This window comes from Struthio camelus, chromosome 18 (genome assembly GCF_040807025.1).
Source record: "Struthio camelus isolate bStrCam1 chromosome 18, bStrCam1.hap1, whole genome shotgun sequence".
NCBI classification, from domain to species: Eukaryota; Metazoa; Chordata; class Aves; order Struthioniformes; family Struthionidae; genus Struthio; species Struthio camelus.
In genome coordinates, this window is record NC_090959.1 from 16,102,104 (window position 1) to 16,349,751 (window position 247,648).

Here is a 247,648-nt window from a genome sequence, read left to right on the forward strand (position 1 = left end):
CCTTTGAAAATAGTCTCATTTAGAAGCTCTATCCCTGATAAACCCAATAAATGCTTATCAGTTATGGGAAGAATATGATGTTTTCTGGGAAAGATCTGAAGATTCAGCCACCTTATTTCGCATATGTCTTCCAGGCATCTCCTCAGAACAGTGAAACTTGATTTAGCACTGGATCCCTCTCTGAGTCACCTGTAATTTAGCCATCATTGATTTAGAAAGAGATCAAGCCTAAATGTGCATGGAGTTAAAGTCAAGGTACAAATGATAGTTTTCCATCAGAAGTTATAATCTATAACGCTAAAAACAGGACACAGCTGGTCTTGAAGTGATATCATTCTTGGAGAAGTAGTAAAAAAATTTTTACCTATATCTTCTGCAGACCTATTTTCAACATGTATATATTCAGAAGACCCTGGAGGAACTGAGAAAACAGAACAGTTTTTTAGGATATCACCTAACAAGTGAGTCTTGTGGTCAAGAGATAAAACTGCAAGTTAGAAAAGATGTTTCAGTTCCTGGCTCTGCAAGAACCACTCTCTCTGACCTTTAACATCTCATTTATTCTCCTGCTGCCTCCAATGAATAAATAAAATAAGAGATATATTAATGTTATTGCCTGACCTCAGAAGGGTACTACCACCGTAAATGCATTCATGCCTCTAAGGCCCTGAGGTAATGCCACGGCTACAGCCTTTTGAGAAGAGAACCAAGACAGATGCTTCGTGCTGTGGCCCGTCACTCACCTACGGGGCACCAAGTCGATTCGTGCCCTATAAATGGAAGTGACAATCATATGATAAACTGCTGGGCTAGGGGAGAAATGAATCTGTCATGTGCTTTTGACCCTTCACCTGCCCTCTGCCCACAAACACATTTATTCTATCCCTCCCCATCTCTGCACAGCTCCAGCCTGCCGGCATCTGAAAACTGAATCTCAGCTCTGATGAGGAATATGTAAGGAGCTGCTTTGTGGTAGCTGAAAGATGTGGTCTCACTCAACGATGGTCAGGTGTTAGCGTGCTGTGGTGGGAAGCATCCCCTGTCTTCTCTTCAAGTCTATCTAAATGAGTGGTTCACATGCAAAGAATATTCAAATGAAAACCCTGCAGCCACCAACAACCAATTTCATTTCCCATGTAATGGAATAAGTTACCATACATTATCAATAAGTAGTGGAGGAATGTAATAGTTCTAGAGAGAAATGTTGTTCGAATGGAATTCAAGTGGACTCAGACGGAATAATACAGCACAAAAAGATCACTGCATCCACCCCCATCACCAGCTATTTGTAGCAAGCAGAGCATCAGCCATGTTACCCCACGGCAGTGCTGTCAGGATCAATGACATCTTTAATTAATCCAGCCAAGATAAAAACAAAGGAAAGAAATCTCTGCGTTCAGTGTTTTCTTTGTGCCTTGTGTATGCCACTGAAATGAACTTTGGAGTGAAGAGCACAGGGAGGCGTTTTGGTACCCAGATATCTGTCCACACTCCCTGTACTTCCCTTCCAATTGCCCTGTAAGCCCTGTGAGTTTCAAGCCCCTGAGAAGAGAAATAGGTGTCTGCTCCCACGAGGACATACTTGTGTCCCTTCACAGTTCTCAGGCTTTTGGGTTCCAGCCACTTAAGGGTGCGAACAGTCACAAAGATTGTGTTAGCCCTTTGATGAGACTCCCATCAAACTGTGGGCGTCACACCCTTCTCATGAGAACGTTTGCTTGCATGCTCTGAGTAACTGGTCTCTGCTTCAGTCTCTGAAGCAATCTAATGAAATCTATTCATTCCCCCATCCCTTCTCCCTGGCTTTTATTTTTAATTATCTCCTTCGTGTTGCACACGGAAGGCCAGAGAAGTGAGGGTGCCAGAGGCCAGCATTTAATTTGCCTGGATTGAGCACCTAAACAGACCTGATAAGTCAGTGTATTGGCAACGCTACTAGCCTGGAGATGATGCTGCAGATGGCTGCATGACCTTACGTAGAGCAGACTGTTATTAAACATGATCTTGGAGCAGCTAATTCTTTAGAAACTAAAAGTTTATCAGGCTTTATATTGACATTCCAGTCTCCAGCAGTTGACAGAACAAGCACAAATTCCTCTTCTGGCTGACTGGGCAACCCTCTGTTCCTCTCATGTTGACAGATCTCAGCTGAAGCACATTTTCAGTTTTCTTGGCACATAAGTCAAGGATTTTTGCCATCTGAGCTATCTCAGTCCAAATTAATTCACTGCCACATACATACATGCCCAGCTCAGGACACTGGGCACGTTTTCCCAGTGCCAAGAAGCATACGCTAGCCAATGGGTAAAAGAGGACATCTCAAAACCCAGCTGACTCTATTACGGACCTGCAAGGTGAAAATGTGTTTCCAGTCCTGCCTAGTTATGGGCACTGAAAAATGAAAGAATTTTATTCAATTTTGTTTATGTGCATTTGTATGTACACATGAACACACACTCACACAAGTATGCAGGAGTTTGTGTGTGTTTGTATATATCCACCTAAAAAAATAAGGAGAAGACAGTACTACATTGAAATGATTGGATTATAAGGAAACACTGTACAGTTGGCCTGTTTGGAAGAAAAAAAGCAACCACAGAAGTTGTTGCTCAACTGATCCAGCCTCCCCAAAAGACCCTTCCCTTCAGTCACTGCAAAATCATGATGTCTATGTGAAATTCATGAGTTTAGGATGGGATTTTTTTCATACTCTGTTTGGCGTTGTTGATGATCGAAGGTTTTCTGCACGACCGTGAAAGCTATGGATGAACTCTGCGTGCCTATACCACAAAGCTTCACGAGCGGTGCAATCAAGACCTTTCAGGTAGCTCAGATGGCTACAGGCAACAAACAAATTAACCAGGGTGCATGGCAAGTCGGATGGTCTAATGGGGTTGAGGAGTTTCTCTGCTAATGAACGCAATGACGTTTTGCCTGAAACAGTGCCACGTGCTTGTTATAAAGCATAGTGTAGGAAACTATCTTGAAGGACCTCTTGCTACTGCCACTTTACACCTTGTTTTTAATGTAAAGAGACACTGTATGAAGTAGAGCTCTGCCAGACTCCTTGGCTTTCTGTGATTTCTCAGCAATATACAGAAAGGCAGCGCTCTCTGGAGACAACTTGGGCAGGAAAGACAGAAAAAGGGTTTCTGACCAAGGGAACTGCCTGCTGTCTTTCTACTGTTTGCTGGAAATTTGTGCATTTTTTTGATAAATGAGTTACTGTCAAAGAACATACTAGTCATGCATCAACCACATCTCGTCCTAAGGGAAACAACCTCCTCTCGTCCTAAGCTGTGAATATTGGCTAGTTACAGAAGTGAAAAGGGCAGCCACTCAGTTAGCTGCCCCATTAATTATCATTCCATTGGTTTCTTCACTTTTCTGAGGAAATGCAGCAAAACACTGAGATAAAATCAAAATGCATGATAAAGGCAGTCCTGAAACATGTATTTATTGAGGCTCATTTTTTAATTTTATTTAGAGCTGCTGCCTTCAAAAGTTAAAGCCCTTGTTTGAGTCTCACCTTCAGTAAAGTCCACACAGTACGCAGAGGGACACCCACCCTGCAGAACAGCCGCTTAAAACAGATCCACTTGTAAACACCTGCCAGTGGAGACAGCAGCTTCCTGGCTGGTTGCTTGACTGGGTCTCCATAATTTGTCATGAGATGAGGACGATCCTGTCCTGCCATCGCTATCTGTCTGAGGCTCCAAGACTCGGCTGTCCACTCTGCTGCTCCTGACAGCACAGCTGTGTGCGACTTGGTCGATTTGCATCCTCCCAGGCTTGTTCTTTTCTATGCTTTTTCTCCCCGAGGATCTGACCTCTAAGACAGCATTTGTCACTCGGCAGCATGCTCTTCGCATTACGCTCAACTCTACTTCTTGCCTGAGGGGTTAATACTGTGATCTTTGCTGCTTCATGCAAACCAGGCACATTGGAAGCTAGCGCTTCTGTGAGAAGGGAACCGTGGGCAGTTTTGGATGCCAGCCAGGGAACAGCAAAAAGCTGAGTGACCTCTCTTCTCGCCCACAGTGCTGCTGTGTATTTACATCGCTGAAAACTTCTGAGATGGACTTCTGTTCATGTTCACTGTTATACAGAAGAGTTCAACTGAAAGGTTTTGCAATAACCCCCTAATTTTATGAGGGTCACCTTGAAGCCTTAACGTGCTGCCTCATGTTGCACGACAGGGTAGAGTGAAGGATGTAGTTTAAAGCCATCCATTGTGATTGTCCATTAGCACTTCCAGCAGATGCTGAGGATTTTCTTCCTTTGCTTGTTTAAGAGCATTTTTACGCCCTTAAAAATGTACAATAAGCTCTTAAATCAAACACCCTTGTATTTCTTTTTGTAGCACACAGACATTAAAATACAAGACAGTCATGGGCTACTCTGCTCTCATTTACCCCAATGTAAATGCAAAGCCTATTAACTACTGCAGAACTGGTCCCACCTCCCACAGAGAACAGACTCTGGGCCAAAGGGAATCTTTTTAGTGCACTGCAAAAGCACACAGAGAAACCTGCCCCCAAGCTGAAGAACCCCCCTCAGGGACTGGATCCAGCGTAGCTTTACTGGGCCAGAAGTTCAAACCAAGCTAGTTTGTATTTGGCCCCGAGCTCTTTCTGTCTGGCACCAACTTGTTCCACAAAGAAACCTCCAAGCAGCAAAGAAAGCAAAGTCCCTTTGCTAGAATATGTTTATAATTTATAAATTATCAAAAAAAATCACAGGCTAAAGGCAGGCGGTAGGTAAGAAGAGGGAATAGTAACTATCTTCATTTTTTAAGTGGAGAACTGAGACAGGGAAACAGTCAGGGTCTACTACCCCATACTGCAAGTCTGTAGCATGCATAAGTATTAAACTCGATCCTAGCTCATTTCTGGAATCCTTGCCCAGGGTTTTACCCAAAACCCATCATCTGAGCAGTGGTTGAGGGAGGATAATTGAAAAATTATTGTTTTGTTGACTTCGCCACTTTGGATCTCATTCTGTCACCTTTCCCCATGTGGGACAACACTTAACTCTGAAACTCATCTCATTTAAACCCAGGAAGCTACGCAAAGAGCAAGTCACTAATCAACTTGAGAGCAAAGACGGAGTCTGGCCTTTAGAAGAGGATGGAAAGAAAAAGGGAAACCAGGAGCTCCCCAGGGAGTTTAAAGTGTCTGTCAAACACACACCAAAGCTCCAGTTAAGTGGGCTGTGGAAAGTTTAATCGGATGGCATTATCCCAAACTGAATTCATTTGCTAATGTATAATATTAATGAACCTCGGCTGCTCTTGCTGAAAATAGAGTATGAATGTGCATTATTTTGAGTGAATGCATTAGCCGCCGCTAGTTCCTTAATTAGTTTTTCAAAGCCTACGTCTGAATGGAAAGGTTATGGAATAATAAGTGATAATGGACTCTCGTTTTGTTTAGTGCTCTTTCCTAATTTATGGGACATTAAAAAAATGGTAAAGAGAAATAATTTATTTTCATCAGAAGTATCTATGTTGTGGGGAAAATGAGGTGTGTATGTTTTCCAAATGATCTGAAACTCTCAGACGCTGACAAGTTCGGCTTTGATGGAAATCTCATTTCAAAGGACAATTTGTGCCCCAAAAAGGAGCCTACTTTTCATAAAGCTTTTGGAACCTGCCAGCCTCTCTGCAATCCACTTGACTGATGCTCCAGCTCCCTTTAAAGAGCAGCTCTGCATCTCAGCTGCTTCGGATGCAGAACAAAGGGAAGAGCGAAATTCCAAGAACTGAAAGCCGTCGGGGCATTGGCAAACGCGTTGGTGTCCACGAAGAGAAACGGGTCTGGAGCTCCTGGGCACGCTTTCGTGGAGAAGGAGGGGTTGGCTGATGGAAATGCGAAACAGGCCACGATTTTAAACAAAGACAGTGTCAGAGTTCCTGTAGAAAATGGGGGCAGTTTTTGAAGGCCATTGTTTTACCAGCAGAGCACTTTACGGTTTTTTACGCCAGAGTGTGTAGCAGCGCTCTCAACAGCAAGGACAGTGATCTACTTAACAGTCGCAGATTCAAACTCTAACCGCAAAGCAATCCTCTGACAAAAGGATAGAAAGACGTACCTCTTCTTTCCTGCCTCCTAACAGGGAACCCTCTTACGTTCTTTTATCCAGAAGGGAAGGAGAAGAAAGGGCGAGATTCCTCCCCACCCTGAGGTGGGCGAGAAGTTACTTCCCTTCTCCTCCTTCTCCCTCCCTTTGCTGAGGGCTCTCTGCTGGTTTAGGGCTTGCTGGGCAGGGAGCAAGGAGCGCTGAGCAAGTGCTGTTTTCTTCCCCAAGAGCCATCCGCACTCTGCAGCCACCCTTTGAGGCTGGGGTCAGGACAGAAAGCTGAGCAGAGGCTGTCGCAGCGTGGCCTGGAGCCGCCACGGGCACGTATGGGGACCGCATGGCTGGCCTCGTGCAACGGGGCCGGTTATGCATAGAAGCAGCGCTGGACTGAGCTGAGTCACTTTAGAAACCGATTTCATTGGATGAGTTCAAAATGTGGATACCTACATACTGGCTTTGATCTAGTTTGTAGTGGTTTTTGCTCTCCCCAGAAAATTACAGGTGCAAACTACACCCACATGAAGGCCTGTACAGATGGCCACGCACGCAGCGCCGCCCTATTTTGCTGCCCCACTTTTAAATTACATGGCTGGTCACATCGGCATCCGGCAGGCATCAGTCAGCTTGCAGGGCTCTGCTGAGACCTGGCAGGAGACCTGCGGTTGGGCCCGTGCACGGGCTATGGAGGGGTCTGCTTGAAACTCTGCCGAGAAATCGTTCGCTCCCCGCACGCCCTCTCTCAGGGTTTTCCAGAGGCAGGATGCGATTGTCTCCGCTGGCTGTTCAGTGCTCTGATGGAAAAGTCTGGATGACGTTTTGGAAAAGTAAATTTGGGCATTTGCAGAAAAAGCAGTTCCTAGGCTGTGTCTGAGACGTAGGAAAAGCTTCATGGTACCCTATCAAATACCACGCACGTGACTGCCAGCTTCTGCTGACATGGCTTATGGCTTGATGGTAGGTGACTTAATAAAATGGTGGTAGCCGTTTCTGTCTGTAAACTGCCCTTTTCTGAATGAGATATCCTGGAAGACATTCGCTTGGTAGAAATACGTGAAATTCAGGCTGGTTCCTTTGAAGTTATAGCTGCTCTGTTCACATCCATGCTCTTTACCCTCAAATATAGCTTCTTTTACCTTCCCTTGCTTTGCTACCACTGCCTTTTTTGTGAACTCTTGATGAAGCAAACCGTGCTTTAACTGAACGCATACCAAAAAAATGTAGAATTCTAGGTTTATTCTACATAATTGCACTTCAGCGAGGCCCAATTTTGCTCGTAAGGGAGCCGTTTGCACACAAAGGCTCTCTGTGCCTTAGCTATTTTCCTTTGCTTTACTGCTCAGAATAAAAAGTAAACACCACAGTCTCTGAGTGGTTCTGCATTTCAGAGTATCTCATTACTGCCCTTCAGATTTGCTAGCAAAAGAAAAAAAGGAGACTAACCTGTCAGCCAGGTCACTGAAAAACTGGCAGACTTTACTGTCTACAGAATTTCTCCCAATCAAATAATGAGTTAAACTGCAGCATATTTAATTATTGGTAAACTTACCAGACACTGCAACACAGAGCAGTTAAAACCCCTTCAAGGATCTCGTTCCCTTGGAAAGCTGTTTTCTTGTGTCAGGATAATACTTGCCGTGTTCAAACTTCACACCCTGGTTTATTAGAGTCTTTAATGCAAACAAGGATTAGTGTATTTGAAAACTTATTCACCCAATGCTGATGCCATGATGAAGGAAAGTAGTATTTTCCTGAAAGTCTGGGATATAAATCAAGCCCTGAGGGAGTCTGGTATCGTCCCAGGCTGCTCTGAGGACCACGAAGGCACAGTGAGACTCACTCAGATGCTCTTTCATTTTAACCAAATATTCAATTTTTCACAACACTAGAACCAAACTCTGACAAAAACACTATTCAAGCTGTTCTTTTCTGCTCCTGTGAAGGATTGCTTTCCCAAACCTGCATTTCCCGCCAAAAAAAAATTGTTCCTAATCATCCTCTGCCCATAACCACGTCCCAAAGGTGTAAAGAAGGCAGGCGGAGCACAGTATTGGCCGTGAGAAAAAAAATATCGCAGGTCTTTGGATGATTAGCCCCTTGCCGCTGCAGCTGCATGTGTCGGCCAGTTGCAGAGCGTCCTAAAGTGCCCTGGCTGCTGCAGAGTTCAAAGACGGATCACGGCCACTTTGAGCTGACAAAGAGGGGTGAGTGAAACTACCGGATTTCAGTACAAAGAGCTCGGTCATGGACTTGCACGTTTGCTCTCATGTTTAGAAAACAAGCCTTTTTCAGGGCTGTGAGCAGCTGACAGAAGGAACGCTTATTGCTCCAGACAGAAGCTCACAGGCCTTTCACCCCTAGTGCAGGACTTTATTGGAATGAGGGATAAGAAAGGCTGGAAATGAGGTAAATGAAAATCCCTTTTGCAATTCAAGTGATTCATGGCTAACATCTTATTAGGGTTCTCCTCCTTCTCCCTGTCAAATAAAACACCAGCGAGGAGTATAGGACAGCAGACAGAAGCTTTCTCCTAGAGAACGTTAAAAACAGAGAAGCTCCCCAAAATGCGTCACAACCGCTTAGCAGGAGGGGACCTCATCTCCACCAGACATGGCTGTTTGTAGGGTCAAATCCATCCAGAGTCTGAGGACTGAGTGCTGGGATGCACAGGTTTAACATCTATCCATACCCAGGTACAGACCCCCATACGACACTTATTTTGTCTTCTTTTGTCACACGACAGGGAATTTCTGGCAGGGGAAGAGTGGAATTACCCAAACCTGCTTTGAGGGTAACCATGGTGGACTGTCCTCTGCCATCCCTGATACATAGTTGGTTCTGGGTGCCTGTCCCAGAGGCACAACAAGATCCAGCACCTAAATTTGAAGCCAGACACTCCAAGCAGAATAAATGAGAATATCTTTCAGGTCTTGTTATTCACAGATCAAGACTAGATGATGTAATTTCCCTTCTGGCTTTAAGCTCTATGAGGTCTTATTGCAGTAGCACAAGTACTAAGGTAGCCCTGGGTCAGAGCTTTTCATGTAACACCATGGTAGAGCCCAAAGGAATGGGGGGAATTGGTCTTGACAGGGGAATTCAGTCCCTTAAGGTTCTATGTTTTAGCTGCTGCTCGGAAAATGTTCTTTTTTAGAAGTTAATTGTTTTACCTTTCTGGTGTGCATCTCGGAGAAGGAAAGAAACGTGCTGGAACTTCATTTAACCAACTTACGTAGTAAATCTGTTTTTGGAAGGCTCATGTTGTCATTGGAGCATCTCTGACACTTACAATTTCAAGGCTCTTTTTGTCTTCTCAGTGGAAACACAGCAGTACCCATGCCCTGATGGCTTAGACACAATTTCCTAATGATAAACGACAGCTCTCCTGTGCAGCGTGGTCAGCCTTCTGCTAAATAGCGCAAAGCAAGTGAGACAACGACAGCAAAATAGTTAAACTGTAATGCAAGGCAATAGCTCTGAGTCCTCTATAATTTTGCCGTGCACCTTCAAATTCCTCATGCGGGAAGCCTGTTTGTAGGTGCATTTTTAAATGGGTCACTAAAGACCGTGAGGAAAATGAGCATAAAATTTTGTTCCCAGTAATATCCCCTGAAGTACTGTACCTTATGTTCCTTGAGTGCAATATATTGTAACGGCTCTGTAGAGACTTCATCACTACAACGTACTGCACATCGGAAAAAATGCAAATGTGGTAGGCACAACTCCCCATCTCAAACACCCACCGCGGCCGGCTCATCTCTGTGGGGCCTTCTGATCGATGGGAGGAGACACACCTCTTCAGGAGGGTGAGTCAGAGGTGTCTAACCTAAGTTACCCAAATTGCCCTCTAGAAAAACCTCTCTCTTCCTCTCAATTGAAGTTAGGGAAGTTAAGACTAGTCTTCTAACTGAAGCAGGGTTTATAGATGCCTAAAGTGAATATATCCCAAAGCCTCTGCAGAAAGATCCAGTCATTCTGCCTGTGTTGCACTTAGGCTTCATCTCCACAGTTCCTGATCTCCTTTAGCAGTCAGCATATCCGGGACTGAAATGCAGCTGAAAAGATGTAGTTTAGCCATTAGAGAGGCACCACCTTATTAAATTATTAATGCATGACTGTTTTCCTGCTACTAATGCTACTAAGTTATTGTTTGGGGAAGTCAGGATAAAGTATTAGGAAAAAAATTCAGAAATATCAGATGTTGCCTCTCATAGACTTGGTTATATGTTTTCATGTGTGCATTTAAGTCTTTGAAAATATTATTCCATCCTTTATCATAAAGAACCCAGCCATATGGAATAACCAAGCTGAATGTGAACCTGCTACTTATGGCAAAAGAAGGGCAAATTATAGATGGATGCCTCAGAAAGGGCTGAAATATTTAATACCAGCTTTGCTATACCTTCAATAAAATAAATAAATAAATAAGTGGTGACTAGACATGTGATGAAATCAATTTTAAAAAGGAGACATCAGTGCAGGCCATATACATGGCAAGATATATTTAAGGAAGACAAATGAATTCAGCTTGGCAGGGCCTGAAGAGATCTATCTTAGAGTGTTTAAGGAACTGGCCAGGTTTAGATGCCTGCTCATAATTTATCTTACATTTACCCACAGTCTTGCTTGAGTACTCTCTATATAATGGAAGCAGAAGGAAAATTATAAATATTGGAGTCATCATGTCCGTTTACCCACTGCACTGGGTAAATACGTTTTTAAAAAGTTAGATCTGGAGTATTTGTATTCTGCTGGAGCTCACAACTTCACTCTTTTTTTGTACAAAAGATCAGTACTGGGCTCTGTTTCAGCAAAAATCAGAAATCTTCTAAACTTGGGAGCAAATTCTGTGCTGAATGAAAATTTGTTACCCAAGATATGCATGAGGTTGGAAATCGGTGCAGATTTGAGATCTGCCTCAAATTAAAGTGCACTTAAACTTCTTATGTTGTGATCAAGTCCAGTCCCAGTTTAGGATTAAGGTTATGAAATGCTAAAATTATGTAATCAGAAATGACGGCAGCAGATTATGTATCAAGCTGTTAAGGAAAGAGGGACATTCCAGCTAAATCACATGTGCCTTTATTTTAAGTATTCTCCAAGCAGAACCAAAGGATCTCTGGAAGGGAGAGGAGAGGAGAGCAACAACCAAAAATTGAAGCTGCTGATCAAAACTGATGGGTTGAATCCACAAGTAGAGCTTAGCAAATTGTGCTGCTCTAAACAGACTAAAACATCAGAAAATGTGACTTGTCTTCTATGTGTGAGAATATTCCCCCAGAGCCAGGGCAGACTTCATCACACTCAGGGATACCCTGTACCAGAACATCCCTAGGGGCACGGGCAAAGCAGTCCATGGAAACATACTCCAGGAGCATCAAGGCTCTCCAGCCTTCGACCACGTGCTAACGGCAGCTCGGCCAGACCTGCAGATTTCCCAAGGAATTTTAAATATATTTTATTGTCCATTGGGACTGCCATTCTAGCTAGACTCTCTCTTGCCTCACCATCTTTCTGCTCATGAGTAAACTTTAAATAGGACAGGCCAGATGACGTGCAGCTCCTAGGCCTAGGCTGTGCTACGTGGCTAGCATGGGGGCTGCTGAGTAACCCCAACCCCTGGGCTACGGAAGGACGGTCACCAGCCACACACTCTGCACACCCCAGCTTGCCATTTAGGAGAGCAGGGGTTCTCCAGAGCTGTTGTCCCCCTGTGAACCAGGCTCGGTGCTCCCAGTTCTAGGAGTTACGACTCATGGGTCTTGTGACACTCGGCTCCCTGCAACTTTGAGTGTGTGACTACCAGAGCAGGAAGGCTGGTCAGCCTTTACTAGTAGCCCAGGGGGCTGAGTATTTCCAGTGAAGAGAGCTGTCTTTTTTTGCCTCTCAAAGGATGTCTCAAATTCTCATGTGTCACTGGTGCCTGCAGTGCCACTTTGTTAATAAGTAAATGTGATCACTGGTCAGGCACCGATAAGAATTTCATGCCATTATTCTGGCAAGAATTGGTGCCACCAGCCTTCTGACAAGCTTTGGGATGTTGTGAGTTTGGTAGGAGTTTGCTTAAACTGCCAGTGAAAAGGCTGTGCAGTGCCACCAAAGAGCTCCCTGCAGCTGTAGCCCCAAGTAACACTTAGACACTGGTGGGCGTTAATCAGAATTACAGAATTTCAGGATCAAAATCAGAATTTCTTTATCCTCCCAAAACACTCTGATTGACGGTATTCAAGCACAAGGGATAGAGAAGAGGCAGATCCATTGACAGACAACAGAGGGACAGAGGTGAGCCCTTATACCACTGAGGGTATGCCCCTGGTAGGACGGTGGCTGTAGAGAGGCTCGAGCTAGCTTTAAACTGCTCAAGTAACACATGCACTGTGGAATTCAGTGCAGGCTGGCAGAGCCCCCATGGAAATTAGGTAAGCATCTGTGCTGTCAGAGAAATGATATAGCGGGGCAATTCCTCAGAGTACAGTGGAGTTACTCCTAATGTAGCTAGTTAAAAAGTCGTTTAGATAGCACTATACGATCCAACAATTTTCATACCCTAAATCTAAGTAGTCATAATTAGAAAAAGATACCAACTAGTAGAAACACAGGTACCAGTTAAGCCCATTCTGAACAGGAAGAGGGCAGTGGGTAGTGCATGCTGATCAGTCCTTTAATCTGTCCATCGCGCTTGCCTTTAGCTCTGTTAGGCATTCATCTCTGCAGTGTGCTGAAATTTCATATACTTCATCCAGCATTTACCTTTCAAGTCTTGCCAGTTCTGCTACAGAACTACATTGCAGGTTCTTGAGGCTGTCCTCACTATATTCCTGTTCTGCAGAGGAATACTGTTTGGTAGGTGCCATCTCAGGGTAGAAAAGGAAATGAAGCACTGAACTGAAAGAGCATTGCCCCAGGTTCTGTGATTTGCTGTAGCTTTCCCTGTAACTGCAGTGCACGGTCTTCTGAGAACTGCCTGCTCGGCTCCGCAAGTGCCTTACCTTGACTGATAACTCCTGCTTTTCTGCTCCTTTGGGCAAGAGATGCAGGGACAAGTGCCAAGCACCAGCCAGAGGAATTAAAGGGGTTAAGTCACATTATTTAATACCTTTGCTGACTCAGGAGTGGCGTGGAGAGGTTTGGAATATAGCTCGGTCTAACTGTCCTAAGCCTGAAAGACATCAGTTCTGGGAGAAAGTCTGAAATTGGGGCCTTGGAGTACAGCTGGGAGGAGATTCGCGGGTTACAGAGCCCTGCAGCAGATCCTGAAGGAGCTGGGGAAAGGGAAGGTTTCTACTGCTGATAATCAGGCAGCATAATCACAGCCAGCGGGATGCAGCAGATGAAGATGTCCATTGTTCCCATGTCCAGCAGGTAGCTGCTTCATAATTAAAGACTTTCACAGCAAGAAACGTTGCACGGTAGATTTTACAGCAGTCTATAAAGAAGCAGAAGGGCACCACATTGCCTTCCGAGCTCAGCTGGGAAGACAGAAAAGTTCTTCACCTGTGCCTGCCTTCCTCGTCCATCTAATTCCACCAGTGTCTCTGCCCATTACCTGCTTGACCCCTCCAGCAGGACTGGGGGGAACTCACTGACAAAAGTCTATCAAGTCACTTACCGGACAAGGCATGTGGTAACAGCAGGGGAGAAGAAAACCGGATGCTCCCAGGATATTCATAAGCACATTGGCCTGTGAGCAGTGAAGCCTGTTAGCCTACGGGCTTGCTTCACAGCTGGATTCTCTAAACATTTATTAAGGCATGCTCTTTTGTCTGAGGTTTTCCTTAACGATTGCAATATGCATGATGACCCTGTTTAGTGTGGCTTCTCTGGTGTCTACTCAGGGCTGTGCTCACGCCGCAACTGTTCCCTCAGTAAGGACACTAATAAAGTCCATCTGCTTTGCCAGGCCACCTTCTGCTAAGAGGTTTACCGGATAGGAATTTCTTTGGGAACTCTTTCTGTTTTATCAAATGTAACCAAAACTTCTCTCTCTTACTCTTTGGGAATTGGGATTTCAAGTTTAGTGAGGCAGCTTTGGCTTACTCTATAATACCTGGCTTGATCTACCCGTTTTGTTTCAGTAGCTATAGACTTGTAAGCACTTGGGAACAAGATCTGCTTTCGTAAAACACATATACAAATGCCTGATGCAAAGATATTCTCACTGGATTTTCTGTCTAGTCATATGAAAAGGAAGAAAAGATCTAGGCATTGAAAGAATGTCTTTTCAGTCACTGGATAAGGCAAAATATCATTTTGAATATAATTAGGGCAGGGAGTAAAATCAATACTTACAACCCTTTATTCTTTAAATTAATAAATACTTTCATTGCTACTCATTCCTCCTTGAAAAATAAAATTGTTTAAAGATTTTGGAAAGTTTCTCTTTTTCTAGTTGCTGGAGAATTGCCTGGTATTGCCCGAGGTTAAAAATGACCAGAATGGAGCATTCTGCGTATGAGCTGAGGAAACCTTCCCCAGGACATCTCCTAACTTATCTTCTGAGGACTTGTGATTTCAGCTTCCCAGTCTATAGCTCTGTACTAGCAAGATTTATAAGGCTTTTACTTGTCTTGGAGAGGTGAACTGATTTTGATTATTCATCACTGCTTTTCACTGAGTAACATGAGCAGCAGCAGTGTGTATCCTTGTGCTGTAAGAAATGATGTACTTCCTAGCCCTTCGTGGTGTTAATTCACCAGATAAACCCAATGAATACCCACAAGGGCCCAAGGATAGTCCACAGCAGCCTAGCGAAAGGGATACTGCATCGAAAAAGAAATTTCTTGTGTTGAATCCACGACTGCACTGTGTAGATAACATAAGAATTGTTTACTTGGCTGTTAGCAGTAATGAAGATTTTCCTTTCTGTTGGCCAATGTTGTTAGTACATCACTGCGGCACCTCTGTATCTTTTTCAGAAAAATACTAGCAGAATGGGTATGCGGAACAAATACTGGAAGGAGCCAATCTGGAATGGAGGTTAGGATAAGTGAAGGGAAGAAAAATGGATAATCCATCCTAACAACACTCCTACTCTTGTCTTCCAAGGAGGTGCAATGACATGCATCGGGGGCGTAACAATTCTGGGCTCAGACACCCATGAAATGAACTTGCTAACTACCTGTGCTCATGTTCAGTCTGCAGAGATTGTGAAATAATATGAGTTAGCTTAGCCCCAGAAAAAGCAAGATAAACGCGTTCAAATTTACCGAAAAACTACTACCTAATGAGCTCAGTATATCATTAATTCAGGAAGAAATTCATTAAGAAATGGTTTGATTTCAGCAGAGTTACTCCTGACATGCACCGCTGAAAGCAGAGTACGGTGTGAAAACTGCAGAAGGTATCTTTTTAAAGCTTCTGGAGGAATCCCTTGTGTATTATAACATAAAACTACACCTTAAGTGAACTTCTGAAATCCCTAAGAGAACCCAAAGACCTTATCCTCCGTTCATTTTTACCAGCAGAATTACTCCCAGGTAATACTGATTAAAGAGATGAGAACAAATCATACCAGGTTGCGCACTAGCACTAACCAAGACTCACTAAGCTAATTCTAGCTTGTTCACGGGAGCCTGATTCCAGTCCCGCTTCCCTGCATCTACACCAGCATAACTCAGCCGAGTTCAGCGGAGCTGCTTTTGTTTTATAACACCAGGGTCAACATCAAAATAAGTCCCAAGGAAAGCACAGCGTAACTGAAATGCAGCACAAGAGTAATCTTAATACTACCATTCTTCAGTTTGCTCCCCAGAGTTATGCCAGAATTGTAATGTATGCAGGCAAACCGCTCAGCGGGACTGCATTTCCTCAGAAAATGTTTGTCTCAGGAAGCCAAATTACATTTCCTCATTCAACCCAGACTAGCTAAATTTCCATTTGCAAAGTGAGTACTATTTTCTTCAGGATTTTTTTACCTCTCAAAGATATCTTATAGTATGCTGGATTTCCATCACACGCACAAATTCCCAGCCAGAATTGCCCTTGTTTAGTTACCAGCGCCTTGTGCATGCAGACCAGTCAATCATTTAACAGGGAAACAGCACACACATTATTAATCTCAAACATGCAAACCTGGCATGCAAATGCGAATGTTAGTCTGAAATTCAGGCTCTGTCTGTACTGGTAATTTTAGTGCAAAAAAACCAAAGGTGACCTACTTTAACACATCAGCTCTTCAGGGGTATAGATGGTTGTTGCCAGATTTTCCGTTTGCACAAGGCTAAGGTTTAATCTTAGCTACGCAGGTGTGAATAGGGATCTACTTTACTGATTTCAGTAAGCGTTGCACTGATGCCGGTAAAAACATCTGGACCGTACCGACTAGCCCAATGTGTCATAGTGGATTTGTGAAAGAGATGAAAAGAAAATCCATGCATGAGTCCTGATGCACTCCCTGTTGTTCTCCTCCTTACACAACACTTTGTTACATAAAACTTATCCTGGACAAAAAAAAAAAAGTGGGGGGGGGGTGGGAGAGATGGAAAAAAATAACATCTTTTTGGTTATGAGCCAGTTTTCTGTACGAACATGGCAGCAGCGTGTGAAGAGAAGCAAGATTTCCTCATAGCACCATGTGACAAGGCTAATCAAAATAAACATCCAAAAAAATAAAGAAATTAAGGATGAGGTAGCAGTCTGTGGAGAGAGCAGATGGTTATTTAAAATAACAGCAACATTTTGCGTGCAGGCTGCAACTATAGCTCGTTGCAAAAAAATAGTTGTTAATGGCAAAAGAGGAGGCAGAAGTGTCATTAGGGTATTTTGTGGAGTTGATGAAAGCAGAAAGACGCAAAAAATAGGGGGGCAGAGGGTGTCTTCAGCTCTCCACATGCTCTACCCCAAACACCAACGGCACTGCTGCAGAAGCAGAAGACACAGAAATGCAGTAGCTGGGAGCAACATCCTGCTGATCCAAGATGAGCGTCACACAACGTAAAAGGTGTCTCACAAGCACAGCGATCGGCTGCTGAGCTGCAGGAGAAACTTTGTCTCCCCAGGAACAGAAAGACCCCAAATGTGTAGTTTTCTGCGCTTTGGCACGGACACCTGACTGAAGATGCGATTCAAAACTGGCCCCTGGCACCATTCGCGTGGCCACGCGCAAAGGCGTAACTCGAGGTTTATCCCCTCGCGAGGTCCCAGCGGGGTGCAGCAGGGATCTGAACTGCCCCGCGAGTCCTGCCCCGGCTCCGGTGGCTCCCGCTGCGGTGGCAAGCACCGGCCGCCCAGCTCAGGGGTTACTCTGAGTCACCTGCCGCAGGGAAGGTCGCCCCTCAGTTTTGCTAGGGCGCATAGCAAAGCGGGGGGCAGCTCACTGCTAGGTTGCAAATCTCATTAAATAACAACGACAGGAAAAATCCAACCCAGAGGAGACAGGCTGCTTCCAGACAGGCAGGAGCACGAGCCAGTTCCCGCGCACGTTTTGCAGCTCCCAAATTTGTAGCCGCTATGTAGGTGTCTCAGTCTCTGATTAGGAGCAAAACACTTGTTCAGAGAGGCTGCTACCGCCTCGGAAGGGCCGCCAGTCACCTGGACATCCTCAGTTCGTCTTGCAGAAGCCATTCCCGGTGGTGACTCCCTGAAAAACACCCTTGTAATACGCCTGGTTTTAAAAAAAGCAAACAATCTCCTCCTGACATGACTGTTGTGACAAATTGAACTGCATGAACAAAAACCTATCTCTGTACTAACTAACCACTTGACAACTGTGTGGGAAGCCGGGAGGGAGCAGGACGGGAAGGAGGGCTCGAAACCCCTGACAAAATCGGCTTCTTCCTGGACTGCAGCCTGCAGCAGCTCACGTGGGAAGTGCTCTGGAGCAGCAGCATCCACATGCAGGTCCCGAAAGATGCCACAGGTGCCGTCCTGTCCACTCGTGGAGACCGGAGCTGCAAACGTTCTGCAATCGGTAGGAGCTCCAGGTCTGAGTAACGAGGCAATAAATTTTATTAATGAGATTGTCTCTGACCAGGCCCCAGTTTACCTCAGACAGGGGAGGACAAGGCACTTTGCTAGAAGGCCATATCCAGATTATCCCGTGCTCCCCTGTCCTGCGCTCCCTGCTACATAGCTAAGGCTTCCAAGCAGCTCTCTGAGTCTTCCCTAGTCAACTGTAAGGGAATGCATCTGTCTTTCTAGACACACAGGAGCGACTCCAGGAAGCAGGACTGGCAGCCCTGCGTGATTTTGCATCTCTGTTGCAAAATGGCCAACGATCAATTCAAAAAAAAAAATCTAAGATCTCAGATCTAAATTCATACTCGTTCCATGCAGATGGGCCAGTGCCAAGGGCGTGCTGCCATGCCAGTAGCACCATGCATAATGGCCACTTTCAAGGGTAGCGTATTCACCGGCCTTTTCTTTTTTACACATTCCAAGTTAACTGTGTTGCAGGAATCTCAGCTAGAAACAGGGAGATGCAGCTTCCCAAACGCGGAGGATGCTGCCAACCAGCTGCTAAGCAGCATCTTGGACATCTCAGATTCAATCAAGGGATGCGGGGAGCCTCTCTCTGCAGCTCGTCTCTGCCCTGCCGTGTGCTATTTGCAATGTGCCCAGTGTTATCTCTGCTAGCCGTGAATTCATTGTGGACTTTTCTGCAAGGAGTCCCAGCAGGTTACTATTGCACTGCCCCTTTGCACCCCGGGACCAGCTATCCAGGTGGGGTCAGCTAAGCAATGATATCAGCTCAACAAAGGATATACATGCTTTTCTAAGTCCACAGAAAATACCTGTTTCCTCCTGAGCCTCTAACTCTAAACCTCTTTTTGCTGTTAATCCCCCTTTAAGGCTGAATAACAAAAATAATAATCAAAAATTGCAGAGAATTGCTTCCTTTCTACAGTTAGAAGTTTGAGAAGTGAGCTGTCAGCACATTGAAAGAATGGAAAGCAGCCGGCGCTGCTCTGCGCTATTAAGTGTTTTTAGCACACCAGACACTTTAGGATATTGGCACAGAGCAATAAATATAAAGAAACATCTTTTCTGTCTCTTGCAGAGGAAGGGAAAATAGGGGGACATATTCTAAAGCCTCAAAAGCTGGAGATGACAGCGACACAGAGGATGCAGCTGTACTTTTTTTCCAAGGATGATGAGTTTCTATGGAGTTCACATCACACATCTGCTGTTTTTTCGGTCATGCTTAGTACCCACTCTTGTCTGGATGCAGAGATCCCCTGCCAAGGGCGCATACATTTTAAACATGTAGATACAGCAGCATAGCCCTCTCCTTGACACCTGAGCACCGACTTTGTAATTGTACCTCTTAGAAATGTGGAAACTGCCAGGTTGGATCACTCCCAAGGTCCATTTACTCCACACTCCTTCTCTGACAGTGGCAGCGCTAGATATTTTGAAAGAAAGTGGAAAAAAAAAAAGTGAGTACTGCAAGCGAGGCAGTATCATCCAGATCTGGGAAGGGGCTGTCTGCTTTATTCCCTGTGTGCTCCTATCCTCCCAGCTATTTTTCTCTTTGGGTTTTTTTTTTTTTGTCAGCCCTGTCTAATAGAAACGTCTATGTTTTCTGCAACTGTGAGATAGCTTTTCTAGGAGTTATTTCTCTCCCTCGGCAAAAAAAGTAGGGTTCCTGTGTCTTGCTTTGAATTGCAACTTCAGACCTGACATATCAGGCCTCTCCTCACTCAAGCATATCTCAGTTCTTATCTCAGTGCAATTTCCCACTTAAAAAAACACTAGCAGCTATCCCAGCAACAGTTCATCTGCAGAAAGGACAAAGACAAAGGTTTATTGCCTGCCTACAAACACAGAAAATTTTCATCTGTCTACCCTGATAAAGTACTGCAGTGGAACAGCAAATGAACTTAAAGCATTTTTCTAATTTTCTTCTTCCCAAATTATCATCCCTGCAGAAATTAACTGCATAGATGCTCACAGTGTTTAAGATCATGGCCTGCTCAAAGGTGTTTTCTGAAGAGAAAGAAAAGTTTTGCTGAGATTCTTGATTCCTGACGATTAGACTCCATACAAGACCTTCCTTCTACATTGTTATCCAGATAAGTTATAACCCTAAATTTCCTTAAAAGTCATACATCTTTGCACTAGCTTTGTACAGCCTTCTCTTTTCTAAACTCTCTGATCTCATGCAATCATTTTATATTGCCACTCGTCAGCGCAGTACCTGAGAACTTCCCACGTAAAAACAGACAGCGAATGCATCCTTTAAGTAATTGTTTGTATTGTTTGTACACTGAGGTAAAGCCTTAGCTCTGACAGAGGTTTCGTTTTTTGGATATTATTTTGGATGTTACTGTTTCTTATTCATTTAATATTTCTTGATTACAAGGGATTTATTGAGCAGAAATGGTATTTCCTAAAGCTGGCTGGCCTTGCTGGGACGCAGGGCAGGATAAATTTCATGACTAATATATAGAACAAGGGTATTTCTGAGTCCAGAGTAGCAGCGTTATGATATCCGGGAGGAACGGGGGGGCTGATCTTACAGCGCAGCACCCCAGAACCCCGGATTGTAAGGGAAGCAAGCACGGTTAGAAGTACCCAGGGCAAAGAGCAAGAGGGAAAGCTTTAGGAGAGCTGATACTGTTAAATACTCTCAGGAAGCCTTGTCTCCCATGCATATCACAGGCAGATGTGGTGAGTCATTATACTGCTGCTGGGGAAGCACTACTATAGATATATATGTATGTATCATAATACCCAATTTTCCAGTTCCTGCCAGAGCATTTGACTAGTGCTTTTTAGTCTGTTTAATTCAATTCTGCAAAAATATATCCTACCTCAGTGGTCTAATCAAACAAAAGATTATAGTTTTCTTCATTGCTGAAAGCCTCGAAATTCAGCATGAGAACTTAATTATGGATTCAATTTATCAGATTTCATTAGAGTCCTTCAGATCTAGAAAATGGACACCTGGTGAGCTGGAATATTAGATTTCCAAAACTTCTTGCACTTAGCAGCATTTTGAATAAAATTCTTTGCAAACTAATTGGTAGTATGATTAAATTCTTTTTTGTGCATTATATACCATGATTCATGCACTCATGCGAATATGAATTGAAACATAAGATTAGACACACTACAGAAGCAGAACAGGAACAAGGACTGGCAATGTTCGTTTTGGATTTTTTTCTCTTGAGATTAAAGCTCTTGCCAAGTTTTACTACCCAGAATTTACATATCTGTGCTTCTAATACCCTAATAAACATTTGCTTTGCAAAACATCCAGACTTGAAGGTTAAATTAATAAGCACAGCCCTAGAAGATATAATGGAGATTACTGCCATGTCTGCAGGCTTTGGTTTTCTTTTGGATTTGAAAAATAGAAACTCTTTTCATCTGAGGTTTTCTGTCTGCATCCCCGTGGTTTGCCCCATCAAGTGCCAGCCAGGAAACAAGTAACCCTCTGTTTATCTTAATACCATCTGGCCTCGGGGAGAGGTATGCGCTGAAAATATCTTGCCCCCTTAGACATGTTCTTTTTTCCACCTAGGAAGCCTGACAAAAGATGGACCAAGTAACAAATTCCCCTACGCAGTCTCTAAATTAGTTTGGGTTCCTCCTGCTGAGTGCCTCATCTCTGCCCCATCACTGAAACCATTAGGACCAGAATAAGCAGGATTTTCTGAAGGGAAGCACCCAAGTCATTCATGCGACAGAGGAGACCATGCCCCAGGGAGAGCTTTGGAAGGAGGAGTCCATCTTTTTTGCCCAGGAGGGAAGCTCAAAAGCTCAAATTACCCCTCTCCTTTTACTTTGCCACTTAACAGGTCATTCCCCGTTATCTGTGTTGATGGCTTAGCAGGAGTCATTCTGTGTCTGCTGGCTGAAAGTTATGCAAGAATGTCTAATGCCACCTGGCCTCATCTGCAAACACCTTCCTTGTAAACAGCCTAATCAACAGTCCACAAATGTCTATGGAAAGTCTTCACTAATTTGCCTAAGGCTTTGATCCCAACTTTGGATTTGGCTGCTGCATCTGGAATTTGGCATGATATCCTGCCCCCACGATAACTCTATGCTACAAAGCATCACCAGCACTTCAGTATCACAAAGCATTTCTTTCTAGCTCCCCAGGAGGGTAGGCACCCCCAGACAGGCAAAAAATTGCCACCTTCCCCAGGCCTTCTGGACCACCCCTGATGGCAGTGCAAATGCAGATAAAAATCAGCAATCTCAGACTAGATAATAAAAACAAGTGAAGCTAACTGCCCACTAAGCTTGATGAGCGGTACTTATCTTCCCGATTAAGGCAATAATAAACTAGATTTGCGTTTGATGACTTTTACAGGTTGCCTGCCAAAACCAGTCATTTTACGTGAACTCAGCAACTGTTGCTGCTGTCAGAGCCCAGGTGCCAGGTCTGAGAGAAGCCGCCTCCTTGCGTTTATCTCCCGTCACTTGAACTGGAAACATTTTTCCCTCTTCCCCTTCCGACTGCCCACCAGGATCCCCCCACGCGCCGCACATGTCGCCGAGCTGTGATTCCACCCATCCAGCCATGCTAAAGCAAACGCAGGACTGCTGTGGCTGTGCCAGGGCTTTCAGTTTGCCTACTAAGTTGAATCTAGTACACAGTTGTTATCATTAAAGCCTGTTATTTGCACAGCACATCTTCAACACACAGCACTTTGTCATTTCCCTCTGTTGTTACTTCAGTACTATGTGTCTGCCTGTTTTATACGAATGCTGGTCTATAGTTTGTTCTCCACCGGAGCAGAGAGTGCAAAATCAGTGTCTATCAGGGCTTTGCAATTGAAGCCGAAGCACCACGTACTTGGCAGAGGCATGGAGGAAAGAGAAGAATGAAAATGGGGGTTGTGGGACTCCCACCCCTGCTTGGATACTTACTTCGTGTGCTACTAAAGAAGGCAGTTATCCCTTTTTTCTGTTTGTTTGTTTGTGCAAGACTGAGATGTTATCTGCGGAGCATTTGAAGCTCCTTTACTAGTCTACTGTTATGAATTTTTAATTATTACAATTTCTTTTTAAATCCCATGAGGAGCTTCTATTTTCTACAAGTTGTTTGTGGGATAAACTAGAGAAGCTGCTCTAAGACAGGTATTTTACCAGTAACAGTCCAGCAGGACCAGCAACAAACCCCTTGTGATGGGGTAGTTTGTAAGAAATAATAACATCCCAGAAGCCAGGCCCCGCTCTTCCCAGCAGACGTATTCCTAAAACAAATCCCCTCCAAACAAGCTTGCCACCTCTTATGGGAGGCCCAGACCATTCATTTGGGGAACCTCTGCAGCTCTCATATAAACCAGTTTCATGAAGCTTTTGCAGCCACTGTCCCTCACACGGGTCTGTTTGGCATGCAGAAGGGAGGGTGCAACAGTCACCTCTGAAATCCCAAGAGTCCCGGCTGTATCCATCAGCAAGGACAAGGTGTCAGTCCAGAGGCAGGTGTCACTGAGAACAGGAAAGCCTGCTGCTACAAAAGCAATTGCACCTCTAGGGGCTCTTTCCAAATGACTGCTAACGCAACAAAGGGCACTAAAAATAAGCATTTTACATGAAAAACAGCAATCACAGGCAGTTCCACTTAAATGCTGTGAAACCAAATATTTTCCACTTATAATTACAGCCCATAATGGCATTTCCTAAAGGATCTTACCGTGCCGCTGACACAGACTGGAAGTGAATTGGACAGTCCCAGCAAAGCTTGATATCCTAGGAGTTGCTGGAAAAATCATTTAGGCAAAAAGGTTCCCTGAAGAGCCTGGGCTCCTCCGACGGAAACTAGGCAGTAACCCACCTCCGGTGTGATTTGGCTACTTTTCTTCTTCTTGCTCTGCCCCTCTGCATTAAGCCTAGAGAAATACAAGAGTATTCAGACACAAATTCTGACAAACTTACTCACAGGCTTATAATTAAGAATGTGTGGGATTAATTATATGTGAGAAGTTATACATCAGGATTTGGAGGCCTGCGGTACTACGGTAAGAAGAAAATCACAGAAAATCAGATAAATTGTATTCATTAGAGCAGGGAAGGATAGCATGTAATCATTATTTTTACTGCACTTCAATGCCAGAAAGGTTGCCATTAGCACCTCTCTTGCAGCTTCTGTTTCAAGATGTAATCCTCTACATGTCATAGGGCTGCTGGACAAACTCACCTCTGCCACCTTAAACTAACCCAGCACCATTAATGTTACTATTTCTAAACCTTAACAAAACTGCCTCTTTTCTGTCACAGACGCTCTTTTGCTTTATTAGAAGTTTAAGGAAAATTTTTACATAGACCAAAATCCTAGTTCAAGGTCACTTTCGAAGGTTTTTTTTCCCCCTCGTTCTACAGATCAGGCATTTTTAACATGTCTTTTGATGCCTAGACAGTTTACCCTAAAAACTTACAGCTATAGAACTGTTATCTCCCTGCCAGTCTGTCTTGCTAGTGGAAGATTCAAGCACGGGGTCTGAACATCAGTTCCTTCCTGACTTTAGAAGAAGCTGGAGTCCAAACTCGAACTGCATGGCTGAAATCTATGCCAGCAAGAATATAATCCAGAATATAAATCCAAACCATAATCGAGTGAACTAGGCATTTGGATTTGCATCCCAGATTACCTTTTGTGCCTCAGTCTCACCACTTAAAATCTGTGAACAGTCATATTCACTGAATATAAGCTAGTCGCAGTGGATGGAGATTGAAGACATGTAACAGGATATACTAAAAAATATCTTCAGTCTGGATTAATTTAACAGGTCACAGTCCTTGCAGTGGGGGGTTGGTAACCTGTGAGAAGAATAGGCAACAAAACCATTCACACTAGAAAGCATCACTCCTCTGCTCTACCATATACAAAGTTCAAAGGTTCTTAGACAAGAAAAGAATGGCGTTGCAGAAGCGAAGAGATGAAACTCTGGGAGAATTTTTAAATGCACTGGATTTCGGGAGTTATAATGCAGGCATCCAACCATCCATTATCATCAGCAGGACTGCATTTAACTGCTTGACAATTCTTAAAAGGAAACCAGTCTTGCTTACGTTTAAGCCTATGTTTAATTATTTGCAATATTATACGGAATCTTGACAGAAGGAAAAAAATGGTCAGCATATAAAGAAGCAAAGTAACTAGTTTGCATTAACCTTTGGTTAAACCCATTCCCAAAGATGACCTGAATTTGTAAGTCCTGTAAGCTCTGAAATCCCAGTAATCACTGGGTCAAGCCACGAGGATTAAAAAGAGAGTTTTTGTTCTGAGGCTGAAGGTAAATGCTCCAAAACCTAATTATGATTCTGAAAAACATTCAGATTTCCAGGTGTTGACACCAACAGAACTTATAAAGCAGCAAAAAGACAGCTGCTTCCATCCAAACAACATCAGTCTCAGATCTAACACTTGATCCCACTTATCTTAATTATAGCCTTTCATTAACTATCTAAAGAAAAAAACAATCATTTGGCAGAAGACTCAGTTCAACAGTAAACTGAAGAAAAAAATCAAGACTCACAATGCAATAATAGTCATAATGAAAAGCTTTTTCCCTTAGCTGCTCTCTAATTATAATGGGTCACAAAGTTATAAAACTATATTATCTTACATAATGATCAGTGATCTTTTGCGATATAAATAGCAATTGTTATTCCGTACTGAAAATTAAAATGAATAGCTAATTCGGGGTTTGGTGACAGGAGAAGTTTCTTGTATTACCACATGTCATGGATATTAATATCTCTTCTTTACAGGGTTTTAATTTTTTTTATTGTGTTGCCTTCTTAGATATTTGAAGAACATAGCCAAAAGATCTCTCAAACCTGTCTCGTGGTCTGGGCAATTTAAATGTCTCGGACAGTCCTTACCCTATTGCAAACCCACTGAAACTGCCGACAGGATAACAGCATGGTCCACAGGGAGGTTTTCATCTCTCCTATGTTGCAGGTTGTTTTGTAACCCTGTATCTGGAGCTAGACTAGGATATGAAACTGCCCAAAAGGGCAAATATCCGAGTCTGAGGGTTTGTATTAGATCTGCTTGTAACGCATGAAAATAGGATGAACAAAGAAAGCATTGTTTAAAACAAGTAGTTACTTGGTATAGATTGTACTCTCATACAGGTACAGCATCTCTTTCTGTTTGCATTAGTGTGAATCAGGGGTAACTCCAGTGACTGTATTTAGTATATTTAGTCCGGTGTAGTAAAACACGAGATCATCATCATGCTTAATTGTCATTTAAAGTACTGTACATTCCTAACTAAAGAGTAAAGGGAGTAGCATAAGCTATATATTCATTATTCCAATAAGTTTGTGATTTTCATTTGCTGGAAAAAGTGTTTATCAAAAGCTTCCTATTACGAAGCAAATGGCTCTTGAAAAAACCTGAAATACCTAAAAGCTAAAAGAAACTTCAGATTTGCTAGGAACCTAATACTACAGTTAGGAGCTTCAAATACCTGTTTTCAAAGTTAGTTTTACAAATTGGTCTGGAAGACAAGTACAAAGGCACCTAATCAGTAATCATATCTAATAAAACTGGTTAGAAGAGCACAGCTTTGAATGAGCCCGTCTTGATCACAGTGAGAGTAAATAGAAGGTGTTCTGAATTTGAACAAATCAGACAAAATCCCATTAGACTGCAGAATATAAGGTAATATACGAAGCAAATGGAGGCAATAAGGGAAAAATGGAAGATGAAAGAGGATTATTTTTCTTAACAACTGAGCTAAGTTGTCCCAAGAAGAGTAACAAAAAAATCAAAGTAGTTAATGCTGCTTATTGTGTTCTTGAGTTTCTCTTCCACAACAGATTTCAGATGTTGAAGAAAATGCTTCAGCTCTCTCTAAAATTCCTGCCTGTATTGAAGATAAAGCACTTTTCTGCATGTGGATACATCAGCAGCAGCACACCTTTTACCCAAAGCTATTTTGTAATGGTGGAAAGATCCTCCTTTCATCCCACCATTGATCAAGGAGAATATTCAGGTGGAACCAATTAGACTCCATCCGAATGGAGAGAAATTAAATGAACGCAGTAGTAAGATTCTTAAAAACACCTTTTAAAACTTCCATACACAAAATGGGGAGAAACTGCCACTTTTCTTGCTGTGTCCACGTATGAAAGCCACCACAGAGCATCATAGCTGGACACTGTAAGGAAGGCAGTAGCAGATGAAGTGTTATCTTGCGCAGGACTAGAGCTTCTGGAATAAGAATAACATTATAATCACTTCTGAGGATGAAAGTTACACAGCAGTAAAAGGACGGCAGTCTTCTTAGTCCCAGGGCTATGTCTGCATTCATGTTCTGTCATGTTCAGTGATGAAAATCCTTCCCATAAAAAAGAATGATGAAACCTGTTTAAAGGAGATCATTTAACAAAGGCAGCAAATAACCCAGCATTTAAAATTTGCTGCATACTTTATTTTTCCACTACATATTTTAGGTCTTTCTTCTCTTTGACTAGTGTGCATTTGGCTTTCAGGATGAGCAATAAAAGGGAGGAGAGCAGAGCAAGATATAGGGGAAAAAACTGACAGCAAGAGAAAGAAAGACAGGCATAAAAGGGGGGGTTCTGAAAAATTCAGCTGAAAAATAGATTTGGTGGAAGGTTCTTGCACTCAACAGAGCTGGATGATTTTGTCTTCTGATCAAGGTTGGGTAGTTCTTCTAAGGTCATATAACTTCTTAAAAGCATCAAACAAAACAGCGGCAGATGCAAGTACTTTTCTAAACTTAAATTGTAAATATTTTCTAGTGAAGACTCAGGCATTCCGTTTGGTGATTATGTTTAACATCACCAAAAATAGAGAGCACTTCAGGCAATGGCTTCCAGGGAGGGGAAATAAAACATTGGGAATAAAGCCACCATTTTCATCTTGTAAATGTTTATTATCATTGCGTGAACAAGTCAGAATTCAGGTGTGCAGCATTAATAGGAGTGATTATGGTTCACCCGAGCCCCAAATTTCCTACTGTTAAAGCCAAAAGCATTTATCGTTGTTGTTGTTGTTGTTGTTGTTGCTGTTGTTGTTGTTGTTGTTGTTTTCTTAAACACATTATACGCTATTATATGGCAAGATGTTTAGGGCTTCCAAATGAACTTTCATCTGCTTTCAAGGACGAATGAAAAAGAAAAACTTTTAAAAACCAGAGGTACAATGTGACTGAGTAATTCATACATCAGGACAGCTAGTAAACCTAGAACTAATTTAATACTTTTAAAGTTACAGCAAAAAAAATTCTAGGTTTTTCTATCTCTTAGCCACAGCAGCAAAGAGCTGGGAAAAAAGCTATGTTCTGAAAATCATGCAGTCAGTTCTGATGAACAGTAAGTTTGGCAAATATACATTAAGGACATCAGATTTTCCTTTAAAGGTTTACAGTCTCTAAAAACAAAGTGCATAGGTACGTCATTTGAGGCATGTGATTTAACAAAAAGATCCTTCAACCAAGGTGACATTGATTTTGTGTAAATGAAGGATCAGCTTTGCCTCTACCCCATCCAGCCAGATAAAGAGAGACCTTGGAAAATATGAAAACTAGGCAGTGAGGGAAGATTAGAAAAAAGGAGGACTGTGATCCTCCTTATTTCTTTGTCTATGCAGTAGCATCTCCTATGTGCTATAGGACCTCCAGGGCCTAAGACTTACAGATAGGTGTAAAGTGGTCTGGAACATCCAGAGTTCTGATGGTCTCTAGGAAATTCTTAAATTACTCTTCATCTCCAAATCTGAAAGGACGATCTGTTACAAACACTACTTCTCTACCCCCTGCTCCTAGTGGCTTCCTAAGGTCTGATCTAAAGTCTTGTGAAGCCAGGAGAAAGTCTCCCACAGGCATCAGGACATTCTGTATCAGGATTCCCTTTGGGCAGTGAAGGTCCTTTTCTATACAGTAATGCAAGAGAAGTGTGAGTGATTCAGATGATCAGCAAAGAGGGTTTTAAGAATACGGTAAGAGTGAGAGATATCTCATTATTCTCACTTGGACTGGATGAAATGATGAAGCTACCCGTTATGAAAGAAATTTGGGCCTTCCTACCATTTAGAAAATTGCTTAAATCCAATACTTTACGTCTGATATTGTGTCAAGGAGCATAAAGCCAGCATGAATGGCCAAGGCAATTGAGAAATCCTGCATAGGAGAAGAAGGTCTGTCTCCTTCCAAAAAGCATACAGTTGCAGCTTGCTGGTAAAAGCTGTGGAATGTGCTAACTAGCTCTGTCTCTAACATGATTATGCAAGGTATACTGTAGTAATAGTGCTGCCCTGTCATCTCTTACAATGGCATCTGCTCTCTTTCAATTTTATGTAATTTTCATTTAATTTTGGTCTATCAGGTTGCCCTGCCATAGGATTCACGCGAAAATGAGGTCCTTATTTGAAGCAAGTGATACAGTTGAAGGAAAGGAAGTGCTAAGGCTGCTATCCATTATGCAAAAGAGAAGAAGATTATTGCAAAAATGCGAAGAGATAAAATGGATTTAAATGTGCAAGTTTCAGTTACAGCCATTCCAGAAGAAAAATGAGGCTACTCTAAAGAAGAGGTCTGTAAATCACAGCTGGCCTTGGAACACTCTAACATCTGTGTTCACATGGGAATTATGATATATATGTAAAACTGCTTACAGATGTGACCCAGGGAAAAATGTGCTCTGCTATGAGTCTAGGTTGGAGCAACGTTCACTTCTGCTAGTTTTAAATAGTAAGTTTGAGGTAGAGGTTGCTGAGCAAAATAAATAACTGATAAAGAAGTTCCAGTAACTTTCAAGGTGGACGGTGATCTTAGCAAAGTGGTAGAGCGCACTGAGCAAGGCAGCCTGTATCAATCCACTACAGATTCTCCCATCACTAACAGTAGAGCATAATTATATAGTGCTTCTAGAAGGAAATAGTGCAGAAGGTAGTAATTAAAATGGTGGAGTGCGGTAAAGAACTACCGATCCAATGAGAAGGTTTATGCGATTAAATCTCTAGTGAAGATAATGTACATAATTTCACAGACTTCTTAAGCAATAGCTTAGTGGTGTCATTAACTCCTACATCAACCTATATCAGCTCTGCACTGCTTAGAAAATCACTGAGTTATGGCATATAAGCAGTAATGCCCTGCAATGAAGTCCCACCTGCTGGATCAGAAAACAGAAAGTGGCTAAGCGTATCACTTCATAACAAGAAGTATTGCATGTGTTTCCTTGACAATGTTGTTACCTGTATTTGTTCATTTTTGCAGTGTTGCCAGCACGTGTGGTTGTTTTTAGTAAAACATGTTCTCACGGCGAATGCAAAGGTATTAAAAGAAAGAACTTCCCCAAAAGACTGTGTGGGCTAATGTAAATCAGCGCACATTAGAAATCCTGAATTCTCATCAAGCAGAGATCACAAACAAATTGAGTGAGAATGTCAACTCTACCTTCTTATGGGTACTGAAAACATCCTGGAAGTGCTGTGAGCTAATCAATAGTCCCTGCTTAGAAAGAGGTTGCAGAAGAAAGAAACGTATCAGTTAAAACGGCAAGCAAGATCCTCAGTCTGGCTGCAGCCATATTACTGAGATAAACAAGCCAAAGTATTATAAGGGGAAGGAAGAGGAAAAAAAGCAGTGTTCTCTTAGTGAAGGCATTGTAGAAGACATGAAGTCTTCCAGAAACTCCCTCTACGAATATTAGTGCATGCTGGCAAAGGGCACTAGAGATAGGGTACTGCATTATACCGTCTAGTAAAAAATGCTAAGTACTGCTGTAACCAGCAGGAAAACCGAAGGAGGCTGCCTTAATCAAGATAAATTCTCCCATCATAGGTGGCTTAGGTCTGCCTTCCAGCCTTAGGAGGTGCTGTGGCACCACAGGCATTTGCAGCCTGTGAAAGCTTAGGGCTTCCTCTACGAATGACAATGTTAGGCAGAAAATTGCTGAACAAATCGGATGACAGACTATCTTTGCTAAGAAAGATGGGTTTTAAGAATGTATCCCTTATATTTAAGTAATATATTTACATAGAGACGTCAGCCACAATAGGGTTGTCTGCAGCTTTAAAAAAAAAACTATTTATTTGAGCTTTTTTCCTCCTGAGACAGCCCAGGCACGCAAGTGGTGAAAACCGACATTTCACTGGCCATGAAGAGGAAACATGTCCATGCTTCAAATCTAATCAAAACACTTTAGATTTCTGCTATGACTTCATGGGCATTTCTGTGCAGTTTTAGAAGTAATAATTGACTCTGGGATTTGTACCATGAAGTGCACAGCTTTAAACAACATATAGCATTAATTTCACTATCAGGTATCTGTATAACGGCCATAACTAGACAAATGGCTTGACCTAGAATGACAGTTATGCTACAGCTAAGTTTTTTATCTTGTCTTTTAGAAAAAGGCCAAACTTCCAGGTCTGTTAATGAAAGGGATTTTTTCCTTCTGGAGATAGATGATTCAATTTATAGCGAGTGCTTTGGGAAGAAAAATCACAACAGATTGGTCCCTGATGAGATGCTTTGCAAAAATTCTCTGAAAGGAAGTCTTGCCGTTCAACAGGTGAGGAACAACTGGAAACAGTGTTGTGATATTTCTCTACCTCAGACAAGTTCAGACTTTATTGACAGGTTACTCATCTTAGTCCTGAACGGTATTGCTGATGTATCTTCACTGCAAGCCAAATTTCAAACTAAGCTGTAGTTACCATAGCTTTCTGTAACCACAGCACTACCGTTTGCCAATGCATCGGGTCCATCCTAGGAAGCAATCTTACCAAGATGTTGTACCCTAATGAAGCTGCAGGGTATTTGTGAATACATCCAGACATTCAAAGTAGAAATGGAAAAGAGGGCCCTAACATACTCTCCCAAATCACCAACTTGCATATTTCATCAAGGTTTGCATGTGCCTGAAGGTGCTTTGTGAAAATCTGCTGCCACCCTCCACCACAGTGGAAGGCGGAGTGGAAAGGGCTGTTGTCATTTAATTATCAGCTAGTCAGGTTTAGTGCTTGTCTGTTGTCCTTCTGGAGTCTCTTTATGTTTATGTAGTTTCTTTTTTATTTTTAGGAGTAGTATTTTTGTTTTGAAAGATGAATAAAAAATAAAGTCTCAGAGAAAAAATGATCTGGAGAATCCTGATCACAACACTGAAATTAGCAAAGAAGAGAATCTCGGTAGATTTGTGTTGACCAGCTGGGATAGTGCGGCTTGAATTTGGTATGCAGTTTGGGTGCAATCAATAAAAATCACCTTCAATGAACCATGCCATTAAGTCTTCTGGTGCTGATTCAGGATAACCAGACAGTAATGAACAAATTCTTGTGCTCTCCTGGTTCATCCGAAATTTACTGACTCTTCTGGATGCTTCTTTGCAAGCCTGGGACAAGATGGATTTATTAAACCGAAAAATCAGTAATATGTTTTCTCCTTTCCCACTCCCCACTCTGCACTGGGGTATTTTGAAAGCTTAACAGTAGCAGTAATAAACGCCTCTGTGCGTCCTTAGAGATGATTATTTGCACTGTTTTCAGCCTATTTTTCTAAGGCTTGCCATCTGATGCCCATCTAATATCTAGCCTCTCTCTGCTGGGAGAATGAGCACAACAGATCACAAGGGAAAAGTTCAGTTCAAGAACATATGTTTCAGCAAATAGAAGGTATCCTCTGTCTGACAGCTGCTTCCCTATTCTTTGCTCTGTGTGTGTGTCTGTTTTCTTACTTTGAATTAAATGCCATATTTTTGCCCCCAAAAGAAGTCATGGAGGCCTACTCTGAAGGAGAACTCCCTGTTCAGTGTTCCTATTTGACACAATGAAATACACTCGTTTGCTAAGAACTTGGGTGACTGCAGGAAAGCTGGAGAATATCTCCCAGCTGCCAGAAGAGGCAGTGCTGTGCTAAAGGGCAGGATCATAGGACACAGATGAGATTAGAAGTCCTCTTTTCAGAAGGAATTGAGAAAGGAGCTCATTTTTGGAAATGCTGAAATACGTCACGGCACTGAGATCACTTCCCTTGTACGAGTGTTTACTGAACGGAGAGTAATTTGGTGCAGGATTGGGCCCAGAATTCATGAAAAAGGTGCATGTACTTGTGCGTGTAAAAACTAGGTATAGGCATAGTATAGTAACTAATTACCCAGCCTGTTACTAAGAAAAAGCAGCTGCGGCTAGTGACACACATCCAGCATTAGGTGGCAGTGACTTCCAAGCACATGCCTCTGCTCTGGTACTGAGCCCTGTCCAAGGTCTCGAGCAAACTGTTTGATAGTTCTGTTTCTCAGCTTCGGTAAAATAAAGCTGGTAATGCTGTCTAGGGGTCCCGTGAGGTTCCATTTACCTACATCCGAAAAAATCTTTGGGATTCTGTACTGAAGATGTTCTAAAAACGTCTAGTAAAAGCTACGTAGCTGGGTTTAATGCAAAAGGATGTAGATGACCTCCTTTTTATAAATGCTCATGTGGCGTACCGAAAATTATCCAGTGTTCAGAAAGAAGTTTTTATTTCATTAAGGGCACTAACACATGGTGTTCTAAAATAATGACAGAAATAGTTGTAGCCATATTGCTTATCCCAGAAATCCAATGTTTCTAGAGAGAATGCCAAATGCTAGGCATATTTCTCAGTTGTTCTGACTGCGATGTCTTATGAAATATGAGATCATATCTCCCGAGGGCCATAGCATAATCTAGCAAAGGGCTGAGCACCTTTTGTTGCTGTAATAGTCAGCCAGATTTCTATGGTTAAGAAGGATCTAAAATGTAAGAAAAAAAGGATAAGAACTGAACTGTGCATGTCCTACATTGTTGGTATCTGCTTAAAATCAAAAGTAAAGTTTAAGATTGAACAAAGGAAGGAGGGAAAAATTGTTACGATCTGAAAAATCTGTTCAACAAGGGGGAAAAAAAAAACTTTTATGAAAATCAAAAATAGAAAAATTTAAATTCTGGTCCCAAGCCATGTCGTGGCTGCACATGACTTTATGATAGACTTGCATATATGTTTTCTAGAGGCACTGAAAGAAACAAGAAAATTTAGACACAAGGAAATGTAATTATTTGCCATTGAAATAGAATAGCAATCAGTTTATGCATATACTCTTCCTGCTGAATTAACATTATTCTACTGAATTAAATTATTTTCACATGCTATTGTACTTTCAGAGGTAGCCATATGTTTTTCACATTTCGTTTCACATGCTACTTTTTTAATCATCAGAATTTAATGACATAAAAATTGCTATCTGAGTTGACACAATTACTCCCTCTTGATGATAGTCTTTAAGTAGAAACACAATTTGACAGATGAGAGCGCTGAAGCTCAGTGTTTCACTCAGACTTAAAATAATCTCTTCCTGCAAAACTTTGAAAATTAGTCTATGAAGGAACAATTTGTCTGCTCTGTAATTTATTTGCTTTTCTTCTTTCTTCTTCTTTTTTTATGCCTAGAAACATTTGTATGAAAACAGGAATTTAGTTGTTCAGGAACTCATTTACTCCTGCTGTGCAGTCATCACAGGAAATCATAACCTTCTCTTTTGATAGCAAATTAGGACTAGGTAGCAACATAGATCAAATAAACATTAGAAGATTAAACAGATCTAAGAGCCATATTAGATTTAGTACTTTATTAGATTTAGAGGGCTGCATTTAACTGGTAAAGTATGCACAGTTGATTTCAAACTCAGCAAAATCTTGTTAATCAAGTATTTTTGGCTTCAAAGGAGGAAAGTATTGTGAAGTCTGAGCTGTTTAACGGCAGGTTCATCACAGCCAGAACATACATACAGAGATGAGAGCAGATAGAAAAAGTATTTCTGGAGTTTCCTACAGTCTTGAGTGGGAAAAAGCCATTCTTGCAAGAGCTCTGTCAGTCCGGACAGAGCTCTCACAAAAACAGTTATTCCTGCAAAATTTCAACAGCATGTAAACCAGACTGGGGTGAGAGATTCCTTTCCATTTTGAGACACCAGCTGGAACCCGGATGGAAATAAGAATTTGTCTTCAGGAATTCGTATCCAAGACTCTTATCGTCAAAGGTGCCAAGACTTCAGATGTGAAGTTTTGGATTAAACCCATTTCACATATTCGCTTAATGTTAGATTAATCTGTTTTAGGTTTAAGCATTACATCAGGCCCCAAAGAATGATATGAGTTAGTTAATTCTTTAGGTATCAAAGGTACAGAAAATTTTCCATTTCAGAAAATTTCTGTTTTCCCTTCCAACTTTTTATTATTAGGATACTTTGCACGAAAACAACGTCTCTTTGCTTGTGAGCTTCTTCCCCCACTGTTTTATTATTCACTCGGAATAGTCATTCTTTACATATGATGTCATTGCTATGTGCTATTGAAGTTACTTTAATGTCACAAAAAGGATTAAGATTTCAAGTGATGAGTGAGCAATAGGAAAACCTGATCACCTAAGCAACAGAAGTCCTGTTTCATGCTTGTGTGTCTAATAATACCTAACAAGGCAAAAAAAGAAGAAAAAAAAACATATCACAGAGGGAAAGATATATACTCTTTTTTCCTAAATGAAGTATTTTTTCAATGCCTTAAAAGACTAGCAAAGCTAGTGGGTTCCACATTTTAAAGCATTTAAGGCGTAATTATTTGTTAAGCATCAACGACGGGTTCCAATAAAATGATCCTGTTGTCACAATGATTAGCAGTTTGGGGGCTTGGTGCATCATTTGGGATCTTTCCTTAGTGTAATCCCGCGTTTCGGGCGGACAATGGGAACGGGGGTGAGCGCTGGGGTGGCCGAGGCTATGGCGACAGGGGGGTTCGGTGTCAGGTCTGCCGCCAGCTCTGTCTCTAATCTTCTTGTTCCACCTTCCCCCTCTTCGTTTATCTCAAACAGCAGCTCTTCGGGTCACTTAACGCTGAAAAGCCTCTACTGTATCTCTGGTTCCTCTGCGTTTTACGCCAGCGTCAGTATTACTGCTCTAGGGTTCTGCCAAAACGTCGGCAGAACAGGGCCGGAAAGGCCGTTTGGGGCGTCCACCCTGCCCTGCCCCACGGCCGACACAGGAAACCCTAAAGCTTCTTTCTCGCTTGGTGAAAATCTTTTTGGGGACGTGAGGCGGCCTAGCCCGTCCCTCGGGGCAGAGCCTCCGCTGGCCGCCAAGCGGTGCCGCTGGGGGCACGGGCGGCAAACTCCCCTCGAAACCCGCCCCTGCTCCACGAAAGCGCCTAAAAGGGGTATTTTCCCCTCAGCCCAGAACCACCCCAGGCCGCCTCATGCCGCATCGCCTCAGGAGCGGGGCGCCGCGCGCCAACCGCCAACCGCCCTTCGCGCGCGCCAACCGCCCGCCCCTCGCGCGCCGCGGCCCGGCCGGCAGGAGCCGCTGCGGCGGCGGCGGCGGCGGCGGGGCGCGGGGCGGCCGCCAGGGGGCGGCGCGGCGCTGCGCGCGCGGCGGCGCGGCCATGGGCGAGGCGGAGGGCGGCTCGGCGGGCGCTGTGGAGAAGCCGCCGCTGCCGGCGGCGGGGCCCGGGGCCGCGGCGGCGGTCGCGGCCGCCGCCGCCGCCGTTGCGGCTGCCGCCGCGGCCGCTGCCGCCGCTCCGGAGCCTGGCGTGCCGGCGGAGGAGGCGGTGGTGGTGTGGAGCCCCGAAGTGGAGGTTTGCCTCTTCCACGCCATGCTGGGCCACAAGCCCGTAGGTGAGAGCAGGCCGCGGCCGAGCCGCGGGCTCGAGTAGCGGCGCTGGCCGGGGAGGAGAGCCGGGCGCCGGGCGCGGAGCGGCGAGGGCCGGGCGGGGGGCGTGTGAAGCCCCCCCCCCCCCCCGGGGCTGGCGGCCGCCGCCGCGCTGCGGTGCTGCCCCTAGCGGCCTCGCGGGCCCGGGCCGCTCCCGAGCGAGCGGCGGCGCTGCGGGGACGGAGGCGCCGGCCCCTCCCGGGCTCGGAGCCAGCCGTCCTCGCTGCCCAGCTCCCTCGCCTCCCGTCTTGCTTATTTTCACTTATTTCCCTTTTATTTTCACACTGGCAGCTCTGGCTGCGGCCCCGTGTGAAAGTACCAAGCGGGGCACCCGCTGCCCACCTCCAGAGCAGCGCCTGTAAGGCAGAATGAAATACTAGGCTGCCCGGCTTGTCGTGCGTCTCCCTGCCGTGCTGTATGATTCCCCTCATTGTTGTAATAATGATTTTTTTTTTTTTAATTTTCTGGCACAAGTAATAACTGTCAGTGTTAACTTCTCTGAGTTCTTGCCCCAGGTGTGAATCGCCACTTCCACATGATCTGTATCCGAGATAAATTCAGTCAGAATATTGGACGGCAGATTTCCTCTAAAGTGATTTGGGACCATCTGAGCACCATGTATGATATGCAAGCTCTTGTGAGTATAAAGTGATGCAGGAGTGCTCTTATTTCCTGTAGTTCAGGAGTTTTGATAGGACAAAATCACTCGGCCTCTCGTGGTACCAAGAACTAGGTATCATGTGGTAAGTTGATGAGGATTTCCCTGTATGAAGGTACATTAGGTGGGAGATAAGGGAACCTGCAGTGTTTTTGTTTTTTCCACACTCGGTGCTGACTTTGTGTGATTTTTGGTTGCCTGAATGCTGATTCGGCAAACATTTACGTAGATACTTAACTCTAAGTGCCAAATAGGGAGGATATAGCGTGCATAAGTAAGAATTTGCCAAGATCAGGTCCCAGGAGTACCTCGTCATGATTGCATATGTCTTGATGTTATTATCTGGTTTGACGTACGGAGCCTCCTGATTCTCCAGGGTCTGAAGTATTTTGTTAAGAATTATTTAGCTACTAATTGCATATAAAGTAGAATTTGGAATTGCATTTCTAAATCCAAACTAAATGTTTTATCAAGATCACTCATAGAAAGCTTTGTTTTCTTCCTAAGCACGAATCTGAGATTCTCCCGTTCCCCAACATAGAGAAGAATTTTGTTCTTCCTGATGAAATGATTCAAGAAGTGAGAGAAGGTAAGAAGTCATAGCAACCTTTTATTCCTGGCTGACCTTAATCTCAGTTCAGAACAAGTAGCTTAACAGAACTCCAAAAAAAGAAAATAATAACATGGCAATCCAAGGCTGTTCTTGGCCGTTCACCAATGGTGGTGTGTTGGAGGCATCAAGGAAAAGAAGTGTTAAATAGATACGACTTTATCTCATGAATTTTTAATTTGCTGACAGGGAAAGGATCACACTGCTTGTGCTGTTCATATTGTCAGTATCAGCCTCTGTGACTGCACAGTCAGAGACCTGCTAGTGGGCTATGCAAGCCTTTGGTCTTATTCCACACAGTATTTCTCATATTATTAAGTTTAGTATGGATTGGACGTTACTAATGGACAAACAGGTTCCATTTTTACCATTTAGATGCAAATTCTCGTTTTAGGTATACGTGAAAGATCCGCATGCTTCACTGATGCCTGTATGCAGAATGAGAGGCAAAGTGCGGTTGTAGTGTAAAATGAATAGTAGGTTATTGTGGGTGTTTTTTCACTTTGTTGCGACTACTCTAGTATCATGTCTGACCGTAATTTTTGCTGAAATAGGTGATCTGCAGACTTTTATATGGTTCACATTGTAAGATCTTTCAGGAGCAGGATCTATGGAACTGATGAAAATAAGATTTCTGAATATAATTTGTATAAATTTCCTGTATACAATTAGTATATAATAACATTTCTGTGATAACAATTTTCTGTACATGTAATGAAATAAGGCAGTTAAGTAGCAATTCAGCTAATGTTTAAAAGTATGCTCCAGGAATATTCTCTTACTGAACATCTGCATGTACAATAGCTAGAAAAACTTGCTGCTTGGCCATGGACTTTACCAAGTACTTCTTGTGCTTGTGTAATCATTGCATTGTTAGTGTTAGGGTATTGGCTTTTTTTTTAAATATGGTTCATATAGCTTCCTTTTAAGAGCATTACTATTTTTTTATGTCTGAAAACAGAGATTTTGATTGAAAACAAAAACAATATTAAATGTTCAGAGATATTTGTAAAGATTTAGTGTGGTTTCATTGCACTGTAAAATCACTTCTTCATGTTTTTATATTCTTAGGATTCAGCTACCTGATACTTCCAAAGCTCACTCCCTCCAGATGGGTGTGTCTGTGTTGTCTAATCCAGTAGAACTCTCCACCAGCTTGACAGAAATCTTAGATTAAATAGTGCAAGTCAGATTGTCAAAGCTTAGCTGTATGTCTGTTATTTAGTACTTGTTATCCAAGGTAGGAGCTAGGAAGCTCAAGCATCTGCACCTTTAATCAGGCAGTTATAGGGGCATGTCGAACCACAGTCGAATGCTTCTCAGTCATTAGGTGCAATAAACTTTACACTAATAGTTCAATACAAAATCATAATAAATCTGAGGTACAGCAATATGTTTTGCCTACTTAGCATTTCCTAACTGTTCCTGTTAATAATTCCATTGGAATTTTTTGCTGTGTGGTGTCTGCCATGGTATCTTGTTCAGTTCACTTTCCTTATGTGATGCTCTGAGTATAGCTGGATTGTTATCTACATTTTTCTATCATAATACTGAGGAACCTTTTTAAATTTAATATTGAAAGGCGCACTGAATGTTTGTGAACATTGTGCACATAGATTGAGGTGACTAACCTGGAAAATATATATATGGTTCTTTAAAACCACCCAACAGTTGCTTAACAATGCTTTCTGTAGGAAAAGTAATGATTGAAGAAGAAGTGAAAGAAGACATAAAAGAAGAGATGGAGACTCACGCAGGCCCAGAAGAAGGTAAATCTGTAACTCTCCTGTGTAAAGTGAGATTGAAAAAGCAACTGTAATTCTGAGAGATGATGTTGAATTGTAAATCCTGCTTTCGGTGTATTTTGATGTTGTGATTTTGTACAGACTGAGCATATGCTCATTGCCAATAACAAATAATTTTAAAATGCATAGAGTAAGCAATTGCCAATATCTGATGCTTCAAAAGATTTCTCCTTTTCTCCTAATTCATCTGTGCAAAGCTGTATAGCTTTGTGGGTTTTTTCCCCTCTAAGTATGTCGTTGACAGAAATCCTAGGAGCTTGAAATAATCTAAGGATCTTTTTTTAAAAAAAAAAAAAAAATATATATATATATATATATATAGTTTTAGTGAATATGCTGTACAGGATCTGCGTAGTCACTGGAAAAATTGAGGACCTACAAAGGAGAAAAAAAAGGTTACAAGAATATATGCTTAAATGGGAAGGAAGGAGTATCTTTTTTGATTTACTCTCATTATCTTGCTTCTTTGAAATACGAGTTTTATTTTTGTAACACTTTTCTGTAGAACAAAATCAAATGTAAGCAGTAGAGATCCTGCTATTTAACTTAATGGATCAAGCCAACAAAATTAACTAGATAATTGCATAATCCTTATATCATAGAATAAGTGGCGTTTGTTTTTAAGGCTGAGTGTAATAAATGACCTAAAAATGTATTTTAAAAAGATACTGAAACTCATATTTTGGGTACTCGGTTTTAAAGTCTAATGGAGTGACCTTTGCCGTCTGTGAATTTCATAGGTTGCTCATACATTCTGTGAATGTTCCTATTGAGTATTTTGATTTTAAGTGCTGTTTAATTCCACTTAATGCCTATCAAAATTCATACCTGGCTTTAAAACAAACAATAAAAGCAAGGAATGCCCTTTTACAGAACATGTTTCCCATAAAAATTAAAATAACACTGCAAAGATCTTAAAGATAGTACGAGAATTGATTGGTTAGAAAAGTTTCACGTAATATAAAGAAACGTGATATAATTTCTTTTTTGCCTATATGTATACGTCTGATCTGGAATCGCTATTCTGGTCCTATTTCAGTATTTGCACCTTCTGGAAATTTAGGAAAAACAAGCGAAAAGCCAAGCAGCAAAGAGAAAGAGAAGACTTCATCAGACTCTGGGTCCAAAGAAGGACCTGATAAGAGGAAGCGCAACAGAGTCACTGAAAAGGTCTTAAACGCAAACAGTAATCCTTCCAGTCCAAGTGCTGCAAAACGACGCAGAACGTAAAGAAAGCTGTGAAAGAGAGAAGTATTTAACTATGGAACGTGAAGAGGCAACGTTCAAAAACAAATAGAAGGAAAGTCATTACATGGACTTTGTAAGAAAAGAAAAGGTATCTGAGCCAGGTGTATTTGAAGAATCTGCACATTGGCTTTACACATGCAACGGTTTGCCTGTCTTTCCTGATTTGTTTATTAGTCAGCACTGAGTAGCTGAGTGATAGCTACTTTCTCAGGGCATTGAGGGAGGACGCTGGCAGCTTTAAAAGTTTATGCGTACTTAACAATTCCAGTGGTTGTGTTTCAAACCACTAACACACTGTCAGCATAACTTACGAAACGAGTGCTCAATGAAACAAGGAGCCTTAATTCATTAAAAGCTTAAGTTATTTCTATAAATTTTGGATCTTTTTCTTGCCTTTGCTTTGCTGCTTTCTTTGAATATTACAGACCCTCTACGGGTAATGTTTGGCTGTTTTACTTATTGCAGACATAGCATTTGTATCAAATGTCTGGCTTTGTTGGTTCAGTAAAACTAAAAGTATTGTAAATCCAGATCACTAGTGAGTTGAAGTATTCTTTCATACTATTATATTTACTGGAGGAAAAAGGAAACCTCTGCTACCTGGATCCTTCGTGGTGTAACTTTTTTTCTCTAGTCTTTATAAATACGTATACTTTAAGTGAAGTGAAAATGACAGTGTCCCTAGGCAGAGTAATTAATCAGTGTCCTCAATAAAATATCCAGTGGTGTCGCATGGTATTGATAGGGATCAGCTGTGTTGTGCATAAACCTGGAGATATTGGTTCATCCGTATGTACTACAGTAGTGTACATAACAATGAGTTTTATACTTTGTTATTTAACTTTTGAAAAGCAATTTTATTAGATGTTAAGTACTGCAAAATGTTGATCCTGTTCTACATCTTAAATATTCTGAAGTAGTTTTAGTAAAAAATTTACTAGCGTATTGTAATGCTTATCTTTTATATGCTACAGTATTGAAGTGTGGTAGAAGTTATTATTTTTGAGTTGCCAAAAGCTGGTTGGCTCTTAACAAACACAGGTTAAATGGTGAATGAAGCTGGATGAGATGTTACTCAGTGTGTTTCCCCATGTGAACTATAATTTAATAAATTAGAAGAATTCTTAACCTAGCAGTATTGCCTTCAAGGTTAGAAGCTAGAGACCTACTAGCTTTTGTTTTTACTCTAAGCACATAGCCAAGTTCTTGTCTCTTTTATTCACTTTGCTTATTTTATGCTAAGAATAAATCTGACGTTCGTTTTATTAAATGGTAGTTGTTGCATAACTTAATATTTGGCCCATAGGTTATTTTTTAATAGTATTTAGGTATCTTAGGCACTTTTGAACAGTTTCACTAAAGGCACATCTGCTCTGTAGGAACCTAAATATTTTTGGTAATCTGTTTTTCAGTGAGTATATCTGGATCTTATGAACTAGTATCCTATAATTATGTATTTGATAAGAAATCCTGGCCTGCTCAAGTCTGTAGAGGGGGTTGCTGTTGGTTTCCAAAATACAGGATTTTCTCTGTTCTAATTAGCATAACACAGTTGTGAAGTATTGAGTTCAGAGGATTAATTTTTTTGATATTTTGATCATCTGTTTACCATCTCATTTACACTAGTCAGCTCTAGAAAGTTAGAACGTTGTCAGGATGGCCACTGCAGCTGCTTCCACCTGTGCTTTTACAGCCTGTCGCAAGCTCACTGTGCCTAGGGTCTGAGGTGGTTGGACGTGAACACATTTCAAACTAGAAGCCATAAAATCCCATTAATTTAGTGCTGTGCTTCAGATAATAAGTATGTCACTGGCCCTTTTGCAGGGCTTATCAGCTGGAGAGCTCCACAGAGCTCCAGTTTTTGGGAGAGATGCTACAGGTGACTCAGAAATTTTCCAGGTGGATAGAAATCAAACTATTTTATAACCTTGTATGAAGAAGTTTCTGCTTTTAATTTTGAAGTTAAAAAAAAAAAACTTCAAATTAGTATATTAGTTGGTACTATGGCTACTTGACGTTATGATATACTTCACTTAACAGAGCTGTTCCTAAGTGAGTTCTGACAGGTGAGTGCCTTTGTTAACTGTTGCTGTTTTCTTAACAATTAAAATGCTGATTACTTTGTAATGATTTGTATAGGTCTTAACCATAAATTGCAGATTTCTTTAACTGTAAGGTCTCCCGGCCATGTGGGTAAATCCTTTTCATCTAAGGGATTCTATTCTAAATTACTTGCTATACCAATGCAATTTTAATAGGTTTTTATAGGTTATCGAGTGTATGATTGACATGTGGTGTAGTTCAATCAGTACAATCCCTGAAACGGGGAGTCCACTTGGGACTTTTTACTCTGCCCAGCAAAACAGATTTTTAGCAATTCATCGGTTGTGGAGTCAGATATTTGAAAAATGTAAATCCTGTACGTGACCAGAGTGCTGCAGGTCTCTTTTCCTGCCTTCCCTTTCACCAAGTCCTGGCTTCTTTGGAAGATTGTTCTTCAGTTTTTCTCTAAGCAGAATATCATGCACTGGAAGGAATTAGTACAGGGGCCCCCTGTTGATGCAGCCCCCGGCTCCGTAGGAGGGTTATGATTTTGCCAGCGAAGCTACACACAAAGCCTTTGCTGAATTCTTGGCTCCGGAGGCAAGAGGAAGCTCCCACGGCTCCAGCATCCCGCCTTGTTTCCAACAGCAACCCGTGGGGCGCGTAACCTCGGGACCTACCGTTCCCGCCCAGCGCCAGGAACTGACAGGCAAGAGCGAAACGGTGCCTTGTCTTTTATTTGCATTGGCTTTTTTATTCCCTATATTTTTTATTTTTATTCCCTGCCCATTTTTGATTTTTATCGTTCAGCATTATTTCCCCCACCCGACCCCACCCGTCCGCCTGGGGCGTGCTGGCTGAGCACGCGGCTCCCCCAGCAGCGCTGGTGCCGCCGCCGCCGCGGGCCGCGCGCGGAACCGGGGGGGCGGGGGGTGGGGTTCCGCGCCGCGCAGCCCCCACCCGGCTGCGCGGGGGCGGGGCGCGGCGGCGCTGCGCCAATGGGGAGCGGCGCGGAGGAGCGGGGGGGGCGGAGCCTCGCCTTCCCCCCCCCCCTCCTCCCCCGCCCCAATCGGCGCGCGGGGCTTTGTGCGGCGGCGGCTCCCCCGCGCCGCGCTGCCATGGCGGCGTGGCTCGGCCCCGCTGTGGAGGCGCGCGACGAGGCGTCCCTGTGGCGCTACGACTCCACCTGGGAGGACGACGACGACGAGGAAGAAGAGGAAGGCGGCGGCGGCGAGCCGGCGGCGGCGGCGAGCCGGGCCGAGCCGCAGGACGCGGAGCCGGTGCCGAGCGGGTGGCGGAGCTGCCGGCAGGCCGGCGGCGCCCAGGTGGGTGCGGGGGGCGGGGACCCTCCCCGCGCGGAGCCGGCCCTCCAGCTGCGCGGCCGAGCCGCCGGCCCGAGCCGCCCGCCGAGTTTCGCCCTGCTTGCGCAAGGCAGCTGTTGAGGCGCTTGGCAGCTTCGCTGCTGCCCCGAGAGTCACCGCGGCCCTCAGGACCGTCTCGGATGCGTTTCGGTCCCTGGCACGGGGAAGGTGTGTGTCGTTCTGGGTCGGCTGCGCTCCGTGGCGCCTGCGTTTCTGGGCCCCTTCCTAATTGACCGTCAGGAACTGGAGCAGCTTGAACTACTTAGAGGAAGGCGGGTTTTGCCCTTCGGGCTGCCATCGCCGGCGTGTAACGTTGTCTTGATCTTGCTGAAGGAAACCTGCAGGTCGCGGAGCGAGCGGGCGGTCTAAGGTCCGCTAGAGATGAACCCTGCGGGAGGAGGTTGCCGAGGCAGAGGTTATTGTGACTTCACGCTCCACTTGAGTTTCGTTAGTATTTTTCCCACCATTCCCTGTTATCAGGTACTTTATCGCATGAACGCAAGTTCTGTCTTCTGTATGGCAGCCGCCCGTTTCCTGCATTTCTGACGGATGCTCTTTTTGACTTTATGAACCATTTATTGATATTCTTCAGCTCCCTGTTTGTTTTTTTTTGGGGGGGGGGAGGTTTAGGTTTTTGAGTTTTTTTTTTTTTTTTCAATATGCGCATCTTTGGTGTGCTTTCATATGGTCTTTCATGCTACCAATTAAAAGCCACCACATAAAATTTGTTCACTTTCAAAAAAGGAGCTGTAACTTTGTATTTCTTCTAGACAGATTTTTCTAGAGGGCATGTTATACAACAACTCTGAAAACAGAAAAGATCCGTTAATGTTTCAAAAACACGTGCAGTTATAATGGTTGCGTTAGTTCTGCAAAATGTGAACACTTATCTCTGGTGCCTTAAAATGATGTCAGCTTAAGTCCTCCCCTTTGGGGGAAAAAGAAACTAATCTCACTTGAGTTTCACTTCAGTGACTTGTTCATGTTCTCAGAATATAAATAGGCAGATAAAGCTTTCTAATTAATACACTTAAAGGAGCTTAGTATTAAACATCAAAAACACTTATAAAATCTCACTATAAAATGGGATTTTTAAGTAGTTCCCATTTTTGAAAATGTTCCTGTGCAATGTAGTATTCCCAGCACTCATGGCTTTCCACGAAAACATATGCACTGTGTTCCGCGAACAACAAGGTTTAACATGGGGTTTACGTCAGGCCTTACTTGTGCACATACATCTATGAAAGGTCCACCAGTATTTTAGAGTGAATACCTGTAATACTTGAGGGACAGACAGGGATTTACTCGGGAGTGGTTTCCATTACTTGTTTGAAGGCACGCTGCCAATTTTCTTTGTTCGTTGCTGGAATTTTGATTTTGTTTACGAGTTTTAAACTTTGCAAAATGCTTCTAGAACCTTCAGATTATTCTCTTTTTTCTCTTTTTTTCTCCTTTTTTTTTTTTTTTTGTTAAGTAACTTCTCCTGGATTGAGATTGAGACAACAGTAAAGGCAGTGACCGTTTTTTCACTCCAGTGAGTGCAGATCTCAGACTTTGCCTTACGGTGGAGGATGTTGTCCCTGAGACGGGTGGCCCCTGGAATACTGTTCTGCGTCTTTAAAGAGCAACTCTTCCTTCAGTGCCGAATGTGTAGTCACCTCTGTCTGGCAGTGCCTGAAAAATATTTGAAGGGGATGAGAATGAATAAGAAAAGAAACTGCAAATCTGCTCTCTATTTATGCCTCTACAACTGGCCAACGACTTGCATCAGATTTCCAAGACTAGTTCCTACTTCTGTTTTTATTACACTAATTCCAATTCTTCTCCCTGCAGTCTAGATGGTATTCTTTATTCCTGAAGCTGTTTATGTTTTTTTGCAATGCTACTCAGGTTAGAGTTTTTTCTTATTATTTTCACTGCGCGCTTTCAAAAATTACCTGAAATTCCTTTATGTTTGCGTGTCATTTGTCTCTTTACAAATACTGCCTATTTGCAATCTGAGATTCTTGCAGGTGTGTCTTTTCAGCTTTTTTGCATTTTAGTGCCTTTAGCTTCTTCTAAGAAAGAGTATTGGGAATCTTGGCGTTTGTGCTCATTTTAAAAGGTTACCTTTTAGCCTACTGTGAAGCATGGGGTTCATATCCTGTTGCTCAGAGCCACAGGACAACAAGTCCTGTTATCTTCCCATAAGTTCCCATAATTTTCTATGAACCAGAGATTTCAGTTACTCAGCTGCTATTGTAGGATGCTGTTTTCTTTCTCTTTTCTGTGTCTTGTTGATAATCTGCACGTTGTTTCATCCTTTTTACTTGCAGCTGGCTTTCAGTTCTCGGGCAAATGTAGTTCATGTTACCCTCTCCTGGCTTTGTTCTCTGCTTTTCTCACACGCTTCCCATAGCAATGCACATTGTGATTGATGTGTTGAGAGAGAACCCATCGAAAACTGCTTATCAGTGTTGTGAGACATATGGAGGTCTAACTTATGCACTCAAATTTCATTATCTTGCACTTCTGTTTGTCTTTCTGTGTGACTTGAGCAGAAGTTTAGACCCAGGAATACCTGCATGGGCAGGGGGCTGAGTTTGCTCCTTGCTTCTCCATTCTGTTCCCTCTAATGCTTTGCTCCAGAACGCCTCTGTACTGGATCCAGCTTTTTTTCCAAGCGAGCTTTATTGCCCCTCCTCTATTTTCAGAGTTCCTTGCAGCCTTACCCTGCATCTGTCACTGCATCTGTTGCTGCATCAACACCTGCTCTCCTGCATACCAGTCCTTCTTCAAAACTGGAGTTGGCCTGCTGTTAGCCTGCGCTACCTGTGTTAAATGGTGTTATTTTAGAACCTTAAATATAAAGAAAGTCTGGAAGTTGGTTTGTCTGTAACTGGTAGCAAAACTCGTTAATTCCAGAGATATCAGAATTTCATCCCTGAAGTTCGAAACTTTTATCCTCAAAAAGCATAGACGAATTTGCTAAATTGCTAATTTCCTGCTTACATCTTGAAGAAAGAATAGTATTTACCTTTTCTAGCTGAATGTATTTCTCAGTCTTTTTTGCAGCTTGTTATTTTTTTCAAGTGCTAATTTGGTAGCCAAGTCTATGTTTATATTTGTGTGAAATTTCTAACCATTGCATTGGCAGCCTGGGTAGATTATGTGAATGGACATCAGTGCTTGGATTTCTAATCGTGTCTGTGTCATGGGCTCTGTGACTGTGGAAGAGTTCTTTCACCTTTTTCAATTTGTGTTATCACATAAAATGGAAATGTGCTGCAATGTAGATAGGCATTATTTTAGGTATTCACAAGTTATTAAATTAAAAGAAGTCCTGCAACATCTATTTAGTTTCTGTCACAGAAATATGAGCGGTCATAGTGTGTTAAATCTATATTTAAAATATTATTTTTTTTAATTAATATTATTTTTTTTAATTCCGTATCGATGACCTCCCTCTACGGGCAAAGCTTTGATCTCCCAAAAGCTGTGCATGTTTCATAAATTGGAAGTATTAAAAATCAGGAGGGCTGGTGGATGGTTGACTTCATTACTAGGAGATGTTACAAAATCTAATCTAGTTCCTGCCTCAATAATTATTTGAACCAGTGATCAATATTCACTAGAATGTGGCTTTGCTTTTTATTTTTTTCTGGGCGAAGGAGATCAGAAAGTATCAAATATAGTTCATAACTAACTCAGGAGAACACTTGCTGCTTCTTTCTTCTAGATTTCTTAAAATGTTTATTTTGCAAGAATCTGCCCATCTTATCCCTGTTCCACAGAGAGCCCGCACTTGTTGCTAGCTAGCGCTGAAGGCTGTAACTCCAGCGTGCTTTGCGCTGGGCAGGTCCTTTTAGTCATGAACAATCTTGTTCGTTTTGATGGTTCTGCTTTGACGTTCCAGAACACTTTTAAAGGTTTTCATGGCTTGGAGCAAGAGGGTTCAGCAACCCAGCAAGATTAAGCCCATCTTTGCTGCTTGTGCATTTTAACAAAAGCTTTCTCATCACTGAAGTAATCCACTTCACATACAGACAGACAGACACACACACACACACACACACACACACACACACACTGAATTCAGTTAAAATACGTCTTAAATGATGTCACACTCACAGCTTGAGACGGTAATGAAACTGTACTTTGTGATTTCTGTCTAACTGCTACATTTGTAAACATGTTTTACACCTCCGGGGTCTCTTGGGTTTGCAGGTGCTTTATCCCCACATAACTTCATTGATGTGATATCTGGAATAAATCTAGCACATCTGGTAGCAAGAAGAACCTGAAACCTAATTGTCAGGTGAACTTGGCACCGCAGCATTTTTTAACACTAATTTGAATTATGAATAAAATCATGTACATTCGGTTGTAACTAGGTAAGCCTGTCACTTGGCAACTAATAGGAATCATGTGAATCACTGCTGTGGGTATCTTCATTTTGTATACATCTTTGTTTTATTTGACAAGTTCAGTTGCCTTTCAGTTTCCTATTAAATGCCTTCTCTTTGCAGGTGCAAAGATGATGAAATTTGTCACTGTTGTCTCAGAGCGGTTTTCAGTTAGGCTTGAAGTAGTTTGCTTGCTTGGAGAGATGAGCAGTAACCAATATGATGATTGTTATAGGAATACAAAAAAAAAAAAGATATCTAATGTGACCCTGCCAGTCTGTTATCTTTCATTGTCTAAACTGGCATGATGCAGCAAGACTGCTCTAGAGCATAAAGCAAAGATAATTTCCCTTCTGTAATGTCTACAAGGAATAAGAGTCCTGGTTTTAAAACATTAGAGTTAGCAAAGAAAACGTCATTTTACCAATCGGGGCTTTCCAGGTAGTTCTGACCACTTCTGTTCTTACAATTTGTAGGAAAACAACCATCTGTGATAAAAGATAAATATTGAACATGAAGACCCTGATTAGTAAGACCAGAACGTAAAAGAAATCTTTTGGTTAAAGGAAGTGGTGTGAAGTCCTCTTAGCCCAAAGTTGCCTTTAAGAATGCAGGGAAACAACTGCAGTAACAGACTGGCTGCTTGTATGGGTGCTGGAAGTGCAGGGTGGAGGGTGTAGGAGAGTGATAGGCAGGGGAGCATTTGTGAGAGATGCTGAGTTCAGCCAGTGGCATTTTTGCAGGAGAGGATTTAACTCTGGATCATTGATTTGTCTCTTTTCTCTAGTTCTCAGGCAAGCGCAACTGGAATGCAGCAAAAGACTTGCAGAGATACAGACATCGTTACCCGGTATGCACATGTTCTCATGGCTCTTCCTCATCAACTGCTAAATTTAAGATGACTTCCTGGATTTGAGGACTCTCTTCTGTCTTTATTTTGATGGGCTCAGAACTTCTAATAATTTAATTTGTGAGGAGGAAGGGATGATGTGCTCATGGGTGCATCAGAAATAAGTTGTTGTCCCAAACGTGTCTTGAGTATTCAGCTGATGCTGGAAACATGAGGGAATTCAAGAAGTGTTCAGGTAGATACTGCATTTTAAAAAAATTGCTGCTTTTTGATTGCTTGTTCTTATCTCCAGGGTTTGGTAGAACCAGAAAATGATGAGGAAGAAGAGATGTGGAACTTAAGCTTTTACAGAAATGAAATTTGTTTTTTGCCCCAGGGTGAGTACCTTGCTTGACTCCTCCTCTATACAATTATAATGTGACGATTTGAATTGGTGGAAGAGTAGATTTGATCCTTGTGGGACAACTATAAAAAGCACAGAGGAGTTTCCATTTTAAAATGTAGAATTTGCCAGTTCCTCCTTGTTCCTGCCACATGTTCCTTCATTTTCTGTTTGCTAGTAGAAATGTAGCTGCTTTTTTTTTTTTTCCTGGCTGCCTAAAATGCTTGTCTAATTTTTCAGAGCCAGGTTAGTTTATCTAATGAGCCACTTCAGATAGCTGGCTAACTTTAAATTTAATTTTCATTTGTTGTCTTTTCTTTCTGCCTCGCTCTTTCCTTTTGTCTCTAGGTTTGCATATTGAAGCTCTTCTTGAGTCTTGGTGGGACAACTATGAAGTTCTGGAAGAAAACCATTCTTACATACAATGGTAAACTCCTGAATGTAATGCCTCTCCTCAGGTGTGCCTCTTAAAAGAGTTGATTTGTATCTGTATTCCTGAATTCAGCTTCCCAAAAGGCCCAGAGTCACTCCTGAGTCAAACTTGTGCCCACTTCATTTTTGTGAGTCGCATTATTGTGGAAGCAAAGAGCTGGATATCCTGAAGACACAGGTTTCCAGTGCATCTGTGATGACAGATCTCAGTCACACTTGGTCTTCCAGCGTACTGCAGAACAAAGTACTATGGCAATGAGAGAGATCCAAATAAGCCAAGTCTGCTGTTAGCACCTTTGTGTAGAATGATTTTTTTTTTTTTTAATGGGACAGACTTATTTGTCATATAGTAAACTTCTGTATCCACAAGGGTGTGAACTCTTCTAGAGATGCCTGTGATACCACAGTTACTGGAATCTTTGTTAATTTTAACAGAATGAGTACCCTGGGTTGGATGTCATTTTTGCTTCTTCTGGACAGAAAATTTCTTTCCCTTCAGGTTATTCCCTTTACGTGAACATGGGATGAACTGGCATGCCAAGCAACTCACACGTCAAGAAATTGAGGTAATTTTTTTTTTTTTTTTTTAACCTGAAGGCTATTAGGATTTTCCCTGCGTGCCTTTACATTTCTTTCTTTGGTTCCTAGTAAGAACAGAGCTCACTCAAGTGCTGTTAAGTGCAGCTTTTGACTGTCTTGAGTCTCTGCTAGTAGCTACAGCAGCAAATCACGTGTTTCCTGATATAACCAACCCTTGTTTATTTATTAGTCAAGGGCCACTTAAAAAAAATGATACAGATAATTAGGTAGTTGCTGTTTTATCCATTGATCTTTCTTGCCTTTTAGGCCTTTAAGAAGTCCGAAGAAGTTATGCAAAGGTTTGAACGTGCTTATCAACTCATGTTGAGATTTTATGGAATCACTCTGACTAACCAGAAAACTGGAGAACTTGAAAGAGCAGAGAATTGGACTGAAAGGTTTCAAAACCTGAACCGGTGAGTCTCTGTACTCTTGGGCATTTACAATGGCCAGGCGTTTTTTGAGAAGGAAAAAGTCATACAGAGTTGAGAAAATTGTCGGCCCTTGAAGAATGGATGCTTTTGTAGATGCAAAAGTCAGCTAGCCAAGGTATTCTTACCTTGGCTCTGCCTCTTACTGTAAATCGTCACAATCTTTGCCATAATGTTCATGAAATGTGCAGAGGTTCCAGATGAGACTGATGTTCTTTTATATCCAGTGCATCCATTAATGGCAGGCTTTTTTCATCTTGGTCTTCTGAAGTATGCAGTGTAGACTTGCGAGACACTGATATTGGCTATTGCAGGACTTGTGTTTGAAACCAGGTTTTAAGCTGTAATCTTGAACTTCTTAAACCTCTGAAGGAATTTGCACAGGTAGCCGAATTGCCTTTGTGGTGCTCTTTTAAGCTATAAAATACGAGCATTTCCATGTGCTTCCCTGATTGTTTATAAAGCTGCCTTAAGGCCTGTGAAATGCTTTGAATCCTTGGTTGAAGAGTGCTCTGTGATTTGATGGTGAAGTTGTTATGTTATTGTAGGTCTTATCATAGTGATAGCAATGTCCTTTAATATGCTAGTGCCTACTAATGATATTAAAAGAGGCTCTAAAAGCATACCCACAGAGAAAAATCAATTTCGGGACTGTCAAATATAAACACTCTGTGTCTAGCTTAAGTCCCTAAGTTGTGAAACTCTGGAAGCATCAAGGGAAGTGTCCTTACATGCCTGTGTTTTTATACTCTTCTACAGGCTTACCCTGCAGGCCACTATCAGGGACAGGATATTGGGCTGCGTGGACTTATGTGTCTGACCCAATATGGTGGCTGTTACCTTCTGACGGACGATGCAGAAAGCCAGAACTTTTCCAAGCAGTTGAAATGTTTAATCCAAGCAGTCCAAGAAGGGCTAGGAAGGTACTTCTGAAGGTAGACAGCTGCAGTAGGTGCTTTAAAAGTAAGCCAGCCTATGCTCCCGTCCCCATTGCCAAACATTCTTTAGTAGATCATTATTAACAATACACAAAATACTTTGCAGGTACCCCTGAGGTTCATTGCGACTCCAAGCATGTAAGATTTTTCCCTTAACAACTTTGCATATCTGTTTCTCTTAGATTTAGCCACAACAATTTGCGGATTACTCGCATCCTGAAGTGCCTGGGGGAGATGGGATACGAACACTATCAAGTGCACTTGGTGAAGTTTTTCCTAACAGAAACTCTTGTTAAGGAGACGCTGCCAAATGTCAAGAGAAGTGCCTTGGATTACTTTCTGTTCACTATCAGAAGCAAACGGAAGAGAAGAGAACTAGTCCACTATGCCTGGCAACACTTCAAGCCTCAGAGCAGCTTTATATGGGCACCACAGGACAAACTGTTGAAGTACAGACCCTGCTCAGCCAAGACACAGCTGTACCAAAAAGATGAAAATAAACAGGAACCTCCTGGTAAAAAAAGTGATGATTCTGTGGAAAACGATCAGAAAGATGAGTTGTTAGAGGAGGAACAGAAAGTTAGAGATAATGCAGACTTACATCCTGAAGAAGTGAATGAAGAAGACCTAAGAGAGAAGTTAAGTGAACATGTTTCACAGGGTGGGGATGGTGAAGAAGAGAGAGACCCTTCATTTGCCCAACAGGAGGAGAAGGATTTGAATAGCGAGGCTGAAGAAGTACAGAGTACGACAGAGAATGACTGTGCAAAGGAGAGCAAGAAGAGAAAACTGGATGCAAGTAGGGCAGACACTAAACACAGTGAGCCATTGAAAAGCCCAAATGATATTGAAAAAATTTCTCGTAATCTAGGAGAATGTGCAATTGATGCAGAAATCCCCTCCTCGGTTCCAGTCTTGCAGACGGAAGAGGACCAGGAAATACCTAAGGACGACGCTGTAAAAACTGAAGAGGTAATGGTGCCAGAGGCAGCTGACGCAGCTGTAAAACGGAGGAAAGTTGATAAAAGAACAATGAAAGGCAGAACATGCACCTTGGCCATTAACCTGAACATGGGACCCCCTGCTGTCAATGCCCCGTTAAATCCACCTGTTGCAAACACTGAGACTGAGGAGGGAAGAGTTAGTGAGAAGACGACAGCTGTGGAAGAGGCCAGTGAGAACACTGGTGGTGATACAAAAGGTGGAGTTGTGGACGTCCCAGCTGAGTGCAAGGTCCCCAAGAGAGACGGGACTTCTCCAGTAAGCGATGACTTGGACTCAGGTGGAGATCAAGTCACAGCAGAGAGTGACCGTTACCACTGCAGTAGCGTTCTCCTGGGATGCAAAAGTGAGGCAGACAAGGTAGAGCGGCATGAAAAGGCAGAAGAAAATGCAAACGAAAAGATGGAAGCAAAAGCTATAGGCAAGAACCAAAATCAAGAGAGTCTTGAGCAAAGCATGGCATCCGTTTGTCCTGAACAAGACAGTGCTGAGGTTGCAATACAAAAAGGTGATAGCTCTCAGCCTGTGGCAGAATCTAATGAAGAGCAAGTAGCAACAGAGCGAGACGAGCATGGCAACAGTACTTGAGCAAGCAGAGAAGAGACTGCTTTAACTGCTGGGAGCCAGCTTTGGTGATACGGAGAGCAGAGGTACATGGAAAAATAAATTTCCTTCGGACTGATACTGCTTAAACCCAGTCTGACCTTCATCTTCCACCCTTTTTTATTTTTCAGTCGTTTGTAGTGACTTTGGGAACCAGCCCTTGCTTACCCTACAGAGGAAAACTCTAATTTAGTCATCTTCATGGATGGACTGTGTCCTATTACTGTTTTTTATCCAATATTCAGGACTATTTGGGAGCAACAGGGATTTTTGCACTATGCTTTGTTTCTGGTATGTCCTTTTTTTAAAGAGAAGAGGAAAAATAATCTGTGTCCTTGTTTGAACTAGTCATGTATGAAATACAAGATTTTTAATGCAGGACAGACAGCATGAGCTACTTTGCTTTCTTTCTTTTACTATATAACTTCTCTCTGTTATTTGAAAGTCTACACCTTCACTGAAGGCTTATTTACTCCTGGCAAAGGTGCTGTGTGTCCGCTTCCTAGGGCGGAAATTGTAATTTTTGTGGCATTTGCCTGAAAGAAATGAGCACATGCATTTCTCATGCATCTAAGAGTGTAGTTGCCCCACTCCTCCTGTAAGAAAATAGATTTGAGCTTAACCTGGGATAAAGAGACCTTTAGACTATATCTGTTATGACCAGGATTAACCTTTGTGTATAGATACTGTTCCTCGTAATGCAAAGTGTTGAGTAATCTGTTCACTTCGTCCCCAGCAGAAATTTCCTGGTAGCGCTTGTTAAGAGTTGCTGAGAGTATGAGTTGTCTAACAGTGTCTAAAAGCAACACCTTCAAACTTTGTTTGAAGCTGTTTGGAGCTCTTTTTTCCCAGGTTTTTTTAATCACTTCCAGGCCTTTGATAGTCTTCCGCACACATTTCTGTCTGCTGCTGGTTCAAAGGCCTTTCTTTTTGCCAAAATATTGTTTATTTTTGCGTCTTTTCAGACTTTGTGGTTAATTTCAAGTGGCCTTTGGTTGTCTTTTCTGCAGGCCCATTGAATGAAGTCGGATGTGTCAAATTTAAACAACTTCTTAGTTATGGCAGATCTTTTAGTATTAACAATCAGGATGTCAGACAGCAAGGGCATGTTCTACTGCAGCATGTCTGGAAATCACTGGGGCTTTGTTGTGGAGCTATTAGTTGAGACTATTTAATTGGAGGGAGGAGTAGACTTGTCTGGTTCACTTATTTACAGTCCTAGAGAATTTAATCTCGGACCTTGCCAGCTATTTGCCTGCCTTAATGTTACTGCCCTCCCCCGTCAGCCATTCTGCCTGACTTACACAGTATTCAGCCAAGTCTGAAAGAGCATTAAGCAATTTTGCACTTTTGCTCCTGGAGATTTACAACAGGGGATCTGTTTCATGAAGTAAAGGAAACCATTCCTAACAGCCAGAAGGGCTGGACTTGGTGTTTGCTCAGATTGTGTGTCTTAGTCGTGGGGTTTTTAGGTGCTGTTTGCTTTGTGTAGGTTGGTGGCTTGCCAGAAAGCTGATGCAGTAGTCCTTGCAATGTTAATGTTTCTCCTCTCTCTGCTACAGCTCTTAAGAAGCTTCATCTCTCAAGGAATTTGATCTGTGATTTGCCTTCCTAGTATGTGGGCCCTGATCGAGCATGCCACATACATATGTGGAGGTATAAAAGTCCTCAAGGTTAAGGAGATCATTTAATGGTCATGGTTACACACAGGCTGGAAAACAGCTTAAATGTTTTTAAAAACATGTCTTTTTCTTTTATGGAAAAATGGTGTTAAATAGCCACTAACAATACAATTAACTACAGATACAAATACTTGAACATGTTGAATGAAAAATCTTTCATAAAAGATTCGTAAGAAATTATTAATGATAGTTTTTGTACAGATTTACAGGTTGTGGGTGTTTGATTTAATGAACTTTCCATTGTGAATATGTGCTCAGTTGGGGGCTAGATCATAAATCTTGTGTGGTGACGTGCAGCTTGTTTGTTCCTTTTAATGAGATTGCAGTGAGAGCCTTAGTCTGGAGTGCGCAGGCTGTTCCCTATCATGATCGGGTTTAGAATTTCGGCTGTGATGTTTGCAGTGGGTTCACAGGATGTGTTTTCCATCACTTGGAGCTGTATGATGGAGTCTATTATGTTAATGTCACCCATTAAAGCATGATTTCAATGCGCACCAGTTTCCACTTACGTTTTTTCATCTTTGAAGACAGGACATGACCATGTATCAATCCCACCACTGCACCCTGTAGCCATCTGTTATTGCTTGGGCACCTCTGAACTGCCGGGGCTTGGAGGTGTCCAGCATTCCCATGCGCAGCTGGTAAAGCAGAGGTCAGGCTGGGCTCATCTTGAGGGAAACCTGCGGCTTGTGCCATCTGGAGATAACAAACAAGGTCCTGCGCCTGCTGTAGCACGCAGTCGGTAAATGTACGTGGGGAAAAGATGCCCCCCCCCCCCATTTTATTTAATGATGTGCTCCTAAACATTTTAATATGACCCTAAGTTGGCTGTGTGTTGCCGCTCTTCCAAATGTGCGTTGTGGAAAGCTTTGCGATGCCTGGGCAAATGAGAACTTCCCTTTTGAGCCTAGCCAAAAAAGACTTTCAAGTGCCAGCAGGCAGGAGGGCTCTGGCTGGTGTGTTTATGGAGGAAGATTTAGCTACGGTGGGCCCTCTCCTTCAGGACACCAGCGCAAGGGCTGCCTTTACGGTTCTGACTTCTGTAAGTTACTGAGTCCCTTCGGCTGTGCTCCGTGTGCCTGGAAACCTGGAGGGAGAGGAGGACTGTGCATCTTCTCCTGCTTCTGTAGGGCAGTGAGGTGGCTCGGAGATGAGACCGTCCCCTGTGACTTTTCCCTCTCTGGCCATGTTACAGGCTCAGCTCATGTAAGCCAGAGCTTGGAGGGCTTCTTATGAATGATGTGCAGTGATTAAAGCTGCTGGAGCACATATCTGTGTGTGTTCATCACTTTGCGATATCATCACTTCAGTAAACTCTTCTCAAGCTGAAAAAATCATCCTTCCCTCGTCTTGCTCAATAAATGCATGTTGCCACTGTGTTGGCAGGCTGCAGTTCCTGGCTGGCTCCTCCAATGAGTGGATGCTTTGCAAGTATTAAAGCGATTTGTTATTTTTCTGAGGTGGGAGAATAAGCACAGATTCCCTGTTCTACTCCTCCCATCATTAGTGCCATGTGCTGCCGCTCTCAGCTGCAGCGAGAGCATTGTACGCTCTCTGCAAGGTGCAGAAGTTCATCCTCAAGGGCAGCTTCAGTGGTACGTTAGGAAACCAGATGTTCCTTCAGCACCAGAGCCCAGGAAGTTGACTTTGCTTTGCCTTTTCTCTTGCTATCAGTTGATCTTGGTGTCGAAGGCAGAGGTACAAGCTCTGTGAAGCAATTCCTGTGACTTCACCGCTCTCTCCCCTCTGTGGGGTTTGTGGTGTCTAATTAAGCATTCAATTTGCTTTGAAGCCATTTGAACACACAGACGCACACACTCCCTTTCTGTCCCTGGCTGCCTCTTTCACAAAATCTCGTAGAAACTTAGTATCTTTGAGACCTCTATCCCTCTGTCAAAGCTGATGGAATACTGGCTGCTGGGGAATTGGACAGGCCACGCTGTTTGCTCATGTAAATCTCCTTGCTTAAGGATGCCAAGCCAAAACTTAATATTTCACTTTCAAAGCTTTACTTTTCCATTTCTGCCCTTCTCTCGGTAACCAAATCCTCAGTCTGTGCTTTCTCCCACCTCTGCCAGTGAGCAAGCCAGTTATCAAAGCGAGATTCCCTCCTGTGTCGGAAATAACTTCCTGCTGCTTGAAAGCTTTTATTTAAAAAATGGTATATTTTTTGTCAGACTGAGCTGCGTTATCTCAGTCCTGATGAATCTTTCCCCTCTGCTTCTCCACTTCCAGCCCTGTTTTTCATGAAACTAAATAATTGGTAAATGCTATTAAGCTATTTAATGAAGGATCAGATGATCCTATCGCCATTCAGCATCACCTGGCTGAGAACTGTGCCATCGTGTTCTGTTCTTGTAAATATTTCAAAGGTAGATCTTCCTTAGCTTTTTGTGGCTCTAGGGAGTGTGTCTTCTGCTTCCTCCTCCTTTTATTTGTCTCTGCATGTCGTCTTCTCTGATCAAGATTCATCACTTTCTGAAGAAGTCAGTCTAGCATTCTGTGAATATTCCTGAAAACAAGCAGAAAAGATACAGATGTGAGGGCACCTCCAGAGCCAATAAACCATCTCACAAAGCAAAGCAGCGAGCGCGTTCCTCTGTAGTACATCTGCCATTCTTTACAGGTGTATTATTTCTCTAGTGAAATCAAGTGAAATCAGATCCTCCGGCGCCGAATAACTCTCCGTTTGTGTTGTCTTTTATGTATCCAGCACCAAGGCGATGATGGGCTTTGAGAAATGGCCCAAGTGAGACCTAAGGAACATCTTTCTCTCCAGCTGGAGCAGCTAAATTTTGCTCCTGCGATGTGTCCGCCAGCCTCCGATAGCTTAGTGAAGGCAAGTCCGGCCCTTCCTTAGGCTCCCTCCCTGTTTGCCCAAGGCTGGGGCTGTCCAGCGGGGCATGAATGAGAGCCTCTCTTCATGACTGCCTGCCGTTTTGTGGCAGGCCCCCTCCTTCTCCCACCTCCTCCTTGTGAAACCTGCTCTCTCCCTCTCTTCTCTGAGCTCGGCCCCTCTTGCCTGCCTGTGCTCCTGAGCTCTGCCCCTCCAGCTGGAGACGCAGGTTTATCTGGAGGCCAGGAGTCTCATTTGTAAGCCGAGATCCAGAAGGAGAAGGAGGGATCTGCTGGACCCTGGAGGAGAGAAAGGGTTTAGCTGCCCAGGAGAACTGAGGAGAGGCAGAGGCTGGGCACCATGGCTGGATTCTCCGCTCTTGGGCTTCTCTGCCTTTGTCAGCTATTAGCCACATCGTCTGCTCAGGTAAGGATTTTCATTTACGTCTTATGCTGAAAAAACAGCGCTGTAAGGGAAAACTATATTATAATCTGTGTGTAAACTATATTATAATCTGTGTGTATCATGCCTGCAGAATGCATATGGCAGTAAGTGTATTATTAAAGTCTATTTAAAATATGCACGTTGTTTGTGCTGTTATACACAGAGGAATGCCTAGCAAACAGGTTTGTTTCGTACCCACGTAGGTAGGCTTTTAGATCGTATCCTGCTGTGTCGAAACAGCCACTTTAAACTTTCCCTAGAAGTATTGTCTTCCCGTTCAGGACTGCAGCTATGAGAGAAAAGCTTTGGGAAAGGGAGATCTGTTGACCTAAGAGAAACAGTTTTCTTTTTCAATGATGTAACAAGTTGCCAATGAGAGTAGGATCTCCTGTGATCTGATTCTTCACCTGAATCAGATAATTTCTTATTCCTTTCCTCAACCAGTTTTTAAATTTTACGCTTACGAAATAGCATGTTTAATATTTGTTCATTTAAGGCATGTGAAGCTATATTAAACTTCCCTGCATGGCATTAATGGGTTGCCTGGGGAAGAAACTCCTCAGTGAGATTTTTCATTGTGTTAGTGAGGAATTTTTGCAGTCTGGCTTGGGAGTTCAGAGCTGCCCTCATCTGCTGTGAGCAGAGCTGCTTCCACAATGAAACCTTTGTTCACTGAAGCTACGGCAGGCTACTCTCTGGAGCCCTCTCCATAGAGAAGTCATTTATTGGACTTTTCTTTCCTTCCCCCCACCTCAGACCTTCTCCAAAATCCCAGATTTTCTTTTAGCCTCTTGCTCAGAGAGAAGAGGCTTTCCCTTTCTCCCTCACTGAGCTTTTCTTCACCTTAGGTCCTGTCTTCAGCGATGTCAATCTGGCTCTTCCATCACCCCGTCAGACAGGCATGGTGAATGCCACTTTTAATACCAAGCACTGCATTTATTTTCCCTGGGCTTTGCATCTCCTCCTCTGCCCAAAATGAAGTGTGTCTATAGGTGCTGAGAACAAAATCATACATAGCCAAACGCATTCGCTTCCCAGCATTTGGGTCTGATTCCCAGTATAAGCCTTCCGTTGAACGGACTGGGAGCCCTGAGGTTGTGCTCAAATTCAGAAGGATTTTCCAAAGAGCTTTGCTCGAGGCCTGAGCATCTCTGAGTCTATCCAGGATGGAAGGTGTCCTGAGGGATGGAGGTTTAGTGCAGCTCTAGGCTCAGTGCTGTGGGACTCCCTCAGTTGTTGCTTTAGCCTATGTATTTCTTCTGATGCAAAAATAAACCCTTTCATCTCTCTCTCTCTCTCTCTCTTCCTAATTCTTTCAGAGAGTAGGACCACAAGGCCCTCCCGGACCCCGAGGACCGCCTGGACCATCTGGCAAGGACGGGATAGACGTGAGTGCCATACGGCAGAGGGCAGGCTCAGTGAAGGAGGGCGAGGGGTGGAGCAGAGGCAGAGCGAACTGCCTCTGCCTTAGAAGAAGCCCTTCTTGTTCTTCAGACCTCCAGCCTTTGGGCCATCCTTCAGGGACGGGGGTTCTCCAGAGACCTGGAGAACCGACCCACCTGCAGGAGCTAAGGGAAATGAAGAAACCTTGTTCTGCAAGAGGTGCTGAGGAGCCTCGGTTTTTAGCACTTTGCGGGATCTTCCCCCTGTTTCAAGAGAGAGTGCAGGACAAAGCTAGTTTATGCTCAGGGATTTATGACCCTGCCTGCAAAGTTGCATATTTCTCTTTTGGTGCCTAGGGAGGAGGGGGAATGAAATATGGAGGGTCAAGTCCACGGGTACAATGTGGACCAGCGTTACTTGTGTGTTCTGTAGCTCTGAGAGGCTTATTTGACACTTGGGAGCATCCAGGTTTCTGGCGAGGCCTTGAGAAACTGAGTTTAATATGCAGCCCTATATTCTGCTTTTACTTATATTGATTTTATTTCAACAACCTCGGTGTGGCTATCCCCAATTTTCATCAGCACGAGAGAGATCACATGGTCCATGTGTTTCCAGGCGTGACAGTGTCTTTAGTGGTTTCAAGAGATAAATGAAATATTCGAGCAACCTTTATTTCAGTGGACAGAAGATTATACCTAGGGCAGATTATTTACCACACGAGTTAGTGGAGGAGACAAACTTGTCCTATTACTTTGAACTGATGTTTCTGTAGGAATGAAAAGTTTTCCTTCAGTGCATCTGTTGGATAAAGACTGTATTGTGTTCTGTAGTCAGCAGTGGCTAAAAAGAGCACCAGATGAACTTCAGCAAGATGATATTGAATGTGAAAGGCCAGGTTTCAGTTTCGTTATTCAGTTTGAGTAGCGCTTGTCTCTATAAGCTGCTTACAGATTTTTTTTTTTTTTTTTTTTTAAAAACACGTCTAACATAAGCTTTTTGGAATTGGGCCTTTAAGCAGCCCTGAAAAATTCTATTCATTCCATGCAGGCAATTTTCTTTTGGATGAGAAGGTTAAAAAAAGATATATTAGTTCCCTGGTAAATGGTGAACAAGGAGCTTTTGTGTCCACAGTAGTGAACTTTCATAGTGGCTCTGTAAGCAAGGCTGATCTGAAGAGAAAACCTCATTGATTTGCAGCTATTCCTTCTAAAGTGTTCCTTAGACTAAAGGACAGTTTACTGAAAATCACACTTTGGTTTTGTAACATGAAAAGCTCAGAGCTGGTACCTCGGCAGTTTCTCTCTGCTGTTTTTTACAATGAAAGGCCTAAGGGGGGACATGCTGGAAGAGGGCAAAGGATACTGTTTCATGTTAGTCAGAGTGAGTGTGGGGAACTCACTGCAGCGGGACATCTGTGTGGTCAGCAGGCTTCAGGAAAGAGTGGCTATTTTTGTGGACAGAAAGAAAAAGAAGGATTTGGGAGAGATAAAGCCCTTCAGACTTCACGTCATACAGCTTTCAGGGAATCTGAAAGGAACAAATCCATGCAATTGTATTTTTTTAATTCCTGCTTTCTACGGGATGTTTTACACCTTCTTCTGGAACTGTGTCCCCTTCTGATTGGTCTTGGAAACAGGAACTCAAAGCAATGTTGGTCACGTGAGCCTAGGCTGTTTTACCCACTGCTAAAAGATTCAGAGCGTTCCCTGTGGGACAAGACCAAGCAACAACATCTAACTAATACGAAGAAGCTAGTCCTAATTAATCAAACTGCTGAGTAAAGTAGTTCAGGTGCCAAATCTCGCAGGCCTAGCTTGAGGCTTGGTGTGTTGACTAAGAAGGAATAGTCTCTCGTGTTGAACAGACTGAATCTACATCTCTTATGGATGTTGATTGAGCTAGGAGTCCTGTTAATGTGAGATGGTCTCAGCTGTTCGGGGACAGACTCTGAGACTGTTTCTGCTATTCAGTAGGATCTTTAGATCTTTAAGGAACTGCATAGGAGAAGAGAGCCAGAGCTGAGCTTTCTGTGGCTAGCGCTGAGCACATTCAAACAACCTTCTTGTTTAAGAGCTACCATTTTTCTAGGAATACCCTCCGAAACATTCACGACACAAAATCCAGCGCTGCTCTGCATTTTCATAGCACTGAATAGGGAGAACCTATGGAGCCTGAGTGGTTGTTTCAATTCTACCGCTGCAAAACATGAATGAACGAAAACATTACTTTATCTTATTCTTGAGTAATGAGACTTTTTAAAGCATAATCAGAATTTTTCTGGACCGTGTCTCTCAAGTCTCCTGAGTTCTGAAAGCTACTCCAGATGTGTCTTCACAGATGGCCTTGGATGAATGCTGTGTAGACAGAATCACTGAATGGTTTTTGAATTAAATGAGGTCTGCCAAGGTGTTCAGCAGTCCCCTACTCTAGGCCTTGAGCAGCGAGCAGTGCATAACATACACCTGAATTATTCAGGACATCTCTAAACAAACTTTGGATGATCCCCATAAGCACAATTTCTAGAAGCTGCTGCTTTGGTTCCTGCCTTTCGCTGGGAACTGCATCAGTCAGTCCCTCTGAAGTCTTTTATAATTACAGCCTTTAATACGCCTCACATTTCATACTCGGTAACAAGCAAAATATCTCCTTCCCAAGAATAGAAGCAGCATGTTGTGATCGCAAGAATTAGCGACAAGTTCCTGTGAATTATTTCTGGGGATGTAATTCCCCAAATTGCTAATAAGCCATTGTCACTTCTCAAAAATCACGCTTTTCCACCCCCCTGGCCGCCGTCTCCTGGTTTTACTTTAATGCAGACTTGCTAAGAAAGACTAAACTTCCTTCCCTCTCCTTTAACACTCAGGAGAGCACTTCCTTTTGCTGACAGCAGTTGCCTCTAATTCCCAGTGATCTGGCATTAGGGGTATAAACACTGATTAGACTTTTGATTCAACTGACCGCAATTCCAGTGCTTCTGCTGAGTTCCCCAGGGGTCCATAGCAGCGGGATCGAGGTTTAAGGTGGTCTTGAGCAGCCTTTGCTAATGCTGTGGCCTTGCTGTCTGTATGTATTGCCATCACACAGGCCAGAAAAAATGCAGGGGGCTGGTAACATAGAGTGATGAAGGGGAGAGGGTAAGCCACCTATTTTGCCTTTTCTAGCTGCTTTGCCAAACCATCCCTTCCAAAAGAACTGCTCCTTTCATTTTCCTGCCGAGGGACCTTCCCCACCTATAGCACTGATAACTATTTATGGAACATCTGTGGGCAAAGGATAGCAAAGGAATTGCTTCATCAAGCCAGAGCACAAAGATTCCTCTATGTAACGACCCTCCAGTCTGTGCCTTCCCTCAGTCACCATGCGGTATGAAAATCCTTGCCTGTGCAAATCAAGGCAACCAGTCTTGAGAGATTTGCCCACGAACCTCACAGTTGCCGACACAGTAAATATAGAATCATGCTATAAATTCCACCAACTTGCTGCCTTGTAACTCCTAATCTTCAGGCCCACAGTGGGGATAGTGTTGTTTCTGCCTTGCTCGGTTAACAACTGTCCTGTTTCCATTTTGGGTTTTCCTCTTCCAAGGTATCAGCGAGCCCTTTGCTCAATGGCAGTACGTGAGCCTCTCTCAGTATTTAGTGCCCGTTTCCTAAAGCCAGGAGGGAGTCCCCCATCCAGAGATCTGGGACATGGGGGAGCAAAGTGATTTGCCTCTGGATAAGATGGGGGAACCGAGCCAAGGTCTTTGGCTTTGCAGCCAAGCTCTTTTCCTTTTTTACACAGATGATTGCTTCTTTCAGGGGCTAACAATGAAACACTAATATATTGTTGTCCAGCGTCCAGGTGAACTACTGAACAACAGGTGCTGAGCTGGAAGGAGTGATTCAAAGGCTTCTTAAATTTTGTTTCACAAATACCTTTAATGTTGTTTTTACAAGTGACTTTCCATTAGGTTGGGGGAAGAATGGCCACTGATTCTGTGGTGTAAAATGGCAGGTGGGCTTTGGAAGCATTTATAAAAATTGGGTTTAATCCAGATTGTGTGATTGGATTAGGTAGAAATCAGCTGGGAGGTTGTTCACTTGCTTTTCCCTTCAAAGTTTAACCATATGAAGAAAGTCTCTGGAGACAGTTTGTTCACTCTTCATTTGCTGATAGTCCCCAGTTCCTGGGAGCATCACAAATTCATAATGTGTCCTAGAGTGCTGGATCTCATCATTGCATTACTCTGTTTCATCAGGAAGATGTGTGAAACCCTGAATAGTAAACCAGCTTTCTCTCTGCCCCACCTGCAGGCAAGCCCAAGTGAAAATAAATTCCTAAGTAATTCTGAGATAAATTACATATGCTGGGCACCATTTAGAACTGACTGATTCTCTTTGAGAGGCTGAGGAATTATATGTGGGTTTCACTGGGTCTGCTGTTGTAAATGTAGAAAAGGCTATCCAAGTTCTTCCTGCTTTAGGGTTAGCAGGATCCAGAGTACAGCAGCTTGAAGGGAGACTTGAGCTCTATCACAGCGGGGTATGCAACTGTTGCAAAAAGATAAGAGCAAGGAGAGGTTTGACGCTAACACTGGTGTCTTTTCCCTTTCATTTAGGGGGAGCCGGGCCCTCCTGGTTTGCCTGGTCCACCAGTAAGTATTTCTGATCATCACCAACTTGTTCACTCTTGAGAAGGCAACGATACATGAGCACTAAGATTTATATCTGGCTGGCTTGCCTCTTGATCTGCAGCAGAATTCTTGCAAGGGGCTAGCATACCCTTCAGTACTGACCATGTCCTCCTGCTTCGTTGCTAGAGGAAGCCATGCCTGAAATAAAGCCCATCACCAATATAACAAAAAATGGCACCAAGCCACCTCTACGTGGTTATTTTTGTCATGAGATCTGCTTCACCTGCCTGGTCTGCCAAGGGGTGCTGAAAATTGTCCTTGTGGCATGGGTCTTTCCCTTGGGCCACACTGTGATGTATATACCCCTGTCCCTTTCTGCCTCTGTACTAGAAACAGCTTATGGAGAATTCAAGGAACTGAGCCACAGCACTGAAGTGTATTAGGATTTGGATATACGCTTATGAAAAGTTTCATCCCTCTAGAATAATTGTTCCGTGTTGGATGCTTTAAGATTAACATATCAATAAACGAACTTCCGTCTTCTGGTCTGCATCAACAGATGCCACGTTTCTGTGGTTATAACATTAAAAATAATTGTCTGTTTATCTGGTTTAGGGGCCAAAAGGTGCACCAGGGAAGCCTGGAGCAGCTGGTGCAGCTGGATTACCTGGTCTTCCTGGAGTGGATGTGAGTATTTTGCCATCTTCTCTTAGACTTTAAATATTTTATAGGCACGGGTGTTTCCCCAAAGCATCTCGTCAACTTTCATTGCGTCTGCTAGAAAACCAAAGTGGGTATTGGATCTACGTGTCTCGTGCGTTGGAGAAATTTTAAGAGGTGAAATTGCAGTTAGCACATTAGAAAGATCTCTGGGTTTTGCAGTGCCTGGATTTATTCATGCTGAAATCAAAACCTTGTTCATCACAGGTCAGTTATAGGATTTGCTCCAGGTGGTCTGTTTGGATCACATAATAAAACATTCTGCATTTTTATGGCAACAATGAGGAGAACGTATGTTAGCTGTCTTCATAGTTTTAGCGGGAGAACTTTGTATGCTTAGTATGCTTAACCATAAAGGAGACCTACCCCCTAAGCAACTTGTGTCTAACTTAAGAAGCAATGATATGAGAAGTAGCTAAGTAAACTGAACTAATTCTGTTTTCCTTCAAGTTCTGCTATAAATACATCCAGACTCCTAATCTGGGTTCACGATAAATGCCTTAAATCATGGGGTACAGGTAAGTATAGGGCAGCATCATTCAGGGAGCTGCAGTCCCTAGAACTAGACTGCTTAAGGCTTCCTCTCAAATAATGTCTAGTTAACTGATATCCTTCTTCACACCTCTTGACCAGATCTTCACATTACAGTGCTGTCTATGAGAACATGGAAGCGAGAGTTGCCAGAAGTAGACTGTTTGCTGTTGTTCTCTTTGCCAAATGGAATTTGGAAGGTAGAAATTAGAATTACTGAGTAAATTTTCCTAGTGGAGAAGGTTTTACAGGGTTTGACTCTTGAAGCCTATATTCCCAAAGTTAAACCAAGTCTTCAGAAGCTGAAACATCGTACGTTTCAGAAACATAGAGCTACCTTTTTTTTTTTTCCTTAACATTTGTTAATAAGCTCCAAGTCACAGTTAAAGCAAGCAGTATGAGAACAGTTTTCAGATGCATAACTGGTAGGGCAGCGCTCTTAGATTGAAACACTGCAAATCCTTAGAAGTGCCCTGGGCAGTTCTGCAGAAATAAGGGCATCTGTTGGCGTTTCTGGAGAAAGCCTACTGAGCGTCCTTTTGGAAATCCAGTCTCCCATATTAGCTGAGGCTTGCAAGTCACTGGCTTGGGTTTTTCCCTGCAGATCAGGACAGATAACTGCGTACTATCAGGTTTTCAGAGCTTGCCAACCTACTGCCATGGTAGCTGAGTGCATGTAAGTTTTTAGCTAGCACGTTTTCTTTAACAACAGGCTAGGAGGAAGCATTCCGTCAGCTTCCACAGCTAAGCTGAGGGACAGCAACTCAATAAACTGCAGTAACATGACTACTTTGTGGTTGTCCATCCACACCTAAAATGCGTGGGGAACAACAGAGATCGATTTCCTTCTGGTCTTTCCTTTGTGACTGCATAGAGAGAAGGAACTTGGCTGGGTTCTCCTGAGACCTGGGCATCCAGGTGATTTGTGATGGTGACAGTGACTGGGATTTTCTACAACTCTTATTACTGTGTTTCTTCTCTGTCTTCACGCTTTCCTTTCATTTTCACAGGGTTTAACAGGAACTGATGGCCCACCTGGCCCAAATGGGCCTCCAGGAGATCGCGTGAGTACCGCATTAGACTTGTTTAAATGAACATTGTCACTGCTTGTAGTGACTTCTGGTTGCTTTGTGAGTTGGTGATACTGGGGAGTTGATGACAATGGCTTATTTACCTGTAAACCGTTGCAGAATATTAGGACCCTTGAAATGAAGCCCCAGGTGGCTTTTCTCTAAGCAGGGTGTGAGATCCATCTATCTTTTGCAGGGTTTTGAATGAGCTTGGGTGGCCTCAGTGGTGAGAATCCCAGTGCAGAACAGCTCTTGTGATATTTTGAGTGTCTAAAAAGTTCCTTGAAGCACTCAAGAAAACAGCGTGAAACATAGACTAATTAAGAAGTTTATCAAAGTGAAGCTAGTTTGGCCTTTATTTGAAGTCTGAGTACAGAGCCCTGTTATAATTACTGCTGCTGTGCATTAGCTGTTTAAACTTTTGCCTTTCATCGATTCTGGGGCTCTCCGTGTGGTTGGCGTTGTTAGTTGCTTTAGCGTAGACTTTCCCACCCAGCATTGCAACAAACGAGGATTTTTTTGCTTCCTGCATATTGCAGCTCTGCCAAGGAGCACCACAGGGATAGAGAAGTGGCTGCCTGAGATTTTTACAAAAGCCCTTCAGATGCTCTGTGATGGGGCCAGAAAGACACTTAAACCTCTGTTATGACATTAAGAACAAAACATAAGTGAGCCATTTAGCATACATTTTATCCAACATGGCTGTATCCTTGTTTCTGGGTGTGGCAAGATAAGAGTTGCATCCGCAGCTTATTCCTTTTAATGATTCACTGGTCTCTTGAATTCAAGGGCTGCAGTAGGTGGGCTGAACTGAGATCACAGTGTGGAGAGGTAAAATGAGGTAGTGCTTATAGTGGACTTTTCTAACATGTTCCCTCTTTCCTATTAACTCTTCTTTATCCCAGGCAGTTACCCAAGGCATTGTCTCCTTTAGCCAAAGAAATGAGTGATAGAGCCACAGGTCTTTGATACCATCTCCTTCCTTTCCTGGGTGCAAGGAACAGTTTCCTTGGCCACTGGGAAAGTCAAATGGCAGGCCCCAAGCGTCTTACTCACAGCTCCAAGCCTCCATCCACCAGCACTGCACTGAAAACTCTCTCCTTTGCTTTTTCCTCAGGCCCATCTTTCTCCCCAGAGATCCGTGACTGTGAAATCTTGACCACTCTCGGACTGTCTGTGGCAAGAGTCCAGCACCTTCTCAGAGTTGTACCCTCCTTTTTTTAAAATAGAGAAGTTCAGGACCACACACAGAAGACTGTAGACAGTTTTGTGCCTCATTTTACTCATGCTTGGGTAGTGTTTGCCCACTTTAGCACACAAGTTCCTAGTTGGCAGGGTCATTGAGCAGATAATTGCTGGGGACAAAAACTTCCTCTTCAAGTATTTAGTAGAAGCATACAAGCACACTATTTTAGCACACAGAATTACCTTAACTACATGCTCAGATTTGACATGCTTTCCCATGTCTTATAACTCAATCTGTCAGCATGGGGCAAACTTTGTACCTGTTGCCATTTATGGGAGCTTTTCAAGGTCAGTGGTCCATCTTGAAAATTGTTTTAATTGGTCTAATAAAAGCCTAGGAAAAAAGCTCTAATGCTCTGAAAGGATAGTGTCTTTATCCTGACTTTATTTCTTCTGTTCTGGTTTAAGAATGAATTTCAGTCTCACAGGAATCACTGAAATAGAAGCAGGCATTTACGGGCTCATGCTTAACACTGTGACTTCTTCTGAATAAGCACCTTTTTCTGGAGTGAGTGCCTAAGCATTTGGCATATGGCAGTGTGCTCATAGAAGACGGTCAGTTTTTAGTAATATAGAGCAAAAGAAATATTTATTATTATTATGTGCACCAGTTCAGGAGTCCAGCAGAGACTCATGTCTGACCAGGGACAGAGTACTGTGAAGATAGCATACCGGTCCTGTCACTCACAGGACTCAAGTTTCCTCCTCATGGTTCTGTTTACAGACTGATCAGATCAGGCCTACTTAGTCCTTCAGTAAAAAATAGCTCATTTTTACCCAGGAGGAAATGGGTTCGTACCTCACTGCTGGATGCTGATGTCTTTCACTGAAAAGTTTCTTAAGGCTATTCTGAAGTTCAATGCTTGACGTTATGAGCAATGCTGAAAGCGTTTCTAAACAATTGACAAAGTTCTGGTGCTTTAAGAGTACAGAATTACTCATATTTATTTATGGATTCAGAATGCTATGTTAGTCAAGTATTTCCCATGCTCCGTAGTTGTGTATTCAGAAATTATATTGCTTTAGAGAGAGAATTTGCATTGAGATTGTTTTCTAATCAAAAGAGAAAGAACATTGTTATCAGGAGAATGAGTTGCGAGTCAGACAATAAGATATTAAAACAGAGGAGTAAGTTAGGGTCCCTCCTTTGAACTTAACGGAGTCGCATCAGCTTGCTCAGGGATCTTTTACAGTACCAGGGATGTTCACTACTGTGTGTTCCATCTTAGACTCTCAAATATCAAAATTAATTGAGTGTAAAGTGCCAACGCTTGGCACTTTGGGTATGTCACAAACCTTCTGGCATCTGGGCCAAGTTGAAGGGGGCTATGCAGCTGCTTTCAGCGGGGGCAGGATTAGGGTGTAAGTCAGTAGCCACCAGGAATTCAGTGTTCTCATTTTACAGGAAGAGATCCCAGCTTGTCCCATAGGCATCAGTGGTTGTAAGCACTTTGGACTAAAGATAAAAGCGGCCAGAAGAAAAGCAGAGTAACATGCAGCAAGAAAAATGAATGAGCTGACATTTGCAACAGAGTTGATTTTTATTGGATTACAGTCCTTTCCTCACAAGACTGCTCTTAATGAGGCACTTGGGTCCTCGGGATCTTTCTCTTTAAGTTTAACAAGGGAAAACATTTCTAATCTCATTTGGTATGCAGAGCATTAGGAAAGGGCTGGAGTCATCCCTGGGATTACCAGCACGTGGTAGTGGTCTGCGATACTTTCCAGGTCTGCCCATCTATCTACCTTGTACTTGTGGGCCTAGGGAGGGATGCAGTTTTATTTCCACCTCAGGAACTAGTTCCCTAGGTGTCTTCTGTGCAGCGTTTTGAGAACCTCTGGGAAACCGATTTGGAGAACCCGGCTGGCCAGAGGCTGTGGCAGCCTTACGCTGTAGTCGCTCTTTGTTCCCTGTGTAGGGAGATGATGATTTTTCTGGCCTGAGTTTAAGTGTGTAAATAGTGACATAGCTTCTATGTTTGTGCCTGTCACCTTCTCACTTACTAAGCTCTGCCTTTAGCAGAGAACAACGTCAGCCGAGAACAATACGAATGCAAGTTAAGAGCCGTGTTCAGCAGGGCCTCGAGAACAATGCGGCTCTTCTACAGCTCCTGAGCATCAGCACAGCTTGGAAAATTTCTCCGTGAGGGCTGTGTTAGTGCTGTTGAGCAAACTATTATTTCATTTATTGTTCACGCCAAATTAGACTGGCGCTCACGCACCTTCACCACTCCTTTTTTTTGTGCTTTTTAAAATGAATAACAAACTGATTCTCCCTTCGTCAGCTGCCCACCTCTGATTTTTCCGTTCCCCATTGCAGTTAAAGCTGTTTCCTGAGCAGGCTCTGAGACCTGAGGGTGCCAGTCGGCAATGCACATACAGCATCTCTGGGAAATACCGTCACAGGTCCCCGTGCACAGTCCTGCAGTAACACTGCCGGTCAGTCAAAACGCTCCTCCAGGGAGAAGACCTTTCCATGTCTGGCTTTTGGGTTGCTTTCTTCAGGCAACCCGCTAGCTGGTATCCGTAATGAGTGTTGCAGAAACGTTTCTGAGTTTTTATCCTCTAATGGATCAGCTTTTTAGTGGCTTTGTATTATTTTCCCTTGACAATGGTTACTGGTCTACAATGGGTTTGCGTTGGCTCGTACTTCCTGTGCAGCTGTTCCTTCTGCTTCAGAAGTACTGAGTGACTGCAGACTCGTTAATGATGTTAATTTTTCCACCTGGGTGTAGCAAGCTGTAAATAGTTCACTCCAGGGCCTTTGACAGCTGCCAGCTGCGGTTTAAGGCCCTGATGCAATATTAGTTTGGGTCCTGTCATTGTATTCTGGCTCTTCACAAGATGCCCAGAAGCTCAGCTTTTGCCAACTGAATTCAGACTTTGAGCTCTGATCCTGCCAAGATTTGCATACCTGTATAGCATTAAGGACTAATACAGGTTTTATTATGCCATGCAGCCATAAAATTTGTTTCTTTGAAAGCACCTTATATTGCAGTGAACTGTTTTTGCCAGGCTTGTTGACCAAAAGATTTTTTTTTTTAAATCACACTTTCTATCTTCCTCATACAGAATTTGGTTAAAGCTTAGCAGATTTCTTTATATCACACAACCTTGACTTTTGTCATGGCATATGGTGTTTTTTTTTTTTTTTATAGATGGTTCTTTGAGTGGGATCAGTTTAATGCAGAAATTCTCCCAGCCTGGCCCAGCTTTTTGAACCACTCTGAAGATGTTCCCACATTTATCTCTCTAAGCAGCAGTCACAAGACAGCAACAAGATCTGTAGCAAGCGTCCTTTTAGACCCTCATTCTTGTGTGCTGTCACACTTGTGTACTTGTCTATATATAAATAAGTATATATGTATTTTTAAGGAGGAGGAAATGCCAAGCTTAGTCACTGCAGTCCCAGGGAGAGGCATTACAGTTGCTGATCATCTCTGCGTTGAGACTTATCCTCTTGCTGACTAGTGTTTTATTTATAGTGAATACTGCCTTGTACTTGCACAAAAACTAAGCCTATAATTATTGAAGCGAAGGGGTCTGGAGATCATATCGTTCATCAGCCACCACCTCTGAGCCTGTAGAGTCATTTATTTGATTAGAGAGGAAACATGCTTTTCTACAACACCAGTGCACAGCCGTCCAAATCCTCTGTATGATTTCACCTGCCAAAACAGAACTGTTGAAAGCCAGTCTTTCCATAACCTGTTGTCTTGCTTCACCTTTCTGTAGGCTCCGTGCAGTCAAATACATCGTATAATGAAGCCTCTTTTATTTGTGCATTTTATACTTCCACTTTCTATTTCAGAATTACCAGCTGTAATTAATTTTACAGTCTACTGTCCAGAGTTGGCCTATTTGCAACATAACAAAGGGATTAAGAAGGCCCATCTGTCATATTATCTTTAGTTAAGCAGGAACTTAATAACTTTAAGAATTACTTAATTTTAGACTGAGACATAAGATCACTAAACACTAGTCAAGCTTTAGAATGAGAATGCAAATTGGAAAAAGGAGATTGGGGATTTGCCAGGGAAGCTAATGAAAAAGCGGAAGCTGCCAAATCACAATGTCTTTGCTTGAAGGGAAAATGTATGAATAAATAAAATTCACTAGAACAAGTCCAAAGCTTGTAAATAGTTTCAGATAATTTAGTCATCAGATGTATTTCATGAAATAATTTTGAATTTTTAAGTGAATGAGATTGACTTTATGAACCTTTACATATTCGTGGAGACTAATCTGAGGCCTGCTATGATTTGCAGAAATGCATGTGTAGTGTTTTAGGAGCAGCTCATGATCTAATCTTGACTCTCCGATGTGCCTGGCAAATGGTGAAGAAAGTTGCCGGGGGCCGGTTCTGAACGTCTCTTCTGTCTTAAAATGTTCTTCAATCAAGTATTAAATCAGGAACATCAGTGTAACATCAGTGTCATTATCCATAAGTTTCTGTCTTTGTATCTGTGAATTCAGCTGAGCATTTGTAATTGTATGTTGTTTCTATAGAACCCTGCTGGATTTTTTTTTAGTAGAAGTTGGTGTCAAGCAGAGCAGACATTGGCGTTCTGCCATGTGGGAGTTTGTTTCATCTGTAATAGACCTGCTAATTTATATTCTGCTGTTTTATTCCTGTAGGGTGCAATAGGACCTGCTGGACCACCTGGACCAGCTGTAAGTAACTCTTAGAGCAGCATATATAAAGATGGTGTGCAATGTTATGTGAAAACCCATCACCAAGAGCAGATAGAAGCTCAGTATCCTAAATAAAGGGATCAAGTTCAAACGAGCAAAAGAATTGATTGAGATTGTTAAATATGCCTGTTTGACCTGTTCTGGTAACCCAGTGCCTCTTCTGAGACTGAGATGATGTAAAGCAATGCAGCTTGGGATAAAGACTGGTATGTCAAATGCTCCTTCTATTAGATAGTGTTTTTGGTATTGTGAAAGAAAAAGATTAGCCTAGTTCATATATTGAGCTATTCAGCTGCCTAAACGTTCCTGGTCATTCTGTATTTGTTTTGAAATCCATATAGCTTTGTTAAACACCACAGTATTTGTTGGCAACGCATTTAATCTTAGCTGTCTGGATCAATGGAATAATAGAAGAATCATGCTATGTTGATGATCAGAACTGGTGCCTTTGTTTAAGGAAAAAAAAACAAAAAACAAAACCTAAAATCCTTTCCTTCAAATTAGATGATGAATGTATATCCACATTCACTACCAAGCCTAGTGACTTCTAAATGTAACTTCTCAGATCAATCTATTTTTTAATGCTGCATCTAAAAAGATAGTATCTTTAAGGCTAGGCAAACTAACAGCCTTTTCCAGTGATTATTAATATCTCCGTTTCTTGATGAAGTGATCAAGCAAGCTGAGCCTAGTTGTGGAGCTTATTGCACCAAGTCAAATACTTGTGTTCCTCAGGTATCATGAGCTGGAGGCAGAGTACAGAAGTGGTCACTACACCGTGTTTCTTACCTGTGTAAATGTGCTCTCTGGGCACAGGAAGAGAGCAGTCGAGAAGGACTAGCTAGACACTTGCAGGTGTGGCACTGCAGAGAGTCTAGGTGTCTGTTGCTGGATGGCCACAGTTAACTTGATATCCTACTCTGTTGCCACTGCTCATAAATCTTGCATCACAGGACTTTTAGCAGTTGTCAGAAAAGCTAAAAAGCAGGAAAGGTAGATAAACAAATTTAGAATGTTGTCTTCGTAAATGTATGTGTCCCACTGTCATCATATGTGGCTTTCTTTAGAGAAAAGAGATCTCTTAGGTGACAGGGATGTCGGAATATGAATTATAAAAGGTAACAAAAGGATTCGGTGAAAGACTCCAGCTCTGCTCTGATTGCAAATTACAATAACTGGAGACAGGGGAGTGCTAAGGAAATTTGAAGAAAAAAAATGAAAGAAGCACTCTCTGAGGTGCTGCTGCTCTTCTTCATGTGTTCACTTTCTAAGTGATCTTTTCCTGTTTTTAATGTTGATTCCAGGGCAAAGGACTACCAGGACCTCCAGTAAGTAATGATACCCTTTTTCAGGAAAAAGAAGGTTTAAAATATTGTGTTAACTTTATTGGGTACTCTGCGTTTTTTGGCCAAGTGCTACACGTCCACCCCAAGCCTTGGGTCCTTTTCCTGTGCTGGACAGAGGGATATGGAGTTCTGCATGTGGGTAATGCATGTGGTTTTTTTTATGTTTACCCTGACCCCAGAGCAGTTGGCCACTGGTATAAATTCAAAGCACGGCAGCTTTGCAATTGCTGGAGGTGGCCATTTCTGGAGCAGCTTTTGTTCAGCAGATCCTGGGCTACCTCAGAGCTGTCCTGTGCCAGAGAGGAGGGAAAGCGTTGGTAACACATTGTGACAATGGGAGCTTGCTCCACAGGGAGATGGAGCAAAAGAAAAGAGTGTGCATCGGTAAACTAATTGTCTGGGAGTGGGATTGGGCTCTTCTGCAGGATTAAACAATTGAGTACAACCAAACTGTTCATCCCTGGACTTTGGGAGCTACGTGAGGTCACCACAGGTGTAAAGTTCCCCCCTCTCTCTTCAACAGGGACCTCCAGGACCCAGTGGACTCCCAGGTGGAAACGGATTTCGGGGTCCTCCTGTGAGTTTCTCTCACCATTTGATCCCCACTTACTGAACATGCTGCAGCCACAGAAGAACAAGGTTCATTTCTGGCCCCTTATTCTGGTCTGGAAGCATAATGAGCAAGACACTGTGCAAGCTCTACAAAAGCCCATGCTGTGCTAGTCACCGTATCAACTTGTGTAGAGTAACTCCAGTCAACCAGTGCAATGCCAACAGCGTGCAACTTCTTGCAGCTATATCTTCCTTTACCGACTATGAGCAATAACAAAAGAGCGTCCAGTGTCCCAACAACAATGGTCAGTTAGCAGCTGTCCTGAACTTTCTTTCTTGAGAGGTTTATTCCACCTCTGTAAGTATCCTTGATAGGAAGCAACAGAGCAAAATTGGTCTGATCCTTTAATCTGACCGGGCCCCTTCTGCAGAAGCAAACTATTATTTTGAGTGCCCACAACTCCACCGGAAGTACAGAGCCACTGAAAGCAGGAACATAGGTGCGGGATGTATTCTCTCATTCTCCTTCTTACGCTTGCTCATGCGTCTGCTGTTCTCTTTGCAGTCACATAATCCTTTGCAGAGAGAGAGGTGCAGTTATGCCCCCTTAGAGATATCTTGCCCTTCATTCACAAATATGCAAAGGTGTTTGGAAATCACCCTTCTTTTCCCTTCACATTTTCATTCAAGTATTTCATATGGGAAATTATTATTTTTTCTCACTCTTTTCAGGGACCTTTTGGTCTACCAGGTTTCCCAGGGCCTCCTGGACCTCCAGGACCTCCCGTAAGTTGAGACTTGCAAATAAGTGTGAGAAAATTCCCCATGGGGAGTTTAGGATTGTCTCCTTACTGCCAGAATGTGCATGTTTTATTTGCAGTTACTGCTGTGAGCACTCCCTTTCCAGGCTAAATTTCAGCAGGCTGTAAACACTGTACCCAAGTAGTGCAGTGACTGTTCAGTGTAGTGCAGTGACTGTTCAGTGTAGTGCAGTGGGCTGCACTTCTGTGTGCTGATTGTGTCCTATTTGTTATTCATGCTATAAGGGGTCAAGGAATCTAGCAGCTTCCAGGCTTGATGGCGTCGACATATCACAGGGTAGACTTTTTGTCCTCTCAAGAAAGAGCTGATTGGATCATTACAGCGTTTATCTTTCTCTCACGCTGCACTCTTGAGAGAGGCCCCTTGCAAGGGGGGTTGAGCCTGGCACTGCAGTCAAGTGTCCAGCTGCGCTAGCGAAGCCTGGGGAGGTGTGATGGGCATCACACATGACCCAGCCCCAACATGGGGCAAGAGAGTCCTGCCACGAGGCAGCATGAGAGCGGGTCGCTCAAGCTCACAGCAAGCAGGGCTTGAGACTAGCAGGCCTTCTTTGGGCTCACTGCGGTTTCTCTGGAGAATCAAATAGCGGGATCAGGAGGTCTTTCCCTAGGAATTTCCCTGGGCCTGGAGGAGAACCAGACGTGGTGCGGCTTCTCAACCACTGCCTTCATGACCTAAGGCTTAAGGCTCTTCTCTTAGCTCAGCTGTGGGTCTCCAGGGGGATAGAGATGACTGGCAGGTCTGCTTTGAGGACTGCAGCTCATAATGCTTGTGACAGCTCTGAGTTCAGGGACTGCAATTTGCTCTGTGTGACTAGGTATCCAGTGTATGTTGATCCAGCTGTGTCTGTAAAGTGTGTGTTCTAGAGACCATGCTCCCTGCTGTTGTCATGATGTGTTGCTGTCTTGTGGTATTGTCTTGATGTATTTAAAAGAGCACATTTCATGAACTGCAGGGTCTTCCAGGCATCCTTCCTGATGGCGGTGGGGATCTTCAGGTAGGTTTTTCTTTATGTGGCATGAAAATATTTTTTGTCTCAGTCCCTGATGTAGCTTTTTGTTGGCATATTTGGGTGAAATCAGACCATTTAACACGGACCAGTCAGACCTGTGGACCCGAGTCTAACTGCTATATCATAAAAGCCCCCTGCACGCATAACTGTTTACAAAACGGAGGTGTTCTTTCAAGGAGGTGGATATAGTAGGACTGATTTTGTGCTTGATCTTGCTTTCCAGTTTGCTTTCCAAAATGCAGGTTTTGCATACGTTCCTCAGTTGCCCGTTTAACAAAAACGGCTTCAGCGTTTGACAAACGACAACAACTTTTTTTGTGCGTCTCTTTCCAAGCCTGCTTTATAAAAGAAGAGGTTGTGCATGTTGCACTGTTTATTTCCATGGATGATGGTACTGTGTTCCTATGGGCTTATGCTTTGTTTAGACATTCTTCTTTATGAGAAAGTCTCGATCCCTTTATTTCAAGGGAATAAAAGGAGTGTTAAGCCAATGAACGATGGAAGTGACATTTCCAGATTTCACAGCTGTTGTTGTGACAGCATCTTAGGTTTTCTAATTGGCGTGCCCCAAAAAAGCTCAGAGTCTGTTTAGACTGCCTTATGGCAAGTCACATAGAACTTAATAGAAAATGATACTATTTCTGCAATTTTTATTTAAGTTACCCTTTGGAATATACTAGAAAATTGAATTCCTGCTGAAGAGGTATAGCCTGAGGTTTAATTCAAAGAAACAAACAAACTGCTGAAAAGAAATCTTATTCCCTATTTACATTTACACAGGTTTTTGGAGCACAGGCTCTAGACCCCCTATTAAATTTCCATATGTGTTCTGTTTTGTTTCCAGTCGAATTGGATTTCTACTAGGGGCTCACACAGCCCTAGATATCTACAGATACCAGCTTAGTGGTATTTGGATTAATTTTTTACTAGGTCCCCTTCCCATAATCTCTAATGCATGTGCTTTTTTTTTTTTTTTTGATTCAGTGAGTTGCATAAAATTAAATATATGTTCCTAATGGTTTGCAAGACGCAGGTGCACTTCACTGGAGGACTGTGGTTCTCCCAACGTTTTGGGCTGTGGACCACTGTCAGCCCTCAGAATTTCTCACAGTCCATTCTGAACCTTTCCAGCAAGCTCTGGATTGCAAGCACTCTCAAAGTGAACCAGACCGGTTGTAAGCCATGATTCTTGTGGGTTACCTGTAGCCTGAGGACTAGTTAGGGACGCCCTGCCGTAGGAAAATGCCAGTGGATATATCATTCCATGAACGAATTAGATATAGTGGATGTAGAGCCAAAGTCCACTAATGTGTGTTTCCAGACATGGCCTTTTTTCCTCTCACTAGTAACCAAAGTAGCTTCCCTAGATGCACTGCATGTACTTAATAAACCAGAGAGTGCTTCTGTTTCTTGCAGTGCCCAGCTTTGTGCCCACCAGGTCCTCCGGGTCCCCCAGGAATGCCAGGGTTCAAGGTAAGAGAAATCCCTTCTGCAAATAAAAGGTACTGCCTCCTGAAATAAATGCTGCTATAAACCCTCGGGCAAAAAGTATCACTTGAGCTTACACTGTTTTATATACAGTAGACCTCTCTACTTTGCACCTATCTAAACCAGCCAGGCATTTGCCTGGGTATACGCTGTTGAGACATAAACTCCCTAAAGCAGTGAAGTGCAAGACACTTTGCAATAGCAGCTCTGCCGCTGAACTCAATTCTGCAAAGTCCTTAGGCCCAACAAAGTTCACGAGCACTCTCCCTTCAACTGCGACAAGGTGTTTTACATCCTTAAAGTAAGTGTATGCAGTACAGGCTGTGCAGGTTTGTGGCTCCATCCCCTCGCAGATGGCAACCTTTATTAGGTACAAGTTTTGGCTACTGATTCTGACAACTGCCATTCATCCCAAAAAGTGAAAATTAACCACTTGCACAGGGTGGGCGTGAAGATTAAACAGCATGCAAGCCTTGTGCAATGGCCTTGTTTTTGGACTCAATTGATGACCGAGAAAAAACAGACAGGAGCACTATAGGGCTGTCTCAAGAACAGTGTGCTACCTTTTGAGGGTTCAGAGAGTTGTAAAAAATCTTTTCAGTTCTTAAATTGTGTTTACAGGCCCTGTGAATACAGAGATGCATATTTTACCATAACAAGACATAACTCACATGACTAATTGCAATTTCCTTGTTATTTTATACCCTGTGTAGCACCAGACAGCTTTCTGTTTATGTTGTTTGATGCTTGTGCATAAATTCTCGGTAACCTCAGGAAACTTAGGAACTCAGGAGATTTTAGCAAGTCTTCTCCATCCCCCTGTGATTCCTGTGAATTCCGTAGAGTAGGTACATTTCAGTAAGCAGCTGAAGTAACAGGGACTGGGGTCTCTATAGCAGGATTTAGCAGAAGTTGGCAAGAGGTGGAATATCTCCTAGGAAATGCTCTCACTTTCTTGTGAGCTGAGCTTTTGCAGGTCTGTTTGGTCTCTGGGCTGAGTCACAGATATTGTTAGAAACACACAACGTTTAGGGCATAAACTATTCAAAATTCATAGCTTATGAAATGGAAAGACCTGTGAAGGTCTTCAACTAGGATGCAAATGGTGCATAGGACCTTCTGCATGGTGAGGAATAACATCTGCCATGGCTAAAATTAGTCTGGGTCTCTCCCACAATAACAGGAAAGAAGCCAAGACGCAAACTGAATCTGAGTTTATGTAAGAGATTTCAGAGGGACATGGATTTCATCACAAGCCTGATGATGCAGATGTTAAAGATTATTTAAGCAAAAGGGAGGTTAAAGATGCAGAATGTGGTCTTCAGAGCATCTCCGCCCTGTTGTCAAAAGTGACTGGAACTGCGTTCTGGTCACTGACCTGTTTTCTGAGAGTTGTATTCAGAGACATGTCACCTAGACATGCAGACACTCACTGCAAGTCGCTCCTGAAAACTGAATCTGGACATTTCTTGAAATCACATCAATTCTAACACAGTGATACCTAGCCCAACAGACAGGAACGGCTGATGGCTAGCTAGCTGCAAAAGAGGTCCTTTCACACCTTTACAGCACAGAAATGGATTATTTTCCCAGTAAGTTCTTTATATGTTGCTTGGGTTTAGATCTTGTAATTAGCTAACCAAAATTAAATTTTGAAACAAGACAGTACTGGAACGTTGATCATTTGGGTTCTTATTTCTAGGGGCACACAGGTCACAAAGGAGAACCTGGCGAAATAGGAAAAGAAGGAGAGAAGGTAAGCTCCATTTTAAGCGGGGGGATAGGACAGGATTTTTCTCTTTAAAAGCACCATAGCAAAGTATTTCTTCAAGAAGAGAGGAAGAAATGAGGCAATTGGCTGAATAACAAAGTGGAGTTGAGTTTTTGATTGGGCTTGTCGTATGACTGAAGTGTAATCGCTTCCGTGGCTCTGTATGTATGCCTGTGCGTTAATACTTCAATAAGATTCACCTTTCCAGTAATCATAGTGTTTGAGATCAGCTTCATAAGTTAACTCCTATTGTTTCCTATGCAGGGATGTCAGCTCAGGAAAAAGCCCTGCATTAATCACTCAGGTCAATTCCTGACTGGTCAAGTGTTCTTGCACATAGAAGAAGCTGTGCGTAATGTAGGAGCAGACTCTGAAGCAGAAACTGGGGTGGGAGGGAGCTCAAGGAGACATAAGATAGGAAGATGTCTGGATTTGGGTCAGCAGCCTCAAGCAGTCTCTCTTCCTGTCTAATTCATTTTTCTCTCTCAGGGTAGTCCTGGCCCTCCAGGTCCTCCAGGCATTCCCGGCAGTGTTGGCCTACAGGTAACACCTGCTCTTCCTGTTCCCATGACCTTTTTACTGTAAATTAGCATTAGTCATTCTGCATTGCAAAAACAGCTCACGCCTCTGCATGGTAAGAGATAGGAAAGACAGTTGATGCTGATGGGAAGAATCCTGCAGGCTTCACTGAGCTTTGACTCAGGTCCTGGTATTGGCAGCTCACCTTGGATGAAATATCCAAGCAATAGCTGTTTTTTTGCTGCTACTCTTTGCCTGAATCTGAGCCTGAGCTCTGGGCTGGCTTGAGAGCCTGGCAAGTGGCTTGAAGAGAGAAGGCACTCTGAATGCCTGTCCTGTATGGAGGATTCCCTGCAGCATCACTTGCTCAGAGATTGTCACCAACGGAGGAAAAGTCTTGTCTGTGCATCAGAAGATCGTTTTCCACTGCTCCTCACTATTTCTATAATCGTTCTGTGTTGTTGAGTTGCTATATCATTCTGTTCCACCATTTTATATTTTAACAGTGATTGGATTTTAATTGATTTCTTTTCTTAATTAGGGTCCAAGAGGACTAAGAGGACTTCCTGGTCCAATGGGTCCAGCCGGTGACAGAGTAAGAAAAACCTTCCCCTGATTTTCTCACTCCACCTCCGATTTCCCCCTTGCAAAGTCTGGATGGTGGGTGTACGTTTGTCTTTACTGAAGACCCCTGGGGAACTTGTAACGATGCAAAGTGTAGGCCCTTTCCTGCACATCTTCCAGGCAGACCGTTCCTCCAAAGGCAGGAAGAGTCTCTCTGCCTGAGGGATTCACAAAATCAGGCCTGGTGTTAATTTAAACATTTAGACAAGGACAAAGCGCTGCCCCTTCAGGACTGACAGTGCTGCAGAATCTTGCAGAAAACGGAAGTGTTCATGAACGTTTCACTTTCTGTTGCTATCTCCTTACAAGAAAAAACCCGAAGAACTACTGACTGGACAAAGATTTTTCAGGACATGCAAAGTCTGCAGAAACACCAGGATTTCAGGTCTAGTGCTGCACCAAAGACTTCAGTGAGAACTGGATTAACCTCTGGCTAATCATGGCCTTGGTCTTTTGCCAGGGTCCCTTGACTGTTGGCCTAGAAGCTGAACAGTTTGAGTTTGATAAAGCCATGCCTTTATGTAAGAACAAGTGTGTTACCAAGATACCAAGGCCATGAATGATATCAGTATATCACAGAGGTAATGGTAGGGAGATCCACAGGTTTTTTTTTAAAAAAAAGAAAAAAAAAGAAAAAAAAAAGCTTATTCAGAAGGGAATCTTTTGCAAGACTAATATATACAAACTAGCAAGAAGCATGAGGTGTCTTTTCAGGGTGTTCAGTGTTTTCTTACACTGCAATGTAAGGTAGGGATACTGTTACTTTACCCTCTGCCAATAACAGCATTACAATGACATATTATTCTTTGCAGGGTGACATTGGTTTCAGAGGGCCACCTGGAATCCCAGGACCTCCAGGAAAAGCTGTATGTATCCATTTCTTGGTAGCCTCGTGGCCTTGTTTTCCATAGTCAAAGCCTAAAGTTTGCCTTCCCTGCACTAAATTCATTGCTGCCAGTGAACAGTAGGGATGTGTTGACCATCTCTATCAGATTATCCCCTTTGCCTTTTTCCCTCCAGTTAAATCAATATCATTTCACCTGACCCAGATTGCATGATATCTTTCCCTCAGTTGTGTCCATGACCATTCTGCCAGAATAAGTTTACCACCTTTCCGTTGCTCTTTGTTCTTCACCGCTTTTCCCTGAACATTAGTAGCTGTGGGCAAATGCGTGTAGACCTGTGTTTCTCTCCTTTGTTATACCTTGGTAAAGTTCTTGGGAAGAAGAGATTTGGGAAGACTCAGTAAGTGCTGTCCTGAAGCTACCTCCTTTGGGCCTGATCTCTGGGTAGATCACAGCTTACAAGAACTTTTGCTAGAAGATAGAAACAGCCAGCTGTGCATTAAAGATGCAATCCACATCTATTTGCAAAGCTCTGAGGTGAAGAGAAGTGTAGGAGGACTCACAACCTGCACGCTTACCTGTGGGCAGATCCCCTTACCCTCTTTACTGTGCCCAAATATGAGACTAGAGATGCATCTGCAGAACTATGGACTCTCTAACAGCATTTTCCACTGCCCGCTGGCCAGTCACCCAGCCTCTTCTTAGTGTAGTTCATATAACATCCATTTTATAGCAGACACCTTCATTTATTTGTGGCAGCCAACACGCCACAATCTGTGGTGACCCCAAGGCAGTATCACTCCCTGGCGATCCTTCCCTAGTCTTTACAATTACAGAATAAATTAATCTGAACTACAATAAAATGAGGGACTTACTGTCCATCAAACTATTATGCCAAGAAGGACGTAGGCAGTAAATATTAAAGTTTTTCCTCTAACCCTGTTTCTGTATCGATTAAAGAAAGTGCTTCAGAAAACGAAGGCAAAGATGGTCCCTGCCCTAAGGGATTGCTAACAAAGTCCTCACTGCAATGCGTCTGTGCATCAGGAGTTGACTGTAATTTCTCAGTTACACTCTAAGCTCTGGGGGGTGTGTATACTTGTGCCTGGCAGTGGTAATGCCAGCAAACAGCACAAAGACTTCATCATTTACACACTTTAAATACTAGTCTTTGTCACTGCAGTGAAGATGCTTAACGGCTTTTCCCCTCTTGCTACAGGGAGACCAAGGAAACAAAGGACCTCAAGGATTCAGAGGGCCCAAAGGCGATACTGTAAGTGCAGTAAAGCACCAGTCTGCTCAAATATTGAACATGAGATTCAAAGGAGTCTATTTGACAGCTTTGTTTTGCCTTATCCTCTTAGTTTATTTTTTAGTGCTTTACAGCATCCCTTCTTAAAGCAGAGTGGAATTTGAAAACTTCCTTGTTACCAGCTGAGAGGCAGGTACAGGGAGATGACACTGGCAGGGACTATCTGGAAGTCCTTGCTGGAAGATAGCTCTTCCCTGTTGCGCTGTCAGCACTCTGTGTGCTTTCAGTTGTTTTATTTAAGTCTGCTTGTAAAAAGGGACTAATTGTTCTTATATATCCTTCTAAAGCAATTTGGGAACTGTGAACGAGAAACACTAATTAGTGGAAATATTTTTCTAGACGTTTTACAATTTTAAAATTCATTGTTGTTTTTCTTATTTAAAAAAAAAAAATATCAGTGTACCTACTTAACAAATAGTTTTATGGGAAACTGTATTTTCTTTCATGGGAAATCCTACATTTCAGGGTGTATTATTATTGACCAGAGGTTTTGACAAGTTATTGGGTGCACCATGGCTAATCTGTTATGTCTTTTTGCCTGCGGTTCAGGTCAGAAGCAGACTAGAGGTTATCAGGAATATGCTTCCCTGTCCTTTAACCTATTCTATTGGTCAGATATTTAATCTTAAATATTTCCTCTCAAACACAGCCCACGTGAAAGAGACGAAACCATTTCTCTCAAAAATGAGATACTTATGTCTTGCTGGTGATGAAGAGGCCTAAATGCTTCCTACAATCTGCAGCATGGAGCTTAGATCTTATATCTTCATCCTTGAAACAACAGAGAATTTTCTCAGATGCTGCAGCTAACGTTATGTCAGTTTGCTGGTATGCCCTAAGAGAACCACCACCCCTATATGATCAAGATCAAGAGCTAGCACAGACTGGATGAAATATTCCTACAGAGTTTGACTGTTATGTTTTGTTTAATGGTGGTTTTTAAGGGCCGTGTCCTAGATAACACGGGATTTGTTACTGATTTCTAGGGTAGACCTGGACCAAAAGGAAACCCAGGGGCTCGTGGACTCATAGGAGAACCTGTAAGTCAATTAAATAGGATGCAAGTCTCTCTGTCTTGCTTACAGATAACAAGATAAGACATGGTAGGAGAAGTCTTGCATCTTACAGTCTGTGTTATCAAGCTTCTACCCTGCATGTCTATTTGTGCAACCTTCAATGTGGTCCTGGTTGGACCAAACCCTAGGAACCCTAGCTGGCCTGCTGTTAATGACAAATCTCCCTTTCTTCCAGTAAGCCTAGAGCTGGGCCCATTGCCAAAAGGTTCTTTGATGTGAATGTATTTTGCAAGCCACAATGTCTGTGTCCTGACCTTAACCTGCACTGTGCGTGGTTGTAGGGCATACCTGGCAAAGACGGACGAGATGGAGCTCCTGGACTCGATGGTGAGAAGGTTTGTAAAGTCCTACTTAAACACTGTGCAGAAAGATTTCTGTTAGGGTCTCGTGCATGTTACAAAGCTACTGATGCTTGTAAGGAAAGAGCATAGCTGGAGAGCTTTTGCTTCTAGAGAGTTTTCAAGTAAACTGCTGAAGAGGAGTAAAGTCGCTCTCATTAATTAATCCCAAGGAAATTCCCTGAAGAAAGATGTGCATATGGGCCATGCACATATGATCTAAACTCAGCTAAGTCTCTCTACGTAGCTGATCCTCTTGGCTGACTCTAGGCCTTCAGAGATGCTTTTTCAGAGCTGTTGACAGAGGCATCTGTTTATTCTAATTGCATGGAGACAAAGTGCTGTCAGGTGCTAGTTGCCTGGTTTTTGAGTGGTGATCCCACAGGAACATGCTCCCTGCGTTGCCAAGGAAGGAAGAGTCTTGGATTGTTAAGACTGGGAGCTGTGAGAGGATGAGGGAAACACCTGCAAGCACTGAGCACCCAACTGCCCCTTGTTTCCAGTGGGTGCTGAGCTCCTATAGGCATCATTGCAAGCTTACTCCAAGTGCTGCTCAGTGCAACGCCCGTTGTGCACTCTGCAGGCACAACAGGCTCTCAGATCTACACGTGCCAGCAGTGGGGGGAGATTCAAAATGCCTGTGAATGTCTCCCTACGTGTGTCAGACCATTTCCAAGTGACAGGGGTCCCTCCTGAACTCTCAATATCCACAGGGTGATGCAGCTCGCATGGGTGCTCCTGGAGAGAAGGGCCCAAACGGACTTCCTGTGAGTATGGCAGCACAGTCAAGTGCCCTCAAAGCATTACAGCAGCTTGGCTTTTCACAAATATACGTTGTGGGGAGACGAGAGATTTGTTTTGTGCACTGTCTCGAAAGGGGCCCCATTTAAGCCAAGACGAAATACACTTTTCCCGCCATACAGAGAGGAAGTAGTATATAAGACACAGCGGAATACGTGTGGAGTAACACTAGATAGTCATATAGTAGTACCCTGGCCTTTGGCCAGTCTCGCTTAGTTTAATATCTCGATTTGAGGGGGACTTTTCTTTCTACATCCCAGTGATGTGCATCCCTTATGCAGGGAGCTAAGATCTGGGCTCCAACTGACCAGGATTCAACAGTATTCCGAGCCGTGTCCTTGGCTTACTCGGTGTTCATGGGCAAAATATCTCTCTCCAGTCTCCCAACTGTTTAAATGGAGGTAAAGTATTCCTTACTTCCTGTCTTGCAGAATATCCTTGGAGGGAGGTTTCTGCAGTGCAAAATGCTGCTGCTGCTGTTTTATTTGTATATTCCTCTTCTTTGCTCTTATTACAAAGCAGTAGCGTATTTACAGCTGCTAGGACAGTGAACAAGAGGGAAGTTGAAGCCATCATTTTCGTGGCAAAAACTGCAGAAATGCAGCTCCTCCATTGCTTTAAGCAAACGTTATTCCTTGTATGTCAAATCAAACCAGAACAGCAAATGTATTAACTCTACTGCTTCTGACACTTGCTTTGTTTTTTTTAACAGGGATTGCCTGGAAGAGCAGGTATTAAAGGCTCAAAGGGTGAACCAGTAAGTGAATCTCTGTAATGATGAGTTTTGATGGGATAGCTATTAACTGTGTTGTGTCAAGGCTTTTCATCTTTGAGGGATTAGTGCCCCCAAAGAGAGGACTTACCCCAAAGTGAGGGTGCCAGCATTCCTGCCTGGGTTGAGTTCACCTGGCAGCGATGAGCAGATGTTAGGTACAACAACAACTGACAGGGCTCTGCTCTTTTTGAGACAGCTCTTGCACCTATTTCATTGAAGACATATCAGAGACATAGAGGGGTCACGAGTGTTTTGGTAAATCTCAGGAAGGGAAGCATGCCCCTTTTTGTCAATGTTCTGAGAGTAATATTAGTCTTTTGAGATTTAAAGGGCTCTAACAGAGCGTCTGCAAGCAGGAGCAGGATTTTCTCTTCTTCTTTTCTGGAGACTTCACACACACACCCCCCAACCTCCCACCCACACACACCAGGAGAAAAGCCACCACAGAGCTCTAGATTGGCACCTCCATGTGAGATGAAAGAAAATCTCAGACAGACCAAAGCAATCTGTCACAAAGCAATTCTGGAAAGTGTTGTCTTTCTGTCCCTCCTGTTCCTTTCTGTATTGCCCCCCTCTGCACCTGCATTATTATTCTTGCTAATCCTCATGCATGTGAGATAGCTGCAGGAAGACATTTCTCCTTGCACAACAGTGGCACAAGCATGAATGAAGCGGGGTTTCCTGAGCATCCCTGTCTTGTCAGACCACTGAGACGGGATGTGGTGGCACCATCCTGGGGCTGACAACCCTCCCTAGTCACCAGTCCTGAGGCAGGAGGTACAGCTCACCCACTCTCTAAATGTCCATTGTATAGCGCTTTCCCTTCCTAGTCTTAAAACTGTAAAGAATTAAGTCAGTTTTTATTTCCTCAGCCAAGTTTTAACTCCCTCCTTCGTTTCCCATCCTGTTGCCCTGTGTAGGACAGAAGTGACTGTCTGAATATATGCCCCAACTTAGTGTTTACTTTCTCCTCTACAGGGCAGTCCTGGAGAGATGGGAGAGGCAGGTCCCTCCGGAGAGCCTGGCATCCCTGTACGTAACCCTGTGACTTGCATCTGTCATGAGCTCTGCTGAGTGTGTTTTAAACCAAAACATGAAGCTGGAGCTCAGATGCTGCAGAAAAAAAGCATTTAGTAACAAGATCGATGCTGCGCCTCCTATAACACGTGCCCGCCCGCGGTGATGGGCATTCTCAGACATCCCACACTTGTGGGGAAGCTGCCTAGCCAGCATGGTGCGGTCCAGCCAGATGGCCGCTTCCAGGCACAGATATGCGTACCCTGCAGCAGAGGTGCAAGCCCCCCAAGGTGGGCTGTGTGGCCTAGTGAATGCAGCAGTGGGCAGGGAGCTGGGGAATGAAATGACCTGGCGCTGCGGTGGGTTGTGGAGGGTGGATTTGCTGCTCCCAAATGGCATGGCTGACCACGGTGTTTGTTGCTAGGGCGATGTCGGCATTCCTGGTGAGAGAGGCCTGCCGGGACCCAGAGGAGCGACTGTAAGTACATAACCGCTTCCTAAAGTGTAAATCAAATAGATACCAAAATAGAGCTTGGACCGTGGGATTAATGCCTGGATAAAATAAAAGGCCGTATTCTCTGTGGGTGTTGTCTCTAGGGAGTTTCAGCAGCTGAGGAGTTACTCCCTCATGAGTGGGTCAGATCCTGCTCTCACTGACAGTTCTGTGCAGATGCAAAGTGATTCCTCCTGTTTCATATAGCAGAGAAAGCCAAAGTTGGTCAAGGAGTTTGTAGGGCTGCTAGAGTCAGTGCAGGAGAGACTGGACGGTCAGCAACTCCCTGATCAGGTAATGAAGTTCAGCTTGTGCTGAGTGTGAGTTGTTAATGAAATAATACGCCTGTTAAGCTATTCCAGCTGCATAGCCACCAGCATGTGAAACGTGAAATCCTTCCTGTTCCTGTATGGCTTTCCTTGGAGCGGTAGAGGTTTATTGCAAAACCTGAAGCCAAATAAGCAACAAAACTGGAAAGCCTGCATGTTGCCCTATTGCATGGCAGGAGTCTGAAACGTGTTCCAGAGTTTGTAGAACTGCTGACAACCTCTTACCTTTCTTGCACCAAGTTGCATGCTTTGCACAACTGCTTGGAAACATCCCAGAATTTGCAACCATATGGTATGAGGCCAAAACAATTTTCAGATGGGGAATCTGTTCACACATCCCCCATCTCATCTGCCCTCCCCTTCCTGCCATAGCATCATCCTGGCAGGAGCTTGCAGAGGAAGTGAATGTGGTGTGAGTCACTAGGAAACAAAACCCCGTGTGCAGCCGGGACAGTTTTCACTTTTACGCCATGAACTAACGGCGTTCTGAAACTTGAGGGTTGGAATCCGTTGAGGTCCTCGATGGAGCGTTTTATTCCTGCATTCATTCCGTTCCCTGCGTCTTCTCAGAGCCTGAGAAATAAAGAGCTATAGGAACTGCAATGCAAACCTTCTGAAAATAACTACATGGCTGCCAGCTGTGTCCCTACTAAACAGCAGATGATAAAAACTTTTTATTGTTGTTGTTCACAGTATTAAAAATGCTAGGATACTGTTTATTTTCTCACTCCTCGACTACTGTTGCTATTGTGGTTGGACCTGACCTTCTAGGGTTTTTGTTGTACCTCTTTTTTAATACCTCATTTTGAAATCCAGAAGCCTACAGCAAGTCTAACATGATTTCTGGTATGTGCCACTTGGAAGAAATTGAACAGTATAATGATTTGTTGTTTGTGAGCAGCTGCTCTTCAAACCTCCAAGGAAAGGGAAATCGGCCTTAGAAATAAACTAAAGTAATAATGTTTGCTTTCATGTCTCCAAATTTTTCATCAAAATTGGATGCCTGACAAAAAGAGCAAATATAATTGATCTGACTGTATTGGTGCAGACTTCTGCAGTGGATGCAATAGCAGTTGCACCAATGTTTATTTCTACTGATCTGTGTTGTTAGATTCCGAAGTTATAGGAAACGTATTTAAGCCTGGGCTATTATAATAGAGATGCAGGATTTGTCCAGTGTTAAGACTATTTGACTTAAACTAATTTGGCTTTCCTTAGCATAACAAATCAAGGGTTACTTTATATTCAGAGGCCCTCAGGATCTGCCAAGTGCCAACAATTTTAAAAGCACTAGAACAGCAGAGTAATTTTGACACAATTTAATGCCACTTTGATAGAGCTCTGTCTTTATAACTCTAAATTTCCTTGTTGAATTAGAAACAGAAAACAAAAATGGAAAAAATAACCCCCAAAATACCTTAGTAGTTGACTGGTTCTTTGAAGGTGGTGGTGGTGTATTTAAGCAGATAGGCTCCTAGCTCTGGGCAGACCCTGGTTTCTGTACAAAGTTGCAACCACACTGATTTTGTCAGCCGGGCAAGGATAAGGTGACTGGTTTAGATCGTAAATTTAGTCACCCTTCACAAAGGTGCAGACTTCCTCTTCCTCTTGGTGATGACCTGAAGAAATGAAATAAGACAGTGGGTGTCTGGGTACCAAGGTGAATTTGTAGGGCTAAAAATTAGGGGAAGAATACACATAAATACTTTTAAATATTACAGTAAATAAATCTGGAAGAGTTGCGCAGGCAAAGAAGATAGCGATGCTGTTTTGACACAGGGCACACCTGCCTTGCAGTCCCATGGATACTTGGCTTTTTGAGTATATTGGATAAGCCATGCTGACTGAGGTGGCCAGTTTAAAATTTATTGGAATCCCTCTACGTTGCAGCTGGCAGAGATGACTGCAAAAGGAGACAAAGCTGAAGTCCCGCTTTGTCGCAGAAGTTTGCCTAAGGCACCTATTTCAAAATGACACTTTAGAAAATTGGATTTAGTTGTCTAAATAACTTAGGTTTTTATTTTACCCAAGATTTTTATCGTGTGTCTGATTTTCTCAGTAGAAAGCAGTAGACTCCTAATGGTAATGTTCATGTTCTCTCCAGAGTGCTGGGCTTTTAAAAGCACCTGCGCTAAGAGAAAGCCTAAGAGGCTGTGTTTCCTATATTGCAGGTACAAAATATGCCCAAGCAAGTGGATGCAATTGCCATTTTGTGTGTCTGAGTGCATGCAGCACACATTTTACAGCAGTTTCTTGCAGAACTGGACCAATTAAATGCTTAATACTGCGATGGCAGATCCCTTTAATGTATATTTTCCATGCTATGTCATGGTTCCGCCTTTTGCTGTCACTGATCTTTCCTGCTCGTGAGTATGTTTTTAAGCATTAATAATATAGAAACAAGCATTTTTGTTAATGGTAGCAATATTAATAAAGCTCAGTATACACTAAGGACCACTGTAACGGCTGTTCATCAGCACTGCCACTGGGAAAAATGTCCTGCAGCGCAAAACTGCATGTTTCCTCTGTGTTAGAACTGAGTCAATTTAATTACACGTGGGACTTAACTGGCCCTGAATTATCTTCTAACCAATGCTCATTCTTCTTTCAGGGCCCACTTGGTCTTCAAGGTCCAATGGGAGCCCCAGGTGTAAGGGGCTTTCAGGTCAGTATGCTGGTAACAGGAGTCTTGTAATAGGCATCGCATCCTGGTAGGCCTCTGTTTTATGCAAACCTCTGGCAAGATAATGCATGATGGTAACAAGTGATAAGAGGAAATGTCTTTCCATTTGCCAGAACCCAGTTAACACCTTTATTGGCATGGTGCAGTGGAAAGGAAACAGGGCCAGATGAGCTGCCTCCTAGAGGAAATGATATTTGGTGTTTGTTTACAAAAAAGGGGTTCGAGTTTGATCTACATAAAGGCATGTTACTTTCTCTTCCACCTAGACATCCCCTGCCTATCTGGTTGAAATATAGTGCACAGTGCTTGCTTCTGTGAGCATCGCTATATTGGTCAGGAGCTGTAGATGTGATCTTTCTTAGAGAAAGAGCTAGGCCAGCAGAAAGCTGGAGCACTTTGGCGATATGGTTGACTGTGGTTGGGAAAGGTGGTGGGGCAGGAGTCGGAATAAACCGTACCAACCAAAGCAGGATTTTGCCGGTACAGGCTGTGCCCTCTCTAGGAATACTCTGCAAAGCCTTCTGCTGTTAAACCAGGTATTAGAGGCTTTGAGGAGCCTGAAGGCTGCTTGCCCAGAAAGTTCATCTGCAATAAAACAAAGTATTTCCTTGTCCACAGCACAGGAGATGAAGTCAGAATAAGCAGGAAATTCCTGGGGCCTGGAGACAGGGAACCGTCAGCAAGCAGTTATGGAAACTGGTGAACTTCAGGATGTCAAGGGTTTCTTGTCACTTTATGCTGTAAAGCCTTTTTATGCTTTTTTTTGGTTTGTTTGTTTTCCTGACAGGGTCCCAAAGGTGCCAGTGGGGAACCTGGCCTTCCTGGTCCAACTGGAATCCGTGGAGAGTTTGGTGACAGGGTAAGGAAATGAAGATGCCTGTTTCTAATTCCTTTTTCAGAGATGTGAAACCGTAGTATAACAGGGCCCCCAAACATTGTGTAGCTGGTAGCATCCCAGAGAACACAAGCAGGCTTGGGGAGCACCTGTAGCTTGGGCGTCCCAATCCCTCATTTGTAGCACCGGAGTGTCCAAGACAGACCTTACAGAAGAATAATCCTAACCTTTGGGGCCTTCAGCATCCAGCCTACCTCCAAAATTTATTTTTGGGTCGGTGTCTAGCTTTGCTCACATCATTTGGAGGGGGCCAAAGCGATGTATAACTTAGAATGTTACAATTCCTGTATTGAATTCTACAGGGAAGAAAAACCAAAAAAACTAAAAAGTATCTGAGGGACTGACGAGAATGGAGCCCCACCATGGCCAACTCTATGCCAAGGCAGGTGGAAGTGCAGGAAAATTAAACCTCAGGACTTACTGCTGAGGAAAAAGCGGGACTTCTTCCTTACCAAAGGCCTTAGCAGAAGGATAGTAGTTAGAGTTCAAATCACTGATCTCCTCTGTGAGCTTGGATAAGGGAGTTAGTTTATCTGAGGCTCGGTTAACTACCTGCAAAAGTGGGTTGAACAGTAATTTCCAGCTTCCCATGAATATTGTAAAGATAATACGTTAATGATTATGAGGTGCTCAAATAAGGCAATATAGAGGCCAGGCGCATCCTGAAGATAAAAGAACCCCCAAAGTTTCCCATCCATGCCTGTACTAGAGCCCCCTGCGCTGGCTCCGATGGTGGATTAGGCGGGCCTGCTCCCGTATGCTTCTGTATGTCAGTAGGAAGGTCAGGACACGTCAGCCGTTCTTGATTTGCTATTTCTTTTTTTATTATTATTTAAAAGAAGTGTCCTGTCTTTTTTACGACTTGATTCATGTTCTTGTCCATGTTTCCATTGCAGTTCTTAGAAGTCCCACTATTTTTAGGCAGCATGGATTATTTTAAAGAGACTTTGGGATCATATCCTAGCCAGGGTAGACAACTGTTTGTTTCTTTCCTGTTCTGTATATTGATTTCACCACAGGCTCGCTCCCCGTGAGCACAAGAGAGCTGATTCACCCACTCTGTTACTCAGAGGTTTGATTAGGGTTTCTGAACTTTTTAAAGTTATATTTTGCTCAGTGATTTCTTTCTGAACAGCAACACACCTGGGCCCCACGCCTCAGGATAAATCTAGCTTTTTATTTAAATGAATTCATTCTCATTTAAAAGAAGCCAGCAGGGCAAAGCAAACGGCGCTTGTTTGGGGCTTGCCGGAGAATAGTGGCCGTGTGTTCGCCGGCTCCCTTGACTCCAGCTTTAAGGTGAAGTTTCTGTGTCAATAATCACTGCGGCACCTTGGGGATTTCACAATGGCCCTTCTGTGCTGGGCTCCAGGCGGGTTTAAAAAAGGCCTCTTAGTTGGCAGGGCTGCGAGTCTGGAAGTGTAAAACAGGCAGGTTATTGTGGAGCCGCAGGGTGCTGCCTGCGTTCGGAGCATCGCTGCGGTGAGAGGTGCGTGCTCAGAGGGGACGCGGCCCCCGCGCAGGCCAGCCCGTTACCCAGCGAGCTGCTCCGAGCAAAGGGAAGGAAAAATCTGATGCTTAACACAAAGGGGCTCGCAGTAAGATCCCTCCGTTCATGGCCTCCGTGAACGCAGCCGGCGCTTAGAGTGACTTCCCTTTTGCCTGTGCCGTCCGGCTGGTGGCAGGGGCGACCACCTGCAGCCTCAGCCCTCTGCCCAGGCGGCAGCGAGGGCTGAGCCAGGAATCAGCCTTGCAATTTTCCGCTCTTCCTACTTGGCACAAGATTTGGACTGGGGAGACTCCCAAACCTCAGGACACGTCTTTATATCTTAAAGAAACAGCCCTGCTTGCTGGGGGCGATGACGTCTGCTGTGGGGTGAGCGGAGAGCACGGCCGACGCCGCGCTGGGTTTGCGCCGCTGGCGGCCAGGCTGGCACGCCGTCCCGACATAAAGAAAGACGGTAACAGCAAACACGGGATCAATACGGTCCTGTCACCCCAGCTGCGTCCGACCCTGCACACTCCACTGAAATCGATTGTGGCTGGGTTTTTTTCTTTGCAAAAAATGATTCCTACCGGCCTGAGTTAACAGGTACTGACATGTTTTTTCACAGTCCTCGGACTGGCTGTGTCCAGGATGTAAACCAGCATATCAATAAGTTTATTGTTCTTGCGTGAAGGATACAAGAGTTTAGTGCAGTGGACCATAAGATAAACAGCAGCATTGAGATTATATATAAACAACATCTTGCTGTTGATGTGGGATAGGGGGGAGAAAGCAGATTTGACAGTTATTGCTGATGGAGGTGGAAACAGGCAAACATTTTTCCTGAGGATTTTTATGAAGAACAAAGTCCTGGGAATTCTGAACGCCGCAACGGTCTGGGGTGACGTCTCTCTCGGCGGTTCTTCGCCCCACGCTGACATACAACATGCCCGGAGAAAAGCGCTAATTGCAGTTAGCTGATGGAGTGACAAAAACATGAGGACAGCCAGTCAATGTGGAACTGGTTGTTCTCAGGGCCATTAAATTCTTGTCACTGTTTCCTGCTGCTAGGAAGTGCTGCTGTGGAAAATTACTCGGTTTTGAATCAAAATATTTAGGGCTGAGCTTTTCTCTGAGGGAGCCTTCCCCGTGGGGCACGGTCTTTGGTGACTGAGCTTTATTTCATTGCCGTAAACTGTCATGGAGCGTTGGGACTTCATGAATTTGGAAGTATAAATCTGGATGACAAAAAAATGGTCAGAAAATAATATATTGCATTTGCCATTGGCACACATAAAATGGGAGTTACAAATGGTCTATTCATTGTTGTATTTCTACCTCCTGTTATCTTCTTTTGCAGAGAACTATTTTTTCTTTAAGAGAAATCCCCCCCCACCTTTTTTTTTTTTCCCCATTTATTCAGTGCTTGACTAAAGCAGAATGACGTGCCCGTATTACGGGAGTTTCTCCTCCATTAACGCTCTGTTCTGCTGAGCCACCTCCAGACCTAGGTACTGAAAATGTCGGTTTGCAGATGCCGGATTGATGAATGTGCTGCAGAAGTCCTGTTCAAAGGGGAAAGTGGTTGAATTTGTCCTACAGGTTCTGCACCAGAGAAGGAAGTCTGGGGTTTCCTGTACTCCTTTCTGGCTCTGCTAAATGGACCCAAAGTTGCAGAGCGGGGGCCGGAAATGTTTCGTTCCCTCTCTGTGAGCGCCAGGAGGACACAGTTAAACTTGGAAGGATTTTTCAAACTCCTAAAATTATTCCTGGGATGATAATTGCCTCTCCTTGGTTCATCAACTAGATGTATTTCAGTCCTGTGGACGTGTTCTTTGGTTGTTCTGGGGATCTCAAAGTCAGCAGTAGCGAACTCTAAATACCCACAAAAACTGACAGTCTAAGGAGGCCTTGAAAAAACGTCTTGACTTTTTGCCCTTGTGGAACAAAAACTTTTGCAACCGTTTTATATCATGGGTAAAATTCAATCCATTTTTCCCATCATCAGGTGTGAAAAGGAGAGATCAATCACCCACCAGTCTCATCCTGGACCTTGTCCTGTAATTTGTGGATTTGTAAAATTGCTGTTTCAGTCATGATAGCAAGATGAAAATAATGAAAAATAGATGGGCAGAAGGGAAAAAGGGTTCCTGCCCCTGGGATGTCTGGAAAAAGATGACTTTTGTGAAACAGATTTAAAAAAAAAAAAAAAAAAGAAAAAGAAAAAACGGGATTAAACGCACAGAAGTCATTTTAGTTTTATTTAGGAAGCGAAGGAGGCTGGTGGAGGGGCTGGGGCAGGAGGTGGCCGGTTCCAGCGGGAAGTGCCGCTCCTGCAGCGACCCTGCGTGGTGGCTGGTGTGACGTGGGGCCGGAGAAACTCCCCTGCACCGCGCTTCTTATTTCTAAGAAACGTGAATGAGACTCGGTCCCTCCTCCTCGGTGATAAGGAGACTAATTCCTACCCTCCGCTGTTTGAGCGAGTATCTGACTGCACCAGGAATTTACAGGAAAATAACAGTTGGAGCTCACTCACCTTCTTTTGCTCGTTCTCAGGGTCCTACCGGCGTTACTGGTCCCAAAGGTAACCAGGTAAGCGCAGCTCGTCTTCCTTCTACGATAACTTCACGTTGTAATCAACAGTTAAACTGTACTTTAGCCGCGGCCTGCTTTTCCTTCCCTTAAAGCAAAAGTGGAGCAGATACCAACAAAACACTTTTTGTTCCGATAAAAAGCCGGACTGGTGCTGTTTATTTTGTAGTATGTAATGCAATACGTAAGCTCCTAAAATCAGCACTCGTTCCCCAAGTAAGTTTAGGAGTGCAGCGTTTCACTGGGGTTATTCGTGTGACTAGTAAAGAGGATTCATCCTAGCCCCAAAGCTTAGCGGACTAGTAGACTAATTTAATCTTTTAATTTTTGCTGCTTAACTTCCATATTTGGATTAATCTCAGTGATGAGTGTTTGAGCCAATTTGCATCAAATATCTGACTTACCCTAATGAATGACTATGTTTTTGTAGAAAATTGAGCCCTTTTCCAACAAGCATTGCTGGTTTTATTTGCAGATTTCAGTTGCCGTGTGATCTCTTGTTATGTTGCTAAGGGAAAGATCAATCCGACCTCCGTTTGTCTTGAAATAACTTCCTGTCTAAAGCTGTATGGTCACCATAACAATGTTCATTATGTGCTCTAATTGCTGTGTCATGTGCAAGCTCTGCTGCTTCAGCACAGCATCAGGAAACGGTGCGTGCAGCTGCCCGTGGTGGCAGCACGCAATGAATCGTGTCGTCCCAGCGATGCTCGAATTGCAGGCGTCTCTGCTGGCTTGAGGGAAGGTGACCAACAAATTGAGGGTCCTCGTCACAGCTAGTAAAATTCACGTCACTAGAGCTTTAGCCACCCTCGCGTTAGGGGCTGAGACGGAGCTGCTGCCAAGCCTCTCCCCAGACCGAGCACAGAGAGAGGGTCCTCACCGGAAGGTGATGGATCATGTCTGTTGAAGGATGGAATGAAGCAGCTCTGGAGAGGACTCTTTCTGCTGAGTGCTGACCAAAGTTAGAGGACGAAGCTGCACTGGACACTGAATATTTAGCTGCCACTGCAAACCCACCTTTTCTGTCAGTCCCAGAGCTGGGGAACCTGAATTTAGGTTCTCTGGAAGAAACTTGTAAAAAGTCCCATTCCAGATGCTTCCTGTCGGAGGCCGAGGGGGCCAGGTAAAATGCTCCCACTGCAGAGTGCTTGTGAAGGAGTCACCGCCTGCCTGCGGGTGTCTCTGGTGATTGCCCAGTCAGGGTTCTCATCTATATGAATTCAGCCTTTCATCTTGCATCTAAGTACTAGCTTGTGGCAAAGGGCAGCTGGGTCTTCTGAGAGCTGCCTTCCACTGTGGGTACCAGTGTCAGCAGGGGAGCAGCTACTGTGGAGTTTGGCTTTGGGGAAGAGAGAGCTTCCTCTTGCAGGAGGAGCTGTACAAGCTGCTAGGTGTGCCCATCTCCCTTAGAAGCTGAGGCCTCTACCCCATCTCCAGGAGTGGGCCTTCTGGGAAATAACCTTTGTGCACCAGTACGTGAGGTGTTAATGCTGGTGTCTCACTTTCAGGGCATTGCTGGAGCAGATGGCCTCCCAGGTGACAAGGGAGAACTGGTAGGTGTCCTTAAATTCAGTAGAATTGACTCCTCACATAGATGGGCCTGGAGAACCAAGAATCAAGAACTAATGTGGCCAGTCAGCATTAACCATGCAAGAGCTCCAAGAGCCATCGTTACGCTGCTGGTTGTGAAAAGGAAAAGGCAACCCAAGCCTTCCGACAACTGTGTCCGTTAGCGCTTGTCTTTAGGAAGCCCTGAAATGCCACGGTCTGCAAAGTTCACCCTGGCTAATCACCACTGCTCTGTCATTTTGCTCCTCAGAGCAGCAGGGCAAAGTGAACGTTGTTGTTCCTAGGGAGGTCTAGACCATCTCAAAGCGTAGCCGGGTTGCCCATGCCTGCGTTCAGCGTCGCTTCATAGTGCAAGTCTGTTACCAAAAAGTGCTCTGGCCTGTTGTATTGTCTCTAACATCCAGTTATTGTTCCTGGCACCTTCACTAGAAGAGCCTATTAGGTGCTATGTACGTGTCTTCTCTGTTTCCCAAAGCTTAGCGAGTAGGAAATTTAATTCAGATGTACACTTTTTTGAATCGCTCATTTTTTTCGTATTTTTCTTTTATTTCCCATAGGGTCCCTTTGGTCCCCCTGGCCAAAAAGGAGAGGTATGTGTCAGACACTGCAGACTCATGCCCGGAAAGGTTTGGGAGTAAACATGCTTACTGCATATCTCGATGAGGTATCTCCATAAACTACATTGTGGCATCATTTCCTAGAAGCGCGTTTTCCTCGCAGCCATGCTGTAAAATCTGTGACAGTGAGGATTCTCTGTGGCATTCACGTGGTTCAAACAGGTTTTGATAATTTGCAGCGTGGACATGGGACTCTAATCATCATGACCTATATGTCAAACCACCCATGTAATGTAAGAAACGCACGTGGTCAGCCATACCAGTTAGGGAACCAGGAAGAAAAGCTTATTTAATCCCTCTAAGAAAATAATGGACCACATCTTCCTTTGTAATCTTTTTCTCCTTTTCTTTTTCTTCATTACAGCCAGGAAAAAGAGGCGAGCTTGGTCCTAAAGGTGCCCAAGGACCTAATGGGACTGCTGGTGTACCAGGGATTCCAGGTCATCCAGGGCCAATGGGCTTCCAGGGAGAGCAAGGTGTTCCCGGCATTACAGGAAAACCTGGCCCTCCTGTAAGTACGATCTGCTTTTTGGGCACAGTCAAGGAGTGAGTAAAGTGAACAGATGGACTGTGGATTTCGGATGCCGATTAAACGCATGAAGTTTTGTTCTGCATTTTAGCAGACAAAAATAGGTAAACTCACACGCAGCTAACAGTCCTTCAGCAGTAGGTTACCGGTGCAACAAGATTAATGCAGTTTGCAAGCTTCGGAGTTGAAAGCAAAACTTCCAAATGCATAGCCTGGAGAATTAATCTTCTCTCACAGTGTATTCTGTAGTCATTAGAACGGGCCGTGTTAAGTTACTGTTGTTATTAGAAAAGTGAGTTACAAGTTAGTAATTTAAAAATATAACTCCTATTCGCTACTCTAAATGTTAGGTACCTGTCTTTGTCCAGAGCTAATGTTTCATCGTTCAGGAAAGGCCAAATAACCTTTAAAACTAAAGATTAAGTATCTGGCCTCAAACATTAAAATTAACCCCTGCTATTAAGGTCATGACAAGTTCTAAGTTGAAGCTATCATGGGGGGGGGGGTGCAGGGGGAAGACGACCTCATCCTCATGGGGGACCCTATGCTTCTTATTACTGAGCTGCTGGAAATGAGTTTTGAGACCTGAACTTTGTCAGAGATGATTATCAATAACGTGGATTTGTACAAGGCAGGATTCTTTTCTCAATTGCAGGGCAAAGAGGCCAGTGAACAACATATAAGAGAACTCTGTGGGGAAATGATAAATGGTGAGTATTACTGGGAGAAAACTGACTTTAATTACCATACTTAGCTGAAGATATGGAGAACGTGAATTTAAGATGGCCCCTGAGATTTATTATTTCTCTATTTTAATAGGGTAAAATAGGTTGACCTTTAATGGAAAGCAGTTATTCAGGAGGTCATCTTGTTGTCTGGGAAATTCTTAATTTTTCTACATTTATTATTTTGAAATTGTTCATCACGGTAGCATGCCAAACATATTAAAAGAAGCTTTGACACAACTATCATACAAGCATATTGGCAAGCACTAGATTGTGGGAGCATCTCCCCTCACCTTTGTCATTCTGAACTTCCTATCCTCCCAGCTCTTCCCTCCCCTCTGCCGCACACCCCAACTCTCTACAGCAGCACTCCAAGCTCACCAGAAATGTTCTGATTTCTTTGACGCTGCTGTTGTGCATTTAGAGGTTATGTTGACCATTTAGGACGCCGTTAAACTCTGAAAGCTTTTTTCAGAAAACTTGTTTCAATAATTTAAGTATTGTTCTCTAGAATATTTAAAATCTTTTAAATTGATTTAGGAAGCAGGAAATATCAGTGGCTTAAAAAACCTACAGATTGCTGACCAAAATCTCCATCTGTGTCTAGAGATTTATTATTTAAAAAAAAAAAAAAAAAAAGAGTTAGCATAACATAATCTGTAATGTTTAGTTTCCTTCTGCTAGAAATGGTACGTGTGTAGGAGTGGCAGAGAGCAAGAATTCTGCCAAAGTAGAAACTCGGTTTTCAACTGCTCCCTCAGTTAACCACGCTTGGTGGCAAATGACAAACAGCCCAGCAAAGGATGAAAATGCTGGCTGTGCAGTTTTACATTTCTTTTAATGTTTTTTTTTTTTTTTCAGATCAAATTGCACAGTTAGCTGCTAATCTGAGAAAGCCGTTATCTCCTGGAATGACGGGTCGTCCTGGCCCCGCTGGTCCCCCAGGTCCTCCGGGAACAATGGGAAGCATTGGGCATCCTGGTGCTCGTGGTCCCCCTGGATATCGGGGACCAACAGGAGAACTTGGCGATCCGGGTCCCAGAGGTGAGACTAAACAACTGTTTCCTAGCACTGTGCTGAGCATTTTGCATTCCTTTTGACCTCTTCCCTTCCTGTGCTCCGATTTGGCTGCAGTCTGCAACTTGTTGAAGTTCTCTATCTATATTAAAGGTGATGCTGGTGAAAAGGGAGATAAAGGACCAGTTGGTCAAGGTATTGATGGGCCTGATGGAGATCAAGGACTTCAAGGTAAGGCTGAGCAACATTTAATAATCCACGACTAAATTAAAGGCTACAGAGCGACAGCTCGGCGTATTGTTGGAAGGATATTATAATTAATTTCTCCCTACAAGTATTATACTAGGGTGGCATATTCCAACACATGGGGGACAGCAGGTGCATACAGCTTGAACAGTGGAACTTCATTAGCCCGTGCCCTCTTCGTACCTTTCCAATTACATTTTAAATGTTTTGGAGAGTGTTTTAGAGAAAAGGCTGCTGGGGACAGCAGGACTCTTCATTTGTCTTGCTTCCTTCCAACTAATGGCTGTGAAAGATCAGGAACTCTTCTAGATCTGGAATTCAGAACCCTTTTTAATTGCTCCCAAACAGCTGACAGTATTGGAAGGTTATTGTTTTTAGAGGTACTTAATATACAGTAATTAGATAATGAACAAGTAGTACATTAGTTCATTTAAAGGTGTGTAACACCTGTGGGGCTCTGACTCCACATTAAGACAAAGGAATCATGCCTGTTGCCCGAGTGTTTCCTGCACGCTGTGTCCTGATGGACGCTTGTCTTTTTGATGCAAGCTACAACTACCAGCTATATTCCTTCAAAGTTACCTGAATATTTCTGGATCAAACAAGACAAGGTCTGCAGAGGAATCGGGGACCAGATCTTGCTTGTCAGAAACTAAAACAACAACTTGTGTAATGATTCTGAAAGTACAGCAGTGTTATTGCTCTGTACCTAGCTATAAACCCAGTTCCTGAGGTCATGAATCCTTGATCAGAGGATTCAGAGGTTCATTTATTGAAATTAATGAATATCTATTAGAAACTCTGAAAGAATATTCTTTATTTTGCTTACCCATTAAAACAGTTTTCTAATTGTGATTACATCTGCACAATGAATAAGTTACAGGCACCAAAAGCAGGCTCTCCACCCACAGAATTTCACAAAAACAGAATACTTATACCCAGTTGTCTCCATAAAATAAGTGCATTAATCCATAAACATGTACAGGCTTTGGAAAAGAAAACAAAGACGCTGTTTTGCACATATTAAGATACTGAAAGCATCTGTCCTACTCATGAAACATAAGATCAACAGTAGCTGCATTTCTTCACTTATGAATAAACAGGATCAGGCACTTTTTATCATAATTAAGATAGGAATGCAGGCTTATAGACTACCTGATACGCCTGTCCCTAAGATGGACAGAACCCTATTGTACAGCATTTCAGGAAGCTTCAGTAGCTTGCATCAGACATATTCTTGTTATAGAAATGAGTGTTTTCTGAATTATGTTTGGCATTTGAAGGAAAAAAGCAATCCAAAAATAGCTTGGGTCTTTCCTAAGCAGAAATTATTTTTGCCAATAAACAAAACATACATTTCAACATGAACAAATTTTTGAAATTAAACACAGGTGTAAAGGAAGCTCCGTATCTGTAATGACAAGGAGATGTTCTTTATCATCATTCTCTCTGTTCTTCTACCCTTATTGAGAGTCTTAATTACTACTAGACTTTGGGTGGCAGAATGAATTGAAAGGGCTAAACCTCTCTGCCTCTGTCTTAGACCATTACGGCGCAAGTTGGGCCAGGAAGGAGAGACAGAGATGCGCGCTCTTATAAGCGCTCTAAGTGAGCCGTAAGCTTACACATCTAATGCATCCCTTGAGCACACTATTCAGGGACCATGCAGAACAATTCGGGTTACAAATTAACTACTGTTATTCACGGAGTGATATACTAACTGAGGTAGTACAAAGATGGAGAACCGCCTTCTAGAATGGTCAGCAGGAGTCAGATACAGACAGTAACAAATGTGCAGTACCAAGCGTCTGCCTTCAACTACACCAAGATAATTCCAGTAAATCCAAAGGTACTCTAATAAATCCAATGCACATACTCCAGATCTAGGCTAAATTTAATCAACACCTTGTACCAATAGGCCATAACAAATCTGATGTATTAGACGCTCAAAGTATTTTAATAACTTTGAAAATAGAAACAAATTTTCTTTTGAAAATAAAAAAGGAAGGGAGGAAGATAATATTTCAAGAAATGTTTTTCCCCTTCTTGTTTAGGACCACCTGGTGTACCTGGAATAAGTAAAAATGGTCGGGATGGAGCTCAAGGTGAACCCGGTCTTCCAGGGGATCCTGGTACTCCTGGTGCTATTGGGGCTCAGGGAACTCCAGGAATATGTGACACATCAGCTTGCATGGGAGCTGTTGGAGCATCAACTTCCAAAAAATCATAAAACAACATTACAAGAAGTGGAGAAGTGACTGAATATTTAAACAAACAGTGCATTGTAAGAAAACAGAGAGAATCCTCCTAGTGATAAATGGACAGATGTTCCTTCTATTAAAATGAATTAAGTGGAGACTTTGACATAGTAATTCAGTTCTATGAGGGAAAAAAAAAGCATCAGACAAAAACTTTTATGCTTTGAATATTTTCTCCTCCCCCAGTTACCTTCCAGAATCTTTACTGCTAAACTATCTCACCTTCCCTTTCTCCCTTTGTTGAAGAGACCTGCAAGAGGAAGCGTTGTTCCTTTTTACCATCATCTCCCTAACTGTACTAAAGACCATGGCTATTCTGTACAAGCATTTGAGCCAACTGAATTCCTTGGTACTGCTCCTACTGACTTCAGTTACACTAGTTCATGCACTGAAGTCCAAACTGTTCAGTTATTTAGGCTCCTAAATGCTTTTTACATAAATGGAAATTAGGCATTTAAATATCCAATATCTTTTTGGACTACAGCCTAAGTGAAGATCATAGCCCATGTATGTTTCCTGTCTATTCTCAGGCTTCTGATTGCGCCTCAAATATTTGCCAAGACTAGTAAACTTCTTGCAATCAGATTCTGCAAAAGGTGTAATGTATATATTTTAATTTACAGGGGAGAATTTTTGTATATTTCCAAATAATAATAAAGGAAATTAAGTAACAGCATTCTCATGACCTCTACTTAAGCTATTTGCACAGGAATTGTGAATGAAACCCCAAATAGGAAGGGATGCTCTTCTAAAGACCAGCCAAAAAAAACCTGTATGAACTGTTGTAAAAATAAAAGGAGATTTTTTTTAACCTTTTCTTTGTGATGCTGTAAGTGTCATTATAAACATCAATGCTTTGATGAGCTCCATTTTGCTGAACTGTTTTAACTAGGATTGTTTGGAAATAAATTGCTGCAAAATTGTGAATATCCGTGATTTAAAACACTATTTATTTTGGAGACATTTTTGTACTTTAAAACCTGTTAGCGTCATCTATTTAAAAAAGAAAATTAATAAAGCCACTCTCAGTTCACAAACTATTCTATTTCTGTCCTAAATGTTGCAGTTTATGAACAACAGAGCCATATTAATCTTTAAACATGAAAATAGCTTGTGCCTTTAAATAATCTACTGTTTACAATATGCCACTTTTGGACTAAAGTAACAATACAATAAACTGTTGGACAGTTGTGTGATAAACATTAAAATTAGTACTGTACGTTAAAAACAATGCTAACAGCATTGTATTACTCTTGGGAGGAATGTGTTAAAATATGCATAGCAAATGTGAACTTCATAATATCAGTACAATTTAGAAACTATGCACTTATTCAATTAACTAATATAACTTTTAGTGGAAAAAATGAGCATTATAATAGTACCTTTAATTTCTTTTTACACTTAAAGAATGTATTTGCATCTAGTCATTAACGGGCAGATAGACTGATATTCTACAACACTCCCTAGCTGTACCTTGCCATGTTTAAAAAAAAAAAAAAAAAGCGCAATGCAGAATGACAAACAGAAAAAGAGTGGATGTTTGTTAACTAAAGAGGGGAAATACTCAGTAGGTGGTGTAACGTTTTCTTGGGGCCTCTGGTACCGAAGCCCCTTTAGCAGAGAACTGAGTGGTACTGTTGGTAGTTACTTTTTCATTTCCGTTTTGAATAAAGCATGTTTTAATTAATGCTCTATTTATGTAATGCTACACTGTATTTTGCAAGACAATCCTGGAGCCTGTCAAATTAATCCCACGAGACCAAGCCCAGCACATAAACACAAAAAACAACAACAAAAAAAAGCAGTTTGGATCCTTGTTAGTTAGCCATACTTTTCACGCAATTCAAGGTGGTCAGTTCAGACTACTTGATCTCCATAGCCATGCGTGTTTTCCTGCACTGGACATGCTACAAATGAATCTGATCTTGCTATTTTTAGTCTCCTGCCTGTTTTACCACAGAATACAGTCTCAAATTCCTAAAAATCAAAATACAAAAATGATTACATTTAATATGGGTATTTATGCAAGATAGTGTTTTTCAAGACACTAGTGAAATGAAAACATACAATACACCTTTAACAGGAAATGGTAAGGGGCTCTACACGTATCTCGATAAGCAGGTTTTCTATGCATACACCATCAGCTCTCTTAAGATACTCTTGGGCTGCAACTACAGATGGGGTAGCCTAGGAGCTGCTTATAGGGCACGTAGCCCTCTACTATGTTCACAGGCTTTGAGATTGTGAGGGTATGTAGGTGTGAATCAAAAAAACGTTTAAAGGCATGTTTACTGTTATATTGGTCCCTTATAAAGTAAATAGCACCCAGCAAAAGCCTGGCATACGCTTTTAGCTATGGTCTGATGGATTTAAAATATTTCACGTTTTTATCAAGAACAAAAACGACGTTAGATTTTAAAAACCTTTTTCAGTGAGTCTCCATGCCTTTCATGAATATACTTCAGAAATGCAGTTGTCCATTGTAAAGTTGTTGCCTTATCAGTGTCAGCAGTACAGAAGGGAACCAGAAGATTCAGTTCATCACAACAAATCCGGATTCTGCGCCTATAGACAAATACGTTACGTTACGATAACGTAAACGTTATCATCCAGATGCGAAAGAAGGAAGGAAGAAGAAGAAGAAGGAAAAAAAGACTACTCACATGTGCCACCAGTCATGGCCTTTGGGGCCTTTTCTTAAGGTTTTAGCTTTTGTTAGCTACAGGCGTCATGTTTGTGTATTAGCCATGTTATACGCAAGCTATCTTTATATAACTAACTTGTTAAATGTTTTGAAATATCTCCTCTTTTTCCTCACAGAGTTAAAAAAAAAAGGCAAAAAAAGCCCACCATGCATTTTTTTTGTCCTCTAACAAACACCAAATACTTCATCCTCTGCATTGTTTTTTCTTATACGTAAAACAAAATATGTCAAATTTACCTTTTACTCTAGATAATGATGGTAGTTTTACAGTATCCGTATTTTAGGCTTCAAAAACTTTGTACAGCAGCTCCTCATTCATAGACATTACCTTCTGTCTCTTTCCATGCGGTTATGCCTTTCCCTTCGCTGAGAGATTCCTTCCTGCGTCCCACCTTGCACCTGTACACTTGAATTTGACTGGGCTGACTGCCAAGGACCCTGCGCAGATGCAGTACTTTGGCTATCACGCATATTTTGAATTTCACTAAGAGGTTTTCGATCTACATTTGTATCCAGTGGGCTTATTCGGCTGCGACTTCTCTTAGTTATTGCTTGCTTGCATAAGGCGTCTTCTTTGCAAAACAAAAGAGGAAAAGAAGAACCTTATTTATAACCCTTCTATTACTATTGCAATTCTGATCAAATAATTGATCACTGAAAACTTTTTTTTTTGTCATTTTATTTAAGTAAGTAAGTAAGTGGAGTAATCTTGGAAGCTTTATTTCCACCCTAGATTGACTCTTATAGCAACATATGTCCTTAGGAAGCCCTAATGCACTGCTTTCTGCTTCAAAATCCATCTAGTTTCTATTTTGTCAAGGAACTTATTGAGATAACGCCTGTCCTTAATTAACCTTTGAGGAAGGCCTTTAAACGTTCTCGACTTTGATATCAACCGGATCTGCTACCAACTTTTGGGTCAGAAAGAGTAGACAGAATCCAGTTACTTAGAACAGGTCCAGGTTTTCAAAGGTACTTTGCAGCATCAGGTTTTCTCATTTCAAGCTAGCAGTGCTTAACAATCTTGAGAGTATAGCTAAGATCTTGTGTTGAACATTTTTTTTGAGAAATCTAGTCCCATAGTGCCTACAGCATGTGTCAGACATAGTGACCACATCTCGTAAGAGTCAGTAAAATCGTATTTGTTGTAGAAAATACAGAAATTTGGGGAAAAAAATGCACAATTGAAAATGAAGGGCACAGAAAACTAAGTGAAAAGAAGCTAAATGGTTTACCTCCAACTTTAATCCAAACTTGCTCAGGCAAAGCTTTATTCCTAGCACCTACTGTCTGTTTCGTGGATTCAATTTCCTGATGATAGCAGAAAGAGAATGTTCTAGGTAACCCAAGGTCTTGATGTTTGGTAGCTTCCAAAATAGTGCATGATGTCCCAGAGGTCTGTGAAAAACAAAAAAGAAAAATACTTAGAGGCTTTTATATATATACACACATAAAGAAGAGACTATTTTGGTATCTTCAGGTGAACTTCTTAAGTTTTAGGTCCATGATTCAATGCGTTGTATCAGAACAAATGCCAATTACTTCTGTATCACAAGCATGGGATTTTAATTGACTGCTGAATTGTGTTGTTATACCTCTGGCATTTCCTGAGTGCCATGCTATTATTCTTGCTGCATAGGTTATTGTGAGTGGGGAAAAAAAAAATCTTCTTCATCAAAATGAGTTAGTTAGTTAGTTAGAAAAAAAGGAACTGGAAAATTGTAATTGCTAACCGTTTCCTTCTCGTCTTGTGTAGATGAAGCGTATACACACCCACAAACTCAAGAAAAAAAAGATTTTCCTAGTAAGACAGCTAATGGCCTACTGATCATGTTACCTGGCTGCACGTTATTACAGACGAGGTAACTAACTGCCGCACAATTGGTTAGGATAAGTACTTTTGATGATCTTAAAGACTAACATAAGAACAAACAAATTACATTGTAAATCATTCTATTCAAACCAACCAAAAACGATCAAACATTTTAACACAAACCTCTAGAATTATCTTACACCTAAAAGGTGTTAGTTAAAACTGTCAGCATTTGAAATTAGCACAGTATAGCTAGGAGAGCAAATATTACCCACCTGTATTTGTGAAGCATTAGCACTTCCAGTAGCAGAACACGCATTCATAGTAAATAATGGATATGTGAACTGTAAAGCAGTAGTTGCAGCTGCAGCCTTATTTTTCACTAACGTAGCACACTTATTCTGATGCTGGTGAAGAGGAACACCCATCAGTTCCGATGGCTGCCGGATCAATGTTACTAAACTTCAAAACAAAACAAAACAAAACAAAAAACACACACGCCAAGACTGACTACTTGAAAATGAGGAGGGAAGAAAAATTTGCAGGTACACACACTTCTAGTAACTATCATCAAGAAACCACTTTCATTTATTATAAATACAAATCATTATTATCGGCTAGCACCTATTTTGGTGACAAAAACAAAGATCAGCTGAGAACGCATTCTGTGCAGTAACATTTCTGCTTTTCCCTTCAATAAAATGTTTTGCCAGCACACTAATACAGTTACAGGGACAGATTCTAACATAGGATTGTTGTAAGAAGGTTTTCCCATAGTCAGGCCTCCAAACTACATCATTAATCAGTTTCCAATACTTTGTTGTGATCTAAAATCTACCCTGCTTTTAGTAACACATTAAAACTATGCAATGTTCTTCTCCATTGCATGTTGTTATCAAAAAAGAGTTGTAAAGTAATTCATTTTTTATCTATCTTTGTTGTAACTACTTTTATTTATGCAATATACAGAAGGGCCTATTCACAGGTCAACAGTGCAGTTTAAAAAGCCCAGCTCCTCATTTTACATATGAAAAACAGTACTGCTCATAGGTTTAACTAAGCAAATCAATTCTGGGCTATATGAAAATACATAGCTTAACAATATGAACTGAAATTAATTCCAACACACTTGTTAAGAGTTACTCCAGAGTCTTGGGGTTCTTGACACCTGGGGTTTTCTGTCTGGATGCTGTTGAATCGGTCTTCCAATCGAACTCTGACTGCAGACTTAGATCTAGACTCTGGTGCCAGCGCTGAATTGTCAACAAGTACGTTTTCTTTATTCGTCCCAACAACATTGTCGCTGTGTTTAACTCTTACTAAACCGTGTCCTGGGACTTCTACAGAGCTACTGTTAGGCGTTTTATCTGCTTGGTTCAAAGGGAGATTGGACTCGCTAAGTAACATCATTCGGAGTTCCTGAAAGTCAATATGGCCCACACAGGGGTTTGAACTTAACAAACTGCCGTCAGAAGGCAATCCTGACTGACAGATCACTGGGAAAACTGACTGGTTCCCAGCGTTGTTTGATGAATACCCATCTTGGCTGGCGTTCAGCGAGGCCTGGTGCAGAGGGGGGTCTGCAGAATTACCAGCTGAGAAGAAAGCAGAATTGAGCCTAGCTTCCACTTCACCTTCACTAGCTTGTGCCTCCATATGGGAATAAAGCATGTGCTGGAGCTGGGTGTACTCTATTTCCGTCATCTCCACCAGGCTGAGGTCTGTGGTGGTGAAGCTAAGATTGTGCTCACCAAAGGAGACGTCACTTGAGCCTCCAGGTCCAACAGCAACCGGAGCAGGATCGGGAACGCTAGCTGTGCTTTGAGGGATGGAGGTCTGAGCTTCCTCCGGGGCTGATCCTGACATGACTAAAGCAAACCTAATCCGTTACCAACGTATCTTCCAACGGGAAAGAGTAAAACCTGTAAAAATTATCTCTAATATCCATTAAAAACAAAAAAAAAAAGTTGCACCTAATACTGATTCCGTAACTGCAAGGCCACAAGGAAACAAGGCGAGGACGGAGCTCCTCACAGAGCGGAACCGCACAGCTTCGCCGCCAGCATGTCTCCCCCCTCCACACCCGCGCGGTCCCTCCGCTGTCAGACCCGGCCGCTCGCCAGACCCCGCAGCCCCCACCACCGGCCAAGGCCCGGCCCCCGCGCCGGGCCCAGCCTCCCGCGGGCCTGACAGGAGCCGCGGGGCGCAGCGCCGCCCCGCCCGGCCAGCGGGCTCCGCCGCCCGCAGGGGTACCGCCGTCGCCCTCAGCCCGCCCCGGCGCTGCGCGGGGAGAGGCGGCGGCGGCGGCGGCTCCCTCCGCTCGCCCCTGGCCTCGCCCCGCCGCCAAACGCCGGCGGCACCCGGCCAGGAGGCAGCGGGAGCGGGAGCGGGAGCGGGGCGCGCGCGCCGCCGCCGCCCCCAACCGCCGCGAGGCCGCCGGGCGCAACGGCCGCCCGCCGCGCCCACGTGACCGCCGCGCGCCTGCGCCGCCCGCCCCGCCCCGCGCCTCACTTCACCTCGCCTCATCGCGCCTCAGGGGCCGGCGGCCGCCGCCGCCGCTCGCAGCCCGGCGCCTTGCTGCATTTACCGTTTTCCTCTGCTTTGGGCTGTGGCAAACCGGCGAACCGAAGAGCCCTGTCCGGGGGGGGGGGGGGCGAAACGTCGAGGGGGGCGCGGCGAAAAGCACGCTGCCAGGGGAGAAGCGGCTCCCTCAGACGCGGCCTCGCTGCGCCGTTACGTAGGGACGCAGCAGCGCGTAGGAATTTGTCAGCCCAGGGGCTTTGTTCCTGCGGGACAAAGTTTTATGTGCTTAAAGTTATTTCAGGAGTGGGGCGGTAGAGCTCAGCAGGGCCCAGCTGTTCAGGCTTCTTGGTTTGCAAGGCCGGGGGGGGGGTGGTCTAAGTCACCCTCGGTGTTGTAAACCCCCCTAAAACCCAGTTCGGTGAGGGCTCAGAGATCTTGGAGGGTGACTGATCCTTTGTCCAGCATTCCTCTATTCCTCGTGCTTAAGTTGCCACTCAGGGCTTCACTTTCCACTTGGCTCTGGTGGCTGATAGCACATAAGGCAGGTTAGACGGGAAGATGAGAAAGGAAAAAAAAAAGACATGATGCTTTAAACTTAACACCTCTGCTTTGTTTCATTGTTCCAGGATATACTGGTCTCCCTGCTTTTTTTCCAGCAAGAATCCTGCTCTGAAGCAGGAGACTTTTTGCAGTGTCCGGTACACAGGTACAATGGGGGCAGCGTACGAAGCCAGTGCCCTGGCTTTCTGTAATTTAATCAGTAACAGTTCAGGAGTTTACCAGCAAGTAAACACTGTTCAGTGATAGGAAGTGAATCCCAAACCACTTAGAAAAGCTCCAGTTTTCTCAGTCGCAGGTTTCACTTGCAAAAACATCCTGAATGCATCTGGACCGAGTCCTTGTCCATGTGACAAGCATCTAACACCTGCGAGCAGTTTGTTTCTACATTCAGTCTCTAATATGTATCTGCTAGTGGCTGTGCTTTTCAGCATTCAAAACAGATGCCTATTATGAGAGTCAGACTATAGAAACAAGGCACAAAAATAATACTCCAGCTCCTAAAAGGAACAAATCAAAAAAAAAAAATCTTTATGAAATCTTTATTCCCTTCAGGAAGTTCAAAGATCAAATGGTTTAATGATGTGAGCATTCAGTAAAGGTAAACTATCCAGGTATTCTCCATGCTGAACTGCCCCATACATATATCACCTGAGGTACAGCCAAAGTCTGAAAGTCACATTTGTGACTTTCCTCAATAAACAAAAGCAAAAATTTTAAAAGCAGTTTTGTGCATGTTGGACTTGATTTACACTTTTCCCCTGCTTTTACTGTTCAGCACAGTCTCCTTTAGTAGGTATAAATTTTGTATATTATAATCTTTTTTATAGGTACTATTCCTTGTATTGTTCTAGACCTTTCAGAGGCGTTTACACTTTGGAAAGCTAATTTAGCTAAGTACACACAAAGGTCAAGACAGCAAGTTGTTTTATGCTAATCAAAAGTTTGAATAAAGCTACAGAATTCTTTATTTTCCCTTTCTTGCAATGAATAATAATAATTCAGTACCATTTTTAGTCTCTGAGAATAGAGTTAAATTGTTACGCTCATTTCCATCTAGATTTTGATGTCCGCTGCAGTGCGGAACATGGGAACCTTGCTGCAAAATCCAAGCCCAGCTCCTAAATTTCATAAAGTTGTAGTTAAGAAATGCAACAGCAGTATTTATGTATACAATCTAGTGTCTGTCTGCATGCAGTTGAATTTTCAGGCATTAGATCTGTGGGAGAATGCGTTTACTGTTCCTAGATCTGTGAACAGATTCCCAAAACTGATAAGTGGTAATGGAATGTTTCCTGGAACATGCAAAATAGAAACGGAGTCATACAGCTACTTTCACAACAATGAAAAATCACGCAATTTATAAATGATGTGAATTTGCTCTTTCTAAACCTCAAAAACAAACTGAACTACTTAATAATTATGCTTTCCTTCACATCTCTTTGTGTTAAACCTGCAAATAACAAACTTTGTAATTCAAATAAAATATTCTGGAATAATTTAGGCTCTATTTTAGGACTCACATAAAAATCACAAGGACACATTTTCCTATGCTTTTCAAACGCCTACAAGAAAATAACAGTTGGTAACAATGTCCTGCAAAACATCATCTTTCTTTGAACAATTAGGAAACCTGTGTACCATCAGTTTCTTGTGATAACTCCTCCCTGACTTGTTGAGAAGTAACAACGATGTTTAGAAAATAATATGCACATACGAATTTAAGAAAAAGACAATAGTTCTCTGTAGATGTTTATTCTACTTACAGTAACAAAAACCTGTGAAGTCCCGTATTTTAATGTACAGTGATATATTTTGCAATATAAAATACAATTTACAGAAATTTCTATCAAGTAAACCTAAACAAACACACTTGATTTTTGCATCTTTTATGTATGTCTTTAAATTAGAAACATCTCATTAAAAAAAAAAAAAAAACTTACACCATAGTAGATGTTTGTATTTAATACCACCTCTTTGCATTTTAAAGTTTTGTCTACAGGTTCAGAACACAGACCATCATTTCAACCAGCAAATCCTTGATGTGTAAGGACTTCAAAGATGCACCGATATAAACTGTAAAATCTGTAGTGATATACATGGCATAAATGCTACTTGTAATGTAGACTTCAAGATGCAAATGCTTATAGGAATTTAATTTTACATTTGCAAAACTATTTTATAAAAATATCAAAATATTTACCCAACTGTTAATTTACATGGTCAAATAAATTAGCAGGGTTTTCTTTATTTCAGACTTCAGGGTTACGTACTTGAAGAATACATGAAAAGTAGCAGTGTACTGTATTTCACAGTGAAATTTCCCCTCTTGAATCACAACAGTTAGTATTACCACTCTTTCGCGCTTTCTGCATTTACACCTTTTTCAGTGGACAGTTTTATATAAACCATCAGCATAAGCAGGGTCTGACAAAAACAGTGACACTTTTTTTTCCCCCAGGAGCAAAATGCTTTTAGATTGGACACTACAAGAAAATGGAGAAATTTCTTAAGTCTCTGGCAACTTTCTGCAAGAACAAAACAAACAAAAAATGATCCAACTAAATCCATATAACCTAAGTTAGAGATTTAATGGCCTACTTAACCATCTTGTTTTTCTTTCCTTCGATACGCTAATTCATTTACGGTCTCTAACTATTTGCCAATAAATGTCTGATGTTTTTAAAAGTTGCTGGTTATAAAGGTGCTACTTTTATATGCTCTTTAATTATAAGTTTGTAAAAATGCAACATTTAAAACCCCTCAGCGTCATGAAAAAACTAAGTAGGACTTGTTTCTTGGTTGTACACTTAACAGATGGATTCCAAAACACAAAATACCTGTATATAAAAAGGAAGATAGTGCACTTTAAGCTTATAACATTCCATTTTCAAATCCTCCATCAGTTACAAATAATAACACTGTTCTTCTGCAGCCTTTTGCTAAATACACACGGCCCATCCATTGTAAAATAAACAAGACAGCAACATTGGACTCCTTTTTATAAAGTGTGTGCTGTAGGAACAACTTTGACACCAAAATACCACGTAAGTGAGATGTAAAGGTATGGCTCCTAAGGTCTTGATTAGATTCTCTTATAAAATTACAATTCAAGTTACTGGAAAACATAACTTTATAATCTTAAAAAGCAATATGCTCTTCTTAGACTTTTTCCATTTCTGTACTGTAAATGGAAATTTTAAGATAAAGATGCAAGTAGAAAAAACAAAATTTCAGAACGGGCAACGCTGTGAATTTTTATAAGAAAAACATTATGCACAAAATGCAGCAAGTGAAAGTCCGGTACGTTCTTGCCTTTTATCTGTTTGAACATTTTCATTCACAGTTGTTCAAAAACTGCTCATTTGTCAGTACATTTTGTAAGGCTAGTTTTACAACAGCATTTTTGTAAAGGCGAGAATATACAGTATATACAAAAGACCTTGAGTCAATTCTTGTTATGTAATATTGTAAATTATTTATGGAAAATAGCTCTGAAGTATTTCTATGACTGATTAGTGGAAGATGAAGCTTCTGTTTCTGTTGTTTTTTGACTTTCCTTCTGCGTTTCTGGCTTCATCTCTTTACCAGTTTCCCTACTTTTACTCCGATCCTTGCGATCTTTACCTCTTTCTCTTTCACGGTCTCGATCTCTCTCTCGATCTCTTTCTTTTTCCCTGCTTCGATCCCGGTCCCTGTCTTTCTCTCTGTCACGATCTCTGTCTCTGCTTCTTGATCTGTCTCTGTCACGTCTTCTGTAGGACTCTCTCTCTCTGGTTCTTGCTCTCTCTCGGTCTCTGTTTCTTTCCCATTCTTTAGCCCGCTCTGAATCTTTTTCCCTATCTTTGTTTTGGTTTCTGTCTCGGTTTTTATCCCATTCTTTGTCTCTGTGTCTCTCCCAATCCCTTTCCCTGTCTCTATTCCAGTTTCTCCCACGGTCCCTTTCCCAAGGTCTGCCGTGTTCTCGATCCCTTCGTCTTTCCTCAAAGGATCTACCTTGTCGATTATCTGCTTGCTGAGGCTCAGACTGATCTAAAACCTTGTCTTTATTTCCTCCCTCGTATCTCTCTCTCTGTCTCCCTTCGAACGTCTGGCCTCTAAACTCAAGATTTTTGCCTTCTCGGAAATCAGACGCTGACCACTGTGCTTCTGACTCAGGTCCTTGTCCAGATATATTGGAAAGAGATGTAGATGGTCCAGCTTCCTCCCACATCTCTTTTCTGTGTGGTGGTGGATGACTTGGAAGGTCCAGGAGTGGTCTTGGGGTTGGTTTCATACCTTGTGATGACTGACCTTGGAAGTGAAATCTAGAAGGGGGAGGCTCATTTTGTTCTGGAAACAGTGCAGGTGTGGCTCCTCTTGGTCCTCCAAACTGCAGTGGCGCTGGACCTCTCTGGTTAGCAAATCTGGGAGGGGGGCTCCCTCTCCGTTCCTCAAACGGCTGCGGCAACAGTCCCCTCGGGCCTGGTATATGATTTGCAGCTGGACCTCTTTGCCCTTCAAACTGATTTGGGTGGGGCCCTCTTGGTCCCCCAAAATGACTAGGGGGCGGGCCTCTTGGCCCTCCAAATTGAGGGCCTCCTCTCTGTCCTTTAAACTGAGCTGGTGGCGGTCGTCTTTGGCCTCCAAAAGGAAAAGGTGAAGGTCCTCTATTTCCCATAAACTGAGGGGGCTCCGGTCCCTCAAACTGTCCTGGAGGCCTGACCATTTCGTTATATTGGGAATCTGGGAATTCCCTTTGTTCCATGTGAGGTTCCCTATGATCTTCAAACTGAGATGGTGACATTCCTCTTGGAACGCCATGATAAGAAGGAGAGGGGCCCCTGTTCTCACCAAAAAGAGATGGTGGTCCATGTTGTGTAGAAAATAAGGAAGGGATGGGTCCCTTTTGACCTCCGAATCTGCCAGGTGGAGGTCCTCTTTGCCCATCGTTATTTGGAGACCCGTGTTCTTCTGAGAACTGTGGTGCTGGTCCTCTAAAATTAGGTCCATGAGGTCCTACAGGTGCATTGAGCATCAGTGGTGGTGGAGGCCCTCCTTTCTGCCCAGACAAAGAAAATGGAGGCCCAACTCTGTTTTCTTCAAAGTGCTGTGGGAGAGATCCTCTTTCTCCCTCACTTTGAACAGCTGCAGATTCAGTTTGTTCTACAAACTGATGAGACTGAGGGTTTCTTTGTTCTTCATATTGCACTGATGAAAGACCCCTCTCTGGTTCAAAGTGACTGCTTGCCTTTTCCTGAGAAGTAAATACTGTATTTGAAAAAGAATCCCTTCCTATTACTTCCTTTGATTCATTTGACCATGACACTTTATGCATATCTTGCAAAGACTGACTGTCATTTGACATGGAGAAATTAGGCTGAAAAGATGTACTTGGAGGTGTCGGAAGCAGTACTTTACGTAAAGGTTTGGATGTAGAAGGTTCTCCAGAAGCTGTTTGACTCACATTTTCCAAATTAACTTGAGCACTGTTTTCAAATTTACTGTTAGATGGCTCTTTCTGAGACACTGTAGAAGCTTTTTCACTTGAAATCCAATTATCACCACTATAACCAGACTGAGGAGTAGAAATTACAGTTTTATCTTCCTTACCAAGTGGAGTTGGCAAAGCACTTGGGAAACTTGCTGGAGGAATTTCTCTTGCGGATATCTCATTCTGTACCAACTGTGGCTTTATTCGAGACTCGATATTGTCATTAGTCTCTGTTGCCATTCTTCTAGCTTGCCGAGGATCTCTGTTTTGTCTTGGGTCACAGCCCTGGTTTAAACCTTGTGCTTGCTGATTTAAAGATGAAGGTAAATCTACTTTTTGTGTAGTTTGCTGGTCCTGATGGAATAACTCAGTCTTTGCTAGGGAAGATTTTGGAGGTGGTGACATTAAAGCATCAGACACTGAAAAATGTGCCATTGAAACACCAACAGCGGCTCTTTGTTGTCTGAGGGCTTCTTCTTGTTCCTCTAGTTGTCTTTTCTGTTCTTCTATTTGTTTGTTTAATTCTTCCAACATTTTTTGCTGTTCTACCAAGGATGAACTTGCAGATATATCAGCCACATATGATGCAGATGTTTCTGAAGAATTGCTTTTAGTGTCCGTGTACATTTTATTAGGTAAATCATCAACAGTAACTTTCGCTTCTTCCAAGATAGTTTCATCTTCTGGATCATAGGCCTCATCTTCTAGTTCTGCTGTATTACATGGCTTTTCCACATCATACAGTTTCTCGCTTTCACCAGTCTGCGTTTCAAAAGCTTTCTCCGGATCATATTCTTCTTCAGGATCATATGGTCTGTCATCTTCCTCCTCTTCTATAGCTCTGTCTTTTGACATCTGTCCAAACTGTTGTACAATGGGATCTAACAGAGGCACGGCTGACATTCCTTCATCGGCAGCAACTTGAGCTTCCTGATTTGAAGACTGGACAGTTTCAGAATCTTTAGCAAGAGGTTCAAAAGATTTCTTTTTTCCAAAAAGTGTCTGTAAGATGTGCTCAAGAGGCGTGGCAGTTTTTGAGGACGAAGAATTTGTAGCAGTAACGCTTGCAGAAGCAGTGGCTGAAGCTGGTGGTGTCCCAGTAGTTGTGGTTCCAGTTTTAATCGAGGACAGTATTTTTAATACTGAAGATGTAACTGCTGGGGTTTCTGGAATAGGAAGTGGGGGCGGAGGTGGAGGAGATCCAGGTGGTGTTGTACCTACAGTTGAATCTCCAGAGTAAAGTGTGTATTTTGGAGTTTTCTTTTCTTGCAAAGAACCTAGTGGCCCTTTAGAGAACAGCGATGTTTCAGTTTCCTCTTGTGTTTGAATTCTGCTTCGCTTTTCCTCCATTTTTTCTGTCTCCATGCCAGTAGCGGGACGTTTCCCTTTTTGACAGATAACTAATCCAAGGATTAAATTTGGACGAGATGACTCAAGACCTGAAAGGGGACACAAAGATCATACATGTAAAGAAATATTTTTTACGCTTTCAGTACAAACTCCTTATTTTATACAATGACAGCTACAAAAAACATCATAAAGATAACAGTCTTTCTAAATTGCATTAGGTAACCTACTGGCAATTTTCATTAGTCCGTAAACATATGTAGGTATCCTTCTTTAAAGAAATGTTTTTACTCTTCCCTTGATATTTTTAATAAAACATTGCAGATGCAATTATTAAATAGCGACTTTGCAAATATCCCTAATGTTCCAAATCAAAAAGTTTTCATATTTTTTGTATTATTACATCCTTTTCATTTCCCTCCCCTCAGAAAAATCATACCTTAACTTTCAAATAGTCTGCAAATATGTGGTATATACACAAATACTGAAAAGTGAGAAAACCTGGGGAGGCAATCTAACTTTCTATAGGCCTAAGTCAAAATTTAAGAACAAACAAAACAAAACAACAAACCACCGCTGAAACATCCATCTAATATTATTTGGAAAAAAAAAAAACCCACTCTTCTGTTGCAAATAAAGCATATTGCTTTGCTAAACTTTAGAACTACTTTTCTATTATAATTTGTGCTGTAAGACTACGTTGACTTTTATACAGGTCTACGTATACTTTGCCTATCTCTAAATTAATCAAATAACAGTAAATGCTATAAAGATAGTCTCAAAAAAGTGTTTGGGAACAGGACTAGAACTTGCAACACACACTTCCCCCCCCCCCCCCCAGCTAGACATCATTTTTAAAAAACTAAGAAGCAGGGAAACTGGTGACTCACATAACATACCAAACAAGCAAATAAGAGCTTAAGGAGGAATCATGACTTCAGCATATGGGGAAAGGGAACTGGGTGTATTTGCGTTCTCTTCAAGAGACGGGTTAGTTCAGCATGGAACTGGCATACAGAGGGAAAAGTGACTGTTAACCCTCTGTTGTCAGATTCAGTCTTAAACATAATGTTGTAAGGCCTTTTTATAAATAAGAAGCACGGAATAGAATTGCTTCTTCATGAACGTTTCACACTCGATTCCTTGGAGAAGTATATGTAAAAACAACGGGAAAGTTTCTGATAAGAGAAAAAATAACCTTCAAAGGGCTGTAGGTCTGTTTCATGGTATTGTATTTCTTCTTCTTACGTATGCAATTCCCACTCCTAAGTGTGGAAGATGATCGTGTCCAGAACAAAGGGCAGGGGAAGAAATCCCTTTTCATACATTTGGTGGGAAATGTAGAATTTCTTTAGAAAAAGAGAGACTACTTTTTTGACTTCTGGATTTAATGACTTTTAAAAGGTTCTCATTTGGGGGGACCTCATTATTTGCATCCAGCTAGGAAGAGTAATATAGAAACATAAACAACATGTAAAGTAACATAAATATTCCCTGTGTTTAAATGGGAAGGGAATGATTCTGAACTCTACACTGTTTCTTCTGTCCTGCCCACAGTAGCAGATATATTCCATCAGTGAATCACATTTATAGATATATTGCTTTGCTGATAACTAAAAGAAATTGTAAGGGGATTCTTGGATTTGCCATCTAATGAGAAAATTGACAGTTTATTAAACTTCACCTTTCCTAATTTCTTCTGGTTACTAACTTTACACTGAGAAACCAGTAGAAGAAGTTAGCATATTTTTAAGTTAACTATGAAGCTTTCTCAGTGAGAGGATACTGTCATTCTTACAGCTTAAGCTAAGTTCAGTTATAACTTACAGAATGCTTGCCTCAGTTAATGCCAAGGGAAAGCCCAAACAGGAGAACCAATTAATCGGAGCTCATGTTCAATGAGCACCTATAACTGCAGGAGTTATTTACCATTTATTAAAATAACAGTCCCAAACCACAGCTGTTTTATGTTCTAAGTTTAGTATTTCACTTCAATACTTACTACACATTTTATTAAGCAATAACCTTTGTTCACAGAATGCCCAAATACATAAAAATCAACAGAGCTTCCATTTCTTGTGTTCAAATATTATCCCATATAAACCTTATTTTCCAAATAACAAATGATAGATAATAAGACAGAGAGAGTAATTTTTCAGAGAAAGTGAATTAACTTGAAAGTCTCATGAGAGCTCTTGGCAACTGAGGGAAAACAAACCCTCCTCTAAAATTCTGTGTACTTCTAACGGCAATTGGTAATAGAACAGTGAATCTGTTTTAAGCGCTTAATGAATAGACCCGCAAAATCTGGTTAGTCACTTGAAATGGTCTTTTCAAAAGGCCAGACAAAATTATAATGGAAATTCTGAGGCTAATCTAAAATATTTGCTTGAGAGATTTCCTGTTGGAAATGGTTCTCATTGTAAGCATATTGAGAAACAAGAATAATGAAATTTAAGTGAGTTTTTGGAAGACAGTTATTCTGTAGAATGCATTCTAGTTCCAAAGTGGAATTCTAGAATTAGAATTATTTCAGTTTCAGTGTTCTTATTTTTACCTAATTCCGTGGTTGAGAGGGTGTTGGACATGCTGTTCTAAATAGCCCACCACATGCACAAATTTGCACCCACAGGAAGAGTATGGATGCTGAGGTAGGATCAAAGTAGTCAGGACAGGAACTAAAGTACTCATTATTTTCAGTGGATGTAAAATTATAGGGAAAGGACTGCATCAATCCTTAACGCATACAAATATAAACTCACTTGCACCCACTGCCTAAAAGCAATTCTAGCAGTTCTGCTAACTATACTTTACTACCTCAAATGAAATGATACTAGCATATACCATTAATGCACAGTTCAAAAGTAAGGCAAGTTAATTAGGAAAATAATTTACTCACAAATTGAGTCTACTGAGACTGTAATAGTTAGATCTGGTTCACTGTGCGTGTGAATTCATTTTTGTTCTTTTATCAGTATGTGAATAATGAACACACATTTGGCCAGTGTTGACAAACGCAGAGCTTGTCACAAATTTGCGTTCATCCAAAAACTGCTAGTAGGCATTTGCTGTTCTGTCTTTAACCTTTCGGTTATCTACTTGTAAGCAGAGATAATGACTTGTGATTTATGTGACTAGTCACATGAATCTCAAATACTGAAAAAATGAAAGGAATAGTTTCCAAAAATCAGGCAGGATATCTAATAAACAGCAGTTACTGAAAAATTAGGTTTACACCCCTGTCAGAAATACAAACCAAGTCACTAATTAAAACAAGGTAAAATTTTAGCGCACTTCCAAGACAAGAAACTACAGTAGTGAGTTAGTAACATTGATTATAATTTAATCTGTCTAGAATTTGGTCATCATGGAACTAAATCCATTAAAATTGCCTATTTTGATACTGTAAATCTATACCAACATTAGAAATGATACCTAACCTTGCTTCTAAGTTTACTTGTGTGATTTTTCTTCAAAAACATCTCTTCAAAAAGTTCATGATCATCTGTAATAGTTTTTAATAACCTGCAGCCAAAGAGGTATCTTTACTAAATTCATACCCAACCTCTCAATCCAAAGTGACGAAACACTAAGTGCAGGGCACTGATAGCTGTGAGTGGAAACATGCAGCTTAGACGAGCATTTCAAAGATCAGTCCTATTCTATTTCAATATCCATAAACAGGTTAATTGCCTAACTTTAGGTAGTAAGAACGGAAAGGCTGGCTGCAGTCTCCAACTACTGCTCGATGACTGGCTTCCACAAGGAAGCGTTTTAAAAGTGCTGCAAGCTGTGTCAGCAGACTTAGTAGTCAGTGCTAAATTATTTATAGAACAATTATCCTGTTGTGTATTTGAAGGCCAAATGCTAGTTTTATTGAGTTACATCCTATAAAACTAAAGCCATGAAAAAATGGATAAACTAAATACTAGTATTTGCAGAATATTTGTTTTCCTTACCCTTAAATACATTTTTTATTAAATCAATTTTACTGTATTTGCACATGTAATAGCCACATCTTCATTCCTTACCATCAACAACTGGTAGCGAATTCCCTGTACCGTTAAAGATAGACGCCTAATGTCTGTACACTGATGGCAAAACCTGCAGAACGAACCCAGCACACCTGACTATGGTATATATTTTTCAACTTAAAGAGACCAAGACAAGCTATTCTTTAATCATTATCAACACTGTTTAAATACTTGTCCCAATCAGAAACTGAAAACTATCATCCAAGCATCAGTCAAGGGTATTTTAATTTCGGGATGTACATCACGTCCAGCACTGTAACGCTGCTGTACATTAAGGTACATTTCCTGAATGGAGTTGTTTGGCAGAGGGAAAAAAAAAAGGTTCTTATGCCATGTTCTTCTACTATTGCCACTTTTCGTACTAACATCTGCTGAGATGAAGAAGCCTAATTCAATACAGAGTACAGTTACACTTGTTTTGTTCCACTTGCTGCAATTTTTAAGAGCATTTTAAATAGCATGAAGAGATTCCATGCCTTCATACTTTAAGAAAAACATAGCCACTATTGTAAACTCCCAAAAGAGATCTATCTATGCTTGCAGAATGTCTTTTGCTGATACATGGCTGTTTTATTAAAATCAAACCATGTATTTTTCCATTTCCAACTTTACCACCAAATCCCTCAACAAATCACTCCTATTTGCGTTCTTCCCACTGGTAATGGGAAGGCTGATTACACTATCTTTTAAAAACTGCTTTCAGATCTTCAAATGAAAGTGCTAGATAACGCATTCTGTGTGTACATGAAGTACTCAGACAAGTAAATTCACATACAGTAAGCTATCACAAAAAACACTGCATTAGCCCACTGGTATAGTAATAATTATCTCAGATGATTTAAGTATAAACGTGGAATTCTTCCATTTTCCGTTATTTTAAAAACACCAACGTGAAAGTTTTTTTTTGTAGAGCTTCTAGGTCCTATAGCAGTTCAGAAGTCCTCAGTTGCGTTCCAAATCCAGTCCATCAGAAAACAGGAGAAATTCGTAAATCATATGTGCCTGATGGAACTGCTTTATACAGCTGGAACACCTTCTAAGTAGGGTTTACGGAATGACAGGGTTTATTGTCCCTCCCTCTCACCCCCTTCTCGTCATTTTTATCAAAACATCTTTCACTATCTAGTATAATGCTTTTTGCAGTCTTGCTAAACGCTATTTGAAGGTACACAATTAAATTTAAGGAGACAATGACCACTTTCCATAAAATATTTTTTATTGATTATTTGAGAAAGAGCAGTAAATTCCATCAGATAGCATTTAAAAGTATGGATTACATGTCTTTTATGCTGTGGTTTTAATGCATACACACAAAAAGAAAAGCAGCTTACCTGATTTTTTTTTTCCCCCTTATACAGCATTCTGGTTTTAAAATATCAACGCAATTTAGCGCAACTACGAGGTATATATTCCTACGAAAGCTTCCGAGTGTGAATTGATGGCAGAAGTCTAAGTGGGTCTTCTATTAATCTTTTAAAACATATGGCTTCTCTGCCTTTGGAACCTCCTACCTATTGCTATCCTTTAATCCATTTTGCCTACAGACGCGCATTTCACTTTGAAAAAACGACCTATAAAATTTGCCTCCATGAACAAGGCCTGCAAATGACACCTATGTCTCTTCTGAGTAACTCCCTCTAGTCTTGAAAAACTTTTACAAGTTAAACTCAGAAAGACCAAGGTGGCATTACAAGTTTCTATACTAATGCTTATTAGAGTTTGTCCATATTTGCCAACATTCTATTTTAAGATAAAATTTTCATTTAAATTGAAACTTATCATGGAAAAAGAAAAGGAAACACAGAAGGAAACTTAACAATGCTAAACATGGCTGATGTTTTCAACAGGAATGTGAGTAGGCAAAGATTATGTAAATGCCTCCCTACAGCATGTTATTTAGCAACATAGCAAAGGACTGCAGATGTTTACAGCTGATTCAACGGCCAATCCTATTCTTGCGTGTCACTTTTGAGAAGGGAACGCATTTCTTTGTTCTGGCTGGAAAATCTAGTCCAGGCAGCTAAGAACACTGCCTACGTCCCTATGCCAAAAGCATCCTGCGCTTAGTGTTTTAATTTTTTGTCTGCAAAATGGGAATAACAGCTTTCGCCTACCTTTGAAGAATATGTATTAAGGAGTATGAGGTGCTCAGATTCCGTAGTTATAAGAGCCCACATGAGTATCCTTAAAGCAATAATCCCACCTTTTTAGCTATAGCCAAAAACCAATGATCTAGCTTATGCATTGTTCAAGGACAGGTAAGAGACACAAGATTTTTCTCTTTTTTCTTGAGTCTGAGGATGCAGAGCAAGTATTCTTTGCAGGCTCATGCAGGAAAGAACGGCATTTTACTAATGATCCATAGTTTCTTATTGTTTTTTTAAAGTCATATAGTACTAATAACCCAAAACCTGGCCCAGAGTGCTCTGTTACTTCTGAATATAAGCTCTGGAAATGCGTTATGGAATTTCATTCTGAACTTGTGCTTGGGGTGTAGAGGTCAGTCAGCTTCTCAGGACGGTCAGCTCATTGCATACCTGCTCTTTTGTACCCATTATGACAATGAAGCATTGCCTTCACTGTAACCTGTAGTTCTTCAGCTTCTCAACCTTTTAGTTTGTATATATAAAAACAAAAACAGATACTTATCTGGAAACTAAGTATATGTACCTCCTCCATCCTCAGATGGAGATGACCTCAAATTCTGTAGCAGAAGGTGGGTTTGATGGGTGAATTCACTCTTGATTCTTCTGTCACCATGTTCAAGCACACCCACGAAGCAAACTCAAGTCAATCACTACTACTACTGGTAATTTTATTAAGAATGTAAGATTTTAATAAAATCCACCTATATCAACTACTTTCTGCCACCTACTGACCCAACGGAATATGGATTTTTTTCATTTATTTATTTTAAGCAAACCAATTTTCTGAAGTCAGTGATCTGGCTAGCTTGCTCCAATAGAACATAACATTTCAAACACCTTGTGCATGCATATTTGCACACATGGCATCACACTTGACATAACGATAACGCAGAGAAATCAGTACAACTTTTACCTTTGTCTTCATAGATATCTTGACTCCTTTGCTGGCTAAAGAAAGAGCTTCCTGCTTCACACTACAGTGCATAGCTTGTAGGGTTTCGGACAATTTTATTTTGACACAGAGTTAACTTTTGTGATTATTCTCTATTTACATACTCTTAAAATGTTTTTCATATAAAATCATTTTTTCAAAAATACCTACGTTAAACATCCAATAAAAATTTATCTCTGACAGATTCTTTTCTGTGATTTTACCTACCACTTAACCTCCCCTGTTTTGTGCTTACCTGGTCCCTCAAAAGGCAAGAGTTTGGAAGGAATTGGGTCCTTAGCACTCAGTGGGATCAGGTAGAGGTCCTTGACATGTCTGTTGTTATTAGCTACAACACCAAAACGACCACGACTGCTAAAATAGGAGTAGAGAGAGATATAGGCAACTTCTTCTTCTTCTGTTGCAGGATGGAAACGAATCAAACATAATTCCTGGAATACAAAAGCAAAGTGGAAAAATTCAACCTGTAACACCCCAGCAAATAAAATGGTAGCGGGCAAGTTCAAGGTGGGGGAGGAAAAGTCGCTCTACAAATTGTACGTTTACCACTCCAACTATGTTTTCAAAGCAATATTATAGCTTTAAGGGAATACTGTTCAATCTGTAATTCTGCAACAGAATTAGGTTTGTCGGTTTCAGAAATACACATGCGTATCTTATATCAAACTATACATCTTGAGGTTTTGACTATGTGAATATGAAAGAAATGGAAAATCCTTAGCTTCATGATTATATCTGCACACCGTGCTTCCTTTTTTCCAAGTTTGAAGTGTATGAAATATTAAAATCTATTCATATACTTAATGGTAATTTCCTATTTTAAAATCTGAATTTAAATTTTCAGTATTGAATAAATAGATTATGTCCAATTACGGAAACCAAACAAATAATAACATTAAGCCAATCTACAGGGAAGAGATCAAGATGATCAGCAGCTCAATGGACAAACACGTTTCTTCAATAAATCACAAATTTTAGAAGGAGTAAGCGGTGTCAGAGGGTCTCTGACAGAGAGTTGTCTCTGACAATATTTGTTGTTTATTCATTTATAGTACAAAAAGTTGTCATTTTCTATTGCTGTATTTTTCTGCTAGGTTTTGCAAAGGATTTTAAGTGAATACCTTAGAAAGTGAAGATTTGAGTTTGCCAACATAATCCCAGACTGTCTTCGGTGAGATCCTCCCACCAATGTGAATTGTATCTGGTAAATCCTAAACAAGAAGTATTACATGGTAGTATGAGAAAAGCCATAAGAGACTACTGCGTAAAAGCAGTGCAGATTGCCCCATCCCAGTGACCTAGTAGAGGATGCAGCATTATATTTTAGTAAGCTGTCATACATACTATTCTAATTCAGGCTGCGTATTTCCAAATTTCAAGGTGACTAATTATGGTAAGTTACTGGAAGGGTAACAGCATAAATAAAACAGAGAAGGCAGTCCCAAACAAAGACAGCAGCGAAACGTTGTGTACTTTTGTACACCCATCAGCTAAATACGTTTCTTAACTAAGCTTTGGTTTGATAGGGAAGCCATTATTTGCAATATAGATTTTTCTCCACACTTGCAGTTTATCAGAAAGTTATGCACAATGACTACAAGCCACACGAATTCTAGTTAGCTTCCCATCATCAGGAGAGTGAATTCCATTTTAGCAAAACGAATACAACAAAGAACTGCCCACCTTACTATTTAAAGTCCTAAAACATGTGTTTGAAACTTCTTGACTTTGCAGCCCCATAAAAATGTACTTTTTAGGAGAAAAGAGAAAGAAAATCTCTTATCTGTTTTAGCACATGCCTTTGTACTATCAGATTATTTGAGTGCACTCCCCATAAAATAGTTACTGAACTGTTTTTATTTTGAACTTAATAAAAGGACGATAATATTTGTTTTTAAATGAATGGCCTTACAAACTTTTACAATAGATCACATCAGTGATCCATCTAGTGTAAGATCACAACTATTTTTAATTACTGGTTCTAAGACATCTATTTTTAAATATTGGCTTTAAGATCTCTCTCCAAAGAATGAAGCTGAAATATAGCTATTGTTCCGTGTCAGATACTAACATATGTAAAAGCATTTTAAAAGACAAAACAATTCTTCACAAATTTGTGAGGAATTTTTAAAAGGCTTTTTTTTTTTTTTAAGCTACTTTTCTTATTACTAAAGGGATGCCATTTAGCACTGTCGAAATTCCAATACAGCAACATATACAGTGACCACAATCTTTGTAGCAACAGGAATTGCAGTATAGATTTACTCTAAACACATAAACACGTCAGTTCTAACCTCACTAAGATACTCAAAACACCCGGAGACAGGATATGCTTTAGTGACAAATTTGGCCACGCTTTGCATGTTGATAAATCCTTTCCAAATGGTGTTGAGACGAGAAAGAAAGAGAGAAGTATCTCCCTCTTGAGGTGAGCGTGACTCTGCAGCACTGCAAAACAAATCCAAAATGAAAAGGTTATAAAATACAGTCAGAATGCTCCCTTCTTTTTTCTTCTTCCCTCCTTCTACTCCTCAATTACTGTATTTTAAATATATAAATAAGATAATTTTTACTAAATGCCTTGTCAGTATTTTCCATTAACTGCATATTAGTGAAAAATGTAAGGAGCGGCTGAAAACAAAATTATAGGTGCAGACAAGCAAAGATGATGCTAAGAGACAGGATTTTTTTTTTTTTTAAACAAAATTAGGCTAACACTATAACAATTGTGATCCTGACTCTATAGCACTATAATGATTGTGATCCTGACTCTATAATAAAATAATCTGAATTAAAAACTTCCCACTAAATGAGTCAAAAACATGCAAATAAAAAGATTCTCACGTTAAAGGATGTGACATGAACAAAAATCTTTTATCTGCCGTTCTTTAAGTATATACTCTGCAATATTTATTCTTCCTACTGTATATACAGAGCATGTAAGAAATCCACTTCCTTTCAAGCTGATCAAATGGTTACATTTGATTTATAAAGTCAGATACAACAGTATTTTAATGTAGGATGAAAACGTGGAATACCTTTACATGATCTCTCAGGTACTCTCTCTATATAAACAGACTTTAAGGTCAAATATTTTTACATTTATGCATCTACTAACATACATTGTAGAATCTTTGCTGTTAATATATTCTGATGGAAAGTTTTAACCACTAGAGAAGGTAAACAAGAGGATGAGAAATGAAAAAAATCTTTGTGAGGTTACCTGAACTATGAAGTTGATCGCGTTTTTTGTTTTTGGGACAGACTGACAGGCAGGCGCGTGCACGCACGCACACACACACACACAGAGAACACCACAAAAACTTTGAAGATAAGCACAATTCAATAGTTTGGCTTACTACCAAATATACGCACTTGATATTGGGTGATTGAGGAACCGCTAAGTATCTTGGATCTGGTGAGGAGGTTGGTTTTGTTAATATTGATTTGGGGACAGTCATAACTGGTTTTGACGTCTCCTGTTTTGCTTCCCCCATGGAAACTTTGTCAGATGCAGGACGCAGTGCTGAAGTCGTAATACTGGAAGAGCCACTCATTGCTGTCCTAGGGTCTCTGCCAGAAACTGTTACAGTTGTGATAACTCCTCCGGCGCAAGTGGCAGGAAAAGCTGAGGCCTCTTCAGATAAAGAAGAATCTGTATTGTTATGGCCCTGTGTTGCAGGAACATAAGTTTTTTCTAAGCTTGACTGAGAAATGGTTTCTGCTGCAGGTCCAACTTCAGTTTCCACTGTGTTTTCAGAGACTGCCTCCTTGGCTGGCTCTGCTGTTGCTGTGGAACTTTCATGCTTTGGCTGAACTTCTGGTTTTGATTTTGACTCCACCTTTTTAACAGGAGCCACTAGTTTTGACTTCTTTGGCGGTGGTTCATCTTCAGATGCTGAAATCTGACCTATAAATTCATTTTAAATGTTTTTGATTATTATTTGATTTAGTGACGAAAGAGGTTGAAGAGACAAACAAACAAAGAGACAGTCAAGGCCCTTAACGTAACAATTGTTTCACTTTGCACAGTCAGCACTGTAGTTACCTGTACAGATTTTGCAGTTCAGGTCAAAAAGATGGGCTCGATGTTGACTTGTTGTATCCTTCAACATACTGCTAAAAACATCTAGAGAAGGAGCATTGTTTAAATCCGGTGCAGCTCGGCCTGACTCTTGCTGCTCCTAGAAGTGAACAAGCACACAAAAAAACATTCTGGTTGATCAACAATTTCAACCATAATAAAATATTTTGGAAACTGTTAATTAACTTTGGTTCTTTAGAGTAAAAGCCTTGCAAAACTCTTTCTCCTCTGAGAAGCATTTTTAAAAAAACAATGTGAAATTTTGAAACATTACTTCTCCTTTGTCATTGGTAAGAGCACAGCATGTGAGACAGAGAGCTTAATTACCATTTGTCCTCTTTTCATTCCACTATGTCCTGAAGTAGAAACTATCGTATTAAATGTTTCCCCAGCACACTAAACTGTGATATTACTGTTTCAGAGAAAGGGGAGAAAAAAAGTAAAAAAAAAGGTCGGCTAATATTCACATAAGAAATTTCTCTGTAAACTGAGAACAAGGGCTGATAAAATACACAGCCCCTGATTTTTCAGAAGTATACGCGATATGCCCATTGTTAGTCTGTTGTGCTCCTTCAAACTAGAAGGAAAATGCTCACAGCACACCGACTGTCACCTTATAGTTTGTTGAAACAATTTGCATTTCTGATAAAAATATGAGGTTCTAGCTGTAACTAATCTCCCTCGATGTCTTCATGCTTGAGCAATTCCTAATACTTACATCAGAATCAGACACTGGTGGAGAATCTTCCATATTCACATCTGGCATATTTTCCTGTTTTACAACTGATTTCTTGATTTCATGAGACTTACTTCTTGGCTCTATCATCTGAGAGGAAGAAAATATAACAGCGTGGTTAAAAACTCCACATATTCATTTTATACTTTGCCACCAGCAAATACGGAGATAATGGATAGTGGAGAAAGAGTCTGCTCACTGAAAACTATTAGCGTTTGATTAGAAAGAAAATGGTGAATAAACATAATACGGGCAGTGATAAGGGTTGTTAAACTCATCCTTAATTCATACCTAAGGACACACTGGAAAACTGTATTACTTACTGCTTTGGATGGTTTCTCTTTCCATACAGATAGTTCCTTAGACAGAAGTTCTTCCGGTTTCATTCTCACTAGCTTTGACAGTGAAATCTCCTCACGAAGAACACGATGAAAAAGTCCCTGAAAATAAAACAGACACCGTTGTCATGCCGAAGAGAATCTCCTTAGATAACTAATCAGACGATTTGCATTGCAGAATAGTCAAACCTCTTCTAATTTCTTAATTCCCTATTAAAAACACCAGCTAATTATAAGCAAAGATGAAAAGGTGCAGCAACCAGGAAACAAGGATCATATAAACATGCAGTATGAATTTATCCTCATTACTATAAATAACTCTGCCATATAACTGGATAGGAATTCCAGAAACTACACAACCACTCCTGTTTCATATCTATTCCAAGAATGAAAGAAGGAACATAGTTTCAAGTCTTCTCTAGTCAATGTTTCCATCTGCTCAAGCTTCCTTCTTTTTCTTTTAAAGGATAAACACGATTACATACACGGGTAACATCCAATACCTACTACAGAACGCCACAGGAGGAGAAACAAGTTTGTTTCTCTCTCCATTTGTTTTAAAAATACCATTCTGCAAATAAATATTTCAGAAAAAATGTCCAAACTTAATACATATAAATGATCCAACTACAGTAGATTTTGAATTCCCACTGGACAATTTTTTTTCAAGATATGAATAGCTTTAGAACAATATTTTATAGTAAAATTCATAAATCTTCATCTTAAAACTCTAAATGCAGAGGTTGGTTTGAGAGACATCATTAAAAATGAAAAGCACATTTAAGCGTATGTTTAAGTTTTAAAGTAAATTCCAAACCTGATTTTTTGGGTCCTTGAGATTGAACATGATGCTACGGTATTTACTCTTGTATCGGTTGTCCGTAACTTGAAATAAATTAAACATCTCCTTTTCAATATTGAGTGCTACTTTCCCTACTTCGCTCTCTGTCATGACCAGATCATCACTATCATTGACTCTGTTTAAAAACAAACAAAAAACCCCCCCACACACATTATTTTGCTACTAGGTAAAGCAGTATCCCCTAATTTCAACTGTATAAATTGTAAATAAAACATCCATAAAACAGAATTAAATGGGACTACTTATTTACATTCACTAAGCATTTAATATTGGGACATTCAGGACTTCCGAGAAAAGAGCCACACTGTCACTAGTTTCCCCAGCACTAAGTAGTAAACTTTAAAACAATACATTTTTTTCTCTACTACTATCTCCATTTATTTATTTATTTATTTATTATTAAAAGTTAGCAAACCTTTGAAATCCTGCAGTGTTTTACCTATAGTGATGCCTAGACTGCAGCTAGAAGGCCAGGCTAAGGATTTCAGAGCTGGTCCATACAAATCACTCAGACAGCAGTAGAGGCCAGACAAAGGGTACATGTACTTTTCAGAGAAAGGCGCTAACTTAGGCTCCTTCTACTGAGTGAAGACCCACAGACTCCTTTAAAAGACATCTCAAAGCCAAATTCTGTCTTAGGACCTTGAACTGCGAACTACAGCAAGTTCTTTCTCTCTACTGCCCACAGAAGGCCACAGAAGATAGCCTTTGTGAACTGATGTCAGCCTTTACAACTACTCCTGCTCATGGCACTGGAAATAGGAGTTTCTCTGTCACAAACTTCATCCAGTGCCTAAGCAGTTACGCTTCAATCCTAGATTCCGCACTGTGAATAGCATGTCCGTTTGCGACAATACCAAGAGTACACTCATCTATAGTAAGTCTTGAGGGCTGCCAATAGCTATAGCAATCTTTGGAGGACACTTTATGTTTCAACTTTTAGTGGTACGGTTGTCCACGGATGAGAATTCTTTTTCTATTGCATAAGAGGGAGGGGGGGGATTTCTACCTCAGTGAGCCTCTGACCTCCTACCACGATATACCCTATACTGCGTTCCCTATAACCTCTATATCTCCCAACATTGCCATCACTAGACTGTAATTTGGGAGCACCTGCAATAGAAATGCTTCTGTGCTGTGATGTAACTCTTCAAACTACAATTGCCTCAATATGACGGGGAGAGGGAGGCTTCTTTTTTAAAATTTTTCACATGGACAATTATTTTGCATCAGAATTTTTTTTCATAGACCTGAAATACCAAATATTACATTTGTAGCATAAGTTCAATACCTTAATATCCCTCCTCAAGAAATAAACAAAAATGTTTAGTCTAAACATTTATTTCTAGTTGTAGCTTCCAAAATAAAATAAGCGTTTTGAATTCCCACCTCTTCCATAAAATTTCTTTGAGGGACCGTCGAATATTTTGTCGAATCTGAGAGTTGGGTTGGGACTGGCTAGGGCTAGCTGATGCTTTTACTTGACTACTTCCGGCTGCAGTAGAAGAAACGGAAGAGAGCGAAGGCTTTCTGAGCCCTCCACCCAAACTGGAAGACGCAGCTGTTTTTTTGGAAATTGATGAAGCATGAGAGAGAGATGAATGTTTTGAAGAAACACTGCCTGATGAAGGCCAAGCTTTCTTCGGAATTACGCCTTTGAAGTTTCCAGCAGAAGGTTTAACTGGGTGTTTAGTTAGTGATGGGCTAGAAAAGGATGGGGACTTCTTTGGAGTAAGATTTTTGGTGAGGGCAGATGTCTGTTTCTCATGTGCAGACGCTGAAGCTACAGCTTTCTTAGATGCCGGTGTAGGTTCTGCTGCTTTATCTTCGTTCTTCTTCTCTTCCTTTTGAGCTGTTAAAACAAAGAAGAAAATACAGTATTAAAGGCTTAACACTGATGTTTTAGTTATTTTAATGTCAGTGTTAAGAATGGATAATTGTAAAAGAGCTGTTGCCACTTTTAAAATGTAAGTGATATCGTATTAATGATGGCTAGGTACCAATCTACAAAAAAAAGCCTACGAAATACGTCTCCAGAGAACACAAATTTAAGCCATTTACTTTCATTAGCTTTTTAGGAAGCAGTTTTAAAAATTGTGCAGAAGTTCACACAACTTTTCAGAAGAAATTCGTATTTCGTATAAAAGTTTAAAACAGCTTCACTTCAGCAAAAAGTTGAAAAATTTATGCTCAAGCTATGTGAGAAAACTGAAAAAGGCACCACCTTCAAAGATTCCTGAGTGGGGAATCAGGGTTAAGCTTCAAATAAATAAAAAATAAATAACGTAGCTCATCTTACATTTGACAGAAAAAAGTTCTCATAGCAACTTACAGAACCTGTAAGAACCTTACAACAGCTGAGCTGGCTAGAGTCCATGAATTTGAGCTTGAATTAATATCTGACTCAAGCTCAGTGTTGTTGAAGTTAAAAAAAAATACATTTCCCCAGACTTTTTGTTTTAAAGAGCAAGCAAAAAGAACCAAGTTATATAGCACAGAAGTTGCCTAAAGAAAATTAATAAAGCCCTCAATCTAGTTTTCAAAGTCAGTGATTACTAGCATAAATATCATCCTGAGGACATGACTCTGAACTATTATTAGAACGTCCTATTCAGTTCCTAGCTAAAGTCCAGATTAATCATTATAATCCTTGTTCAGACTGGCCACCTCATTCCCATCCTTCTTAAACCATTCCATTAACAAGATCCAAATTTGCCATATAAATCAAACAATTCTTCTAACACTAATTGAATAACAGATACACATACTATACGAGAAAATGTGTGAAATATGCAGGTAAAGGCTCCAATTTTCCACACGCGATGGAGTTCTCCTTGCAGAGGACTTCAAAAACAATCATTTCTCTAAACTGCACTTCATCTGTCCACCTTCTGGCACTTACAGGAATAATTCAGTATAGCGAAGCAAAAAAACAAAACAAAAAAACCACCCACACAACAGTCCAATTCCACTTTAGCTCATCAGAAACATCACTTACAAGGTATTAAAACAAAGTCACAATGGGCGAACATTAACAAAGATTTATCATCACAGCTTAAACAAGAAGGGACTCTGAGAAATAACTCCTAAAATATAAGTGTTTCAATCAGAAAAGCTGAATTTCAACCTTCTTTTTCTCCCCAGTCCGTAGAAAACTACTGACCAGTTAACATGCAAATTTTTCATCTGATACCTTTTCAGATAATGAAAATTTGTAAGTGAAAGAACTAATGCAGAATTCCCAAAAGCAAAATTTAGTACATTTCCTGGGAAGGAATTCAACTTTAGGAAATGTACCAAGTGATCAAATTCTCCCTCTTCAGCTTCCAGGTCTGCTGCAGGCAGAGCACAAATTATTAGGAAGTATCTTAAACGTCCAACCTTGTCATATCTTTTCTGAAATGGATTTACAGGGGAAGTAGGAGGAAAGCACACCTACTAAGTTTGATTCAAGAAAGCCGGAAAATTTAGCCCAAGTATTCAATAGAAACGTGCACGTTTCTCAAAGGGGAAGACTTGGAATGCTTAAGAGACATCATACGAATATTCTCTCAGGGGCATACGCTGCCGGGTTAAACAACCCTTCTCTCTAGGTAACGTTCTAGGGCTGCTGGAACGCTTGCACGCGCTTTCAGAAGGAAGAATGCTCATAATAAAAAAAGCTCAGAGCTCCGTTAAGTTGTATCTTATTGCTAGCAGCTTCACCAAAAATACAGAAACTGGTGTTAAGATGAACTAAGGAACGATTCTCTACTTGCACTTCCGTAGGGCTAAGTTTAAGGGTGTGTAGTGACCTTCTACTGGAATACAAATAGAAGAATCCAGAAGACTGCCAAACATTATACGTTTTGCCTGCTTTTTTTTTTTTTCCCCTCTAAAATTATATTCCAATAATCAGGACATCTTCCTGAATTTTTCTGAATGAGATTAAAGTATCTGAAATGTAAAATGAAACAACTGCCATAAAACATTAAATAATTTCAGTGTAAGTCAAGATTTTGCCATGAAGCAGAATAAAATGATTTTTCTCACGCTATTCCCCCGCTCCTCCCTAGATACGGTTCTTGGTTACTGTCAGAGGACACTTGAGCTAGAGGCATCTTTAGTGCGCTGCAGAGTGACTTCTCTCATGTTTCCCCCCTCCCCAAAGCCTACCGCTAACACTGTTCTAGTTGTCAGGACGGTTTTATCAATAGTGAGGAAATACTGTTTCTACAAACAAAAATACTGGGGAGAGACCAGGAACTGTTTCTGATGTTTTAACTTGGTCAAATTAGGCACCCCAGAACCTTACAGAGGCGAAAGGCCAAAGTACTTTGTTCGAGTTAATAGCCTTGAGCAGAGAGAAGACAAATACCCAAAAGTTATACACTGACAAGACTGCAGAAATTACTCTACTTGCATTCTCTTTCCTAGTTTATTGTATAGCAGATTTTATCTTTTCAGTCAGTAGGATGGAAGCACGTTTCTATGGCTCCTTACAAAAGGGAAAGACAGCACACGTCTGGTTTCAAAATGACCACCGTAAAACTGAGTCCTCAGTGCCAAGTTCTTTTGGTTTGCAGTAATAGGAAATTCTAAACTTAAATTTAACCCTCTCTATCTTTTTAGTGATTAGTTCAAATTACTTAATAGCTGCATGAGTGAAACTAAAAATAGCACAGCCAAAGTGTTTCATATTAATCAGATGTGGTATATATGAAAAATATATCCACATCACAAGCCTATGTTACAAATAACAGCTGCAGCGTAGTAAGAATACGTTAAGAAAAGACAGACAGACAGAAAGAGAAAGAAAGAAAACAAGTAGAAAGGTAGATTGAAGCTCCCAGGGCTGACGTGCAGCAGAATCAGTAAGCGTCCAGGACAAAAGATGCAGAAGCATCATTACTCTGCAAGTTGGCACCATGACTGTTCAGAAAGGCTTCCAAAGTAAGGCATATAACTCTACGCTTCGATAGTCAACAGAAAACATGCAAATACTTCATAGGCTTCATGAAATTTTAAAAATTCAGTAAGCTACAGTAACATTTTATACCAACTAAAACTGTCTACCTGGTAGTACTTGTTGATTATGGAACCTGGCAAAGTTTTGTTGCGTTTTTTTTCTCTACAGTTCAGGTGTTGCATACTAAAGATTAATATGGAGCTTATTCAGGGTCTCAAAAGGGCCTCCCAACTATTCTCGCAAACTTACAGGACATCACATCACACTAGATTTGGAGGATGGAGTCAAAGGGTGTGCATATTTTGAGAAAGTCTCAAGGGCCCTTAGAATCCTACACATGCACATAGCCTCTCTTATCTGTGGAGGAACTTAATCTTAAAAGAATCTCTCGTCTTAACTTGACAGGAGGACAGAAAAATTTTTGCCCCACCAAGTTTTTGTTTTTACTGACAGGATTAGTTTTCTCCCAGATCATCTCGCTGAAACTACTCTCTCTGTTGGTGCATGGGTCTTAGGTCCAAGGCACAGGAAGCTAGTAGCACGCAGCCAAACGGGAGGAAGCACCAGGATTGCTTCTTCTGGTGGCAGCTTGCTACTCAACTGACCTGGCTGCAACGTGAAGCCACACCCCAAGCCTTACACTGTCTTCTGACATATTTAAAACCATGGCAAGTGTGTGCACTCTTAGGGAGCAGCATGCCAGCTACATAGGTGGCATTTAATTTCACAACAGATGTAACAGCTGGTCAGCAAACTGAAGAGACACATAAAAGAACAGGTATTTTCTCAGAGCGGGAGGTTTGAGATCACTTTGCGCATGCTGTTCGTGAACAAGTGGAAGAGAAGATGCCGTCAACGCCTACTGCACATACTGGCCACTGTATTTTATACCGTGATGCTTCCACTTCTTTCAGAGATAGCTCCAAACGGTGTACCTATGATAAAAACTCTCAAACCAATTTTAGAATAAAAGCATAAAGACATCTCCAGAACGTTAGTGTATCCCCGCCTAAGAGAACAGGGATAGTTTCACCACAGGAGATAGATTAGCGCTAGGAGGAGGCACCTCGTGCTTCTGTTCCAGCACTTTTGAACACCTCAGTGTACCTCCCTCCCCTCGCTTGATGTTAGGAACAGTAAAAAAGGTGCAAAGAACCGCTGTTTTCCCCATTTTGTCCTGCGTGCCACTTACGAGGAGGGCAGCAAAAGGATTCTTATTGACTGAAGAGAGGCACGTGCTAAAGACTGAGAGGTACAGTTGGAGCTGAGTCAACTCATCTCCAGAGCGAGACCCACAGATGAGTCCTCAGGTAGAAAAAAAATGCATTCCTTGCAGGGCTTAAGAAATAGCTTTACTATATAGCATGTCCACCACAGACATAACTATGATCTCTCCTACTAGATGTCAATGGGTACAGAACTCTTCCCCTAAGGAAATTCCCATTCAAAGCCAAGTCAAATATTACAACATGCAGAAAAGAACAAAATTCCCTAAGTAGAAGAGGACATAACTGCAGCATCATCTACTGTGTTACAGTATCAGCTTTTTGGATGCTTGTTAGTCAAAATATACTTCACTTTCATCGGTCTCAGCATTGAAGTTCCAGTACCGTAACGTGGTCACTGAGGCCTAATCCAAGGATGCTTTCCACAATATAGCACTGTTTACTTTTGTGTGAAGGACTTGGAGGACACACTCATATCAAAGTCTCACTTACACTGGAAGGCTGTGTTTTGCACCACAAACATGGAAATTATTAGAAGGAAATCTTGCTCTTCCTATGATATCTCAAAAATATTCCTACATAGCATGCAACTCTTCCGGTTCTTCCCTCGTTCCCTCCCACATTATCTCCCTTACTTTGGAATAGTAACTTTAGAAACTGATCCCCCACCCCCACCCACCTCACAGAATAGTCTCTGTTTAAATTCTCATTTGTGGTGGGTTATTTTGCTGGTGACATTATCTAGCTATTACAGTTTTTAAACACCTGAATAAAAAGTGTGCTATTCCTGTCACTATGCTTAAAGTTTTCTGAATTACAGTCCTGTAAGGTCTTCAATTTCTCGCTCTAGTTAATGCTGAAAGTTTTAAAACGTGCTGCAGATAAGCTGTGTGCAGTTATATGTGAAATCTGTTTTGCAGCGAGGAGTCCGTCAGGCACAATTTTTTTCAGAATATCCTTGCAATTAAAAATTAAATATCACAACTATTAGTTCAGAACACTGTTAAAGAGGTGTGAAAAACGTCTTGCAATCATGCAAGTTGATTGTTACGTACTACTAACCAAGTTTATCCACAGAATTAAGAAAGTTAGCATAAGGCTAAAACTATAGACTAAAACTATTGCTTCTGGTGTCTAATACTGTTGTAGAGTTTCCCTGTGCCCCTCTACACTTTCTGTGGGTTTTTTCATGCTAAAAAATCCCTTAAGCAAGCGTGTGGGGAGGACAGGTTGATAGGAACATCATCTTGTTCAGCTTGCACAGCACTTCTTACAGTGCGAGCGTTTACATAGCGTGCAGCATCGCTAACCTAACAATTCAGAACATCCAGCCTTTCAGGTTAGTGAAGGTTTACAAAACCGACAGGTGGAAACTGCTGAGGCACGTAGGTATTCTCAAGATACTTTGACTTTCCTCTCTCCATTGCCAACATAGAGAATTTGAGCAAAAGATAAACTGTAGCTTTCAAATGTATGCATTGCACAAATTCTTGTGGCAGCAACAAAAAAAAGTTGTAGTCCATTACCATTGAGTAATTGGAGCAGTAATTTTGGTAAAATTCTACAATATAAGTAATAAAACCTAAGAACTAGAGTATAGCAATTAGCGATCTACCTTTTAAAGTGGATCAGTTACTACTGATTTGATGCCCTTTTCAAGAAAAACCCCACAGATGTCAAAATTAGAGGGAACAAATTCACTACACTAGTGTAGCTCTGCTGTTTTAAAAAGCAAAGATATTTGTTAGAAGGTATCCTCCAAAAGCCTGTGTAAAGGTTAGCCAGAGCTGAGTAATCGTGTATTTTGAAAAGAGCTAACCTCTGAGGAAAGGTAACAGCATCAGCCTTCGAGGTCCTGCAAGCCCTATAAGGGTCTGGTATGAATGCAAAAGTGTGAAAGGACTGAGAGAAGCAGTAATCATTTTGAAACTGCAAGAAATAATCAGCATTTTGAGCATCACTCAAAAACTGGCTAGCATCCTGTACTGTGAAGTCTCGTGTGGTCCTGCTGCTCCATCTTGCTCAGAGGTAGGTAGCTGCACTGTCAGCTTCTCCGGGTAACCGCTTCAGTGTGCTGCAGCTGTCCAGCCTGAACGTTACAGAAGGTGAGGGCAGCCCGTTTTGACATGTATCACATATAGAAAAGGACAATCTTTTTGCTTGGACAAGAAGAAATACAGCACTGTGTTGGCCAATATCGAGAATTTAGGAACAGCAGTTCTCTTTGCAAAACTTTAAACAAAAGATGGGCAGGATGCCTCAGCTAAATGTAAAATTGCTGTTTTCATAACAGCATGCCTTTGTCACCCAATCTCAGCAGGTCTTGTACAGACCTACAAGATACAGCTTTGGTCTTTCTGCACAGTGACTAGTGATAAAAATAATTAACAGCTAAACTAACTCCCACAAACACACCCCTCCCCACCCCAATGCAGTGGCTGTCACAGAACTTTCAGCCAAGAGTTTTTAAAAGTGAAACCCTTCCAATGCATTATCTGACTAAAAACTCAACAAAAGCATGGGTGAGCTGGTGCTTTACATGTCAGTTATAAAGCACTCCACAATGGGAAGTTACTTACCAGTTAAGAGAAGTTCCTCAAGAGTAGCCTTTGCATAGTCACAGTGCTGGGATGCATGCCTGACATCTCAGAGCCTCAGAAACTTGTTGAAGAGTCAAGCCTGTTAGGTGCCACTGAAGCACCCTCTTGTGGCACTGAGCATTCAATGCCCAAGGCTACGAAGGTGAGGTGTAGTTCGTAACTGCTTCAATTCCATGGCCATGCAATTGCTGCTTTCCCGAAGCCTGTTTTTGCCAGCCTTTTTGTCATTTCTCACAAAGATAGTTTAGAGTTAGTTCTAAATCATTCAAAACTGCTGAGCCCTTTTTGGATAGGTTTCAATGTTAGTGCTCACTGTTAATTGCCTATGCAACAACTTGGAGATCTGGGTCAGTTTCCACTTTCAAGACCAAATCAAACTTTATTATTAAAAACTAGCGTTGAAGAGGTGTGCCTCCTGCCCTGCAGCTTCCCTTAAAAAGCCTCTACCAGTTCAAATCTGCACCACAATTAGCAGTTCGCAATTAAGGTGCATTCTGTGTGCCAAGTCTTATATTCAAGCACATAGAGAAAGTAAATTTAGCTTAAAAGTTAATTGATTGAGGAAACCCTGAGACAGCCTTTCCCACAGTAGTAATTTGTTTGCATTCAAGCCAACACTGTAGCGATGCTCATGCAAATCTGTAGCAGAGACAGGCAAAGCTTTTTCTGTTTTAAACTACAGGTCACTAGAGTGATTTATCTCATCTCCACTAGGTGACTACATCTTCAGCAACTGTTACGCTCCTGAGTGAAACAGTGGCGGCGTCCACCATTTAAAAAAAAAAACAAAAAAAAACCAACAACCACAGGCTCCCCATTTTTCAGAACCATTTCTGGATTGATATCATCATTCCTTGCAGGGACAGGCCATCTTCATGTTCCAAGTTCGGTATAGATCGGACAAAGTGAACCATCAGTGCCAAGATCAGCAGCCAAACTTGACTCCAAAGGGCAAGAGTTCACCTCAAAAAAAAACCCTTTTATTTGGGGACTAGCACAGAAAGACCTTTTTCACTGGCTATGCAGTCAAGTGAGTAAGTTCAAAGAACTAAAGTAATATTAGTAAAAGAAAGCAAAACAGCAATAGAGGGTGGTGAGTCTTTTTTAATCAAACTTTCATCATTTCAGTTTTGATGACAAGAGGTAAACCACCCTAAAAGTCATACTGCATTCAAAAGTTGTACCAGATTTCTCCCCCTCCCTCCCTTCCCCTCGGACTGGTTCCTCATACTGGAGCCAAACCCCCGTGAAGACAAGAGTGCTGGCTTTTTGCTGTCCAAGCGCCATGGGAGTGGTAGGTGCTTGAAAGGCAATATATGAAACATGCTAGCAGCAGGGATCAGCTTTCCTAACCCAAGACACATGGCAAATATCTTCGTGTGGCTGAGCGCCACAGGACACGTGTAACATACCTGTAGAGCAGAGAAGGGGGAGCTCCAGTAGTTCACAGGCAGATGATAATCGCTCCCCAAGGATCTCACTGCTCCTTTTAATAGGCTGGGTCCCAGGGGATGTTGGCTCCAGCAGCCACTAGTGGTCTGCCTCATTGCATAGCCAGGCTTCAGGTCACCCAGCAGCCCCTGTGCCAGCATGGCCCCCTGCCATTCTCATGATGCAAGTTCAGCACCGGAGCTGCACTTCCCCGGCCACTCCTGTGCTATATTCTTTCCAAAGGCAGGTCTCCAGCATGAATTTTTCAGAAGCTCTGGCAGAATCACCTTAGGTATTCTGACCATCTTTGGATCCCTCAGCAGCCTTTTTTAAAGCTCCTCTAATTACAAAGGGTTAAGTCTACACCTACACACATAGCAAGAGTGTGCCACAGAAAATTGTTAATGATATAAAATATATCGTTTCTTTTATTCCCTAGGTACTATTTTCAGTGCTTAAAGCCTCTTAGTACAGGTCTATTTTGCAGAGTACAGCATAAAGCAAAGATACCATAGCTTTCAAGGAGCTATTTCAGGCACCAGAATTACTTTTAGTTATAACAATATGGAACTCAGCACAGGCTAGTTTATCCTGGGGGGAAGCACTTCTGTTAAACTAAAGGCATCTGGTTCAACTGCAATCAGTTCTTGCAGACAAACATATTCAGGAGTGAAGAATGACTCCCCAGGTAACACTCTTCTCATAGCTAAGCTGAACCAATACCAGCATATCCATACACACTGTACTCAAGAGTCACAACTTAAGCTGGTATAGTCTCGCCTAGAGAGAAGCATTAACTAGGCACCAGTCTGTGTGCCGAGAAGGCCTTATTTTTCCTTTTCACAACAGTATTTACAGCTTTAAACTTTCATTCTCTCATTCCTACTCTCTCTTCTACATCCTGAGCCATAACTCCTTCGGTCTTGAGTCATAACTCCTTCGGTCTTGAGTACACTATATTTTTCTCCTGTGCTCTTTATAGTGGTGTATTGTCTATTTTTCCCTACCTTGGTACTTCCTGATAAAAGTCACACAAGAAAAACTACATAAATGGCACGTGCTATAATCCCACCATTTTTGTATGCACATCACATTCGTTGATCATGGGCTCACAGTATCACTGTATTGCCTTGACAAAGTCTGCACATTTTGTTAGAGGTGTGTAGGAACAGAGCAGCCCAAGCACCCTTTATATCTGGAATTATATAACCGTACAAGCAAGCACTATTCAGTCTGTGAACAGGTCTTAGATGTAGAAAATCTGAGCTACAGAAGAAGTGAAGAAAAATGAAAGGGGGTATCAAAATGAAATTTATATAATCAGAGCTGGTGCTCCACAAACCCGGCTTCCTCACTTCCCAGCAGGTGGCAGCACAAAGCTGTCTTTCTCTAGCTAACTACCGTGGACCAGGACAAGAGATAAAAATGGAAGATTTGCCCTATCTACTCTTAAAGAAATCCTTTCACTTCAAAGTCCCACTCAATAACAATGTCTGTGAAATGCTACTATGAATTAAGATGTCATAATTACAGCGTATTGGTTTTGTATCACGAAAAATTTGCTTTTTACTTGGGAAGTACTACCTCAAAAACAGTAATCAGAAGCACATTTAGTGTGCAATCTTTACCTTACAAAACCCTCTTTATTATCCTGTGCATTTAGTTGTTCTAATCAATAAATGCAGTTATTTGACATGTTTAAGCAGCTTTAATACCTTGAGTAAACAATCAGTTCATATATTTAAGTCTAATATGAGACGTTAACTGAACTTCAACAAAGATTTAAAGAACTGATATGCATACTCAGTGCCCTTAGGGCTGAATAGTTTAAACATCAGGATACTGCAAACCTTTATCTTCTTCCCTTCCTTTGGGCTTATCTCCTGTTCTAAAACTGGTGAATTATTTGCTCCTCACTTCTACTTGACAATTAAAAAAAAATATATATATATAAAAACAGAGAGAAAAAAACCCACTCAAGTGTTCCTCTACCAATCAGAAAACCTGCAGTGATGTGCTTCAGATATATATGCTAATATTGCTGATAAACCTTTGGACTGCCTGCTGATACAACCACAGCTGATTATTTTTACAAGGAAGAGCGGAGGGGAGGAAAAAAAAAAAAAAAAGTCTGAAGCGTTCCTTTACCCAGATGAAAAGAGAGGTTAGGTTTCCTTTGATACAGTAGCTTTTGTGAACTGCTAGTGAAGCAATGTAATTGTTTTTCCTGTGAAAGTAAGATATCATGCTGACCTTACATGCAAGGTGGGTTTTTTGTTTTTAAGAAATTAATGCCATGTTTTTCTGAGCATCCTACTTTTTTGTACATACATAACAAGAAACTTGCTGTTCATCAGTGGCATTTTTGTTCAGGTATCTGGTTGCATCCAATCTGTTCTGTACTTTTCTCTGGTTTATAAATTCACTCAGTGCATCTTTGCCAGAGATTTTTCTTCTACTGTAATTTATAACTAGCTAATTAACTGAAAAGAGAGACCACAGCTCTCTAAATCCTTCTGAATGTTTTTCAATATTAAAAAAGGGACTGGAAATTAAAATGTGTTCCTAACACATTGAAATGTGAGGGTCTCAAACCAAAAAAGGAAATATCCGCTTCCACTCAGTTCATTATTAAATCCTTCTAAAAAGACAGATCTCCTTCTCTAACAATTATCTTTTACAAATCTAGACAGACACTAAGAGTAGCCTTGACAGAAAAGCAGCACAGACTTTTTGAAGGGGTGGAAGAAAGAAGAACGGATCCAGACATCTTTCACACGTATTTCTTGCTTCAAGATCCTTCGTGTGTCAAAGGCCGACTGCAGTGTTTTATTGTGAATCTGTTATGTCAAGTTTTTCATTACATTGAGGGGCACACACTTGAAAATACATGCTTAATTTACAATTTGCTACTAAACTCCATGATTTAACAGTGCCATTTGATTTGCAGTTGCGCCTTCCACTGCCAGAATTTTTTTTTTCCTTTTTTTTAAAAGGGCAGCAGTGACAATACAGACATACATTGTTTCTTCATGGAAGTCTTTTTTTTCTATTTTAATTCTTAAAAATGCAATGCATGATATTAGTTAACATAAAATTAAAACTATAAAAGCTCTCAGTAGAGTCAAAGAAGCAGCTGACGTAAACTGCTTTTGTGGTTCCTTATTTCTAAGGTCAAAAATTTTGAAAGGTAGGATTTCAGGGTTTTGGAATGAATGTGTTTCTATTATGCTGATTATAAAGTTTGTCCTTCAATATAATGAAAAATAATGCTTTCTATTATTACAAGACGAATGTTAGACTGACACAAAATGGAAGTGTTTAACAACTCATTTTGGGTGGTGTTTCCCCTTGCACAACTAGAAGATACTACCGGATAAATGAGACAGTCTATGTTGCTTTTGTTATTAATTTTACACCTCTCCTTAGACACGACCTAAATACTGAGGATTAACACTGGCTCACGTGACAAACTCGAGACTTGCATCACAACCTGAATCTTTGAACAACCACGGTGTCTGCTCCTAAAGCTCAATGATCCGTACACTTGTGTCAATTTGAAAGCTAGGTGACTTCTGAAATTCAATATACAAGTTGAGCACTGCATACTAAATAAATATCAATTTTCTTAATTAAATTAAGAGCCACATTTTTGTGAGAGAACATGGTGTATACTTAATTTGCTCTTAACCATGTAGTTCAAATACCATCTAGAACTTTAAAGCTATTCGTGCTTAATACTCACTTATCAATGTAGTCAAGATATTTCCACCCCCAGTAATTAAACCAATAAATAGGATCATTTTCACTGGGAACATCAAGGTGTTAGATAGTGTACATGAGTAATGAGGCTTCAGGTTTTGGTGTACAAAGCTTCTCCAAGTAGGGCCCTAACTCATCCCCCCCCCCAAAAAACAGTAGGAAGAAAAAAAACCCCACCAACCAATGTGCTACCACGCAGAAAAAAATTATCACTGCTACATATAGTTGCATACTCTTTGCACAAAACATTCTTGCTATAATGTTTTAATGCAAAATAGATGGGGAGGAAAGAAAAAGGGGGAGGGGGGACTTCGGGAAGGGCTAGTATGCAAATATACTACATGCCCCTACCACCCAGTATATTTTTAAGAGTGGCATGATTTTCTTCCTCCTACCTAATAAAATTACTGTCATATGTAAGAACATCAAAATCTTTTATCTGACAGCTGGGACAACAGTGCATAAAGTAAATATACATATTAATCAATCATATATTTCAAAAGAGTGTGTGTATATGTGCATACCTATCTATCAGATGGGAAGAGATCAAAGAGTAATTCTGCAAATCACACTAAGTTCACTTAAATCCTAAAGGGCCTCATGCGCACTTAGTCACATCAAAAAGGATTTGCAGAACATGGTGTCAGGCAGTGGAGAACGCAGCCTTTAGCATTTTGAAATACTGCATAGGGAAGAATCTCATCTTTAGCCTTCTCAAGGAGGATCTTTAGCCCAAACACTAGACACCTAGGAATCTGAACTAGTCATCTTAAAGAGCGAGTCACCTCATTCTAAGATTAGTATCTAAAACAGATGACGTTTGCCTCTTCAAGGTGTTTCTTTCTCTCCGCAGACTAGCTCAGACTTGGAGCTCTAACTTTCAGATATCTGAAGTGAGAGAAAGGACTCTCACTGATTTCCTTAATGCCACACCTTTATGTTTTGAATATATAAACATTTTCTAAATAGAGTCTTGTAGAATACTCTAAAGAAGATGTAATAGCAGCTTCTCAGAAAGATCAAACCTATCCAGTCAAAAAACAGGACAATCTTTTTCCACAAATAAACAAACAATTTATCTGGTAATTTAGTAATGGTACAGAGTTCCCGCATATTAGTAGAACTTACCTTAGTAACAGCAGTCTGAAGTTCTTCCTCGCATTTGATATGAGGATTCTTCATCATACAAACTAGGTGGTTTTGTACTCATTATTAAAGTCTAGCATACACATAGATTTTTCACCAATTAACTATTTCAATTAGAGGAATCTAATTTTCTACTGGAAGTGATAACATCTGTGCAACCTCCAGTGATGTAACATTTAAAAGTAATTAGATGTGCCTAAAACAAAAACCACCCCCCAACCTCTATTCCTGTCCCCTGGAAAAAATTAAAATCTCCTCATTGATATAGTTTAAGTGATAGTTACATTGAGATAAAAAGTGTGATAAGAAATTGACATGCAAAATAAACGCTTGTAATTTCATTTAGGGCTTTTCTCTTTTAATTTTTAGTTATGTTTAACACACTAGAATTTCTCTAGTGTTTTAAAAAAAGCTACCCTTTCTTTCAAGGAAGCTTAAAATGCAGGTTCATAAAAATAACTATTTTAAATGTTCACTATAAACAAAGGGACACGGCCCAAATAATTAATTCAAGAAGAATAAACATATACTAAGGCTATAGATCTAGAAGAGCCTCAGGAGAATATATAAGGTATGTTTAAATTTAAATGATAATTATTTCAAGGGGGCAAATACAATTAAAATATGTTTAGAAAGTCTAATATATAACGATAAACTGAACAATTTAGGTAGCTTATGTTCTCTCAATGTTTAAAAATGTTTTTTTTTTTTTTAAATCTAATCTTAAAGATAAATATACACTATTCTAAATTTAAATTATATATAAAGTAAATGATATATAAGCGTTTAATAACTAGGTTTATTTCTGAAAATAAATTGTAAAACTGGCTAAAATGTGGTTAAGAAAGCTGGGAAAACTGAATTCCTGAATTCACAACACTTCAAGTGAGAAAATAATTAGACACTAGGTCATGTGTATTGTAAACGTGAAAGGCAAGACTTCATTTGAAGCTCCATCACTGCACTATAAAACTACTCAACTGGAGTCAATGAAAAAAAACGTATCATTAGTAGAAAGGCTTGTTCAGACTACAAAGCAGTATTTACTTACCTTTATATGAGCTAGGATGCTATTCAAAACCTGCAAAAATATGCAAGGCAATATTTCTGCCTAATATCCACTTAAGATGTGTCCTTCTGTGTGTGGATAATGTGTGAAGTATGAATATATATAAATAGAGGGGGGGGGAGGAAAAAAAAAAATAAAAGAGTACGGCCTCCCCCAAACTTAAAAGTAAAAAATGGTCTTTAAATTATTTCATGTAAAGAAGAAAAGCAGCAGGAAGAAGAACTTGATATACTCGACAGTTAAAAGCTGTTTGCAGAAGTGTAAAGTATCGTTGGGTACCACGTTGAAGATTTCATTCTCAGCACTAGCAATGAAAATGCAAGACCTGAGAGGCAGGTGCCAAATCTAAATTACAAAAATACAATTCAAATTAGTACAATCAATTGCTGATACAAGGTGCACACTGTGCAACCTTCTTGTTAAACTTCATACAAGTGTATTGATACTCACCTTTTCTAGATCAGAAATAGTTATTGTCTTTGTAGGAAAAAAATTTAAAGCTTAATCAGGAAGTCTGCATCCAGAAATCAGCTGGGTAGATTGACAGGTTCTAATTAAATCATACAACTATCGTATGATACAAATGAAACTTCTAAAAGCGTCTCCCATTTGTGTGCATCTGCATGTATGAATCTTTGAAGGTGGAGATAAGAAGTTTGGTGCCATATTAAGGAGAAAAAAAAAAAAAAAACCCAAACCCTAAACTCCCTAGTCTTGCAGAGCCAAGAATGGATGGGTATTCAAAGAAAATGTTAAATGATTATTCAGGAATATCCCTATACGATACATACATTTGAACAACAGTGAAGATGAAATGGCAGCAGTCTTTTCAGGCTTTACTGCATTGTAATTATGATCGCTTGCCCAGGATGGCGTGCTGTTTTCTGATGCTGGCTCTTTAGCAATAGGTTGAGAATTTGCCTCAGTCTTGGCAGATGTCAAAACAGTCTTCTTCGCGTTCCCCTCTTTTTTCTCAGGAACTTGTCTCTTCTGGATTGAGAGAGGCTTAGTACTTGCCTAAATAATTAAGAGAGAAGCTTAATTACTAATATTCATCATAAACATCATACTTTACAGATATACATATGTAAACATTTTTATTTTATAGTGAGTTAGTACAAATACACTTCAAATTACGTAATTTTACGTTCAAGTCTTTAAAGCTAAGATAATATATTGTAACTTCACGAACAGAGCACGGTAAAGAAACTCTCTCAAAACAAGTGCATTTATCATGGGGTTTTGTCGTTTGAAAAAGAAGTGACACCCATTTTTACAGCTGTTTCTAAAGCAAAAGCTAAAGAACAAAAGGATGCAGAAGGCTTTGTTTTTATTTAGTTGCAATCCTTTTGCTTCCCAAAGCACACACAAGCATGCAGCAACATATTAATTCACAATAATTCCAAATTATTACCAAGAAAAACAACTTCAAAAAAAAAAATGTGTTCTGCTATCTAGAAAATCCTTTCAAGAACCCATCTCTATTTAGGGGCAATTATTCAGATTTTTCAAAAGCGACAGGAAAACTTTTTATAGTCCAAAGAATTCAACAACGGTCTTACCAGGAAAAAGGCAAGAGAAAAAAAAAAAAAGAAAGAACTCGTCAAGGCAGAATTTTGCTATTTTAGTTCTGTCTTTAAAATGAGGGCACAGGAACAAGCCACCGTGCTTCAGGACAACTCTTTCTGTAAAACTGCTCAGAATTTGGAACATAAGCTTACCTGTGGTTGAGATTTTGGCACCCCAGGTTTTTCAGATTTTGGTTTGATCTTCTCTTTAAGTTTTGGTTTTGCATCTTTGCCTGCACTTAGAAATTTCATTGTGGCTGCAGCATGTTTGAGAATGCAGTCATTGCTGCAATACACAGAATCAGGCTGAGCCACATTAAAACAGCCAGGACCAATGCACTTTGATGCACCAGGAGCTTCAATTACCTAAAGATTGAAGTAGAGCAAGTTCAAACTTCAAAAAGAAGACAGCAAACTTTATCTCTACAACACTAAGAAATGTTTATGTATCCTATCAGCAGACTACAGCTATGACTGTTAGTGACGTGAACTGCTAGCTTTAAAACAACTTTCGGTCTTGAGATGCCAGAAACAACTACTCAAAACAACCTATATAAATTTAAGGATTTCACTCTTACCACACAAACACAAAAACCCTTTTAGAATATCATTGTACTCTAAAACAGCTGGTCTTCTGGCAGTGGACTAAAGAAGATTCGTTTCCTAAATTTTCAGATCCCTTAAGCACACAGATGCTTTCTTCTGGTCCTCTGCATCATGTGAGAGAGATCGCCTTAATAACACAGAACTGGTTTCTCAAGGACAAGGTTTCTAAAAAGCATTTTGCTCTTACATCACCACCAGCAGCTGTCCCCAGCCATGCGTGCAAGCAGAAGGAAGCAGTCAGCTATTTGGGTGTTCAGATAATCCTTGCTCTAGATGTTTACCAGTTTCAGAAGTCTCCAAATCACACAAACGCAACCATTCTCCTAGACAATTTTGCCATTGCCTAATACTTCTTACACGTTGAGTAAGAAGTTCACATATGCAATCTATTGTTTTCCTCCATTCCACCGTTACTCTCAATTTATATCGAAGTCATTTATACTAAATACTTCCCCTTCAATGTTAAAATTTAAAATATAGCATGTTTCTTGAAAATAAAATATATTAGGTCAAAGTCTAGAAATACTGAAAGTTCTTTAGGCTCCAACATATCACCTCTAGGCACTATGTCTTTAATCTCACTCGCTCCCTCTTTCAGATTATTCATTAAAGTGTTACGCAACTGAGCAATTCCCCAAACTATTTTATCTTTGGATAGCTTTTCTCCAATCAATAAACTGCAGTTTGCGATTACCAAAGGTAACAGCTTTTCAGCAATGTTTCCATTGGAAAAAAAAAAAAAAAAATTACATAGCTTATTTTTTCAATCAAAACTCAGCAAGACAGCTTTAGTTGCTGTGATCTGATGAAACCGGTGTTTGGGATTTCCCCATAAGAATAAAGATTATGCTTCAGAATATTTTTCCATGATGATTTTACTTTAACTGTGAAGTACAAGAAAAATCTGTCAATTACATTCCCTAGAAACCACCTCATAACTCAAACAGCTGAGCTGTCATTTCTAATTAAGGGCAGTTACTCAAGATGACAAAACTTTCATGGTTACTGTTTGTAGCTATACAATCCTAGGAGCTTTAACCATAGACTAAAACTCTACTGCAGTAGATGCTGCACAGACAGCAACAAGGAGTCCTTCTCAAAGCGTTCAGAATAGTGGCGTACGAGAACACACTGACGAGGGAACTTACTCAATAATGAGACTGTTCAATCAGCATAGTAGAGTGGTTTCAGCACGTCAACATGCTAAATACCAATTATCTTTCTGCCCAGAAGGGGCAATTATACACAGAGTAAGCAGTGCTTGCTTATGTAAGTTGCAGAGGGATTTTTTTCTGAAATAGGAGGGACAGAATGGAATACAACACCAACAGACTTGACTGTTTCGTTCTCCCAAAAAGTAGTGCCATCTGTCAAACCCAAGGAGAGTAGTTCTACTGTATTTCCAAACACCAAAAGAAATACCTAAATTGGAAGCAGTTCTTCCATAAGAGGCAATGAGTTACGCGAGGAAAATTACATTTTTTTTTTTTTTAAACTGAAGGAAAGATGCCTACTACATTCCATTAACATGTCAACATGTTAACATCAAAGACTACCTGGAGATACTCAGAAGCTGAACTTAAAATTAATACTAACACTGTCAAGGGAAATGCAGGCCAAACTCAACAGAACAAGTTGGGCTTTCAAATAAAAGCATACACAGCACATATCTTTGAAAGTAGGTTTGATTTTTTTTTTTTTTGTTAAGAAAACACTTTTTCACACATTTAACTTAAAATAGTAATTATTTTCATACTAAGCTCACTTAATGTTCTGATTTATACATTAAGCTCACTTACTTTGCTGGTACAGATAGCTCTGGTATTTAAATAAACTTTAAAAAAAAAAAGAAGTGTTATTTGATAAATACTTAGCAAAGACTGATTCTAGTGACGATTCCAAAGTTTAAAGCTTAGGCACTAAAGAACAAATCCCTACAGAAGAAATATGAACAGCCGTAGCATGCTGACAGCAAACACGCAAAACGTGCCCTTCAAGGCATACTAAGGCAACAAGGAAAATGTACAAGTTGTTGGCATTACTACAGTAGCTTTAGCAGTACAAAGTCAATCACTGCGGTATAAAGTTTTTAAACTTGCGTACATTCAGTTGAAGAAGCTCTTCTGCCTGTATTTTGAACTGGGCATGAAACTTGGTATTACAGAATTTAAGTTTCTTTTACATTCGATGCCAGCACTGGCAATAATTTGAAATGAATATTTTTATGTTACTGTTTCAAAAGGCAGTTTAAAACAATTCTCTGTGTATTAACACCATGAAGGAGTATGAGGACAAAAATCAGAAGTTCAAAGACTAGGAGGAAGGACAAAGTGGTCACAGTAACAGTTGGAATTAACTCCAACACAGCCACTGGCCAATGCTCAGTGAAAAGTATCACTGTCATTAAAAGTGTCAAAAATGATTAGAAAACAAACCAGTTCAGAATTCTAAATATTGTTATTAAAAACAGCCTATTATTTAAGAATAATACTTTGGAAATCAAAAGAGTAAAAAATACAAAGCATGTAACGGCATAGTTCCTTACATTACATACAACTTGTAAACCCCTTATTTCAAAATAAAATTCCCAGTTTTAGCTAGTTCCTGTACTGATAAAGCTACAGGTAAACTTCTGCTAAATAATCATATTTAGTGGACTGTTCAGCTTCATTTTTAGTTTTAATAAACAAAACCAGAAGATTTACAGACATGTAAGTAACCAATTGTCTCAAACATACTTAGTGAAATATAAAAAGTAGGAAACATTTAAAATACTTACAGGTTGAAATATCTTGAGTTTCTTCTTCCCACTTGGATTTGCAGCTTTTTCAATCCTACCCTTGATTCCTTGGTCCTCAACGGACTTTTGTTCAACTGTTCCTATGCTTGTGCATTCTGTGCCATCCACATTTACTTGCCTCGCTTTAGCTTCCTGCTGGTCTGTTTCTGAAATAGTCTCATCCTGTCCCTGTAGAATGGTGCAGTTTGGACAAATATAGTCCTCACCATTCCTTTCCAAAAGCCGCCCTCGAGCCTCAGAAATACCCACACAGTCACCATGAAACCATTCCTCACATCTATCGCAACAAATCATAAATCTGAAAAAAAAAAAAAAAAAAAAAAAAGAAGAAGAAAAAAGAAAGAGTAAAACATTATGAAATGAAAAGACAAGTAAAACCTAAACAGATACTTCAAGTAGCAGATCTCAAATACCTTGTGTCAAGGCATCAACGTGCTTTTTTATCTCACCGTTCACTACCGTATTCATTAGTTTATCTCCCCCCTTCCTTTTTTAAACATTTGTTATAAAACCCCCAAAAAACTTTAAACAGCTCATTTAGACATACTCAAAAGGTGAACTTTAGAACCTGGTTTGTATTTCATCACAGAAAAATTCCAGTTACTTGCACTGTGTTTTTAGCTCACTACTAAAAGTTTAGTAGCTGCCTACCTGTTATTATGAGGCTGGCGACAAATACAATACAGTGTATTGGGGTCATAAATCTCAGACTCAGGCTTGCTTTTTGGGAATTCTTCAGATTCTTCACCTGTGATCCCTTTTGCTCCAAGGGCAGGTTTTATCTCTTGAACCTCAAGGTCTTCAGTGTGTTCCTCAGACACAACTACCTGACTTGCAACCTCAGTGCCATCTGCAGTTTCAGGCTCTTGTTTGACAGGCAGTTCAGTCTTCACTTGTTTTTCAGCCTGGTTGTCAACTGTTTCTGATGGATTTTGTTCCGTATTTTTCTTCCTCAGGCGGTTCTGTATTTCTTTCAACGTCAGCTGTGCAGGTTTTTGCTCAACCCGTTTCTTTCTTAGTCGATTCTGCAGTTCCTTCAGTGTTAACCCATCACTATCGCTATCAGAAGAATCATCATCTTCCTCTTCCTCTTCCTCCTCCTCCTCCTCCTCTTTTGTACGTCTGCTTTTAGAGCCTTTCTGATCCTTACAAATCCTAGTGCTACTCCTCCGAGTTCCAGGCTTGATATCCGGAGCACTCTCTACACTACCTTCTGAGGCAGTTTCAGCATCTGTAGCCGGACAGGATGCTGGTTCACTTGAATCTTCCAGAACAGTAGGAACATTCCTCCTTCCTCTACGTCTTACTGTTGTAAGAAATTCTTCCACTCTTTCAGTTCGCTTTGGTTGCCGTCCGCTACGTCTGAGGTTTAAGCTTTGCTGCTGCTGTTGCGGCTGTTCGCTAGAGTCCATGTCAATATCTCCTGCACCTTCTCGCTTAGCAATTGTAGTTCTTCGAAAACCCCAGGTTTTCCTGAACTCTTTACTCGTAGGCTTGATAGTTTTTTGTTCCTCCTCATTACTTTGCTCGCCTTTCTCATCCAAAACTGATGCTAAAATCAAGGGAATACTTATTAAACCGGCACTGAGGGAAGATGATTTTCTTAAACTTTTTTTTTAAATGCAGTATTATTTTCTTTGTGGTAATAGATAAATATATAAAACATAAATGATGTCTACCCAGACAAGGATGTGGTAAAAACAGTCAAAATAAGTAGCATGCAGTTCTCCCCCTCATTTTATGGCCCTGGGAAAAGGTAAAATAGTATCCTTTGAATACAGCAGAGACAATTAAGTATGGAATTGAATGTTGTGCCAACATAATCCAGCTATTACAAACTCTTCTGTTTAAACAAAAAAAAAAAAAAACACACACACATACACAGACATATAAGCAATAATTTCTGCTCAATTTAAAAGGAAGAAAACTTACCAGGGGAACTATTTTCCATGTTGTCCGTATTAGATTCAGATTCTAACGGCGCAGGTTGCGAACCTGCAACTTGTTCCATAGTACAGACACCACTGTCCCCACCCTGAAACACTAAAGACAAACATAAGGTTCAAAACTTTAGATTGAACAAGATCTGTAGCCCAAGTAAATATTACCTTGCAATAAAATGAGATTACAAAATAATATGTAAGGGGCATGCAAAATAACTTGAATTTCAGGCTACTAATAGTCATTGAATACCAACATAAAGATCGCCGAACTCCCTCAAAGACAAAGCACTAAGCTGAAAGGTTTGGCTTTGGATACTATCCTGACCTATTTTAATGAATAGTTCAAAATTTCTGATGTTTTTCTTTAAGCAATACAAGCAGGGGGACCTCTTTTGGTAACCCCAAGTAATCAATACAATTAACTTTGTCAAATTTAGTGCATGCACAGCATGTGCACTTCAACCCTAAGCACACACCTTATACAGGTGTACTATAACAACTGAAAAAAACAAAAATGAAAAACCACCTTGTTAAGGCATTGGAAAATATGGCACAGTACAAAAGTACATTACTGAATCAGTTACAAGAACATAAAATGTATGCATCTATACACTATATTTCAGATGAGTATTCAAATTCACTCTTAAATTCCTTCCATAGTATGAACCTACTGACTGGAATTTGTCTGGGGAGAAACTTACAGCAGTTCCACTTCACAAGGGAGCGCCTGAACCACAGCACGTACCAGTGTGAAAATCAGGGAAACTATATAATGAAGCAATATAAGGAGTCATCCAAATGTATAGACACATTTACTGTTTTAAAGGCAAGGACGGTACTTGGCATCATTTAACATTTTCTAGTAGCAAAGTCTGCTTATCATCTGCAGCAGGATAAACCACGAAGTAGAAACAGCAGCAAACTTAAAAAAAAAAATACTAGAGCTATTGCTGTTTAAATTATACATACTATAGTGGAGGAATAATGAGTTTTTTGATTCTGAACAAAATGTCAAAAACTGAAAACAGCAGTCTTTCTCATCAATAACAGAACCGACTCAAGATTGCTTCACTACATCCAACTCTTGTCTATTAAATAATTTAGCTGTTTTTAAATTGTTTCAGAAACACCTGTGGATACTATTCAGGATAAAGCAATATATTTTTCCCTCACAACTTCTCTAACAAGTTTCACTGGATAGAATAAATGATAGAAAACAGAACAAAATCAAAACTTTTTCAAGCATCTCTCTGAGAAAAAAAAAATGTGTTGAATGGAACCTGAGAAAAGCTGTTCCTTGATATGGTTATTTACAAAGATTCTCAGCCCACATGACCTACCAAGAATGAAAAATAAAAAAAGGATTAATCTAAGAATTGCCAGCTATCACAGACAGAGCCATAGAAAGAAGAAAAAGAAGAAGAAGAAAAAAAAAATCTATGCTGACAACTGGGGCCACTGTTTTCTCAAGTCTTTCCCAGAACACTAGGAGACTCCCTTATTTAAAAAGAAAGTAAATGACAGAAATAAATACAAAATCAAAGGCTGGACTTTAAGTAAACCGAAAATAAGCTGGTTTGTGCAAGTATTAAAGTTAGCATTCCGTCACATGCAGTATATGCTTGCAACATAAACCTGCTACTAAAAGAACGTAGCAACCAGGTTTGCAGTCATTGCAATGACAATTACATTGCTCAAGTACTGTAATATGCAGAAATAAGTATATACCTGAACAAACTGGTAAACAGAAATAGTATTTGCAAAACAACAACAAACCTCCACACCCCTCTCCAAGCTCCCTCATCTCCTCCCCCAACATACATTTTTGGAGTGGTTGCATGTGTCTTCATGGCTCAAGATTTGCATAGTTAATCCAAAAGGCAACGTTAACAGAATTCCTAAATAACAGTAACTGCTGAAAGAATCAAAAAGATATTTCTAAAAGGTGTACGTATTACAGCTCCAAATTTTGAGAAGCATCCTTTAGCAAGCTTTTGCTTTTCAGTCTCACTTTTTTCAATCTTGCAGCGTATATTGATTATGAAACGGCTCCTTATTTCAAGTACTGTATCAGCTGCATTACTATTGCCACATCAAACAATCCCTCTACAGGGCAAACCTTCTGTTTCCTAATATTAAATAAAATGCTAAAATGTTAAATGTAATTTAAGCTCTGATGCTAAGCATACAATTAAGACAGAGAACTTAAAAAATTTGTGCTATGTTTAAAAACATAGCACTTAAGCTGTCTTACAGAAGATAGTTTAAGTGAGATACTACAAATGTATTTGTAAAGATAGTAGACCCCAAAACTTCAATTTAAAAAGTAACCGATTAATTTGAACACTGCAGCAAGACTCAAAATGGAATTTTAAGCCTGTAGTATAATGACAAAAAGCTGGTATGAAACGCCAGCTAGTATGAAATGCCATTAAATTCTCAAAAAAAATTTACTAACACTACAGTTCCATCCAAATTCGTTATTTTTTAAAAAGGCAACACCAAAAAAGGCTACAATGGAGATAAGAATAGAACAAGTCAAAAAAAAAAAAAAATCACATCTTTGTTTACCTTGGAAGATGAAGAAATGCTAAAAGTTACAGCAGAGGTAATCCAAATTCTGAGATTTAAGCTCCAGATAAAACGTAAAGAAATAAGAAGAGTCTTCAACGTCCTCTATATGCTTTACCTGACACAGCATTAGAGGGTCGAATGGTTTCTCCTTGTAGAGTTGAATGAAAGGGAGAGCCAGAGGAGGGCAGCAAAGGATCAGAGTCATTCAGCATTATCCTTCCAGCACATGCTGAATTTTCTGATTCAGAAGTGCCACATTGGTCCTGTTGACAACTCAGAGACTCAAATACCATCAATCCTCCTTTTTGTGCTGGCTCCTGCAAAAAAGAGAGAAAACAAGACACACATATATTTATGGGCTTAACTTACCACTGTATACTTAAAACTGGGCTTGCATTGCCTCTAGTACATTATACAACAACTTTCATATTTTGCCTGGTTGTCAGTTTTCTACTTTCAAAAAGAAACTGAAATAGGAACAAAAAAAAAAAAACAGAGTAAAGCACCACTATCACCACTTGAAGTTGAGGCCTTCAAACATATAGAAAATGTGACTGTACTCTCATGAATTCATTTAGATCTCACTATGATTTTCAGAACAGTAACAAACTGTATTCAACAAATCTACTTCAGATACAGTATTTAAAAGCATTCTGAGTGAAATTTAACACAAGTGTATATTGTACAATGAAAATACAGAAATGCTTTTAAACTCCATCAGTATACCCTGGTTTACACAGGGAAAATTTACCAGCTTGTACTAAATTTCACCACAGATGTCTGCAGCTTTGATGACTTAAATCCAGGTGACTACTCAGTGGTTTTGTAAGATGAAGCTTCAGAATTGAGGAACGTTCCTTATCACTGTTTCCTTCACTAAAATAGATCGCAATCTAAAGAGTTTCAGAAGCTTTTTTTCAAGGACACCACATGACATCAATAACCACATTTTCCCAAGAATTAACCATTCAAAAGCTTTTCAGAAGCAAGGCATCCATTTTAAGCCTCTGAACAAGAGTAACTGTTTGGTCCAGGGTCCCAATTCACATGCAGAAGGGCAAACTGAAAACGTCAACTGCTTGCTTTTGAGCTCATATGAGCTCAGAAGTGGGAAATGCCTGCATTTAGCCCAAAGAAGTCTACCAAGCCAGAAGAACACCAAAAAAGATTTTGGGAGGAAAAGGAGGACCAGATGGACAGGATAGGAAAAAAAAGAAATCACTTTTAAACTGGCCTATAAAATAAATTAGTGAAGACAAAAGAGTAACGGTACTAGAGCAACACTACTGGCTACAGACTGTGTCAGGATTTTGCAATTACAGATGCAGAGGAACAGCTATAGCAGATTTAGAAAATCATTAAAACATGAATAATCATGTCAAAGCAGTAAGAACAGAGTCTCTAACATTCCAGTTGGGCAGACAGTCAAATTAAAGAACACATTATACAATACCACCCAGACATGACCAATATACAATCCCAACTTTTTTAACGAATACGTCAAATTTTCAAATCTCACAAGTACCCAAATCTTACAGCATTGTTACTTTTTATAAACACTTTTACGATGGAATGATGATCTCTAGGTGCTTTCCAGGGTCACGTTACTGTCCCAAATATGGGGAGGTGGAGGGGGGAAACACCAACCCCTCCCCAAATTTGACTGTCATCAGTGGATCATTTTATTATTTCATGAACATAAAATCCCAAGATCTGCATGACTGTGGAAAAGCAGAATTGGGAAAAAAAAAAGAACACACAGATCCACATTAACATTTTCAGCCTTCCATACCTTCTCTACAGAGGATAACGTACATTATGTACATTCTCTCTGCCAACTCTTCCCACTCCCAAAATAAAAGGGTGAGCAGGAATTACACAGTAAAGGATAACTTAATTTAAAAGCCCCTAGGCACTACATCTCATGGCGTTGAATACCTGCACTAAAACGTATTTTGCTCCATTGTCTGAATCAGTGATTACATCCAAGGAGTCAGTCCTTGATGGCTGAGGACAGTCTGAGTTTAAATTGCCTTCTTCCACGATGTTGCTCTGTAATAACCTTTCAATCTCCCTGTTCAGAATCTCCAACTGATCACACATCACGCAATTTTTAAATGATATGCCTAAAGGAAGAGGGAAAGTCAGCTAATCACTTCTTGTTCAATTCTAATATTAAACTGTGAAAACAATCTGTTTCTTGAGCAAGTAAAGGGCATATCCTAATGTCCTATTTGAATAATTTATCCAGTAAAGTACTAAAGAAAGGACTGTCTTTGTACTGCAAACTTAAGTTATCTGTGTGCTTCAACTTAAGGCCTCGCGTGCAACATGCTCTTTACTTTCATGTTTGAGGCACAGAGTTAATATCACTAAAGCACTCAAAAAACGAAAGCAGCATTTTTCCTTCTTAGGAAACATTCTGGTTACTTGAGCAAAATACATTTTACAGTCTACTGCAGTCACACCCCACCCAGTGGCAAGACTGCATAATACAGAGACAAAAGCTTTAGCATAAAATAGCAGTCTGGATATAAATAACAATTGAAAACAACTAAAAACCTATGTAATTATCATGCTTTTTTTGTATTAGCAGTCATTCTCCCTGTTAACAACTAGAGGAGAAAGCTCTAACAGAACCGCAATTCTAAAAGAATTGTAAATTTAGTAGTTACACAAATTTAGTACACTTAAAACACTAGAATTCCATCCCCCCCCCCCCCCATTTGCTATAAATGTTTGGATTGCTCTTAATTATACTGAGTATTTAATGCCCTCATTTTCTCTCTCCTTATTTAGTCCGGATTACATTTATTTACATGCATTTGCTCTTGATTAATATGTTTTACGATGCAATTCCACATAAATGCCTAGAAGAAGCTGAAAAACAAATTTTTTTATCACAATATAAAATCCATGAATCCCACTTAACTGTTTAACCTATAAACACATTTGCTGGCACTTTAAGCAAAAATTCTACTATTGCATGCAAGAATATTTCCTACAACATAAAGCAGCTTTGAAAGTCTTTGCAATCTCTCTCTCTTCCCTATTCAGTAGGATTTTTTTCTTTTGTTCTGTTTGTTCTCTAGTTTAACTATTCAATTGTGATGGAGATACTAAGGGAAATGCAGGCTGAAGCAGCAAACTTTATCTTGTTTTGAAGGAACTGAAGATTCACAATCAACTTATTCTTCCTCCTAATACAGTTCATTAATCACGCTCCTGAAACTTGAAAGTTCTTCCTGAAAGCTAAGTGCTGTACTTTCCCTAACAGACCTTTCCTATTCCTCTAAATCTCTATTAGAAAGAATAGAAATGGATACATAACATACACAACGGGTCCTCACTAAACGAGGGACTCGCAGTGCTTATGGAACCCAAGTTTATGGACTATGGGGGGAGGGTGGGGGGGGGAATCACCACACCTCACAACCCTGATGTTACTGCTCCTGCTCCCTTGCTGATGCCACATCCACCTGCCTCCCAGCCTAGAATGCTCACAAGACTTCTTGTTAAGCAGATTCAGTTTATTAACACAGCAGAAACACAAAGAGACACCCAAAAGGATGAGATGAATATCAGAAGTGGTGCAAAGACAGGGAAGAACACAGACAGAGAACAGAATCCCTTTAGGCAGCAGCAACATGCTCTATCAGCTCAGACTGTCATTCAACCACACCATCATCTGTGCAGCAACAGCTGACCAGATCTCAGCTAGTAGTATTTCATTAACTGTCCCCTCAGTCAGAACTCTACCCTTTCAAAACCATTTAAGCCTTGGACAAATTTGTGGTCCACACAGATGACATTTGGCATTTCTGAAAACTAATACAACATCAAACCTTTCAAGTCGTATCATATGGGTCCTGTTGCTCACCACACTGCAGGTGGATATTCCAAGAAGCAGTACTGCTGCAACATGGCATTAAAAACTGTAATAGTGTGAATGTTCCAGTGAAACAGAACAGTCACCTAGTTAAAACCAGAGTACAAACAGGATACAGAATATCTTGAAAAAGAATACTCAGATTGGGGATCAAATGCTTCATTTCCTTAAAGCAAGTTATGTACTTGATGCATCTCGGACATGAATTCCAGAAGCAATCAAAGCAAAAATGTATCCTAGCACAGAAAAATAACATAAAATAATCAATAACAACGTATATAAAACCCTGACCATGGGCAAGGTTTTCAACCGAATAGGAAAATATTTTTAGCAGAAAAAACAATGACATTATCGCATAAGATCATGTGACACAAACTTAGTTTCATAATTAGGTCAACTATTCTCAAGCAGCAAGAAACCTGAAAACATGGGGCTGCCCACTCTGCAAGATCACAGAAACTACCACTAACATTCAGCACCCCTGAAGATTCTGTAACTACTGCAAACCTGTATGTTACGTATATGACATTCAGGCTACATGGCCTGAAGATATTCTAGAGCAGCATCAGCAGCCAATCTAACAAGAGTCAGAAAAGATATTCCCAAATTTCTGAGTCCCGCAACGCTTGACCACAAATGTGTAACATGCATTAAAACTCTATCCTCTAACACATCTTCAGTAATCAACAATGAACAAAATGGAGAGGAAAAGCCTATAATCTAACTCCTCTTTTCTGTAAAAACATTATAACTCGCACATTCAAACAAAACCTTATCAAACGCATACAGCTATTTTCTGCCTTCTTTGCAACCTCAGTGGTTTACAAGTCTCAGGCAAAAAGGAAAGGAGATTACCATCTCCCAGTCCTACGCTATTGGCATAGATCATTAGCGAACTGGTAACCTGAAGATACCTGGATCTGCTGAATCTTAGCTTCATCAAGTCCTTTTTAAGATGCCTCAGTACAACATCTGATGATGGATGAGCAAAGCTTTTGAAGAATAGCTAAGTTTCCACTTATTTTATATTTCTATTTTTAGACAAAGGCTGATCCACTATTTTACCAACAGTTACTTATGCATTCAAACCAGTAACCCTACTCGTATTGTTCTCTGATTTGCCCTAAAGAAATAATAATACACTCAGCATAAAGAGTTTGTCTTTTTACAGCTTATAATTCTAAATGAATTATGGTTTTCCTGTCCAAGTTAACTGGGAAGATTTCACTCGGTAAAAGAGTTTTGAAAGACAGCTTACTAATAAAAAACTTCAACTAAACACAAATAAAAGGAAAAATTTATTTTTTCCTTACTCTGAGTACTTGTATACAAGCAAAAATGCATGATGAAATTCATGGTAAATTCTTGAGGCTCAGTTTCAGTTCATTAGATGCGTTATTTATTCTTTGAGGAATCTATAGGAAAGACTAGTGATATTTATCTTCTCACTAACATTAATCCTTGTTAACAACATTTAGATGACAAATATGCTGCACATTATCCCAGGTTGCTAGATGACAGCACTACTCTTCAATGCTCAGCAAATCTGCTGTACTCTGCACAAGTATATGGTACATCTTTCATGAAGGCTTTAGTCAAAATGACTGCTGTGAGGCACCTATTAGTTCTCCCACCTCCATGCCCCAAGAACTCTACAAAAGGATGTATTTGCTTTTGAAAGATCTCTTACACATACTCAGGGCTACACACGTATCAAAGAAAGCAAGGTTCACCTCCTCCTTAGGACTTGTGATTGCCCTTAGTTGCTGCAGGAAACGATTCAGTCTGCTGTGTTACCTACGGAAGGCGGTGTACTTCTCTTTTAACAGAGGAAAAGGCTCACCCCTGCTCTCCTTTTGAATAGTCCTCATGCTCAAGCTCCAGTTAATGTTTTATATACATATGGACATTCAATGACCAGGGCCCAAGAATGGGAACAGAGATCTTGAAAAATGTAGGGTTCCATGCATTTCTAAAAACTAGGGTTAGTGAGAAGACAGAAAAGCATTTGCATCTGCAAAGAAATCCAAAGGAAAATAAGGGTCTCGCACCTTCCAGCTATTAAAAGCAGGTATCATCCAGTGATCAGTTTCAGTTCGGCGTCCTGACCAAACCCAGACTCTGCCAAGATTTAAGGTATTAGTTTCAATTAGAATAACTTGTAACTGGCCTTTGGTTTTAATTCTTTGAGAGCCTCCTCAGGATTAGAAGGTTTGAGATGCAAGGTATTTGGCTAAAACCAAAATACCAAAAGATCCAGGATAGGTATCTTCAAATATTTTTAGAAGCCGCAGGATGTTATGAACAGGACAGAAAGCACCCTTGCAGCAGGATATAATGGTGACTTTAATCAAAACGGATACTGGTTGCTCACTTTAATCCCTGTAAAAGAGGTACAGACCTTGGCCAACGCCTCCTTTAAGTGTTGAAAAATTTCTACTAAGTGAATGGTACTAATATCACATAAGAATTTCTGATGGGCTGAGAACTCACATAATAATAACCTTTCTGATGCAAACCAAAGAAATGGAGTGGCATCAGCTAAGCATTATCAACCAGTCAGAAGACTGATCCCACGAAAAACGGCTATATTCCATTTGTCAAAGACAAGATCTGGAAAACTCGTACTGTTTCTACGAAGCAGCAACAAAATTAACCCCTTACATCCCCAAACATCACAAAAGCAGCTCAAAGGAAGTCAGTAGGACAAAGCCTTCTTTGTACACAAATAAGCAATTTTATTTGGACCGTGGGCAAAGACACAACCTATCAACCCCTAAAGAATAGCAGTAAACAGATTTTGCACTAAGAATTATACAAGCACTGGAGACAGACATGTACACATAGGACTGCAGTGTAATTCTCTCCATCTGCTCTTCCCAGAAAGATGCAAGAGCAGACTACTTAAGTGAGAAGCAACAGAAAATTGGATCACAAAACTTCACATTTAACGCTCCTCTGAGGAGAGCCCACGTTGTCCAAACCTCTCCTAAGGCTGGCACAGAGAGTTCCTGACGTTTGTAGGTGTAAATCAACACGAAGCATAGACTTGATAGAATAACCACATCCATGCTAAGAATGTTCTGCTGGTATACTGCACTAGTTCTTCCCACATGTACAACTAGGATATAGTTCTTATTTTCATATAAAATGTATCCACTGCTTACTGAATTTAAGTATCTTCTTTTTAAAAGTAAGATACCCTTAAGTTGTGAAATGGCAATGTTGTGAATTAGAGAGAAGTAACAAGGGTTGAAGAGTTAGAGAGGCAGCAAGTCACGAGGCTCAAGTCCAGGTTTGGAGGGACGGATATGATCCTAACACCACTCCCACAAAAACTAATTTAGTATCTTAGTACTTGACTGCTGTAGATAAGCCACAGTCCAGGGTCAAAAGTCCAGACATCCCTCATAATTACAAACATTTTATGTTACTTAGAAGTTTTAATTTAAAGGATCATGTTAAAAATACAACCTGCATAAAACTGTAGTGTTTCACTGCTGATAGCTAGACCTAGGAGCATTAAAAAAATAAAAAAATAATACTACAAAAACTGTAACACTATTCTCTGTAAATGCTTTGCTGGTTATAGTTGAACACACTAAATTAATTCCAAAATTGTAACAAAACTACCACCTCATATACCTGCAGTATTAACAAGTTAAAAGTTGCAGTTAATTTCTTCCTATTCCAGAATCAATACATTACTTCCCATTAAAACATTAACATATTTTGTAATTTGCAAGAATAAATGTAGATTCAGTAATATGTAATGCAGTTATGCAAACATGTTTCTCAAAAATATTGCATCCTAATTTAAGAAATGCCTACTCTTAAATACTGCATGAAGCAGTGACAGATCTAGGTAAACGTTAATAACAGTGCTATATAACCACCTCAGAGACAAAACACCACCACTTAGAGCTAGTTTTAAGGCAGTATTTACTACCACTGCAGTATTTCTGTCCCAGACATACAGAACACAAAGTGATACTGATTTGTCAGGGACGACATTACCGACATCTACAATATAGTTTCATGTCACCCTTCCACTCAGACCTGCAGTGTTTCTTCCCTCACCTCCCAATCCCTTTATCCAAACACAGGTGGTAATATCTGTAAAGCCTCATCTTTCAGCAACTGGGAAGCACCGGATAGCATCCCATCCACTTTTCCACCAAAATAATGGAAGAGCACAGGCTGGACTAGCATGAAAGATCAGGCTGTTCCAGGACAGAAATAGTTACACCGGAGTATAGTGGGAGAACCTGTACCCTCAGAAGATGGTAGAAAGAAAACGCGTACTGGTACCCATGCCACCGCAGTCTCCATCGTGAGGAAAGAACTCCCCAGAGAGAGACTTCAGACCACCAATGAGATCAAGTCTACCAGAAAAAAAGAGAATTAAGTCAGAGGATTCTGCACCCTGATTGAGACTCCCTTACGCAATCTCAACAACCATACCCCTCCCCCAAAAAATATGTTTAAAGGTACTACAAGACTTGGTGGCATCATGTTTTTTTTTTTTTTTAATGCTGGTATGAGGAATGATTTAGTACCATCCATCACCACCACCTTTCTATTATCAGACATCCCTGAAAACAGAGAGCTCATGTCAATGAAATTCTATGGCACACAGACTTTTTGACTTTCAGTGCTGCTTTTTTTGTTTGATGTTGAGGAATTATTTCAGATGTCTAGTGCATGGCACAAAACACTCATTCTATATTGGTAGAGTCTGTTAAGTGCACATTCACAAGATATCAGGTACTATACGGTGGCAGTGCTCACATCAGTCACCTAATAAGATGAAAAATGTAAGCGTTAGCTAGTTTTCTTTTTTTTTAATAACTTCCCAAGATGCAGAAACAAAGTTCTCTTTTCTTCCAAGTTTAGTCTTTAGCCATCCATCAATACAAACCCCTTCTGAAATTAGTATATACACCATTATCCTCTCCATTATTTTTGTCAGGCTATTCACTTACCTTGCATCGGCCTCATAAGAAGGCCACTGTCACAGCCTCACATGATGGATTAACTGAACACACACAGGACAGCAATCCTGCACATTTGCAGTTAATCTGAGACTTCCTGGAAGCACTGAATTTAACATGTATGCACAGTATCAGATAACTATGCACGCATAGTGGACTCTAGTATGCAGTTAACACTTAAAAAAGACAGTGAGCGACCCCACAGCATGACACAACTAATCCAAGCAAAAAACGCATAAGGCGGCTCCCTGGCTTATGCAACACAACATACACACACTCTTAAGTTTATTGTGATGTCTTTCAGACTAGAAAATAATTTTCTCAAGCTCAACATCTTTTTTAAAATCTGAAATCAAATTGTATCATACAGGATCAGAACCATCACAAAAATCAAATGGAAAGAAGGGATGGACCACCCAGTTGGTAACGCAGCAGAATGAAAACAGCACCAAGCATTACAAGTTTATTTTATTCTGGACAAGTAGCAAAAATATGCTTCTTTGAACCAAAGTGAAGTCCCCACAGCTAAAATCAGCTAAATAGCAATTTCTCATAGAAACATTCCAGGCACTTTAGCAGCAAGTAAACTAAAATCCTGGCAAACATGAAAATTTATTAAGTAACAGACAGGACTACGATCACATCTACACTACAGATTTTCATTGTCACAAGTCAGGAACGTGAAAGGGTACAATCCCCAATCAACACAGCAGCGCTGGCATAAGCTGCTCACACAAATATGATTATACCAGCAAAACTGTACACTTTTTACCTGTATGACTCAGTCTGTTTACAGGCTAGGGCAGTAGGTGTGCGCAAGAGCGGTGCAGCGTAGTGTTGTCAGTGCAGCTGCAAACGTGATAGGAAAGCTCTATTAACACACTAGCAGAGGACCTTCCACATAGAGAAGCAGTTTGTATGAGGAGGAAGTAAAAATCTGAAAGTTCACTCAAATTCCTTGAATGAACAAAGCTACACTGGCAAATACATTTTAATACATTTGTGTATATGCGAAAGGTTTTGCCAGCATAGCTATAACTGTCAAAAGTCAGGGAAAGCACTATACTAACAACTCTACTGACAAAACCTTTGTAAAGGCCAAACCTAAACATAAGGCACTTTCGCACACCGTGCACATCCTCCAAACTGTAGGCCCATATAATCATGTTTCATAAACAAAGTTCATATTCATGTTTGGTGTTTTCTGCATTTGAGGAAACATTAACTTATTTTTTTTAGAGAAAAGAGCACAAATAGTATTAAATAGATTCCACCAGTGTTTTCTGGTTCAGAGCTTCACTGTTATTTACAGGACTCGGCAGAGAGACCTTCTACTGCCTTACTACCAGATTGACATCTGGCGTTTTCATGATTCCTACAGTATTTTCTGAAGCCTATATTCGCTTTCTTCTCTGAATGCTCTTCCCATATCTGCCTAACGATGAAAAACTTCCCCAAAAACAGCAAAATGAAATTGAATTTTTTGGTCAGTTTTGTTTCTGCTCTTAGGGTCTGAACAGAATGAGCAAATAAAAGGTGGCTAACAGATTTTGCTCATTAAGAAAAGCTCTGAGCAGCACCACAAGCAGTGTCGATAGGTCTGCTTTTTTTCCCTTTTACATAATAGAAGGGGAAAAAAAGGAGGCTTTCCAAGGTCAGAAGCTTGCTGAAGAAGTTAACCTTTTCTGCACAGGAAATCTTCTAAAGATATTTCTGTTTTTTAAACTTGAGACCAACTACCAATTTCAATTGCCATTAGCTATTACTCAATATACTCAATATACCTTTACCATACTTTGGCCATTGCTTTGAATTAGAAGCACATTACAACTACATACTACTTATCTGCCTAACGTTCATTTATCTGCTTCTGAACTTGATGTCTTCAGCAGCCCTGAATATATTTTCAGCAACTGCACAGGAAACAGGGCTTCAGAAAGGTGATTCACACAGCCAGGCACTTTCCCACTGAAGTACTAAGGAGATCAGCTCTTTAACACGATTGTTAGGAACCCTCAGCTGTTAAGTGAGACAGTAACTGTTTATTAGGTTCAGGTCTAAGAGTTACATATTGTAAAGATGTGAAACATCCTGCAGCTTGTTTATTTTTACACACATAAGATTATAATCCTAGAACTGTCAAATTCCAACTTGAATAGTTACACTGTACCTAGTTCTCCTTCAACTGTTGTCCACAAACTAATAAAGTGGCACTGGCTTTTTATCAAGTTGGCATTATTGTAGTACATGAAGTAATTACACACATCCTGGGAAAGTCTATCTATCCATATATAGACATATATAAATCTTAGCTTTACATTATACTTCAAAAGATCTGTATCTGCTGGTAAGTCTGGTTATTGTTGCCAGCACAGCCATGTGTGCACATGTGGACTCTGAACAAGTGCTTGATTTCAATTTCTGACCCTATCAGCACACCTGTTGGAACAAAAATCCTGTACTTCTCCATACTTCTCCATGATTTTTTCTTCTGTTTGCAAAGCCAGCCTAAGATATGAAATCTGAAACCAGTTAGCAGTTTCGTTCTTATGCCATCAAGGCGGCTTCGTAAAATTAAGTGAAATGGAAACTAATTTCTCCTTCAGAATTCAGTGAAATAACATACACTTATTACAGAATACTGATTTTGCTACTGCAAATGCAGGAAACACAATTCAGTTCCAGTTTTGATAAAGGCTTTTTGTAAGGACATATATCATGCTCATTAAATACCCTTTGTCTTATCTCTCCCCCTGGAAAATTAAAATATTTCTTAACCTCAAAATCTACCAATGCTGTTGAGAGTACCATCATTAGCATCTGTGAAGCATTCAGTTATTTTAGAAATTGTTTTAGATTAAGGTGTATATCAGTACTTTGTTTTTAAGTGCAACCGACAGGAACTACAGACACGACTAACGAGGACAGAGGCTTTACAGCATACAAAGAAGCTACCAATTCTTGCATAAAAAGTTAGATTAATCTTGTTTATGTTAAAATCCTCTCCTTAAACTTCTTGCCACTGTCCAGCTGGTTACAGCACTACAGGAGACACTAGGCAGAAGTGTACCAGAGCGTGAAGCTAGTGCACACAGATATTACCATTTCGGTCAGCTAGAAACCACCTAATCTTACTCTTACTGAGTACAGTCCCTTCTTCCCCTTCATTTTCATCAGTCAGGTTTTATAAACTTTCAAGTCTGTAATCCTTGCCTTTCCTCTCTCCACTTAATACTTTTAGGTAACGTTTCAGGCTGCACAGAATTAAAAGCCCACAATTTTAAGTTACAACTATAAAGACAACGACTGTTTTTAACTGAAAACAAATAATTTAATCCACTTCTAAATAATCTTAATAGTGAAGCAGGTTTATGTAGAACAAGTAGTATCTGCTGATGAGTCCACTGGGCACTAAAAAAATATGCATTCAATTTTATTTATTGCGTCACACTCTCATAGTTCTACTAGCATCGTTTCTAGGAGTTTCAGGGTTTGTTTATTGATTTTGTTTAAAACAAAAAACAACACATCTCCCCTTAGTTATATAAAAAGCACATTTGAAGCACCGTGTGCATTATATGCGTTATATCCAAATAGTTTTTAAATCTATGTTTTACAGTGTACATGATGTTGCAGCAGGACAAGATTATTCGTATACTAGTAGAAATTAACTAACCAGAATCTCCCTCTTTTGTTTAATAAGGGGGGCAGAACTCTTGAAAAAACATTATTTAAGCTCTAGTCTTCCAATGAACAATTATTCAATTTGCAAATCAGTGGAGTCATGCAGTCTCAAAGTAGGCTGAAGACTAACATGATCCTTTATTCTTCTACCAAAGTGCATTTTAAAAGCTTTGTGTGCAATACGTTTCTGGAACTGTCAAGGGAAAAAGAACAACAATAACAAAAACTAAGGCCTCAGTCTGAAAAGCTATTTTCAGCACACTTCTATATTTATTCCTATAGAAATAGCCAAATGTCAGAGAACGGTAATGAGCAGCTGGCATACAAGGAAGTGGAGCAGGACCCAAATTATCTATTACAATTAACACAGTATATGCTACACTCGTACAGTAACTAAACATTATCAGTTTTTGCTGACCAGCAATTCAATTGTTCAAAAGGGCTAGTAAATTTGTTTCTAGAAATATCAACAGGACAGGGTTAGAGCTAAACCAGTTTGAATTACCACTTATAAAAACTATGTGTAAAATTGAAAGACCAAAAAAAAAAAAAAACCCAGTAAAAGAGTTTTCAAAAAGGAAGTAAATAGAGTTGACGATCAGATGTCAAAGAATTTACTTAAAGAAGGCTATGTTCATTAAATATTCAAAAGAGCAAATATCTAAAATATCTGCAAAATATCTAAAATAGATTAGCCAGCAAAAAGACAAAACAGGAAAATTAGGAATCATATATTTACATCCTTTTAAGTTATTTAAAAGGAGTCAGCAATTTTGCCTCCCTGAAGTTCCTAGAAAAAACAAAACATGAAAGCCCATTCAAGAGAAACAGCATGTTACACTGTGTTAAGCTACAGAACATACAAACATCATGAAAAGAATAAATTATATATTAATTTTGTAACACATTAAAACGATTTCATGGTTCTTTCCAAGTCAAAAATGACAAACCATATTATAATATAGGATTTTCTTCACCCACCGCCTGAAATACAGCTATCACTTGGAGATAAAAATTGAAAACTACTTGAACTATCTGAAAGAGAATTTTGTCACCATAAAGAATCGCTTTTGCAAGCAAATAATAAGCAGCAAACAGGTCTATCGTGACCTCTGCAGGACAGCATTTAAGTACATCAGTGCAAAAGGAGAAGGAGGAGTGAAGAGAATAAAGTTATTGACTGGGAAATTACTGAATACTTAAAGCCAGTCAACAAACAGCATTGTCTGGAGTTTCAATCCCTTGTCCTTTCCCACTAAAGAAGTCACCAAAACAGGATGGAATTCACCTTTTCTTGAATAACTCACCAACAGGCAGAACACTTTCTCAACCCCAAAAGAGAAAAAAAGGAACTTCAGCTCAGGCAGGTTTTAGTCCCACCCACTGAAGACCCCAGACCCGGCGTGAGTTTTCGGCTGGGTTTCTGGAGTCCCAGCCAAGGAGCGCACCGCCCCAGCGCCCAGCCGCCCGCCCTCGAGGCCCTGGCGGAGGAGCCCTCATCCAGCACTGGCACACGACGGAGAAACTGAGCGAGAAAGGCAGGGAAGTCGATCGTGACGTCACGGCGAAGTGTGTCGGCGTCAGCTTGATTATGACGTCGATCGCCTCAAGAGCACAACCGTCATCTCCTTTCCCCCAAGATGGAGGAACCCGCCTTCTAGCCCGCTCCGCCCGGGGAGGGCGTCCTCTCCGCTCCGGCCCAACCACGTTATGAGCTTACGGGGCGGCGGCTTTTAGCTTCCTTCGGGGCCCCCGCACCGAGTCGCCGACCTCCTCTGGAACCGGGCCAGGCCTCCGGCGTGCCCGCGCCCTGGAGCCGCACCGACGGTGCCCTGGAAACAGGCCGCGCCGCCCGCGGGGCCCTCCGGCCGCCCCGACCCGCACCGCCCGCCCGCCCGCCTCCATTTTCTAGTCAAGCCCAAGGCGCCCAGGCCGGAGGAGGCGGCCGCCTCTTCTCCGCGACCCCTCCGCCGCAGCGGCGGCCCCGCTCCCTTTCTCCTCCCGTCCCGGTGCTTCTCCGGTTGCCTCCCTCACTCACCGCGGGGAGGGGGTGGGGGGAATCTCGCCGCCGCCGAGGGGTCTCAGCCGAGCCGAGCCGCCATTTCCTCCTCGCAGCCGCTCCACAGCGCTGGGCGGGGGCTGCTCCTCCCCCGCTACCATAGAGACCGACATGGCGGCCGGCCGCGGCCTAGAGCGCCCACCGGCCGGCGCACCGCTCAGCGCTTTGCGCACGGCTCCTCGGAGGACTCGGCGGGCTCGGGCTCCGCCTCGCGGCCCAGCGCGGGGGGGGAGGGGGGGCAGGGTGCAGCTGCGCGCGCGCCGTGGCGGACGGCGCTGGGCGGGAAGCGGCGGGAGGCCCTGCCCGGTCCCCGCACGGCCCTGTGGCGCGGGGAGCTTCCCTTCCGCTCTGGGCAGCCGCCCGTCGCCGTCCGAGGCGGCTGAGGGGAAGCGGGGGCCCGGTGCTCCGCCGCCGCCTGGCTCTGTGGTACCAGCAGCGCCTGCTCCGTTTCTCCTCCTCACCAAAGATGGGGGCGATCTTACCTCACGGGAGCGGCAGGCTTTTATGCATTACTCGAAGCTCGGAGGGCCTAAGCAAAACAGCCCTGCAGCAGTGCTAAATACCGTTTCGCTCAGGGACTTAATCTTGTGGGGCAAGTGCAGCTTGCTCACAGGATAAACGTGGCGCAGGAGCTCCTGCACTGATCCGAGAGCTGCCTGCAGCGCTAACTGCTCGCTTCAGCCAGCTCCCCAGCCACGCTGGGCTGATTTCATTCTGTTTCCGTTTTCTTTTTTCTAGTCTAGTCCATCTGTTTTTGAAAATTAAATAGCAATTGTTGCAGTAATGTTTTCCCCTCGGTCCAGGTTATTAATTGCTGTGGGAGAAAAGTTTAGCTTATCCACCACATGGAGGCTTCCCCATAAACTCCCTCTCGAGAACGCTTAGGCTATTCAGAAACTCTCCAGTAGCCAAACTCTGCTATAAACAGTTGGGGGGGGGGGCCTAAATCCAGTTCCCACGTTTTGTTCCTCCTGTCAGTGTTCGATACTTGTAATCAGAAACACCTACAGCTCAAGATCACTGAGGGGGTCCTAAAATTTACAGGATGACCCATGAGGCCATGCAAAAACTTGTGACATGAATGTTTGAAGAGCATTCTGCTCAGAGGTGGAGGTATAACATTTGGTTCCTGCACACCCTGATCCTGCACATTTTTCCTCCTGGGCTGACACATTAATTTCAGTTGGATTCCAGACAGCTGCAGCATTTAGTAGAGATGGTTTAAGGACTAAGAACATATGAGAAAACAGAGGTTAAAAAAATACTTAGTGTTAATTCTGTAGAATGATTCAATAACAGAAATCTACACTCTAGAGCACAACATATACAAGACTTCTGGTGGTAAAAATTCACTGTTAGAAAAGCTATTATTAGCCTTTTTGCAAGAGTACAAAGTCAGCCTCTCTCCACCTGTAAAGCTGGCCAGTATGAATACTTACTTCACACAGGAACACGAAGAAGTAAAAACACTTGAGATGCCTGTGCAAAAGTACAAGACAGCATTATTAAAGGCAAACAGTACTTCTTTAACTCTTCTTTGACTACAGAGCTACAATAAATGAAAGGCACATGGAGGGGAAATATCTTATGCTTTGGTAGATCAAGCCTCACTGTGATTTATGCCCTAGGGAAAAGCTAATGGCATGTTGTTAATGCAGGGATTTAGCGTCTAGGGAGTGTGCAAAACAAGGAATTGCACACCAACAGGGTGAATGGGAGATGCCTGCATGGATTTGCAGTAAAGCAGGTATTAAATACCTCACGGTCATTCGACAAGAGGTTTACACCTTAATATAACACTGATTCAATTTGCACAGCCAGTGAATACTAACCTACATCTTTGTGTTAAAGATTGCCTTGTTTTCACTAATCTCAAGTCAGAGTATCTACCTTTCCTGTGTCCCTTCAGTTAAACAGTCTCTTCAATACATCAGCCCTTTCTCTGCCTCATTCCTTTCCCTGCCTCTCTCCTTTCCTGTATTAGAGCTTACCTTCCCTCAATTTGGGGAATTTACTCCTGGGTTACTGATCTGAACTTGAATTGCGCTGGCAGCACATACAGATCACCAAGGAAAGGGTGACTTCTATAATGTGATTACTGACTCAGTTTAGGCCCCCTTTCGCATAATGTGATGATAGTTTCTAACTGCTTTGAACTCAAAATACTGCTGGGAAATCCTAGCAGAAAGATTAACGACTATGCATCAGCTTCTAAAACAGTCTAATAAGCACCTTATCTAGCTCTCCTTAAGTCCCAGAGAGGCGTAGGCTTCACACATGCGAGGCCTTCAACACTACTGTCCTTAAAACTTTTCTCAGTTGCTTTCAAAAATCTTTTCCACTGTTAGGCAGTCAATGCACTGAGACTTTGTCCTGCAGTTGATGCATCTTCTATTTTTCTCCTCAAATTCCCCTAATGTATCAATTTTTATAAAAAATTTGGGTAGCTGCAAAATGGCCTTACTTATGTTTGCAGTGTATCACACAAGGGGACCCTGGTCTATAGGCACTACCATAAAACTATGGTTTGTAATACACACTAAGACATTATCTTTGTGTTGTAAAGAGAGGGCGTCCCCTGATACGGGTTCACATGGTGAGAAAACAGCAAAGGGATGTCAACTCCACTCTTTCACTCACCCGTCTCTTCACTGAGATTTTCAAACGTTTGGAGATGCAGAGCCCCAAAAGATGATACTTACTTTATGTTCAGCCCCTTTTCTCAGTTCTTCCTCACTGAACGTTCCAGGAAGCCAACTTCAGCAGCCAAGTGAAAACTAGAGTCAGAGCTAGCCCATGAAAAGAGTAGGAAAGAAAGCAAATGAACAAATGCTCTTCCCTCCTCCATTTGTTTTTTGAACAGATAATTGATCATTTTCAGTCAGGAGAGGCTAATTTTTGTCAGCTGTGCTCAAGTTTTTACCTTTTTGGTGTATAAAGGCCTCTCCACCTCCACGGTCCAGCACACAACTCAAAACCAGACACCACGGGTGTCAAGGCAGTCTGTCCTTTCGGAGCTCAATTCTCCAAGGCAGCTGAGTCATCATTTTTCATAAGCACTGGGTGCACACAGAAGTACTTTGCCCTCAGGTTAATTACGTTCACATAAAGAAAGCGTTCCCCTTCCCTGTCAGGAGACAGAAGCTGCCAGGGATTTTTTTTTTTTTCCCAGTTCCAGGTAAACTTTTTCCCTGAACGTGTACCCTTTCACAGGGATTTTAGTGACTTCTTCAGGGATTAGTGATTTTAGTTTGGGGTTTATTGGACTCCACTCAGCTCCAAATAGCAGCTACCAAAATACCTCCAAGTAAACTCAAGTTTATCAGATCATAATCCAAGTAAGAATTCTATAAATTGCACTGAATTACTTAAGCAGATATATCATACAAGTTTCGCTTATTCTCAATTTTGTAGTCATAACAAAGGCCAAATTTCCACAATATTACTACTCCTATTACCGTAAGATTATTGTAGGACGGTGGCACATCAAAGACACAGGCTAGTTTCCAAAGAGCAAAATACTTTTCTCCCATGCCTTCTAATCCAACTTTCAAGCCACAGATGTGTCCCGCAAGGTTTTCACCGAGTAATAAAACAAAGTTTTGGTTCCAAGTTTGGGGAGAATCTTAATAGAAGTTAGGATTTACTGCTAAGAAGAAGTGGAATGATGCAGGAAGCTTTTGCCCTGAACTGCCAGACAGCTTTGTGCCTTCCTACTCCCTTTCACTTTTGTGAGGCTTAGTATCTACTAGAACAAAGTCCTGCAAGCCATACGTGTCGGTATTGCCAAATCTTTCAGTATTCCAGGCCACAAAGCACAGGGTACATAAGTGTCTCACTAAATATGCACATCGTTAAAGACAGCAAGCAGATATTATACATGATATGACTAAACATTTAATCAATAGGACACAAGTTAAAAGGAGGGGAACACAGAAGGGGACTAGACAGGTTTATATCAGGAGAGAGTTAGTACAAAGTATATGTCCTTTATCACTCAGGAAACTGCCGAATCCCTCAAACATGCAGAATTTTCATCGTATCCAGCACACTAGTAGGGAAGACAGGCCGATATCAAGATAAAGTAATTACAGTTTTATAAGTTATTATATACACTTGTGATCTTACCACATTGGGCCAATGCAACCAACAAAAAAGCATTACTATGAACAGTACTATTCAATATTATTTAACCACATAAAACAACTCAGGCATCAGAAAAGCACTTTGTTTTCAGCCTCAGTAAGAAAACACTTAATTAGCAACATTGAAAATGTTTTTGTTGCAACTCAAGTGATTATAAAACCTCTTCTCCTCTCAAATAAAGCTGTCTCTAAGAAGCTTTGACATTACCAGAAACATCAACAAACTAAAAAAAGCAGAGGAAAGGGAAGAAGAAGAGAATGCAGTGGACGTTGCATTCTATACAAACAGATTACAAACTTCTTTTTGGTAACCTCAGGGTCAGAAAAAAAAGCCCATTCCTAAAGAAATAGGTGGGGGAAAAAAGAGCATTTTTCACAACAAGCAAAACCACGACCCAGGATCTGCTTTTAGCCCATTTTTACTTTTCTTTATCCCAGAGGACAAGAAAAGGATAAAGGGAAACTTTTCTATTGAAGTTAGCTGAGCAGCCCAACTTGTTTAAAAAAAAAAAAAAAGTATTAATGCTGCACAATCACACATGCTGCGAAACAGCAGCTCACAAATTTTGGTTGGCTTATTCAGTACGGTATTCTACTTACTAGAAAGCAGTTACACCTATTCTCTGCTCTTTACCTGTAAGCACTAACTGTGGTATGAATTACACTCTGGTGTCTCCTCTCTGCTTGAGGTGTGGTTCCCTGTCTAGCAAACTCGGGAAACCCTCCTAGAGAGGGGCGTTTGCCCACTCGCTCCCTCTTTATGGAAGTCTCCTGAGAAACCCCACCTTTCAGGGAGGAGCTGATAAAATCAGGGCATCTAAAAGAAACAGAGATTTACAAGCCCGTTGGTTCAGAAATACAAGAAATGCAGGTCAGAACATTTAAGAGAAAAGTTATGGTTGCCTAAGAGTGAAATTCACTGAGAAAGGTTGTTAGATTAAAGCCTGAAGAAATCCCGCCCCCCGTCAAAGCAGCAGGAATACTTGCCAACACTGTAGCTTTGCCATATGGCTAACGACAGCTGATGGCATGTCTGGCTAAATACGTTCTTCTTTTGTGCAAAGCTCTGTATTATTTATGAGCCTAGAGGTTTGTTTGGAGAAATAAGTTAAAATCATGTGTTATCGATTAAATGCAGAGATTCTCAATTTCAACGGGGATACAGTTTTAATGAAACTGAGTTTTGGAGACTGTGCTTATGGCACAGTTGCAAAAAAAAAAAAAAAAAAAAAGGAGTGAAACAAACAAGTAATTGTGTCCTTATTCTCCCTCTGTGAAAATTGAATTTTCCAGGGGACTACCATCTCCACTAATCCACACAGAAAAAACTGCATCTCTTAAGGCCCGCTTTCCACGTAAATATACAAACTGATTTTTTTTTTTTCGTTATACAGTGCTTTCATTCACAACTCCTATTGGATTTAGCGGCACTGAGCGGAGTTTATCGCTTCTTTTCCGCCGCCAGTACCAATTCCGACAGAGATCCCACAGCAGAGCCCTCCGCCGCGGCAGCTCACCCTGCCCCCGCACGCCAACAGCAACGGAACCGTTAATTTCACATTAACGTGCCCAGCCGTGACCTACAGTAGACCCGCCTCCCTCTGCGCGACCCTGGAAGACTGGCCGGGCCGACTCTGCGGGCGGTAACCCCAGGCTGAGCCCCCGGCCCTCAACCCCCTTGGGGACGGCGGGCGGCCGCGGCCTCCCCCGGCCCCTCAGGCGCGGCCGCCTCCCTCGCACGTAGGCCGCCGCCCCCCCGCCCCCATGGTCACCCTGGCGGGGTCTCCCTCAACTCTATGGTGCTGGCGAGCCTCCCGCTCCCACCTCCCCTTTCGTCTCTATGGTATCGCCTCCCCGCTGGACGTGTGGGTACATGCAGGGACGGGCGTACGCTCTGCTCCGCGCCCCAACTCTATGGTTGCGTTTTCTCGCCGCTCTCTGGGCGCTCATTGGCCGAGCGGGCAGTTCTCGCGAGACCCGCGAGCCAGCGGCCTGGCTGAGGCGGCGGCGGGGGCCCGCGTTGGTGCGTCGGAGCCGGCAGCGCGGCGCGCTCGGTAAGATGGCGCCGGCCGCCCCTTCCCTGCCCCGCGGGACGGGGGCTGGCGGGCCCTTCCCCTGGCGCGGCCGCTGCGGGCGGGGGGAAGGCGCTGGGGCCTGCGGCGAGCGGGGCCGGGCGCTTCGGGAGCCCGGGCCTTGGCGAGGGCTGGGTCGGGGGGCAGTGGCTCGGGGGGCAGGGACCGATCGGCCCCTCAGCCGGCGCCAGGCTGGTCCCGGCTCCCGCCGCCCAACTTTCCCCGGGCCGGTCGTGGCTTCGGCCGCGAGCGTCGGGGGAGAAAAACCTGTTGGAAACGGGCCGGCGGTGGGAACGCGCGCGGGTTCGCCCGAGAGGGGTGGCGGTGCCTGTTGCTGTTGTTGTTGCCTTTCCTCCCCCTTTCGCTGCCCCTATGAGATGCAGATAGATGCCTGGAAGTGATTAAATGTCGGCTTAAATTTTTGCGAAGCGCTCTGCTTCCGAATCTGGAAAAAAAAAAAACCAAGTAGGGGGAAAAAAAAGGCAATAATATTTTGGATGTGATGTCAGGAGTACTTTTGCTGTCAACAGCCAAGCAAAGCTAGTATGAATCTTTCATTTGTGCATTGGATGCCTTAACACGTAATGTTTTGTAGCTATCTAGTACAGGTAGCTATCCAGTCGAAGCTTGGAGGAAAGCTTTAAAGTAGATGTTGTTCACAGAGGCTTTGCTTTAAATGTTTGTTAACAAATTTTCTGGTTTGCTGCCAAACTCTCGATTCATTTGTGTCACACTGTGATGCTGTGTGTGCTGTATAACTCTTATGCTATGTTTATTTGGACCACATATAAGAGAAAGATGAAAAGGTGATGTGTGAATCTTGTGTTTTGACAGTTGAGGAAAGCAGCTTTAGAGACTGGTCAGTATATGTGAAAGAGTGCAGGAACAAGGTGGGTAAAAATAAAAAATAATGATTTGGGATAAACAGGCATCTTTTGGAGTGTTAGTTTAAAAGATCTCATAGACAGCTGTAAAGGTGGTAGCAATACAGTGCTTATGTACGTTAAACTTACTTTTTCTGGAAACGTGTTAAATGAGTTGCTTTTCTTTCCTTGTAGTAAGAGGCCAGGATGAGTTATGCAGAAAAACCTGATGAAATCACAAAAGATGAATGGATGGAAAAACTTAATAACTTGCACATTCAGAGAGCAGACATGAACCGCCTTATCATGAACTACCTTGTTACAGGTAATAGTGAGTAGTAATGCTAGGAGACTCTTAAATGTGTGTCACTTATTTTACCAAGACAAACAGTTTTTTGCTAGAACATGCTACTGGATGGAGTAAAATTAAGGGTGGTAAGGATTTCATAATTACTAGTGGCTTTTCTTAGCAACATATATTTGCTCCTGTGTTCTGTTAAATGGAAACCAACTTAATTAGCTCCAAGCAAGGAGTTCAAGCAGATTTCTTACGAAAGAAATGACACTTATTAATCCCAACTCTTCTGCTAAGTGGTATAGAGAAGAGAGTATTTTTTGGAACACAGTGTTAGCAAACATGACTTGCTTCCAGCTTTAGTCCTTCTTTGTGCCATTTAAAACAGAGTTCAAGGTATGTCGCTATTGTTAAAAAGCGCTCTCAAAGCTGAACAGAACAATTGTCAGAAGCAACTTTTAACTGGCTAGAAAGTTCAACTGCAAAAGGGCACCATTATCAAAATAGTCTGAGACCAAAACCACTTACCTGTTTAGCATATAGCCTAACGTTATACTTAGAACAATCAAAAACCCTCGGAAATGGGCCCTAGTAATTATGATTAATACTATTCCAGTAAGCTGTACCGGGGCGGAGGCATTTGTATTTTATCTACACCCCTGTTTACACTGCTGTGTCGCTGGAGCCTCTGGGATGAAGGAAGAGCATTTCAGTGGGTGTTATAGTTAGGTATGATAAATCATTTGTGTGCGTATGAAAGCGGGACTTAGGATTTAGAATAGCTCTTGTAACTTTTTTCCAAAGAATATAGTGTTAGTATGGGAAACAAAACCAATTTCTTTTTTCATTTTGTTCTCAGTAAAACTGGTAGGTCCATGTAAACAGAATTGAGGGGGCATAGGGAGAAGGAAAAATGCCCAAACTTGGAAAATAGTAACATTTTGGGATAAGTATACTGCTCAATTTAAGTGTAAAACAAGTTTTATATTTAAGAGATGTTGGACTATAACTTGCATGCATCCTTAGAGAATGGGCAGTTGAATTAAGAATGAACTAAGCATTATTCGATGCCTATTAGAATTAATAGGTACCTATTTAAATGATAAGAACTTTTCAGAAGTTCAGAATTAATCTTTTAATGACAAGAATACACAAGTAATATACCAGTCTTTTAATTTAAGCTCTGTGTGTGTGTGTGTGCGCGCTTTTTTTTTTAAGGTGCTTCATTAAATAGTTTTTTAAGGGAAAATGTTTCTGTTTCAGAGGGATTTAAAGAGGCAGCAGAGAAATTTCGAATGGAGTCTGGAATTGAACCCAGTGTTGATCTGGAGACCCTGGATGAAAGAATAAAAATTCGAGAAATGATATTGAAAGGACAGATTCAAGAAGCCATTGCATTAATAAACAGTCTCCATCCAGAACTGTTAGATACAAACAGATATCTTTATTTTCATTTGCAGGTATGGACAAGTGGCGAATTTTATCTTTCTTGTCAGGGTTGCTGAGAGACTGGAAAAAGAACGGGTGTGGGTTTTAGAAGCGCCTTGAGGGGTTCTAACTGAATATGCCTGCAATTGCAAGTGTTCTTGACATCATTTTGTAGCAAGGGGAAACTTTGTGGCATGCAGTGCAGTAACTATCATATACAATTAGTAACATGAAAACTTCTAACAACAGTCCTCTCTGACTTACCAACTTCCAAATAACTATTACCTTGGATTTCTGGTAGTTCTGGTAGTAACGTCTTTCAAAACCTGTTCTTCAAAAGTGTCAGTCTTTTCAGTAGATTTTGTACACAAGTCTGCTACTCTGTCTCACGCACGTGGAAGAAATGACTTCAAACTGTCAAGATTATCAACTAGTATTTGTCTCAAATTGCATACTAATGACTGAAGGTTACAGTCTTGAAATACTGAAGATTTGCTGATTAGTTTAGCTAATATTGCTGTATTTCTCATATGTAGCAGCAGCATTTGATTGAACTGATTCGGCAGCGTGAGACAGAAGCAGCTCTGGAATTTGCTCAGACCCAGTTAGCAGAACAAGGAGAGGAGAGCAGAGAATGCCTGACAGAAATGGAGCGTACGCTGGCTTTGCTTGCCTTTGATAATCCTGAAGAGTCACCATTTGGAGACTTGCTTAACATGATGCAACGACAGAAGGTAGTACTTTCCCAAAACAAAATTCTCGTCTTTTATTCGTATGTGGTAAAATGGTGTCTAAATATTTTTAGAAATGTCTAGAAACATGTATACAGTGGTAGGTAAAAGAACAGAAATATCTCTGAAGTGAAATTCAAAAAACTGATGCTGCTAGAGTCAACTGCTTGGCTCTCTTCCATATCCTATGAGACTGGAGAAAACACGGAACTTTTTCCTGACCGTATTCAGCGGAGTCAACAAACTGTGTGCGGTCATCAATGTTTGTGTGATGTTACTGGTGTTAATCATAGGAAAACTACTACTAAACTCTAGTATTTCTTTCCCAGGTATGGAGTGAGGTGAACCAAGCTGTCCTAGACTATGAAAATCGTGAATCAACACCCAAGTTGGCAAAGTTACTGAAGCTACTACTGTGGGCTCAGAATGAGCTGGACCAGAAGAAAGTGAAATATCCCAAAATGACAGACCTCAGCAAGGGGACAATTGAAGAACCTAAGTAAAATGTGTGCAGATGGACATCAAATAATCTTAGTACTGCACAGTATACATTTATATCAGTCTGTGACTGAAATATTTTTACTACAGTACAGCACTCAATTCAGATTTTTCAATGAACATCTAATTTGAAGGGAGAAAAGTCCCTTTTGAATGCTGCAAAAACTGCATTGAAAGGCGCTGTATCTCTTTGAAAGTCTGACTTAGGCTATGCACTATAATACATTTTTAAAAAACAATTAAACAGGAAAGGAAACATAGCATTTTTAAAAGTACAGAACTCAAGGTTTCTAATTGGCTACTGATGCCTAGTTTAGTGGCCAGTGAGTTAATATGGAGTTATATTGGCAACTCTTCAGTTAAGTTTAACTGTCTCCTCTTTGAAATGTGTATATAGAACAGTGAATATTTTCTACCTTTAAGTTATAGCCACATATACATTCCCCTTGAAAGTAACTGGTCAAGTTTTCATCTATAAACTTTGCAGTAAGGTCAACCTTTTGCCTTGGAAATAGTGTACAAACTTGTAAATCATAATTTAAGGATTTTTTTTTTTCCTTGTTTCTGACTTTTTGGTGCTTTATATGGTGAGAGCTATGTTCATAATGGATCAGTGACCCATCTTTTCACAAGTAGTATTGTTGGAAATAAGTTTTCTCTTAGTTTTCGTGAATGACCAAAATGGCCCCCCGAGGCAGTTAAGAGTTTTTGTTAAAAGGGGCTTTCCCCCTATGTTAAACTTGCAGCTGTAGACACTGCAGTGATTCCAGCAGATTATCAAAGCTTTGAAGACCGCTGGGTTTTTGTAAGCTGAAAACACGTACTTGTGTTAGGAAGTGAAGTTGGCGGGGGAAGTATGCTCGTTGAGGCCTCTGATCCATCATCTTGTGCAGGTTCTGCCTTTATGCTTGCTGGATGAGAGTCTTAGTTTTAGGGCTACTTAGGGCTATTTTTATGCCTTGAGCTGAGCTGTTTTTAAAAAATGAAATTTCCATTTTCCCAATTCTTCCATACCTTTCTGAAGAGATGCAGTTCATCTTCACCTGTATTTGTTTACTGACTGTCCTCACTCCAGTTAGGATTATAGTTTTAATGTTTTACATTTGAAGTCCAGACTTTCAAGTCAACAAATTGTAGTCTTCTGGGTATGGGATGTTCTGGTTGACTTAATTTTGCAGCACTGTATACTGGTATATCCAGTAGTAATCAGCACTAATTTTGCCGCATCAATTTCTAGATTTTTAAGCCCATATATCGAGTTATTGTACAGACTTGCTGAGCAAAGACCAGTCTGATGGATGAAATAGCTTAACATCACAATACGCTGGCAGTTGTCATACCAGTCCCATACTGTACATAATCTAGTCTTGTATGTTAGGTATTTCCCTGTAGAACGAAACTTAGTTTTTACTTAATTTTACTGGAATACTTATGCATTAAACTGTATAAAGCTTTGCGGATACATCTGACTTACGGAAACTAACAAAACCTGTTACTGATTGCATTACTGTGAACACTGTTTACTTGTGTAGTTCTTTTTTGTGGAGGAGGGAAACCATTGTTTGTTAAGCAGCTATTAGAGATGCAGAGCACCAAGGTTAAGCTAGATGATGGGTATAACAAAATGATTTTTGATTTGTTTCCATTTATTACTGATGGTTTTGTTCTACGTTGGAGGCTTTTGTGGTATGCAGGTCTTAAAGTTCATACATAACTAACAAGCTATCAGTTCCCCCCGCCTACGACAGTAATCTGGCTTCACCCAGACTGATTATTCTGACGCTTACCAAACTGTTAACTGTTGGATTTTTTTTCTTTCTTTTTTTCCCGTCGATTGCTGTCTAAGAACCATGTATAACTTTTAGTTTGTGATAAACTGTATGGTTAATGTAACTTTGTTTAATAACAAACTGCAGAAACAAAACTGGAATAGCTCTAATTTCTTCGTGTATAACTGATCAGCTTTTCCTCTATTCTGACACTTGTGTGCTAAGTCTCATCTAAAGCTTCTCCCGGATGAAGTGGAAAGCGGTGCGTTTTTGTGGCATGACTAGCATTTTTCTCCATGAGAAATGCAGTATTACAGTCCTGGTTGAGAAGTTCACTGTACTTCTAGAACGCTACCTTAATTTCATATAGTATTTGGGCAAAGATTGTGCATAGATTACTTGAATTTTCACTAGCTTGGTTTTTTTTTCCCATTTAAAAATAAACATGTTTTTTAAGGGGTTTAATACGAAATTAGTATAAACTATCTCACTTTGTTTTTATGAACATGCCACATTGATAAGCAGCTTTAATCTGTAAAGTTTTTGGTAACTGCAAGAAAATATTCGAAAGCTATGCATTTTAGAGGAAGCATAAAGGTAGTCATAATGGTACTTCTAAGGATCTTTATATTAGTGTATATAAAATAGTTTGCATATACAAATATAATATATAATCTGTTTGAAATATTCTGGAATGGTAGGGGCTGTGAAGCATATTATAATTTATGGAAATATTGTACACAGTAAACAGACCTCTGTCAGTACACGAATGAACTTTTGTCATATGCATGAGAAATGTCTTATTTGGTGACTACTAATGAATGGGATTTTGTTGACCCATTTTTGTTAGATAACCACTTTAACAAATATTATTAAATGCCACTTTGATCAGTTTGCTTTAGTGTAAAAATACATATTTTGTTCCAATTACTTTAAAGCAATATGAAAATAACTTTTGTATGAAGATTTGTTCCAAACTCAGTGGTGGCAAACATATCTGGTAATTGAATGTGGTACACTACGCTCATTCCTCCCCCAGCCTTTCTTTTGTTGAAAGCGAATAAGGCTATATCATTAATGCTATGAACATAAAGAAGTTGGGTCGTAAAATACCCTGTCTTATACGCCTCTGCAAAAAGGCATGGTATATCAAGTGTGTTTTGATTAGGCTATAAATTTCACTCCTTTTCCAAGACTTATCAGCTCCCAAAATAACGCTGTCTCTTAACTGTTACTGTGTTTCTTTTTTGGAGTGTCAAATCTAAGCTGAGCTGTGGTTGCTTCTGTTGTACAATGGAGTCATTTGTGAAGGGCAGGGAATGATGGGTGTCCGTGAAGATGAAGTACTGGCAGCACTTTCTGAGAAATGCTTACCAAATTGTTTAATTTTGTATAGCTGGAAAACCAGAGGTTGCTGCACAGAAACTAACAGCAGAATTTTTAAGTAGAGCATTTCCTCTCAGGACTTTAAGAGGCAAACAGATACAGCCTGAAACCAGGTGAAGTACCTCTCTCTAAGATGATTTCATTCAAACACTTCCAGCTCCTTCCACCCCCATTAAAAGAAAAGTGGAAATGGATGTGGAGAGCACTTATGTAGCATTAAAAATGTGTGAAGTTACCTGGAAAGAATTCTGTCTCCTTTCTACTCCTTGTACACATAGGGGAAGCCATTTCATTATTCTAGGATGATTTTATTGCTTTTAATTTGTAAAATTTATGCTTTGTATGCTTGAGTATAAGCTTAAAAGCATTACTTTAAAAAGTCCTTGACTGGTAGATGAGTGTTGCTTGACCTGCTTCAAATCACTTTCTGTCCAAATTCATCATGAAGCTTATTAAATTGAGTTGGAGCGTGATCCCTATGTGTCTGATCTTCATGGGTAACTGGGCCTCCCACTGTCAACAGCAGCTGAAAGCCTCCTTTCAGACCCTTATCTCAAAAAAATATAAAAGGATGCGGAGTCCTATTTTAGCCCTAACTCTGCCTTAAACTACACAAGTTGAGGTGGGTTTGAAGCTGTATTGTAGACCTCTATTCCATCTAGAAGCAATGTGACTGGTTAGTATAGGTTCCACATGTCCTTATAGACGCAACTAGCTCCTTTTCATTAATTGTTGCACAAGCAATGCTGTCCCGAGCCCTGCTTGACAGCTGGTTGCCTTTTCATGCTCCGCTATGCAGAGATAAAAAGCAAAGCTTATGAACGGTACCCTCGCAATGATTTCTATTTCTTGATGGGCACACGGTGGTGGTAGGACCTGTTTCTCCTCCTTTCCTTTCCTCTCCTGCTTCCATACGATGAAGTCGAGGACTTCAGTAGTTGGCTATACTACTGGTGACCTGCATGCTGATGGCTTCAGGCACTTCAGAACCAGAAAGCCCTGTGCTTTCCCTGTTGTGCTCCTTGTCTTAAGCTGGGGTTTCAAGCACGTGCTGCTACCCTTCATCCATCTCCTGGAGGAATTCCTGCATGGGAATCACTGCTCATTTAAAAATGAGCTACCTTTTTCAACTTCTCTGCTCGTTTGCTTTATTTTTTAGCATGTTGCTGTCTGCAGCGAATTTATGTTGTTTGGCACTAGAAGCCACATGGATTTTCGTTGAAGTGTGGGCAAGTGGCGTTTAAACAGCTCCTAGATAGCAAGAGGCTCTCAAACTAAACTGCGCTGTCCCTTCAGCAGACAACAGCTGTCTTCTGCGGAGCGTGTGAGACTTTCTCCCTACCCTCCCCTTGGGAACACAGCGTTTGTTCTTGATCAGTGCTTAACTTAACAAAATATTTAAATAATACAACCATTCTGATACTGTGGATAAATTTTAGTAATGGTGATAGATAACTCAAATATTAACTCAATAATCTTTTGTTTAACCTTTTGGCAAATTAAACAGCATATACAAAACTAGAGCAGATTGTGTTCTCACATAAGATTATTTTCTTGAGTTAGCGCCTGCCTTCTGAATTGATTCCATTTGCCGTTTAATCAGCTCAATGGGAGATTTGCTTTCAGCAAATTATGCAGCAGTGAAAGGACCAATTTCTGTGTTTTTACTTTTTAGACTTTTTTTATGTGCATGTAGTAGATGCTGCAAGCTGGCTGTTAACTTTACCCTCAAACACATTTTTTTAACCACAGCTATTTTTGAAAGTGAAACTTGCTTCTTATGTGAGAAGCAAATTAGTCAAAGCAGCTATTCATTGAAGAGAGGATGTTGAGTAGCGTAAGGAGAGGAATTGGAGGAATACAACAAATACAGAAAACTTTGTCTGCTACAGTAAAATTATGATTTGAGTGGGAAGTGGAGCAAGTTGATAGCCAATGGAGCAGCATCTACGCTTGCATCCCACAGTAACGGGACTGTAACATAGGCGTGTTAGCTCATACGCCGGCTGGTTTTCCCTATGGCTGGTTACTGTATCATGCCCGCAATCTCTGCTCTTGAGTTCTGTTCTGAGCTCATTACAGGCTTTAACTTGTGCGGTTACAGCAGCGTTCATCTCCTCTCTCACCTAGAATTAACTAATTCCAAACACATATACCATTTAAAAAGATAAGAATATATACACCCCTAACTCTCCTAATCCCTCAACGCCGATTGAACAATGGTTTTGATTTTGGCTGCAGTGCTCCAGCACTTGACTCCCTCTGCTGGAAATGGGCACAGTAGCAGACTGAATAAAAATACTTTTTTTGCATAGTTTCCAGTTTCCTGCCCAAATAACTGAAGGGAAGCCTTCGACTCGATGACGACTGAACCCCACAGTTACTGCAGACTGTTCCTCTCGGTTCCCCCTTGCACCTAAGCCCGTTGGTATTTACTTCCTCTGTCAGTAGGAGGACTGGCCGAGCATGCCCGGGGCCTTTTGAGGCAGATCTCTTTGCTCTGAGGTAGAAGTGCTTGGGCAAAGAACAGTATGATTTTGCTTTTGTCACCAGCTCTGGAGACCTCCCTGTTTTGGAGTTGTCTCTTTGGTGTGCGAAGCACCGCTTACTATTTCCTAGTCTAAGGTTCAGCTCAATAATGCTTTTACTCCTCTTGATTTAAGTCGTTAGCTGCTCTTAAGGGACTTGTCAAGCGTTCCAGGAGAAAAATGGGTGCATTAGCTAAACGTTACTCTGCTACAGGCTTAATTTTCATGAGCGTTTACAAGCTGCTGGTTTTCCTGGCTGTAGGAGCAGCGGATGGGAGGTGCCTGCCTTGCACCTGTGCTCTGCGCTTTTTGGTGCAGCCCCAAAGCTTTCCTCGCTTTCCCGAGGGCCGTGTAGGACCTCGGCTCGGCTCGGCTCGGCTGGAGCTCCTGCTCCATCCTTTGCTCACGCGTAGTTTCGCAGCGCCCGCGTCCAAGCGGCTATCGGCCGTGCAGTCACCTAACAACGCCTTAGCAAAGCTCTTCCTCCTGCTCGTTCATATTGCTGAAGTGAGTCACAAATCCCCTTGTTTTGGGCCGAGACAACCATTATTTTAATTACTTCCGTAAGAGTCTGATGATCTCTCCCACATGCTTTAAAGGAAGACAACGGCTCTACCCCATAGAGTTAAATCAAGCTGTAACGATACCTACTCCCGTTTGATTTTTCCTTAAACTCTTCAGACAGTAATATCATATTCGCTTTTAGCCCTTAAAAAGGGGAGGCAGAGGCTTTCCTGCGGACGAATCTGCAAGGGCTGGAGGGGCAGGAGGCAGTCCCGCAAGGAGCGCGAGTAGCACTGCACTTTTCGGGTGCCTGAAGGAGAGTGACTGAAGCCAGCCGAGACGTGGCAGAGGCACGCGAAGGGGAGGACAGACCCCGTTTCTCCCCTCTCTGTTTTTTCTTTTCTTTTCTTTTCTTTTCTTTTCTTTTCTTTTCTTTTCTTTTCTTTTCTTTTCTTTTCTTTTCTTTTCTTTTCTTTTCTTTTCTTTTCTTTTCTTTTCTTTTCTTTTCTTTTCTTTTCCCCCTCCCCTCACCCTGCTCGATTTTGCCGATGTAGGTGTAGTTATTAACCGGGAGGGAGGGGAAAAGCCCAAATTAATGGGTGCGGGATGGAGAAAATGAGGCCTTAATTCTGCCCTATACCCCGCCGCCGCCTTAAGCATCCTGCCGGCGCCGCGGGTTCGAGGCCGCCGCGGGGCCGGGTAGGGGCCCCCTGCCCGGTCCCGTCCGGTGCCGGTCGGCGGCGCGGGCGGCCCGGGAGCGGCGCGGGCGGCGGGACTTCCCGGAACGGCGCGGCGGGAGGCGCTGACACGTGGCCGCGGCGCGGCGGGGGGAGGGAGCCGGGGCCGGGGCGATGTGAGCCGGCGGGGCCGGACGGCGCTGCCCGCATGGCCGCGGGCTGCGGCAGGAACGCGCCGCTGTACAGCGCCGAGCACGGCCCGCGGGCCGCGCAGCCCCAAGGCGTGCGCAGGGACGGCGGCGCCGACCCGTACTGGTCCAGGTAAGGCTGCGCTCCCCCCCCCGCCCCCCCAAGCCCCGCAGAGCCCCTCCGCCACCTCCTGGGAAAGAGGCACTTTTGGGGTCGTGCTCGCTGCGCTGGTCCCGGCCCCCCGCCCCCCCTCCTGCCCTTTGGGGTTCAGGGCTGGTTTCGGGGATCCCCAGGGAGGGTCCCCGGGAGGCGACGCGCGGTCCCGCCCCGGCAGCCTGCGAAGACCCAGCTCCTTCCCTGCCGGCGTCCTAGCGCAGGCGGCGGCAGCGCGGCGCCTCGGGCAAGAGCTGGGGCGGTGGGATTAGCTGCGTGAGGCGCCGGCGGGAGGAAAATCCCCGGCACCGCTTTCTGGCCTGCGGGCCGTTATTTAAACGTGCCATTGCAACCACTACGAGCTCTTTGTCAAAGTGTTCCGGCAGCGATGTTTGTACCGGAGATTGCAATTAATTAAGATAAAGTCTGAACAGTAGCTGGACAGCACTAGCTGTTCTCCAAGTTAAGCGATTACGAGACGCAAAAATGCATCCACTTTTTGAAGCCCCAGCTGACAGCTTTTAGCAGTAGGGCCGTAAGCGCGCGCGGGAGGGTCTCGCGGCCTGAGCGCAGGCTGCGAAGCAGGGGCTGCGCCGCTCCCTCGCCGGCCGTGGGAGAGCCCGTCGGCGCTCGGACGGCGGGCCGCGGCGCGGTGGGACGGCCGCGCAGCCAGAAGTGGCGGTCCGAGGCTTCTCCAAGGCAGGAGCCCTTGCAGCGAATTGGGAATCCTCCTCTTTCTGCAGAGGGGTGCTGCCCGTTGAGCACGGCGGGGGGAGCGTGGCGGCTATCCCAAACTTCCCCGCCTTGCCCTCGTCCTTCCGAAATTCGGCCTTCCCTGAAGGCCGGGCGCGAGGCTGCCGCCGGGGCGAGCCCTGCCGGAGGCGTCCGCGGGGCACGTGGCACCAGCGCCGACGCGGCGGAGCCGGGGCCGCCGGGCAGGGATCGCCCCTGCCGGCAGCTGCTGGGTAAGATGAGGTTTATCATCAACAAATCCTTCCCTGCAGCCGTGGCAGGGCGGACGGCTGACTTAAAGCTGCCGTCCTAAGGCAGCTTCGCCTTGCCGTCGGGGGCTTAGCATCCCGCTCGGGCCCACCCTGAGGCCCAGAGCTCGGCGTGCAGAGGGTGGGCTTCAGGCGCGAACCTTTGGCACTGGTGTCGCTTAAAATTTTAAGATTTTCTTTTTTTTCCCCCTAAAGAAATTAAAAAAATTCCGTCTCTCTATCTTCCCTTTTCTGGTTTATCCCTATGCGATAGTAAAATTGGGGGAGGGAGGGATTCCAAAGTGGATTTTCATGTAACAAAGTTTCCATATAGATTTTGTTTCCTCTTTTAAAAATAAAAAATTAACGCGTTTTGCCAGAACAAAACCTCGGGTTTCCCAAACCGCTTCTAAAAACGCGAACCATCGAGAGCCGCTTGCCACAGCAAAAGAGACCGTCGATGAAACGCCTGCCGAGAGAGACGCGTCTGGAGGCGGTTGCGAGCACCTGAACCGGCGGCTGCTGCTGGCTGCCGGCGTTGGGCTCGTGTGCCGGGGCAGAAGGATAACCGCCGCTGCCATCAGCTCGTTGCCTGCATTGCAGCGATTCACAGGCGCGGACCGAAGCCACGAGACGGCGACGATGGGCAGGGGCGGCAGAAGGGGAAGCGGTTGGCCGGCTCCCGCGAGCAGGTTGCCGGCGGGTCCGCGTAGCCGGGCTAAAGCGACGCAGCTGGACGGTGCAAAATCGGTTTGGCGGATGCTCGGCGAGCAGCGCGTGCAAACAAATACCCGGCGAGGTACCGCCGCGGCCCGAGGTTCAGTCGAGCGGGAAGCGGCGCGGCCCCCGCGAACGTCGCGCCACGAGCTGCCCGCGCCGCCGGCGCGAGGAGAGGGAAACGCTCGTCTCGGCGGGTTCATTTTTCCACCTTTGTTCCTGCTGCTTCTCCTTTGGTCCTCCCTTTCTCCAGCCGGCTTTCCCCTCCTTTTCCGCCGCTTTCCCCCTGCGGTTTATCCTGCCTCTCCAGCTGCCTTTCCCAAACTGTCCCGCAGGTTCCCAGCGGCTCCGTTATCGCCCGGCTGCTGTTACCGCTCCAAGAACAACACTTTGGGGCTGGGAAAAGCCCTCACGTTTGTGTGACCCGCCTGGCTGCCCGGATAGCCCTTCTTATCCGGAGATTTTACCGTGCCAAGCAGCACCCTGCAAGCCGCAGATAGGTCTTCGCGCCCCCGGTGGGAAACCGGCCGCACCGAGAAGGCAAAGCCCCTGCTGAAGGCCGCGTACGAAGGCATCAGCGGCTCCAGCAGCCCGGCTCGCCGAGCCTGTTTTCGCATGGTGCTTCCGAAAGAGAAACAGCACGCGGGAAACTCGGGGCGTGCCGGGGCCGCTCCGTGCCCCCCGGCTCTGGCCTGCCTGGAGACAAGGGGTTATCGGGGCCGATCCTTGGCGACAAGGGGCGTCGTGGCCCCGGCCGGGCGCCGCTCTGCCGGAGCCGCCGGCCGCCTTGCTCTCCCCGGCGCGGTGCCCTCATCTCCTGTCCGCGCGGTGCGCGTCCTTTAGCTGCCGTCTTTTCCCTTTGAGGTGTGTGAGTTCCTCACCCTGGTTTTAGCCAAAAAAAAAAACCCCACAAAACACCGGCGCTCCAGGGGGGACGTTAAGGTGCAGCGCGGGCGCCCGTCGAGCGGCGCCGGCAGAGCTCCGCTTTTGGGGTGGCCGGGCTTAACCCCGAACCTGCCGCGCGGCTTCTCCTCCTCCTTCAGCTCCTGAGGCTGAAGGGGCCCGAAGCTCCTGGGGTTTTTGTTGTTGTTTTTTTTATTTATTTTTTTCCAATTTCCCCGCTTTGCGCTAGCGGGGGCTTCACCTGCGGCCTTCACGACGGCGACGCCTGGGAGGAAACGCGTGCGCGGAGGCGCCTTCGGCGGGGGCAAGGCCGTGGCGGCAGACGGCCGCCGCGGGTTTTCCTCGCTGGATGCGCTCTCCCTCCGGAGCAGGCGGTGGAGGGGTCTGCAGCCTCCTTTATGTTCCCCGCGTGCTTTGTGCCTAAATCTCTCGCGATGCACGGAGAAAGAGAGCGGAAGGGCGCGCGGGGGGGGGGGGGGCGCTGGAGCGGGCGCCTCTCGGCCGCCCCAGCCCTGCTCCCGGCGCCGGCTGGAGAAAGCCGCTGCCCGCGGGCGATAAAGGAATCGCCGCCGGCTTGGCTCGTGCCGCGGCGCGGGGGAGCGAGCGGGGCTAAGCCGCCGTCCTCCGCCTGTGCGCGGTGCGGGTCTTCTGCGCCACCGCTTGCGTTCCGTTTGGGTGTATAAATACTAAACCGGGCGTTCGCACGCCGAAACTGACCCCAGTTTTATTAGCCTATTGTCATTAATGTTACTTTAAACTTATCAGGCCAGGCTGGATGATGTCGCTTCTCTCTCTGGGCTATTCGGGCGCTGCATGTCTTGTCTCTCGCGAAAGCGTTCCCCTTTCTCCCTCGTTTCGGAAGGGTAACGAGCCATCTCCCTTGGGAAACAAACGGCAATGGCAGATAGCAGAAGTTATAACAAATAGCAAATACCAAGACGGGGTGTTTCATGCAAACGCTTCCAACCTCGTGCACTGACCTTTCCTTTCTTATCTTGAAACCAGCAGTTCCTGAAGCTTTTGTTTGGGAGGGCGGGAAAAAAAAAAAAAAAAATCAAACAAACCGGCTTTCCACCTCCGCGCTCGCCCCGCTCCGCGGCGGCCGAGCAGCCCGTCCCGCCTGTTCCTCCTAACAGCCCGCCCCGTACGTCCGCGCGGCTCTGCGAGGCCGCTGCTCGCTCCGCCGCCTCCCCATCTCCCTCTCGGTCTTGGCAGGCCGCAGTGTCGCCAGTGGACGGCGATGCTGCTGCTGGGGACGTGCCTGCTGTACTGCGCCCGCGTCACCGTGCCCGTCTGCGCCGTCGCCCTGAGCAGCCGCTTCGCCTGGGACAAGAAGCAGTCCGGCGTAGTGCTCAGCAGCTTCTTCTGGGGTTACTGCCTGACGCAGGTTATCGGAGGACACATCAGTGACCGGTACTGGAAATTATTTGTATGCTTTCCTCTGCTTGGGCTCTGTCGGCAGCGCTTTCCTCGGCTGTGACCGTGCGCTTCAGCTCTTGGCAGTGGATGAAGGGTATCTGCGGGGAGCAGCTTCATGGGGCGCTCCAGATTGCACTGAACGTGGTCCGGTTTTTTCCATCAGGGCCTCCAGCTCTGATTCACGTGCAGTTTTGACTATCTGATTAAATTCCTGGGTCTTAAAATTGGTGCTGTACTTACAGCTAGGTATGCACTGGAGCACTTTGCAGAGGCAAGATCTCCCGCAAGCATAGGGAGCGCCCAGATGATAATCGCTGCTTTAGCAGTTCCTGCATAGCTACCTTAACAGAGCTACGGTTATGTTAACGGACGCGTAAACCAACGTAGCTTTTTTCATCTGGAAACAGCGGAAAGCACTTTTAGACCAGCATAATGTTTCTAGTGGAGGTAGTTTTTAGTACTCATTCAGTTATTGCAATAAAAAAAGAAAGCCCACATCCTAAAGTGTTAAGCTGGTTTAAAAAAAAAAAAAAAGCAGATTTAAAGCAGACCTTATTTCAGAAAAGTGATGAACGGTAAAGCTCTTGCGTAGTTCACAGCCGCTGCTCACAGGGAGTGTTATTTGTCCCTTAACAAGCAGTTAAATACTCTGGTGTCGCACAGATGCTTGGAAGGGTTTATAGCTGAAATTGCTAACCAGAGGAAGAAAACATTTCCTTTTTGCAAGGAATTCAGCTTTTTTCTGTTTGATCTCTGCTGTCTGTATTCATTCTCCTTTCAGCACCTCCGGGTTTTCCACCCTGTATTCTTGTGCAATCTTTTCACAGTCTGGGAAAAGCACATGCCTCCGTTTGATGGTATCAATTTAAAAAGCAACTACCCCAGTTGGCTTTGAGGAAAGATCTGAGTAATTACCTGCTTGAGTTGCTCTCCTCAACCGCCCTATCCTTAGTGTGGAGCGCTTTCCTGTAAAACCTTTTGTGAGAAACACATACCTGGAAGGAGTACCTTATCCGTGCAGTACATCACGCTATGTCGTTATGTTCCTTAATAGCTTGCAAGCGAGTGCTTGCCAAAAATTAAAAAAAGAGAAGTTAACAGACGAGCATAGCTGATGCAAAAGAGCAGACGGAAGAGAAAACAACATCGTTGTTCAAGAAAAAGGGAGCGGTGACAGCAGCATTGAATTCCCCTGCATCGGAGGGGAATTCAGCCTCGCTGAAAAGCTGTCTCGCGGCCCTACCCCGGGCATCGCCTCGTCCCGCGTGTGCCGAGGCTCAGCCCGCCGGCCGGCGCGCGGCTCCGGCGGAGGGGGCAAGAGGAGAGGCTTTGCTGATCCTCGTCCCCAAAGGGCTACGGAGGAGAACAGGTTTGCCTGAAAAATCACTCTTAAAACCAGGCTAAACTGGGATGAACGCTCTTGGGTCTTGTCTGGGGCATCTGCCCTTTCGCCCTTTGCTCGTTTTTGATGCGCGTTTCCTGTCTTGCAGAATAGGAGGCGAAAAAGTCCTCCTCCTCTCGGCGTCAGCCTGGGGCTTCCTCACGGTCATCACCCCGCTGCTCACCCACGTCAGCTCTGCCCATCTGGTCTTTATGACCTCCTCCAGGTTCCTCATGGGGCTGCTGCAAGGTGAGACGAGACTGCGCCGAGCGCCTGTGTCTTGTGTGCGTGTTTCCCTGTGCTGGGGCTTCCTTGCGGGGGAGCTCGTGGGCAGTACATTTGGATGCAAGTTCGGTTTGCAATGCACAAGCTATTCTCCTGTGTGTTCGGGCAATCCCGTGGCTCAAAACTGCCTCCGCATCTGGAACTTCTGCAGGAAAAAAGTGCCGTTTCTAGATAAAGTTACTAATAAGTCGTTCCCCTGTAGAAATCCGTCTGCAAGACACGGGCTGCCACAGTAAGAAGGTGCAGCTGCTCGCTTTGGAAATCATAAATGTTCCCTTTGGATTTTCCATTTTTTAAAACTCCTTCAAAGCACTTGGTGAAAATCGGTCCTCGTCAAAACTCTGACTCCTTTGGGATGATTTTCCTTCCCTGTTGCTGAGCTGCAGCACTGGAGGACTACGAAAATAAGTGCATTGGCAGTGACAAATTTGCTGTAGTAGCAGTGATGCTAGAAACAGAGGGTTAGGGAGGAGGCACGAATAAACCTTGCATGGCCGTGGACGCATCCGTTTCATTTTATACCCTTGTTTTGTATTCACCAAAAGTCTCGTCGCCTTGTCTTGGCGATTAGCTCCTGCGGGATCCTTTAAATTTGCTTTGCTCCGCTGCCAAGCGGGCGCCAGCGACTGACCCGTCTTGCCTCCGTTGCTCGCAGGGGTGTATTTCCCTGCCCTGGCCAGCCTCCTTTCCCAGAAGGTGCGGGAGAGCGAGCGTGCCTTCACCTACAGCACAGTGGGGACCGGCTCGCAGTTTGGGTAAGTTCAAAAGGCAGATGCCGCGTTGGCTTTGAGCAGCCAGCGACAGAGTCTACGGACGTCGTATGTGATGAAGTGCCGTTAAATAGTTGGAGGCAAAACTTCCAGCCCGAAGTGCGTGTGGACTCCCGGGGCTTTGAGGAGGTCGGTTGCAGCTGGAGAAGCCTCAGGCTGTTGCTGTCATGCAGGCTCCTGCACACGTTGCTGACGACTCTGTACTCTTTGAAACGCACTGTGCGCTCTTGACTGCGTCAAGGATTTACGTGGGAGTTTTTTCCTTTGCTTATGAGCCAGACTTTGAAGAGTGTTTGCAATGTTTAATTACTCGGGGAAACAGCGTGATGCAGTGGGAAGAGCAGGGCTCAGGCTGAGACTAGTCACCTGTCCTCTCTGATAAATGGGGATAAGATAACTTTCCCATCTCTTTCAATTTCCGTGAGAATTTCCCTTCTAAATGGACGGGTTGTTTAAAAGTCAAATAGAAATATTACCGCATTTAATCACTTAGGATTCCAGCGTACTCATTTCTCTTGCTGATTTCCCCATTCCCCGAGATACTTCCTACACGCCAGCCACCGCGCTGTCTTTCCCTGAGGAGCGTGTTTTGGCTCAGGGCAGATGAGCGCGGTTCACATTAGGTGGCTTCCTGGCTTCTTCTCCCTGACGGGCTCGACAGACATCGATAGGAAACGCGGGGCTCGAGTACCTGGCTCGAGGTGTCAAGCTGGGAAATCGGGCTGGTTTCCGAGTCGGATGGTGCATCGGGCAGGCAGCTGCTGAGGGCTTTCTCAGCTGCGTTTAGCAACCCGTAGCGCCAGCCCCGAGAAGCTCCTAGCACTGATTCACGCAGTCCGAGTGACCTTAGCCAGCCGTTTCGCAGGCTCCTAAATCTCTTTGTGGTTTCCCTTCCAGCACGCTTGTGATCGGCGGTGCGGGATCTCTCCTGCTGGACTGGTATGGCTGGGAAAGTGTTTTCTACTTCTCTGGCTTGCTCACTTTGCTCTGGGTTTACTGCACGTGCAAGTACCTCCTGAACGAGAAAGGTAAATTCGCCCCCGTGCATCCCTCTGGCCGCTGCTCGCTGCCAGCGCTCTTGGGAACGTGTCAGCTGTTTTCTGCAAATCCCCTGAGTTCCCAAGGTGATGTCTGGTTTTGTACAATGAATTTTGTCCAGGTATCTTTGTATAGCGTGCAGTGTGTCCGACTCGAGATGCTAAACGCAGAAACAAGATTTTGAGCTTTTACATTGCTGATTTCCTATTTCGAAGTCCCACGCTGGGTTATATTACTGCTGAGAGTCCGGTCTAACTCCTCGGTACTCTTACGCACCAGTGGAAACACCACACAGAGCGTGATGTTCAAAGTGGATTAAGCTAAAGCAGAGCAAGATACTTATACCAAAGTAAGAGCATCTACACATGGAGCTTTTAAAGCGCGGTTAATCTGGAATATCTGCTCCGAATAACCGTCGGGAAATAAGTCCACGTATGGGCAAATGCTGGCGGCAGCATTTATTAAGTGTGGTGCGTAGGAGCCTGGTGTGTGCCTGGTGCTGTACAGAATTCAGACCTGGTCCCTGCCCGAAGACGCTTGTGTTTAATTATAACAAGAGATATAACAAAGAGGTGGAGGTGGCTGGGTAGGGGAGAGTAGGGACACAGTGAAGGAATCCTGATCAGCATAGTAAGGTGTTCTTATGAACATGGGGTGTATGTGTTATGAAGAAAAGGGTTAGGAAGTTAAAGGTATTTGTATCGAAGCCTCCCAGGGCTCCTTCCAGTTGCTGATCATCGCTTGCCTTTGTGTATCTTCTTCCCTGCAGAACTCATCGTCCCCTTACATTGTTTAATGAGAGGCCGCTCCGTATCCAAGCAGACCAAAGTGCCCTGGAAGCAGCTGTTTAGGAAGGCGCCAATCTGGTAGGTGCATGCTGCGGCGGCGAGCGCGGTGCCGCCGGCGTGCGTTCCTGAGCCGAGGCAGGAGGAGTCGGACGGCACCGTCCCTCCAAAGGCGTTTTCACCTCCGTGCGTGTTTGTTCTGTGTGTTTGCGTTCTGTCCGCTTATTTATACAGTTGGGAAATATGAGCAGGTTTTCCAGTCCCTTCTATATAAATGATGAACCGGAAAGGTGACCTGGATGAAAGGCAGTTTATTGTTCTGAGTGGGGGAACGTTAAGCTTGAGTGTAGCTGGCAAACCTTTCTCTGTAGCAGGCTGCTCCCTGGGGCAGCGGCGCGCTCCTCGTGTGACACGCTCCACCGCCTTCGTCCCTTAGAAAGGCTGCTCGTAAAGGCCCTCCTCAGGGCCACTGAATGGCACAAATTTGCTCTCACTGCTGGAAAAAACCTCTTTTTAATAGCTGTTTTTCCTTTGGGGTGTTTGGCGCGGTCCAGGAGGACGCGATGACGTTTCCGTCCAGGCTCCGCCTGGGGCATCGCGGCAGGTTCAGCTAGCAGCTTGCAGCTGCCCCTTGCTGCCTTGAACAAGCGTGGGCGCTTCTGCTGGTGACGGGTCCCGAGAAAGCCCTGGACACACAGTCCTCTCCTCTCGGAGAGGAGCAGCTCTCGCGGCGATGGGGGGACGGGTGGGAAACGCACTCGCGTAATCGCGGTGGCGATTAACCGCGCCTGAGCCCGCGGGTGGACGTCCGGGGGGCTGCTCGGTTCGGGCAGCCAAGGAACGCGTGGTGCTGCGCTTGGCAAGCCGAGTGCCGTAGTTATCTCCGAAAAAATCTCAGGAAGCAACTACAGTGCTGGAACGGATTTATTTACAGCCCAGGAAGTGAAATATTGGGTTGCTAGAAAGCGTATTTTTTTACCCAGTGTGACCTGTCGCTGTTACTGATGGTTTCCTCCGCGCTGCGCGTTTCCAGGGCTGTCATCGTGGCTCAGCTTTCTACGGCCAGCACGTTCTTCACTCTCCTCTCCTGGCTGCCAACTTTCTTTAAGGAAACTTTTCCTGAGTCAAAGGTAAGTTGACTTTTTGGCAGAGAGCGGGAAGCGATCTCCCGCGTTCCCGCGCTTGCACAGGGACCCCCGTGCCCGGGCGTCCCGTCTGCAGAAAGCCTCCGAGCGCCTTGCCGCAGCTTACAGCAGGGGCTGCCCGGCGCCTGCCGACGGGGACGGCCAGACCCGGGGACTGAGCTGGGATTTAGGGGGTCTGGATCAGGCCCGCGGGATCCTGCACGGCTTACGCTGACGTGCCGCCAACGCGCCGACCTCACGCTTACCCGAGGGCGATTGCTCGGGGACGTGGCGCCTCCGACCCCCACCAGAGCGGGAGGGCTCGGGAGGAGGTGACGGCAGAGGGATTTGGTGCGGAGGGTTTCCCTGCGGGAGCGGCACGCAAACGTCCCCCTCCAGGTCCCGGCCAGGCGGGTGCCGGGTGCCGGGTGCTGGAGCGAGGCAGCGCCGGGGGCACCTTCCAGGCGGGGAAGAGGGAGTCGTGTGTGGTTTGTAGGCTGCTCTTTGCTGAGGAAAGGGTGGTTTTTGAGTGGCACAGAGCTCATCGCGTTGCGCCATTGCAAATGACCACCAACCCCTTCGTTCCTGTGTTTGTGTTTTTTTTTTTTTTTTTTTTGTCTGCGCTGACTTTGCAGAGCTCAGAGCAGCCTGAGGAAATTACAGTTATCGTTAATGGCATGTACTTTAAAAAGTGCTACGGAGGCTTCCCTCTCCTCCGCAGAAATGATGTTCCCGTTTTTCAGAAACCTTGTTCATACTCACCTGGGCTCTCAGCTAGTGGTTTGGTGTCTCCTTGTTCCCGGACACTAGCACAGTCTTTTCCACAGTAGCTCTGTCAGGTTTTTAAATAGCTTCCAGAGCTGCTTACAAATGCCTTTTAGTATTACATTTTTAAGGCACTTTATGGCATACTTGGTATTTATATTAGAATCATGTATTAAACCAGCAAACATATTGCCGTGACAAGATCTGTGCACCTCCGGTAATATGCTTGTGCAGCAGTGATTTACCATCTGTTAAGCATTATATCATGGTGCTATTATATAAGATGCTCCGTGTAATGTTCCTGCATCTGATAATCGCTTCCTAGATTTTAATAAAACACGGCTTGGTGGTGCTCGATGCTCGAGGTTGACGATAGTCCGTAACGTGGTAAAACTGTGTCACCTGCTGGTCGAGCTGCCTTTCGGCAGGTGAGGGGCCGTGTGGCTGCGTAGGCGGCCCGCCGCAGGAGGGGGATGCGGTGGGCTTCGCCGTCGGGGCGCTGGGATCTGCAAAGAGACCGGGCGGATGAGGCGAGGGTGGCTTCGGGGCGTGCGGGACCGACCTGCCGACTTACCCCGGCTGGCATCAATGGACGCCAGGGACGTTCGGCGCCGCTAGAAACGAGCCCGCTGCAGCAACGTTGGGAAAGCGGCTGCGAACCGAAGTTTCAGAGGCGCTGCAAAATGCGGATAGGCCCTGGTAGGATTTCCAGAAGCAGCTGAAGGAGGGTTACTCCTCCTGTCTGGCCGGCCGTGGCGCGGGAGGGATCGGCTCGGCGCAGAGGGGTGCGTAGCAGGGACGGCAGGTTGCATCAGCTCAGGTGAAGCCCAGCCCAATCAATGTCAGTTCCCGGTAGGATCGAGGCACCCAAACGTCTTCGAGCAGCTCTAATCCAGATGTGATTATGAACGTAGCAAGCTGTCTTGATTGAAAACAGACCAAAGTATGTTGCTACCCGTAATGTTATTTAATCCCGGCATTAGAAAATCCAGCTATGTTCCCTCGGCTTCGCGGTAATGCTGCTAAGGAGGTTGAAGCTGATGTCTGAAAATTTCCTGGCAGTTTTACTGATGCCCCACACGGCAGAATAACATATCCTGCTCGCTTTCCACAGCGGTGGGGCTCCCCGCCACGTCACCTGGTTGAACGCTGAACATTTAATCCTGCGGGCAGAGCTTTCTGCCTCTTCGCCCTGGAGGCGGCATCGCCAAAACAAAGTTGAACGTAGCAAACCTGCCAAATGCTGCAGCCCCATAGTGTGCCTGCCACGTGAGGGACCCCGGGGTGCCGCGGGGCGCAGCTAGGAGCGAGCTCTGGCAAAGCGGCTCAGGATCCTGCGAGGAGTCCTGATCTCTCGCTCTCTCTCTCTCTTTTTTTTTTTTTCTTTTCTCCTTTCTAAAAATAGCAAATAAAGCAAACAAACTCAGCTCTGATAGCCTGCTTCTCTTGATTCTTGCTCCCTTTTAGGGTTGGGTGTTCAATGTAGTCCCATGGCTGGTTGCAATTCCAACGAGCTTATTCAGTGGATTTCTGTCTGATCATTTAATCAACCAGGGTAAGAGCTCTTTTGGCTTTTCCTCATTATTGTCCTAGATTACATTTACCCTATACTCTCCTGGCTGGAGAGCAAGGTTAGCCATTGTACGGTCCTTGACTGGAACTCTTACTTTCTCTTCCAGGATACAAAACCATCACCATTCGTAAGTTCATGCAGGTAAGAGAAATAAAGCCAGGCGAATGCAACTGGGGCTCCTGCAGAGCCGGGCTGCTGGTTAGAGGTGGAAAGAGAATAGGTTTTATAGCTTTGCTGATAGATAAGCGATCAAAGTGCGCGGGAAGCGAAATCTGTTGTGCATGGAGGTTTGTGTGAACGAAACCTCTTCAGAGCACTCAAAGACCAGCCATACGCTGTCACTCCCAATGACTCATTAGATATTGCAGGAAAGAGCATTAGAAAGATGAGCAGAGAGAGAAATGCCAGGGCAGGAAATGCAGCATATCCTCTCTAACCTGCAGCAGCGCTTCTGCTTCACAGCATAGCATCCAGCTGGACTGGCCTTTGGCACCCAGAAAGGCAGGGCAAAGGGGAGGAAAAGGCCTGAGAAGCACCTGCTGCGTAGTGCGTTCTTCATATTTAGAAGGGAACCGTTCATCTGCAGGAGGAGCTGCTGTGGTATTTAATTTTCTCTTTCTTCTAGGTCATCGGCTCAGGTGTATCAAGTGTTTTTGCTTTGTGCCTGGGTCAGACATCCAGTTTTTGCAAAGCTATAGTGTTTGCCTCAGCCTCTGTTGGACTGCAGACCTTTAACCACAGGTAACAAGGGTGATAAGGACACCAGCTGTGGCACTTAGCTCTTACCCATGCTTGTCGTTTTGGGGTCCCAAAGCAGGCTACCTCCATCATTGCATGTCAGTGCAGAAACTAGCACCGGTCTGAGTGTCGTATATTGGTCCCTGCTGGTGGAGTTTGGTGCCCACCGGGCTGGAGATGATCCAGCAACACCTGTGGACCTTGTCTAGCTTGGGGAAGGGCTTGACACATTGAGGGGGGCGCATTTGACCAAGCAGGTAGTAGCACGTGAAGCAAAAAGTGAATTGTGTTTTGATCCTTCCGAGTACTTTAAATGAGCTGCTTTGAATTGAATCCTTTTCCTTCTGTTACTCTCCTGTGTTGCTTTACTCTCAGCCACTTCCCTTCTTTTCTTCTCTTTACGGTGCCATTAGGATCCTCTGCTTTGGTATAACAAACTAAACGTGTAAACAACGGAAAAGATAATCATGTTGCATTAAAGCAGCCTTTTTTTCCTCTCTGTTTCTCAATAGTGGTATTTCAGTAAACGTACAAGATTTGGCCCCCTCGTGTGCTGGCTTACTGTTTGGTAAGGGTCCCTGCGGGTTTCCATTCGACCTGGCAGGACGGTGTGTGTACGGGAGGGGACACGGCAGTGGGCACTGAAGCTTTCGCAGCAGTAGCACTCTGCACCTTCTGGTCTGCGTTTGCAGCCTCAGCTTCCTTCGCTGCGTATAGCTGCCATAACTGGGCGCAGGGAACGGCACGAACATGCCTTTTAGTTTGTGAAATGATTGCATGCGCAGAGGGACGGGAGGAGGATAAGCATTTCTGCCTGCCGGCTGCCGTCAGCAAGGCACTTTGCTCGGCGCGCAGGTCGGCGTCGGGTGGGAACCCAGCTGAAGCCCCCCGTATCCTCGGATTCTTGTGAGCCAAAGCAATAGGGCAATTTCCCTTTCTTTTCTTTCCAGGCGTTGGAAATACCGGTGGAGCCCTGCTCGGTAAGGTACCTTCCTGCAGCTCATCCTTTCCTGGGGAACCCCCTCGCAGCTGGCGGGCAGGATCTGGCCCCAGCGCTTGCATTTCTGTCTCTTCTCTGCCGTGCGCAGGTGTCATTTGCGTGTACTTGGCCGGCTATCTGATCGAAACTACTGGCTCTTGGATTTCCGTTTTCAACCTGGTGGCTGCTGTTAACAGCATCGGTCTCTGTGCGTTCCTGATCTTCGGAGAGGCCCAGAGGGTGGACACAGACTCTGCGTATATAGACCTGTAGAGATGAATTCAGCAAGCCGTCGAAGGATAGCAGGGTGTCGTGTCTATGTGTCGTTGTCGCACAAGTGCCAAAGAACGTATTTTCTTTTTGTAGAAGTTTAACAGGGAAAAAACAAAACAAAACTGAGACGCTATGCTTAACGGATCTGATTGAAACCCACAGGAGAAAAGAAATCTAGAGTTTGCTTTTTGCTCAGGGCATGGCTGATGGCCTGGAGAGCTGACCAGCTCGACGTTGCCAGTGAGAATTTGGCCCATGTGGCTGTTTTGCCCCAGTCCGTTTCTAGTGGGCAAATATCCATGTGGCCAAAATAGCTTATCCTGCTCAACTCCACGTGGTGCCGTGATCTGCACCCTCACCATGGACCGCCGATCGCTCGTTGAGGGGGAGCTGCTTTGCCCTGCCAGGAGTTGGTTCCTCCTGCTCTGCTGTCCTGTGGCCATGCAGAGGATTGCCAGCTCTTGGGCTGCCAGTCAACACGTTTCATCTGAACTAAACGCAAGGAATAATCCAAAAGAATGTACCTCTGCCCTTAACTGTCCCTTGTGTGCCTTCATTTTGCAGTATGCTTGACGGGTACGATCTGGCTATGGAAGAGAATGGGTTGTGTGATCAATTCAAGGCTTCCCTTCGGGGACAGTAAGGATTTCTGGCTGGATGTCTGCTGCGGACCCTGGATGTGAAGTTGGATCTATGTTGCCTTCACTGTGCTTGAGCTGAGACTGGAGTTTGCAGGCTGGACAGATGGATCCATCCTTGCTCAAGGGTTGAGCCCAAAGGTTCCTGCCTCTCTCTTTGCTACCGGCTGGGGAGCAGACCCAAACCAAGGTAGACAACCTCAGACCTGAGTGCAGAGAACCGCCCAGAGCTTGGGCTCACTCACCCAGTGGTTAAGTTTGCCATGATATATACCTTGCAGTATAGACATAGCCAAGGAAACCTCCGGGAGTTGTTTTGCCGTATGCTGTGAATGTATATGAAGAATAGGTCATGTTCTGTACTATGGATCCATAATCCCCAGTGCACACCTACTTCATTAGGTGTGTCCTCCATGTGCCTTCAAAGGGGCGCAGGAGATGTTCCAAAGAGCCTGCAACGGGCACGTTCGGTTCCTGTATTAAATGTAAAACTAGTTTCTGCATTGTGGATCCACAGTACCGGATGTGGATCCATGCTCTTCCCCATATCAGAGGGAAATATTTGGCTGCACATGCCTCTGAGCCTGAATGTCTTAAGTTATTTATAAATATTTTTAAAGTGCCAAATTCTATAGTCTATTTTACGTACTTGAGGCCTGATTCTGCATGCTTATTTTGTGTGCGACTCCCACTGAAACCCCCAGTATTTCTAGAGGGGAAGGTTTTGCCAGCCTACACTTTTTGGTTTTGTGGGATGTATTTGAAATGTGACAGTTCATGTTAAAGTAATTCATTGCTTTTCCTCCCACCCCGTGCTTGCAGCTGGAAAGAACCTCTTTGGTTCTCTCGTGCTTGCCACAAAGCTTCAGCTGAGGCTTGGGACCAGGTTTCCCAAGGAACCTCGCTCTGGTTTCCAGATGCGGCTGTGTCGGTGGGTCTGTTGCAGCTGATGGAAATGGGCTAAGTTTGTGAGCTGGGAGCAACTCCAGTGCTGCTGGGGTGCAGAGGAGAGGAGAGGCACAGCCGCCGTCGCAGCTTCCCCTTTGCAGCTGCTGAAACTGCGCTCGCCATGCAGGGAGGCTATAGGCACACATTAGTTGTCTTAAAAAAAAAAAAAAAAATCCTCCGCACCTCTTTTTTTTTTTTTTTTTTCTTGGCCAAATTTCTTCTTGGAGGATATCTTGCAGCCATATTAAGCTTCTAAATACAGTGATTTGTAATGAAAGTACAGATTTCTAATTGCAGAGACACTTGGAGTGCCACTAATCTAAGCTGAGCTACTTATGGGGGGGTATTAAGAGATAAAGATGCAACTGCCTGATGCCTTCACAAGAGAATATAGCATCTGTGTGGCCTATTTTGGGGCCAGAGAGATGGGAACGAACACTTTCTTCTTTGCTTTTTTCCCCCTCATGGGCTATTTGCTACTGTAGGTACAACCCTGCGTCTGGGGTACTGCACGGCGCGGAGCCAGGACACACGAAGGCTGCTGGGAAATGTCTTAAAATCAGTGGGTAAAATGAGAGGGGGCACACCGCAAACGTAACCCAGGCCCTTGAGGCATCTCTTTGCCAGCCTTGTGTCTGGTCCAGTCTGAGCAGGTTGGTTGCATGTGCAGACACGCACACACAAATATTTTTTTAACACCTCCCTTGGCCGTTCAGTGTTGCGGGTCCGGCAGAACAAGGATTGCCCAACTGAGAAGGGAGGAAATTCTGGTTCTCCCTGCTAGTTCCTGGTTGCACCATCTCTTGCGAAAGAGTTGAATCTATCAGTTTAAATTGCCCTCGTTCGGATGGGGCAGGCAGGCGAACCCTTGGCTCTGTAAGCCGCTTGGAGATTCGGAAATGAGATCTTAAAAGTCCCAGACAACTGAGCCGACGTTGCTGTGCCTTTTTTGTCATTCCAGATAACGCTTCGGTGGGTCTGGCTCTGTAAACTTGCTAATAAGTTATATATTTGAAGGACATCTGAGGCTTCAGTTTCGTAGCGTTCATCCGCCTTTGGCGAAGTACTGAAACTGTTTTGCATATCTGTACTATTATTAGTCTAAGCAACCTTGCCAAAGCTTGCCGTCCGAGAGGTTCTGTTACAGAAGGACCTACAGAAATAAAGGAAGATAATCATTGGGGCAGTGTCTTGTTTTCGTTTGAGTGCTAATTCTCGTGATCAGTAAGGAACAGCCAGAGCCCAACTACAGCTGATGTGACCAACTCGGCAGGGCTGCTGAGGGCCGGGGCGGCAGCGCGGGGGGCCACGTGCTGGTTCTGGCTGCCGTTCTTCCCACTTGTTTTACCCCAAAAACGGGATCTGGGAAGCTGCCTGAAAACTTGGCCTTCAACAGAGCTATGGTCACTACAGCATCAGGGGCTACAGTCCAGTAGCAGTTGTTACGATACTGGATATGCAGTATCATAACTCCCTTCGGTGGGATATGCACCTGCGTTAGGGACCTCCGTGTTGCTGGACTCTCAGGCTCCTAAGCCAAGCTTCAGAGAGCTTGCAGTCTTCTCCTAGCGCTGCGGCTTGAAAATAGGTGCTCGGATAACGCACGTAGGCAGAGAAAAGGAGAGGAGAGATGAGGGGAGGGCGCCGGGGGGACACGTGGCCTCTGCGATAAGCGCCCCGTTACCAACAAGCGGGTCTAACCTGAGCTGCCCCGCTGGCCGTGAAGGCCGAGGATTAGAAAGGGGAGATGCGGTAGCTAGGCACACCTCTCTGCTTTTCTTTCTCATTTGTAGAAATTGCAGCGGGAAGCGCCTGCCCGAGCAGGAGAAGCAGTCCGGTGCGGTGCGCTTCGCCGCCGCAGGCAGGTCCCCTCCCATCCGGGGTGGCCTTAAAAATATATATACATATATATATAATATATATATATATGGGGGGGGCAAGGGAAAGGATTGCCAGCTCTCGGGCAGCCTCGCTGATAGGTGCCTGCGGATGCCGACAGAGGGAGCTGCGAGATCTGCGATGCGCAGCAGCGATGGGTGCTGCCAGGCTGGGTGCAGCGGGGATGGGCGCAGCGGGGCTGGGTGCTGCCGGGCCGGGTGCTGCGGGGATGGGCGCAGAGGGGCTGGGCGCTGCCAGGCCAGGTGCTGCGGGGATGGGCGCAGCAGCCCTGGCGGCGCCTCCCCTCCCTCGGGGGCGCCCCTTGGGCAAGGGCACAACTACTGGGGGGAAGGAGGAAGGAGGGGGGGGGGAAAGGCTTAGGAATACATTTTGAAAGGAGAAACAGCCGTCAAAGGAATTGTAAAACCTCATCCATAGAGTCAAGTAGTTAACAGAACATCTTTCTAACTTCAAAGCCTGCCCTGATCTTCTGCGTGGTATCGCACAACTGTGCAAAGCCCCGGAGAAAGGGCTGAGCCCACTGGGCTCCTAAAACCACCTGCGTGCTGGAGCAGCAGGGCTGTGGGATGGTGGCCCCCCCTGCGCAGCCCGCCCCGAGGAAGCTGGGGACAGGGCGGCTGTGAGGGACGCAGCGCTGGGGATGGCGTTTAAGCCCCGATTAATTACGGGTATGTTGTATTGTTGTATTGTTGCTGTGCGTTGGAATTGATGGGTCGATTTATATTTAAATTGTTTAGGGCACATTCGATAGCTGGCATAGGCTCTGCGGCATCGGAAGGATGCGGGTCTACTGCAGTTTGCATAACACGAAACCAATAAACACATTCAAGCAGATGGAAAGCAAAACACAGGAGAAAAATAGCACTATGAGGAGGAGAAAAGAAATACCAAAGAGCACTTTTCGCTGATGCTTTCCCATTGAAAGCAAAGGTAGGTGCTCTCGCAGCGGAGAGACCTGTTGGTGCCGCCGCCTGCCCGCTCCTGGGGGCCGGGACGTGCCCCAAAGACGGCGCCGTCTGCAACGGGCGCCTCGCACCCAGCACCGTAACAAGCAAAATATCACCCTTTATTGCAGCCGTGACCTACTGCCTGGCACGTAATGAGGAATTTTCCATTTCAAACTTTAATGCAATAATTAAGATGTCTATTAAGGTCTTTTACAGTTTGACTGCTTTGTAATTACAAGTAACGGGGCGGGGGTGGAAGGTGGCATCAGGCTGCTGGCAGCAGCTTTAAATGCTGGCCCCTTTTTACTTCTCTCTTCCATCTCTCTCTTCAAAATCGTTTTCCTGTTCTCATTTTAACTGTTTGTCCTCGGGGCAGGTGGCTTGGTCGAGGCAGCAGCACGGGAAAATTTCAGCACGGGAAAGCAATCTCCGTTCAAATGGGTACGTCCGCTCCTAAAACGGCCGAAACCCCTCGGCCGAAACGCACCCGAGCGGGTCGGCGGCGGCGCACCCAGGCAGAGGCAGCCGACCGGCGGGCGCAGTCAGGCGGTACCGACACACTGCTAAAACGTTGGTCCCAGGTCAGCAGGTTTTGGTAAAGGATTGAGGAAAGCGAATGATTCGCTTGTGGAAACGGTGGCCAGAAGAGCTTCAGCCGGTCCCTTGCCTCCTTCCCGGAGCCGCTCTCCCCCGGCCCGTACCGCAGCGAGCTGCTGGAAACTCGCTCCCGTTCTTCCGAACGCAGCGCTCGGCGCAGCCGCCGGGCGCTTGGGCATTAATTATTCTCTAATAAATTGTTTTTAATTTCAGCTCCAAAGGAAAAAAAAAAAAAGCCGGTTCCACGGGAGACGAGGGAAAGGTACACGTGTAGCAATTATCTGTAGGATTTTACACAAAGAATTAGAAACCTAGCGGAGCATGTCCTGCATTCTCATTAAAGGCGAATAGTCGGCGGTTGGCAGGGGATTTTCCTGTGCAACCGGTTAGGCTCACTGCAGCTGTTAAATTCCTTTCATGTTTTCTTTTTTTCCCTCCGCTCTCCTACCAAGTCTCCTATAAAAAAACCACTAGTTCATAACCTTTCCCATGTGCGAGTTAGGAGCGAGGCGAAGGCTTGCAGGAAAGTGGTCGTCGGCCACGCGGGCCGGTGGCGGGGGCCCGGCGACCTCCTGCAGCCCGGCCTGGGCACGGGGCCGCCGCGCGTTGCCTCTGGCTTTGCTCCGGTTTAGGCAAGAGGAGCCTGGTGGCCGTCAAGCCGGCCCGGCGGCTCGCGCCCGGCGCTGCCTCGGGCCGCTGACCCCTCGGGGCAGACCCTGCGGCTCCCGGAGGGGATCGGTGCCCGCGGCTTAGTGAAAACCGCTGACGAGTCGAGGTGAACTTGCAATCGTTCTGCAGCAGGCAGTTGCTCTTTGGAACAAACCATAATAAATAACTTGGTAATAACTGTCAGATCGGCGTTCTCCGCTGTAGTAACCGCTTCTCACGTTTTTAGAAATAGCAAAAAAAAAAAAAAAAAAAAAAGCCCTCCAACAGCTAGTCATATAAGCAAGAATATAATCAGAGGGGAACGGGAGAGGCTTAGGAGGTTCCCACATGAGTCATTTTGTGCTCTGTTTTATTTCGTTCCAACTTATTTTATTTCATCCCGTCTGGGACGCTGTAACTCTTCCAGAAGAGCTGCAGGACCACAGGAGCCTCCTGGACCACCAAGAGCTCAGAGCATCAACCCTCCGTCCCGGCGACGGCCCTTGACGGGAATCGGTGAGCGGGCCGCGGCGGGGGGCGACCGGGGCAGCGCTTGGGCTGCCGGGGCCCTTCGGCACCCAGCTCCGGCCGCTGCCGGACGACAAGACTTCGGGTCCGGTGACCGTAAGGCTGGGACGTTTTAAAAGGGATGTCTGTTCGGTGGTGATTTTGTGCCTGGAGGCAGCTGGGAGTGCGACATTCAGACTTCCTTCATTGCTGAGTTAAGCGCTGCGTTTCGGAGGATCAAAACTCCGGGGAGAGTTTGGTTCACCACCAAATCGGAACGTTTGCCCGGCTCAGGTCTCTGTAATGAGCAAAACGAAAAGCTGTAGCCTTACTGCCTGCAAGTCCTGGACGCAGCTCTTTGAGACACATCAGATACCAAATGACCTCTCTCAGCACCTCAGATCGTGTCAGTATTTTCAGAAATGCACTCTCTAAATTTCCTTTCCTTTGATTTAGGATAAAATTACCGAAATCCGGAAACACAGAACCTCTCTGCAGAACCTCGAGATGGACAAACTCTTCTCGGCAGGTTTTCAAATCCCTTCGTAACAACCTAGGTTTGAGAAACGTGAACCGCTTTGGGGAGCTGGATGATAAACATGCCTCGAACCGGTAACATGTTAAAGGGTTTAAGATGGAAAGCACAGCTGAAAGAGCATCATTAAGACGTATTAGCCGCAGGTTTAAAGGATATAGATAAAGCTGTTCAGGATGCAGACTCAACCAGAATCGCAGTTGCTGCAAAACCAGAGATGCTAAAACCCGTGCAATTAAACACCGGCTTTGCTGTGGCCGTCGGCCCCGTGGCGCAGGCAGCGCACACCGCGCACGGCGGCTGCAAATTCGCCTTGTAAATGCAACACCAAGATACTGCAGCTCCGGGGGTGACCAGCTGGTTTTTCTCGTGGAGGTTAGTGAGGGGCCGATGGGCTGACAGCTCAGGTAACGCGTCTGCTTACCGGTGCAGCCGGGGCCGCTGCAAACGCAGCGGGGTTTCTCGCTGAGAGAGCGGCGCAGAGTTTCCTTAGCCATGAAGCTAAGGAAATCCGGGACCGAGCGGGCATAGCAAGGACGTTTCGACTTAACAGAAGCATCGGAACTTTTATTTTGGATGAAACTTTGGTGGTTTTAAATGGCAATTCTCCCTTGAGGGCTTAGGATTTTTCTGGCGCTCGGATTTTAGCACCTACCATTTTACGACAGGTTGAATGCCGAGTCGGAAGCTCTAACACGAGTAAGAAAGGGCAGATTTTGGCATTGCTCGGGGCGCCAGTGTTTATAGGCCGGATCTTTACCATCGGGCAGGTAAGAGCCTGCCATCCTTCTCAGCCAATTTCAGACACCAGTTTCTCGCTTTTCCATCAGTACTGTGTCAATTTTTGTTCTCTTTTGATGGTGCCAGTCCAACCTTTCCCTCCTCCTCGTCCTCCTCGGAGATTTCTGGATTAAAGAATAAAGCACAGAATTGATTTCCTGGACGTGCCTTCGGGGGGTTATTCCAGGAGCTCCCCTCGCCTTTGCTGGATTATTATTTCCAGGGAAGGGCAGCTCAGATCTCAGCCCATACTTCTCGCAAAATGTCCCGAAACATTTATGGCTTTGGTGCCTCTAAGGGCGAGAACCAAACAGCCCAAGTTCCCAGCGCCGGCATTTGTGCTCCAGTGTCTTTTGCAGCACCGACGTGTCCCGTACAGGCGTCATCGGCAGCGTTGCGGGTGGAACGCTGCCTTTTCTTTGCTGACCGGACCATCACACGCCAGACAGATGGAGAAAACACTACGGCATCAGCGAAGTCTCGTGTAAGTCCCCGTGTGCAACATCACCCGCCGCCAGCTGCCGTCTCTGAGAGCGGGGCGCAGCGTTCAGGCTAGATAGGGGCCTGCCAAATTAATTAATTTGGCCTCCATACCCTGCACAAATGTCGTGGATCAAGGGCCCGTTGCACTATAAGAGCAACCTGCGAAGCCTTTACAGCAATGTGTGGCTCTGAATTATACCTCAGAGGGTAACAACTACAGCAGAAGGAAAGCGGCCTTCCTCGTCATCTGTCCCGTGCGCAGAAGAAAAGCGGTGTATAATTGAGCAGAACAGGCAAAACTGCTTCCCGGGGGAGGTGGAGGCGAGCTGGCGCTGAACCGAACTGAGACCTCGGAGACCTTCAGCCGTCAGCCAGGCAGACAGAGAAGGATCGCTCCTCAGTCCTGCTTGGACGGATCAGATGGGCTCCCCTTAAACTCGGCGTTAGCAGACTTTGGTTTGGTAACAGCAGCAAGAAAAAAGAAGAAAGGAATAAAAAAAATCAGATTTTATGGGAGCAGAAGGGAGCATTCAGAAGCACTCTCCGTCCATCCTTGGAAATGTTCTTCTAAGTGCCAACCTCTTCATCTGTCTGCACGCGTGTCGTGGTGCCAGCTTTGCAACCACCACTTCTGTAAGGCAAAATACATGTTATAAAGCAAGCCAGAGAATAGCCGGGAAGGCACCGGGTATTTTAGCCACACTTTTCTGAGAGAATGAAATATTTGGTATCAAGAGCTGTTTTGATTTTATCTTCCAGCCTCAGCCTAAGACCAGAGCAGGAAACCCTGGTGTGTCAAAGAAAAGCTGTTTCGCATTACTTGCAGCCGCGTGCAGTCTGGCTTAAATGTTTTAACTAATCTTGAACATCTCCAAAGACGGGGAAGGAAACATCAGCTTACCCTTCCTCGCAGCACGTTCATCGCCTTGCTCGCAGAGATAATGTTTATCAGGCAGAGGTTTCCAGCCAGGGCCCTTGGGCGCGCTTCTATAGGTGACACCATCCCTCTTGGATAATCCAGGGAGAGCAAAGCAATAATCTGAAGTGCAAAGGCAAATTAGTTGGTTGACATTTTGCCCGTTTCCCAAGCGGCATCATCCCCTCGGCCGCTCAGCTGTGCGTGTGTCCCCGCAGCGTGACGCTCGGCCGGCTCCGCGCAGGGACGGCTGTGGCCTCTGTGCAACACCCTTGATATTTCTTCTGCAAAAGTGCCAGGATCTCCAACCGAGGCTGCATGGTCTCGCAACTCTTTCATTTCGTTACCATTGCCAAACACCAAAAATAGCAAAAGGATTTTCTTACCACCACCAGGAATTCAGAGGAACAACTTTGCCAGGTGATGCTCAGCACAGGGCAATAAGGGCATTTTCCTGGGTGCCACGGCGCTATTTGGGGTGTTGAACTGCAGAAACACAACCCCAAACAAGGAACAAACACAAAACACATGATTCGTTTATCAGTTCCATCATGCGATGTGCTGTTAGCTAATGCCTCAGCGACGCGCTACCAACGGGCAGCGCAACGCCGGGTACTGTCTTCCTTGATTTCAAATAGCAACTTGAAGTGGAGTCATGGATTGAGTTATCTCTTTGTGGTCCCCCTCGCTTTCCTCTTTTTCCCCAGCGTCCCGCAGGAATCACAGGAATCTCTCTTTTCCCTCCCTTAGCCCTTGTCATCTGCCTTCATGGCAAAAGCCTCTGCCAGCCAGGCCAGATTTCTGCTTTTGCAACAAATCCTAGGAGACGTCCCTGTGTCTCCGTGTGCCTAAACAGTAGGGACGTTGGGGCAATGTTTTCCTTGTCTCCCAATCTCCTGTTCTCTGTAAAAGGTATTCGCTCTTTAAAAGATCCTCCCCCCCGAAATCTCCTTGAAAACAGCAGCTGTTGAAACGAAACATTTTGGATTAACTATGGATCTGTTCCACTGAAATTCCTCTGGCCGTGAGAAGGCTGGTTCTGGTTTCCAAAAAAAGTTCCGAAAGTCAAATACCAACCAGATGGCGCCCACGAGTACGCAGCGCAGCTTTCCGGGTTTTTTTTTTTTTTTTTAAGGACTGGTATAACTTATCGTGGACAGCAAATAGCTTCCTTCCCGCCGCTCTTTGCCCCGGCCTTTAACCGCGGCGGCGGCGCGCGGTGATTGACGCCGCTTCCAACAGCGGAGATCGGACACGTCGTTCCCGCGCTGCCGGAGGTCGGCGCGGGGCCGGGCAGTCGTCCGAGAGCCGGTTCCCCTTGCAGGTGTCCCGCAGGCGAAGGAGGCGGCCGGGGCAGCGCTGCCCGGCTCGGCCCTGGGGAGGCGCAGAGCAGCCCGCCGGGGCGAGCGCTGGAAACGCAGCTGGGCCGGGGAGTGAATCTTCGCCGCAGCGCCGCTTGCTCGGTACATCATGCTCCGGCCTGAGGTGTCAAAGGTGGGGGAAAAAAAAGAAATCTTCCCCCCCCCCCCCATTTCTTTCCAGTTATTTTTGACAAGCTGGAAGAGAACGGGGTTGGGGGGAGGGAGAAGGCGACGCGTGTTTGATATACACTTTTGACAAAGATTTTACTTTATTATGTTTAATTGCAAAGTGTTGAAGCCATCCGACATGAATATTCAGCGGACGCCTTTTGGTGCCGTTCCAGGAGTTATGATCGCCTGTGATTCCAGCACGGCTTCTCAGCACGGAGCCCTGTCAAAGCGAGAGTGACAGTGGGGAAGCTATTAATTGAAATAGCTTCATTAATTAGTAATTAACAGCAGGGTAATGACTATGTCACACATCGTATTTCAATGAATGCCCTTCATGTGTTATGGGGCCTTTAATTAAAGAATATGCATTTTAATTAAAGGCAAGTTTGGCCCTTTGGCCTCTGGAATACAAAAGGTGTTTCTAACTTTCAGGACTCGGAGGAGGAAAGGTTAGCTTGGGAAAAAAGAAGCTAAGCGCAAGTTGCTGCAAAGTTAAATCCCTGCAGCCGCCGCGCCTGGAGCGCGGCCCGACCCTCGCGGACCCGGTTCCCCCGAACCCGTGCGGGTCCCTCCATGGGGATCTGCGGGGGCCGAGGCGGGTGGAGGCGAAGGGCCAGACCCGGCTTTCGGCACAAACGGAGCCGGGCTGCCGCTGCACGGCGGGGTAGCGCTGGAAAAAAAGGGGCTGGGAACATGCAGCAGCAAGGGAAATGCAAGGTGAAGGCTGCTGTCCCCGGGTTTCGGGAGGGAGAGCGCACCGCGCCGACCCCTCGCAGCGGGTCTGCGGAAACACAGCGGAGGCGGAGGAAGGAGAGGTGGCCGTGTCCCCGAACCGGATGGAATAAATCACAGCAGATTTCATCCTTTTCGGATCCCGCTGGCTAGCGGCTGCTCCCTGCCACGGGAATGGGCACGGTTTGGGTTTTTGTCAGTCTGTAAGTGCGGTTCTTTTTGGAATGATCCCAGGCACGGGCTCGGAAAGACACTTCTGAGGTTCGAAGTATCTCAACGAGATAATGAGCATCAAGGGAAAGTTTAGGAAAGAAGATGCAAGAGCAGGAGGCCCCAAAGAGCTATTTACTTTCTCAAGAGAAAAGAAGTCCCAAAACAAAAAGGAAAACAACCCACCAAACCAGAAACAACCACCAAAACGGTGGCATGACGAGCAGCTCCCCGAGCGCAACGGGGCTGAGAGGTGCGAGACGTCGCCTTCCAAAGAGAAGGTGGCAGATGCTAGCGGCGGCCGCCCCGGCGGGCTCCTGCCTGGAGACTCGGCCGCGGCAGGGGCAGGAAGGAGGCGGGAAGGGCGAGAGGTGGCTCCACGTCTTCCCGGAGGCAGCCGGGGTCTGGAGCAGGCTTGTGGAGGAGAGCAGTGTGGGTTTTGGAGAACGGCAAGTCTGCCGGCTGAGCTAACGATCCTGCCCCTGGACCGGAGCCTCCGAGGTCCCCCACGAGACCTCACCAGAAGCTCTGGCTCCTTCAAGTTGGCGAGGTGTTGGGGTGGCCGTCCTGTCTCGCTGGGTCCCGACTGCACTGCTCACCAGCCTGCCTGCTTGTGGGCACAGTTTTTTGTTTTATTTTAATCAATTCTAGACTTAATAACAAACTAAGCAGCCAAACAGCATTTTCTTCCTCCCTGCCTGGGCATTTCCAGAAGACCAAGGGTGAGCCATGCTTCATGGTGGACGCTTTCAGGGACGCTTTCCCATGGGCCATGCGGGGAGCATGGCCTCATCCCTCGGTCCATCACGTTGGGAAGGAGCTGCTTCCCAACCCAGATGTCGTGGTACCGCGTGGGCTGCCGAAGAAGAACTTCTGTCCAAACTTCATCGTGAAGGCCAATAGTGTCACCAGGGTGAAGATGCTCGGTGCTACTGCCTTACACTAAAACACGATCCTCTTTCTGCAGCCGAGCGCTGAATCCCACCCAGCCCCTCGGGCCGGGGCTGGGCCATCATGCTCCTTCTGCTTCGCTAAGGAGGTGCATGGGAAAACAGGTGGATGCCAAAATCAAGAGTTAAACTTTGCAAGAGAAGTTGGGGGAGGGAAATGCACGAATCACTCCGAGTCCGGTAATTGCTGTTAATACCATTAAATAATTTAAGTGGACAAGCGGTATTTTATGCCATAGTTCTCTGGCACTTTTACTGGTGTCACCCTGGGTTTGTCCTTGTGTCCTGGATCAGTAAGAGCCGTTCCCTGGGGGTGAAACCAGGGGTGACTTTGGGGTGAGGGGTCGTTGTAAGGATATGCTTTTATTTCTGTTTCCCAAAGTAGAACCTCAGGGGTGAAATTCCCAGTCAGGTGTGAATGTAAGTTGTGCATATATAAACGACTTATTTATTTTGCAATGGCAGGTATTTTAGGCGGCTGGGGGAAGAGAGGGACATGTTTCTGTTCACCACTAAGGCACACTGTGTGTGCATATTTTGCTGGTACATTTGCTCAGATGCTAAGAGTATATTTGAAGTATATTTTCACCTTCAGACGCTGCATCCAGCCAAGGCCCCTTGGGTTTGGTTTCACAACCTGGGCTAAAGTTGCGACCAAGCTGGAGGGGAGAGTGTCATCATCACGCTGTGTCAAAAAAAGCCTTTGGTTTCACCACGCTTGCTTATATATGATTGCTAAAATGCTCTTGGTGTGCTCAGCTGTGCATAAAACACGGAGACCTGGTTCACCACCCAAAAAAAGCTGCTTGAGAAAGCGTATAGGAATTTTTAAAAGGGAAACAGCTCTTCAGGTAAGCAAGTCTGAGCAGAATAAAAAACAGCACAAGATGTTATGACTTTTGTAAAAAACAAGAATCCAAACCTCTTGTTTTCCAGATTTTTAATGCAAGGATTCATCTCCTTGGGAAAAAAAAACACATAAAAGAATCTTCATTTTCTTCAACAATTCGGAAAAAATAAAACCCTGTTTAGGGTCTTAAGAGGGCCTTGAAAGACTAAGACTAAATATGTATAAGGCTGGGATATCTTGGCCTTATTCCTATTTGCAGACCTATCCTATTTACAAGTTTGAGATCCAAACGTCCTCGCGACGCGTGTGGAAAACCCGTGTAAATGCCTGACCTTGCTCTGCTTTCGCTCTGTTGTTCGACTCCAGGAGGGTAGCCAACCTGCCTCTTTTTTTTCCTTTCCTTTTTTTTTTTTAATACCTTGTTGTGTACCAGAATTTGCCTCATCATTTTCAAATCAAACGTCTTATTCCTTTCGGCTTCCAGAAATTAAAACATGGCAAGGTCTTTTTTTTTTTTTTGAACAGCAAGATTAAAAGTTGTTTGAAGAATAATGTTTTCCTAAGTTTTAGCTGACATTCAATTTTAATGACTTTTTAAACAAAGTAACTATTAACTGTGCATCGTTTTATAGTTTCCTGATGTCTGACAGGTGTTTTTGCCCATGTGGGAAACAGATGCTAATAACATTTTCCCTAATAGCTCATAAATAATAAGCATTTAGCATTTTCCTTTGTATACTGCTCTGTCAATAGCCAATTTACTTTTCAGAAGCCACAACGTTTTCCTGTCAATCAGCTTTAGCCTCGGGCACTTTCTGGTGATTAGAAACCCCTTGGAGAGCGAGAACTCCAAATTAGTTTTAAATAAAAAATAAGAATATTCATGCTGTTGAACATCTAAAGGTAAAAAAAAAAAAGATCTGGGTACATAAATATCACTGGTGGGGTATTAATACTTCATAGAAATAGAGTGACCAACTACTCTCTGGAGAAATGCAGCAAAGACAGCACATGACACAAAGAAAGTAATGTATGCAGGAGAAAAATAACTTTTTATTTGAAAACAGGAAGTAATTTGGGGTCTGTTGAAAAGCTTTAACCATAGGAGAGCTACACCACCTTCTCATTTGGAAAATAAGCAGTAAATCTAGCACAGTGCTTAGCGCTTACCATGGTGTCTCGTTCCTTCGGTAGGCTTCGGAGCTAGTCTGGACATCTTTCCCACTTGCAGAAGAGAAAGCGGGGGGACGAGCAGGAGTCCTTCTCTCCAGGAGAAGACCGGGCGTGGGTTTGGGAAGCCTGCGGTGTTTGACACCAGAACCGAGCTGCCCGGAGGACCAGTGGGGTTGCTCGGAGGAGGCACAGTCACAGTCATCCGCCACCGCTTGGCCCCATGCAGACACCTCTGCCTTTTCTGCAGCTGCATCGCGTGTCAGATGAGGGTCACCCGGCTTCCTCCTCTCCTCCTGAAGGTTTTCGGCTTCTCTGTAATGTCTATGCACCTCCCTGGTAAAAACAGTTTTAATAAATTCCATTTAAACCATATTTTTTCCCAGTGAACACAGTAAACAGCTCTTTGGAAGAGTGAAGAACTTCCAGAATTTAAACCTGTTCCTAGCGGTGATGCAACCAGATTTTCCAACAGCTTTGCCTCAGCTGCCTTCATCACGTCAGGCTTTTGGAAGGTTATTGAGCCTTCAGTAGAGCAGTTGGTTCTGGTCATTGCTGGAGCCGGGATGCCAACATGGATGGAGCGTGGCTCTGTCCATTTGGCCTTTTCTGCGTAAATGAGCTGAAATTCATCGATTTCACTGTTGTTCATCAGTCTTACATTGCCACACTGCATTTCAATATTCATCTCTTCCGCCAAATAGATTTTCTCATAACAAGTAATTCATTTTGCGAGAGAAATGAAAGGCTGCAGCATTACCAGCCAGTGGAAAAGGCATTTTTATTTTTTCTAAGGAGAAAATATCCTAACATATTATCCTAACATAATATCCTCATCTATCCTAACATATTGACCTGAAACTTTGTGGCATGCTGACATATCTGCAGCCGCGCTGAATACCATTAAACCCCAAGGGATTTTAGTTAATCAAATGTAAACATGAATAATGCAGTGATATAAAAAGCAGGTATCACATCCATACAAGACAAAGGGTCACAAAGTGAGTTGGTTCTTCTGGTTGATTTTTCTCCTTGAATGAAGGAAAAGGAAACTTTTGCCCTCAGATGAAGTGTTGCTTCAATCCCTACCATCAAACACGACAACAGTGACGTGACCTACGTTCCTTCCTTCCTTCCTTCCTTCCTTCCCGTGCTCGTTTCGTACCAGCAGCACTGACACAGCTACTCCCTCCGAAACAACAGCAATGAAATGGTTAACGGCACTGTTAAGTGACTATCCTCCAATTTAGCTTTAGCACCGAGGGGAGGAAGCTTCAATTTCCCCGTGTCATTCAGGCTGGTTGCAGATGCAGAAGGCAAACACGCTTAACGTTTCAGTTCACACGTGGCGACTTTCTAATAACAGGGGTATTTATTAAGTGAAAGCAGAAGCTGAGTAACAGCTGAGTAACAATTACCTGATACTCCTACTTTTACAAAACGTACCATGGAATATCCATATTACGTGGAATATCTAACATAATACGGAATACCCATAAATAGTAGATTGGAAATTACTCTTACATATTAGACTTTAAAGGCAAAAGATGGCTATCTGGGAGCAAAAGGGCTTCTGGCACCACGCTAGGGAGCTGGCTGAGCACTGATTGCTCCGGAAGAGTGCTAGCATATCGCCCCCATACCATTTACCGTGGGTGCTGGTGTTTGCTCAAGACCTGTTCAACTGCCGACTTGCCAGTCTCCATGAAGAGCATTCACTGGGATAGCTGGACCAAAGAAAAGCCGATGCTCGGTGTCCCTGGGATCATAACCCCTTTTCATGGGCTGTGCGCTGGTGAGCATCAGACATTGGGGGAATTTTTGAGATTCTCCTGAGATGCTGCCGCGTGGGAATTTCCCCTGCTGAGTAGCTCAGCGTTAAATTTAAGAGGTTTGAAGGAAACCTGAGACTGTCGCAACACTTTTCTGTCCGTTACTTTTGATTCATTTACTTCTTGGTAATTTTGTTTCTGCCGGCGCAGCCAGTCCCAAACCTCTTTGCACTGCTGCTCCAGCTCCCGGGTGGGAATCGTTCGAGCCTTCCTCCCTGGACAACCCCGACAGCCCAACAAAGGTGGCGATGCTCTTAAAACACACACACGCGTCGTTATGAAACTTTCTCCTGCGTGTCAAAGTGACAGGGAGGAATCAGAATAATCCCAGCGAGCTGTTTCAGTGTATTTAACCCCGATTCTTTATGCCCCTGCATTAGTCAGGAATAACGCCTGGTTTCAGTCCTCTCGGTTCCCTTTTTTTGGCTTTCTATATGCCAAACAGGAAACTGCCCCGAACAGCTACCGCACTAGTTTTTCCTCTGCAAGCAGTTGGGTTGAAACATATGCCATTAGATCTGCTGTCCCCAGTTAAAACCCCTGTCACATCACTAAATATTTCAGCAAATAAAAATTTTTTTAAACACGCGGCCAGATGTCCACATCGACATAGTGCTTAAGGCGTTTGACTGATAAAAAGCCAGGGCCCTTGGTAAATGGGGATTTAAAAACATGTCCTGAGGCAAGTGTGTGATATTAAAAACATCCTGGGCTCTTTTGTATGGAGATTTGCATACGTTGAGGTTTTAAAGAGAGTGTCCATCTGTCACTGAGCATTCTCCCAATGCAACAAAGCATTGATAAATATTTTGAACCACAGTCACTTTTCAGCAGGCACCAGCAAGGAAGCAGAATGGTTTCAGCTGGGATATGCGTCGCTTTGTGCAACAAAAGGAGCTGCGGTTTCACTTGGAAGCGATATTTAATATTTATGAGGATGACAGCCCTGTACAATTACAGAACTACAACCTGGCCCTCGAGTGATTCCACAAAAAGTATCAGCCAGCCAGAGTGAAAAACTAAAGCTTTTGTTCTGGAAAGTCTGGTTGTCGGATTTAACGATGTACATCGCTCGCGCTTCACCAACGGTGGTACGCTATTGCCATGTACGTGGCAATGGGCCTGCTCCAGCATCTGTTGAAGCAACGGAGAGACTCCTGCCAACTTTAATGAGCCCTGGACCAGCCTGGATGCGTTTAAAGTATCACAGAAGTGGACGAAATTCATCATTCGTAATGTATGTGTTGGAAAGAAAGGGTCAAAAATTCAACCGGCAGCAGTCCTGTTCAGAAGAGTTGCATCAGGGTCATTGGCCCCTTGGGTTTAAGACAATATCCTGTCTTAAGGCTCAACGTGGGATGCGCGAGGATGGGCAGTGGCAGCGGGGAAGGGGATCAGGACGTTCTCACTACAGTACAAGGCCCAGCAGTGTGCAAGGCGTTTTAGAAGGAAAAAGCAAGCAAGCAAATATCACTCTGTGCCTTGAGGAGCTCGCAGTCATGTTTTGGGCAGGACAGAGCGAACGAACAGTGACTAACAAGCAAACAAGGTTTCCCATCAAACATCTTTTTTTAAAATGTAAAAAATTCTGGCATTTTAGGGAAAGATCAAACTTTGATTTATATCAAAACTCTCCACATTCAACATTTTTATTTCAGTTTTACTTTTGTGGGTTGACATTCTTCAAGGGGATGACATATTCCTCTTATTTTCCAACCATCTAGAAGATCTGAAGTGTCTAATTGAGACAAGATAAAGTCACAGTGCAAATACGCTTGCAGCAAGTATTCTAGTTAATTAGACAGTTACAGTTTAAGCTCGTGTGCATCTGAACAGATTGATGATCTCAGTAGATTTCCAGTCTGTCTTCCTCTAATCTGAATCCAGTTCTAAACTCTTGCCTGACCACTAACCCTTTTAAAAAGCTATCTGTAAAACAGGTGGTTGTTTATCACAGGTTTCTCTGTTTCTCTTGCAAAGCTGGTTCCAGTGGTGCAGTGAATTTTACCATGTTTATGGTGTGAGATGCCAGCTGGTAGATGGATATTTTTATAGGTACGTTATGCTGGTCCTACATACTATATGAGTAGGTGACTGGACATCCGTCTTGACCGAAAAAGATGGATCTCTTCTTTGAAAGCACATGTTTGGGGGCTTTTCTCCAATTCTCATGTTCTGACACTGTATTGTGGTTGAGCTGTTAAATATCTGAGGAAAGGAGAGTTTCAAGACAGCAAGAGGCACGCAGCAATAAGAAAGCATCTCTGTTTCATTTGTGGAGTACACTTATTTATTGGAAAAGCATTGATTTTTTTCCCTAGCAGGCAATGCGTGTTTATTGCTGTTTGAAGGCCGAAATACTTTATTTGCAAGCATATGCCACTAAAAGAAACACTGACTTATTGTCTAGGGATATAGTAGAGCCTCCATCCAAGCAAGACCAATGGTATGATTTGGGACAAATCCTTGTGCCTTGACGTTTGAATGGTTGCATCAATTGTTTCAGTGGTTGTGGTGTTAAATGCATGACTGCTTGGGAGAGCAGGAGGATGTGACAGAAAAAAACGTATAGACCATATTTTTCAGGCAAAGACAGTGGATGAAGGGGATAAGGATGTAATTCAAAAAGATGCTAGTCCTAAGGCCAGTGTTTGGAGAAAGTTAATGCTTACCTGCTTGATTAATCTCTGCTTGAAGCCTAACCTTCCTTATATGCAGCCTGGGAACATGCAGTCGCATCTTGCTAGCTTTCTGCATGCTCGTTCCCCTGAGTGCTCGGGGTGATCGTGCCAGTAAGCAAGGCACGCGATGGGGCGGCTCCCTTCTGCAAAAGAAATATCGTCTTCTTATCTTTGCGTGTACTGTGGGCACTACTTTGTGTTAAAGGGCTGTTATCCCGCTCAGGTATAAGACCACAGCCGTCATTTAAATAGGGCTTAGAGAGTTTCCTGAAGGACGAGGACCAAGACCACCCACAGCTTCCACCATCTCAGCTGTGGTCATCTCATGGGCTGGCAACACATAAACGGACCGCTGCAGGGGTGCGATTCGGCTCCTGAAGAGGTTCGGACATGAGCTGCTGGCAGGGATATTTCCACAGCCCCCTCAAGCCACTACGTCCAGCAGATTCCTGCTCCCGACCAGATATCAGCCCCCGCCGGATTAAACGGATGAATTCCAGCAAGTCTAGCTTGATGACCACCAGAAACCGAGGGGAAAGGACTATGCTAGGAAAGAAGATAAGTTTAAAACTTGCCACATCCAGAAGGTGCATGAGGGAGCATTACAGCTTCCAGGGCAGCAAGGAGCTGGCAAAACAACCGCTGATTTTCCTGCCTCCGTGGATCGTCCTTGTCCCTCTTCGCAGAGGGGCTGCAGGCGTACCCCGAGCTGCGGGGCTGGGCTCTGTCTGCTTCGCCAGCGCTGCCTTGGGCACACCGGGCCGGCAGCCCACGCGCTCCAAGGAGGGCCGGAGGACTTTCATTGATCATTTAAACCTGTCGGTACGTCCTCGATCCGGCCCCGTGCTTGCACGGGAGCGCGCGCAGCACGCTCAGATGAGCCAGCTCCTCGCCTCGGCAAGCCGCGAGAGCCGCGCAAGCTGCACTGGGCCACGCTCTCGCCAAATGGCGATGCCATTGACGCTAAATGCCAAATCCTTGTCTTTTTATAGAGCCAGTTAAAGTCAATTAGACTACTGATGTGCGCTGGACAAGCCAGGATCGGGGGAAAGAGAAAATATTGCTGTGTGCTTTCAACAGGCAGAGCTGAATTGCTCCCTGCTTTTCTCCCGCAGTGATTCGAGCTGCAGGAAGGGGGACTAGCTCTGGAAGTAGAGGCATCTCAGGAAAATTAAAAAAAAAAAAAACCAAAAAACCCTCCTAAATCCATATCCCGTCTCCTGAAAGCTTGCTCACTGCCAGCTCCCTAATTTATGTAAACTGATCGTCGCGGCTGAATTAAAACCTACAATTAGCAATCCAGGAGGGCATGGCTGTGATTCAGACAGATGTGCCACTTAAAAATATTTACATACAGCTCGCAGGATAACCAGGGCTCCGGCAGGGAGCCGGCGCGGAAGCCAAGCTGCCTCGGGACCGCATCCGCGGCGCAGCCCAACAGCAGGTAGAGCGCCTTGGTGGGAAATGGCAGCGTTTAGAGATTAATCATCTGCCCTGTTTACAAATTGGGACTGTTCACCGCAAGGAAAAGCTTTCACGTTGCTCTGGCTGTGAGTTCGGCTCCCGTCTTTATTTTAACAAGCGCGTGGTAGAAACGCGCTTGCGCTAGGGAGCGCGAGGAAGCGTAGAGGAAAGGTTTTGGTCTGCAAAGATTCAGTGCTCTAACGTCAGACAATTCAAAACGGTTTATGCGCAGCCTTAGTCGCTCAGCGCTTTCCGCCTTTCCAGTCGCAGCAGTTGGGATTTCATGTGCACAGATCGCAGCACGATGGACACAAAACACGTTTTTGCAGCTATTTCTTTGGTATTTGTTGGTACTTTAACCACAGTATTTAACCAGTATTTTCTGCTGTCTTACTGGGGAGCCAACACCCCCACTGTCTAACAGTAAAGTATATTCCAAAATGAAGAAAAACAAGCACAAATTTCTTTGCAGTGTTATGAGAACACCCAGAACAAGCACGGCAACAGCCGAGAGAGGCTGAAATACCAGATTCACTGGTTTATTAGCAAAAACATGGGGAAAAAGAAAAGTGGTCGCCAAGTCGTGGTTCCGTTGTGTCGGTGATTTGCTCAGAAACTTTCCACATTTGAATACGTTTCCATTTATAAACAAAAGTGACTTAATGCAGTCTTGACTCGTCTGCAGGTCTTGGCATGCGGGCTGTTCCAGCGGTGGGTTTGCTTTGTTTCAGCACAATGGAAGTTGAAAAAAAACCCACTGCAGACGAATTTTATTATTGCAGCTTTTATGCGGGGCATGAAAGCGCCCGAGTTTAACACAAAGTCATTACTGCAGTTAAAACCATTAAGTTAATTAATATGGACATTTATGACTGCCGATAAAAGATAATATCAGGGGATTTATAGAAACAATATATCTGTATATTCTTCCCCCTAAAGTCTCCGGGAAGAGAGGACTTGCGGTGGGGCGGAGGATGCTGCAATGGCACCCGCGCGGGCGGCTTGCGCTGAGGGTGGGTCGAGGGGACGACGTGCCCGAGGGCGTCGTTTAGAGAACCCCAGCCCCGACAGCAGCAGGGCTCTGAAGACGATCCGTGAACTTACAAGTGTGATGTATGCCAAGAAGCTGCAAGTCCCTTGGTCCTGCTGGTCCTTGAGGGGCTGCGCTGTTCACGTAACCCCTTATTTTAACCCCGGTGAGCCCTAACTGGGCCTGAATGGGACGTCAGGTGCCAGATTTGGGATATATAGGGTGGGGTCATCTTGGATGGGACCCGGGGCTCACCTTGGCCGGGGTGGGAAGGGGGAACTGGGGTGAGAAACCAGATAACAAGAGGGGCAACAGCTCCCGTCCGGAAACATAGCGATAATGGTGATAACTCACGTCATCCCGCCCGCAGCTTTCAAGACTTGCTAAAGAAACGCCACCCACCCCACCGCCCCAGCTTTGGGCCCCCTGCGCCTCCCCGGGGCTTCGCAGCTGGAAAACCTCCGGTCGTCCCTGGCTGCTCTTGGTCATTTACTCGCCAACAGTAATCCCATGCTGGATAACAGTTGGGAGACGCGGTAATTTAATAAAGCTTTGCAAATGTAGGCGACTGCAGACGGTGATAGAGGGGCCGTATCCATCACGGTAATGACAGACATTAGCAGCGTGCCAAGCGCTTTGGGCTCCGCAGATCTGTCACCGGTTTGCAGGCGGCGGGTGGAAGTACAGGTCTGTGCCACGGCCGCTCTGATTTAGTGCTGTCTGCAAAGCTGTCATTCCGGGAGAAGATTTATTGGGCTGATACGTGTGATTTATGTCAGACGGTCAGCTTGGCGAGCTCGTGTGCAACAATAGTAGTTAACAAGCAATTAAAATCTTTGGGCTACGGTGCTGGAAGCGGGAGCAGAGCTCCTTTGAGCTGCTGTTTAACATGACTCCCCCTTAAAAATCCTCGTTTCGGGGGCTGAGGGGGATTTCAGGCACTGCCCTCCCAGGCGTGGATGGCTCCTTGCTCTGTTTAAACCGGCGTGAATGTGTGCTTGAGTGTTTTTTCCCGGACGCGTGCGGCTCATGTCGGGGAGAACAACATATAGCAGGGTGCAGCGCCTGGTCTGCCCCAGCTCCGCTTGCTCCGTGGCCAGGCAGTGAGGGAGGTCTCCGGGCGCTGGGACGTACCCACCCGCGCCGCGACGCACGTACGACTGTGGCCGTGGTCTCTTCCGCCCTGCCCGGCACATGTGACGGCACCAACAAAATCCCGCTTCTCCTGCTCACCGGGCGGCTGAGCCCAGGCGACCCGGCGAGCCGCCGGGCTCCGGCTGGACCGGCTGGACCGGCGACGCCGGCGTCTTGAGCCAGCCCGCGTGTTTGCGTGAACCAAACTCTGTCAAAGCACGCCGTGCTTTGCAGCTAATGAGCCTCGTTGCTCACGCGCGGCGGCTCGGCCGTGAGCGATGCCGGCGTAATCGCGAATGACGGGGGCGCTGGGGGGGGTTCGTCCTTCTGCTACCGCTGCGGACGGCTGTAAACGCGCACCTTCGGGGGTACTTTCACCTGCTGGATGCTGCAGTCCTTTCGCCTTCTCTCTTTCTGCAGCGGTTCACATTGCATTTGAGAGACCGGATTTTTTTTTCTCCCCGCTGGGAAACGGCTGTGGGAGCCCGGACACAGCCGGGGTCTCCTGAGCGGAGACGATGCACTAACACCTGGTGATACGCTGCTGTACGTTCGTACGCTAATGCCTACGTGCGCTCAAATCTCTCCGTTTCCCTCGTTTCGTGTGCAAGTTGCAGCTCACGCCAGCAAGGATGTAGCAGGGCTCCTGCGCTTTCCGCCCTGTCGCAGTCGCAGGGGTGTCCCGCGGCGGGCAGCAGCCCTCGGCATCTCCCTGCTCAAGCAACACCCAGAGCTTTTATACTTCTTCTCGCACGTCATCCTGCCGAGACAGCGCCAAAGTGTCACAAGTGTCTACCTGGTGCTTAAAAACCGCCACCACCCTGTGCCAGCCCTCGCGCCCCGCCGCGCCGAGAGACCCCGGCTCGGGCACGGTGCTCCGGGACGGCAAACTCTGGCGCTGCTTCTCAGCTCCAGCCCGGCCTCGCTGGTATTTAGCCAGCCTTTGCCGGCATTTACAATTTGGCTGGCCGTGCCGTCCTCTCTGCCACCACCGCAGCGGCCGGATCCCCGCCGGCACGAGCCCCAGAAAACCCCGGGACGGGTTTGCGGCTTCGCCGTGGCAGGCAGCTGGAGCCAATCTATTATTCCCGCCCGAGCCGGACGGCCGCGCGTGGACGCTGGCTGCCCAGGCACGCCACGTCGCGGGCTTGCAGCGCAGCCCCTCAGCCTGAGAGGGCATGTTCGCTTAGTTAAAGATAGCTAGAAAAAAAACACCTAAGGCACTAAACAAACCCTCCGGAAAAAAACCTGCTGCCGAGTAGAGGTGATCTGAGCTGACATTGAGAATTGTTTGATTTACAGTAACAGAGAGATAATATTTTGCTAAGCCTCCCTGTAATACAATGGGTGTCATTTTAAATTTCCCATTACGCTGAGCAATCTAATAAATAAATGCCCGGCCTGCAATAAACATGAATCATTCAGTGTGGAAAAGCTCTCAGCAGTCCTGTAACAAATATCTTCTTCCTAACGTTCCTGGGAAGCCACCGATTAATTTGACTTCCAGGTCGCTGGCGCTGAAGCGCGGGAGGGCGGCCGCTGCCTGGCGAGTGCCTGCAAGACGCCGGGTCAAACCCCGCAGAGGCTTCGTGACAAAGCAGATTTACAAATTAGGTAGGTGCCACTTTGCTAAGGGTCTGGCTCAAGCCTGGCAATTAGCGAGAACATGGTCAAGCAGAACTGGCTACCGGGATTTTTCTCTCTCTCTCTCTCTTTTATTTTCTAAACGCGGGAAGGGAAAAGCGGTTGTTTCACACGTTGCAGCAATGAAAGCCGCCGTGCAAGAACAAGAAAGCAGTTTGTGCGCTTTGTCCCCTAATTTCTGCAGTTAACCTTTCGCTGGCTTACGCGCACGTGAAGGTATTTTAACTATCTTCTGCCCTCCTGCCAATATTTGTTAGAATTTGCTGTCGAATTTAATATGAGTAATGTTAGGAGAAACAGGTCAGGGTTTCAGATTAACACCAATAACCATAATGAGAACAGATGCTTATATCCATCTGGAATGTAGATTTAATATGGTAAATTCATAGCTCAGCCCATGAAATGCAATCATCAGATGTTTACTGGTCCCAATTTAATGAGCGATTTTGGATTAAACAGGGGCCAAACAACAGGCCACCAATCTATATTAAATCTCTGCAAAATGAAAATTGCAAAGATTTACTTAGGGTCATTACACAAGAAAATTTAATCACAACCTCATCCATAATGTCACATCGTCATCGGACTGATAATTGAAATGCCATGTGAGGGATTATGAATAACCCTCTGTTTATGAAGATAGCTTTCTGATTATCTCTATGTCCTGTGACTAACATAAAATATGATTTGTATTAATGTACATAGCCCTTGCCTAGAAGAAACCCGCTGAGGATTTGCAGAAAAAGTCTGATTTTTTACTTTCACTGCTCCTGACGGGAGAATGTTGTTAAGTAACGTCATTGCTGCTGTTTGAAAGCGGCGCTGCAAGGCGAAGCCTCGAGTACGTACTTGCGCCGTGCCTCATGTCGCAGCAGGGAGATGCTGCTGGCAGCATCCTTGCAGCCGGGTGGCTGCTACAAAGGGTTCGGCACATGGCTTTAGTAAGCAAACATTGATTTGTTGAGAATCAATATTAATTTTTCAAACTCTGTGTTCTCTGGGGCAAGAAATGTATTGTCGAGCGTTTACTAAACAGCACGTTCGGCATGTTAATAAGAACACAGTCTTGATTTTGGTGTGTTAAAAAATATTAAACTCAGGGACCTCTTATATAACGTCCATATTGTGTTGGATTACACAGCACAACTCTAAGGACAGAGCCTATAAATCACCAAATGTCTAGTAGCATTTGATTTCACAAGTCCATCTCAGTATTTAGTGTCTCCATTGCAGCCCTGAGGCCGAATGCTAGCTTGTAAGAGCCAAGAAACGGCCCAAATTAGCACCAGGCTCCTGCGGCGAACACGTGCATGTGCTGTTGATGTGCACATGTTGCTCCTGCCCTTGGTTTCCAGATTTACATGAGCTTCATAATTAAATTGCTGCTCAGGTGACCCCGCCGGGGGTACCCAGGCCGCGTCCGCGGGGCCGGGGCGCTTCCTGCTCCGCCACAGAGTAGGAATTAATCAGCCCCTTTGTCAAGAACAATTAAGTGGCAAGAATAAAAGGCAGAGTAAAAATCGGAGTCGGCAGACTCTCCCGCGCAAGCCAGGCGTCCCCGAGACGAGGGCTCGTGCCCGATTTTGAGCGCCGTGCCTGCCGGGGCGAGCCCAGACACAGGGATCGCGGCGCGCTGCAGCCGCGAGCGAAGGTTTGCACCGACCCCTCCAGGGCTCGGACCGCGGTTTAAGCAGCACGCTGCTCACGCCTACGCTGACAGAGCTGAGTTTCCCACGGATCTCAGCCCGGTTTGAGCCAAAAAGGCTCGGAAACGCTTTTGCATCGGCTTATTAGCTGTGCTATCCTGGCAATGACGTTCTCCTTCCTTAAACCGTTCGCTTCCAAGCAAATTTGGGCTCCTGTCTGGCTGCAGCAGACGTCAGCTAGTCCAAAGGGGAAGGAGCCAGATTTTTCAGCGGCAGTCGAGCAGGAGGCAGAAGGAAGGTGCACGCTTTGCAGGTGAAGGTTACGCCTGGAAGAGGGGGCTGGCACCCAACACCTTGAACACGTAACCCAGAGAGAGGGCTGACGCGTTCACCCATGTCTCAACGTGATATTTCGAGGATTCCTTGAGAAAAGACGCTGTGTGTTTAAAACGTGCATCTGATGCACGTAAGTTTAACACGTAACTGGAGAAAGCAGTGGAGCAGCCTGATGCACCCCCAGGAGCGCATCGGGGTGACTTCTCTTGTGTATGCTTTGTACATCAGTTTGGCTTAGGTCAGAAGATACCAGGCGATGTGATAAAAGTGCAGACAAAAATGGATGTTGCAAGTCGTAACTAAGGGCTTTTCGGAAGACACGCGCTGAACTCCCAGCCCTGAGAGCATGGCCCGGGTACCAGGTCGTGGAGTCTGGCCGAGGCGGTAATGCCCCAAAATTTGGCTCGAGAGCAAGCGAGCACAGACGGACACTTTTCCGGCCGGCTAGCCCGGATCAATGAGCGGGCCCTGGCTTTCATTATTTACACAAGTAGCACTGATAAAGCTATTAAATGCAAGACATCCGTAGAGAATGGGGAGCCATACGCTGCGCATAATTTACATCCGACTATGCACCAGCACTAATACATAACCAATGCAATTAAGCTCAGATAAATAGGTAAGGAATAGTGTAATAAAAGAATGAGTAGAAAGGCATATCTCTCTGTGGCCCAAGGGAAGAGAGGATGGTAGTTTAGTAAAATTCCTTGTGATATCTCTGGCTATCCGATCACTGGGAAAGAATGGCCCAAATCCCGTGGTTATTTCTGCAAGTCTTTGGACTTCAGGGAGAACAATTTAGAGCATTAGCTGTGGCTGAAATCTTACTCAGGATGCCAAATAACCAGCTAAATTACAGGAGATAATCTACACAAAGTGGCTAATAACAGGGTGGACATCTTTCGTTAGTTAGACATATAACGCCCCAGGACTTGAGCACACAGTGATTTCCATCTGCAGGTGTTGGCAGCCCACAGGGATGGGCAACGCCGCGGCCTCGGCCACCTCACTTCAACATTGCTTCTTGAAGGGGGTGGCCCAGGGCTATTGCTCTGAGTTCAGGGGGTCTCCGAAATCGCCAAAGCACTGTGGAAATATGCATCGTGAGGATTATCTCAGCCCTTGAAAAAGAAACATATTTTCCGCTAAAGCCAAAAAAATACGCCCTGAGCTTCATATACATGCTGTTTAATCCCTTATTGGCCAATAGTATTTTTATGGGAAGTAGTAGGAAGGGATATACTGTGTGATACCCTCAACACGTAGAGTTTGTGCTTGTCATGCTACCCAAAATACTGAAAGATGAGCAACTCAGAAAACTGCTACTGGAGGGAGCATGAGCGCAACTCTGTCTTTGATCAGGAGAGAGGAGAAGCTGTGGTGTTGGAGGTGGCTCTCCATACGAGGCGGGTTGGATACAACCTCGGCTTTCATCGAGGAGCCACTCCGCCCTCGCTGCCCTCCACAAAAGGTGCGTTTCCATCAGAGATCACTGATAGACCGTGGCACACCAAAATGCCGCCTCCCAGCTATTTCTTGGTTTTGCTGAGGAGCAAGGCCCTGCTTTTGCGTGATGATGGTGGCATGCACCCAACATGTGCAGGCTCTGCACACCATCTCTGCATAGGGAAAGGGCAAAAAAAAGGTAACCGTGCCTGCAACTGGACAATGATGGTCATTTTCTCGGGAGCTGTGTAACAGGCTTACCCAGGGTCATATTTCCCAGGCACCTTCTCTCCAGCGGGCTGATCCACAGAAGCATAAACATATCCCACTGCTGCGAGGCAGCAGTTGGCTTTGCTGACAGCTGTCCCCATGCAATATTTAAACTCCTAGGCTCTAATCCTCCAATTGCCCATTAGGGAGGTCATTATACACGTACTGACACAGCAAACCTGGGTGTAGACTGATTGCTTTCATTAGTCCCTTCCTCTTTCCCAAACTCTGGATATCTTACTGCACTTCTCTAAACAGAAGATTGCATTCAGATTTTCGGTGACGACAGGATGGTATCTGCAACTCCTTCATTGAGCAGTTGGGCTGAGTGTTGGGTGCCTTATTACTGAGGGTAAAATAACAATGAGTTACTGTTAATGGTTGGGGGCATGTGGGAAAAGTGCAAAGGCATTAAGAGAGGGGCAAGTTATGCACATGCTGGCATGGACACACGTGTGCTGTCACCGATGGGTCTCCCTGTAATTATGGGGAATATGATGGGGACGAAGCTCTCCGGGGCGCAGCAGGGCTGATCTGCGCTGCCGTTAGAAGGCTTTAGTGAGTCCCGTTCTGTAAAAGTGCTCATGTGAAGGTGACAGCAGCCATGAAATGGAGGTGCTAAAGAGAGCTGACGTGTCGGATAAACTCCAGCTGTCGCCTCCAATCCACGCCGCTCCTCCTTCCCCTGCCTGGTCCTCTTCTCTTGGCTAATATCCCTAATGATTAAGATTGAAAATATTTTTTCTCCATTTGCTTTCAGGCTCAAAGGCTGCTCTTTCTTTTTCATTTTTTCCTTCTTCTCCTTTAAACTCTCTCTTCTCTCAAAGAAGAGGCAATTGAAACTAAGGAAAAGTCAGTAGTTTGCTGCTTGACATGTTTTTCTCTAGAAAGCCTGAAAGATTCCTTTTGAACGCTTTTACATATCCTCCAGGTGAACACTCTCTTGCTCCCGTATTCAATACTTTTTTTTTTCTCCCAATCTCAGTTTAAAAGATCAGATTTGAAGCTTTTTTTTCTTGCTCCAAACAGCCCTATGTGGCAGATCAGAAGACCGCAAACTGCAGTCTTTCAGGTCGCACTTGGACCACATCATCGATTCTGACACAGAGCATCTTTGCTGAATTTTTTGGCTAAAAGTTTGGTGAGGTGGTAGATAGTGGTCTGCAAACAACTGCAAACCCTAACAGAGGTCCCTGGTCTAAAAATTAATTAATGCAGCAGATTTTTTTTCCTTTATTGCTTCATACAGTGATTCTCTCATAGCTCAGCCAGGGCAAAGATGAGGGTGTGTGTTTGCAGAGACCACCCTCAAAGGGTCAAAGGATGCAGCAGAAGGAGAGGCTGGCAGCGCAGGACGCAGTTACTCCACCCTCAGCTCTCACGGCTGGTAAGGTGGTCTTCCTTGCCCACGTGCAAACCTATCGTGATCCACTCGAACTGCTAAAAGTGATCCTCATCTGCTTAGAGACAAAGTATTTAGGACCCTTTGGGACACTTAATTTTGCCTTAGTAAGCCCAGACATGTAAAGTCAAGCATATGTGTGCGTACAAGATCAAGGGCTTTAAACACATTCGTCGTCCTTCTGCTGACAAAGTGACTGCATGACATAAATGAGTCTCCATCAGTAGATACATTGAGCCACCGATCAATGCATCAGTATGCCTCATGATGCTGTTTTGTGCTGAAAAATACAAGACTTTTAAGTTGATTTCCACTCTTGTCTCAGGGGTGCTGTGGAGAGTTACCCAAAGGTGAATTAAAGTCTGCGCTTAGTAAAGTCCTACGTTGTCCAAGTTAAATGGTTGATAAATTAATGTAAATAACCTACCCTATTTTGTTTGTCGTAGTCCACCATCACTTAGAAATCTCACAAAGAAAATAAGACAATGACAAAATATTGTAGAACTGGTCCCTTGACCCTGTTTTTCCCCAATAATAGTTATTCTGAAACTATACTCTGCTTGCTTACGTGAACAACACACAGAGAAGAGTTGGAAGTGGCACATTATCTTTCCAATGACATATTTAGCCAGTTATTCAGGCTATAATGAAGCTGTGTAATGAAGTCAATGTCCTTGAAAGTTCTTCATCAATTTTTTTCTCATCTGTCAGCATATCCACTTGCCGACACAATATTAATTAAACACAACATTTCCTGGAGTGTTGAAGTGAAGTCCCATCACTGATAATGAACAGGTTTAGGAGAGTCACATCCCAACAAAATTACTTTTTAAACCAGCCTTATTAAGCAGAAAATTAGACCTAAATCACCCTACAACATCCTCATTAAAAGCCACTGATCCTTGGCTGCTTCTATGTTCTAACATCTTTAATTAGCAAACTGCTAGTCTATCTGCCATGATAAATGCTATTAATCTTACCTTTCATTTGCTTTCTCTTAACCTATCATTTGCCCACTTCAGGGAGACACACGCTTCCACCAGAATTCATTTTATTGCGTCTAACGCCCTTGTAAGGATGAAAAATGCTGTAGTCACAGGTTAAACACAATGACTCTCTCCGCCCTCACTCCATCACTGAATTTCAGGATCTGTAATCTCTGGGATGGCAGAGTTGCTGTGGTTTTGGGGACATTAAGGGTGTTTTCCAGTAGATGTCTATGGAATACTGTTGTCAGACTTTGAAAAGAAAAATACAGGGCCACTGTGGGTCAGTTCCCAGGGCGGCTCTCTGCTGCCCTGCTTAAAACTGGGCAGAGGTATGGAGTCCAACTAAAAAATCTTCTGGGTGCCCATGAAGGTGCCGCCCAGGGAAAATAAATGCTTGAAAAACATCATTGCACCTTAGAACTGTAGCAGCTAGAGCTGTAACCTATGAGTTGCCTTTACAAAGTGTGACAGCTTCACAGCTTCCTTCGTATTTGTTCACAGACGCTCCAGAATATATCAGGACAAATAACATACTGCATTCGGCCACTTTCACATTGCATTAATCAGATGTACAACTAGAATGCAGTGCCATACTATGTATTTCAGAAATGCATTTTTAATTACTGTGTTCTCAGGTACAAAATGCCATGTTGTATGTGCAGTCATTTTTTTCCAGTTTATAACTGTGGAGTCAGGACTTTTCACTATATTATTATTTCTCTATACTAGTGCTGGAATAATTTTACAGCGTGCATCATCTTCATACTGCAAGAAATGTCATTATATTTGGCTCACTCCAGAGCAACAGGGACCATATTTGACCTCAGCTAATCAAATATTTTGTGTGATAAATTCAGTTCGCACGTTATTCAGCAGTCCTTTTCAACAGGCCTCCTGAAGAGCGTTCCGATCCGGACGTTGTGTGTACTGACTGCAGAAACTGTCTGTTTTAACCTTTAAGAGAGAAACTCTAAGGCTTGTCAGCACAATTTACTCCATTTAGCCCTGCTCATCGATGGCTCTCATTTTTCTATCCCATTATTATTTAGTGACTACATTTGCTTCCCACACATATAAACACTTCCCCCTGGAAGCTTTAATGAAAGCTACTTTTAATTTCACATTGCCTTGGGTTATTCCTACTGCTGATGAGCTGCTTCTTATTGGGCACCAGGCTATTGTAAATGCTAAGAAACTGCAACCTTTTAAATTTTCGTTCTCGGGCCTACTTCTAGCACTCAGCTATAAGACAGAGGTTTTGCCCACTGCGTTAAGGCGTGTGAAAACTAGGCATCTACTCTAAGCTACCTGCGTAGCAACCACGGGCAATGTCAAGAGATAAGCGTCCCCAGAAGGCAACCGGTCCACCGACTCTATGGTGACATGAGTTACCTCGGGGAAACAGTTACTTATTATCCCTCAGCATGGAAACAGTCTAGGCTTAATTAGTGGTCTGGCTTTTAGATGGTGAGTTAGGTAGAATAATCTCACTCTCAGTGATTTTTTTTTTTTGGCCTGGAGTGCAAGAATCGTACTTATGAAGCTGTGCTTTTCTAATGAAACCTTTCTCTCTCCCCCAATAGGTTTCCATTATCTTTCCACCAGATACATTTTTTTTTTTCGTCACGCGTGCAAAGACACGCGGTGCTCGTTTACTCACACAAATGCAAAACCAGCAAAACTTCTTTATAACTTAGTTAAGAGATTTTCCCAGGGAAAACGAAGAGGCAGAGAATGAGAAAAAAAGAAATGTAATTTCCCCTTTTAAACTCCTAATGAATGAAGATACTCTCTCCATGACTGCTATGTAACTACCTGGATGGACACCAGAAATCCAGATCACTGAATTGCGATGAACAAGTTTATATGAAGAGCGGGTCTCCAGTCTGTCCCAAACAATTCATGTCTTGATCTCAAAATTAGCAACTTACTTACACCATCTTTTTCTATTCAGCTTTAAAACCTGCCATCCCGTGCTTCCAAATGTGGGGCAAACCAAGCTTGAATTTTAACAGCTGCTCCAAACTAAACCCTGAACTTGGGCTAAAACCAGCTCTGAATGGAAATCGAGACTAAAATAAACCTTGGGTTCAAATCAAATAGAGCATTTCAGGCCAGCAACTGGCATAACGGGGAGAATGAATCATAGGCCAGGGCAGGAAATGGACTGAAACTCGTTAGAAAAATCATCAGGAGTATTTTTTTTTTTTTTTAATATAAAAAAATCGGACTTTGCTAACCCGACTGGACCGCTTACAAGGCAGCCTGGCCCGAGAGGATTCCCCTCACACCACCCGCAGGCCGGCCAAGCCCCGGCCAAACCCCAACCCGCAGCCCCTCACAGGGGCTTCAAAGGTTTTGGGTTATATTCTGAGGTGCCTAAGTTTAAAGTGGAAAAAACCCGAGCATTTCTACTGCTGCCGGCCCTGGTGGGGGTGACCGCCCTGCGGAGCGTACACGCACAGCAGACGTGGCGCTGGCAAACGAGCCCGGAGGCGCAGCTGGTGCATTCGCCTTTTCGTCTTTGTTCCAGAAGACATCTCCCGCGCCTCGTCTAGCCACTTGGGGTGCTCCCTTCCGGCTAGAGCACTTCTCACGTCGTTTCCTAAAAGAGCCTTTAATACCACGGGGTAGGGAAAAATAGTCCTTTCATATCAGGCCGCTAAAAACTGCCATCGGAAGTGTTTCAGCCAGTCCAAACGTACCCAGGCCACCAGCGATGGCGGGCGTTAGGCAGGAAACCTCGGGCAGAGCCACCAAAGTGCTGGAAGGCGCCTGCGCAGACAACGCTGCTCCTAGGAAGGGCGTTTTCTGAGGCTGGCCCTTGTCTCGCCGGAAGAGGAGAAGGCTCCCCGAGTTCAGCGGAGCGATACTGGTGCAGAGCTGGTGCGAGAAAGGGGTGAGCTCCACGCAACGAGAAGCAAAGGTTGGGTGTCAAACTGAGGCGAAAGGCAGCTGTATAAATAAAAGCACCGCAGGATGCGAGAGAGCAAAAAGCGGCTGGTTCAAAAACAAAGACTAGGCTAAAGTAGGGATGTGACTACGTAAATAAAAAGATGCCTGCTAGAAGTGTCTGTTTTCCTCGGGAAAAAAAAAAAGCGAAGGGTGGTTAAGGCAGTAAGAGCACCTCCTCCTCCCACCGGGTATCAGTCACACGCGTTTCCCGGAGTTATCAGCTTCGTGCAGGACTCTCGCTGAGGCAGAAGCCTGTGGGTTCAGCAGCGCCAGAGATGCAGAGAAAGCGGCAAAGGAGAGCCCTGGGATGACACTTACTGCTGCGGATGGGTGTTTCACGGACAGGGCCAGACTCTTGGTGGGAGTCTCTGCCATCTCCCTTGTTCCAGGGCTAGAAGCAAAGAGCATTTAGACAGAAGCGCAGCAGAAAGCAGAAAGCCGCGTTCCGCAGCGAGGGCACGTTTCCACAGCAAAGCATTTCATAAACCCTGGCCCAGATTCTCCCCCGTGGCTCGACTGTGCTCAACACAAGGCGAGGGCTGGAGAACAAAGGTGGCTTGAAGCCACCTTTATGCGTCTCCGCTCTGGACCCAGCCAAGGACCGGCTGGTCCCTGGGGTAGGTTCAAGCCGCCTCGGGCTAGCGTAGCGGCAAGAGATTGCATGGAAATAGCCAAGATGCAGTTACATCTCCGTGTGCATTGGCTGCCGCTGTCCCAGAGGAAAGCAGGAGGTGCTGCGGGTGACACCGCCGCCGCAGCGGAGGCTCCATCCTCCCAGGGACTCCGGGCGTGCACAGAGAGAGCAAATGTCAGCGCGGATGTTGCTGAGGCAGCAGCGTAACGTGCTGCTTGCTTAGGAGAGCAGCAAGCTGAGCCTATCCGAGTTCAAACGTGGCGAGCCACTCACTCGAGTCAGTGGGTGTCCACAGGCCGATGCCTTGATCTGTTCTGTGCCTCAGGGCAAGGCAACTGGAGAAGGAGGTAAAAGGCAATAGGATTTTGCTAAAAATCAGATGCTGCTTCCAAATATGGTTTAACTGTAAAATCAAGTAAATATTTACAGATGCACACATAAGCATGCAGCACTCAGTGTGGTTGAGCATTAATTTTTTTTACATATTTTTATAGAAGCGATTATGCTTGCAGGCTGAATCGGAGCCTCACTGAGGGTAAGAGCATTTACAGAGGAGATTACTTGCAAGACTGAGACCTTACCCAAGCAGCCTGGTCCAAACAGGTGCACGCAAAAAGCTCAGAAAGGAAAGGGAAACCTCGTACCTCACAAGAGATTTTGATTTTGCTCTTAACGAAAAAAAAGCAAGAAGGACCCCACATTTCTGCAAAGGAGAGAAGCATTTCAGAAAAGGTGCTCTTTGCTACGTTTCTCACCCTCCAAAAAAGGTTATTTGTGAACTGCTGCAAGAAACTTTCGTGCTTCTCTGCAGGCACCTGAAAGAGGCGTCAAGGGATATGGGAATCAGCTTGCCTACGTCGTGCAGCCTCCCAGTACCAAGATTATTCTATCCAGTGCCACATCCAATTGCAAAAGGGAACGTTAGGAGTAACAGAGCTCCTGTAACTAAGTGTTTTCTGTCCTCAGATCTTTCAGGAAACTGATTGAGGCAAGAGAGGAAGAAAGCCAAGGGGAGAAAAACTTGTTAGAAGTAAAACTGTATTCTCTTGGACATTGGAAAGGATGTAAAACTAACCCAGGGGCCTCCGAGTCAGCAGCCATTTTAACATTTTGCAAGAGGTTTTCATCTTTTTCCCCTACAGCCTCAGTTCGGCTGTAAACACGGAGCACACCCACTACGGCTGTCAGCTGCGTAGTTTGCTTTACACTGAAGCTGCCAGGAGATAAGAAATACTTAAGGGAGTATAATTCTCCAATTGGTGGCATAAGGACTTCTTCACGACATCTCTGCGAATAGCGCAACGCACGACCCTTCTGTCAGGTATCAAGCAATCCTATCAGCTATCCAGCAAATCAATAAAAACATGGCCAAAGCATTTGTAATCTGTTCAAAGGAAAGATACACCGGTTCTGTATCGTTCTTACTGTAAAGTTGCCAATGACAGAACGGGAAACTAATAACCTGTCCTGTCCCTTCCCAAGGCACTGATTTTTTTTTTTAATAGTTAAATAAAATGATTAAAGATATTTTTGATGGATTTGTCATGTTGAGCAGGTCAGAGCAACTTTTCAGGAGTCCAACGGTTTGCATGCAATGGTGTTTGCTGTGCTACAGTCAAACGATAATTGTGCAAAGTTTCACGACAACATAATAAAAGCATTCCAGTAACACTACCAACGATCAATGCAAAAAAACCCCCCACATTGGATAAATAAATATAGATATATTCATCCATGAGTGCACACATGCATGGGTGAGGTACATGTGACGACGTTACAAGTGCGCTACATTAGCATATCATGCACGTGGATGTCCACTTCCCACAGATATACACGCCCACACGTGCAGCCAGATTTACCAGGGTAACCTAATTTTGTGGGTTCCCCCCCCCCCCAATAATCAATTGACTGCCGGTTGCTGGAAGGCAAACACAAGCACAATAAATTTCCCAACTGGTATCACAGAAGAAGAGGAAATACCACCGCAGTGTATGGAAAAGTTCAGCACTAGTAAATTCGCAGGAACACCATTACTGTGATTACTGCTTGTGCAAAGATATGCCTGCCTCCGTGTCACCTCCGATACTACATCAAGCACAGGCTGGTGGGGGCCTAGTACTGCTGTCGCCCAATTGAATGTGACCTTTTTTGGGTGACCGCGTCGCCGTTCTGGTGGGGGTTTCCCTCCTCCTATGAGAAAGCATGAATAAATAGGAAGTGCAGATCCCAGGATGCCAAGCGAGGTATTAATAACAGCAGAAATTAAAGAAAAAGCTTCTCCCCCCTCCACTTTTTTTTTTTTTTTTTTTTTAAAGGTCAGCATTACAACTTTAATGGCATTTGCAGGAGAAATCGGAAGGGGCTAAATATCTTTGGATGTGGTTGAGTTTTAAGCCACATAATGATGGCGATAAAAATCTATAATGTCAGTTGCCTTGTGGCAATCAACAAACATTTCGCATTATGCTTGCATCTTAAGGTTTGCGGCCAAAAAACAGATTTGCCTCCGTCTCATTAAAATAACGAATGCAGTCCGAATGGATCTGCAATGATTCACTGTACGTCACACTAAATCACAACGCTTTTTGGAGCCAACTGACTATGGCCTCATTACTTTAGACAAAAGTGGGCTTGGAGGAAAAAAAATGGGGTGATGTTTTTTTTGCTCAGCCATGTTTTTCCCTTCGATATACTTAGGGCAAAAGAGCAGTCAGTTTTTTTCCCATTGGTGGCTGTGGAAGGTTGGGTTACGTGCATAGTTCAATTCCCTATTAATATACATAAACACACACAAAGTTAGGGCTAGTGCAGGGAAATAGAAATTAAGCAAATATAAATGGTATTGATGAGGCAAATTTTAATGAACATCAGTCACTGATGAAATTAGAGACTTAAAAACGAAAAGAAGCTGTTAGATAATACAAAAATACATATTTTAACTGTTCCATTCGGGTAGGGAGTTTGAAAACTAGCATGTTTTCATTCCCTGCTGTACAAGATCGCACACATTTGTGGTTTGCCTTCTGCCTAGTCTTTGTTGCACAAGTTTCACTACCTTAAGTACAGCAAAAAAATATTACCCATCATTTTGTGTGTGTGTGTGTGTGTGTGTGTGTGTTAAACAGCTTGGCTAAATACTGCTACAAATTACTGTGTTGGAATACTAACGCTTGAGATTAGTCTATTTAGCTTTTAGGAAATTTCAAGAATTATACTTGAAACTTTATCATTGGGGAATAAACACTAACTCAAATTTTACTGTTCTTAATTGTTGTTAAGAATATTTAAAAAATCGGATTGTTTTTAAAACCATACGTATTTATAAATACAAATACGAATTTGAGGTAGCAGGTAGCAAGAATGAACATTCATGTGAATTTTTAATATGAAAACATTATATGAAGGTAATGGTGAAAATCATACTTTGAAACATCTATAAATGAATGGTTGAGATCTCAAATACATTCTTCATTTTGATAAATATCACCATTTTCTTTTATAAACATATGCTTTATCATAAAGAGAAAATGCATGGTACTAAGCTATTAAAAATGCATGCACATATATCACTAATTTGATAAAAAATTCCTAATACGTATATAACAAAATATTTTGTTATTTCAGATAGGAAAACAACTGAGAATTCATGGAACGACTGATTTAAATGTTACAAATCCCTGAATTTTTCATCTCCCTTTGAATGGAATGCCAAAGGGGATTAAGGACTACAGATGTATCACAAACAAATTTACATTATTAAAATTACTATAATCAGAGTCTTTTCTAGCATTAATCAGGATTAGTGAAAACAAACAAAAAAACTTTTCTACTTCGCAATACTAATCAAAATTCTCTCCAAGGACAGATAACAGAGTAAAAGCAGTTTTAAAAATTAAAAATGCTGGTTGGCATATTTTAATATTCTTTAAAAATATTTTCACCTGTTTGGGATCAGAACAGCTCTTGCAATGTTTTATATGCCAAGTCACATGGCAAGCAACAACACGTAAAAATCATGCTGATAAATTCTGATAATGCTGTAAAGTCCAACCTCTTGTATTTGGGAGCGTGTCAAAGCAACACACTATTTCAATTACATGCACGTTATCAACAGCTGTGTCTGGTTTGCTAAGATGAAGCAGAACACCTTGCTTTCGATGCACTAGCACTATGTTTCAAGAAACTCATTATATAGAAAATGACGCAAATACTTTTCAAGCTTCAGGCAGTTTAACTTGCCCCCTAAGTATTCCAAATTACAAACACGCACTGTGTCTTACCTTGGCGGTTCCTAGCGCTTCGCAGACTAGCGGTATAAAAGCAGAAGGGAAAAGTGTAACACCGAATGCTTGATTTTGTCCTTCTAAGTTATATGCTAAATTAATCTGAGTTGTGGGAAACTAGACTAGAAACTGTCTAGAATGCTGTACGTGAGAAGTCGGCCTGCCAGTACACGTGCTATTACGCTTACGCTACCGAACTGGCAATAAACGCCTTTGCTCTGAAGAAACGTGGATGCTCTTAAGTGATGTCTTCCTCCGCCAGTGCCTTACTCATTACAATTAAGCTACAAGGCTAATGCAGTAAAGGGATAAAACTTGTCCAGATTTTTCTGGTCCTCTGCAGTCTTGTAGAGGGCAACATTATGCTGGTTTCAGAAACCACTTCTGCGCTCTGGAGCATCAGCCCCATCTTGCTTTCACTGACAATCACCAGATGTGCTGTCAATTAGTAAGACAGCAGCAGGATTGGGCTCTACATTCATTTCATCCTTCAGCTTTTTACATACATGTTTCTATGATTTGTCTTCAAAGAAAGAACAATCCTGAAAACGGCCGAGAACAGTGACCAACCGCTTGCAAAGCCTGGGAAGCGAGCTCAGCAGGGCAGCAATATTCAGATAAATGTCAGAAAATCAGCTACATAGGATCAAAAAACAAGAAAGAGAACATGACTGTCAACGTATTTCTATAAACAGCTAGTGATTTAACAACTTTTTGCTACACTCCAAGCAGATAGCTGCCTTCTAGGCCCTCTGTTTTCAAACCTGTTGCTTCCTTGTATTCGGTTAAACAAGCTTTTTACCTTGCAAGCTGCTCAAGACTGCTAATGTCAAATCTTGACTGATGCAATGCAAATTGAAAGCAGTTTCCAACTCCCTATTAATAAGATGAGATTGATAGTAAAATGTTAGTTTTGGATAGTCACTTGAATTACATATCTTACAAAGAAGCAGATAGTCGAGTAGCATCACCTCTTTGCATCTCTTCCTAATTACATCACATACTGATTATTCCTGAAGTTTAAAGAAACACTAAATGAGGTTAGAAAACAATATATTATCTTTTAATTAAAAGTTGGCAATTGGCGTGTTTTCTATGAAGTATGAGCACACCAAGACATCCAAGATAACAAGTAGGTTAGAGAGAACACATGATCTATATTTCAGTTCCATCTGAGCATACACCATAAATCCTTCTTCTTCTTAAAAAAGAAACAAACAGACAAAAAACAGGCATCATAACAAGAATACTTTGGCCGAATAAAAGGTTTTCAGCATACTGAAGTCCACCCTTTATATTCTCTGAAACAGCAACCAAAAGGAGACAGTTAAGTCCTGATATGGAATATAAAACCAAAGTTTTTCGTATGCCAGGGAAGGGGAAAAAACAAATGATAAATCATGGGATCTCATTCCCAAGATAAACATGCACATTTGCAAGGTTAAACCCTGATGGTTCGCACACACAAATGCAATAGTCGGATGCTTGTTTCTCCCCTCCCCACTGCCCCAACAAAACCTTATCTCCTGCAGTATTAGGCATTCACTTGGCAGCATTTTTAGCAGCAGCACAACACGAAGCATAAATCATACTGAAATAGATGCCTTCCTGTCAACAAGAAATGAAAGGCTCAGTATGGGTTTCAACTCTGTATATATATATATTAAAAAAAAAAAGAGTTAAAATACTGCAAGTCCATGGTAGCCAGAAACAACTCACAGAACTGAACTTTCAGATTAACTGAGAAATTAGTCAGCTTTGTTTAATTTGTTTTCTGTTGCGGGAAAAGGAAGAGTTATTATTAGACTTTTTTTTTCCCAATATTGGAATTAAAAGAACTGTACTTCTTCAAAGTATATTTACACAATGTTTTACAACTTACTCTAGTATTGCTTTGATAGGGTCTACATTTTCCCTTCTTAATATCTAGCCTTTCCACAGTACTTAACAACAGAAACTCAAGCTTGCTACTTTTTCTATATAATTTTCTTTACTGAAGCTTTTATCTTCTGTATTTGCAATTCAGTGTTTTAGCCTTCTGAGAGTGACATCATGCGATTCTACACGGGTTCCCAGAAGAGCCTTTTGAGTATTTCAAGGACTCTCAGAAGGTGCATTTTTTAGTCTCCAGATAGACATTGTAATACGAGCAAGCTTTTTTCTCATGGAAATTATAGGAAAAGAGCTAAACAATCACTGTACTAAAAATCACTGCACCAAAATATAACTTGCTTTTAAGACTACGATGACTTATCCAGGGTCTGAAATTACAGATGAGCCACTTTTTTGGTCATAATTGCTTGGAAAAGCAGCAATTATAAACGCTGTTGTTATTAGTACAAGTCTTTGACAAAAATCAAATTCATATTTAATATTAAACTGTTAAGTAATTTATTTTCAGTGATCTTTGCTGATTTGCAGTTTCCAGTCATTTTTGCTTTAGTAGTGGATTTGGTTGGCTTTAGCTTCATCAGATGCCTTGCAAGAATATTTTCAAGACTTTTTTTTTTAAATGGAAAGAGGTACAACAGATAAACTGCTCTGTAAAATGGTTTTCTGTAAGAAAAAGACAAAATGAGGATATAAAAATGGAAATGAGCAAGAACCAGTTTTAAGCATATGTCTTTATGAATGAGGCTTAATCACACACTTCATTCTCCAAACACAAAAAGTCTCTTGGAAATGTATTAATTAAAATTAAGTGCCGTAGACAAGCAGCTTTAGAGGGACGGCAGTCCTTTTTCAAATTAGCATAACAGTAGCGACAGCCATGGAAATTGGTTTAATAACCTTAAATAGTTACACCCCAGTCCTAACACAAATGGCCATGGACAGCTCGAGCCCCTCGGGCTGTGACTGTACCAGTTTATGTGGTTGTTCTGACATTGGGTGGGTACTCCGAGCTAAACACAAATCACTGAGCGCACCTCAATTATGATTATATAATGATTAGCGAAGCATACAAGGCACCAAAGCATTAAACGTAATAAAACGGAAAACCCAAGCAAACCAACACAACAACAACAACTTAGCCAGTATGGGACTCACTTGGTAACTTGCAGCAATGCACTCAGTACTTGGCAAGAGATTAGTTTAGCGATGATATTTAAGTGGCCCAAATCCCACACAAGTCTAGAGTCGAGCTGTAGATACAACAGAAAACCAAGCGAAAGGGAAAAGCAGTCCTGAAGCAATTTCCTTCCCTGCCATGTTTTAAACGAGTGTCCTGGGAGCTAAGCTAAACGTACAATAACCCCTTTTAAATGCAACTTCAGCTTTGAGGGCAAAGCCTTCTCCAGCAAGTGTCCAAACACACAAGGTCAATTTTAACTGTAAATGCTGGGCTTAAGCAACATTTTCTGTGTGCTCAAGATCCATGAGACAAACTGGAGAAAAAGCAAAAAATCCTGCTGACAAGAAGTTAAACGTCCAAACACTTTTAAGCTTTTTCATTTACCTAACTTTACCATGCGGATCCTCTGCAAAGAACTGCTTTGTTGCCTTTTTACCTTACTTCAGCAGGAGTTTTGCTGGAACTGCCAACTGGATTAGAGACATGTAGGACAGAAAGAGTGGTTATTCATGTCTTTTATTTATTATAAATACATATAAATAAGTTAAGTGACCTTTTGTTTTGTCCACCATGATGAGAGATGACTTTGGAAAATCATCTGCAAACTCAACCAAGCTGAGAAACAGGCAAGAAAGCAGGCAGTAGAAATACAATCACAGATTTCTCTCAGTTCATGAATGGGTTCTTACTTTTAAAAGAAAGACCGGGAAAATGCATCTGGTTCTGAAGCATCTGTGGTTTTATCAGTAGCACCACGCTTCCCCCCTCCCGTGAGCCGACCGACTTTGACATTTCCATCTGGGATTTGCAGGTACAGCCGAGTCCCAGCCGGGTGCCCAGGACCGCCCCGCTCCGGATGCGGTTCTGAAACGCTGCATAGTTCTGGGGCTGGTCCCCCCCCTCCCTTTTCCCTTTTTAAACTACTTTTTAACCCAGGTGGCTCATTCTAAAGAAAACTCACTGAGGTTTCTTTCCCCAGATCTCTCTTTCCCCTTCTGCAGTTTTGTCGAAAGACTCAGCAGGCGAGAGCAAGCGGCCAGGAAGCGTTGCGCTCGCCGTCCGCTGACCGGCTGGGAAGGAAACAACGCTGCAGAGAGTTGCACGGCACGGGGGGAAAGCGGTAACTAAACGAAGTTAAGAGTGAGCGTGCTCGAGTCCAAATAAACCGCCAAGTATTTCCAAAAGGGGGATGGAGGAGGGGGGGGGGGGATGGAAGTAATTTGAGAGAGACAAAAAGAAAAACCCCCAGACTTAACTGATGAAGGCAGGGCTGATGATAGCGGGAAGAAGAAATAAAAAAAAGAAGAAGAACCCAAACCACCCCCCCCCGCCCCCGCAGGGGGAAGCAGCCGGGAGTCAAGGCTTGTCGCTGCAGTGTTTGCAGAGGGCGGAGGCGGCTCCCGTGAAGGCAGTGCATTTCTCGGGGCAGCCGGGCACGCCGCCGCCGCCGCCGAAGGGGTAGACGGCCGCCTGGGCGAAGGGGTTGAGGGTGGCGGGCAGCGGGGCGCTCAGCGCCTGCCCCTGGTTCAGGTAGGCCACCAGGCGCCGCATCTCCTCCAGGGCTTGCGCCTGCATGAGGATGTAGTTCTTGGCCAGGAGGAGGGTGGCGATTTTGGAGAGTTTCCGCACCGAGGGGCTGTGGGCGTAAGGGATGACGGAGCGCAGCCCGTCCAGCGCGTCGTTCAGGTCGTGCATCCGCCGCCGCTCCCGCGCGTTGATGCTGAGGCGCAGCGAGCGCGGCTCCTTGGGCTTCTTGCCCAGCGCGCCCGCCTTCAGCTTGCCCTCGCGCGCCAAGGCCGCGCCGCCCTTCACCCCGGCCTCGAAGCCGTCCTCCTCCTCGCCGCTCTGCTCGCCGCTGCTCTCCGCCGACTTGCCCAGCGCCAGCGCCCCGCCGCGGAAGTCCGCCCCGCCGCCCCCCGCGTAGGCCCCCCGCGGGCCCTCGCCGCCGCCGCGCACCGCCCCGTAGGCGAAAGCCGACGGGCCGTAGCCCGCGGGCAGCGCCAGGTACGCCTCGCCGCCCAGCGACTTGAGCTCGGCCATGGCCGCGGCCGGCGCCGAGGAGGAGCAAGGCGGAGGGAGGCGGCGGCCGCTCCGCTCCGCGCCGCTGCGCCCGGGCTGGGGGCGGGCTGTGAGGGCGGCCCGGCCCCGCCGCCCCTTATATCGCGCAGAGGGGCCCGCTGGGATTCCCCCGCCGCCCAATCAGAGCGGCCGCGCGAACCGCCGCCGGCGGCGGGTGCCGCTGACGGGGGGCGCCCCAACGGCCGCCCCCAACGGCCGCCCCCAACGGCCGCGCGGCCCGGCCCGGCGCCCAGCAGCCCAGCGAGCCCCTTCCCTCGGCTCGGGGGGGGGGCGCGGGCGGCCTCCACGGGGCGCAAGCGGCTCCGCTCTCCCCGCCCGGGACACAGGAAAAAAGTTTTCTCCCTCGCGCGGCTCCATGCAGGCCTGGCTCCAGCCGCGCGTTTTCCTGCCTGCGCCGCCAGTCTTGAAGGCAGAGCTGGCAGGCGATGGCGGCCCGGCGGGGGCAGCTCCGCGCTCCCCTCTGCCGCTCGCCGGCGGCAGCCGTTCCTTCTGCGGCACCTGCAGCATTCGTGCGCCTGTGGGAAGGATCGCCCCGAGGGCCTGGGGGGGGGCCGCCTGCCGCCGGGGAGCCCCGGGGGGGGGGTCTCGGCCCTGCGTGTTGGGCCCAGTGTGCGGCGGGCGCTGGTGAACAGAGATATCCCCGGCGGCGGTGCAGCGGGCCGGCCGGGCAAGGCACCGGCTACGCTCCTCTAAATAGAATAAACGGGAGAAAGGACAAAGCTCCCCAACGGTTTTGCCCTGTGTGTGACAATATCCGTGAAAGCAATGGGCATCCGGGGATGAGAGGAGACCCTGTCTCAGGAATCTCGGGGGGGGGAAAAAAAGGCTGTGGAAAGTGAGCAGGAGTGGAAGTGAATTATGCACTCTTATGATTTGTATGTGCAGGGTGGGAGAGACTGCAGCGCAGAAACTCAGAATACGGCAGCCAAGATCAGCTCATATGGCCCAGCCCGTAAGCAAGAACATTCCCTGTGCCTCATCGAAGTTGCATTCAGAAGCTAAAAGGGAAGAGAAAACATCATGACTTTACAGTTTAGTATCTGGCTTCCAATATCTAAGCTCTTTGGAAATCTGAGATTCAGCTCTTAGAAGGTGCCTTAACGGGGCTGAAAGTTTCCTCTTCTAAAATTAACAAGAAAAGGAGATTGCTGAGCCCAGCCTGTGTTAGTCCCAAAGTAAATTCAGCATTGATTAGGGATGAAACTCTATTGTGGAGAGCTTTCTAGCCTTATTTTCAGGGAAAACTAGAGAAGCGAACATCCTGACTTGCGCCTGGCAACCCCCTAGCTCATACATGTTGCAGTGGTAGGCAAAGTCGTGCAAGGTCTCGACAGCTGTGGGTATGGCTTGCTGATCAAGTCATTTTGGTTTAAGTAAGGATGACAGAGGAGGCACCTGTTGTGTAGAGAGATTTCCAAGGCAAAGGCTCTGTCGATTTCTGTTTCCTTCAAAGACTCACTTTGCTCCTTTTCCACCTCCTGGAAAAAGAAATTTGATCCCTTTGGTGACTGTCCAGTGCTGAAGGAACTCTTTTTCCTTCTCAGTTGTGGGTAACAGTAAATGAATGCTAAGCTCTGAAGGAAGACAAGTTCCCTTTCCTTAACCATTTTGATAGCATCGTGGCCTGCGGCGTATGAGAAATCATTACTGTGAAGGAATCCTTGCCAAGACTTGGAGAGTGTCTGACCCGCAGAGAAATCTCATGGAGGATCCAAAGCAGTGACTGGCAATCGTGAGAGCTGCATAGAGAAGGGTAAGCAAGGTAATTTGCCCTGCATCCTGCTCTGAGATGCTGGAGAAGACCTAATCTTTACCTTACAATAGAGGGTCCAGTTCCTGTTTTTGTTTTAGGAGTCTGAGACTGCTCTATGATACTGAGTTTCCGTATACAGATGATAGGAGAGCGTGCCAGGCTTCATCCGGACGTGACACGTGCCCTCAAACCTCAGACTAGAAAGGATGGGACGCATCGTGTGCGGTGAGGTACAGATGCGAGCAGGTGGCTATTGCCGAAGGGCAGACACAGCCAGTTGATGCAGGTGCGCCTGGTAGGCTGTTGGCTGCAGTAAGCAATAGCTTGGGTGTGAAGGTGACACAAGGCTTTTTCCAGAATGTGGTTTGTTTTTACCAGGCCCTCTGCAAAGAGTGGTTAGCTTGTCCTTTTCCCATCACCTCGCTTTATGCTGTGTGCTAACGTGAAATGACGAGCTTGTCTCCCTCCCTTCTCCCCATCAGGGCCACGAGCGCTGAGATCCGCGTTGACACATGCACACTCACCCGCAGTAAGGGAGCTCCTGCTGCTGCAGAGTGAGGCTCTTCCTGTGAGTTTAAAGGCTTGCGTGCCTACGTTTCAGGTTAGCGGAGCGCATAAAACTAGCTGCTGTGCAGGCCTGGCCCTCAGTGTGTGCACAAGGTTTGAGCACTGTACTTTTCACTGATCTCTTATCTCACCTCCCACATCTAAATCTGTTACAATATTTTCATGCCTCTCTTTCCTTGTCCTTATCTGGCTTCTCAGACCAGGAAGACTGATTACTGCTTTTAGTCACTTGGTTGTTGTATGAGACTTGGACCACTTAGACTACTGATCGGACCGATCACTTTATATAT

At 43.5% G+C, this 247,648-nt stretch overlaps 8 protein-coding genes across 27 annotated transcripts; 5 read left to right on the top strand and 3 right to left on the bottom strand.

Moving 5' to 3' along the window:
- The first annotated feature begins 36,403 nt into the window (after window positions 1-36,403).
- On the top strand, window positions 36,404-42,263 carry MRGBP (MRG domain binding protein). 4 transcript variants are annotated; one of them, XM_068912550.1, is made up of 6 exons: window positions 36,404-36,470; window positions 36,528-36,638; window positions 37,176-37,309; window positions 37,838-37,919; window positions 39,635-39,709; window positions 40,785-42,263. In XM_068912550.1, the coding sequence occupies exons 1-6, from the start codon at window positions 36,407-36,409 to the stop codon at window positions 40,973-40,975; spliced, it is 657 nt and encodes a 218-aa protein (XP_068768651.1). In that variant the 5' UTR covers window positions 36,404-36,406; the 3' UTR covers window positions 40,976-42,263. The 4 variants fall into 4 exon arrangements, with proteins under 4 accessions (XP_068768651.1, XP_068768652.1, XP_068768650.1 ...); XM_068912551.1 differs by having other exon boundaries at window positions 37,188-37,309; XM_068912549.1 differs by having other exon boundaries at window positions 36,406-36,474; window positions 36,526-36,638.
- Window positions 42,264-44,108: 1,845 nt separating this feature from the next.
- On the top strand, window positions 44,109-56,175 carry OGFR (opioid growth factor receptor). Of its 7 annotated transcripts, none has more exons than XM_068912321.1 (8): window positions 44,109-44,361; window positions 46,231-46,287; window positions 49,570-49,632; window positions 49,925-50,009; window positions 50,363-50,441; window positions 50,946-51,012; window positions 51,293-51,441; window positions 52,577-56,175. In XM_068912321.1, the coding sequence occupies exons 1-8, from the start codon at window positions 44,155-44,157 to the stop codon at window positions 53,982-53,984; spliced, it is 2,115 nt and encodes a 704-aa protein (XP_068768422.1). In that variant the 5' UTR covers window positions 44,109-44,154; the 3' UTR covers window positions 53,985-56,175. The 7 variants fall into 7 exon arrangements, with proteins under 7 accessions (XP_068768422.1, XP_068768423.1, XP_009669064.2 ...); XM_068912323.1 differs by lacking the exon at window positions 44,109-44,361 and adding an exon at window positions 44,588-44,877; XM_068912322.1 differs by lacking the exon at window positions 46,231-46,287 and having other exon boundaries at window positions 44,110-44,361.
- Window positions 56,176-57,356: 1,181 nt separating this feature from the next.
- COL9A3 (collagen type IX alpha 3 chain) lies at window positions 57,357-103,771 on the top strand. Of its 2 annotated transcripts, XM_068912506.1 has the most exons (32): window positions 57,357-58,943; window positions 60,281-60,349; window positions 64,945-64,980; window positions 65,575-65,646; window positions 67,221-67,274; window positions 73,164-73,199; window positions 74,525-74,548; window positions 75,090-75,143; window positions 75,851-75,904; window positions 76,896-76,937; window positions 78,369-78,425; window positions 80,143-80,196; window positions 80,701-80,754; window positions 81,272-81,325; window positions 82,167-82,220; window positions 83,419-83,472; window positions 84,498-84,551; window positions 84,869-84,922; window positions 85,639-85,692; window positions 86,439-86,483; window positions 87,480-87,533; window positions 87,943-87,996; window positions 90,952-91,005; window positions 91,811-91,882; window positions 95,961-95,996; window positions 97,508-97,552; window positions 98,126-98,158; window positions 98,550-98,696; window positions 99,370-99,424; window positions 100,301-100,483; window positions 100,610-100,687; window positions 102,757-103,771. In XM_068912506.1, exons 1-32 carry the CDS (start codon window positions 58,878-58,880, stop codon window positions 102,930-102,932), a joined length of 2,028 nt encoding a protein of 675 aa, XP_068768607.1. In that variant the 5' UTR covers window positions 57,357-58,877; the 3' UTR covers window positions 102,933-103,771. The 2 variants fall into 2 exon arrangements, with proteins under 2 accessions (XP_068768607.1, XP_068768608.1); XM_068912507.1 differs by lacking the exon at window positions 97,508-97,552.
- Window positions 103,772-103,895: 124 nt separating this feature from the next.
- TCFL5 (transcription factor like 5) lies at window positions 103,896-109,542 on the bottom strand. Of its 2 annotated transcripts, XM_068912508.1 has the most exons (7): window positions 109,451-109,530; window positions 108,607-109,345; window positions 107,753-107,939; window positions 106,900-107,062; window positions 105,993-106,236; window positions 105,384-105,525; window positions 103,896-104,937 (listed from the first exon to the last, which is right to left on the bottom strand). In XM_068912508.1, the coding sequence occupies exons 2-7, from the start codon at window positions 109,341-109,343 to the stop codon at window positions 104,818-104,820; spliced, it is 1,593 nt and encodes a 530-aa protein (XP_068768609.1). In that variant the 5' UTR covers window positions 109,344-109,345; window positions 109,451-109,530; the 3' UTR covers window positions 103,896-104,817. The 2 variants fall into 2 exon arrangements, with proteins under 2 accessions (XP_068768609.1, XP_068768610.1); XM_068912509.1 differs by having other exon boundaries at window positions 105,993-106,233; window positions 108,607-109,542.
- Window positions 109,543-112,297: 2,755 nt separating this feature from the next.
- On the bottom strand, window positions 112,298-171,003 carry DIDO1 (death inducer-obliterator 1). 6 transcript variants are annotated; one of them, XM_068911996.1, is made up of 17 exons: window positions 170,810-171,003; window positions 156,202-156,521; window positions 153,620-153,730; window positions 152,339-153,239; window positions 151,667-151,985; window positions 148,435-148,647; window positions 147,505-147,730; window positions 131,921-132,383; window positions 130,487-130,646; window positions 129,655-129,771; window positions 129,314-129,421; window positions 128,560-128,695; window positions 127,887-128,421; window positions 126,806-126,959; window positions 125,633-125,722; window positions 124,747-124,942; window positions 112,298-117,470 (listed from the first exon to the last, which is right to left on the bottom strand). In XM_068911996.1, exons 3-17 carry the CDS (start codon window positions 153,696-153,698, stop codon window positions 114,064-114,066), a joined length of 7,104 nt encoding a protein of 2,367 aa, XP_068768097.1. In that variant the 5' UTR covers window positions 153,699-153,730; window positions 156,202-156,521; window positions 170,810-171,003; the 3' UTR covers window positions 112,298-114,063. The 6 variants fall into 6 exon arrangements, with proteins under 6 accessions (XP_068768097.1, XP_068768099.1, XP_068768096.1 ...); XM_068911998.1 differs by having other exon boundaries at window positions 156,320-156,521; window positions 170,810-170,941; XM_068911995.1 differs by lacking the exon at window positions 170,810-171,003 and adding an exon at window positions 170,079-170,138 and having other exon boundaries at window positions 156,320-156,521.
- Window positions 171,004-176,807: 5,804 nt separating this feature from the next.
- On the top strand, window positions 176,808-183,522 carry GID8 (GID complex subunit 8 homolog). The gene is made up of 5 exons (XM_068912176.1): window positions 176,808-177,029; window positions 178,106-178,235; window positions 179,469-179,665; window positions 180,170-180,367; window positions 180,694-183,522. Exons 2-5 carry the CDS (start codon window positions 178,118-178,120, stop codon window positions 180,865-180,867), a joined length of 687 nt encoding a protein of 228 aa, XP_068768277.1. The 5' UTR covers window positions 176,808-177,029; window positions 178,106-178,117; the 3' UTR covers window positions 180,868-183,522.
- A 4,358-nt stretch (window positions 183,523-187,880) lies between these two features.
- Window positions 187,881-204,564, top strand: SLC17A9 (solute carrier family 17 member 9). Of its 4 annotated transcripts, XM_068912503.1 has the most exons (14): window positions 187,900-188,047; window positions 190,101-190,629; window positions 191,884-192,081; window positions 193,578-193,717; window positions 194,409-194,508; window positions 195,421-195,551; window positions 196,331-196,427; window positions 197,380-197,476; window positions 199,703-199,790; window positions 199,915-199,949; window positions 200,434-200,549; window positions 201,059-201,114; window positions 201,497-201,526; window positions 201,635-204,564. In XM_068912503.1, exons 3-14 carry the CDS (start codon window positions 191,909-191,911, stop codon window positions 201,796-201,798), a joined length of 1,227 nt encoding a protein of 408 aa, XP_068768604.1. In that variant the 5' UTR covers window positions 187,900-188,047; window positions 190,101-190,629; window positions 191,884-191,908; the 3' UTR covers window positions 201,799-204,564. The 4 variants fall into 4 exon arrangements, with proteins under 4 accessions (XP_068768601.1, XP_068768602.1, XP_068768604.1 ...); XM_068912500.1 differs by lacking the exon at window positions 190,101-190,629 and having other exon boundaries at window positions 187,881-188,047; XM_068912501.1 differs by lacking the exon at window positions 190,101-190,629 and having other exon boundaries at window positions 187,881-188,047; window positions 201,497-201,531; window positions 201,635-203,540.
- Window positions 204,565-241,023: 36,459 nt separating this feature from the next.
- Window positions 241,024-245,024, bottom strand: BHLHE23 (basic helix-loop-helix family member e23). The gene has a single exon (XM_068912543.1). It carries the CDS (start codon window positions 244,997-244,999, stop codon window positions 244,316-244,318), a length of 684 nt encoding a protein of 227 aa, XP_068768644.1. The 5' UTR covers window positions 245,000-245,024; the 3' UTR covers window positions 241,024-244,315.
- Window positions 245,025-247,648: the final 2,624 nt, after the last annotated feature.

Bases quoted from the DNA above. Each gene is read 5' to 3' on its own strand.
- OGFR (XM_068912321.1), top strand. From the start codon at position 44,155: ATGGCGGCGTGGCTCGGCCCCGCTGTGGAGGCGCGCGACGAGGCGTCC. The intron at 44,362-46,230 runs GTGGGTGCGGGG...TTCTCCCTGCAG, and splicing joins GGCAGGCCGGCGGCGCCCAG to TCTAGATGGTATTCTTTATT. The intron at 51,013-51,292 runs GTAATTTTTTTT...CTTGCCTTTTAG, and splicing joins TCACACGTCAAGAAATTGAG to GCCTTTAAGAAGTCCGAAGA.
- BHLHE23 (XM_068912543.1), bottom strand. From the start codon at position 244,999: ATGGCCGAGCTCAAGTCGCTGGGCGGCGAGGCGTACCTGGCGCTGCCC.
- GID8 (XM_068912176.1), top strand. From the start codon at position 178,118: ATGAGTTATGCAGAAAAACCTGATGAAATCACAAAAGATGAATGGATG. The intron at 178,236-179,468 runs GTAATAGTGAGT...TTTCTGTTTCAG, and splicing joins CATGAACTACCTTGTTACAG to AGGGATTTAAAGAGGCAGCA. The intron at 180,368-180,693 runs GTAGTACTTTCC...TTTCTTTCCCAG, and splicing joins ACATGATGCAACGACAGAAG to GTATGGAGTGAGGTGAACCA.
- MRGBP (XM_068912548.1), top strand. From the start codon at position 36,407: ATGGGCGAGGCGGAGGGCGGCTCGGCGGGCGCTGTGGAGAAGCCGCCG. The intron at 37,310-37,837 runs GTGAGTATAAAG...TTTCTTCCTAAG, and splicing joins TGTATGATATGCAAGCTCTT to CACGAATCTGAGATTCTCCC. The intron at 39,710-40,784 runs GTAAATCTGTAA...GTCCTATTTCAG, and splicing joins TCACGCAGGCCCAGAAGAAG to TATTTGCACCTTCTGGAAAT.
- SLC17A9 (XM_068912502.1), top strand. From the start codon at position 189,691: ATGGGCAGGGGCGGCAGAAGGGGAAGCGGTTGGCCGGCTCCCGCGAGC. The intron at 189,963-191,883 runs GTTCATTTTTCC...CGGTCTTGGCAG, and splicing joins GGAAACGCTCGTCTCGGCGG to GCCGCAGTGTCGCCAGTGGA. The intron at 195,552-196,330 runs GTAAATTCGCCC...TCTTCCCTGCAG, and splicing joins GTACCTCCTGAACGAGAAAG to AACTCATCGTCCCCTTACAT.
- DIDO1 (XM_068911994.1), bottom strand. From the start codon at position 158,307: ATGTGTGATCAGTTGGAGATTCTGAACAGGGAGATTGAAAGGTTATTA. The intron at 130,647-131,920 runs GTGGGAATTCAA...GTTTTTAAACAG, and splicing joins AAAGAAATTTTATGGAAGAG to AGTCAATGATAGTGATGATC. The intron at 125,723-126,805 runs GTTAGAACTGAC...CTTCTTGTTTAG, and splicing joins GTTTTGAGTATCTTAGTGAG to GATTTACCAGATACAATTCA.
- TCFL5 (XM_068912508.1), bottom strand. From the start codon at position 109,343: ATGTCAGGATCAGCCCCGGAGGAAGCTCAGACCTCCATCCCTCAAAGC. The intron at 107,063-107,752 runs GTGGGTAATATT...TGTTTTTCACAG, and splicing joins CTAATGCTTCACAAATACAG to ACCTCTGGGACATCATGCAC. The intron at 106,237-106,899 runs GTAAACCATTTA...TGTTTTGCAAAG, and splicing joins AGTTTGGATTAAAGTTGGAG to AAGACGCCTTATGCAAGCAA.
- COL9A3 (XM_068912506.1), top strand. From the start codon at position 58,878: ATGGCTGGATTCTCCGCTCTTGGGCTTCTCTGCCTTTGTCAGCTATTA. The intron at 67,275-73,163 runs GTGAGTACCGCA...TTATTCCTGTAG, and splicing joins ATGGGCCTCCAGGAGATCGC to GGTGCAATAGGACCTGCTGG. The intron at 80,197-80,700 runs GTAAGCTCCATT...TTTCTCTCTCAG, and splicing joins TAGGAAAAGAAGGAGAGAAG to GGTAGTCCTGGCCCTCCAGG.